The following is a 251295-nucleotide window of genomic DNA, read 5'->3' on the forward strand; positions in this document are numbered from 1 at the left end:
GTGCCTGCCTCGTTTCTGCGACGCGAATTCCGAGCACTAGCCACCAATACCACCCCAGCATCCCATGATCCAGGCACCGATCCCGCCCGTCTCCTTACCATCACCATCGAGGAGCGCTAGGAGGCCGCCCTGCGTGACCCAAACCCCAAGTCCAAGAATACCTGGCCCGCTTGGCCGACGGCATCGGACCCCTGCTCGAAAGGGGTCCTGCGGCCCCAGCTGTGGCTAAATAAAGTTGTTCTGTCTGTCTGTTTGTATTCTGTCCAACACAGTTTCTTTCGAAAGATACAGAAATAAACGCGAACCCACCCAGCGTCTGCGAAACCGAAATTGAAACTGCCAGTTTTGTGTGCAACACAAATATGCCTTGGTTTGGAGTTCTTAGCTTGTTATTTAGCACTCGTATCACGTACAAAACTGCATTACTGCCCAATGGTGTTTTGAACACTTTATTTACCAATTAAAATAATAGACCTCTCCCCAGGCATGCGCGTCATGGAGGAAAATGATGCGCGCAATGTTTTGAACGTGTTGCTTACGGTCTGGAGCCTTCGCGCGCGCGCGCCAAATTTAGAAGCGGGCGGCTTTGTTTACCCTCTGTAGCTTACCTTTTCTTTCTGGCAGCTACATTATAGGGAAGTTTAGAGTGCAAAGACACACAAAACGAAAAACGAATGTCCAGCAGCGCTTCGCATAGGCATCCCGTCAGAGCACTGATACTGCAAAGAAAGCTAGGGAAAAATAAGTCACACCAGCAAAATCAGATACGAGCCAGACCCAAGACGAAATGTGGGGGGATTTTAGCTCCCCTGATCATCTTATATAAGTGCTGCACTTGTTTAAAAATTTTGTTGATTTTCTCAGAACCTATTTCTTGGCAATTTCTTGAAACGCAAACATTCATTTTTTTTTTTCAATTTTTCAATTTTTTTTTACTGAAACTTGGCACAGTTCTCTTTCACAATATTGAGTGTGCAATGAATCCCAAAAGATAAAATAGTCCCACAAGTTTTGATATAGCCACCTTTTACACCAAGGCACACCCGATGAAAACCCACATATTTTGGGTTATTTCATCCCTATGCTTCGAGGATTCATCTAATTTCATTTATTTTGGTTTATTGCACAGGCCAAACTGTAAAGCCTCCTCTATATCACTGCCAAGCATTTTTTTTTGTCGAGGTAAATTAGAGTTATGAGTCTTGGCGCGAAACCCACATTTTAAAAGGCTCCCATGGACCTAAAAGTGTGCTTTATGACGAAGACCAAAAATCTGCACTGTTTATCTATTTTTAAGTTTTTCCCCCGGCGCTTGGCTTGATACCTTAATAATTTTATTAAAGGATAAATGACATATCCCCATAGAATTGCGAAAATTAGAGGGGGCGAAGTTTTTTATGACCAGATATTTTTAGAATGAAAGCTAGTTGTACAAACCAAGAGAACGGCTCGTTCCTCGTAGCGTCCATCTGATCTTCAAGCCCGGCCAAGGCCAAGCTAGCCCACAGGGCGGTTTCTTTTGCCAGTAATAAGGATGATGTGGGAGGGAGCGGGGGAACCTATAAAGACAGCATGGTTATTCCTACCATTATGCCAAGCTACGACGCAATGTCAGATGCACAGTTGGTAATAAATGAAATGCAATCAAAAGAACGCGACCCTGAAAGCCGCAATTTCAAACCTGTGCAATAGAAGCGAATAGCGCACCAGGGTTTAGAGGGCAAAAGAAAAAAGAACGTAGCTCACACTAATTCGAAAGAGTTGAAGGTACCGAAGCTGTACGCAACCTTCACGACCATCACGAAGGTTTAAGTCCACGACTGCAGCCGAATTGCTTTTTCTTTGCTGCCGCAATGACCTTCAACATTGTTGCTCTACAAGTGTGAGCTTCTGTCATTTTTTTTTTTTTTTTGAAGTGATAGTCATTGGGCGTACGCTACGACGTGTCTTTTTCGTTCCGCCGAAGCGCTGCCCCAATTACGGCGAACGCTGAAGTGTTTCTCGTTCCGAGCAAGTTTTTTTTTTTTTTTTTTTTTACCAGTCTTGGCCAATCTCATTAGGTGGGTATGCTTGGCTTCACAAACGTGCGCCGGAGACGCTGGGCGGTTGCCCCGAGGCCCGCACACACGAGCGCTCGGCATTTTCTTGGTTTTTCTAATTGCCCGGTAGTCGTCGCAATCTTGGCCAATCTTGCTAGGTTGATATGCTTGGTTTGACAAACGTGCACATGGGGACGCCGTCGCGAGGCACGCACACATGAGCGCTTGGCCTTTTCTTGGCTTTTATAACTGCCGGGCAGTCGCCACGAGGCCCGCGCTTACGCGCGAGCGCTCGGCAATTTCTTGGTATTTTTAACCATGGACACGAAAAATTACGATTTGCTACACAGCTTCGCATTTAAAATCAAGTTATCAGCCCTTTCCTGTCATGGAGTGCTGCCATTGCAGCCATGACAATGCTTTCTGTTTCTAAAAAAAACATTTGCCAGATTTGTGTTGCATTTCTTGTTCGTAATTCAATCTTCTTCTGGTGCGGAATACTGGCTCCAGAAATGATAACCTATCAAAAAACTTCTCGATGCAGAGCGCACAATTGGGCAGGTTAATGATCAATTGTGACAACCGCAACAAAAGTGGAAACACGCACAGAAAGAACAGTGCTCGTCATGTCCTGTGCACTTTCGCTTTCGTTTTGCTGGGCAGCAGCTTCAAGGCACTAAAGTCTATTTACGTGCTTTTAAGGGGGGACACTGATTTTGAGGACATTTTTGTTATTTTTTAACCTATGTGCTCGAGATTTACACATTGGGTGTATTCTAACATCCTTAGCACAACTATGCAGTCAGTTTTCATCTACGGGGTGTAAGTTTGGAGTTGCGCAAAACGCTATGCCACTCTGTTTCGGGCAATTGCTTCATTATCTACCTATGAAATACTCAAAACACATAGCTTTTACCCCTTTGTGCTTAGAAGGACCAGAGCATGCAACTATACCGCGGCAGTAATTTTAGCATTGTTTCTGCAAGCGATGTAAACTTCATTAATGTCAGGTCATCAATTACCAAGGTTTTTGTAAAACTAACTGCATAAAATCTTGTGCCAGCAAAAAGAAATTCTATACTTTTGTGGTTTTATGGCACTGTTCAGTTCATAAGCTTTTGAATTCAGCAAAAATGACACAAATCCAACCAGTACATCCCAAGATATTGTACCCGACAGCTGACCATGTGGGAAAAAAAATTGGTTCCGAGAAAACAGGGCACGGAGTTTGGAAACATAGGCAAAAACGGTCATTTAGGCGACTTCAAAGGGCGATAGCTTTGTGAATACTTATGATACCGCTATGATAGTTTGCAGGTACATTCTTTGTGACCTGTAGACTGCAAATAAAATTAATACAGAAAATTGATTTCTTGGCAAGATTTTCGGTCCTCAAGACGATGTTCCACCTTAAGGCGAAAGCATTGCGGCTTCTCCTTACGATACTTGCCAGACATCTTTACTGCTGCAGCACGTTTGTCTCTCTTTGGTGGCTTGCATTTCTTCATCTTCTTGGCAAGAATTACTTCATGAGGGTGAACGTCAACACTTCAACTCACAGCTCCACTTGCTCTGCTCACATGCCATCATGTTCACCTGTCATGCGATACGATGCCACCGAAGCATGTGCTAGGTTAACTTTGGTTCCTCAGCTAGCAATGTGACGAGATCAAGCCGTAGTAACACACGCGATTTGCATATCAACTCAAATGTGGTCTTTACAGAGGTGGCCATTATCCGCATCAGGCAACAATGCCAGTTTTTTGCATTATTGGGTACTTTAAAACAGTCATGCAGACAAAATACAAGTTTGTTTTATTCTAAAGATTTCGTTTTAAGTGCGAATGCACTTCTTAAGCGAGCCTGAATCGTCCGCCGCCGTTGTCCACATAGCAACAGCTGCGGGTGCGCGCGCTCCTCGTCTTCCCTAGCAACGGGGGGAGATGGGCACGCGCTACTCTCCTCCTCCTCTCTCCGCTCAGTGACTGCGGGTGTTGGGCGCCTCCTCTCCACTTCGGGCGGGAGAGCTCTCGCTCGCGTAGCGGGCGCTCCACATTCCGACGCGTGAGGGCGCTCGTGTAGCGGCCGCGTGGCGCGGGAGGGTATTAGTCGAGCGCGCGCCGTCGTCGCGAGCGGTCGCTGGTCCTGCATCTCGATAACGATGATGGCGGACCGGGCAACGGTACCAGCAATAACGAGTGAAATATCTTTCTTTGTAGTTGTGTGCGTGTGTGTAATCTCTCGACTACTCATTAAGATCACGATATCCACCGTAATCGCGCAATCAACAACCGTGCATTCGCACTTACACACTCTCCCCCTCGGGGAAGTGCGAGGGAATTTTTTTATAGTACCCCCGGCACTTGTCAGGCAGCAAATGATGCCGCATTCCCTGAGAAATTAATCGATTTAAGTTAAAATTTTGACTCTCCAGTTAAATCGTGTTTTCAGGACATCAGCAATGAAGTAATAAGTGTGCGTAGTCAAACAAACTTTCACTGTGTCATTCGGCTCTGCAGCTTTGCTTGCCGTCAGTCCTACCAGATGGCGCAACTAACTGAGCTGCGGACCGTTGTCCGCCGTTGCTCTGTTTTTGACTGTAGTATTTGCAGCTGACTTGTTTTTGTTACTATAGAAAGTAATCGTTTCATGAACACAATTCGTGAACACGAGATATCCTTGACAAACAGGGTCACCACGTAAGACAACGTCGCTTACGCCAATCGGCTAGTGTCGTGTAAGGAAACTCCAAAGCGGCGGACTGCTGTGCACCAAAAACAAGCATAGTGCACAAAGTAACAGCACTGCACATAGGTACTTCTACGCTTACGTGTATTTTCGTAACTTTCATTGTTTACTGCACCATTTTTACTGCTGTAAAATGAATATGCCTTACATTTAAGTGCAAATAGCTCATTCGGCAAGCTTATAAGCTCTGCCTAATTTGCGCTTGCTTTTACCAGCCTCAGCCAATCGCACAGCTGGGCACATATGACATCATAGGTTCTGTTGTGGGAAATGAGCTGATGGGTCGCCATTCCCTTTTTTTTTAATTATGTAGCTTATCTGAGCGAAGTGTGCGTTAAAAGTGGTGTCAGTATGATTCTAACGAGACAATCTTTTGAATGAACCAAACTTGTGTTTTGTCTGCATGGCCCCTTTAAGGCTTTCGCCTTTGTGTATTAGGCATAATCAATTAACCGTTTAATAAAAAGCAACGAGCTTCAAACACGGCTGGCGAAGCAAGCTTCAGTGATGCAGGAAAGCTGCAACAGATGCGTGAAGAACACAGTGCTTTGAGACAGACAATTTGTTTAGGAAAGAAAACGATTTTAATTTATTACGCGCGATAATTATGTACAACCACCATAACTGATGTCTCTGGTCAACAAGGTGCCCTCCTCAGACCCAAAGTTCTAGGCTTTTTTTTTTTTTTGATAATCACCAAGGAAGGAGGAAAAAAAAAAAAAAAAGACAAAGGGATCATGATTACCATGAATCTGCACGTCGACAAGCGCTGCGAGTGTGTGATCCTTCTTTCGCAACGTTTCCCCAACTCGCCACAGAAACTAGTACAGTTAAGGTCGGGGCTCTGCCAAAAATATACAAACTTTCCGAACGCAAGTTAGAGGATCGAAACAAAGCGTGACCTGACGAACGAAGCTGGTTAAGTTATGCAGCGGAACAAACAACGGCGGAGTACAAAAATGTCCTCCGCGCAACAACAACAGCGGCAGCAGCAGCAGCAACAGCTTTCGTATTCGCAGTCGTATTGCATCTGCACGTCGAAAGGCACCGCGCCTTCTTCCTTCTCTTCGCAGTGCAACAAAGTGCCGCTTCCGCGAAGACGCGCACGTGTCGAACCTAGCACGCGCACGCGGTCTGCGTACGATCGCGTCCGTCGTCGCGTTTCACAGTGGTGATAGTCGTGCAATCGCCGTTGCTCTTTGCCGAGCCCCCGTTTTTCTTTCGCTTTCTTCGGGCACGCTACAGCATTGAGCAAAGTTTGATCGGAGCCTATCTTCCTGTGTAGCGATCCCCAGAGGCACAGTGGTCGTCCTTACCGCCGACGTTTCTCCCGTCGACACATCATCCACTTGCTCCTGAAACTTGGCGCTTGTGCATCCAACTCTTGCATACGTAGTCGTTGAATTCGCGCAAGTGCAGAGGCGAGGCAGCTTGTGTGTCCTTAGAGTTATCAACGTGCGAGTCCGAAAGGGGGAAAGAAATTCTCCGATCGTGTCGTGGGGAACGAAAAGAGTGGGCGGCGGGTAAACGTGAATGTGGCGGCGGAAGAAGACTTGGATACATCTTCGGTCCGATAAGTAGCGGGCGTACCGAATCTTGATGGTGCCGCAACGTCGACGCGTCGCGAGAGTGGCGGAACTGGGGGGGGTGCGTCTCTAGGAGCCGCAGCCCTCCTCTGTCTCCCTCCTCTGGAGGCTTGTCTTCCCGGAACACCACAGCAAAGCTTGGCAGCCCCTTCAGTCGTCCCACTCGTCTTCCTCGGATTCCGAGTCGTCGCTTGAATCGCTGTCGTCGGCTGCACAGAGAGGCGAACAAGCGAATGTCAGTACCTCGAGCCGAAATTTACAGGACAACAACAAAGCCCTTCTCATGCGTTTTACACTTATTCAACTCTTCCGCAGTCGAATACAGGTTGAGAACAGCACTGTCGCGGAAATTTATTGATTGACTGATTTGATTTTGCAGGTTTAACGCGCCGGCGCAACGCAGGCGATTAGATGCGCCGTAGTGGAGGGCTTCGAATTAATTCTGACCACCTGGGGATCTTTAACGTGCGCCGAAATCTCATACACACAGGCGTTTTTGCTTTTCGCCTCCATCAGAAAAGCGGCTGCTGCGGCCGGGAATCGAACCCGTGTCCTCGTGTTCAGCAGCACGCCTTAGCCACTGAGCCACCGCGGCAGGTGCCGCTGAAATAACAATGACCACGCCAACCGATCACAGAAGACACAATCATTAAAGTAACAGGCACTATCACGGTGGCAAATGTGAGACATTCGCATCTATGACCTACAAATGTCCTCTGAACGCAACATAGAGCGCAGCATGTAAATTGTATCCACCTGTAATAAAATTACAGTGAAAGTAAATGAATCAAGTCAATGCATACAAAAAGTTGGAGATATGACTGCTGGCTCTTGTAAAAGCTGTTAGATTATAAAAATAAAATGTTTCACCGTTAGCAGCCCACTAGAGGAAAGGCGTTCAATAATGGAGAGTTCCCTCCAGTCGCTTCATTATACTGTAGTTTTTTCTAAAAAAAAAAATAAATCTACATAGTTCTGCTGTATGTGTAGCAAAAGGGACAGTTCAATTCCCATTTTTAAAGTCGTATGGCTGAGGTACTGAACACCAGGTTTGTTTCCAAAGAGCTTGCTTTGAAATTAAATCATTGAAGAGAGGTGTGACCGCATCGAAAAGAAACAGCAAGAACAGAGGGATATATATACATATATATATATATATAATATATATATATATATACAGAAAGATAGGTCAGCAGTCTACAACGCCAAAGGAGGCATAGGGGTGTGGTTAGGCTCTTTTCTTTTTCACTACGGTTAATGAAGTAAACATTTTTTTTAAATATACAGAAGAAAGAAAGAAAGAAAAACGCGCCCAGAGTGGGGACCGAACCCACGCCTTTCGATTACATGTCGAATGCCGAATTGGTAAGGCATTCGACATGTAATCGAAAGGCGTGGGTTCGGTCCCCACTCTGGGCGCGTGTTTTTCTTTCTTTCTTTCTTCTGTATATTTAAAAAAAATGTTTACTTCATTAACCGTAGTGAAAAAGAAAAGAGCCTAACCACACCCCTATGCCTCCTTTGGCGTTGTAGACTGCTGACCTATCTATCTGTATTTCCTCAACGAGCCCCTCATTTTCCTTACTATATATATATATATATATATATATATATATATATCAAGGTTGCAGTCGTCATTGCCAGTGCTATTCGGCTTTTTTTCGAAATATATAATAGGGGCGAATGACGTGTGCTTGTCACGTTTCTTTGATTCATTGATAAATAAGCGAAAATATAAGTCGAGAAAAAATCCGCCGTTTTCCGGGAGCGGGACTCGAACCCACATCTCCGCATAACCGGTGCGGTGCGTTAACCAATTACGCTATCCCCACAGCGGCTTCTCTCTCGACTTTAAAGCGGGGGTTTATATTTACAAGAGCTCTGAGGCCGGTCAACTAGCGCTGCCCCTCGACTACCGCGGGAGACGTAGAACGTCTTCTTTTCCCAGCGGCCGCCACGTAGAACGTGGTCGGAGGTCGGGGTTAGCAATTGGCATATCCGAACTGCTGGAGCCAGTGCCTCGTAATGCATGTAGCAGAACAGAGAGATACGGGACGAGGGACTCGGTAAAGATACATATCAAGGTTGCAGTCGTCATTGCCAGTGCTATACGGCGGATTTTTTCTCGACTTATATTTTCGCTTATTTATCAATGAATCAAAGAAACGTGACAAGCACACGTCATTCGCCCCTATTATATATTTCGAAAAAAAGCCGAATAGCACTGGCAATGACGACTGCAACCTTGATATGTATCTTTACCGAGTCCCTCGTCCCGTATCTCTCTGTTCTGCTACATGCATTACGAGGCACTGGCTCCAGCAGTTCGGATATGCCAATTGCTAACCCCGACCTCCGACCACGTTCTACGTGGCGGCCGCTGGGAAAGAAGACGTTCTACGTCTCCCGCGGTAGTCGAGGGGCAGCGCTAGTTGACCGGCCTCAGAGCTCTTGTAAATATAAACCCCCGCTTTAAAGTCGAGAGAGAAGCCGCTGTGGGGATAGCGTAATTGGTTAACGCACCGCACCGGTTATGCGGAGATGTGGGTTCGAGTCCCGCTCCCGGAAAACGGCGGATTTTTTCTCGACTTATATTTTCGCTTATTTATCAATGAATCAAAGAAACGTGACAAGCACACGTCATTCGCCCCTATTATATATTTCGAAAAAAAGCCGAATAGCACTGGCAATGACGACTGCAACCTTGATATGTATCTTTACCGAGTCCCTCGTCCCGTATCTATATATATATATATATATATATATATATATATATATATATATATAGAGAGAGAGAGAGAGAGAGAGAGAGAGAGAGAAAGAGAGATTGCTTACGCATGCAAGCCTTGGCTCGCTCCTGCAGTGCTCTGGCCAGGGCTCCAGCCAATCCTTCCAGCTTGTTTTCCGATGGCGAAATTCTCGCCGAATCCGGTACCTGTGCAAAAGGAAAGCCAAAGGCAAATGCACAATGATCCAAAATACCAAACTGGATAAAGATAAAAAATACTGGCAAACTTTCACGATTCCAGGGTTCGTACAGAATATTTGACTGAAAATTTAAGGTCTTTTCAAGGATTTCAAAGATGAAAATGAGCAAAATTCAAGGAGTGCTAGCAAAATTTTATTTGCTTACAAGACTGATGAAAGCAGCGCAGTTTTCGCATGGATTTCTTTTTGGGTGCAGACCATGGCGCAGACCATGGCACGCGACGTACCCGCATTTTTTTTCCGAACAAGTGAAGCTTCTCGGGATATCGCTATCCAGAAACATCTTTCGGAACAGTTCGGAAACTGATCCACAAGAGCTGTATGAGTAGTGCGAAGACACAACTTTCATCGTCCACAAAATTTCGGCTTCAATCACGGAATCATGCCTTCTGCAGTCTTCGTCAAGGGTCGCAGCTCGAGAGGATGTTTCCGTGTTTTCCCGCTGAGAAGTCGTTTCTGTGACGTTTGCCGCTTGCAAAAAACTCGTGACGGAAGAGCAGCCCTCACCTGCCGCAACTTTGGATCGGTGCTTGGCACTTTTCTGATGGCTCTTCAACGCCGACTCCCCCATTGTTGCAATGTCGACCGACCTCTGACATACTGCGCACTTCGCTCGATAAGGGTCGCTTGTCTCAGGCCTCACCCAGTGACGATATTCGGTGTTCTCCAGCCACGCAGACTGAAACTTGCACTTTCCACCTGGCATCTTGTCAAAGTAAAGTTGCAGGCATTGCACACAGCACTAACGCGAACTTTCGCTGAGAAATGACGCGCGAGACATATAACTTGCATTGGATTCGATTGGATTTCTGTCTCGCATTTGTTGCCAGACGACGCAGGCGCTGCCGGTTTCGAAACCGAAACTTGCTGCTATTGCTCTTCTGTCCAAGCTACTTGTTTTCGCGGTCATTCCTCAGTAAACGCGTTTTTGAAATCAGTGCGACTTATGGAAAATACGTCGTTCATTTGCTTTATAGAAACAAAGTCCACTAAATTTTCAAGGATTACAAGGAGCTCATTTATATTTAAGGAGTTTCAAGGGCCCTTGAATTAATGTTATCAAATTCAAGGATATTCAAGGATTTCAAGGGTCTGTGCGAACCCTGCGATTCATGTCAGCCCTGACATCACAGTGGAAATAACAGAAACACAGTCATCAGAGTGTTTGTTACCGTATTTACTCGCATAATCCTCGCACTTTTTTTTCCGGAAAAGTCAATGCAAAGTTAGGGGTGCGAGAATTATGCGGGGAAAAAAAAAAAAAAATCCAGTGCACAGTGTTGCCAATTTGCCTTCTGCCAACCCCGCTAAATGTAGCGGTCGTTTTTTGTACAGTCGAACCCCGCTACAACGAACGCCGCTTCAACGAAATTTTTCCAATTCCCCGTCAGCTAGCCATAGAAGTCAATGCAACAAAGTCCTCGCCACAACGAACCATTTGTGAGGCTTGCTTTCGTTTCAACGAAATTTTCGATGATTTGGGCTGGGTTTGAACAATTATTTTACAATAAAATAAGCATAGCGCCAGCTATCTGTAACTTTTTATACATTCAGGACGCTTAGTTTCACCGAAAATGCGCGTTGAGACCACACCGCCACCCAAAACAAAACAAAAAATAACTCATAGGCGCACGCCATTGCTTGATGGTGATAACGATGTGGCTGGCCGTCTTTACACGAGGCGCAGGCCCGCTTCGCCAAGGTGGAGCCCCAGAGCTACAGCCAATCCGTGTCCAGTTGAAATTGCATGAATGTGCTCCGCTGCTGGCGCGGTGCCGTCATGTATGCGTTGTGAGCAGCTGTCCTTGCCATTTTCCTTCTACCATTCTTCATAGCCAAGAGCGAAAATCATGTTTGCGCGTTTGGTCTTGAAGCCTAGTCATCCTATCTTAGTCGCGAGCGCGCGGTCATGTTAAATGCAAGCGCGTGCGTCTTGCCTGCCAAGGTCAGTAGCTGCCGTGCCCTGTCAGAGGATAAGATAACGGCACTGCTCCTGCCACAAGCGAGAGGGGGGCTTCCCACGGCCTAGCAGCTATATGCAAGTAATCAGCTCGGTGGACACGCCTTGTTGTACAGCGATACGTTTTAGCGCCTGCATATCTTCACCCCCCTCCGTAACGCGTTCTTTGGGTGGTGAAAAAACAGATAACCATTGGTATGTTTGTTATCCGAATAAACATGATTTATTGCGCGTCACTCCTTTTTCTAAACATTGTATTATGCTGCCAATGTTGCGGAAACGCACGGGGCTATTTTTCTGGCCTTTCCGTGGTGTGTTGGGGCAGATTTCGCCTGAACGAATTTTCGCTTCAACGAAATTTTTCGCACGTCCCGTCAATTTCGTTGTAGCGGGATTCGACTGTATATGCAAGCTCAGTGTTGCCAACAGCAGCTATTTCTTTTTATTTTATTATTTACAACGTAAACAGTCTTCCGTCGATCAGCGATCATGAAATTGCCGCCTTTGCTTTCTGGCGTGCACCCTATCTCGTCGTCGTCATGTGTGTGCCCTACTCCAGTAACGCACTTTGAAGTCGGTGACGCCGAAGTGCCTGCCTGCGGCACGGTTGCCGTGTTCGATCCCGTACTCTATCGCTTTCAATTTGAAAGCGGCAGTGTAGCTGGCGTTCTTCCCCATGGCGAAGCGGCACCAAGCACAAAACAAAGAGATCAAAAAGTTCTCAAAATGGCAGTGAGCTATCCACCGCTGACGCGAGTGAACTGACTGCTGCCGCTCAACGATGGGAACACGACGGCGACACGACGACACGACAGCGGGCTGCGCGAACACCGTCTAGTTGCGCGCACGCGAAACCGGCTCAAGGACAGTGTGAGTAGCGTGTTAGGGTGCCTGTTAGAGAGTAGCCATGCAGGTTGTTAGGGCGCCTGGATGGCCTAGGATACACAGCGCTCTCCGCCGAACGGAGGCGGCGGGGGAGGGCACGCGTTGGAGAGCGCGTGCACCACCGCTGCAAAGTTGGGGGTGCGAGGATTATGCGAGGAACCAAAAAATCCATGTTTTGGTGGCTCACATTAGGGGTGCCAGGATTACGTGAGTGCGAGGATTACGCGAGTAAATACGGTAACTCCCTGTTAAAATTCAAGCGGTGTGACCAAACAGAACAAGAGGCCCCACTGCACAATCGCCCGGTCCCGTGCCTCGACAGTGGCCTTGGTCAGCGACTGCCGATCACACAAACAAGTTCCCATGACATCATGAGGTCCTGCCAATGAAATGGCTGGCGAGCTGCCACTGCCACCTCTCTTTTTCCACATCTAGATCAATTGTTTGACATTTGCGTCAAAATTTACCTGTTTGTTATTGGGACGTAGTGACCTTTCCAATTAAACAAACTTGCACTTCGTCTGTATGATCACTTCAAATGACCCAGAAAAGCGTTTCTCTGGGCAGAGTACAATTTGGCACCTTTGCAACATTTTCGTCCCATTTCGTCCCAATAAAAGTAAAGGAAACCTGCATGGTGACAGGCTGTTGCTGGCCACGCCGACGCTGCCCTACCCATGACCAAGGTTCCAACCAAGTCACCTGCACGGCGACAAGGCTGTTGCTGGCCACGCCGACGCTGCACTACCCATGACCAAGGTTCCAACCAAGTCACAAGGCTCGCTTGGAAACCCGAATAGACATTAGTTAGAGATTCCCCCCTCTAGGTAACACTGAGAATGAGAAACCTTACACCTTCATGTGAGCATCCTGTTGCTCTGTTACAAAGAGGAGCAACAGGTTGCTCGGTAACAACTAGCCCAGTACCAAGTATCCTGGTAACAACTAGCTCGCCAACAACTAGCCCAGGATAACAAGGCCAGTGCAAACTGGCCCAGTAACAACTCGCCCAGCAACAAGTAGAGTCAAACCCTGCTGCAACGAAATATTTCTAATTCCCTGCCAGCTAGCCACAGAAGTGAATGCGACAAAGTCCTCACCACAACAAACCCTTTGTCTGGCTTGCTTTCGCTTCAACAAAACTGTTGCTCAGTGGGGCTGGGCTTGAACATTTATTTTATGTCAAAATAAGCGTAACACCAGCTACCTGTACTCTTTATACATACAGGGCGCTCAGTTTCACACTTTTTGCACACGCCTATTCAAATCAATAGTATACTATCGACGCTTTCAAGTTAAAGTTTTGACGTGTTCCCATTCGAATTTGGCGCTTTCGGAGTGGGCTCTAAGAGCTGGCGCCATCTACTAAGTAGTAGAGACACTTACATCCTCTCATTCTTTTTTAATTTTTTTGCACTCCCCGATTTTCTTAAGGCTCTGCCGGGGTTGTGTGACGGGCGCTCGAATAATATGGAGATAGTATTGACATCGCGTGTTACAGTGCCGCAGAAACGCTGCATTTTTAGCGATTTGGATAATTCTACACAGAACTGCTTGAATTACATTAGCAGCACTGACTCCAAGGACAACTTTTTCTCATTGGATTTTAGCATTGACAGTGACAGTTCCCCAAACTGGCCCAAAACCTGATACCCCTGTTCAACAAAAGCCCAAGAAAATGCAAAAGTATGGACACCGTAACCTGTGGAACGAACAAAAAAAAAAGTGGAGCAGAAAACGAGTGTTTTCTGCAATGGATGTGTCGCCAACCTATGTTTCGAGGAACTGCTTTGTACAGTGGCACAAAACCCAGTAGTGCTGACATTTTTGTGCAAGTCAAGAAATTTTACAGTTGGGCATTTGATATTTGCGGGAGTTTCGCACTGATAGTATATGTACAAATGTACATCTTAAATTTTGGGTTTTTTTTTGTGTGTGTGTGGAGCAACACCAATGTTTTGCTTATTCTTTTGTTTGTCCCAAAACTTTTCAGTAGAGCTTTATTTATTTCAAATGAAAATTTCTGTTGTCAAGCAATTTACTCTTCTACAATTCGATACCATACACTTAATGTATGAGTGGGAATATAGGTCGAGATATTTTACCCATAAATTTGCCGAAAAGTCACCCCTCGACCTATATACCGGCCACTGGCTTAATATTAGTTGTAGTCTGGCAACCAGGAAGCCCATCGGGCCCATCCAAACTGCAAAGGCACCATCGCCATCAGCATCAATCGGACGTGCCGCCATCTTTGTTTTGTTTCTTTTCTCCGGTCCTGTCGCTGTCAAGGAGCATGTGCTATGCTTGCGTGTGCTATTTTCTTCTTGCTCAAGAGAAGTTGAGGCACTTGGCGCCAGTTCACCACAGCATTTAAAAGAACCGTCACATAGTATGCTTGAGCCAACGGCAACGCGTCTGACCAGTGCCAGTTCAGTGTCATCGAAAAGAGTGCTTGCTACTGGCGTAAGCTGAAGGGCGTAAGCTACTGGTATAAGCATTTTCAGGTATTGATAAATTGATCGATTGATTGATTGGGCAGCTATCGGTATGCAACGCATAGAAAACGTTGTTCCGTGGGCGCCGAGCTGTGCACCTGGAACTAAAGGGCAAGGTGGCGAATTTTATTCGCAAGCATCGCGCGACATCTGTACGAATGGATGGCCGGCGACAACCCCAAGATGCCTGCTGGCCGCCTGCACAGACCGGCTCTCGTGACGATCCGATCGTGGTCGTTTTATGCTTGGAACGCGCTTCCTGATGACATGGTCTTGTGAGTGTTTAAAGATGGAAGCAGTCACCCTATGTGATTCCAGACAGCTCTAATGAGTAACCAGACATGAGAAAAAAGTGCTTATAGCCTCAATGAAACGATGCTGTGTATGTAATTTTTTTTTTCCCAATTTCTCGGCCGTGAGGTAACGGGGTCGATCAATATTCCAACTCGACCTATATTTTGACTATACGGTATATGTTGCACATTTCTTGTGACTGGAAAACAATTGTTTGCTAGACTACCTGAAATCACTGCTTTTCCCATGGGTAGGAAAGAGTTAAACGTGCGCCGTGCGCCCACGGCGCCACGTTTAAATAAAAACTACAATGAGCTATAACAAAAACAAACTCATGGATGCCATTGTTTTCTGGCGATAACGACATAGCTGGCTGTCTTTACACGAGGCGCAGGCCCGGTTAGCCAAGCCAAAGCTACAGCCGATCCGTACCCAGTTGAAATCACGCGAATGAGCACTGCTGGCGCTGCGCTGTGATGTATACGTTGTAAGCAGCTGTCATTGCAGTTTTTATTCTACTGTTCTTCAGAGTCAAAAGCAAGAATGTTTTTCTGTTTAGTCTTGAACCCGCATCATCCTATCTACAGGGGTGAGACAGCTGAATCATATTTGGCAGCAGTTTTTGGAACAGCGAAATCTCGATTTTGGAGCAGAAGAACCTTGATTTGGAGCAGAAGAATGACATTTAGTATGTCACCTTAGAGACTAAAAAAACAAATTTTTTGCAACTCGAGGGGGGGAAGGGGGAGGGGGGGGGGTCAGTGCACTGTTTAATCAGTTTTGAATGCACATAACACCGAAAAAAACCTTTAAATAAAGTTTTTCCTACCAGAAAATCACAAGGTATGAGCTACGCTGCCTTTTTACAAACCATTTTTAATTTCATGCATAGATAGCGTGGAGTGCAGCTGAAAATTTCGAATTGAAAAACTAAGATGCATTTTTATTATCATGTGCATGCCGAAATGATTATTTTTGTAATCCCACATTCGGCTTTACGCACAAGTGTAGAGCCACGGCAAAAGTTGCGCGCAGCGAGGTGACAACCATCGCACCCCACCTCCCATTTCAATGTCCAAGGTGCACGTTCACTACGATCGTAATTTGAGTCACGTTGGTACGTTTATCCACCTCCTTTTTGGCATTAAGTTTCATTTCAGGTAGATGAACCATTATTACTAGCGTGCAATAATAGCCCATCCCGCTATCGGACACTGCTTGAACATTTTGCGGCGATGTAGCCTGCACCGCCACTTGTGCAGTGTCAATCGTACCATTCCCGCCGCTCGCAAGCTCACTGTCAAAGGCAGCAATAACTCAGCGTTTTATAACATCGCAATGAGTCCGAATTTCACTTCACACTCAAGGTTGAAACACGGCCAATTCGCGAGCACTTCGTTTTTTTTTTATGAACTCCCGTCCTTCGAGTCGCGCAACTTCCCGCAACAGATCAAACGACTAAATATAAACACAGCCACCCCATAATCAAACCCACGGTAGAAATCAGCAAACAGCACTCTGCCTCAAACACGAGCAACTGCTTCACCCGGCGGCCATCTTTTCCACTCTTCACCAAACCAAGGTGGCAGATGTCGTTCCGGAGATACGGTGCTCCGAAAAGTGCCGTTTCTTGATCAACTTGCCCAAGTAGTTTGTCACCTCAGTACACATAAGTATTTTTTCCACAGGACCTCTCAATGGTTATAGATGGGGAAACTTCAAAAATGCACAGAATATTACATGTGCAACCCGACATTGTGACTTTCGAAAAAACTATCTTGGGGACAATTTTATGCTTTTTTTTTTTTTATGGAATGATCAATAAATTAGACCTTACAAACAGCATCACTTCGGGGTGCTGGTAAATTATGCCGGCAGTAAGCATTTTTCCCCACTGAAACTGGCGGGAGCGTTCAAATCCTTGGCTCTCAGACTCCTTTGGAGCAGTTTGGCGCAATTTCTGCAATTTTCAAGCTTTTGAAGCAGCCTGGCGCAGGAAAACAAATTTGTATCAAAAGTGCGCAATATGCGCAACTGTCTCACCCCTGTATCTATACCACAAATGCACGAGCTTGCCTTCCCAGGTCAGATGCCACTGTGCCCAACCAGAGGCTAAGCTAATGGCCGCCGCTCCTGCCACAAGCTAAAAAGGTGCTGCCGATGGCTTTGCAGCTACCTCCAAGTAATCAGCCCGGTAGATGTGCCACATTCCACAGCAGTACGTTTTGTAACCGCATTTCTTCCCCCCCTAGTAGGGTGCTCTTTACGTACAGGTAAGAAACAGCTTGACAGCTACTGGTACGTTCGTTATCCGAATAAACACGGTGTATATGTGCATCTCTCCACTGTGCGTCATTTGGCTCTGCAGCCTTGCTTACTGTCAGTTCCCCCAGGCGGCGCTACCATACTCAGCCGCGGACCGTTGTGTGCCATTCCTTTGTTTTTTACCGTATTTGCACCTGGCTTGTTTTTGTTGCGGTAGAAAGAAATTGTTTCGTGAAACATGGGGTATGCTCGACAAACATGGTCACATTAGACAACGTTGCTTACGCCAATTGGCCAGTGTCGTCTGAGAAAACCCCAAAGAGCTGCAGTGCTGGGCAGCTAGAAAAAAGTGTAGTGCGCCCAGTACCAGCAGCAGTGCTCATTGGTACTTCCATGGTTGCCGCGCATTTTTGTAACTTCATTGTTTGCCCCAGCATTCTTACCGCTGTAAAATGAATACAGTGTAGACCGCTTATAACGTATGTCGCGGGAGCCGCAAAAATCCGCACTATAAGCGGTACCGCACTATAACCAAAAAGTGCGCGAATTCAACCAAATCGCCACCTATCTCTCAAGTCATCCTAAATTTTTTATCACCCAAACGCACAGCACCTAAAAACGAAGGCAGGGTCTTTATTTCGTATTATTTTTAACATCAGCCGCTGCTGCAGGGTCTCACATTGCAAAAGCGCGGTCTTACAAACGGCGAGTGCGGCTTTAACTTCCGTTGTGTTTGTGTTTTGAAAGACCATGGCTGCGTTTTTTGCGTCTATGAAGATGCCGCAGGACATGATAAGAAAGGCCAGCGGGATTTTTTTTTCACCCCACCTTGTGTTCACGATGCCGAAGGCGGCTACTTATCAGCGCAACGTACTGGTGGTGGAAACCTTCGCGCGGCTGGCTTGTTCGGAAAGAGCGGTGGCTTATCTGTACAATGTTCTAAAGCGTGAACCGCATGGAGCGATTTCTCGCGAAAACGTGCAGCGCACGCCGCAGGCGCGGCGACGCCGGCGCGGGCGGCGCAGTAAGAGGCGGCAACATGGCGTCGGCACTGGCCGTGAAGCGGTGCAGGCAGCTCCAGCGACAACTTCTAACCGCTCGCTGAAATGCCGCACGAGGCGCAAGCGAAGATGCTCATGCAAGAAAAGAGCTGATAATGTGACCGCAAAGTGGAATATAAACTGCCATCCACGCTGCTTGTGAAAGCGCCCATCAAAAAATACCGCGGTCGTAAGCCTAAACTAAAGTCCCTTCATCTGATCGAGGGACTTTAGCCTAAACCAACTAAACGTTGGCCTAAACACCTCTGGCGCGGCTAGCCGACTCGGGGCGCTACGAATCTCCCGCCGTTAGGTGCGCGTCTTTCCATTGGTGCAAGTCACCACTGCCACGCGAAGAAGCCACCGCGAGCGCGGAATCGTAGACGCGAGCATGAAAAAAACGCACGCGCAACGCCGATGTGCACAATTCATGTGCGAAAACGGGCCATGCGGTACGATTAATAGAAACAACTTGCCACGCGCGGACGGGGAGTCGGTCGCTATCTTCCGAGGTGCATCAAGCAAGGACAGCTGTGGTTATCACGTACGCGCTAACTAAAGGGTGCCTATTTTTTTCTTCTGTGTCGAAGTTAGAGGAGAGCAAGGGGTGCGCGCTGCGTCAAATGGCCGATTTCATCATCTTTTTTTTCTTTTGCTACCTTAAAACGATGCCCCAGCTGCGCCGGTCGATCAGCAGACCCGCCGAAAAACTGCACTATAAACGGTATTGTGGTTCGGCCAACTGCATCTTAAGCGGTATGCTTATGCATTGAGTTCTATGGGAGGCAAACCGGTGGTCACAAAAACCCGCGTTATATCCGGTCCCGCACTATAAGCGGTTACGTTATAAATGGTCTACACTGTATTTGTCATTCTGATTGTAGACATAAAATTTGTTTTTGTGTAAAACGACTACATTAGAATTTATTCGGATTTTCATATTTGATTTTTTGACAGCCTTTGTAAGCAAACTGCCAAAGTGATGTAGCTGAACAAGGCACCAGTGAACTGTGCACAACTCAAGGAGTGCAGTAAGACTAACAGTATCACTCTGTTTGGCCTGTAGCAGAAGTTACAACCGTTTGAAGTTTGGGCTTTGAAGGTGGGAACCAGAAAAACCAGTTTTGCCTTCAAAGTCCGAACTTCAAACGGTTGTAACTTCTGCTACAGGCCAAACAGAGTGATGCTGTTAGTCTTACTGCACTCCTTGAGTTGTGCACAGTTCACTGGTGCCTTGTTCAGCTGCATCACTTCGGCAGTTTGTTTACAAAGGCTGTCAAAAAATCAAATATGAAAATCCGAATAAATTTGAGTGTAGTCGTTTTACACAAAAACAAATTTTATGTCTACAATCAGAATGAAAAACTACACATGTTCTACAGTTTTGATCACAGTAACTGCCAAAATAAACATTTTTGGTTTAAGACCAGTGTGCCCCCTAAAGGAGTACTGACACGAAATTTTTTGTGTTATGTTTTTGTCGCTGCTATGGGTGCCTCTTAGCCCACTTATCACAGAATGGCACATTAGACGGTCGATAGCAGCGTAAACAATCATTTATGGCGTCGTTTATTCGTGTCAGTTTCGGTTTTGACAAAATGAATGCCGAGCGTCCGCCATGACAGGAGGTAGCACCTGACGTCACCATTCCTGCTGCACTGCTCCCAGTCTGGATGCGCGCGCGAGTGAGCGCACGCGCTCGCCCAGACCGGCTGAGGTCTTCACCCTTCCCGCGCGCCCAAGCAGCATGACGTCATTCCCAAAACCATGACGTGTACACACAGTGTAGCAGCGCGCGCCAACCGCAGCCAGCGCGTCGGCTACGTCATGGGAGCCCCGACGTCGGCAGTTTGGGGCAAGTAGCAGATATGTCATGCTGACCCGCTCTGGGTTTTCTCGTGCGGGCAGAGATTAGAATGGATTTAAAATATGTCATAGGCACCGGACACTGCAGTTTGCGCGCGACTCCAGCGCCGCCTCTCGCCGCCGCTTAGCAACTCTGGGTCGGTGGATGTCGCGACCGGCCGTTCAGCGCACGTAAAAACACACGCGCTGTGTGCGGTTCGACGTTGTGTGGTGGAAGTTTTTAAGAAACATAGTTATAATTGCAAGTTGCAGGGTCCGAGAGGATCAAAAAGCTGCAGAAAAGGATTAGTGGCAGCACCGCTACTGCTGCGCGAAAGACAGCCACAATCACGAAAGGCAGCCTGCCATCGTTCCGTACAGGTTTCTCGCTCGGGCAGCCGTGGGAGAATAAGCGTCGCAAGAAATAATTTTAGCGGTAAGAAAAGTCAAGGAAGTAAGAAATTCATGACATTTTTTGTCAGTGAAAGGAGTAAATTATGAGTACGATTACCGTTTATGCGCAGCGAAGACACGAAGGGCCGCAAAACTAAAACGTTTGCTTTCAGTGTTCATACACATCACGCGCTGCGATGAATCGCATGCCGTCGTAGTAGTTGCATAACACAGGGTATTACCGCTTCTGCCAGTATTGTTTTATCAGCAGTAACCTTTTTTTAGCGACATTCACGGCACCGAATGCATACCAAAAGGCGGCACAAGAATATGCATTCACAGCACTTCGCGGGTGATTCCAAAAGCAATATAAAGACGGTCAATACGCATCCCGCCTACTGCTATACTTTGTTCCCCGAAGTGTACATAGTCCGGCCACACATTCCAAGCGAGAGCGTGGAAAGCTATCAAAGGCAAGGTTGCATTCACTCGCGCTGACTTCTTTAATGCGTTTTGCGTACTCTGAAAGTTGAGGTTATTATTGTTTAAGCAGAGGATGGGGAGGAGGAGGAAATACTTTTTTGGAGAATTCCGAACGGCCTGAACAAACTGTACAGCAATTAGCCACTAAGGCGACTCTAACATTACTCACAAGATAGAAGCCGAAACTAAACGGAATCTTCGTACAGACAACCGCCGCTCCGCAGCAGATTTCGAACTGTGTGGAACTGCGTTTACTTTGTCAACAGCTAATAACGTTTGGAATGCGTTGTTAATTAGTGACAACACCAACCGAGCCGAAGAAGGGCAACCGAAAAAGTAACTCTAGTGTGGTTGCGCGAACAGAGGAAACAATAACACAAACACGCTTCTGTCGTGGAGTGCCGTTGAATATGCTGGCTACTGACCTGAATTGGCGCTGTAAATAACCTTCCATTGCTGAGAATGGGACTTCGCAACGATGTATGTCGCGTAAATTTCTTTCACGGCGAACACGCGCGCGGGAACGTACAATCTCTAACTTCTCGCGCACGCGAGGCCGACAGTAGTAGTTCAGCCCCGTAATTGTCCGGAAATCGCACAGAAGCACTTGAGACACGGGGAAACTATTTGCCAGAACAGTTTTCAAGGTCGAGACACCTTTCAAAAACAATTGCAAAATCGCAAAAACAAACCGAGAGGTGCCGAATATCGCGTGGCCGCCATCTGCCTCTCACCGACCCAAAGTTAGCTCAAGCTTCTGCGGGGCGGCGCTGGGTGTACTTATTCGTCGCGCCCTCTGAGCAGTGACCGGTGCCTATACTGAACGATTACTGGTGAAACTTGCTGGGAGGAAGCGTTTTACATGGCTATCTCAGCTTTGAAATTTCGTGCCACTATTCCTTTAAGACACCTCTAAGTACTTAGAGCAACTACAGAGAACTGCGTGTCCCGCTACTCACCGACTTGAGCTGCACGCCGCCCCTGATCTGGTCCAGTAGGGCCTCCCGGCTGTCGGGGTTGCTATGTGTGCTGTGCGTGGACTCCGTCTCGGGATCAACATGCTGCGCAAAGAGGTCCAGAGCAGAAGCAACACAAACTCAGTTTAAACACCACAACTCACTGAAACCAATGGTCAACATTGTAAAGTAGCACTTTGGGAATGCGCACAAAATATTTGTGTGTGATAAAACCAGAATATTGGCTTCTGGCTTAAATGTTTGTTTTAATGTACAGCTGCTACATTTTTTAATTTTCCTGTACCTCTCAAAAAAGACCACAACTTTTGAATGCACAATTTGCAGCACACCCAACAGCAACAAAACCCACTAGGCATCAACAAACGATTGCTGTCAAGAGTAAACAAGCCCTCGTTGATTCGGAATTGTTAAGAGTCTCCGCCAGTATTAAAAGACAGTTATTCCTTTAAATTTTCAAGTGACAAACTGCAACACTGCGCTAGTAGTAAAAGGGAAGATATGTTCTCAACAGATTACTACTTACGGGAGCTAAAGCAAGAAGAAAAAACGGGGGTTTTGGTGCAGTTAATTTTGAAATGTGTAGCAACTCAGTAGAAGAAAAAAAATATTGAAAGAAAAAAAAAAAATCCCCACGTCACAGACACAAAGTTGCAGATGATGGCATACAAAATAGTGTAATAATAGATGATTACTGCAGCAAGCTGCCATTACTTTTCCACATGCTGTATTAGCCCAAAATAAATCGCTAATGCATCAAGTAGAATAGGGCTACCAAAATCGCTGCAAGCACTACACTTAATCGTAACAACTGTTGGGAAGGTTTCCTGAAAGTTGTGAAAGTTGCTTCATGGTTGAACCACATGACTACCTATGCCACTCATATCCACATTTTGTACTTGCAAGCACTTCATCTTTTCATTGCCCCTTACTTCAAAATCTGCGCTGTGTGGTAGATAGATAGAAAGATAGATGTGGTAGATAGATAGATTGATAGAAAATGGCTTTCTTTTCTCAAAAATTCCCAATTTTCTGATGCTATTTATTAACAGCATGGCTGTTTAGCAAGTCATAATTTTTCGAGTGAAGGCTGCGTACAGCTTTGCTGCCTTCAAGTCTTACACGTTAGTGTGAGCTTCCTTCATTTTTGAGTTGAGTTAAACCCCACAATAACGAAACCCCACGACTACGAAAATCCCGCGGCAACGAAATATTTTTGGATTCCCGGCAAATGTCCGCACAAGCACATGTATGTCATATCTCTTGGAAAAGAAATGTCTTTGGCAGTGACCCCGCAATTATGAAATTCGACACAAGTCCGGTCAGAATCTTATCTACCCATTCAAGGCTTTTGGTGTCAAAAAAGTGCTCAACTGCCTTTTTTGCAGACTCAAATTGCGTAAACTTCTGCCACAGCGCGCTTGCACAAGGCCGCCTTTTTTGAACAAGGCAAAAATATTTGCTTACGAAACAGACCATGCAGCAGGCGACCGTGGAGGCAGCCTCACAGCGACGCCACCGTGGGGCGACACAAGTTATCCTCTGCGCCTCTGAATTGCCGGTGATAGCTGGTCAGGGTGGTGACTCACAGCATGGCTTGAGCTGGCTACCGCTGAACTAGCCACCACAGCTGAACAGCATGCGTGCGTTCATTGTGCGAGTGGTGATTGGCCCGTTCACTCTCGACGAGATGTCTCCGCTAGCCCAAAAGCAGAAATTTTTATCGCTACAAGATGGGGCAGCCATCATTGCATGTGTCTGAGCGAAATTAGAATATGCTTCAGTGGTCTGGGGTCCTTTTACTAAAAAAGACATTTCTCAGTAAGAGAAACTGCCGAGAAAATCCGTCCGATTTATTTATGGGGAATACAGTAGGCATGACTCACCATCTCTTCTGATGAAAGAAAATAATATTCAAACGTTAGATGATCGCAGACGGGTCGGTCGGCTGATATTTCTGCGTGACTGCTTGCCAGGCAAAAGAAAAATAGCTCTCCCCGGCTACGTTAGTAACTATGGGTACCAGGCACACACACGAATTCTTATTGACACCTACCATATTTACACGATTGTAGGTCGACCCTTTTTTTTCAAATTTGACAATCCAATGTTGGGGGTCGACTTAGAATCGAAATCGAACCGTGCACCGCTAGTTACGGCAAGAGAAACGAGTTTTGCTATTGCAGGGTTCGACTCTACCAAGTACCGTTAAACCTTCCTGTTTTGTAGCAGTGCAATCGCTTCGATGCAGTGACCATTTCGTTTTCCCTGGGCAATAGATGTGCCATCCCCCCTTATTTTTTCAAACAGCACCGCAACTGGAGGCTTTGATCTGAATTCAAACACCTGGGCCCTTGAGGGGGGTGCGGTGATCGGGTCGCGAAAATTGCCGAGGAAAAAAAGAAAAAAGGAAACTGTCCGCTTTGGCTTCCAGAACTGTTATTCTATGCTGTATAAAAATATTGTGCTGAAAAACGGCCTCTAAAGGTGCTAAAAAAATTATTCTGTCAGCGGAGGCGCAAGCCAAACCGGTCGCGATGACCGAAAGAGACTCATTTTTGCGACGCCACATCACATCAAGGGGCAAAAGCCCAAGAGGTCGTTCTCTAGCAAGGACAGCAAGGACTATGCGGTCCGGTGCCTTTTGAGGGACATCCAAGTGCTCCGTAAACTTTGAGAGCTGTTTCCTCAAAAGTTCGTTTCAGGCATTCCCTGTTGCTCGTGGACAGGATACCACCGCAACCACTGGACAGATTTTGTTCCTGTTTATTGTTTTAGATGCAGAGCATCTCATGCTCGGGACTGTGTCCTTCCCTCCCTCGTTGTCGTTGTCCGCCGTCTACTGTGCATGCGCGTCTCTTCAGCCCCGCCAGCGTTTGGGCTGACGTCAGCGCAGTCCACTATAAAAAGTAGTAGTTAGGCGGCACCCGGTTTCAATCCCACGACTCTCTGGCCGCAACGGGAGGTACGTGGCGCTCTTCCCACTGCGCTACAAACCGAGACGGGAGCATCTGCTACGAAGGCGCCTTATGTCCTTCACTCATTCAAACTGTGTCAAGAAGCTACTGATACAACGAAGGCACGCGAAGCTGAACGCCAACGGAAACGACGAACTGAAAACTAATGGGAACTTCAGTCGACCCCATGGCTGCTTCGCATACTACTCAGGGTTCCCCTACGGGAAGATGGTGTAATTTTTTTTCTTTTGAATCCTTGAAGTGTTCTGCAGGGTACGACAATTCATGATTTTAAATTTAGGGCCTTGTTAATTTTTATGTAGTATTTACGCCAATGCTAGTTGTGTCCAAATGGTTACAGGTGAAAATAATGCTGTATATATAAAAAATACAAGGTTTAAAAAAATTAAGAATGCCATACCCTGTAGTGTTCTTTTGACTACAATGTAAAAGTTTTCAGAACTTCCTACCACGTTTCGTCACTTCACAGGCTTTCCATGAGCAGGAAACGTGTAAATCTCCATAACACAAAAACTATTGAAGGCACCATTACGAAACTTTCAATATCACCGTTTCGAGTGCTTTCCAAGGTGCGTAACAAACCTCGTTACACTACACTGAAAAATAAGTAAGTTTGCTCTAATCCCCACCTTGAGCACACACTCAAATCTCAAAAGTGACATCCCTGTTTAGGCAACTCTCGTATGAGTAAAACACCCCTCGCTTAAGTCTCTCTACAAGTTGCTAACTTTTACAGCGAGTGCAACATCAATCATTCCGTGATGCAGCGAGAAAAGAAACAATGAGCCTAGGGGTGCCGATCACATCGCAGACCCAAGACTGACACACTCTCAGTTGCATGGCTTCCAGAGGTCGGCGGACTCACTCATGAGTCCATTCACTCAGACTCATTTGGACTCAAACTCACACGTGAGTTTGAGTGAACGCGAGGCTAATGTGGCATGGTGAGTTTGAACTTGAGTGAGTTTGAGCCCGACTGAGTTTGAGCACGCCTGAGACCGAGTGAGTTCTGAGCCCATTTTGAGTTTTGAGTCCGAGTGAGTACTGAGTACATTTTGAGTTTTGAGTCCTAGTGAGTTCTGAGTTTTGCGCTCACTGTGAGTTTGAGTGAGCGCAGATGTGCTGCTCAGCAATGAGTCTGAGTTTGAGTGAGTGTTGATTTGAAAATAAATTTGTGAGCGAGTTTGAGTGAGCCGCGCCAACTTTGCCGAGGTATGATGGCTTCGCATAGCGCAGACGGCAGACCGCCAACGGGAGAGGGAGGTGAACAAGCACCAGGTGGCGTTGACACCCCTGAAGGGCGGACTCACGTTGAGCGGCTTGCCCTTGCGGATCTGCTCCAGCAGGGCCCCTCGGGCATCCTGGCCGCCTCCTCCGCCCAGCCCTGCGCCGATCCCGTTGGCCGCCGGCATCACGGGGGCAGCCGGGGGCGGCGGGGGCGGGGCTCCGCCCATTCCCAGTGGCGGGGGAGGCGGTGGAGGCGGGGGCGGGGCTGCCTGAGGGGAGGCCGCGGAGCGCGCCCGGCCGTTGCTCAAGGGAGTGGGCGGGGCCCGCGGTTGACCCGTCCGCACGGGCGGGGGAGGCGGCATCGCTCGTGGCACCGCCCCGTTGGGCGGGTGGGGGTGCGGGGGCGGCCGGGTGGGCGGACCTGTTGTGTGCTCTCGGGACGGCACCGCCGGGGGTGCTGGGGGTGCTGTGGAAGGGGAGAAAAGATGATTAGGGACAAACAATGAGCAAGTAACGTCACTATGTCACTCTATTAACGTGCCCGTGTGACCCCTGCGACAAGGCATAAAAGCTACCCACATGGATGCACTGAAAACTGATCAACGGCGGCCACAAAGCTTGCGAATCAAAGCTAACTGATGTACAGAGCAACGTACAGGGTGAACGGATCTATGCAAAGGAAACTACAGGAGCCAGCGAGTTTTCGACACAAATTGCCGAACTTGTGATACAAGTTCCATCGTTCAATAAGTAAACTTGCAAGCTTCTGCCCCCCTTTTCTTTTAAAATCGGTCAAGGCTGGAGGAAGTACCTTGGCAAGACCTTCACCTGTAGATTAGCTTGAAACAAAATGAAATTGCCATTCGCAGGCAGATAACTTTGTGACTGTGCCCAAACGCCTGTGCGGCTTATGATGTCCCTTTAAGTTCACTGGTTTCAATGCTGTGGTGACACTTGCACTGCTACGCGGCATTATGTGAACAGGGCTTGGGCTTTATTTAGGACGTTTAAAGATGCTTACACCCACCGTGAACGAACCCACAGTGAACGAATGCTTGTGCACTTAGCTTTCTTTGGAGGAAAGGCTGCCACAGCTGGCAATTAAAATGTCTAGCTGGGTAGTAGAAGTGAACACATTTTCCCACAAGCAAAGCCAGAACAAAAGGGTGGCTTACGTGCTAGGGACGATGCCTCTTTTTCTTTTTATGGCAATTATTTTTTTTACAATAACTAATGCGAGAGATGCAATCATAACTTAGGCAAGAAAACACAAAGACAAGACACAAAGACAAGAAGTGGTCCACAGCCAGTCGTGCTTCAACTAGGGCAACAAGGTGCACTCCAATTTTCGGGGCTCTCATCGAGTGCTCTCATAGAGTATTCAAACAGTTAATCATAAAAATACTACAGTTGTTGTTAGTTTCCTTTTTTTAGTATTGTTACAGTTCCATCATGTATATATGTATTTGCAAAGGTTGCTGCCATTTCGTTATCAGCCTGCCTCATGTGTATGCCTGTACCATCGACCATCACCCATCGTGGAATTTTGCACTTGCCCTCCCCTTATGTAATACTCCACTCTTTAAGGGTACAATAAATGATGATGATGATGGTGACAAAATACTAACGACCCAAAACAAGAGCCACAAAGTTTTGAGCATAACGTTGCTGAATTTGACAGCAAGCCAAGGCCCCCCCCCTTTTTTTTATTATAACGCCTTTAAAGGGCAGACTACTTTGCACAAGGCTTTTCCATGTTTGCCTACCTTACCTTAGGCTATAACCAACTGCATAGGATGATTATGCATAGGATGACAATGATTATGTCAAATTGTTCCCCGCAAGGTTTCAGCCTTTGTGCAGCCTCTTCAGCCTCTTCTTTGCAGTGCAGAAAAGCAGAGAAGTGCAGTTTCCCCCGCGGCCATCCTCACCTGCAGCGCCTGCCTTGCCTGAAGTGCCCTTAATCATGTCTGCACCGCCGTTCTTGGCGATGAAGTCGTAGATGAACTGGCGCGTTCCGGGCTCCTTGAGGTCGCTCTCGGTCACCATGGCCATCTCGAACAGTGTGCTCAGCTCCTTGCTGTCCACGTAGTTCTCCAACTGCAACCAGGAAAGGCAAACGCAACAACGGAAGGTCGCAAAGTTGATGTGCGGCGCACTTGCTAAAAAGAACGGTCCATGTGCGGTGAACCATGTTACCACCACTAAATAATGAATATTAATCAATGTTGGCTTGAAGAAAAGGAGAAGCACCATGTAAACCGGCATACAGGTCGAGTTTTTATCCAAAAGAAAAAAAAAAAAAGCCACCCCTCATCGTATAGTGGTCGTTAGAAGAATGTCAAGTGTTGTCTGGCAACAAAGTGCAAGTATTATTTAGGCAGCACCGTCCATCACCATCACCGTCTTTGTACCGAGTCCTCTCTCTCTATGAGCCCTTTTATATTTTGCTTTTTGCTTTCCTGAAGTTTTTGGTTTTTACTGTTGTCGCGTGGGTGTGTGTGTGTGTCTGTGTACGTGCCTGCTCCGAGATGAGTGGTGCAACTCGAAGCCAATTCACCGCTGCATTGAACTCTTACCTTGCGGCGCCACAGGCCATCGGACACAGAGTTCCAATCATTTAAAACGTTCTGCGAAAGCCAAAAACGGTGCTTTGCGGACAACTAATGCCATTTGGTGTATTTATTGACAACTTCTTTTTCAATTTTAGTATCTTTTTGACATTTCACGTGCAGAGATGGTGCCAAAAGTGAAATTTGAACCCGCAATAGTGGCGAATCGCGAAAATGGCATCCACTTCTTGGCGCGCTCCGCTGCTGAATTTTGTTACCCTAGCAGCAGTGATGACTCCAGCAACGATATGGATTCGTCTGATTTTAGTTCTGATGAAAACGCTCCCATTTAATGGCCTCAGACTTTGACAGGTGCTGACAGGTAAGGTTCATTTTTGACTTCGCGCTGTATTTATAAAAAAACGTGCTCCCTATCTGGCGACTGCAGTTTAACTTTCATGTGTAAGGCCTGAACAACGTGCAGCAAAGATATTTTGCCAAATGCACCGCGCCATGTCGCATTATCACCTTCAAGATAGCCTGGCGCTCGGGTCAGATTAGTGCTGCAGAGCAACGTGCACTGCTTCTCAAGAGCACTGGTTTTTTTTTCTTTTGTTTTTTTTACGATTGCAGTGATAAAGATTTTGCGTGGGAACACAAACAAGTATGCTTGGATGCATATTTTTGAGAGGCCGATTTACTCTCAAGTGGCTTCGCGGAGTGGCACGGATGTCAGGGCCACTAGGTTGACGGGCCCGCAAAAATCTAAAACCTGGTGTACGGCATTGATGTATATATTGAATCATAGCTTAGGAACGTAGCAATGACTTGTATATCTTGGAATTCCTCAAAAATTTTTAGGCTCAGTACAATTGCCGACATACATTGTGGGTATAGTTTTTTTGCACATTTTTTTCTGCTTATTTGACCAGCAAATAGTAAATCATTGTACCTTCCACAAAACAGGTGTTATGTGTTTGAAAGAGCAATCTATAAGCTACAAATTTCATGCACAGCAATGCTAAATATATCCAGTAGCTGAAGAGAAAAAAAAAGTTGTGGACGCATTCAAAATCGGCTGTTTTTCCACCGCAACGAAAGAGTTAAGGAGTACCGACGTGACGCTTCAGAGCCGAGATCCCTACATAAAAAGCTTCTTTTGTATATGGAGATATCTCCCAGGAAGTTTCAACAGTAACCATTCAATAAGGCATATTTTAAATCAATTTTAATCTTTGCATGCAAGAGAAAGCTCAGAACAGATACCCTTTCACCACTGGTATCACAATGACGCGTTGAGGGTTACTGGCTACTGGCTACTGTTGGCATGTGCTGGCTACTGTTGGCACGTGCTGCTCTGCCTTCTGTATCACTTCACAGTTTTGGGACTTACGCCATGCTGCAAGGATGCGTGCGGCCACGGCCTTCCTGGATACGCTCGCTCGCTCTAGCGGGCGCGCCCAGACCAGCCGTGAAGCGACGAGACCAGTGACGCCAAGAGTGCCATCCTGTCATGGCAGCTGCCCCGGTGTTCGTTTCGTCCAAATCGAAAACTGATAATTATTTACACTGCGGTCAACCATCTAATGTGCCATTCCAAGATTACTGGGCTGGTAGGCACACATAGTAGCGAAAAAAAAACAGAGCACGAAATTTTTTTGTGAATGTACTATTCAGTGAGAAATGAGCAGCCTGCTTACTAAACACACACGCTGTGAATCCTACAACTCGATATGTGCTAACACCAGTGGTTGATATGTGGCTTATACAGAACCTATGCGGAGTTTAGGAGAGAGACAGAAAGGGTGGAACTCACGTCAAATCCCTTGTCAGGGTCCCAGCCAACGTGTTGGATATGCCTGAAACATAAAGAAGGCAAAAGCCATAAGACAATAAAAAGTGCACACCCAAGCAGCAGACTTGGCCTGAATCCAAGCAATGCGAGCCTCCCAGCCCACAGACACTTTTTTTCCTCATTCAAATGAGCAAGAGTTGCAACATGGTCACACGTCGCGTGAACCCCCGCTACCGAAGAACGAGCAAGGCCAGGCGGGCAGGCGGACTAACTTGAAGTCCGTTGGGTTGCTGATGTCGGCCTTGGTGTATCTCCTCTCCTTCTCCTTCTTCCCGGGTTTCTTCTTGTCGGCTTTGGACTTCTTCTTGTGGTGCTGGCTTAGAATGCCATTTGTACCTTCGAGAGAGAGAGCGAAGTCCAAAGGAACCGTTCAAACCAAGTTTAAAATCTGTGTATTCACACCCCGAAGCTACACCCGGGATTTCAGGCACACTTTAGTAAGGAAGGACATGGACGAATATAGACCCCCAGGGTTTCTTTATCAGTCCCGAAAATTTTGTTTGCATAGCCATTCTTGTTTTCGCCTCCATCAAGAAAGAAGTCACAAGAAGCGGGAATCGAACCTTCATCATTTTGTCGCGAGACCCCCAGGGTTTCTTTATCAGCCACAAAAATTTTGTTCGCATAGCCATTCTTGTTTTCGCCTCCATCAAGAAAGCAGTCACAAGAAGCGGGAATCGAACCCTCACCATTTTGTTGAAAGGCCTTAGCCAGTGAGCTACTTTTGGTGCGATAGCTGTCAACCGACACATTTATTTATTTGCCTCTGGAAAAACTTATTTCACGTCATGAATTTTTTTTTTGAACCGGTTGACTAACCTGTACTTATTTATCCTCACTACGAAGGTGCAATAAATGAATAAAAACAGGAGGTCGTCTCAGGAGGTCGTGGCATAGGTCGTGGCATAGCCCGGAGGTCGTGGCATAGCCCGACGTTTGGTTTCAACCCTAAGCCAACTACTCCCAAAACACGAGAACATTCTAAGGTGTCCCTTCACTTCAGCAAACCCCGCTCAGGCTACAAGACCCAATGTGCTGGCGAGCTGCCAAGGACAACGCATGCACATGCACACACGCACAAAAAGCGAGTCAAGCAACGAAAAGACTGCGGCTCACTAGGACACGTAGGAATCTGGGGATCGTGTTTGGGGAACGCACGGTTGTTTCTGGCTGCCTCTTGTTGCCTGGTCCTCTCTTTCTCTGCAAGGGGAAAGAAAAAAAAAAAAAGTTGATGCCATTCCACTCAATGTGCAAGCTGTCGGAAGTGCAGAGCAGTAATTCGCCTTAATGGGATGTAGCGCCGTAATCCACTCACTGCTACCACCGAATGCAATTCAAATATACCGCCTCCCCTGTGCTTGCGCACCCCCAGCCTGAAACTGCGCTAGCGGAAGTTCTGTTCTTTTTGTGCTTGCTTTTCCTCCCGTACGTGCCGGCGTTGCACTGCCACCTTTTTTTTTTTTTTTTTCGCTTACTATCATGAAAACCAACCCAACGAGTGTTCCTAACTAAATGAACGCGGGCGCTGCCGGTTAATTATGTATGTTTTGGCTCAAATGTACCTACAGTTTCCTTTGTGCTAAACAACGGGGAGATGTATGACAATTGCCAGCGGTTCACGAGTTTCGAACCTCTGGGTTACGCCGCGACGACAGCCGCTACGATGGAACGCCTTCGGGCTCACTTGGGTCCAGCGAGCAAGCTACGACGACAAAGCGAGCCCCTAAAGTGCTCTGCACTTGCAATGGGCAACAGCAGGAAGACAAAAACATGAAGAAAAAGAATCTACTGAAACATGTGCCACAATATCCTCCTGCAGTGCACAGTAAAATGTGCTTCAAGAAGGAAATGTGCTTACATGTCTTCGGAAGCCACACTGCATACTTTTCTTTTTCATGGCGCGAAGACTGCCATTGATGATGCCATTTGAAAATTTTGAGCCTAACTTACATAGCCACATTAGCATGCCATGACATCAAGGCAGGGACCAGTTCTAGTGGTTTTATTCACATGCTTTGCCGTTAGATTGCAGAGATGCAAGTTGGAGGTGAAAAATGCCCTGGGTTAGAAAAAAGTAGCTAACATCACGCAACATTTGTGCTGCTACCTACGGTGGTGATAACCACAATGATAGAAATGATTACTGCAATACATAAACATGAAAATATATCTTAGTCCTTATTCTAGCATTACCAAAGCACCAGAACAGCGTTTGTAGTCATCAAGGGGGGGGGGGGGGGTACAATCGAAGGCAACAAATACAACCTCAGCGAAACCTGCCTCTGGAAGCACTGTTTCGAGTGGAACCTCGCTTAAGCCGCGATGAAAGGAGGAAGGAGGGAGGGGTGTATTGTCTTCTAAGCGCTCCAACAGATGTCAACACATTTTCCGCTCCCTGTCAAAGAAATTCCAATATGTCTAGGAGCCTCCTTTGTGACACACTGCTTGACACCGCCACGCGTTAAAATGTGCTCATTTCTTTGTCTGGCTCGCTGCCAAGTTCTGCAACTTTGACAGCCGTGTGCTTGTATCAAGGGTCGGAGCACCTTTTAGGACCATTCGCATGGTGAAACAAACAGTGCAAGCAAAACTAACAACACAGCTTAGAGGGATTGGATGTTGCGGTGGTCCATACAACTGAAAATTTGCTGGAAGACCTGTTGTCTGGCGTGTGAACGGCCATGACGTCAGTTACTGAGGTAGCTGACAACCCAAGTTAAACTTAAATTGCACAAAGTCTTGCATTAGCAATTTACGCAAAAACCGATGCAGAAACTGCAGCACTTAATCCTCAAAAGCAATCCTTCTCTATTTGTACGTCTAAAAGTAACTACTGAAAGCCCAACTCTAACTACTGCGGCTACTAAGGGTTACACATTCCAATTTTGTATTTTTAAATTCAGCCACTGCATTCAGGTCAGTCCAGTGGTTAATGATAAATGAATAGGATGTGGTGAAAATGCACTTGTTGCAATGTGATGCTTTGCACTAAGGCTCCTCTCCTACAGCAAATCAGTGCCACGCTCACCTTCAGCCAGCAAGCCTGGCTAAAAGAAGACTAGCTTAGCCTAACAAGGTGTACTGTCGAGTGAGTGGGTAAGTACATTTTAAAGTAGCTTCAGCGTGAAGGGAAACAAGGACACGTTTCTTTTCGCGCTCTGGCCATTTTAGCTTAGCCTGTTAGGAACCCAGGCATGAAAACCGCATTCAGTTGAACCACTCTAAAATTCATTGCAGCCCCATAATGCAAAATGCAAGCAAAAAACAAGGCTCTCCCTACCTTCACGTTTCTGCCGTCGATTCCGAAGTTTGTCTTCGACAGCGTTCCCGAAATTCGTCGCCTCGTCTTCGAACGCAAAGTTGAGACCTGCTTGGCAATCCTGCAAATGAGATTTACCAGGACGGAGTGAGAATTGACCCATTCGTCGTGCTAAAACGAAGGAAGGGGGCAAGGGGGCGGGGAGGGGGGGGGACATTTTACACGCTACAAGGCGTCGTTTACACAGCCACCGAATTATAAACACTTCCTGGCATTAACCTTTCCCGTCAACATTCTTTCAGTTATCCGTGCCCAAAATTCCACAACAGGTTCCTCTCATGTCAAAATATAGGAATGTCATGACACACAGCACTATTTTTTAACGATATCAGTTCGAGTGATGATGTTAATACACCTGCAGATGTCCTGTTTTTTGATTTCGGAAAACCTTTTGACAAAGTTCATAAGCAGCTATTCCAAAACTTTTGTGCCTAAACATTACCCCCTTGTTGTTAACTGCTTGAAAACCTTCTTAACTAACCACAATCAATTCATGCAGTTTAAACTAACAATTTTTCCTTGCCTACGTCCCCCATGGTTTCTGGAATGCCACAGGGCACTGTTGTTGGCACTCTTCTTTTTCTAATTGTGCGTTTTCATGGTCTGCAATGACATCACAGGAACCGACTGCTTTGCTATGGTCCCTAGAAAGATATTTCTAGGGACCATAGCTCTGCAGCCGATTGGGAGGCCTTGTTTGCTGTTAGTGAACCTAGATGGCGCCCCCATACCGTAGCAAGCCGTTATCTGCCTTTGGCACGGAGCAGGAATTTCTTCCTCCGTGGCCTTTGGTTTGTTTTTGACTGTATTTAAACCTGGCTTGTTTTTGTTCACGGAGAAAATAATCATTTCGTGAAACATAGTGCTCGCTTGACAAACATGGTCACGTAAGACACCGTTCCTCGCGTCAATCGGCAAGTGTAGACTGAGACAACCCCAAAGCCCCGCAGTCCCATGCAGCTAAAACAAGCATAGTGTGTGCAGTACCCACAGCAGTACGCATCGGCACTTTTGTTACGATTGCTTTTGCAACTTCCACTGTTTGTCCCACCATTCTTACGGCTTTGAAAAAAAAAAAAAAAAAAAAGTTCCCTAAATTTAAGCACAAATAGCTCATTCGGCAAGCTTATAAGCTCCGCCTAATTTGCGTTTGCTCTTGCCGCCCTCCGCCAATCCCAGAGCTGTCACATGTGACATCATAATTTCTGTTGTGGGAAATGAGCTCGTGGGTCGCAAGGCCATTCCCTTTTTTCCTAATTATGTAGCTTATTTGAACGAAGTTTATGTTAAAAGTGGTTTCAGTATGATTCTAACAAGGCAATCTTTTAAATGAACCAAATTTGTGTTTTCTCTTCATGGCTCCTTTAATGACCTGCCATCTAACATTCTCTCAAATGTAAGGCTTTTTACTGATGATTATGTTATTTATTGTTTTATCAAAAGTGAACATGATGTACATATTCTTCAATCAGATTTACCTCCCATTACAGAATGGTGCGAGAAATGGCTGATGATTATAAATGTTAACAAAACATTGCTCATCTCTTTCCATCGCCGCCAGACATACCCATTCCATAACTACTTCCTGAATGGGTCAGTTATATCATCTCTTTCTTCATATAAATACTTGGGCGTAACCTTTTCTCAAAACCTGTCGTGGTCTGTTCACATTACACATATAACAAACGAAGCTAACCAGGTCCTCAGCTACATACGACGTACCCTCAAACTCACCCTAGTCGCTGTTAAAATGCTAGCCTATACTACTCTTTTGCGACCCAAACTGGAGTACGCATGTGCAGTTTGGGACCTTCATCAATCTAACCTTTCACCATGCATTGAGAACCGGACCAAATCGTGCTGCCCGGTTAATTTTTAATGGCTGCTTATGCCACACCAGCGTGACCGACCTTAAATCTAAAGCTAACCTACCAAATCTTTCAACAAGACACAAAACTGCCCGCATATATTTGTACCATAAATTCTATCACTCATCTCTTGGTAACTCTGTCATTACGCATGCTCACTGCCACTCATGCTGTACCAATCACCCAAAAGCGGTTTACCCGCCGCATGTGCATACTTCTGTGCATCTTCATTCTTTCTTTATTCAAACAGCCATAGACTGGAACGACCTCCCCATTCAAGCCACGCACCACTTCGATGGCGCCAATTTCAAATCAGCCATCGAACGCATCATCCTTTTAGAAGATTGACGACCTCATGTAATACCCCTCCCTAGGGACATTTGAGGATGTAATAAATAAAAAAATAAATAAATAACAGTATATATTGGTAATGCAGGTCCCGCTTACTTGTCAAGGCACTCTGACCAATGCCCTTCAGCAGGGTGGCCAGATGTAGCCAAGCGAACGAGCAAATTATCACTCCAAAAGAAGCCCCCCCCCCCCCCGAGAAACACCACACAACTTTTCTGAGATCGCCCAAAGAAGCAGGAGTTCCCTAAATGCTCACACTCATGAAAGAAGTGTAATAATTATAATATTACAACCATATCACTCAAAAATGATTGTAAAGTAAATATTTACATTAAATCTTTTGTCTTGTGAAAATATCTAACTACGGACCTAGGCACTTTTGCAATAGTCTCCCAGGTGGTCTTCACACTGTTTAATGCACAATACGCAGCCACGTAACCACGCAAGCGCGTAATAACGCCTTACTTGCCGATTCCCCAAAGCATGTTTCGTTTCGTACTTCCACAAAACACAGACACTGTTGAATGTGTTCCAACTCATCTGGAAATCTCCAGTTACCACTTCAGCTGAACCATGTGCGTTTTAGGTGCGGACCACTTTAGGGACTCAGCTTGTTGTTGTAGCTCGTCCGCGGTCACGGCATCTATCCACCGCAGTCCCCCTGGCAAACCAAGGCTTCGAAAAGATACCCGCTCGTCCCTCATTTCAGCCTTTCGGCCAAGAATTAAAAGGATACTTAAACAAGAGGTTTATAGAAGCAGAACTGTTTGAAACTCCTGGAACCGCAGGCACTGGTCATGCATTTCCCCTTTATGTAGCAAACTGCAGGTACATTTGAGGCAAAATATATGTACAGAACCGGCAGTCCGTGTTCCCATTTAGTTAGGAATGCTCACCGGGTTGGTTTTTATGACAGTAAGCGAGAAAAAGTGGTGCGGAAGAAAAAAATCAACGGGTTCAAAACGGTGCAGAAACGTGAGAGATGAAAGCAGGCACAAAAAGAACAGAACTTCCGTTTGCGCTGTTCCACGCAGAACAAGAAACAAAAGATGAAGGAAAAGGATGCGAGTTGTCCCAGGAGAATGCGCGCGAGTGCAGCGAAGGTGGGAAAATTGAACTGCATTGAACAAAGCCACGTTCAATTCATCAAGACAGGAGTGAGACAGGTGGTAGCAAAAGCGGAGAACGACGCCACAGCCCCCCTGGCGAATCACTGCACCGCACTTGACAGCTTTCACGTTGAGTGGAACTGCTGTAACTTTTTTTTATTTGGAAACCTGTGTAACAGCACCCACAGCAGCAGCATCGTCACGGGTAGGGTGGTAAGGGGAGGGGAGTGCGAAGTTGGCTACCAGGCTCGAATGCCAGCATTCTGCCCGTGTCTCCTTTCTCCGTGGCCGTGCCATGCCGCATTTATGGGAACGGGCTGCCCGCCTCTTTACGCGACGGCCCTGCCTACAGCTGCATTATCTTTACAATCGGTGGAAAGACCTTTCAGCGGCACCTCGAAGATTGAGGCTATAGCAAGCACACGTCAGAGTCCTTTCACTTTGCGGAACACTTACTGAAAAACAAAATTTAATAAAAAGCAACTTGCTTTCAAAATTAGGAAACGCAACCTGGGTAATATTTGTATACATTTTTTTTAGTTTTTCTTTTTAAGACTTATGGCAGCAGCCACAAGGTCTTGAGGGCCATTTTGCCTTTCTGCCGACAGATGCTGTCAGGGCTAGTCAGCCTTCCCCGCGCTTCCTCCTTCCCCGTTTGCCCCAGCGCAGGGGAAGGGGGAAGGGGGGGGGGGGCAACTGCGGACCGGATTTTGATACATGGGGCCTACAGGGAGTGTCGCAACTGGTATATATTGAGCAACTCTGAGCGTACATGTATAGGTGCGCCTCAGCATAGGGTTCTTCCTTCTGTTTCGATACCGTGCGCTCGACATCGGCACCGCTGAAGGGCACCGCCAACAACAACAGAGCAAACTCTGCTACATTTCCTCGAGACCACTTTGACCCATTGCGCCCGTGAAATCAACCACGTCTACGTAGAATTTTTTCAGAGTATTTCACGGGGAACGTGCTAGTGAACGTCGCGAGCGCTACAACGATATTTTCACCAAAAATGCAACTAAGCCCCCCAAAAAGCGACGAGCGGCTGGAAAAATCTGCAAGCTACTCGGTGCAAAAAAAGAAGCCAGAATCTGGTTATGACAAGTGGAACTGGCAACTCTGTCTCTCAGTCAAAATGCCTCGCTTAGTCAATTAGACTTTGGCAACACACTCGTCACTAGAGGCCGGATTTTTAGGCACTGAAAAAGCACGTTCTAGGTGACAAAAGCAGGTAGGCAAAATAACGTTTTAGGCTTCCGACGTTGGAAATATAGGCACGATAAATTTTTACATTTAAACATTTTTACATTTAAACGAAGACATGTGCGACCTGCATCTACAATAAGAAAACCAAACTTGCTATTGTTCATGATGGCACGAAGGCGCCAACAGTTATGAACATAGCCATTCAACTGTCCCACAAAACTTCTAAAATAACGGCCATCCAATGGCTGAATTCAACAAGCGCAGTTCTTAAATTCGTGTTCAATGGCCACTGTCGCTTGCTCGAGCGTCGCATGTAGTAAAACAGGCGTGAAAAAGAAAACTTCAGAGCTGGGAACACTGATTCAAAAAAGCGCTATACTCGGATGCAAGTTAAAGGAGCACTGACGCCAATTTTCGGCGTTAATATTATTGCACAGTTCGCTTCCTTCACTCAACAGTATACCCTGGGTGAAATATGACCGGCCTGCGACGCGAAGAACATAGTTTAATTGGATCTCATTTATCGCGCCGATGGAGCAGCGCGCGGAGCGGCACTCAGCAAATGGACATCAGCGTGACAACATCCAGGGAGAGCCAAAAGAAGTGACGCGGCAGCGCTCGTCAAAAGCTCGTGACGTCACTTTGTGCGCGCGGCCCCACGAGCGGCGAGCGGGCGCAACACCCTCTCAAGCGGGTACCGGTGACGTCCGCACAAAACGGTGAGGTCAGGACGGGATTCTGTCATATGCGCCGTTCGGGATGAAAGCGCGGGAATTTGAAACAAACGATTTTCAGGCCGTTCAATGTAATTAACTATCCCGCGCTGAAGTATTTGAAGTGCTGTTTCAGGTTCGCCAGACCATTAAGCATGGATAAAAGCAATAAAAGTGTAACATAAAATTTTCCTGTCAGTGCTCCTTTAAGAACGGCAATAGCTGATGTATTGTATTCCTCCATTGAAGTAACGGCCCCAGATGTCAGCGTGGTCACGTGTTTAGAAAGGAGATTGCGCTTAATGCATGCCATCGCCTGCTTTTTCTCACGTAGTTGGTTGTCATTGCTGCAGTTTTCAAGCAGATTAAGTCTGAAAAATCACTGAAACGACTCGAGTCATGTTCAAAATACTCTCAGTAAGGCGTGCTTTGCGCCGCCACACAGAGAAATAGCCGCCTGCGGTGATGAGGCGCAGTGGGAACTTCCACTGTCGTTCTTAGTTTGTACCTGAGTATGGTTGATGTTTTCCTGACGCAATTTGATTACGACGCAACAGAAACAGACACAAATAATAAACGCAAGCGAGACTACGACTTATAAAGAAATCATTACGCTCTTACATGAAGACTGTTAGGTACAACTGTAGCAATTTTCCCATTTGCAATGATATACAAATTGAACGATCAACATGTCCCAACATTTCCAAATACACTTCCACGCACTTGAAGGGCATCTTTCAAAAGGTCTTTAGCCACCGAAAAGATTTTTTACGGAAAAGTGCATTTTAGAGCCAACCGGCAAGGGTAATGTTAAGGCGCAGTGATGTTTTGCCATTGGGTCTTCATTATAGAAATGATGCGCTAGTGAAGGCGTGTTCCATACTCAACCGTTGCATTGCAAATACAGTTGGATTTGAGCATGCGTGTAGAAATGAGGATGCGACTGTTCATGATTGAAGAAATCTGTTTTGAGAACACGTGGAACGTAGTCTCAGATCCACTGTGTGAATTGTGGAAACAGTAGCAAAATACCACCATCTCAAGATTTTTTAAAAATTAAAAATGGCACCTCTTGTCGCTGAGAATGAGCGTCCCATTGTAATCATGCCAGTGGTTGTTTTCTGGGAGTTGGCTGACCTAGAGTTCTGAACAGTCAACGCTGCCCGGTAACGTGAATATGGATCTCAAACTGGATCCAAAAGCGAAACTTGCGCTATATAGTGTTCATATAGGCACCAATATTAAAAAGCGCAGAGTAGTGATTCGCCAAAATAGGCTGTGGCGCCGTTATGCGCTCACTCGTACCACCCATCACGCTCTTTGTTGCCCTGTCTCATTCCTCTCCTGGTGAATTCAACGGAGGTTTGTCCAACACATTTCAAATTTCTCGCCTTCGCAGTGCTCGTGAGCCTCTTGCCTGAAACTGTACCAGTTGGAGTTCTGTTATTTTTGTGTTAGCTTTTTCTCCCGCACGTGCCAGCGTTGCACTGCCACTTTTTTTTTTTTTTTTGCTTACTATAGTAAAAACCAACCTAACAAGCGTTCCTAACTAAATGAACGTGGGCGCTGCTTGATAATTGCGTACATTTTGCCTCAAATGTACCCAGTTTTCTTTGCGCTAAACGATGGGGAGATGTATGACAAGCACCAGCGGTTCACGAGTTTTGAACGCTTACGACTACATAAACCGCTTGGCTTTCGAAGCGTCTGTGGTACGCCGGGACAACAGCCGCTACGACGGAATGCCGTGGGGCTCTACTTGGGTCCAGCGAGCGAGCTACTACGACAAGGCGAGCCCCTAAAGTGCTCTGCACTTAAAATAGGCATAGAAATTAGTTATTGATAGAAATTTTTATGCATATAGGCACAAAGTCAAAATAGGCATTTATAGGCACTATAAAAACACCATAAAAGCCCTTAACCTCAATTCATGCTCATATATCAACAAGGCACGATAGGAGCACAAGGAACAGAATAGGCATTTGCCTAAATTCCGGTCTCTACTCATAAGTATTTCAGTCATGAAAGACATTCTTTGTTAAATGAAATAACAACACAAGAAATGTTAAAAAGCTTTCATCTCTTGCAAACAAAGGGAACGATAAAAACATTGCCATCAATGTGTTAACTGCATGATAGCGTCCAAGTGACGTGATCAGTTGGATTTCGAGGTACCACTACAATCGTCCCAGTCACGTTTTTTGGTAGTGGCTTTCGTCGGTAACTGCCAACCGTACAAGACAAGCCCATGTGACATCGCCAAGATTGGATGAGAAAACGCCTGGTTAATCCCCACTGCTTTATTTGTTTTCCTGCATACGCAGATTAAATGGTTCTGCATTAAAAGCGGTATCGTTGCTATCGGGACCAAGCAGTTGTTTTTTAATGAACCAAGCTTAGTTTTTTTGTCGGCATTCTACCTCTAGCTACCAATTAATAAAAAAACATTTTGCCAGCTGTTATGGGGATCCTCCAGCCTAGGGGCCCCTCTTAAAATAGGTTCCAAGAATATAGACGAACTGCACACAGAAACACAAGCTACAAAAAAGATGAAGGAAGCTCACACTAATGCGCAAGACTTGAAGGTAGTGAAGCTGTACACAACCTTCACGACCATCACGACGGTTTTAAGTCCGCGATTGCAGCCAATTTCCTTCTTCGCTGCCGCAATGACCTTTACTCCATCACTGCTGCTATGAGTGTGAGCTGCCTTCACTTTTTTGGAAGTGATAATCATTGGACATCACCTTGGAAAGGCGTACGCTATGACGAGTCTCTCTCGTACCGAGCAAGTGTTGCCACGATTATGGCGAACGCTGGAGTTTTTGTTTCAGCCTGTCTAGGCCAATCTCCCTAAGAGGCTACCGTATAAACCGGAATATAGGTCGAGTTTTTTCCCAAAAAAATCCGCACAAAAGTCACCCCCCCCTCTTATATAGCGGTCATTGGCAGAATGTAAATCGTTGTCTGGCAACAACGTGCAAGCGTAGTCCGTCGCCAATTGCCATCGCCATTCGTGTCGGACTGCTCTCTCGCTCTATCAGGCCTTTATTTGATTTCGCTTTTCTCTAGTTTTTCGTCTTTTACTCGTCTATTACGCGTGCGTGCGTACATTTCTGTACGTCTCTGTTCCGAGATAAGTGGCGGCAGTCGACGCCAGTTTACCGCGGCGTTTAAGCTGGCGGCGATTGAGTCACCGAGCAGAATGGGAATATGGCGGTGTAACGCCAGTTTGGCGTTTCAGAGAAAAGTGTGCAGTACTCGGAGCCAGAAAGCTAAGCTGTGCGCGTGCAACCCCTGAAACCGATCGTTCTGTGGACGTCAAGCGGTGCACCCCGAGTTGGAGAACAAAGTGGCGGACTTCGTCCGGGAACTTTGTCCGGGAACTTCGTTCACGATCGCTCCGGAGGCCATGCGCGGACCGGCTCCGCGAACTGTACAATGAGTGGATAGCCGGCGACAACAAAAAGACCTATACGGGCCAGTTGCGACCGGGTCAAGCTGGGTGTCCTTCTCTGGGCAGTCGCTGCCCGACGACATGGTTACACGAGCGTTCAGGAAGTGCTCCATCAGCAACGCGCCTGATGGCATGGAAGATGACAGTGCGAAGCAGTCATCATCGGACGACTCTGAGAGCTCGGACGAGTGACTTCGGCAGGCATAGTGAGTGGCAGTGACGGACGGGCGTCAAAAATAAATATAGACATTGTGAGCGCGCTTCTGTGCCGAATTATTTTTTTTTGTCAACTTTTCCCACCTCAAGGTAGGGGGTCGACCTATATACCGGGTCGACCTATAATCCGGTTTATACGGTATGTTTGTTTAGACAAACGTGCGCCGGGGACACTGGATGGTCGCCGCGAGGCACGCACATACGAGCTCTTGGCCTTTTCTTTTGCTGTATTCGGGTGGTCGCTCTGATACTCCGACTCGGAGTACGCCGATGCAGACACTTCCACCAATCTGAGCATGAGTCACCGCTCCCAACCGAATGTGCACCCGATCTTGGAGCAGCAAGCGACCGTGGTGCGGCCAGCACGGCTACTGCAAACAGCCAGGCCCACCAAGGTGTTTCAACAAATGGCGGCCTTCAGAACGGACATGTCCTTTCCGACATAAAGCGTAGATGCCTTCAGTAATAGCACGAGAATCAAAAACGTCGAAACGCGACCACAACAAACCGCTGGCATGGGCTCAGCGAACGCTACTGACTAGGCAGGTGGGTATGGGTGAGTATCGGCGGCGGCCGGGATCACATGACGATCGCCTCCAGATTTCGGCGGTGCTCACATTTCGAAGCCAGAGTAGTCGGAGGCACTCGGAGTGGAGGACGACGCTCTGAGACGACCAACCGAACATTCATCAAGCGCTCGATTTCGACCACCCGAACACAGAGCAGCTTTCCGGAGTGTTTCGAAGCGCTCTAAAACGACCACCCGAATACAGCATTTGTTTTTTAACTGCCAGGCGGTCGCCGCTAGGCACGCACCAAGAGCCACACAGCCTAAGACGTCGGTGAAACTTTATAACTGCTTCATAATAAGTTTCAAAGTAAGGTGTTGCCCCCACTCACGTCTGCCTCGAATGTGTGGAAGTATGGGAGCTGGATCCTGTACTTGAACTCTATGAACAGCTCCTGTTCCCAGGCAAAGTCCATCCTCTGTAAGAGAAACGGGGCGATATATAAACAGGCAATTCGCACAATAATGAAATGCCGATTTAATGAGCTCACATAACACTGGTGGAGTTAAATGCAACGCATCAAAGAAAAAATAAAAGTAGCGATGTGGTGTTAACTACAAGACTTTCTGGCCTAAAGAAAAAAGAAAACTTGCTTGCAAGGGCGTCTAGAAAACAGAAACGTCTTTTTGCTACCCATGTTTTCTAAAAAAAAGGATATCAGCTAGTGGTGTACATCGACAATATGCATACATAGGAAATGGATGTACACCGCACCTGGTGACCACACTTCTCTGATAAATTAGAAAAAGGCAAGAAGACCTGTGTGACTGAAAGGGAACATTTTCTGCCCTACGCTGTCACGGCAGAGATTCTGAACAGATAAATTCCCCAGCTGCTAGTACGTCTCGCATGGTCCCAACGTCGCGATGCCTCACTCTCCGTTAAAAAAATGAATACGACGAAAACGACAGGAAAAGAAATTCTGACCTCCACATTCAATTTAACATCCTTAGTTCTGGCTAAAAAATCATGCACCCCTTCATCTAACGATGACGACAGTTTAACGGGGATCTTTCTTGCGAGCGGCTACTTGCTTGTCGTCTGAGTTTGGACTCTCACTCGCTGAGCTTTGACTCAGATCGCACGCAGTTTGGACTTTGGATCGCAGCAGCTTTGACAGTGACCCTGAGCCATTTGATTTCGCCCGAAGCAAGCTTTGCATTCAACCACTGTCGTCGTTGCGCGGAGGGGAGCATGATTTTTCTGTTTTTGCAAGTCCACGCATCTCTCTCTAAATCCAAACTGCTCCGACCGTATCGAAATGGCGCAATCGGACAGACGTCAGCTTCACAACATGAGGGACCCAAGTTCGATTCCGACCACAGGAAGCGTTTTTTCCCTTTTACTTCACCCACGATCACCATCATCGTCAGAGAAAGTTAAAAGTTGGCTTTCCTGGAGCGCGTTTTCGACACGCCATGAGCCTTGAGTGAGGCGTAGAAAGCTTCGCTTTAAAAAAATGAAAACCTGAGGTACCCATAGCGCCCCTTGCCCCCCGCACATTGGACCCACGCTCCAAAGCGAGGTGTGGTTGAGGACCAGTGGACTGCGCACTCACGTCGAAGTCGAACAGGCGGATGTAAAAGGCCCGGGCAATGTTGTCCTTGATGAAACAAGCAACACCGCAGCAGCGGCGCTGCCACCGGTCGTGCCTCGGGGGTGGTCCCGACTGGTAGACTTCCGCGACGCCCATCGCGAGCACCTGCCACAACCAAAACGCCAATTTTCAGCAAACGCGCGACTATACAACTCAGAAGAGGTCATCGACAAGTGTCACAACACAGTACACTGTGCGCCTCTCTAGGAAAAATCGCGCACACACTTCTAGCCGTTCTCGAACCGTCCGGGTCACCTCCCGGCCGATTGCACACAACCACTCGCTCAAGAAAACGGGACGTGGACGACAATTCACAGAAATGACTAAGCTTCAAACAAAAAAGGCTATCTGGAACACGACCGCGCAGAATAAGGAAGTAAACGAAAAGAAAAAAAGGGGAAGAGAAACACAGAAGCGCCGTATGCTCCCGTCGTATTCTCGTTTTATTTTTTTTTACCTCATGCTCTTATTCTGCGTCACGCTGAGGTTAGAAGCGTGCCATCTGTTCGTTCTCTACCTGCAGCTCCGTCACCGCTTTCCATTTTCCTTTTTTTTTTCATTTTACAGTTGAACCTCGTTATAACAAAGTAGTATCGGGACAGAAAATTAGTTCGTTATATCCAATATTCATTATAACAGTACAGTTAAAAACAGGCTGTAACAAATGGACAATCTGGCTTGTGCAAAAATACTTGATACAAAAATGCATTTTTTTAGGCTTCCAACCCCCTCTATAAACAAGGTAACCCTTACCTTTCTTCTTGCTGCATTTCAAGCTGAATGAGCCAGAAATTACAACAAAACAAGGTTCACTTTACAAAACAGGCCGGCGTCTTTATTTATTCGATGAAGGATGAAAACTCCATCCTGCTCCGAGCAGGATGGAGTTTTCCACAGTGTCCACGAACAAAAGGGGCTTTGTACGTCTGCAGTTTCGGACGCCACAGGGTTTTTCAAAGTAGCTTCTCAGCCTCCTGGTCAAATATTTCTTCGTTATATTCGATGTCACATGCGGCTCACCATTTCAGTTTCATTATAAAAGAATAAGCGCCACTAAAATGAAGCGTGACCAACCAAGGATCGTATTTAGTTTGCAATAGCCGACAATTCGCTATTATCAGTGTTGATTATAACGAGGTTCAACTGTACTACGCTCTGAAAAGAACAGGCAAGCAGTAGCACCTTTCCATAAACGGAGCGAAAGCTTTCGGCAGACTTTGTGCTCGTGGCTTGCATCTATGTATCTTCCAGCCTTGTTGGCATGAACACTGTCCACTCCAATCAGACTAGCCAGGATTTTGTTACGCAAGCTGACAATGAGCAATTTTTTATCATTTACCCCCCCCCCCCCCAAATTCCTGAAAAAAAAGATGACACCAACTGCAACTGTCACTCATGAGAGATAACAGAACTTTGTCCACGTTTGAAGCGCATCAAGCAACATCAAATGATGAATACAGTGAAAATATGATTAGCAAGGCATTTCACGAGGCTTTCAATCATGCCCCAGTTGATTTAGTGGCACGTGCTGCGCGGTCGAAGTAAATTTGTTCGAAGCGAAATTTCAACGCAGTTGGCTTTTAAGATTATTAACACAACTATTAAATTCAATGTGACGAAAAGCCAGCGAGCATACAACCATCAATGTAGATAATTTCTGGAGGCATGCGTAAATCCTTTGCAGCAAGAATGGCTTGTGGGCGAAATATCATGAAATGGTTTTATGTTAACTGGACGGCTTCGTAAAGGCGATTGTTTACTCAAGTGATATCACTGACAAAACGATCCTTTGCCGCTGGCAAAGTATCCTTTCGGCAATGGCCAAGATCAACCCCCCCTAAAATGCACAGGCGAGGTAAGCATGCGAAACTTCAGTTTTAAATTCCAAGTTCATTTAACCCCCATCTTTGAGTAAAGAAAGAATGGCGACAAAAACAGCACAAGAAGCCAAACACAAAGGCGGCATCGACCACAGACAGAGACAAATGTTTGTTTTCCCAGAACCGACATTGATAAATAGTGCTTATATAAATTTAGCAACTTCTGTGCACTTCTGTAATGTTTGTGTACCCAACATGTGTAAGACATTTTTCTTTTTTTTCCCAAGGATTTATTCAGTCTTTAGGAACATATCAGTTTCATTTCGTCTTGCCTTTCTTTTTTCGCCCTCCTCAAAAGGTCGCTTCACGGCTGCCAATAATAGTGACGGCAAGAAGTTGAGGTTTTAGAAATCGTTCAACCTCTAGGATGTATTTCAGTGGGTCTTACGAACATTTATCTGAAACGCGACCGACCTTTCTTGCTCGAAAGATGTAGCCTGAACGAGCTATTGTATTGCGACTCGCTTGGCAAATCTGCCGGAAAGGATAGACTCGACAAACGCCCGCTGCCAGCGCAGATACGACTCGCGCAGCAAAGCACTTTCAGGAGCTGGGGCGATATGAGAAGCACAGGGTCAAGGGTCGATGCTTGCGTATGTCCGCCCAATTCATTATCTTTGAACTGTCACCTGAGCTTGGAATCGGACGGCGTTCTGCACGTACACCCTTATCCCTTTGTGACTGATGGAGGAACTCCATCGCAACCGCACCCTTAAGGCCATTGTGACCTTCTGTGACTTCACGCAATGTGACTGTCTTGTAGGCGCTTACCTATACAAAGGGACCCATGCCAAATGATCTTGTGGAATGCATGGTTATGTAGAAATTGTAAACAACATGCATGCTTTTTACATATGTATGTATGTATGTTTTTAAACATGTATGTACGTATGCTTTTAAAAATGTATGTTTTTAAACATGTATGTACGTATGCTTTTAAAAATGTATGTTTTTAAACAGTTATGTAAAAAACATGCACAAAGGGTATATAATAAAGCTTCTTCTGATAAGCTACGCACAAACATTACTACAACCACGTTAAGCAGTGTTTCGAGGTGATAAATCCGCAAAGCAAGACACTTTTAAACCTCTGGTTTCTTGCTGCAGTCTAGCCCGCTTATAACGAACACAACGGGAAACCGAAATCACTTCGTTATATCCGCTTTTCGCTATATCGGGACAGAAAATCTATCTATACCAATGGTGACGGGAAACGAAGATTTGTTCGTTATAGCCGCTATTTCGTTAAAACCGGGTTCGTTATAAGTGGGCTACACTGTACATAGTACACAAACTACAGGCGACGCTGCCCACTGAAACTTTGTTTTTGAGGGCAAAGGAAACGTGTTAAGTGCACAACGAAAAATCACCAACGCACTAGAGAATGGTGTGAAGCCGCAAAGAAGAAAAATGGTCACAAACGACAACAGTTTGAACGCTGACAGTCACGGTTGCCGTAAAACGATCTACCGCGGGCGCCGGGGGAATGTACCGGGGAGCGACCTCATCGTTGACATGCCCAGCTGAAACTCCGGGGCATATTCTCTTCTCTTCGCGTTCGAAGTGACGCAGCTATCCGAACGTGCTTTCCGGTAGCGACGGCTGTTCCGCGTGATTCGCCACCCGTTTGCAAGCGAACATGTCTTCCCGAGGGCACGGCAAAAAAAAAAAAAAAAAAAAAAAAAAAGCCCCTGACGATAGCTCAACGTCGGTGCAATCGGGCAGCAGCAGCGCATTTAGATGCAAAGGTGGGCTAGGACGCAGAAAAGGGCTCATGAAAGTGTGATTGGCTTCGCGTCGGGGAACGGAACATTACAGACAGGATAGACGGCAGGGCCGCCGACGCGTTGCACCCGTTCTGGGTCCCGTTAAGATTGGAAGCGGGTGACTGTCGCTTCTTCCACTGTTTCAAGCGGAAAAGAGGCGACGGACGAAGTAGCTCGGAAGGGGGCGGCCAGTCAGTACAGCGGAACGGATATTCGCTTCGACGCGCCGCTGGCGCACGCCAAGGTACTCCACACCTCGTCACGGGGCCCCCGCGACAAAATCGCGCTGCGGCGACCTAGTTGACGGTTTTTTCGACGCCGCGTCGCGTTCTTTCGGGCCGTTCGTCGGCTTAATTGCCTCCGACTCTATCCGACGCCCCCTTTTTCCTTTCCCGTACCTTCGAAAACGGTCCGATTCGACATCGATTTCGAGTTTGACAGGGGGGGAAAACAACGCCGAGGCGCTATTTGGGGACGCGGCACCGACGAACGCCTGGGAGACCCAGCGCAGGGTCGCTAATGACGGCCGCGATAAACACTTGAGTCCCCGCTGCAACAGTCACCGCCCAACTCATCGACGGTAGCCGCTTATCGGCCAGCACCACCGAATGACGGCGGTGCTACCGGAACAGCCGTTCTCGAAGCCTGTTTCCCCCGGTCGCCACTATACCGAATGCGGTTCTGTGGTCACAGGAGGGATTAATGATGCTTCGCTTACTGGCTTCGTCGGCTAAACAACGCTGCTGTCATCGCTTCGCCTTCAACGAGGATGACTAAACAAACACACTCTCTCCTGTTTGACCGCCGATGACTATGTTCCCGGGACCTCTCGAAGCGAGCACACAGCTGCGGCAATGGACGCCGTAACGGCGCTCGGCCTTTGAACGAGCGTCTCTGAATCGCTCATTGGGCGACAAAAAGGCACTTGACGCGCACTGAGGCGACGGCGAGGCGGCGAGGCGAAGACCTTACCTGCCATCTGCGATCCCTGCAGGCGGAGACGAGCGTCTCGTTCTCTTCGGCGGTCAAGTGTACGGAGCCCCGCATCTCGGGGCCCTGGCGGTACGCGTTGCGTGGTTGTTGATGATGAGACATGTCGGCTCTCATCGGTTCACGGAGGTGGCGGCGAAGACGAAGGGACAGCGACCATCTTACGGCTGCGTTCGGGGAAGCGGCCGCAGCTTGACGGAAACGACGACACACATCGCACACAGCAACCAGCGCCCGATGGCTGCAAATAACTTTGCGCTGGCGGCTTGCGGGATCGGATTGACTTGGCCGGATTTTATTTTTCTGGCTTGTTTTTTTGAGGGAAATGATAGCATTCATTTTTGTAGGCCACTTATTACAGACCTTACGTTTTACATACAAGCATAAGTAAAATTGAGTTACAAAATAAACGCTGTAATAACCTGAGTTTTGAAACAATTTGCATTGAACTTCGGCAGCAAGTTGTCGCAATACGATAAACTTTGCAAACACACTAGCTGATTTAAATTACATTTTTAGTGTCTAATTCTTATTTTGTACAGATATTTGGCTCTAGAGGGAAGAAAAGTTTACCGTAGTAGCAGAGTAAAATATTTTACTTTGTTTAGTTCATCAACCATCCGCAAGGTAATGCGGCAGTTCCGCGCGTCTACAGCGGCGTCGCTCGTCGCCAGCGTGTGTCTCATTCATTGCAAGTTGTGGCTGTGATCGGCCCGCGTACTTAGTCCATCAAAGTGTTTTGTGTCTATCGTCGCCTGTGGCATGGTCAGCACGTACTGCTACAACGGACCGAAACCATTTCCCATCCGAGGTAAGCGATCCGCTCGCGCCTTTGCCGCCGCGACGCAGGCGTCCTGCGCTACGCAGCATTGCGATGAGACCTCTTCAGTACTCCGAGCCGGGTACGCTTAGGCCTCATATGCGATCGCGGAATTTGTGGTGTTTAATACGCGCTCTAATTATAACCTACGTCATAAATGATCGAGTTACTTAAATGTAAGATCACCTCCGACACGTAAATCTCTCTCCACTCCCGGCTGGAGATGGACGAACCGCCGGCGCGGACACCTCTAATGTGGTTTGTCTAGCGCGATGCCGGTGGAAGTTCCCCAGGATAGCGGATCGATTATGGCGAGCATGTTAAATCAGCTACTTGCGGGATCGCAGACGCAACGCTTATTAAAGTTTCCGGCGACTAACTCGTCGGGAGTGTTGAGCGCGCCAGATCTCGTCTGCCATAGTATTTCCTCGCGGAATTCGACTGGATATGCGTAGATTGTGCCTCTACTTCTAGTTTCGTTTGCTCTGTAGCGATCGTTAACCGACGGAATGCTTAAAAGTTTCTTATCCGCGCACCCTTGTATGCGTGCTCTAAACTTTAAAAACAAACAAACAGACATAGTGAATACTTTGTGGGTCATTTCGAGCTTTTCGAGGACTCGGTAATTGTGCGCAATTTCTTCGGTCAGCCGACAACCTGTGGCCGGTCGATTCGCGGCTACTCCGTTCCGGGCACCGGTCATAATTGCGGGCGAACGGCCTTCCTGCGGAAAACGTCGCAGTTGCACGTGATGTGCACGTGAAACCTCGAGGCGCCACGTGCATTGCGCACTTTAAAAACCTGTGCACGTCCTCGGCGGATTCCGACAGTCGCTGGTGCAAAATCTCGTTTTGGTACGTGAGGAGGGGACGATTCAAGTCGCGCGCTTAACGGTGGAAACGTCTTCAGTGTTCTGTTTGCGCAGAGATTCGATAAAGAGTTGAGTGTGAGTAGCAGTTTCAACACTACTTGAGCCTGGCGCTCTGCAGTCGCGCGAAGTTTTGTTGTTTTCTTGTCCGCTCAAATCTTTGGTTGAGTGCTGTTGCGCTGTTTTCCGCGAAATCTCGCCGGGAGCAACAACCCGGGAGCGCTGTCGCGGATGCGGCATGGAGGGGAGCTACTCTGACGTTACGTCACAGCCGCCTGCGGAACTGCGCTTTGGGAACGCCGTCACTGATGATGTGTACTATAGTTGCACCTAGTTTTCTTTTCCAGCTGGTGTCCAAACTTGTTGGTGTCGAAAACAGCGCCCGGTAGTCGGAAACAGTCGGCGAACCTGCGGGAATGCGTGCTTCAAAATGGAGAGAGATGGCTAAAATAACGAACGTATAAATTGTGTACCAGACAGGCACTTACGCATCCTCTGATTTCTGTCAGCTACTCGCGTGGCCACATGCGCTGAAAAAAACAAAAACAAAAAAAACGAGAACAGTCTTTTTTTTTTTTTGTACTGTGTGCTCTAAACTGTAGCAGGTATAGTAGATCTGTAAAAATATTCTGAGCTTTCAACTGCGGACCTTGGGCGGCGCCAACAGGAAATGAGCGAACCAAACCAGGAACTGCAGTTCTTTTTTCCTACCTGGATAGAGTTACAGCCTCATCATTCATCTTTCGAGATCATCATCATATTTATCAGCCTGTATTCACCACCGAACGCACTGTCAGCCGTTTCTATCCTGCGACGTCCGAATCCAATCTTAAACAACGCTAGGAAATCCTCTACGAATATACAACACGGCGGTCTTGTACGAGCAAGACTTGGGAGCGATAAAGGTACACTGTAGTTTCACTTTAGCAGCAACGCCTTCTTAAAGGGGCTGTTCTTCTCTGGCAGGGTTAGCTCACAAGGCAGACGAAACACTGACGCCTTTCTATCGCTGTGTACCAGCATGAGCTTGTTGTAAGGAATAAATACAACTCCATGGTTTGAAAGCCCTGGATCGTGAAAATAAATGTAATGGCGGGCATTCGTGGCTTGGATAATTAAGGTATGCTGCTTTCGAAAAAAAAAAAATCAGACAGCAAAACGGAAGACTGGTCGAGTCACAAGTATACCCCGCACCAGATCGTATGCGACCCCAGGGGGGAAAACGCGTCTCATCACTCGCGACAATAATAGTATCGCGATATTATCGCTACGTCGTAAGGATATTTCACTACCGAGACGCGAATGCATGTGGCAAATGTATTTAGAATCAGAATTGCTGGTACTGAAAGGCATAATCAGGTCTATCCCTGCGTGGTTGCTGCATTGTTTATGGCGTTTCCCTTGTTTCGGGATAATGTCGTGTGTCATCTTACCGAGGAAACCAATGTGTCCGTGTTGTACTGCTCTTTTAATTTCAGCGCCGCTTTTGGCGACAGTCTCCCCCTCCTTCACGAGCTCGGCTTTCCCTCATTACACGCGCAGCTGCAGTGAAGTATCCTTTACAGGCCCTGACCTTATTAATTTTCGGTACGCACGGCACAAAATCGGAGCAGTCTCCCACTGGCAGCAGGAACGGTGAAAATTATCTTCCGATACGCCCCTTAGCAGACCGTCCACTCTCACAGTAGTCTGAAAAACACGGCAAGACGACGCAGTCGCTTTGTGTTCGTCCACGCCAACGCCTGGGGAAAATTGAACGCGTTGCACCCCAAAAAGTAAACAAAGCCCGACTTCGTGGAATTAGAATAATTTCTATTTTATGCAGCTGCCAGCATAAATAGAACCTGTGCGGCCCGATTTTATTGTAGAATGACTTTCTTGAAAAGACACTTAGAGGTTGCTGGCTAGGCACATGGCGGAGAAGTCCCTTGAAAATCTGGGATCCGTGCTCCGTTTACTTTTTGGGGCACCTGTACAGGTGCCGTCATAGGTAATTAGAACATCAGAACATATATGTATTACTGACTTTATGAGAGCCATTACCAATTCACAGAAAGCGTTTTCTATTAGGAAGGACTCCTTTAAACGCATACCAATGAAGCGAGGTAGTTCACGGAAGAAGACATTTCTGTAAATATACGAGACCGTGTTCCAATTACTTTTGACGGCACCTGCACACATGTAAACCCGCCGTACACAGGAACCTCAGTCATCAAATCTTCTATTCAGGTCCCCATAATTTCCGTGCTGGCGTTTAATTTTGTCCCGGATTGTACCAGCGCGTAGTTGTCGTGAGTCGTCGTCTCGATAAAAATAAAAGGAACAATGAGAATATAGACAGTGAGCGCTACCACAAATACATATAGAGGGGGAGGGGGATCGCAGACGGGGTGGGCGCAGTGAACCGCGTTTTGAATCGAAATTGGATCTCAGAAGTGTTCTGAGACCGGCGAAGGGCAGTTTTGTTTCGCTGCCAAGGGCAGGACGTGGGGCTGGACACTAATTCCTGTTATAGTAATATCGTTGCCGCTTATGTACGCGCGCAGATTCAGCTCGCGAATGCATCTGAACGGGGGGAGTTCTCTTGGAAACCACGACGAGTTTAGAAAACAATTAAGCCACCAACGTTTTCGTTATCGGTTTGATCTGCCGACCTATCTGCTTCGCTCGTTTAAATTCTCATCGTTCCCGTCTTTCCAAGTGATTGTCCTGTGACCTTTACCCCTCACGGAAACCTCTTCGCGATTATTTTTTTCCTTTGCGTCTTGCTTTTGATTGATTGTACGGTTTAACGCGCCGACGCAGCGGAGGCGATGAGGCGCGCCGTAGTGGAGGGCTACGGATTAATTTTGACCACCTGGGGATCTTTAACGTGCGCCGAAATTTCGTACACACGGGCGTTTTCGCTTCTCGCCTCAACCAGAAAAGCGGCCGCCGCGGCCGGCGTCTTGCTTTTATTTTTATTTTCTTTGCAGCTAGGTTAAAGTGAATCCAGGCTTACGTATAACTGAACTGGTACCTTAACTGTTCGTGCACTAGCAAATCCTAACCGAATGCTGTCCTATGTTGGAGATGTAGAAAATTGAAGAGGCCTGCCATCACGAAGTCAAGGGCTTCATTTCCCGTCCTAGGAGCCTTAGTTGTCATTGAAAAGCCACACGGAAACTTCGTCTGCGCTAGATTTCTAGGCGGGGTAGAAGCGTTGAAATCTAATCGGAGAGCCTCTGCCGTGACACTAGGGTGCTTTCTAGATGTTTTCTTTTTAAATTGCAGTTGGGATTAGTGTGTTGCCGTAATGTCAATTTCACCCGGTTGTGTTATGAGCTAGGACGAACGGTGTATTTGACGGTATACTTTGGCCGTGTGCGCTTGCTAGCAACAAACGGCATTTGGCATTTCAGCAAAATTGGCTAGATCTAACCATCATTTGTATCCAATTTCGGTATTCAGACTTTTCTTCTCAAAGTAGTGGTTACTTAAATGATTGCCCTCTTTTTTATGTTAATCAACTGTTTGGTCGTTTCTCACTCTCTTTCATGTAATGTCCCCCCCATCGTTATGATCAGCACTCAAAAACGGCATTCGTGTTCTCCAAGCAGTTCACCTCAGAAGTATTTCCGTCCATTGAGAGAATTTGTAAATGCCATATTCGCAGAGCATTACTTGTAAAGTCTGGGCACGTGCTATGCTCGTGCAGTCATTATCGAAGCTTCTTTGTGAAATACGACTCCAAGAGTCCAAGTTGCGGCTTGTGGGTGCACTGAAATGGTTTACACCGTTCGGGGGAGTTTTTACTGTCATTAACACCCTTGCAAAAATACAAGACAAACACCCTATTAAAGGGGGTTATAAACGACGAAACGCCCTGTGAAAGGGTGTTTTATTGAGTTTGTTAGGGGGTGTTATAGACAGTGAAAACTCTCCTTAAGGGTTTCAATCATTTTACAGTAAGCAAATAAATACTTGTGCACGAACATTCGTCATTACAATGAATGACGTTGGGAGCATCTGTCCTGTTTGTTGTGACTATTAGGTTCGCCTCATTTTCTGGTGATCAACTTAACTGCTTGTCCTCGAATAAACTTAGCACTGTTCTCGTATGGTCTGAAAATTTATTCTAGAAACTTATTGATCGGACTGCAATTGTCTTGCAGGTTTTTGCCCTATACCGTCGCGCTGCTGTATACGCACTTACTGGCTTCTGCACGCACGTGGCACATTTGGAATGATAGGGCCAGAATAAGTAAACGTCATTTTAGATAAATCACCTTCCGTTCAGTTCTCGCTGCTTAGAAACGTGCGTTGATACGAAAGCTCCCTTGCGACAGCTAGCTTGTTGACCAACTCTACCAAGTCACATTATTTCCTTTCACGTCATATATATATATATATATATATATATCGAATCAGAAAATGGGAAATGAGGGGCTCCGTGAAATAAAACAGAAAATAAGGGTTGGCAGTCAAGAAAACCTCGGAAAGCAAAGGGGAGGTTGTGGTGGGTTATAAAAGAGATGAAGAATTTTTTGAGTCGAAAAGGAAGTGGTGGAAAAATGCCCGCCGGGTGGGATCCGAGCCCACGACCTCCAGAATACCGGTCTGGTGCGATAACCACTACGCTACCGGCGGGGCTGTTTCCCCAGCACTTTCTCGGGTATTTATGTTAAAGGAGTACTGACACGAAATTTCTCGCTTTCAGTTTTTATGCTGTAAAGAATACCTATTGGCCCAGTAATTACGAAAATCGAACCGAAAGCCGTCAGCCGCCAACACAGAATTAATTATAGCACGTTTATTGCAACCAATTTCAAATTTGGTCGCCGCGCGGGAAAATGGCCGTTCGAAGGCCAGCCTGCAAGCGGGCCAGTCTTACGTCACGGCCTCACCAGTGACGTCAAGGACGTTTTTCTTTCCTCCATGCGTTCGCCGCATCGTCTGCTACGATTGCACGTGGTCCGCACTCGCCCGCGCAGTCGACATGTCGTCTGAATCGTCAGATTCGGATCAGTCGCTGAGCTTGAAAGACAGAACAACTTTATTTGGCAAGGTGATTAGGCCGGCAATGTCTTCGCCGTCGTCCGTTTTTTAATATCACTGCGGCTCGAACCGGCGCAGACCGTGATAGCAACAGCTTGTCGCCACTCTTATAATCAATCTGATCGCGAAAAAGAAGTTCCACATACGAGAAAGTAGATGTTAGTGTGTTGAAAAATTGTGCTAGGGGTTGTTATCAGCGCTGAATTTAAAAGTGGCGTTCAGATATTTGCCGCGATGGTAAGCCTGCGCTGACCGGCAGCGGTGGTTCGGCGCTCCGACCCAGCACTGCCGGCACCGCGGTGCGGCGAGCGGGCGAAAGATGGCGCCACCTGCGCGCTAGAATCAAAACAGGCCGCGGCAGATGTCTTGGTCACCGATCGCTGAAACGGAAATTATTACCAAAATAAAGCTTCATATGCGAAAAAGGGGATGATAGTGTGGTGAAGAGTTGTGTAAGGGATGGTCATTCGCAGTTGTACAGATACCAGCGATCAAATAGTCGCCACGATACTAAGCCTAAAGTTCCCAACACCCAAGGTGACCCGTGCAACCCCGAGCCCGCTGGCTTGGGCGACAGTTTTTGCGGCCGCCGCCGCGCACGAACTCAGTCCACGCTTAGCGCTGCATGTCGTCGCGTGGAAAATAATGCATCTTGGCGTCGTCGTCGATTTGCTCGGACAGGCTTCCACGAGCAGTACTTGGCATACCGCGAGCTTGCCATAGCACAACTTGGGCGAGCTCGGCGACGCGCACCGCGCGGTGCCGGCACCGCGCAGTTATCGCCACTAGTGCAAGGGAACACCATGCGCCGGCCACGAACTGAAGAGCAAAGACGTCGAACACGCAACGTTTACAAGCATTGCTCACACAGCTACGCCCACGTCTCCTGCCCAAACGAATACTACCGACAACAGCAGCGCAGGATATCGTTTCCGGTTCCGAAAACGACTATATGACGTCACCCTGACCAGACACGCAGACCTGACCAGACATCGGCCAGACACGCAGGCCGATGTTTCGTCACGCCGAAAGCGATTTCGGTAGTGCTGCCGATTTGTGGAAGCTCGCGGCCTGGACAATCAAAATCGATTTTAGATGTCATTCCGGCCTCGGATCGCTGCAAAAATTTCTGTGAGGCATCTGTACAAACTACTGAAGCCAATTTTTAGGCGTAAAAATTGGTGTCAGTACTCCTTTAAGGTATTTTTGTTTCCTGCACTTGGGGGTGGTAGCCAGCGCCGCTCGGACTATATATATATATATATATATATATATATATATATATATATATATATATATATATATATATATATATATATATATATATATATATATATATATATATATATATATATATATATATATATATATATATATATATATATATATGTGTGTGTGTGTGTTAGAATCATGGCTAAGTGAGTGCGGCTAAATGGCGGCCTAGTTTGATTTCAGCTCAAGCTGCAGCTAGAGCAACTACATCAGGTTTCAAGCTGCAGCTTTCCGATTTAACACTGTTCTTTTAGGACCGTGTAGTAAGTTCTGTACTTCGCATGATATTGGGAAACTTCTGAGGGATTGCGATTAATGTAGCGGCTGTTGGCCGGTGTTCCTTCAGTTGCAGCAATGAACGCTTTTCGATAGCAACTAAAAAAAAACACAAAAACAAAGCATAAATGGACGGCGGATTTGGTGCGAAGAGTAAATCGCGCAGTGCCGCACTGTGTTCGGGATAACTTTAGCTTTCGCAGTGGTTCCAGACGCGAAGGAAAGAGTGAAAGCGCTTATCGAAAGCGTTGCAGGGTCCCTTTAATTCGCTGATAACTATGTTTTAGCGTTCCCTCTGTTGCGTCACTGCAGACGCCATCTATCCAGAAAATTTAAAAAAGAAATGTGTCTTGCGTTTTTTCGGTTAAAGAAAGTGGCTGGAATGGAGTTGAGTGATCTACAAACGGCAAATTCTTTCAAATTGAACAAAATTGTATTTTTTTTTGTCTTCATAACCCCTCTATAGCATTCGTGCCAGATATATTGTCAGAAAAAAAAAAGAAACACGAGTATTGCGTTTCTGAAATGGTTCTCCCGTAGCTTCCTGAACGGACACCCTTTTCCTCTAAGAGCCAAGTTGCTGCGTGCAGGGTGTCTTCGTGCGCGCGCGGCAAATTGTTTCTGATCACGCGGCCGCAGACGACAACAAAGGCCCGTGTAATTTTCCTCCTGAATGTCTCCTTCGTGCGTCCCCTCATCGCTATCTGCGCGCGGGCGTGTGTACACAGCTTGGAATTTATCTCGCCTTTTAAAAACGGAACGCCTGTTTGAAGCCGTAAAAGTTCCTGCGAAAGCACATCGGAGGCCAGCGGCGCAGACAAAACAGACGGGAGCGAAAAACAAGATGGCAGTTTATAGGCAGAAAGGCATCGCCGATTTGGGTTACCCAAGCTAAAAGCTTTGCGTTACGGTATGTCGATGTTTCCTTCAAGAAGCAAGATGTTGAGTTTGCTTGTTTGTGTGTGGGGGGGCTTGCGCGTGTCTACTAAGGAAACTTGTAGTTCGTCGGACAAAGCTTTAAGAGAACTGCTGGGCTGGAATTGGATTTATTTTATCGAGGAAATGAAATTTGCTGTTTTGCCAACTTGTGCAGTGTCGTGCCCTCGTCGACCTGCTCGAGCTTTTAGTCCCGTACTTATCCTTTCCGCAGGAAATGAAGTTCCTTGGTTGATTGATGGATTGATTGAAATTGGATTAAACGTGTTTTATTAATGGAACCTGGCTGAGTTCAGAAATTTCCTTATCCGCTAGTCGGCGCGTCACCTCCTGCCATGAAAACGGCTAACTCTTTAATGTTCTAAATACTTCGTTTATTTTTACTTTGCAGTCATGTACTCACGGCTTGTGGTGCGCAACGCGTTATCAAAAGGTGACGGACGATTTGTGCAGTTTGGTAATTTGACATACTCAAAGGGAGTCGAAATTTCTAGTAATAAAAGTGAGCAAATCATTTCTGACGGGTCTCGAGCGTATAAGATTAGTCCCGGAGGGCTCGGATTTCGAGGGTTTGTTTCGAAATATCGTGACCGGCCTGGGTGTGTTCCAGCACTGGCGCCTCTGTGCTCGTGCAATTTAATTAGTAGTTTCGCAGGCGATCGTTACTAGACTGCGTTCTGCTCTTTTTTTTTTCTTCTCATTTTCCAGGCGTTGCTTTTCAGTGCTTGCTTGTGTCGTTGCATTCGTCATGTAAGGCGTAGTTGGTATTCACAATGTGGTTGATATATGGCACTGTTGATGGTCGTGAAAAAAAAAAGCACGTACCCACAGCATTTCAGAGAGATTGGCCATGGCAGGGCTTCGATCAGTCAATCAATTACACCCGAGCAACAAAAAAGAGGAGTGGCCAAGGCTAGGTATAACAGCTAATCATGTGAACAATTTCACCAAGTAATCAATCAATCAATCAATCAATCAATCAATCAATCAATCAATCAATCAATCAATCAATCAATAAAGTAATCAATCAATCAATCAATCAATCAATCAATCAATCAATCAATCATCCAATAACTCTGATCTGTAGTAATATAGTACAGTAGTATCTAGGTGTAGTACCTGTAGTAATATAGTATAGTACAGCTGATGTTGACATTCGCAGCACCGCTGTCGGCTCTCCGCTCAATTCCTTTCTGAACACGTCTTTGAACGAGCTGTCGTACCTTTTTTTAGTTTCTGAATTTGAAATACGATCACCCTTGTTTCCTATCATCATTAAAGTAAAGTGAAGTCTTAATACTCCAAAAGTTAATTTTACAGGGGTTGACGTCAGCGCGTACGCATGCATGGACGCAGGAATGGGAAAACTGCGGTTAGGATGAGAAGCGCTCGAAATGGGGTTCCGAGTACGACCGACACTTATTCTATAGTCAACAATCGCTTCGAAAGCCTTTGTTGTAATGCGTGCGTGACCCTAACCAGTTGCCGTTGCACAACGACGCATTGCGGTGGCGCAAGGGGTCGCAAAACTTTTTTCTTTTGACGCCGCACGTCTCCCGCTGTTCGCGTCTTGCACAGGGGTCGTTTATTTCCAGTCGTTATCAATCCCCCGTTCGCATTGCTCGCGTTCCATGTGTTGGGACAACGCGCGCATTCTTCTTTTGTTTTTGTTATGCCTGGAGCAGCTCGAACCGACATCGTTAGTTTTTAGGTGCGGAGTACCTTAGGACCGCACAATGTCCGTCCGCGTCCGTGCGCATAGCATTTTACAATCGCAAAAAATCACACAGGCACCGGCAGGATTCGAGCCTGTGTCTGGTATACCAGACAGAGTTACTGGCAGTCGTCTTACCCATTGGGCTACGACCGTCAGTTAGTACCCGAGAGTCCAGCGGCTTACTCCTTCGCCTGTAACGGTGCGGAGTACCTTATAAGACCTCCAAATGTCCGTCCGCGTCCATCCGTGCGCACACCACCATCAAGCGAAAATGAAGCGAAATTCGATTTGAGCCCTGAGTTGCAGTTTCATTTAGGGAATAATCAAGGTGCAACTCATGGCTCAAATAGAATGATGGTAGGAGCGCAAATCGGATGTCATTCGGGGAGCAACTTGGATGTCATTTTGAGTCACCGTACTCCGCACCCTCGCCATCATCCACGGAGTGGAGATGCTGCCATTTTTGTGTTTGTTTTTGTCTCGCCTCGCTTCGACGCTGTATTTTTAAGCGTTTTCTCTTTCATTTGCTGCTGTAAAAAACAATCCAACGTCCATTCTCAAATTTCTCCGTCCGTACGTAGCGTTCGCGTCTTGCACAGGGGCGTCTATTTTCAGTTATCAACCAGCGTTCGCGCTCAGCTGTTCGCGCGCGCGCGTCCTTTTTTTCTTCAGTTTTTTCTTGCCCGCAGCAGCTCGAGCCGAAATCTTTTGTTTTTTTTTGTTTTTATCTGGCTTGCCTTCATCTGTTGGGGCAGTGCGGATTTTTCTTTTCCTTTGGTTTTATGTGCCTCGAGTAGCTGGAGCCAGCATCTTTTGTCTTTGTGTTTGCTTTTATCCCGCCTCTCTTCGACGCCGTTGTCGACCTTATTTTTTTATTTGCTGCTGTAAAAACCAATCCAGCATGTATGCCCCGGCCTCCGTGTGCTGACCGAGCGTCCGCGTCGTCTCCAGGGTTCGTTTATTTCCAGTCGTTATACGGGACTCGGAGAGGGAGAAAGCACGTCGCGCGATGCCTATCGAACTCGGTCGGTCGGCGTCGTCCTGTGTCGTGGCGCGGTGCCACGGGAGAAGAGGCACCGCGTGTCCCGGCGACGAAAACAAAAAGCTTTGTGTCTCTCTCGGCGTGTGTACGTGTGCCTGTAGGTGTTCGCCTCTTACGAAATGTGTGTCGTCATCCGTTCCCCACATCCAATCTGTGTAAACGCGGGTCGACGATCCTTCGATCGCTGTCGTTACTTCTTCTTTTTTTTTTTTTGACGAGGCTAGTGCCCCTGTCGACGATACAAGGCATAGTAATGAACTAGCTTCGATTAGGCGCGATTTTTTTACGTCCCGCGCTGTGAATATTCGCTCGAGGAAGCCGGAGTCGCACGCTTTCGGTTGGTCGCCCCCAGGGTGCAGAAGTTTTCCCGCTCCTTTTCAATGTCAGGGGGCGTGGTGAGCTCTGTAATTGCTGCAGGACGCAGCTACTAATGTGCGGTAGCTATTAAGATGTGTGCAGACTGGGGTAAATGTCTGTGACGGAAAGGAGGCCAAAAGTCGAAGCTGAATTGCACGCCAAATATCCGAACTCGGCCGGTGTGCAAGCAGGGCAAGAGTTAGACTTTGTAGCCCGATATGAAGTCTTGTGTTTTGGTATTTATCTCGATTACGTTGCAACTTTTTACTCCTCCTATATTTTCGCGCGCTTTTCGCGAGTTTGCTTTGTTTTTAAACTACACGCAGATACGCACACCGGACGCACCGAGACAGGCACACACACACTACACACAGAGTATACACAGAAAGGGCAATGAGAGATGGGCTGGTAGCTGCAAGCCTATGCTTATTGTATTTGTGGTTTTCTTCATTTCAAGCGCGTCGTCCTCTATTTTAACGTTGCAGCTTCTCCGTATTGCGGACTTCGCAGATATATTTGCTTCTGCAACTCCGCCTTTTGGCGTGTTTTGTTTTTGACTCCCACATTGGACCGCGGCCGTTTCCGCACCCGCAAGCGGCTGCGGCTACTACACTTTTTCGTGTGCCTGTGGCCATCGCCAGACGGCGGCCATCGCGGGCATAGCTGCCAAACCAAAACGGGTCGACTTTTCCCACTCTGTCTTCGCGCGCTGTTTCGTTCCTTCACTCCACTGCCTTCGTTCAAACCACATTACTTGAGGCTATAACTGGTACTTGTCGTTACCGTTGGCGTCAACTCGTCGTTATCAGGTAACCGACTTTTTAAAGCTAAACTTTCTATGCCTCAGCGATGGCGTCGTTCGTCCGAGCGAAGCGCACTGCTGGGAAGCCAACTTCACATAAGAAGTTTCCACAAAGGCACATCAAGCGCCTCGAGAAAGAAACCCTTCCCGTGTTCGGAATCGAGCCGGTGTCCCTCGCGTCACGAATTCGACGTCTGTACGACTGGTCCATTCCGACATGGTCGATGAGACTTAAAGGAGCCATGAAAACAAAATACAAGTTAGGTTTATTAAAAAGACTGCTTAGTCCCGATAACAATGATACCAATATCATCGCAGTCTTCGAACAAATAACGGAGATATTAAAGAAAACGTGCGAAGCAGTCACGACCCCCTAGACAATTTCCCGCAACTTTTCTATGACGTCAGGGAACCTTGTTTGTGCAATTGGCAGCCGCCTAACTGACCTGTCGCGACGACACATGACTGGACGTCTGTAATGCGGGGCCTCTAGTTCCATTTGACCGCATCACTTGAATGCTAACGTGCACTTAGTGCACTTAAAATTAAGTTTCATTGTTGGCCCGTATGACGTCATTCTTGCTCATAACGCGTCACTGTGGCGCAAAATTTGAAAGTTTTTAAATAATTCTTGCTTTTTTTTTTCGTTAAAAAACATCTATTGTGGCTGTAATGGAGCTGAGTGAGATACTGAATCCTAGTTCTTTCAAATTAAACGAAGTTGTATTTTCTCTTTAGGGCTCCTTTAAGTTGCAAGAGAGGAAGCTTTGTGCATGTTTTAACCATATTTCCCTTGAGAAAGGGGCTTCGAATTTTTTTTTTTTTTTGCGGAGGCAGAAAGAAAAGTGTGCCTCTGCGTATGAGATTAGACAGGTTGGCTAAATTTCTAAGTTAACCCGTAGCCCTCTGGGTAGCTTGGGCGCGTACAAGCAGGACTGGCGTAACCAGCACCATCGATCTCCGTTTTATAGGGGCGTGGTGCCCTTTAATTCGTGCCGTGACGTGTACGAGGTGCCTGCGTGACAGATAACGTTGTGTCAAGCGACTTTCATCGAGCATCTCTTCCAGGAATAGCCGCTCGTGTGATCAGACCGGATCCATAATTGTAAACATGGGAAGCGAACTCGGGTGGAAGACGTCCTAGCTCAAGTTACGAGAGGCAAACGTAGGGAAGGTGATTGAAAACATGTGGTCTATCCTGGTGAGAGGGTAGAAGATGGAAAAAGGAGATACTGTACGGCGATCCAGGGGAAAAGAATAAGTTTTGACAGCGCGGGGCTCGAGTGGTTGAGTTTAAGTGGAAGCCTTCGTGTCAACATTAAGCCGAAGCAAGGTCATTGACATTCGCGGCATGGCAAGGATTGCACTAACACGAACAAGAAACGGAGATTTGCGGATTTTGGACAGCTAAGATTGTGTAAGTCTTCGGCAGAGACCGGATGTATGCATTGAGAGACGACACTGTTACACCGTTACGAGTGACATGAAGCGAAAGTACAGGCGAGCCCGCTTATAACGAACACAACGGGAAACCGAAATCACTTCGTTATATCCCCTTTTCGCTTTATCTGGACAGAAAATTATATATACCAATGGTAACGGGAAACGAAGATTTGTTCGTTATAGCCGCTATATCGTTAAAACCGGGTTCGCTATAAGTGGGCTATACTGTACTATCGGGAAAGTTTTATCTCCCGCTATACTCAGGGCTTCAGTCAAAGCTGCGGACACGGCAGCCGGACGTCTCTATCTGGTTGAGCACTCGCGCGCTTAGCTTGGTTTACATTGCTTGGTTAGCTTGGTTTACATTGAAAGCATCATCCAGTTTATTTGGTGGGCTGATTTGATTGGTCATCGGGTGCAAAGGTGCCGGAGGGTCAACGCTGTCACGGCGTAGCTGCGGGCTGACCTCGGCGTTGTCAGATCGGATTGGCCTTAGTTAGACTGCAGGTATCTCACGTATTGATATTAATGTCTTTAATTAAAGCGCCTTCTCGCATACACGTTTGCTTTGTAGCCTGTCTGGCCAGTTGATCGCACGTCGGCGCGTTCTGCCGGAGGTTTCTTTTGTAACCAGCAGATGTGAACCAGGCGCTAGCTCGATTGCTTTCTTTCTTTCGGTCTTGTTGGCTTTCGTCAATGAATTTCACCAATTTATCTAATCATGAAGTAATAATTTATCAATCAATGGATTTTCGAATTTAATGCACCCACTGATGCTTTCTTCAAGAAAGGTTGGCTCGCCCCCTCCCCCCCTTTTTTTGTAAAGGAGCGTTGAGGGAAGGCTCAGTTAGGTCCAACGCCCCGACCCCGAGTGAGGAGTCATGAACTTGCCGTCGACAGCTTCTGTCTATTTAATTTTTAGCGCCCATTTGAGATAAAAGGACCCTAACCTTATTGGATTGCTGCGAGCATGCTTGGATGATTTCTGAAGCTACGCTCTTCGCACTTTTTTTTTTTCTGCGCGCGCATGAAACAGTCTGAAACGGCGACGTCTAAGTGGTTTTTATTGCAAAGGTGTATAGCTCCCTTACTTTTGTAGACTATCATTGTACGTTTCTGCAGTGGTGTCGTTCTTTTTCGAAGTGCGGTGGTCTATTTGTTTTATTTCCTTTTTCGTTAGGATTGTCACCACGTTTGTTGCTAAGTGAGCTGCTAAGAAACTAAGCTTCTTGTTGTGGAATCAGCTATGCGGAAATACTGGTTAGTGAAAACTGCCGATTAGTTTGTGTATGCCCTGGAAACGCTAAACCGGTGGCTCGGGAAGGCGTCCCTAGCCCACCAAATATACTGTATTAATGCCGGTGGGCCACAACCGGAATGGCGCGGCGTTTCCAATCCAAAAAGAAAGAGAGAAAGTTGATCGATCGGATTGAATCGTTGCAAGTGTACACCTTCTGCGCGCCATGTAGTCCGGGGGCTTTTAGGAAGCCCGCAAAAGCTTTCAAGCGCCGCACCGAGGCCAGTTCGCGACTGCATCCCTCTCAAAGTAACGTTGCTCCGTCTCTGCCTTCTTTGTCTGTGTACCCGCTGCGGTGGCTCAGTGGCTAAGCGTTGCGCTGCTGAGCACGAGGTCGCGGGTTCGATTCCCGGCCGCGGCGGCCGCTTTTCTGATGGAGGCGAAAAGCAAAAACGCCCGTGTGTACGAGCTTTCGGCGCACGTTAAAGGGAAGCTGAAGCACTTTCCAAAAAATTTGAGTTAGATTAACAGTTATATAGTTTCTTGCGCGTTGATTCCGAATATCACATTGAAATTTATCGTACATGAGTCCAAGTGGCATTTATCTTGCAATAAGCGCGGCCCCGTTTGAAAGACGCGCGCTTTTCGTCTTTTGACGCCCCTGATTGGTTGCGCCCGTCATGACGTCAAAGGAGGACACCGTTCGGCCGCGCGGGTTGTCGGAAGCATTGCGAACGATCGCACGGTTGCCTTTGGGGCAATTTAGCTTGCAGTTTAATTTTCGCACATGACTGGATGTTTGTTTTATAATTTCCCGTGCTTTTGGTTCAATTATCTTGGAGCTTAAATTTGCTTTACACGACAGAGAACCCCAAAGCAGTGACTGTGACGTCGACTAGTGGGTTCCATCAAAATATTTTTGAATTAGGCAACCAGCATAGGGGGATTTTATACCTTATGTTAATATTAGGTACTGCCTTAACTGTTTATTATTATACATAAAACCATTTATGCCAAAGATTAATGGGCGTTTTATAAACAATCTACCAGCGAAAGCACGTACGTGCACTGCGCGAAAAAATAGCGTTCATGCGCTGTAAACGTATATGCGAGACACATCTTGCCGGTACACGCATAAACCAACAAGCAGACTCTGCTTCCGCATTTCCTTTGTTCGTTGTCGACCACCCCAGCCCCGTTACTCATCCCCGTACACAGACCCACACGCGCGCGCCATTTCGGCAGCGGCGCTACGGCCTCCGCGATTGCTAGCTGCACTTCGATGAGTGCCGTCTTACTGCTTCGCATACATTTATTCTGAAAACACTGCAGCATACTAGTGCCTGCTCAGCATTATTGGGTGTAGTAGGGCTTGATTTTCGCTTGTGCGTTGCGCATTCTGCTACAATATTACGGCCACCTCGTTATAATTAACAGACCAGTCGGACAAGGCAGTTGCGTTGTAGTTACGTTACTTTAGGTAACAATCACCAAACGTTTGGGATAATGAATCGTTGGCCTGTTTCAGCATTTCTAGATTTAAGCATTTACCGCGCTACTCGGACAGAGGCCGTATATTTACTCTTTGCTCCTAATTTTTTTTAGTATCATTATATATATCACCGACTATCATTGGAGCACACTTGAGGTTCAGTGACAACAAGTGCTTGCCAGGTTATAATATGCAGCCACAAGGAATCTTGGGCAAAAAATTAGGCCCCCGCAGTCAACACAACTTATGGCACGGTGGTGGTTCGGAGTGGTGTTTTTTTTTTTTATTCCAGACAAACATCACCTTATCGTGACATGTATACTTGCAAAATAAGTAATCTGGTTGTCTTGGTTCTTTTACTTTGTAGGAATACTGTTTACCACTTAGCCGGGACAGAACTTCTATCAGGATTGGCCCCTTGTTTTAGTTTCGCCAAAAAAAATGTTTTTTTGAACACTGTCCTGAGCCCATAAGGAAAGAAAACCGACGCGTTTAACGAAACAAGTATTTCCTGAACAAATATGACTTGGTTTCTGGAATGGACCGAAACATCCCCGGCCAAAGTACAGCAGTATTCCCCATCCTTCCTAAATCTAGAATCTGATGTGAACATTCACGTCCGTCGCATCAAAAAAAAAAAAAAAAAAAACCGCATTGGAGCGGTTTACAAAGTATTTAACGTAGTGTAGTATATTCTCTGTCATCACCTCGGCTGTCGCTTCCGTATGTTATCAAGCATCTCGGCGTGGCATTATTCTGCTTAGGAATACGGCATGATAACGTATGCCTCGTTTGGCGTTCGTGCATACTTTTTGAACACGAAAATTGTACAAATGAGTGCTATCAACCACAACAACAACAACAAGTATCATTCACAAGGAAACACGGCGAAAAGAGCATAGCCGAGGCGGCAGAATCCGGCCGGAAGTCCAGGTATGACGTTTTTCAGCCGGTTTTCGCCCGCGCTCTTCGGTCTTCCGGCATCGCGCGGCGAGATGGGGGCGGGGCATCGGGCCACTTTTGTTTGCTCATTGCGCCGCTTCTATTGCATGTATTGCGAAAATATTTCGTACACATGAGCTATTCAATGTGTACTTGCTGCTAGTCAACTTTTCTTTTAATTCTAAAACCGCTTTACCTTCCCTTTAAAGATCCCCAGGTGGTCAAAATTAATCCGGAGCCCTCCACTACGGCGCGCCTCATCGCCTGCGTTGCGTCGGCGCGTTAAACCCTACAATCAATCAATCAAATCTTTGTCTGTGCGTGTGTGTGTGTTTGTGTGTTGGCGCGTTCCATTTCCTGTTGTGTTTTCGTCTCACAACGGCGGACAGTCTCATTATGACATTCCCCAGTCGTCTGAACGAGCAAGCCAAGGATTGTTTAGGGATTCTGTCTTCTGTCTCATAACGGAGTTATCTCTCTCTCTCTCCCTCTCTCTGCGCGCGGGCATCGAATTTGCGGGGAAGGGAATACCGCGCCTCACCGCCGTATAACCGTATAAACGCGCCAACCGCTCTAACTACGACGGCGGCGTCGGGCGGCGGTCTTACTACGAGGCTACGGGCCCGAGTAGGGCAGCCGTCCGTGGCCTGTCGGAGGAGAAGTGATGCCAAATATCCCGTCGCGTGCCCCGCCCGGCCGGCGCCGCATGGCGAGTGCATTTTAAATTTACGCCGGCGGCGCTCAGCGCGCCCTTGGCAATGACACCCGGCCCCATTCTCTCCGCTCGCATCAGTAGTGGAGGAGGATGCGGTGCATACGTCTTATAGTGGACCCCTTTTCTGCGGCGACGTCACAGTGATGGATACTGGCCGCTTGCGGCGCCGGTGATTGTGTCACGTGAGAAGAGGAAGCGGTGGTTAAAGAGGGGATGCTAGCTGATTTTATCATCGCCGCCTCGATTCAAAGCCAGCGTCTGCGCAGGGAACGGAGCACGCGCCGTAGCCTGTTCTGCGGTCGGATACTTGACTATTCACGAAATAAACCCCAAGAAGACATAAAATAAATAAAGCTTTCATTCATTCATTCATTCATTCATTCATTCCAGCGGCTGTTATACTTGCAAACTGCATCTTTCTTTCTTTCTTTCTTTCTTTCTTTCTTTCTTTCTTTCTTTCCGTGTTTTATCACTTCTTCTCTTGCTTTTCTCCCTTTTATTTCCTTCATTCGTTCTTCTTACCTGTTACTTTTCCGTCTTATTTGTTCGTTCCCTCGATTCTCCTTTTTACTTAATTCCTTCTTTCTGTCTTCTATCTTCCATTTCCTCTTTCTTTATTCCTTTCTTTGATTCATTCAAATTTCGGCACTCGTTAAAGATCTCCAGGTGGTCAGGATTAATCTGGAGCCCTCCACTACGGTGCGCCTCATTGCCCGTGTAGCGTCGGCGCGTTAAACCCTACAATCAATCAATCAATCAATCAATCAATCAATCAATCAATCAATCAATCAATCAATCAATCAATCAATCAATCAATCAATCAATCAATCAATCAATCAATCCAATGTCACATTATTTCTTTCGTTCTTTATTTCTTCCTTGAATGCGTCTGGTGTTTTCTGGAAGGATTACGTCTGCTGCGAAAATAAACAACCTGAAAAAAAAAAAGCGCAATGACTTCATGTCCATGTGAAAGGGGGGCCGTGGAGGGCCAAACTGTGGTATCTGGGGTGGATATAACATAAGGGCGGATCGGCATGCGTCGTTATTTTTACTTAGATATTGAAATAACTGCGTGCTTAGAATGTGTGCAAGTGGATGTTCACCAGAATGCCTGTATTCGCTGTTGTCCTTCGGCAATGTGTTGTGACTGACTCTGTGTTCACCTTGCTAACCTAACTCCCCGTGACGAGCGTGGCTCGTCGGAACGTGATTTCTTGCCTGCATGCGTGTTCTCCGAAAGATCCGGGTCTCTCTGCGCGCGGCCCGCATGTGATGCAAATGGGTGCCGCTTATCTGACGATTGAAACGTCATGTTTGATATCTTTAATAAAGGAACAGTTACCTCACTAACGAGAGGAAATTTCAGCATTGAAATTGTTCTTGAGCCAACAGCCCAGTACTTTCGATGTTAGTGTGAATGTTTCGCTAACCGACTGTGCGTGCCCGTGCGCTTGTCTCTCCCCATGCGCAGACTAACAGCGTGACTTTGTGCGAGTGACTGCATGCCATCCACCCCGCCGCCGCCACCCTGTTGAGACCGTCCCGCAGCGAGACACTGCCGCCCCTCGTCACCGCCACCTGCACCGTGTGCCTCTGCTCTCTGCCCTCCCGCCGCCATGCTCAAACCGAGGAACAACAGCATCTCGGCGGCACGCAAGTACAGCAACGGGACCAAGCCGTTCCCCATCAGAGGTAATCGCGGGCGCTGTTGTGACGCCCCATAGCCCACTGCGCAAGTTGCGTTCAGCACAGTGGATGCTACAGGGCTCTCAAAGTCCACCTAGCGTCACTAAATAAAGGCTTTTGGAGTATCGGCACCATGGAGGAAAGAAAAAATTGGCACTCTTTTCTCTCATTGTTATGTACCGCCAGGATTTGTCGGTCGGCACCACGTGATATTTGTTTACATATGGGCGCAGCCATTTTGTTTTTGGGCCCTCTCTCTCTCTCTCTCTCTCTCTCTCTCTCTCTCTCTCTCTCTCTCTCTCTCTCTCTCTCTCACTCACTAACTAACTAACTAACTAGAGCGGCCGGTCGCACTCCGCCCGTCACAACCGGCGGCGGTTTCCTTGGGAGAAATGGCAACACTGCAAGCCAGAAACAGAATGGCCCCCAGACGCTTCCGGGTGCACGAAGTGGCGGTACTCTTAAGCGTAGCTTATTTAGTGACGCTGAGTCCACCCAATGAGCGCGTCTAACTAATCGTGTCATTGTACGGTGACATTCTGCACCCGCGTACACCTTTTTGTACACTCCGAATACGCCTGTATACACCTTTTTCTACAGTACATTTCACTAGCTTCGCGCAACAGTTGATGCTGCAAGGCTCTCAACAGTCCGCCAGGAGGAAGGACCCAGCGCCCTTTGTCGTATCTCGTCAGCCGGGCGACGTAGAGTGTCACGGTGAGCTAGACGCACTGCGTGCGAATATTGTTGAGAATCGTGCAGCGTCCACCGCGCTGCTGCACGAAGCTTGTGAAATGAAGTATAGAACGAACGCCGTTTGAGCGGGCTATTCGTTAAAACGAACATTTACTGTACCGCACGTCTGTTGGTGGAGCTTTGAACCAGCGAACTTTTACCGCCAACCGAGTATTGTAAACTCCCTTCATTGCCAGCAAGGAGTCTCGGTAAGATAGAGATGAGGGGCCCTTGGGTTGTCTGACTCGTTCAGGCCCGCAGGTTCCGGCTCGGCATAGTGTCGGACTAGAGACTCGAGATGACTGCTTAGGAGGAAACTGTACAGTAGGTTTATTCTACATGGTGACAGTCGAGACAGGAGAGCCAGAATAACACAAATACAGTCGTTTATATGGAGTTTGTATTCCCCAGATCCCTGGCTAGGGAATTTAGCTTCACAAAAGTTGTCTAATAAAGTGGGCAGTGGACGACACTTGATGTACTGTCCACGGCATGGGGCGGGGCTGATGCACACGGGCCACTCGGTCGATGGAAAGGGTGAATGTCCACGTCACCGATCATGTCTTGTGCCGGAGTTGCACCACTTCGCGCAAGTCTTGATTTTGGAGGCCCCGTGGGAACGGAATTTCAACTCGTCTCCCAGCATGTGAAGACGAGTGACCTCTTGCTCTCGCCGACGGTTGGAAACCGAAGAGCTTGGGCACTTGAAACCGCAGCTTCCTTTCGGTGGACCCTTCTATCATACGCGTATGAAGGAAAGAAGTGGCCCGCAGCGTCCGGTGAACCGAGGGTAGAAGCTGCCACTTGAAACAGCCGCCATCGCCGTTGGCGCCAGCGGTTCTTGCCGCCTCGTGCCTCTGGGTGATTCATCCGCGTACACCTTGCTAGAGAGCTTGCGAGGAATTAGGCCCGTGTCGGCCGATCTTAACAGCCGGTAGCATCACTGCTCAAAGCTATCGCTATCAACTAGGGTTAGCCAAAGCTAAACCGCAGCGATTTTTTCCCTAGTTCATGCACATTAACCGTCGCTTGAGCTTGCTAGCGTACTGTATGCCGACAAACCATAGTTCGTGCGTTGTGTCCTTTCGTGTTAGCCTGACCACGTGCAGTGTTTTGTTGGCGGCCTGTAGACACGGTTATCCAGTGTGGCGATGCGACGGCCTGCTTGAATCGCCTAGTTGACTTGACGGCGTATGCGTCGCGGCCCTGACATTCAGGAAGCCGTCGCTTCATGGAGTAACACTCGACTCCTTTTCCGCGTGGCTTCTTTTGGCAATACTCTCTCACCCGTGCCTTCTTTAGTGTTGTTTAGGGGTTCTCGTGCTTCTTTATTCGTGCGGCGCTGCGTTGAATTTCCTGTTCGAACGCGTCGCTCCGCGGTGGTTTTGCGCAATCTAGGCACATCGTTCTTAATATACGAAGACCTCCTCCACTTTGCGAGCCGGATGTGTTTTTTTTTTGTTTGCTTATGGCGTCTATTGTGTCTTGGCTGAATGATTGCCGAGCGCGCGACTCTGAGACTTACGGAGTTGAGGCGACGTGGTTGACGAGGTGTTTTTTTAAGCTAGCATTCTATGACTAGTGCCCTCACGGCGTGGTTGTGTAACACCCTGAATTTCCACAAAAAATGCAGATTTGGCGGTGGTAGCAACTTTAGTCGTTATAATAGCGTAAATGGAGGTCATTGGTAGAACAGAATTTCGAAAAAATATTTTTTAAGAAAAATAGAAAAATAAAATTTTCAGTAAAATGATCTGACAAAAACAAAAATATGCATCTTATACATCTCCACAAAAACCGAAGAGTAAACAAAAAATGTTCGAAAAAAGAACGCTAGAACTACAAATAAAAAATAGTGTAAACGGAGCATCTCTGCATACGCCTTAGATCTTCAAAAAAAAACGTAACTAGCGAAGTAAAAGCACCCCATCGCTGTAATGCCATAAATTTACATCATTGGAGTAAACAAAAGGGAACTCAAAAAGAATTTAATAGTCGCACATCTGTCGCTACTCATAGCCATATTTGGTTGTAGAGAACTTGCACTCTTAAGGGCCATAAGGATGATAGGCATTAGTATACAATTTTTTTAATTTCTGCAGATTTTTTTTCCCGCTTTCACCTAACTTTCGGAAATTCTCAAGGAGCGATTACGATTGATCGAAACTATTGGTAATGCCCGATAACGGCTGCTGTGGTAGCCAAAAACGGTTTCCTAGCTGTCCTGTACGCGGGTCTATTTTCTGCTTTTTTTTTTAGAAAAAGGAAACCACACATAAGGATGACTTGATTGAAGCAAAACTATATAAAGTAATTTCGTGTTAGCGGTGGTTTAGTCTGTTTATTATAGTATAGTCATTGTGGTAAGCAACTCCGGAACTGCTGCGTTCGGAGTTTTGTGAGAGTGTTTTGTTTTGTCTTCGTTCCACATATATTTCTCCAATTCTACGGAACCGAAGAACCCGTGGCTGAATTCGTTTGCCCTCTACCGCCGTTGCTATAACCTGGCGTTTACGGTAATCCAGTGCGCACACAGTCGTCCTCCTCATCATCCATCCACTCATCGAATTACTCTGCACTTCCATAGCTTTGTCGGAGTGCCTTTGTTACTCGACGACGTAACGCGGCAAGACGGGGCCCCGTCCACATTATGCCATCGGAGTATCTCCTCGGGCGGAAAGGCCGCGTATCGTTTTCCGGCGTCGTCGTGGCTGGTATATGTGCGTCTAGATCGACCGACTGGGAATCTGTCGCCTGTATCCGGCTGTGCACGTGCACGTTAGCACACCTTATACTTTAGTGCCTAGAATATACTATATTCTAGGCACTAATATACTTATACATACGTCACAAGAGCTGGTTGCCAAAAAAAAAAAAAAAAGTGCACTTCCACTCCGTGAAGAAGGGTGGCCCAGAAGCTGGGCGCAGTCAAAGGACGTTGACGCCGCACCGCCTGCACTGCCGCCACCTCCCCTTCCCGCCGTTGTCGCTTGGGCTGTTGGCGTGTCCTGTCGTCGTCGCAATCGTCATCTCATGTAGTCACGGTACTTAAAGCACCGGGAAACTCGTTTACGCCTCGCGCTAGAACGTAACGTGTACGAAAAAAAAAAAAATACCGGGACACTCGTTTACGCCTCGCGCTGGAGCACTTCGTTACGCGTGCTAAAAATTTGCCTCGTATGTGCTCCTTTCGTTGCTAATGTCGACGGAAGACGATAGTCGACTGGCGCCTCTGTGCAAGTAAATGCCTCCCTTCTCTTTCCCGCTCATCTCACATGCTGTTCCTCTCCTGTCTCGTTTTTCCCAAGATAACACGCTTGAGGTTCGCTCAAGTCAATTTAAATTTACCGCGTTCCACTGCTCCAAGTCGGGTGCCTCGATGCCAGCGCTGCCGTACAGTAGAGACACGCGCAAATCGAAGCACCCTACTACACCGTTTACAGAATCACGTTGCCCTATACTCCACGAGCGTTCCAAGCGGAACGTGGAACCTATCTAGTGAAACCTTTCGTTGCTGTTGCCGTTTGATTTTTTTAAATGCCACCAGGTAGCGCGGGCAACAGCAGGCGACGGTTTTCTGCGGTTGATAAAGTATTTTATTTGCTATCGCAAAAACCAAGCGCCCATGAATTGTTTAATAAAGGAACACTGCAAATATCACCCCTGTATTGATTTACTGCCTTTGATTTGCGTAATGTCTTGTTCTTGTTCAACAATGTTGACAAGTATGAACATTAACACTACACTTAGACGTTTAGATTTGGCAGTGAGTACGTAAGACTATTGCGCAGTTGCTGTTTCACTTTGGCCGGGTGGCTGAATCGAGTCAGACAGACATACCGACAGACCACAATTTCTGCGTTCAAGTAGCGCAAGAAAGACTATCGTTAAAAAAAAAAAAACACTGGGACACTCGTTTACGCCTCGCGCTACGGAGCTGCGGGCTTTAAAGACAAGATACTTTTACAGCAAAGCTGTTGCCTCTACCCCCCCTCCCCCAACGGTTTCATCTCCGTTGGTGAAAACGCCAAGGCGCCAATAATACACTTACACACTGCATGCTTCGCCCTGCCCTGTGTTTACGTTAGTGTAGATGGCCCAGGATTTTGTTTTTCGCTGCCTCCGACGCGCCGTTACCACTTACCAATGTCGGCGAATGCTAGTGTGTAGCTACGTCCCCTACAAACCTAGCACTAGTGCTAGGTTGATAGCTTTATATAGAGCTCTATAGAGAGCTCTCTCCCCTTACTTTTTCGAACTCCTCTCGAACCTGGTTGTTTCGCGCATGCGCGTGGGGTTGCGCCAGATTTCGTGCGTACACGGGTCCGCCTTATTTTCGTTTCGCCGAGCCAGATAAAGCCTTGCTTTAAAAATAGGAAGAGATGGTTTTTTAGCGCATGCGCGTAGGGTTTCGCCGGATTTTGTGCGTACACGGGACCGCCGGATTGACGTTTCGACGAGCCGTATAAAACTTCGATATAAAAATAGGAAGAGATGGCGGAGAAGGCGTACTTTTAACCGTCGACGTTGCGCTAGGATGTCTCTTGAACAGCGCACACTGTAATAGCGGTTCTGGCAGCTTACGGCTGCCTAACGTTGTGCCCCCTTCAGAAATCCTTCATCTGCGGCACTCGGGAGCAGCGTTCGCAATCTGTGGCACAGGATCGTCTCCTTATCTCCACCCTTCTTTTTTGTTATGCAATGGCATATCTCGGGCGTGTGTAAGTATTGCGCCATTCACAATGGGCATTAAGAGCGCGATATATACGATGCCTTCATCGATCTTCCCTTCCCTGGTCCCACCGTCCCGTTTTTCTGGTTACAGGGACGCGATAGGGTGTCTTCATCGATCTTCCCTTGTCCAACCGTCGTCCCGTTTCCCCCTAGCAACACTGAAGTACCCTTGCCGGAAAATTGGTATACAGCTTTGGTATATTGTCGGTGTATTGTCTAAAAGTTGGTACACTGCCCAGGGCTGGAAGCCTTTTCTGTTTTGGCCAAGTAAAGCGTGTAAAACGGTCTTCCACGTGCAGTTAGCCAAGCTTAAGCTTCTTGTTTGCGAATCAGAAGGAACTGTATCACGCGGTACGGCTAAAAACAAATCAAAAACTTCAGTTTTGCGCTGCAGGGGCGCGCATTCACAATTATTTTACGGTACATCCTCCGCAGTTAAAAATACACACCGTTTGCATGGGACCCCAGTCGTAAAGCATTGGTAAATATCCATTGTAGTGTTCATAATCGAGTTGTCCGCTTTCATTTTGTGGAACTATCATCGCACCGCCAGTGCAATCAGCAAGCAATATCGAATTTGCATTTTTTTTCCAGTACACGGATACATCGCCGCAGGCGCCTTTTGTAGAACTTGTGGACTCTCCAGTGAATCACGCCAGCACCACCCAGCTCAAAGTTGATGCGCGCCCATACTAATTCTTGATTGATTGATTGATTGATTGATCGATTGATTGTAGGGTTTAAGGCGCCGACGCAACGCAGGCGATGAGGCGCGCCGCAGTGGAGGGCTCCGGATTAATTGTGACCACCTGGGGATCTTTAACGTGCGCCGAAATCTCGTACACACGGGCGTTTTTGCTTTTCGCCTCCATCAGAAAAGCGGCTGCCGCGGCCGGGAATCGAGCCCGCGACCTTTTGCTCAGCAGCGCAACGCCTTAGCCACTGAGCCACCACGGCGTGTCATACTAATTCTGTGTATGCGAACGTGTTTTGTTCGTCAAACCCGTAAAGTTGGCAATTTTCTGTCTGCAAAATTAATTAGAAGGTATCATTGCCCTGCTCCGTTTCGAAAATGAATAGGAAACACGTACTGCGCATATATAACTAAACTAATTTGTTTTGCAATGCAGCTTTTATTATTTCCTGTATTTACATTGTGTCCTCCCTGTTCTTATCGGGGCCGGAGTGAGTAAGCGAATACACAAACAAATGCTAGGAAGTCGCTTCCCGGTTCACGCTGCGAGTTCTTGCGGCAGTTGTACATTCCGACGGGGCGCGACGAACGCCGCCTCTGGACAACTGCTTTTTCATTACCGCTTTTTTTGACGCTTGGACGGTGCGTTTAGGTTCGACTGCTCCTAAAGAACTTCTTGTAGAACAGCGACACAGACAAGTTTTCGGTTTAAGATGCCGCCGTAAAACTGTTTTTTTTTTGTTTAAGTTCAGCGTCGTCATTGCCTCCTTCGTGAACATTACTTTGTTTCATTACGCATCTGCTTGCGGTGGAGCGCTCTTTACAGGGAGTTTTGCATTGGACGGCGGACGCCTGACACTTGCTATAGCCTTTCGTGCCCACCTGTTGCTTTAATCGTAATAAGAAAATGGGGGGGGGGGGGGGCTATTTATAATTCCTCTGCATTTGGAGGTCTGGTGTGAGAGAATTTGCCCAACTGGTTTTGTGAAAGTGGCAGTTCGCTCAACTACATTGCAATGTTGACGAAATATACACGAAAATAGCGTTTCGAACTTGAAACTGTGGTTCGCCAATCCTTTCTTTTTTGCGAGGGGGCACGTTTTCTGCGAATGTTTTGTCAATGTGTGTACCGCTCAAACAGCCGTATATTAGCACTCATCTGTCTAGTTTCGTTCTCTTTTCTTTCTTTTTTACTTTACTGCTTCTTCTTCAGTTTTCATTGTGAAGAGCTTTGCCAATCTCGTATACAGAGTTGCGGAGGCCCTCACGCCACTAAGATGCGAGTCAGACGAAATTCTCACTGAGACCTTTTCTGCCCTCAATCCTTCCGCGAATGACGATTAGGTTGACAGAGCAGAAACATATATAGGCTCCGCGCGAGTGGAAAGTGGCAATTTGGGCCTAGATCTGACTCCGCTTGGAGCTCGATAAGGCCAGCACGCAGTCAGCGAGCCGCGGGTTTATCTGAATGACCCAGGGGATCTATCTATATCCCCGCGGAGATAGCCGCTGTCCACGCTTGCGCGCTCTCTCGCGCGCGTGCGATTGCGTTCTGGTTTTCTCGTACGGATGACGCGCTGACCGCGCGTCATGGCCGCACGCCCGAAGCCTTGGCCGTCGCGATGCGTTCACGTGCGGGCCGCGGGAGATCGCGTAGCGCAAGCGGCAGCTCGAGTGAGAGAGAGAGATACAGATGTGGAGGGAGTGAGTTAAGGCAACGCATCATCGTGGTTTGGCACGATTTCTCCGGATAGCTATCTCTCTCCCCCGTAGCCTCTTCCCCCATGAGAGTTCGGAAACGCCGCCGCTGCTGCCGTTTCCCGATACAGTTCGACGTCGTCCCTTTGCCTTGCGGGTGCGGTTCTAGTCCGGTGCTGTTTCGACGGTGGAGCAGAGCCGCTTGTAGTGGTTTGTGAGCTCGGGTTGGTGTTTGTTGCGCGTCGTCGGCCGTTTCTGGAGTGCGTCTGCTACGTTCTGGTGAGGAAGTACGAGCAGACGACACAAAAAGGGCTATCGTCTGCTCACTCGTCGTCTGCACCGGTTTTGCCGCCGGCTGTCGTCTGCTGCGTTCACCCCGCTACGAGATGGGACGCACGTCACCTACGACTCCCCGGGTCGTCGTACGCGACATTCGGCGGAAGTTGAGCGACAGTCCGAAGCCATTTCCCATCCGAGGTACGTTGTGCATGACTGAGCTCCTCAATAATAAACGTAAGCTGCGAAAAAAAGAGAGAAAAAAAGAGGCGAAGACCACACAGAGGTACGCGACACAATGCTCATTGTATCGTGTGTATTCCTGCGTTCTTCGTCTTTTTTTTTTTTTTTTTTTTTTTTTTTTTTTTTTGCGCAGCGAACGGTCAGCAAGGATTACCAACTCGCCCAAACCTACGCCTTGTTAAGAGTCGCCCAAATGCTTGCCCGTTGGGCTCGCGGGGTATTTATTGTTATCATGGCGAAACATTTTTTGTTCTGTCTGTTAATGTACGTCGACAGCATGCCGGGTTTTTTTTTTTGGTAAGTTTGCATCATCTTTCGTTTGGTTCTGCGCTTATTGTTTCAATGGCATCGTTGATATTCTTATCCAGTACTTTTTTTACCATGGAAGTAATCGCAGTTTCTCGCTGTCTCATTCTCTTGACTCCATCGGTTAAAATTCGGATTAGATTGGACACATTTTCTTAGGTCAGGTTGACCTGCCTCTGCAAAATTTGTACCCGAAGCGCGTAAAAGAAAGTTTTTGTAGACGCGCAGCCACCGACCGTGTGAAGTAAATACGTGACTTCCGTTCTGTGCGGTACGGTTTTTGAGGAAAGTATTCCGTTCCTCCTCCTCCCCCTTCCTATAAACCCGCGCAGCGCTGACGTCACACTTTAAGGACGTTGCGTCATTGGTGATTTCACTTGTTTGTTGGCTCGCTACCCGCAAGCCCAGTCATCCGGCGCGCATCACAAATATTTTTGTATAGTCGCTCGAATATATAAATTACTCCGATAGTATAAATTACTCCGACGGATTTCTGGAACTCCTGCGAGAGAGAGAGAGAGAGAGAGAGAGAGAGAGAGAGAGAGAGAGAGAGAGAGAGAGAGAGAGAGAGAGAGAGAGAGAGAGAGAGAGAGAGAGAAAACGCCGCTGGAATTCGGCGACTCTAATTTCTGTCCGTTAACTCCTTTTTTATAGCGTTTATATTGACAGAAGGCACAGAAGGGGGGCATGAGTTGATGATTACGAAAGTTCAATAAATGAACCTGAAAATGTTCGCTTTTTGCCTGCTGCTTGGGGCCATTGTTGTGCTTGAGAAATGTTTTCCTGGGATTATTATGATGTTCGGTTGAACGTGCGGGCATGACAGCTATCTTCCATTCGTAAACTGATTGTTTTAAAGCGAAGCTGTTAGTGTCGCTGGAGTGGCTATTTGGGCGTGTCGGTTTAACACGATGAATAGAACAACAGCGTAGTAGTGGCAAGGACACAAAGGCAAGATTAAACATATAAAAAGCGCATCAGCGCTCGTGTGTTCCAGTCTTGACATTGTCCTCGTCTCTGCTGTGCTGTATTTGTATAAAACTCTTAGTGATGTGTTTTTTCGGAGTTTTTTTTGTCTTTGTTCGTGAGCATAATACGCTTTACGGCTAAGTCAACTTAATTCACAGAGAAAACCGTGCAACTCGCGTTGGAATGCGAATAGTTCATAAAAGAATAAACCGTGTTTGATCGCCGAAAGGACTGCATAGCTGTGCTGCTTATGGTGACCTAATTAGGGAGGCGTATCAAACGTTAGGGCATTCCTAGCGAGCGGCTTTAACCTGTGTTCTGCAATAGGCGTCGATCCTGAAACAAGTTATACGACGTTTTATTGCTAAAGCATCTCCATAGGCGTAGTACCATTCATAATTAACAGTGGAAATCTTAATACTAATGACATGGTACCGCCACTTCCAAAGTCAATGTCACCGTTACCACGTTCGGTAGAATATCTGCGACGGGTTGCAAAAACCGGTCCGCTAGGATAACACTAAATCGTGCCAAGTTTCGATAAGACCAATCGCTCACTCGGGAGCGTTGTAAATCTCGACTGAAGCTAATCTTAATGTAGTTTCCCGCGCTCCTCTGGTCACGAGGAGTTCCATTAAGCTAATTAATCACGAATAAACGACTGCGCGAGCACTATCTGTCAACCCAGAATCCTTCACTCTGGCATCCCACTGCGCCCCGCGTGGTTGTAGTCATGGGCAATTGAAATACGAACCGCGAACGCACGACTGTAGATACTGGTGCCGTCACCTAGCCGAGGCCGCGGAAGAGAAACGGACATGCGCAGTAGAGGTGTCTGGAGCGAGGGTGCGTGTCCCACTCCGATATGGTGCCCTCTCCTCGCTCCCATAGAGTTTCATACTAACATATACTAGAGGGAAAGCTGTCGCTGCAGTCGCGGGCTGCCGTGGGCGGCGCCAGTGCCGCTAGCGACGTTCCTCGCCTACTTTGCTTAGATAGCCATATGGCTTCTTTTTTGTCTCGAAGCCAAAATCAACAACAAAGGGTAACATATTTTTTCTTGTTCATCGCGCATGAAGCTTCTACATAGTCACTGTCAAATTAACCTTTCTGGACTTTTAATTTTATAATAACAAAGCAAATTTGATGAACCTTCTACAGGAATACTGTTGCTGTTTGCAGCCTGCAGAGCCAACTTTTCAGCCTCTTCATGAGCCATGCCAAGGACAAGTGGAACGTGCCTGTATGGTGCCTGCCCGGTACATGACGGGACGCTTGCCGATGCGGGGCTCCCGTAGACAGTGGCGCCAGATTTCCCTCTGGTGTATACTAGTATGAAACTCTATGCTCGCTCCCACGCTTGCGGCCAGCTTACACGAAAAGTCGAAAGGCGTTTTTGTATATGTGAATAGTGAGACTTGCAGCCGCCAACCGTCAGTGACGCTTCACAAAAGATAAGTTTATTTCATCGTAGGGCGTATGAACCCCGCGCAATCACCTGAAAATTTTGACATTGATTTCACTTCAACATGCGCGCGGGTTTTCTCTGCGTATCACGTTTTTACAATAAGCCTTCAGTTGTGAGCACCGAGCTACGTTTCTCTTTCTCTTGGTCTCGTCTGCGTTTTTGACCGCTGGTTTCTTCAAATATGAATGTGCGCCAACTGGCCCAACTTGCCATTTTATTTGGTTCCTTAGCATCCCCGCTTGGTTCATTCGATTGGTCAAACCGATATTAAAATATCAAAGGACAAACAGTGCTTGATATGAACTTTGCATAGGGAGAGATAAAATTTTACTTTGGCTGGGCTGATTGATCGGCCGTATGTAACTTCTCCTCCAAAGATGTTCCATACTGAGGGAAAAAATTCGCATTTCTAGTTTCTAAATTCCCTATTTCTAGAATTTCTTCTCGCAGGTTTCTCAAGAATTTCCCGCACAATTCCCTGCGTTCTCTTTCTGCAGCTGATACATCTTTACGTGGATTCCTGTTCGGATTCGGGCGTTAGCCAGCGCCTCCTATGTCTACTTTACGTAGCCTTCCGGATGCAGACGCCGTTCAGCGAATCACAGTTTCAGCGTGAACTAAATTCCACTACATCTGCTGCTCAGCAGCATTTGACTATGCATTTCACGTTTTGTACCAAACAGCATGCTTACATTCAATCCTAAAGCAGCACCTCCACTCGGTGGATGATGGCGAGGGTGCGGAGTATACGGGGACTCGAAATGACATCCAAGTTGCTCCCCGAGTGACATCCGATTTGCTCCCCGACCGTCATTCGATTTGAGCCGTCAGTTTCGCCTTGATTATTTCCTAAATGAAAGTGCAACTCACGGCTCAAATCGAATTTCGCTTGATTTTCGTTTGATGGTGGTGTGCGCACGGATGGACGCGGACGGACATAGGGAGGTCCTATAAGGTACTCCGCACCGTTACAGGCGATGGAGTAAGTCGTTTGACTCCCGGGTACTAACTCACGGTCATAGCCCAATGGGTAAGACGACTGACACTAACTCTGTTTGGTCTACCAGACACAGGCTCGATTCCTACCGGTGCCTGTGTGATTTTTGCGATTGCAAATGCTATGCGCACGGACGCGGACGGACATTGTGCGGTCCTGAGGTACTCCGCACCTAAAACTGCCCGTATGAAAAAGAAGAAGATATTGCATGGGTAATTGAGGTAATTTAGCTCAGCGCTGGGACTGCTGTCACAATCTCTGTTTGATAGTGCGCAGGCTAAGGCGCACCCTAAATACTTTTCTGTATATTGCGCAGGAATACGTTAGAACATGCTAGCTCTTAGAACGTATGCTCCCTCCTTTTTTATGAACTGAATTGGTAGCGGTTTTGGATGCTTGTGGCTTGCACGAACACGACTGCGGATATTTGAATATAAATCCGACGAAGTTTTAAGGTTACCTTTTAAAAGAAAACAGAGTAATAAAAGTTCCGGGTTACTGATATTTATTCTGTTTACTCAACGACTGCTAAAATTCCCCGCATCTATTAAAGATTCCTTTTTTCCCTGTCGGCCAAAATTACCGTCGAAAATTCCCCGAGACAGGGAAAATTCCCCGCACGGAACATCACGGTTCCTTTTCTCCTCGAATTAGATACCGAAGCGCCGTTCTATTAATAAACGGGCATTTATCATAATTTGGGGCCTACCGGCAGCCACCGTGACCGCGATCGGATGAAAGCCGCTAAGCTGCGCGAGTCCTTGAAGTGACGCGCCGCACCTGCATTGGTTTCGATTGCGGGCTCTGCATCTAATGGCGCGCGTTCGTCGAGGGGTTCGCGTTCGTCGCCGTGCGCGCCTGCGCGATGTTCTCGTTACTGTAGTAACCATTGTAGTAGCCATTGGCGGCCTCCGAAACACGCTCCAGCAAGCAGCCGATACTGTCAATGAGTATGCTAAAGAGTGCGGTCTGACATGTGCACCGCAAAAATCGGAACTTCTGGTCGTGGGCAGGCGAGGCCGAAAGAAAGACAAGGGCAATATACAAATCATGCTGGAAGGTCATCCCATCAGGCCTACAAGAACGATGCGAATTCTTGGATTAGACATTCAGGCGGACAAAGGAACACCGGCCTGATTAAAAAACTCAAGGCGATCAAGTCACTCAGATGCTACGCAGGGTGGCCAACAGACAGAGGGGAGCGAAAGAGCAGGACACCGCCAGATTGGTCCAGGCCTTCATACTCTCGCGCATTACTTACACTGCACCGTACGTAATTCTGACCAAGAGTGAAGAGGAACAAATCGACGTCACCATACGCAAAGCCTACAAAACAGGCACTAGGAATCCCCATCAGCGCTTCGACAGCTCTACCGCTAAAGTTAGGCCTCCACAACACCACAACCGAACTAATCGAAGGTCACCTCTCAAGCCACAAATTAAAACTTGAACTGACACCCGCTGGCAGAAAGCTCATGGGGAAACTTCAGTGGACCCCCCAGGGTAAGCTACAACCCAGAGCTCTTGTGTCAAATACAGTGCATACAAATCAGGCCAATCCCCCGGAACATGCATTCCACACATCACGAAGGAAGACGACAGGCCAGGGCCAAAGCCCTAGATAAGACTTATGGCAATGATGAGGGAACAGTGTATACAGACGCAGCAAGCTGCAAACAGAAGAGAGCAATGGTGGCGGTGGTGACGAGAAGAGACAAATGCCTCACCAGCGCAATCATTCCCAAAACATCGCTTCAAGAGGCGGAAGAAGTGGCCCTATCGCTGCCTATTACTCAAACCAAGGCAACTACAATCATCTCTCACTCACAGCAGACTTGCAGAAGATACACTGCGGGAATGGTGACCCCAACAGCACACCGCCTCCTGAGCGCAAACCCCCCAAACCGGAAGGTCGTGATAGTATGGGCCTCGGCCCAACCAGGCCATGGGAGGAGAGCCTGACCCCACCCCCGTTGTTTCCTACCGAGACATTACCCAGCACTACAGGCTCGAACGAAGGATTTATTCACCGCCACACCCCAGTTAAGTAAACACCAAGGATCCACGCTTCGACTGCTACAAACCAACACGTTCCCCCATCCGGTTCGACTTCATAAGCAATACCCTAACCAGCATTCACCGCATTGCAAGTTGACAAACAGGCTCCCTGTATCACATAATTTGGGAATGCAGTCAAAACCCAGACTTGCAACCCCCCTTTTCTAGCCCAAACCTCGAGCAGTGGGAGATTGCGCTGTCCAGCACACACCTCGCCGACCAGGTCATGCTGACGGAGAGGGCTGAACGTGCGAAGACAGCGTTTGGACTTGTGGACTGAGACGCCACTCCCACGCATAAATACGCTAAATAAAAGTTGCTCTCTCTCTCTCTCTCTCTCTCTCTCTCTCTCTCTCTCTCTCTCTCTCTCTCTCTCTCTCTCTCTCTCTCTCTCTCTCTCTCTCTCTCTCTCTCTCTCCGGCCCGAGCGAGTAAAGAGAAGTTCGCTCTGTATTTTGAGTCTAAAGATGTGGCATACATTAGAAGCGACAGTTTCGAAATATTCGCGGTGACTCAGCTTTGCTTGGGAAATTTGCTACTCGGAATCCGCAGCCGAGCATTTTGCGAACTTGCTCTTCGAGAATCGGTCGCAGTTTAGTTTGGCGCTTCCGTCAGCTGCGCCTTATAGTCACCACACGCGTGTAATATTTGTATAAGTCAAAATTCAAAATTTTGGGGGTTTAACGCTCCAAAGCTGCATTTGGGCCATGAGACGCGTCGTAGTGGAAGGCAAGGGCGCAGACGGGAGAGAGAGAGAGCGAGATCGAGAGAGAGAGAGAGAGAGAGAGAGAGAGAGAGAGAGAGGAGAGAGAGAGAGAGAGAGAGAGAGAGAGAGAGAGAGAGAGAGAGTCGTAGTCAGAATACCCCCCGAATTTTTCTTAGTGCATGCATCCCCCCTCTCAGCATTTTTTCGTCCATGCTATTTACACGCCGCATCGATAAATTAAAACGGAAAACTTTAGATAAGGACAGCGTCCATTTGCTTACAAAAAAAATTAAAGCCGTTCCACTCAATATGAAAGGTGTCGGAAGTGCAGAGAGTGATTCGCCATAATTGGCTGTATCAGCTCACTGCTGCCACCCAAGGCAATTCAAATTTACCGCTTTCGCAGTGCATCGCGCGCCCCCTGCTTGAAACTGCGCCAGCTGGAGCAATTTCCATGAAATTACTGTCCTGAAGTAATTTATTACATTTATAAATTACCAACACTCCAGAGTAATTCATCACATCACTCATCACAGCAAAAAAGTAATTTAGTTACTGCAATTTCATTACTGCAATGTTGCGGTTAGGTGTAAACAGCCCCTTTTAGAACGGTCGAGACCTTCCCTGCGCTATCGTAAGATCGCCTGTATACACACTGCTTCTGGGCGAGTCGTATCTACAATTGTTGAGGGTACCGAGAATCGCGCATAAATGCGCCCTCGTTGAGATAACCAGCCTTATTCTTGGAAGTCGCTCCGGCGGCAGACAAAAAAAAAAAGGACATGTCTGCGAGCATTCACCTTGGCGTGTTTTTTTTTTTTTTTGTACACACACGTATGCACTACAGGCCGCGATATCAACGCGCGCGGGCGTATGTAGATAGGCTTTATTGTATGGTGTTTCGTTTAACGCCGTAGCGTCCGGTATACGCGGTGTCGAAACGCGCACGTGATTCTCAGTCAAGCCGGTCATACCGCAGTTCGGCCTTTGCTGCCTTGAAGCTCGTGCTGGTGGCTTATCGATGATTATGTAATCCGAACGTGCGCGCGCTTGCCTAAGAGCGGAAACTTTCCCTTGGTCGCTGCTTGACAGCGAGGCAGGCGTGTGTGGTTTCTCGCTATCTGCGCGCTTGTCGTAAAAGCGTTGTCCGTCTGTCATCGGGAAGATTGGTTAGTGCACTTTCAAGCAACCTCTTTCGTTATTGCTTTGCGGCCAGCCTGTTGAGTGGACATGAACGGAATTTCGAGTGGAGGGAAACGGAAATGATGCTGATGAGGTGTGGTTTAATGGCGCAAGGGCTACCAGGCCAAAGATTGCCAAAAGGAGTGCTGGTGTTTCGGTTAGAGGTGCTTGGCTAAAATTGGTGTATAGGGGGAAACGGAAATTACACCCCTATACCTGCTATAATTGGACTCGGTGGAGGACCGGGGTAATTGGAGGTTAATAGGAGAGGCCTTTCCCCTGCAGTGGGCGGAGATAGGATGATGATGATGATGATGATGATGATGATGATGATGATGACTTGCTATAAGATAATAGGGCGAGAAGAAAACGGTCTGGTAAAGTGCTCCTTTCTGCGAACTCAAAAAAAAAAAAGGAAGTGATGAATGGACTTGTACATGGAATTTTCTGCGTGTATTAACATTCTGTACTGTATATTTCGACGGTACCGCTTTGCGCGTGCGCTCTCTTTATTTCCGTAACTTTTTTCATTGCTTTTCTACGTTCGTTTTGAAGAAGATGGTCGTTCTTGGGCTACTTAAACCCGAGAAGGTTGGTCTTGCTGTCCGTCCGTCCCCTCCGTCCGTCGATTCAGCCATCCGGCCAGAAGTTAAAAGGAGTTCTTGAACGAGGACTTTGCGTAGGCAAAACCTTTCTGAACCACGAAATCCGGAATAAACTTCTTACTTGTAGACATTGTTGAGCAATAAGAAAACATAAGACATATTTGACGCAATGAATCTACGCACAACTGGCACTCGCAATGTTTTTCGATTCCCGGCCACGGCGGCCGCTTTTCTGGTGGAGGCGCAAAGCGAAAACGTCCACTACGGCGCCCCTCATCGCCTGTAAATAAATAAATAAATAAATAAATAAATAAATAAATAAATAAATAAACAAATAAATAAATAAATAAATAAATAAACAAACAAACAAACAAACAAACAAACAAACAAACTCGTAGCGTTCTTTTAATGAAAAATAAATGTGTGCTTGATATTTGCGGTAGAATATTGAGAAATACGTCTTGAAAACATTATTTTGTCCCGAAAATACAAAAAAGAGCTCGCGTGAGCCTGGACCCCGAGGCGGTGCTGCAAGTGTTCCAAAATCAACAGTAACAACAGGTACCGGTAGATGGCGCGAACAATGACACGCGGGAAAATTGAATTGACTTTAGCGAACCTCCTCCGTGTTTATTGGGGGAGGAAGGAGACGGGAGGGGAAGAAAAGAGAGGGATTTGCGGGGCAGCGGCGGCAGAAGACTCTCGTCTTTTGATATTTTCGGCGAAGTACACAGATACGCGGCCAATGTCTTTTTTTTTTTCATGCGCTTAGTAAATCGTTTCCTTTTATTCGTGAACCGTATACAAAGCATTAACTCTGCCCATATACTCGTGGCACCAGCGAACGCAGTTTACAAGTACGCATGCGCAGCACTGCAACCCATTTTTTACATTTTTGTGAAAGTGTCATGGGTCATTTGCACACGGCACGCACTGTCACGGCCGCCTCGCAGAGTACGAGTGATCGATCTTGCTGAGCCCAAGGACGCGGGTTCAATCCCGGCCGCGGTGGCAGTTTGTTTGTCCGGTGGAGGCGAAGAACGAAAGCGCTAGTGTGTCGACATTTCGGCGCACGTTAGGGATCCCCCCGGTGGAGAAAATTAATCCAGAGCCCTCCACTGCGCCTCTCCCCGTAGCCCGGGTATAGATTCGTCGCGTTGCACTCCCAAATTTGAATGAAAAAAAAAATGCTTATCGGCCATGCGTGTGTGAATGCTCGGCCACGCGTCTATAAAGAAACGAAAAATCTCAAGGGCAAGTGGTCTGTGTAGTCCTGCGCATGCGTGCGTTTAACCCATGATTTAAAATTTCGGTCATTGCCGCGCTAAGCATTCGCAGAGTTTATTTTTTGTGCTGAATTTTCCTACGCGAGTGAGTTTTCAGTATAAGCGCTCGTCGTTTTCGATTCTGTTTGTGCGAGGTTCTTCACTCTGGCTGTTAGAGATAATAGAGAGTTTTGTCAGTCCGTCTGTTCCGTTGTTTACGTATAGTTACCGTGATTACCGGGACCCGACTGCGCCTGCGCGCGCGGAAGGGCGAGGAGGCGCAACCAAACGTGCCGGATGCACGAGCATGGCGGGGGCCTGCCCGCGGAACAAATCCCCCTATCACGTCGAATGCGCAAGTGCCCAGACGGGTCCCGGTCAACACGGTAACTACGTACACGACGGAACAGACTGACTGATAAAACTCTTTAATACCACCATACCGTCTAAGAGTCCACCTGTCAGTACCGCGGACACACCGGAGCTTGGCACAACTGAGCGCGAGACTAGTGCAAGAATAGCGGACTCGTTGTGGCGGAATGCGCTATCCATAGGCTGTGTTTACTTCCCCGCCCTTTTGTGCGAAATAAACGGTTGCAATTTTGCGCCTCGTCACGTCCACTGTTGATCCATTTGTCGTCGTACCACCCAGCGTAACGCAAGAAGATGCAGTACCAACTGGCCCCGTTCATCGTGCTTTTGATGATGATGATGAATGTGTTTTTATGGCGCAGCTCCGACTAAGGCAAAGAGCGTCAAAGAAAGTGCTTTCGAACTCCATTTGTAATCTTGTTTTAATCTTCAATTTCACCTGTAATCGGACATCCGTAATCATGTGCGGGCTTTATAAAGGGGTTCCGAGCCTTGGGGGGCCAAATCTTATCCATAGCTTGCGCTGGCGTCGCTGTAGCGGCCATTTTGGAGCGCTGCTTGCACGGTGGACGGCTGTAAAGTTGTCTGCCGCTGTTATCTCGAGAAGCGCTGTGAGAGCTGATAGCGGTACTCCAGAGAAAGGGCTGCGGTGACACACATGCAAGCTACACGTATGGTTTCAGAAATATTCGTGCGGTTGATTTCTCACGCGGTCTCACTTGATTGGCTATGCACGCCGTTATTGGCTATTCACGCTGCCAATTGGCTATGCACCGATTGGCTATGCACGCACGCGCAGCCAATCACGTGACGGCGCGAGACGTGAACCCCGCCGGAAGTTTTCCGGTACGTATGCGTAGCGCGCCGCTCGCTCGTGCATCCCGGCGCTGTGCGTTGTTGCTCGTGGCTGCAGGACCGTATCGTCGGACTTTGGCAAGCCCTACAGCCACTAAATAAGCTACGCTTAAACTTCATCTAGTGGCTCTAGCGAGCCCCGTAGATGTTCATACTAATATATACTAGAGGGAAATCTGGAGCTACTGTCTAGGGGAGCCGCGCTTCAGCGAGCGTTCCGTCATCTACCGGGCAGGCACATTCCACTTGTCCTTGGCATGGCTCGTGAACAGGCTGAAAAGTTGGCTCTGGCTGCAAAAAAGCAACAAATATCCTAGTGTAGCAGGTTCATCGAATTTGTTTTGTTATTTAAAATTGAGCTCCAAAAAGAGAATTTGTCAGTAATTATTTAGAAGCTTCATGTACGAGGAACAAGAACAAAATGTTACCCTTTTTAGTTGATCTTGGCTTCGAGACAAAAGAAAAGTCATATGCCTAGTTATAGGCCAACTAGGCGAGTAACGTCGCTAGCGGCAATGGCGCCGCCCACGGCGGCCCGCGACTGCAGCGACAGCTTTCCCTGCAGTGTATGTTAGTGTGAAACTTGATGGCAAGCCCCCCCGCCTGTTTTTATAACGGTGTCAGTGCCCCCGTGGCGAGAGCGGAAAGCATGAGCGGGCAAATGCCTCTGCAGCCCCGGCATGTCGCAACCTCTGCGAGTGACGCATGCGCAGAGCATCCGCGGCGGCTTCGCTCGATTTCGGTCTGCAAAGGCGTCTTTTATATGGCTCACTCGTCGAGCGTCCCTTTGGTATTAAACACCAAAAATTGTCGCTTGTCGCGCCAAGCCGCGCAGTGCAACTGCGCGAACAACGCGTTTAATTAAGTGACGCGATTGATTGATTGCAGGGTTTAACGCGCCGACGCAACACAGGCGATGAGGCGCGCCGTAGTGAAGAGCAGCGGATTAATTTTGATCACCTGGGGATCTTTAACAATCGCGGAAATCTCGTACACACGGGCGTTTTTGCTTTTCACCTCCGTCAGAAAAACGGCCGCCGCGGCCGCGAATCGAACCCGCGATCTCGTGCTCAGCAGCGCAAAGCCTTGGAGCCACCGCGGCGGGTAATTAAGTGATGGGCTGGTCGTTGGCGTAGGTGAAAAAAAAAAAAGTTCTCATTCAGTCGTTTATTTGTCAGCGAATGCAGAGTTTCTAATAACTGGTAGCGCTAGGGAAATTCCGGAGCGCATCGCCCAGCCGTCTTGTTTCTGAATTGATGGCTGTTCATTCGGAGGTGGTCACGAGACCCCGAACGGCATGGGAGAGAGTGGGGACTGGGAAGAGGTCATCGAAACACATTTGTACTACTTTTTTGTACTACTACTTGTACTACCACTTGACACAGAATCACTAACCCATTCAGCGTTCACTCAATCACGAATAAAACATTAAAGAAGGGAACAACGGCAACAACAACAAAAAAGAACCTCGTCCACAAGAAAGTGCCGTCGGCACTCGTCATAACGAAATCGCGTTAATCGAAACTTCGCATTACTCGGATAATTCGTTGACCCAGCTGGAGCGTACGAAGAGCATATTATTCCGCTCTTAAAGAAGTAGCGCTTGTAACGAAGTCCTTCTCTTGTTCTGTAAATAGTCTGCAACAGGGGGAGAGAGAGAGAGAGAGAGAGAGAGAGAGAGAGAGAGAGAGAGAGAGAGAGAGAGAGAGAGAGAGAGAGAGAGAGAGAGAGAATTTGCGGCTGAGGGTTAAGCGCGAAACACATACGTGACCTTGGATATGTACCTTGCTGCGCTTGCCTAATGAGCACCCCGCGCGACTTCGGCAACTTTTAAACGTGCCAAACTAAAAAAAAAAGTTCGAAATAGACCGCGCTTGCGCGCGAAGGGAACGTTCTGCCGTTAATGCGCTGGCCGCCGTCGAGATTTCGAAGATATCGATCAGAAGGCCCTGCTGACGGAAAATTCGCGTTATTGGAGCAATTTCGCGAGTGCCAATCGTTGAGCTTAATTGCATTCCAGCACTGGTCGCATATTGTCGTCGTGTATTGTGCGGCTGAAAAGGGGAAGGCGTCGACCCATTCTTCCACAGCGTAGGGGGGCGTATAATTTGTTTTGCAGACCTCCGCTGTTACGGTGGCTTCGTAGCCCGGCCTAAAAGAAAACAAAAGAGTCCACATCACTGTTGTTTTTTTTTGGTCATCACGTGCTTACACCGCCCCCTTCTTAATTCGTACTCAGGTCCACCTGATCGCGTTCCAAAATTTGTTAGTTGAAAATTTTCCCGGGGAAAATATTGGTGGATCTGGACATTAGAACAATCAGGGAACGGTATATATATATATATATAAAAAAACTTTGGTTGATTCCTCTGTCATAGAAATCGGTAAAACATGACAGTGAAGTGTGCAGCGGAATGTGCAGCTGAACATGATTTGCGGGTCGGTGGCTGTCTTGTGGGTGTGCTTGGCGAGCGACGTCCTGCTGGCGGGTCGCTTCGGCAAAGGTGTCCTGGCGTCATTTGCGTGACGGATATGACGTCAGTGAAATCTTCGTGTATTCCGACATAAAACACTTTCGTTTAAAAAAAAATAAAACCCGAAGACGAAGAACCCCAAGTATAACGTACTGATGATGATGATTGATGATTGCTGTTGGTTTCCACTTTGTAACGGGGGGATGACGCGTCATCTTACCAAAAAGGACTAATATACCTATGTTTTACACTCTTGGTTTAATACTAGCGCTGCTTAGGGCAGGCACAAAAAAACTTATTAGGCACAACATTTTTTTTTTCTGTTGCACGTGGTAGCTGTCCTAGGCGATATTCCCCTCTCGGCTTTACGTACACCAGCATTCTAATCTTCTTTTCATCGCCTCGACAGCCTTGAAGTTAACTCATTCACTGCTACCCTTTAATCTTATGGCTTCTGGAAGCCTAATATTTCCCTGATGTTGATTTGGATGGATACCCTCGCATTTTAACATTATGTGCCGCGTAGTTTCTGTTTCTTTTCCGTAGACCGTGCATACCCCACGCGTGCCCCCACGTATACTCTTTAGTACTAAAGGTTGCTTCCCCGCAAGAAGACCCTGTGTGCAGGGGTGCACCCTTTACAGGCCGCTTGCTTCATTGTACGAGCGACACCTCCCTGACGGACATGACGTCTGTAAATTCTTGGGGTCACCCGGAATAAAGCACTTTCGTGTTAAAATTTAGACAAATTGAGGGGGTCGACGAGCCACCCTTTGTTTGATCTGATCTGAAATCACCCAGTAGGAGCAGTCGTTGCGGTGTCAACAGGTTGGAAAGGGGGGGGGGGGGGTGGGGGGCGCCGAAGGGCGGAGGGGTTGTCCGCTCCCACCCTATAAGTGTGGAAGATGATTTCACTACGCGGTGTATACAGACGCATACATACGTAGGTACAGGGAACCCTCGACATAGCGAAGTCTTCGGTGCAGTAAGTGGAGTTTTTTTTTTGTTGTTATAAGCGACACTTCGATAAATTCGGGGACGGTTCGCGTTCTATGCTGCAGGGGGGCCAGACAATTTTTCGAACCGAGCGAGCTTCCTCACGAAGTGATTTCGTTATCTCGAGGTTGGCATTTACAAGGCTTGCTGGTCCCCGTTCTCCCGAAAAAGAGAACTAACTTTCAAGTTGCTTATCGCGCTCCAACCCGCAATCGCAGTGAAATGTGGGCAACAGCTTTACCCCTCCCCCAACCCTCCCCCCTTCACTAGCCGTTCTGTCGCGGTTACGCCCGTCTCCAAGGAGCAACATTCCTTTTTTTCTAAGTTGTCCCTCGGGGCCAATTGCTGGCTGGCGCAATTAACTGTCCCTCTCCTGCGAGACTCGATGTCACTGCTTGTTGTAGTGCGTTCCTTCCCTACCGTCATAATATCAGGCTGCTCTGTTGCTGCCTTCGCAGTGCCGCAGATCTCTCTTTCTCTCTCTCTCTCTGTGGCATGCCTGGCGGCGCGTACGTGTGCTACGCGCGCTACGCGCCGGGGGAGACCTTGGAAAGACGGCGGGTCACGCCACGGCGCCTATGTAGGAAACAAACGCCCTGGCTACCTGCTGCAGGCGTCGAGCGTGCAGTACTCCGTGCACTAGTCTTTGCCGTCACCCCCCCCTCCCCCCTCTTTTCCCCTCTCGCCCAGCGCTTTCGTCTGTCCGCCCGGGTTAACTCGAAACTTGCACGCGAAGAAGCCGCGCGCGGATTTAAAACGGGAACAAAACGCACGGCATGTTGACTTTCGGACGACAGCTGGGAGCGGCGGTGGTTTGAATTTTTTTGAAATTTTTCGCGGCTTCAGTAACGCCTAAGCTGCACCTTGGCTTTGAGGCGCGCCGATGTGTAGGGCTCCGGATTCATTCGGACCAGCCGGAGATTTTGAACGTGCGCCGAAATCTCGAACGCACGGGCGTTTTCGCTTTACGCCTTCACCAGAAAAGCACCCGCCGCGGCCGGGAATCGAAATTGGGGCACAACAGCACAACGCCTTAGCCTCTGAGCCACCGTGGTGTATTGATAAGACTTTGCGGTATATATCTGTACGAATGTACGAACAATAACTGTACGCACTACGCCGCTACGCAGTTGCCCGACAGTAACTAATTGACCCCTCCCCCCCCCCTTCTCAACCTTCCCGAGTCCGGATATTGCGCTTGTGGTAGGCACTTGCCACCGTACTGGCCGGTTTAAATGGTCGCTAAAAATACCCGCCAAGGCACGGAAAGATTACAGGTAGGCTTTGTTTCCACTTCTAGTGTAGTATATTCAATAGGCTCTGGAATTTCGTTATGACGAATTTTATGCTCAGGACTAACAACAATTTTGCTTTCCTGTGACATGCGCGCAGTGCAAAAAAAAAGGGGGGGGGGAAGAAAAGAAAAAAAAAGTAAGGTACGACGAACTTGTGGTAATAGGAACAAACTTTTACGGTTTCTTCGACTTCGCCTTAACGGCAGGGTTACCAACTCTTCAATGAAAGAAATCGGGACGGGGGGAAGGGGGGGGGGCAGCTAGCGTATACCTTAACATAGGGAGACAACAAAATCATGTTTTCTTTATTGAGGTATTTTCCCGACAAATTTATTGTTTCTTTATTGTTGCGGCCTCTTGAAGTGGTAGTTAATCTGGCTGCATGCTGCTCGCAACAATTGTTCTTGCTGAAGAATGTACCCGTAAAAGTTCTTGTACTTCACGCAGAAGTTCAGCTTTACTGGCAGCTCTGCCTGGGCAAGTTCGTGCTAACTTTGTGTTCCGTAGCGTGGCGCGCCTTGTTTAGCGTGCGTTGGACCGCATCAAAATGTCTAACTGGACGGTCCGAAACAAACCCCGGTCATATAGCTGTTCCGACAGGGACGGCGCGGGACTCGGGACGTTGTATGAAAAATCGGGACAGTCCCGCCACATCCGGGACGGTTAGTAATCCCACTTAACGGGAGTTAACTGCATGAAGGCTGTGCAAAAACATCCGACCTGCATGCCTTCATCGTGCGCCACGCTGCCTGTCTCCACATTCGAACGTCAAAAAAATTATCAGTGGCTTAGCTCGGCTATGCCAGGATATACGTAGCGTGAGCTAAGGTTCAGCAATCCAATCCAATCCAGTCCAGTCCAGTCACTGCTCCTCGCGCATGCGCAGCACGGCTCTCTAGGAGCCACGCGAAACGGCTATCAAGCGGCTCCGGCGCACCGTCAGACTTGGCTACTGCGCAACGGAGGCGCACAGCTGGGCACGCGCCGGCGCCAGTGCGTTTACCGCGGCTATGACGTCACTCCTCTGGAATGCGTGGACCGGCGAATGTGCAGACCCAATCATCTGCACACCCGTACTCCAATTGTATTGGATTTCCAATCTAATAGAACCCAATTTAATCCAATCCAATACAAACCAATCCAATGCTTCTCGCGCTTGCGCAGCACGGCCCTTCAAGGTCCACGCGAAACTGCTCAACCTCGGCCAGTGTATACCTTACGCTACAAAACACGCCGTCTCAGGTGCGCAGTTGTTCTCTCGTGGGACCGTGGGACAATCACGCCGTGTGAGAAAACGAAGGTGCTAAATACCCCCGCTTCCGTCAAGGGAGGCGGGCGTTAACTGATCGCGTTTTTCCTCATCGCCGAGCGATCCCGCTTTCCGGGTTGTGTGTGTGTGAGAGCTTGCGCCTGTGCGTCTTCCCGCCGGCACGAAGAGAGCGAACTGCAGTTGCCGTCGCGCGCGTCGACGTGTCTCTCCGTTATCCTTCACTGCCCAACGCCGCTTTGTTTGCCCTGTTCCCCGGCGCGTGAGGGTCGCGCGGCGCCTCTCTTATCTGCCGCCGTGTTGTTATCTGTGCGCGCTTCGCACCTAGCTACCGAAGCCAGACGACGCCTCGCGTGCTGCGAGTAATGTGCACAGGTTATCGTAGCCTTGTGGCTCCCGGGGCGCCCTCCGCACAAACAATCAGAGAAGTGAAACGAGCACAAAACAACCCGAAATGAAAATTCAGGACAAAAAATGTATTCTCGAACTGAAAAAAAAAAAAGCCGTGGTGATGCCGTGTTGTAAAAATTTGTGATGGCTTCCGGTGAAATTGCACAGTGGCTGATCGTCGTGGCTGATATATATATATATATATATATATATATATATATATATATATATATATATATTATGGCGTTATAGACTGCTCTATCTATTCCTCAACGAGCGCCTCACTTCCTAACTATATTATTCTGCAAAAGCTTAGCGAGGGCCTCGGTTCTGGCAGCCTTGATGCCAAGGTAGCATAAGAGGGTTTCCCGCCAGTTACTCGCTTATGACAGGCTGTAGACGTTCGCGTCATGCCCCGGGGGTTGAAAAGAAGGTCCTCTTCTCCCCGTGTAGTCAAAATGGCTCTGGCTACCACCCTCAAGCGTCAGATACAGTTCTGTAAATATAAATACCCCAGAAAGTGAAGGAGAACACAGTCGCCCAGATAGACGAATTGGTAAGGCATTCGAGATCAAATCGAAAGGCGTTGGTTCGGTCCCCACCCTGGGCGCGTGTTTTTCTTTCTTTGCTTCTTACGTATATTTTAAAAAATGTTAATTTCACTAACCGTAGCTAAAAAAGAGCCTGATGACACCCCTATGCCTCCTTTTGGCGTTGTACACTGCCGACCAATCTTTCTGTATTTCCTCAACGAGCCCCTCATTATATATATATATATATATATATATATATATATATATATATATATATATATATATATATATATATATATATATATATATATATATAGTACACACACACACACACACACACACACAGTGACGCTCAATGGTTGCTGCATAGCGTGCGACGCAAAAATAACCATGGGTGGTCACTATGTGATGGTGGAGGTCTTGTCTGTTCACCCCCCCCCCCCCCTCCCCCCTTCCCGCGTACTCCAGGGGCCGTGTGCGTTACGTTTCGTTACGACCACTGCAACCGCGGTCATTTAGTTAGCTTGTGCGCTTTTGTGGCGTGTGTGATAAGTAATAGTTTAAGGGGGCTAAACCAGACATACGAAAAATGGCCCATCCATTTTTTAGGTGTAGCCATGGCAACACGAGGGGCATCCCGAGTCTGGCTTGCCAGGAGGGCGCCACTAATTGCAAGGCGTCGAGAAATTATGTAATCAGCCAACTGCGACAGCGGGCGCAACCTGAGCGACGCGACTGTCAATTATTTGTAACGCTGCCGCATTTAGTCCCGGACGCCTTGCCGACACCGATTCGACAGGGCTCTGTTATATTCCGAAATTTTTTTTTAAAAATCGACTGTATAATTTTCCTAAAATTTGCCTACTGTATACTTTGGATGGTGATCCCGTTTCAGCCGAGCAACCCCAGTCGAGTGGGCGCGGCTGTCTTGGATTTACCACTCCGGTGTCGCGAAGCGGAGATGTCTTGATGTTTTCTGGTTGTTTTTTAAGTTCTGCCCACAGCCAGGGCTCTTCCTCCAAAATGTTGTGTGCGAAAGCGCTTCGGACGCGGCTGGGCGGTGGCCCCCTATTTTTCCTAAGAAACAGCTCCGGCGCGTGTGTCTGCCCGTCGGCCGACTCGGGAGACGCGGCTCTCGAGAGGGACCATCGGCGAATCTTGTGTTACACGCACGCACTGGCGTCTCCGACCCCCCGTTGCGCGCCTACGCGGGCCGCTGTGTACTTCCGACGACCTTCCCTTTTCCCCTGTTTACTTTAGTGCGTTTTGTCTAACTACTTGCTCTACGCCCGTAATTCTCCAAGCGCGCGTTTTCGAGTCGGAACCTTGTGTCTGTGTTTTTGGTCCTTTTCACTTTGGCGGGGACATGTCTGATTGGTGCTTAGAAGCGTCTTCCTGATTGGCTGCGGGTGTGCCTTAGCCTTTTCCCACCCGGTCCGCACACGCTAGGATGCGCTTTTTCCCCCAATGCGTCCCCCCAAAGCAAATATAACGCGGCCCCTCTGGAGAGGAGAGGGGGAGCAACACCCGGAGAGCCGCACTCGGCCGCTCGTCGTCGTGCCCTCCCGCCGGGAGCCATTCGCCCGCCAACTATGTCCCGCTAAGTACTCTGAATCTTTGACTGTCTTTCTAATCTATGTAACAAGTGTATTCATTCTAATTCATATGTGCTAAATGTCACCAATGTCATCTGTAAAGTAAACAAGTTATCCTTTAAAACCTCTTCGACGTCTCGACTTTTCCCTTCCGATCTTCATGCTACAGTAGCGGCAGTATCTAACCAGAATACTACGTTACAAAAGTGGTGATAGGTGCGGGGTACCGAAGACCCCCTCTACCATCATGGGATCCCCCCACTCATCGTTAATCTTCCTGCTACTCATCGTCAACCTCTCCATCCTGTCTACCGAGCAAGCTGCATCTGAGATCGCGTCATTCTTCCGGGCACCATGGGCGTTCAAGGCAAGCGACATGTGCGACAGCGCAAAAGACTGTCTAACTCCACGATCGTCACCGCGCTACCAGCCCGAGGCAAGCCGGGCCCGTCATGCTCGCCAGCGGCTCCCGCGAGGAAGAGCCCCCGGCCCCGACGCGGACCGGGCGCCGCCGCGACCGCCACCCTCCATCGGGGCGGCGAGCTTCCCGCCCACGCAGTAAGGTGAGAGATTTTTGCCTCTCGGCGCACCGCATTGCAGTAGGCCGGTAGGCTTTTCTTCTCCGCTAGTCCGGGGCGCCCGCTGACTGGTTGTCTTTGGTTCATTTTCTTTGCCAGCACCAGCCTGCTTATGTAACTAGCCGCTGTGGATGCTGAAGCAACAATTTATGAGCGTGCAGCAGTTCTTTCGTGGGGTATGTGGGCTCTTCGCGCGGGAGTTGGACAGCTTTGTAGTCAGAATCTTAACGGCACAGGCGTTCGGCTCTCCCGGCGAAGGAGCCCCGAAGAATAAGCCCCCACGCGCCTATGAATAGGCTGATTTTTGCGCAGATCTCGCTATATTAGAGACTGCTGATATCCGTTTCCTCGGCTCCTTTCCACCGGAGTTAGGTTATGTCTTGAAGCAAATACGGCAGCCACTTCGGGGTTTGGGGCCTGAGGGAAACGAGTTGAGAGATGTTTACGTTGCACGCCGCTGCTCGAAGTACAGTACAAAGACACCAGCAGGGGTGCCCGGGATGCCGCGGACGGGGAGAGCTAGCGGGCGCGCAGTTTTGCGAATGCGTCGGGTTGGCGGAAGTTTCTCACCGCTGCTGAGATGTGACAATCTTTTCTTCTTCCGTAAGCATGAACGGTAACTGTTATGTAGCTTTAACGTCTTTTTGCTGTTATTTTATCATGTCTTACCTTTATCATTTCTAACGCTCGCGCTCATGATAAGTATGTGTAGAGATTTGTTCGGTTTTATTGTTTATTTCTGAGTATTGACTGACGAAGAGCGTCTGAAATGTGCTTACAAGCCTCTCCAGGCGCCAACATTCTTGTATCATGTGTGCGACCGCCAAGTTATACATTTTGTAGCTTTTATGTTTCGATGTTTTGCAGTTTTTCAAGTAGCTCATTTTCTTAGCCGTTCCTTTGAGTTGTTTGCCGATGTTTTAAGAAGCGTTGCGGTCTACTTTGGGTATTCTTGTCATAATAGACGGGAAGGATGGCTTTAGAACAGGTAGGGGTGAGTGTAAAAATGTGCCGGGTTAAGTGACCAACAATTGCTAGTGCCCGTAGGTTTCCACTTGTTCGTGAGATATAACTCCAATAGAGTGAGCTCTTGTATATAATTTTATTTCTGTCTTGTAGAGCCTTCGTTTAAGCCGTTTGTGGTAATCTATGTGCAAGGGCCGTTGTTGCTCGAGCGGCGATTGCTCAGACTGCACTTGGGTTTTGATTTGCAGATTATTTTGAGTTGGCTAGGAGGTTACTTTATCTTGTGTTTTATGCGATCTGTTTCGAAGGGTAGGCTATTTTATTTCGCGTCGTACTGTTCAGAACTCGGCATATGGCCTGAATAGTGTAGCTGTCTTACGATTTCTAGAAGATGTAACCTTTACAGTGTGTATGATTTTCCTATGTTATTCATGGTGTCCGTGTTGTTATTTTCTTGTTGTTACGTGTAAGTGAAATGTTTTCGCGGGTGCTGGACAACACACTGTGCGCGCGTGAAGTGAAGAACGGAACTCCACCAAGTGACCGCGTGTGCATTGACTGATTCAGCGGAGATAGTTTGTCGACTCCTGTGTTTGAGTCTGTGTTTTGTCTTCTTGAGTCCGCATACCATGCCGTTTCGTTATCGCTGTCGGGTTGTGAAAATGTTTTCTTATGTTTTAAATTTTGTGCAAGAGTGAGGGCACTCTTTTTTCCGTCGGGGAAGGTGTCGCGAAGCGGAGATGTCTTGATGTTTTCTGGTTGTTTTTTAAGTTCTGCCCACAGCCAGGGCTCTTCCTCCAAAATGTTGTGTGCGAAAGCGCTTCGGACGCGGCTGGGCGGTGGCCCCCTATTTTTCCTAAGAAACAGCTCCGGCGCGTGTGTCTGCCCGTCGGCCGACTCGGGAGACGCGGCTCTCGAGAGGGACCATCGGCGAATCTTGTGTTACACGCACGCACTGGCGTCTCCGACCCCCCGTTGCGCGCCTACGCGGGCCGCTGTGTACTTCCGACGACCTTCCCTTTTCCCCTGTTTACTTTAGTGCGTTTTGTCTAACTACTTGCTCTACGCCCGTTGTTATGTTCGAGCACCCTTCTTAATTGGCAAAGATCGCCAGCTGCTCGTTTTACGGTCGTTCGTTTTTCTTTTCCCGCCTTTTTGGGACGAGGAGATGAATGGGCAGAGCGGAACGCGACGATGGGGAAGCGTTTTCTTCGTGTAGTCGGAGGGGGTGCATGAGGCAGGTTCCGAGAAGTGGCGCGCCTGGCGCTCCCGCTCATTGTTGTAAGGATGCCGGGGACGCTCGAAGTCGGCCCGGCGCCGTGACCGCAGCCTTGAATGGGTGCTGCGCCGTCTCGCAGAGCAGCGTTGCAGAGGGTGCAGCCGGAGCGCGCTAGCGACGAGGGTCCAACCGCATGGTGAAACGAAGTGTCAAAGTAATGGCCGGGAGCGAGGGGGTCAAGATTTATAAGTGTGTGTGTCGCTACTGTCTCCGGCGGACGGGCAACTCTGCTGCCTTTGGTTTCAGGAATCGTTAAGAGCCGAAAAGTCAGAATGCCAGACGCGCACTCTGTTCGGCACGTGGCGGCAGTAAATTACGGGTTCTTAAGACCCGGGGACAGCACTGCCGCCTTTGTCATTTGCTTCCCTGCTCCGGTACGCATTTCGTCAAACGTCCATGTCCAGCCACCCCATAGAGGGCTAGGCTGTAGAACACGGGTTCGCACTCATGGCGCAGCGGGGTTTCCGTGAACCGTCATCTTCGCGGAAGTTGAGTGTCAGACGCGGTAGATACCGTGCTCAGTCACAGAAAAGCGAAATTTATGACCTTAAAGGCTTCGGCGTGGTAAGAGACGCGCGTTCTTCGAAACGGTTTGTTTACCGCTCGACCGGGTTTGTGCCGTTCTATAGTGCTCCATTTTGGTTTGTTTGTTGCTTGAACCCGGGTGGAGAGAGAGCGTTGGGTCACGTGAGTGGGAATGAATGTATCCGTGATTGGGTGTAATTGTGGCCAATGAGTGCTGATTTTGAACCATTTTGGGAGGGATTTTCACTCTTTCTTAAACGCCCACTTTAGAGGCGGGGTTTTTGTGATCAAAAACCGAGTGTTGTGCATTGTTTAGGGTCGGTCAGAGATCAGGAGATCTGAGAGATCAGGTCGATCGAGAGGCGAGGCGAGTCTCGCATGTTGCGGGCTCGGCTCAATGTTGAGTGGCTAATACATGCCCTGTACATAGTTGTACTTGTAAATAAACTGTAAATATTCCTTGAAAAGTCAGTCGTCTGCTACGTGCCTTCGACCAACGAGCCATCTATCGTCGACTACGACATCATCGAAGAGCGATCGATCCACATCAACGTCCATCGTCACATCGTCGTCATTGTCAACTGGTGCCGTGACCAGGATCGGTCGAGATGGCTTTCGGCGGACGACGGGGCGGCTACTTCAAGGAGGGGGCGACATCCCAGTGAGAGGCCCCAGGGAGCGGAGTCTCCACGGCTGCGGCAGAACCCGGGGTTCAGCGAAGGAGAGTCCGAGAGTTCGAGCAGAGCTCGGGACGGGAGAGAGAGCTGCAACGGGAGCGGAGTCTCCACGGCTGCGGCAGCAACCGGCGTCATCGAACGAGGCGTTCGAGCATTCGAGCTGAGACTCAACGGAGCGACAGGTTGGTGCGAGGCTTCGAGAGCGACGCTACGACCGGCAGCGAGAGGCGAACGGCAGCAACCGGCGTCATCGAACGACACGTTCGAGCGTTCGAGCTGAGACTCAACGGAGCGACAGGTTGGTGCGAGGCTTCGGGGGCGACGCTACGACCGGCGGCGAGAAGCGAGCGGCAGCAACCGGCGTCATCGAACGACACGTTCGAGCGTTCGAGCTGAGACTCAACGGAGCGACAGATTGGTGCGAGGCTACTGGAGCGACGCTACGACCGGCCGTCGAGAGGCGAGCGGCAGCACCGGCAACGCCAGGAGGGACACGGAGGGAACACAGGTGGGCCCTGATTTGTTTCCTCCGGTTTCATGATGGCGCCCACCACACGATCCCAGGAGCAACAGGGGGAAGCCGTAGAGGTTGACGAATCAAATTCTTCTAATCGGACAGATTTGAGCGATCCGTCAATGGTGACAGGGCAACAGGCAGTAGCGAGCGGCGGTACCAGCGACGCCGACAAAATGATCGAGGCACTGAAGCTGCAGATTGAACTTGAAAGATTAAGGCAGCAGAACGGTAGCATGGACAGCGGCAATAGGCCAAATTTGAAGGGATGGGCAGATTCACTACGAGCAGTCCTTGCGCCGATGCCGGAATCCGATGAGCTCGTGCCCGCATGGTTCCGCAGCGCTGAGAACATGATCCGTACTTGGGATATTCCTAATGAGGCTGCAGGATCAATCATTGTCCCGTTCCTAAATGAAAGGAGCCGGGCGCTCATTGCAAACAAGTCGGATGGTCGAAGGCTTTTGTTTGAGGAAGTCCGCGATGTCATTTTAGAGGAACTAAAAATGACTCCCGAAGAATACAAACGCAGGCTCTACGGTTGCAAAAAGGGAAATGAGACGTGGGGCCAGTTTGTTACTAAGCTTGAAGGGCTGTTAGATTACTACTTGCGAAGCCGCAACGTGCGTTCTCTCGAAGAGCTGCGATCTCTGCTCGTAGCAGATCGGGTAAAACAGCTGATGAATGACGAACTACGTTCGTTCATTCTTCAGCATGAAACGAAGGATTGGTTGAAACCAAAGGAGGTTGCATCGCTTGCGGAGAAATTTGAAGACAGCAGGCCGAAGCATCGCGTGGTAAACCAGCGGAGCGGTGACTCGAACGGGGCACGCGAGGGAAGTCAGCGGGAGTTCGCAGACAAAAACAAGAGAGGCGAGTTGAGAAACCCTCCGAAGTGTTTCAGCTGCGGCCGAATTGGTCACATGCAGTGGAGCTGCCCGCAGGAGAGGAGAGGAGAACCGCCTCCGGAGCGACCGAATAAACCGCCTTCTTCGAAACTAACCGCGAGGGCACACTGTGACCCGGGGGGCGTGTTGGAGTGTGGAGTGAGCAAGGGGGTGCAGGTATCTAAGCTGACATGGATCGAGCTAACCTCTGGGAAGACCCCGTTTAGAGCCCTTTTGGACTCTGGGGCAGAGATAACAGTTGTGAGAAGGGACCTGATTCCAGACGCCGTAAGTGAGAAGGGGTCGGGGAAACTAACGATGCGTGGGGCATTTGGGCATGCGGTAGAGGCAGACCTCATGTACGTTCCTTTGAGCTTGAGTATCGGCGAGGGTAGCGTGAACCCGCAGTTGGTAACGCTTTGCGCGGTGACTAACGAGTTGGCGGAAGGGGTGGACGCGATCCTTACACCCGACCTTTACGATGAGCTCAGGCAGGCCAAGAAAGAAGCCGATGATCTAGCCGCTAGGATTGTACAGGCTGAGAAAGACATGGCACAGCGGGAAAGTGTGGGGCACGTGAAAATCGCCCTAGAGCCCGAGGAACGCGAGCGCAATGAAGAAAGCGGAGAAATAGCGCAGGTTGCCGCAGTCGACACACTGCCACAGGAGAATGAGTCTGAGGTGAGGAGAGCATTTGTGATAGAGCAAAGGGACGACAGTTCGCTGTCACAAACGTGGGGGCAGGCGCGAACGGGAACACATGGGATGGTGATAGAAGATGGCCTTCTCTTTCACCTGGAGGCGATCGATGGTAGACGGTGTAAGCAGCTTGTTCTGCCGGAGTCGCGCCGCAAGGAGGTACTTGTACTAGCGCATGACAGGCCATGTGGCGGGCATTTCTCGCAAAAGAAAACAAAACAGCGGATCCGGAGCGCGTTTTTCTGGCCGAATCTGGCGGGAGACGTTAAGAAATATTGTCAGTCTTGCCATTCATGCCAGATGTTCTCTAACCGGAGGATAACGGATCGAGTTCCGATAACCCCTTTGACAAGACCGCAAGAACCGTTCGAAGTGGTCTATCTGGACTGTATCGGTCCAATCGAACCGACTTCAGCGCGTGGGCACAGGTATGCCCTGTGCCTCATAGACCTGTGCACCAGGTGGCCCGAGGTTATTCCGCTCCGCTCTTTGACAGCCCAGGCGACGTGCCAGGCGCTCCTTGAAGTGTTTTCACGGTTTGGTACCCCACAGCTGATCTGCTGCGATCAAGGTACAAATTTCACCGCTACACTGACAAGGGAGCTCGCTGAACGTTTGGGAATCAGGATGCGATTTTCGACACCGGAACATCCACAAAGCAATGGCATAGTGGAAAGGTGGAACGGCACCTTTAAGACCATGCTAAGGCATGTAATGCTTGAAAGGGGGCGCGAATGGGATCGCCTAATTCCATGCATGCTGTGGGCGTATAGAGAGGTGCCACATGAGATCACCGGTACTTCGCCGTTTGAGATGATGTACGGCCGGGTGCCGCAAGGCCCCCTGAGTATATTACAACGAACATGGTCAGGGGAGTGGTCGCCGCCTGTCGGGCTCAACAAAGTAGCTACGGAGTATCTAGTGGGGCTCCGGCAGCAGATGTCGGAGGCGGCGCGAGCGGTGGACGAGCGAATAGAAGGGGTACAGCGGGCATACGCCGAGAAATATAACCTGAGGGCACGTTCAAAGGAGTTCAGCGAGGAGGAGCAGGTTTTGGTCCTAGATGCCAATCCGCAGAATAAGATGCACCCCAAATGGATCGGGCCGGTCAAAATTAAAGAACGTAAGCGCCCTGACAGCTACGTGGTGCAGTTTGAAGACGGAACGGAGCGCTGGGTGCACGCAAATCGTTTGCGAAAGTATTACGTCCGTACAAACAACGTAGGCGTAATATTCGAGGAAGACGCGGAATTTGGAGAGGTAGAAAGTACCCCGTGCTCTGGAAAAGGCACAAGTAAGATACTTGAGGTGTTGCGTGAGGCAAACCATTTGACGAGCGAGCAAGCCGAGGAGCTTGGCCGAGTCATCGTGCGATATGAAGAGGCGTTTTCCGAAAAACCAGGCAGGTGCGCGCTAGGTGAACATAAGATCAGAATAGTGCCCGGTGGAGTACCCGGAAAGGCGTACCCATATAGAGTCCCAGTGGCACTTCGACCTGAGGTCGACCGACAGATTGATGAGCTTAGGGAATGGGACCTGGTGTACCCCGTAGCTAGTAGCTGCGCGCACCCGATTGTGTGTGTAGCCAAGAAAGACGGCTCCGTCAGGCTATGCATTGATTATCGTCAGCTGAATGCTGTCTCGGAGGTTGACAACTTTCCGATGGGAAACGTCACGGAGTTGCTGTTCGAGGTAGCCAGGGCTCGGTACGTGACGATTTTGGATATGACACGGGGGTACTGGCAGATACCCGTAGAGGAGAGCTCCCAGAGATACACCGCTTTTGCAACGCCTAAGGGGTTGTTCGCTTGGAAGGTGATGCCATATGGGCTTCGCAATTCGGCCGCCACATTTCAGCGCGTCATGAATGAAACCCTGCAGGAGCATAGAGGGTATGCCTGTGCATACATTGACGATGTGGCAGTGTATTCCGAAACGTGGCAGGAGCACCTCGAGCACGTTGACGCGGTCCTAGCGACTATTGCTGGGGTGGGGTTCACAGTTAATCCTGCTAAATGCAAATTTGCAGAGTCAAAGGTCCGGTACCTCGGTCATGTGGTCGGATCGGGTATTCATTCCCCCGACCCGGAGAGGGTGGAGGCCATTTTGCAACTTAAGGCCCCGGTAACCAAAAAGGACCTGCGTAGTGCGTTAGGGTTATTTAACTATTACCGCGACTACATCCCCTCCTACTCGGAAATGGTGCTTCCATTGACCGATCTGACTAACCGCCGAGTCCCAAATGCGATTCCTTGGAACGAGGAGGCAGAGAGTGCATTCAACGCGGTCAAACATGCATTGAGCAGCTTGCCTACGCTAACTGTACCCGAGGTGGGTAAAGAGTTTATTTTAACAACTGATGCGTCTGAGATGGCGGTTGGAGCATGCCTAGCGCAGGAGACCGACGGGGAAGAAAGGCCCATTGCGTTTCTCAGTAAGAAGCTCACTCCCCAGCAGGCAAAGTGGTCAGCCATTGAGAGAGAGGCGTTTGCGGTCGTGTGGGCACTTGGTCGTTTGGATACATGGCTATTCGGCGCGAAGGTGAAAGTAGTGACTGATCATAATCCGTTGACGTACCTAACGCGCTCTACGTCGTCAAGCGCTCGCCTAACCCGCTGGAGTCTGGCCCTGCAGAAATATGATCTGCAGTTCTCTCACATCAAAGGGTCGTTAAACAAATGTGCTGATGCCCTGTCAAGGTTGGAGAGCTATAATTGAGAGCCGCGTGATGGCGAAGCTCAGGGGAGATCTGTCCGAATAAAGCGGGAAATCTTAAACCTAGGGTGGGGCCTTCAATGCCCGTTGGCAGTAAAAGTGTGGTGACCGCCTTCATGGAGCATGGAATGTACAAGTGGGGCCCACCTTGTGAATGTGTGGAGCTGTGGGCACTGGACCGTTTGAACGGTGTGTGTTGTGGTTTGTGAAAACATTCTTGTGCGCGTGCGCGAAGAGACGATGAGAACGTTATCCAGTGTTGTAGGAGCGCCTGTGTTATTGCGGGAGTATGTGCTGTGTGTTGTTGTTTACACCATCCGTAGTATTGGTTGCCTCTACTGTATCAAGGGAGCACGCCACGGTGGTAATGTAGCCTGCGTATTCAGTGGTGTTGTTGCCCTCATTGGGGGTTTATGTTGTAGCACGTGCTATGAGTGATGTTTTTTTTTCGTTCTTGTGAAATGGGGTTTCTTAAACCGCGGCAAGAGTTTATGTTGTCCGTACAGCAAGTGTACGGACAACATTCTTGGTGGGGAGGTGTTATGTTCGAGCACCCTTCTTAATTGGCAAAGATCGCCAGCTGCTCGTTTTACGGTCGTTCGTTTTTCTTTTCCCGCCTTTTTGGGACGAGGAGATGAATGGGCAGAGCGGAACGCGACGATGGGGAAGCGTTTTCTTCGTGTAGTCGGAGGGGGTGCATGAGGCAGGTTCCGAGAAGTGGCGCGCCTGGCGCTCCCGCTCATTGTTGTAAGGATGCCGGGGACGCTCGAAGTCGGCCCGGCGCCGTGACCGCAGCCTTGAATGGGTGCTGCGCCGTCTCGCAGAGCAGCGTTGCAGAGGGTGCAGCCGGAGCGCGCTAGCGACGAGGGTCCAACCGCATGGTGAAACGAAGTGTCAAAGTAATGGCCGGGAGCGAGGGGGTCAAGATTTATAAGTGTGTGTGTCGCTACTGTCTCCGGCGGACGGGCAACTCTGCTGCCTTTGGTTTCAGGAATCGTTAAGAGCCGAAAAGTCAGAATGCCAGACGCGCACTCTGTTCGGCACGTGGCGGCAGTAAATTACGGGTTCTTAAGACCCGGGGACAGCACTGCCGCCTTTGTCATTTGCTTCCCTGCTCCGGTACGCATTTCGTCAAACGTCCATGTCCAGCCACCCCATAGAGGGCTAGGCTGTAGAACACGGGTTCGCACTCATGGCGCAGCGGGGTTTCCGTGAACCGTCATCTTCGCGGAAGTTGAGTGTCAGACGCGGTAGATACCGTGCTCAGTCACAGAAAAGCGAAATTTATGACCTTAAAGGCTTCGGCGTGGTAAGAGACGCGCGTTCTTCGAAACGGTTTGTTTACCGCTCGACCGGGTTTGTGCCGTTCTATAGTGCTCCATTTTGGTTTGTTTGTTGCTTGAACCCGGGTGGAGAGAGAGCGTTGGGTCACGTGAGTGGGAATGAATGTATCCGTGATTGGGTGTAATTGTGGCCAATGAGTGCTGATTTTGAACCATTTTGGGAGGGATTTTCACTCTTTCTTAAACGCCCACTTTAGAGGCGGGGTTTTTGTGATCAAAAACCGAGTGTTGTGCATTGTTTAGGGTCGGTCAGAGATCAGGAGATCTGAGAGATCAGGTCGATCGAGAGGCGAGGCGAGTCTCGCATGTTGCGGGCTCGGCTCAATGTTGAGTGGCTAATACATGCCCTGTACATAGTTGTACTTGTAAATAAACTGTAAATATTCCTTGAAAAGTCAGTCGTCTGCTACGTGCCTTCGACCAACGAGCCATCTATCGTCGACTACGACATCATCGAAGAGCGATCGATCCACATCAACGTCCATCGTCACATCGTCGTCATTGTCAACTCCCGTAATTCTCCAAGCGCGCGTTTTCGAGTCGGAACCTTGTGTCTGTGTTTTTGGTCCTTTTCACTTTGGCGGGGACATGTCTGATTGGTGCTTAGAAGCGTCTTCCTGATTGGCTGCGGGTGTGCCTTAGCCTTTTCCCACCCGGTCCGCACACGCTAGGATGCGCTTTTTCCCCCAATGCGTCCCCCCAAAGCAAATATAACGCGGCCCCTCTGGAGAGGAGAGGGGGAGCAACACCCGGAGAGCCGCACTCGGCCGCTCGTCGTCGTGCCCTCCCGCCGGGAGCCATTCGCCCGCCAACTATGTCCCGCTAAGTACTCTGAATCTTTGACTGTCTTTCTAATCTATGTAACAAGTGTATTCATTCTAATTCATATGTGCTAAATGTCACCAATGTCATCTGTAAAGTAAACAAGTTATCCTTTAAAACCTCTTCGACGTCTCGACTTTTCCCTTCCGATCTTCATGCTACAGTAGCGGCAGTATCTAACCAGAATACTACGTTACACCGGGATAGCCCGCGGGCAGTCCTAGAACTGTCCGGGGAGGGCCGTTTGTGTATGCTGCGGGCAGTTTCGAACCCTTCGATCCAGCTGCGCCCTTGTGGTGCCGTCGTGACAGCGTCGTCGTGCGTGCTTGCGAGAGGGCATCCCGCCGTTGTCTTTGGGCACGGGCCAAGGCGACACGGTTCGCACGGTCATTGTTCTGACGTCTCCGAACGGTTCTGCGTCTATACGTGCGCACACATTAGATCGTAGAGAGCGAGATAGAGGCATGGGGGAGAGTAGGGGGTGGAGGGCGCAAAGCCGTTGCACCTGTGTTACGCGCGCTTGTCATTTCACTGGGTCAGCGCATTGAGTGAACTACCATCGTCCTTGATGTTTTGTTTCTATATTTTTTTTGCAAAACTCGATGCGTGATCGGAACGTTAGAGAGCATGAGCAGTGCAAAGTATTTTTTTTACAGCGAAGCTGTTAGCCTCTCGCTGGTTGGAAAATTTCGTGTAGTAAACAAAAAACCCAGGCAGGAGCCAGCAGTTCTCGCCTAAAACGCCGAGCGCACGTGTCAGGCTAATCATGCGTGCAGCATAAAGGTCAGCATTCGTTTAAAAAAAACACAAAACAATAATTGAAACCGCATTTATGGGTGATAAGGCGCCTGAGAACAATACGACATGTATTCCTAGTAACGATTATGTTTTCAGAGTAGGCAGGACTAGTCGCTAAACAGAGCACTTCTTGCCCAAGACACTGAGCGCATGCGTCAGGCTATAGGCGGGACCCGGCATTTGCCGCCAGAGACGCCGAGTGCTAGCGACAAGGCCGCTGAGACGACGAGAATAATTTCATACCCTCCCGCATCAGCATAATTCGTAGCGGTTGACAACAGCTTGGCTGGAGATCCACTTTTTCGCAGGGCTGAATGGCGACCTTTTAAATGCAGAGCATTTCAGTAACTCACGATGTCACCCGCGTTGACGTCCGTAGTCCGCACCGCACCCCTCCCTACTATATAAAAAAAATACTATCCGGCGCCCGGTTTCGATCCCTCGACCCTGCGGGCGGAACGCAATGTACATGGTGCTCTTGGTGCTCTACCCACTGCGCCACAAGGCCGACACAGAATGGGACGCTACTAACGCTCCTTATATCGTTGACTCATTCAAATTATTGCTGACGAGCGCTCTCTCGTCAGCAGTTGCCACAAGTGCAACAACATTAACGTAACGCGAACTACTTAACGTCGTGCGCCCCCGGAAATGCTCTGCATTTGATCGTGCCCCTCGCGAGGGGGATGTTTCAGTGCGTCTTCTCTCGGTCGCGGGACCCGTGGCGCCATCTGGCGGAGGCGCGGCACAACTCGTAGCACTTTGGAAAGATGCGGCGCCAGCCAGCTGTGTGTGTGCGTGCCGCACTTGTACAAATGGCGAGTGCATTGGCTGTCCACAGAGCAAAGCATTCGTGCAAGTAAGCCGTTGCAGTCAGTTAGTCAGTCAGTTAGTTAGTTAACAACTCCGCAAGCATTTGCGTTTCTTGCTTTGTAAACAAAGCGAAACACGCAAGAATGACGAAATTTTTGTTTTTACCGCTACTCAACCGCTCGAGCGTTCCCTCCTCTTTTCGGAATTCAAAATGCTTTCTTGTTCTGTCGCGTGTTTGAGATGACAGCCGCGTCTGGCGCTTCCGGCGACTGTGCCGCCGGCTATCGCTTGCCGCGAGACGCATTTGGAGCGCATGGCGAGAAATCGGAGCGCAGTTCACGTAGAGTGTACGGCGTGGCGGCGTGACCACGTCGAACCGTGAAATGCCGACGCACGCGTGTAGATTTCATTGAGCTCGATATCACGCCCACCTCCCGTCCTTCTCCCATGTGTCTCTCTTTTTATATTCTTCTCATTTGTATTCCCTTTTTACTTGTTCGTGCACACGGCACCGGGTCGAAAGACGAAGCGTCGGCGTAATACGAGGTCGGTCGGCCGTGTGCGTTCGCTGCGGGAGCGAAAAAAAAAAAGAAACGAATTTGGAGCACGGTGGGGCCGATGGAGAAATGTCGCTCGAAATGGGAGCTCTCCGCGTGTGTGAGCGTGCGGTGCGCGTCAGACAGCGACATTCGAGCCGCTCCTCGCGGTCTGCTGTTTGAGGCACCGCGATATACTTCGGCTTCATCATTGTGCGGGCACGTCTGGAGTGTAATGGTGAGACCTGAAGAGGCCAGGGGCGCTAATAGTGTCAACGGAGCGCCGGCAATGCTTGAGCTTTTTACTGAAATAAAATAGGCTACGAGCAGCTCAGAAGGGCATGAGTAAAACAAACGTGTGTGTGTACATGCATATGCACACACGCACACGCGCTCACATCTCATTTTAGGGGCGAATCACCTTAGGGGCTCGGGTTGTCGACGCCTCCTGTCGTCTCATGTAGTCACGGTACTAAAACACCGGCACACTCGCTTTCCAGCGCCTCGCGTTAAAACGATTCATATCCGTGAGCAAAAACGCGCACTAAACAGAAACCGGGCCATCTCCGCTAACGTGCAACCTGTGGAGGGGCGCAGCCTGCAGTGTATAAGTGTATTCTTGGCGCCTTGGCGTTTTTGCTCACGGAGATGAAACCGTTTGGGGGTAGCGGTATACAGCTTTGCTCTAAAAGTCTCGTGTCTTTGAAGCACGCGAAGCGTTCTAGCGCGAGGCGTTGAAAAACTAGTGTCCTGGCGTTTTATTACCGTGACTACATGAAACGACGACAGGAGACGCCGACAGCCCGAGGTCCTGAGGGGCTTCGCCCCCAAAAGAACACACCGCGGGACACTAGTTTTCCAACGCCTCGCGCTAGAACGTGTGCTGCGGCGTGTGGCACGAAGACAATTTACGGCCAGTCTGTCTCTCATTTCATTTCTTAAATCCGGTTCAACGCAACAGAGGGCGCCACGGCCTCAGCGAGCGCGCGATTGCTGCTCACCGACGGTTCTCCGGCGCCCAATGAGCGCGCGCTGTGTTGCACATTAGCGAAGATGGCCCGGAATTTTTTCCTGTATGTCGAGACGAACGGCAACTGTAGGCTGTAAAGATAATACACGCGTTGATGCCAGGCGTATGTTATCGTTTTGCACAGCAGTGACATTTCGCTAGTGGCTATCGTTATAGTAGCGACGTGCGAGGTCGCTTGAGCGACATCCGCCTTTGCTGTGGTCGTAGGAGAGATTCAGGCGGCATGAGCTATCACTTAACGACTCGAACTGTAACGCTGCTACTCCATTGCGTAAGTGTACCTAGTGAGCAGAAAGCAAGAATTAAAACACGGCATCTAACGGTTATCAAAGCTAAGGAGGGTGATGCGTGTTGACATGTACGTATACTTTACAGCGCGCGCGTCTCACATCTGTTGCCGTTCAACCGCCAGCCAGTTCCGGCTTGGGGTTCTTGTCCGTTGAACGTACTGCTCGGATTTATGTGGAGATGTCGACGCACACGCGACGCCGTCAAAAGTGGCGTGAAAGCCGGGAAAACGAATGTTTGTCGAGTGACCGCTGAAGACTCTTTGCAGCGTTTTATGTTGCTGCTCCTTGCGGGGTGCCGACTATGAGAGGATTACAAATGGAAGCATTTTGGGGAAGCGATTTTGTCAACGGTTATCCCGTTGACTACTATCTTCAGAATGCGTGTGTTTGGGCAAGATTGAGTGGGACTTGTATTATAAACAATTAAAGCTGCGCCGTTGAAAATTTCGCTCTGTGGGCGCTTGGCCTCGCTGTCGGGTGCCTGAACGGGTTTGAGTTGTGTGTGTTTTGGAATGGCTGTGTCAGCGCGGCAACCTCATATATTCAATGTTCATTGAGCGCGGCCTTTCTGCGTCCGATTGTAGTGAAGCGCCGCAGAAACATGATATTCTGGTGGGAAAACAGCTATCTGTATTCGTAATAAACAGAACTCTCACACTAGACAGTCCTGGTGCGGTCAGCGCCGGCACTAAGTCGACTGAAATGCAACTCCTTGTGCATGCCAAGAGCTTGTGGGTAACCCTCTTAATCTCCAGTTTTGTATTCTAGCGCTTAAAATTTCTGTTTGAGAGAGTGAAAGAGAGAAACCTTTATTAGTTTCAGTAGGTTTAGGAGGTCGGGGTGGCGCCTGGCGGCGACTAGCATAGCCGCGTCAGAAAAATGAGGTATGCGATCCGATATCAAAAGACACTTCGTTTTCCTAAAATGTCCGCTACGAAGAAATCCTAACTCGTTTCTCCACTGTTAATCACCTTCTTCGTATTAATGAAGTGTTTTCTCGGGGACGTATGGAGTTTGACATTTTTGGCTCCATGGGCGTACTCAATCTTGTGCGAATAACTTATTGGAAGCTTAACCCAGTGAGACGGCACTGCATATAACAACTCCCCGTAATGAAACCACGCTCTAATTGTAATCCGAATCAGTAAGGATAGAGCCCATAATTTTTTTCGCCATCTTAAACTGTAAACGAGGGCCTGTTCTGTATATTTGTTTGGCCCCCCTTTCGCGTCCTCTTATATTCTGTAGCGGGGTGTAGCCTCGTGAAACGATGTCGTGCACGGGCTGTCGTTATCGTCGCGGACTTGTGGTACCGCGCTTCTTATTTTAAGGCAATGACCGCGACGCAGTGCAAGCTCCCAGGTCAAAATATGTTTTTTTTTTCTAGCTGGATTATTGAACCAGAAATTTCTTCTAGCTAGAAATATTCCAGCAAGAAATAGCAGAATTTCTAGCTAGAAAGTCAGTTTCCAGTTTATTTCTAGCTGAATTAAGATTTACTTCCAGCTAGCATTTGTCAGTCCAGCTAGAAGGGGAAAAAAACCCGCAAGCTGGAAATAATCGTCTCTAGCTAGAATTTTGGTAGTTAGAAGCTGTCGATTCCAGCTGGAATAATCAAGACAGAAATGAGGCCAGAAATTATGATTTCTTGCTGGAAATGCTCTTTCCATTTTCACGGGGGTTCGAACTACCCTGGTTTAGTCTACAGTTGCAGGAAATACCAGCTGCGCTGCGGTGGCTCAGTTGCAAAGGCGTTGGGCTGCTGAGCACGATGACGCGGGTTCGATTCCCGGCCGCGGCGGCCGCTTTTCTGATGGAGGCGAAAAGCAAAAACGCCCGTGTGTACGAGATTTCGGCGCACGTTAAAGAACCCCAGGTCGTCTAAATTAATCCGGAGCCCTCCGCTACGGCGCTCCTTATCGCCTGCGTTGCATCGGCGCGTTAAACCCTGCAATCAATCAATCAGTTGCAGAAAATGATCTATTAGCGCAATCGTCGTTCATCCCGTCACAGCTTGGGCTCGTGTGATACGTGCCTAGTTCGAGCGAACCTGGAGCATCTGCTTTGGGCCTGTCCGCTATACTCGTCTAACGTTAACGATGTGTTCTCACTGCAGAAAATTATATCGAGGTTTTAAGTGCGAATGCACTTTATAAGCGACCCCAAACCATCCACCGCCGGCGGCGGCGGCGTCCGCAGTGCTCCTCTATATTTAAAAAAGAAACAGCATCCGGCGCCAGGTTTCGATCCGAGGACTTTGCGGCCGCAGCGCGACGCTCTACCGACCAAGCCACGGAGGCGACGCTGATATCAGCGTTAGTGACGCGCCTTATATCTTTAACGCATTCAAACTACGTCGTCAGCGGCGTGCGTTGGCGACTCAGCGGCGTTATAGCGGCTTGATAACTGCGTGGTGTACACGTGATACTACAAACCCGATGGAAGAGATGGAAGAGAAGGCGGCGAGGCGGTGGGCGGCGGGGGCCGAGCGCAAGCGCCGCAAGCGGGCCGACAACCGTGCATTCGCACTTTCACATTCTCCCCCTCGGGTAAATGCGGGGGAATTTTTTTAAGGGGGACCTCACCTGTCCACCTTAAAACCTTTACGACTTCATGACTCACGGGCTCAAAAACCATCGTGCAGTAATGCGAAAAGTTTTACAAATCCACGGAAGGGTTCCCAACGGCCTAGTTTGCTTATTTCAGAAATATGGTACTTCTGTACTGAAATAAAGAACTAAAACTCTCGCTTTCTAGAAAGCTAGCGCTATCTTGCCAAAACTGGATAAACCAAAAGAAGTGACAAATTTCTAGATGAAGCAAAATAGGCCTTCAGAAACATTTGTATGCATTTCTAAAACCTTCCGTTTAAGACCGTGGATCATGAATTAGCAAACCGCATGGCAAACCTTTAGGAACGTGATCAGGTTCATCGAGCTGGAAGGGGTGGCTCCACCTACGGGAGCACTCCGCAAACGACGCGGCGGTGCGGCCTCTTTTTTTTTTTGTTTTTCTTTTCCTCCGCCTTCCCTCCGTCTTCAGGTCCGTTGAAGGTCTCGCGCGATGGCTCCAGATGGTGCCACCGCCGCATGTCCCGCGTTTCCTGTCGTCTGCGAGCCCTTGGTTTTGCAGACCGGCGCGGTCGATCGGATAAGCCGCTTTGTGCGTACGCTGGAGAGGGACTCGGTGTATCATTTTCTACTGCGACAGGAACCCGGGAACGTCTTACCGAAAATTGTCGTCCGGGAAATAGTCGTCCGTTATTGGCTGGTGCCGAACAGCTCAGCCAATCACGAACGAATATTTGTGATAGTGTCAAAATTGCGAAGAGCCCCGGGACGCAAGTAGCACTTCTGCACGTAATCTGGTGCATATAACAACAACAACAAAAAAAGCGTCCTGTAAAAATTTCTGTAGTTGTGTGCGTATCCAATGGCCACGAGAACATTAGCTGGCATTAGAAAATATTTTTCTCGTGACTAATTCACCCCTCGAAGATAACAGATTACGTTTTGCTTTTAGGGCTGAATACGCAGCGCTTCGGAGACTCGCGTTTTATGATTAACTAAAGGTTAAAGCAATCGGTTGCTTTTTGTAACGTGTGCAGATCTCTGCGTCTGGAGTTCAAAATGATTCAGGTCGAGGTTGAGACAGTCATTTTCGGAGTGGTTGGTTTCCTTTATCGAGCGACCTTTAGGAATCGGTATGCTTCTGAGGCATCGTCATTAACCCGCATTCGGTTGCAGGCATGCATAATAAACGTAGTATTATATGTAATAAATCTTACATCAAATATTTATTTATTTATTTATTTATTTAAAAATACCTTACAGGCTCTATTACGGAGCATAGAGTAAGGGGGGGGGGGGGTACATAGGAAAGAATGGTAGTGGGTGACACTTCTGCCACAATACAAATCAATACATTGGAACTAATAGCAGTGGTTGCACAAAATGACAAGGAGGGGTTTCAAGCAACAACAAGAATTTCACAGTCGCAAAAAAAAGCACAAAGAACAAAAACAGAATTGAAGGAGATTATACAATGCTATTGAGATAGATGTACCATTAATTGCTCGCGGAAATTTTCGTGATTAGTTAAATTGGCAATGACGTCGGGTAGGTCATTCCAGAGTGCTATGGCACGAGGCAAAGCCGATGAACTGAATGAATTTGTTTCTCCAAAGATGCGTGTGATGATTCGCTGATTGTGTAGTCGTTTAGACATGCGCAATGGTGCCGTTATGTGGAAAAGGTGGTATAAGCGGTAACTGACGAACTTATAAACAAACGAATCATTGTGCACGATACATTTGACCGAACAGGGAAATAAATGGGTGAATTATATGACAAGTAATGCCTCCTTTCTGCTGTGATCGAATTTATCCTGGACGTCTGGGGCGTTCGGAAGTAACATCTATCCTCCCCACCACCCTCCAAATCTCCGTTTCAAAGTTCTTTTGCATGCAGATATATATCTCAAATGTTTAACTAAACCTAGCCATCCGCCAGGTCGGTAAACTTGACACCTCGCCCTTGTCTCCCTTTTCAAGCCTTTCTTTCCGTTGTGGTGCTCCGTTCATGGTGGTCATTGACGAATGTATTAACATCGCTTCCGCCTTCAATCCTCGTCCCCCCCCCCCCTTTCCCGTTTCCCCGTTCGGAGATGTTATATGGGTGATTCTGTAAAAACATATGATAAAAAAAAATTACGGAAGCGCCTATAGCTTTCTAAAAATGGGAAGGCGAAGGCCTTCCGTGTGTCATCCCCGTTTTTTTTTGTGCGATTGTGAGCACCTCGCGACGATTTTTCGTACCTCACAAAGCGTATGCCTTAAGAGTTGATATTCCTTCACGCCATGATTGATATCAGCTACAATTTTATGTAAAAGTTGCAATCAAAGCTCTGGAATGTTAATTCAGAGAAATGAAGCCCCTCCCAGCTCTTCTGCTGTGCGGCATTGTCACGGCTCCCTTAAAGGAGCCATGAAGACAAAACACAAGTTTGGTTAATTCGAAAGACTGTCTCGTTTGAATCATACGTAACACCACTTTTATCGTAAACTTCGCTCAAATAATCGGGGAAAAAAAGGGAATGGCCATGCGACCCACTCACTCATTTCCCGAAACAGAACCTGTGATGTCATACCAGCCACCTCTGCGATTGATGGAGACCGGCAAAAGCAAACGCAAATTAGGCAGAGCTTATAAGCTTGCCGAACGAGCTTTTTGCGCTTAAATTTAGGTCACATTCTTTTCATAACAGTAAGAATAGTCGGACCAACAGTGGACGTTACGAAAGCACACGTAAACGTAGAAGAACCGATGCGTATACTGCTGTTGGTACTGCCCGAACTATGCTTGGTTTAGCTGCACAGCACTGCGGCGCTTTGCGGTAGTCTCAGACGACACTGGCCGATTGACGCAAGCAACGGTGACTTACGTGACCCTATTTTTTGAGTGAGCACGATGTTTCACGGTACGATTATTTTATATTTGAACAAAAACGAGCCAGGTTCAAGTGCGGTGAAAAACAAAGCAGAAGCAGAAAACGGCTTGCCACGGTATGGTGGCGTCATCTAGGTTCACTAACCGTAAACAAGGCTTCCCAATCGGCTGCAGAGCGGTCGGTTCCTGTGATGCCATTGCAGACCTCGTCCGGATGGCTGAAGGCGCCGCCGGGGACCAAGGACTCCTGGCTGCCGCCTAAAAGGGTGAAGAGGACTGAGGAAGATCTCGAACCTCTTCCTTTTCCCATGACCTCATACCGGACGCACAACAAAGTTGCTCTCTCTCTCTCTCTCTCTCTCTCTCTCTCTCTCTCTCTCTCTCTCTCTCTCTCTCTTCGCTAAAACCTCCAGTTCGTTTCAGTTGCGCGGCTTGTACGTCCCTTGGTGTTATTTTGAGTCTTGAGAGCTAAATGGCGGGAAAGGATCCCTGCTTTGAACAACTCCTTTATTGCTTCATGGTGTTAGTGTATCTTTCTTCGCTTTGGAACGGGAATTGCTTCGACCGGCCTCGTTACTGCTACACCGCGTTTGCGTGTCTTTCTTCGCTTTCGTCTCTTCGACTTAAGGCGGTCAGCAAGCAGACTGACACACGTCACAGTTTCCCTGTGACCATAGTTCCGCGCGGCTGGTGTGCACCTGTTATACTCACGTACCGTCAAGTTCGGGTGTCACGTGGCAGGCACGATTCTACAACTTTCACGTTTTCAATTCGCAGTTTTGTGAATTTTGTGAAGCGGGCACATCACCCTTCAAGGCTCCCCCCCCCCCCCATTCCTGGACAATCCCCAAAGTGGGGTACGTGCCGCTAAGAAAAAAAAAAACACCAACAACGACGCCACCTTTGGCGCGACGGGCTGCTAATGTGGAGACCCGGGTTCAAATCCCGTTGGGTGACACGTGTTTTTATTTACACTGTACAGCTGCTGCCGCCTTGTGCAGACAATAACGACGACGGGTTTTCGCAAAATGCGGCACTTACGGCCTCGGCCCTAATAAAACACACAAAACACATAAAATACGCGAAACACCAATCATTCACGACCGAAACACCGCCTTGTAAGTCATAACGACCGGCACCCCGTTCGGCGGCGCATTTTAACGCGCCGCGGCTGTGTTCCGCCGGCCCTGGGCGCCAACCCGTGGCCTCAGCGGCGAAGACGAAGAGAAAGGAGACGAAATGACGCCCCCCCCCCCCTCCCCTCTCCCTCCTCCACTCGTGTCTTCGCCCGATTCCCCCACCTGCCGAAAGATGGCGCGGCGGTGCAACAAAGCGATGTTTTCGCTGGTTTTCGCCCTCCCGCGGCGTGTGTGCGTTGCGCGCGTGACCTTCACAAGATGGCGGCGTCCTGAGCGAGTGTGATCGTCTGCTGGGCGGTTGTTTACGCGCAGCCGAGCCCGCCGCCGGGCCGAACCGCGGCTCGACCGCCGAGTCGGCGCCGGCGGAGACGCCGCGGAACTTTTCCTTCTTTCGGATTCGGCTTGGGATCCAAAACGTCATGTCTTCGTCGAAAGGAGGGCCGCCGCACAAGCAGCAGAAGCAGCAGCATCAACAGCCCGAGTGTGCAGCTCGTTCTACGCTACCCTCGGTCGAAGATGTCGCGCGACCGTCGTCGTCAGCGACGTCGCAGGTTCGCCGCCGGAGCGAAATTTCGCTGGGCGGCAACGGCTTCGAGACGGTGTCGCCGAGCACGAGTCCCCGTGCCGCTCCAGAGCAGCTCGCATGCGTGAAAAGCGCTTCGAACTGGCCCGCCCCTACGCCGCAGCCGCACGGTAGCTACCGGCATCGTTGCCGCGTCGAGTGCCGCCACACCGGGCAGTACGGCGTAGTCTACTGCCGGCCCAAGAACTGGAAGCCAGGTACCTGTACTGTACGTAGAGTAGAGCGGAGGCACCGTGTAAAAATCGCGCTCCCCGCCGTCTAGCGACGACGATAGTTGAAAGCGAAGCTTTCTTCTGAGAGGTTGCTTGGTTGTCGTCCGAGTTTGGACTTTGACTCGGTGTGCTTTCACTTTGGCTCGCACGCAGTTTGGACATTTGATCGCAACGGCTTTGACTTTGACCTTTCGCCATTCGATTCCGCACGAAGTAAGCTTCGCGTCCCGCCATCGTCGTCGTTAGGCGGAGGGGTGCACGACTTTCCTGCCTTATTTTGTGTGTCCATGCACCCCTCTCAAAATCCAAACTGCTTCGTCCGTGTCCGAATGGCGCATTCGGGTAGACGTCGGCTTCGTAACGCCGAAGACCGAGGTTCGAATCCGAGCACAGGCAGCGTTTCTCTTTTTTTTTTAATTCGTCCACGATCACCATCATCGTCATAGTTTGTCGGCTTTCCCGCAGTGCGTTTTCGACGCTACATGCGCCACCACTAAGACATAGAAATCTTCGCTTTGATGCACGTGAGTTAAGAGTTGGTCGCCGAGGTATCGAAACTGGCGGCAGTACAAGCCGTTGAAATGGGGTGGCTGGAATGTGGTGCTTCGATCGCAAGAGGTCCCGCGTTTATTTGAAATGTGCTGTCGGCGGCCGTAATTGTAGTGCACGAGAAACACGGGAACGTCCTCGAAACACTGTTGCATTGGAAGGTATAGCTGCAGGGGTTATAACTATAGCTCTGGGGTTTCCGATTAATACGAAAGAACCCGAAAACTTGCGCCGGCGAAATTTCGAACATTTCGGATTTATGCGATAAACACCGATTTGAGAGAACAACGGCGGCAAAAACTGACGATCGATGTTCGGACTTCAGGGTATCCCGTACGCTATCGGCACTACTGGCCGTTCGCACTGTTCGGCGGTAACTACGAATGGACAAGGAGGCTCCTTTGTCCTCCTTAGTCCACTTGTCTAAACAAGGGTTACCTACACTTATATCAGGGTAGGTAACCGTTGTTACCGGTACTTATCCGTGCCGGTAATCTTACCGGTACTCACCTACGGGGCAGAAACTCTTCAACTTAAATTGAGGACGACTCAGCGGGCAATGGAACGGAAGATGATAGGTGTGACATTAAGGGACAAGAAGATAGCGGAGTGGGTCCGGGAACAAACGTGTGTTAAGGACATATTAGTAGAAATTAAGAAGAAAAAAATGGACGTGGGCAGGGCATGTAAAGCGAAGGCAAGATAACCGTTGGTCATTAAAGTGGGTCCCTAAGAAGGCAAGCGTTGCAGGGGGCGGCAGAAAGCTAGATGGGCGGATGAGATCAGGAAGTTTGCGGGGATAAATTGGTCGCAGTTAGCACAGGACCGGGGTAATTGCAGATTAATGGGAGAGGCCTTTGCCCTGCAGTGGGCGTAGATAGGCTGGTGATGATGATGATGCTGAAATACAGTGGGGCGGCAACACGCTGCCCTTTGCTAACTCGGCGTTGTTTCTGATCTTATTTTCACGCCTCGCTCCAGTCTCCCGCCTCTCTCCTCCGCCTGAACGGCTTATTTTTACGGGATTCTGTACGTCCGAATTGGCGTCGGGATTGGCAAGAATCGGTTTCGGCGCAGTGAATTTAGCGAAGTCAGGGACGTCACCTGCGGTATACGCGAGGCAGGTACCGTATTTTCGCGCGTATATGACCCGCCCCTGCATATAACCCGCACCCCCCCCTGTTTCAGCCCGCCGAAACAGAAAAAAATGTGGTTGATCCCTCTTTCATAAAAATTGGTATAACACGAAAGTGAAACGTGCCTTCGCAGGATCAGTTGAATGTTTATTCTGCATCGATATGAACTTGCACATCGCTATTTATATTTCGTCGGTGTTCCACCGTCAGATGCATCAACATTAGACACTGGATTACACGCGCCGGAGCACTGCGTATAAACCCGAATGAAACCACACGCGCTCGCAAACCATGCGAACGGGTTGCCAGCGAATCGTTTGATGAAGTCATGGTCCGCTGCAGCGAAAGAGCATGATTTGCGGGGCTGTCTTGTGGGTGTGCTTGGCGAGCGACGACCTGCTGGCGCGTCGCTTTGGCAATGTGCGACCACCGCGTTCCTGCTTCGTGGAGTGTAGGGCAGACGGTTGCGTTGCGAAGAGCTCAGGTGGGGCCACCTGTCAACGCTGATGAGTATTGTGATGCGCTATACTCGGGAACAAGTTAAGAACGGCACCAGCTCATGTACGGTATCACTCCGCCTAAGCGACGGACCCGGATGTCAACGGGCGCGCGCGTTTTGAAAGGAGACGGCCAATAATGCGTCATATCGTCTGCCTTTTCTCACGTAGTTTGTTTGCCGTCGCTGCAGTAGTTTATAAGCATATTAGGTCCAAAAAGATACAAAAACGGCTCGTGCCATGTTCAAAATATTCCTAGTAACGCGCTACTTGTGCTGCGTGGAGTGACATCCGGCTGCGGTGATAAGGCACAGCGGCAACTTCGGTGCCGTTCTTAAGTTGTAACCGAGTATAGTTCATTTAACCTCTCCTAGACGGCAGCACCATCTAAATGGAGAAGGTTATAGGAAGGATATATATGGCGCGTTCACACAGCTGCCTGCGCTTCAGCTCATAGCCCAATTTGTAAAGCGCCTGGCTTCTCCCGTTGCGGCGATGGAACTTTTTCTGGCGATGTCATTTCCGTGATATTACGTCTGTCAGATTCGGTAGATCCCGGCATAAAAAAAACTTCCGTGTTTAAAAAAAATCCTCGCGTATTGCCCGCACATTTCATACAGGAAAGGCTGCAGCAAAGCTACTGCTCGAGCAACACATCACATATTACGTAGACAGAAAAGGCGTATATTTAGCAAGTAGAATGCACTGACTCCAAGGCGAAAGTCACAATTCACTAATAAATTTCACTTGTTAGAGTGGGCTCGACCTTGTTTTTTATTCCCTGTCCTTGTATATTTTGCGCAATCGCTGCCACCGAAGGCTTAGTCAGTGTTACTGCGTAGGAGCTTCACGGCACAACGCGCATTGCCGTGAAGCTGCACTAAAGGAAAAAAAAACCCGCTTATTATCCGAACCTTTACTTTGCCACTGAAATTCTCCAATTTTTGGTGCTGCTTATACGCGCGAAAAGGCGATTCTCCAGAAGAGGGCCTGGTGGCCATCCTATTGACCCACAGTGCGGCAAATTCTCTTCTATGCGAGCGGCAAAACCTGCAGCTTCCGTTCAGGGGGCAGAACCCTCTCTTTTTTTTTTTTCTTTTCTTGCAGTGACCGAATGCCGGAAGGCGGGTGCGGCAAGCGCGTAGGGCGGAGCTTAGCATCATTGACCCAATCACGAGTGATTAGGAGCGGCCGCTTCCGTTTCGCGCTAGGGCCGCATTTGTTTAGTTGCCAAATTGCCGCTGTGCACGCGAGCGACGAGGAACCTTTCAAATAGTCGCTGGCTTCTTTTGCTCCCGGAAAACCCGTACACCGGAATGCTTCAAGCAAACTGATTTATTGATTGATTGATTTCCCAGCGGGGTGTGGCAACTTTAGTTGATTGCAGAATACTAAGCTTATTTTTACGGTCGTGGTAAACGATCCTACCGGTTCGTGATGGCTAAGGTCGTGAGACTATTAGCAACTTTTCGGGGTGTAACCTTCTAAACCCAGTATCGATTCCGACTTCAAATGGAGCCATTAAACAACATCAAATGTTTCAGCAATTTGACGCTTAGTGGCTAAAAAAGGGAAAAAGAGAATTAGAACAAAGAAAGAAAAAAAAATGGTTGATTCCTCTGTCACGGGAATCGGTAAAACACGAAACCGAAATGTGCAGTGAAATCTGAAGCTGAGCATGATTTGCGGGTCGGTGGGTGTACTTGGCGAGCGACGTCCTGCTGGCGAGTCACTTCGGCAAAGGTGTACTGGCATCATTTCCGTGACGGATATGACGCAAGTGAAAGCTTGGTGTAACCCGGCATAAAACACTTTCGTGTTAAAATATAAAACTCGAAAACGAACAACCCTAAGTATAACGTACTCTTTGGTTCTAAAGGTTGCTTCCCCGCAAGAAGACCCTGTGTGCAGGGGTGCACCCTTTACAGGCCGCTTGCTTCGTTGTACGGCGTCACTTCCATGACGGATATGACGTCACTCAAATATTTATGTATCCAGGAATAAAACACTTTCGTGTTACAAAAAGCTCTAGACCACATCGGCATTCCAGGTGCCTGATGTGTGATGTTTGTGTATGCTTGCATAACCGCAACTGCTTCCTTGCGTTTCACACAAATTGAGACCCTGAGTACCCAGATGGGTACCATGAAAATTTGACTGTTTTTTTGTAATTTTTCTGTGCTTGTTTCCATAGGCAAGACGCCAAATAAAACGTGTCTGAAAAAGTTTTTTCACTTTTGCGCGTTTTTAGGACGGAAGGAGGATATATATATATATATATAATATGGTTTGGAAATGAGGGGCTCGTTAGGAAATACAGAAAGAAATGCCGGCAGTCTACAACGCCAAAGAAGGCATAGGGAAACAGTTAGACGATTTATTACCGTTTATTTATTAAAGGCGTGGGTTCGGTCCCCACTCTGGGCGCGTGTTTTTCTTTCTTTCTTTCTCACGTAATTAATAATAAAATAAAAAATAACGTAACGTCACTAACGGTAATAAATCGTCTAACTGTTCCCCTATGCCTTCTTTGGCGTTGTAGACTGCCGGCATTTCTTTCTGTATATATATATATATATATATATATATATATATATATATATATATATATATATATATATATATATATATATATATATATATATATATATATATATATAAACATGTTTATGCTTGCTGTTCTACGTGTCTCGTGCAACCGCGCCGCATGCTTGCGGTGGCTTTTTCGTCTTTAACCCCGTCCCTACATCCAGCGTTACCTTCTTCTGCTCTGTAACTTATATATATAACCTCGTTTACATATGTGAACTCGGTCATGTAATGCGCCGCAAGTTACTAGCGTGATTCCGGCTAATACCCTCCGTTAATCCCCGTGAATACCCACTATTAATCCTCCCATAATCCCGGCGCTCGCGTATCGCGTTTGCAGCGATTCCCATGTGTCCCGCGTCTGTGTCGCATTGTCGGTTAGATAAACCTGCTTAACCTTACCTGACGCGGCGTCAAAGCCTGGGTATGAGGGAGTAAAATAAACAAACGTCGGGCACTGGTATTAATGAAAAAGAGTTGGTTAGGGTTTTTTTGCGCGCGCCGCGGTCCCTAGGGTTTACGCGGAAGGTTGGATGGAAATTACTTGGTGGAGCGCAACAGTAAGAGTAAGGAGAGAGAGAGAGAGAGAGAGAGAGAGAGAGAGAGAGAGAGAGAGAGAGAGAGAGAGAGAGAGAGAGAGAGAGAGAGAGAGAGGAGAGAGAGAGAGAGAGAGAGAGAGAGAGAGAGAGAGAGAGAGAGAGAGCTGCAGTCGACGTCCGTGGGGATTAGCCCAACCTTGTCGCCGACGGGGTCACCTTTTCGTCGTGCAGGTCTCAATTACGAAACCAATATGTGCCTCGGTGTCGGTGTGTATATAGACCTGGTATATACGTGAAATGCGGATCCACAATGCGTTTAAATCTGCGCCACACGCGGGGACTCTGGATGTTTCGTTCCTTTGTTAGTTTAGTAGTAAGCCCCGTTCTGTCTTCAAATTGCTTTGGGTCATGCTACATTTTTTTTTTTCATTACGGAGAACGTTGTTTCGATCGAAGGTGCGCTCCGATCTATTTTTCAGTCGTACCGTCGCTTGCCGTAGCCTTTTTTCATGCTGCGCCACAGGCAGGCGGGGAGGCATCACGTTAGATCTGCCAAGGGAAATAAAAAAATTACCTAACGCGGATTTTTTTTTCCATAGGCGGAACTTCTAAAGAACACAATTAAATTGCAGTACTAAAGCAAAAGAGTTAACCTCTTAAAGAGGTTAACAGGTAAATTGCATTATTGTATAAAGAGGCAGCGTAAATTGCATTATGTATACAACAATGCCTAGTTCAGTGATGTAATCAAGGAGCATTACGCGCAATGAGTGCGCTATATGTCGCTGCGCAGGAGCACTGCCGCTGCACGCTTCGTGGCTTTTACCATGCTACAGCTATCTGGTGAGATGGAGCGTAGATTTATGGTCCCTAAATAATATGTCTAGGGACCATGGTAGATTGGCACGGTGGCATTCCTCGAACACTAACGGCGAATAACCCGCAGCTGGCATGAGTACATCATGCGTAAAAACACGCGAAAAAATCCGTGAGCTGTTCCACGTTGTGAAGGTAGGGGATAAGCGAAGCTTGAGTTCGGACTACACGCGGCCTCCCCATTACGACTTCAGAAGAGGGAAATTCAGAACACAAGAATGTGCTCGGCGAAGTCGGCGCTGTAGGCACGATCGCGCAGTAACTCTTACCCCCTTGCCCCCTGTCGGCACCCTTTTTCCCTTGGAACGAACGAGCGGTTAGACGCTTTGGGTCCGGAACCGCACGAGGCGCTTGCTTGACCTTGGCTGAGCTTGAAGGTCAGATGGACGCTACGAGGCATTGACCTAACGAGGTGTTTTCTGGGTTTGTACCCGGATTAATATAGCTTTTGCTGTGAAAAGAAGCGACAGAGGGGACAGGTTTTTTTTTCGTTACCATATGGCTCACATAATGAGTTAACTGAAAGCTCTCCGACATTTGTTCGGGAATGGGCCAAGCAGTAATCGAAATTTCGGGTCGTTTCAAATGCGCACTGTTAGGTTCGTTCATCGAGTCGAATAGGAGGCTATTCCTTTTTGAATTTGAAGATTTCGAATATTCGCACATCCTTGTTTTACGTGTCACTTGCAGCGCATGCACTCGTTTCTCACCTTTCAGCCATCGTGCTCTATCTAGCGATTATCAGGCAGCATAGTGACTCCTCAGCTTCTTGAAACTAGCTGTTGGCGCGTAATTGCAGATGTCCCTGTATTTGGCATGCCGCAATGATTCTGACCATGCGTTGATTTTACATTCTTCCATCCGCTATCATGAAACTTAAGAAGAATGCAGACACTTCTTACACCTATAGGTGTGGCGTCCGTAACGTGATGCACTGGCTCTGTGTAGTATGTTGACACGCACGCGTGATTAAAGTGCACAGTAATTCCAGTAAGGCCTTTAGCGTTCCGCGCTTTCGGGTCTGTGTTGTTTTGCCGCGGTTCACCGTTCGAGAGAGAGAGAGAGAGAGAGAGAGAGAGAGAGAGAGAGAGAGAGAGAGAGAGAGAGAGAGAGAGAGAGAGAGAGAGAGAGAGAGAGAGAGAGAGAGAGAGAGATCTCCTTTTTTGGGCATTTCAACGATTTCGGCGTCCGTAAGTCCTCCTGTCACGCGCTCATCCTGCTGTACCTCTGCGCATGTGTATACCGTTGCATGACGTCCCATAGGGTTGTTGGACAAAGTTGATATGCCTCTAGGCTCAGATTTCACGTTCGGGAAAAGCATCGGCTTTGCGGTAGGCGCGGCTAAACGAGAAAAAAAATCGAGTGACGTAGGCGCGGCAGCATCGTGCGTGAATCTTGTGAAACTGTCCGCGGCGGTGAAATTTTCGTTGCGCTGTCAGTCAAGATTTCGAGATATCCGCAGCTTGGTCCGAAAAAATACCTCGAAATAAATGGCAACAAATACACTGGACGTATAGGAAGGAAATGGTTCGGTGCCGCGGAAAATTTCGACTTAGCCGATTTTTCGAGATACGTGAGTTAGAGAGTTAACGAGGTATTACTGTAGTTGCTATGAAACTCTGGGTGGTGCAGAAACTCGTTTTTCTACCAACGTTATTATAGTATTCGCGTTGCGTTCACGTGTTCACATGTTCAACATTATGCTTTTCACTTGTTCAACGTCACAGTGTTCACGTTGCCCTGTGGCCTCGGGAATTCTCACGTTGGGCGCCAAATGTGTGGGCTGCTGCAGACGAAACATGACGTTGTCACAGGCGGTGAGCCCGCAAAATGAAAACAAAACAAAACAAAACTCTTTCTGCTTGTCGTGCGGAACACAAACAATACCGCTTTACTTCTCACGCACCACTGCCCCCTCTACCGCAGCCCATGTTTGCTTCTTCCTGCGTGTTATTTGTTTACTTTTTGTACCGGTGTGTCGGCCTAGCCTGCAGGGAGCAACCAAACGGCGCCCGCAAAAGAGAGCGAGCGCAGTTAACAGTTAACGACCAAAGCAAGCTCACGTAGCCGCTCGAATAAACAAACGGCGCGCTGAGCTTCGCGGGGAGAGAGGCCTATTACGACCGCGGGTTGTGGTTGTCTCGAGGCCAGCCTCGCGGTCAATCTGATCGGTTAGCTCGCTAGGCTCCGCCGACACGCGCCTTCTTCCGAAAGGTCGCCGCTTAATTAGCTTGTACATACGGCGGAGTGGCCGTATATCTGCTTCGTGTCGCTGTATTGGTTCCGTATTCTCATTTGCGCTGATTCTCTCGTTCGTGCCGTTTGGCGACCTTTGCAGTCCCGGCGTTGCGTGTAGATGCTGGAAGCTCAAGCAGTGTTCCGGCGCCTTCTCTCGCGGTTCCCGGTTTTCAGATTTAATTACGTTGGGCGCCCGCGGTGCGAGTCTGGGGGGTGGAATGCAAGATTTCCTTTCACCCCTCCCCCCCCCCCCCCCCCGTCTTTCCACCAGAGTGGCAGTAATCGTGTTCTTTTTTTTACGACGACGAGCGCGCGTGACCCGCAAATTAAATCGAAATACAGCCGACTCGCGATAATTCAAACTCGAAGGAGGGACCCCAGGGTTTTGTTTGAATTATCAGAAGTTTGAATGATCAGTATAGTTCTCATATATAAGACTCTGGGCAAGGCGAGAGCACTCATTATGATTAGGCATTGATTGATTGATTGATTGATTGATTGATTGATTGATTGATTGATTGATTGATTGATTGATTGATTGCAGTGTTTAACGCGCCGACGCAACGCAGGCGGTGAGGCGCACCGTAGTGGAGGGCTCCGGATTAATTTTGACCACCTGGGGATCTTTAACGTGCGGCGAAATCTCGTACTCACAAGCGTTTTTGCTTTTCGCCTCCGTCAGAAAAGCGGCCGCCGCGGCCGGGAATCGAACCCGCGACCTCGTGTTCAGCAGCACAACGCCTTAGCCACTGAGCCACCGCGGCGGGTATACGATCATGCATTGATTTTAATCCCATTTTTTTTTAATTTCTAAGCGTTTTTAAACCCCGACTGCACAAAATAAACAGAAAGCAGATGCGTAAGGTCCACAAGCCGAATGCCGTGCGCGTCACTTTCGTAACCGCCGTGTCGTGATTTTTTTTTTTTTTTTGCTGACACTCGAATTAGGGATATGGCGTTTTTCTTTTTGTTTTTACGACAGTGGCCCGTGTGGTTTTGACCGCTTCGACGAGTGTGGACAGTCAATCATGTTTAGACGTTTTTGGAGGCCTGTTCGTTGTTTTGATTTCTAATTCGCATCGTGAAAACGGTAAATAAGGTTAGAAAGTTGAGAAACATCGCGGTCTACTTTACTTGTGCTTTGTTTCAAACGTTTGTTTATTAGCCACGCCCTTTTCCTTGAAGGCTTGATGCGCTTATTTCTCATTTTTCGACTGTTATGATTATACAGGCACGCAAATTTTCAAATAGTTACGGTAAAGCAGTAGACATTTTTCAATATGGACACGCAGAAAGTACGAATTAACCGAGTGACGGAGTTTGAATTAGGCGGCTTTTAAATAGGGTTGAAAGGAGAGCGGGCCAGCCAAAAATTTGAAATTTGTTTGAATTAATTGAAAGTGTGAATTATCAGTTTGAATTATCGCGAGACTACTGTAAGTGTCGTCGTGGCTTCCACGAGTGCCCTAGAAAACTCGCTTTGTTTTAGTGCGATTGGCCTGCTTAGCTAGGGAGCCTACATGCGCCGCGCCTAGCTCCCTAGGCGCGGCGCATGATAGCTTAGCGTACTTCACCTACTTTTCGGTATGTTCCCGTCTTACGTGCGTGTGCGAGGGGTGACGGGAAGAGGCGATGTCTGCGCCTCTAGCTTAAAGGGACCCTGCAACACTCTTTGTGCAGTGCAAGTAAACCTGCGCGGCGTTTAGATTACACTGCCAGGAATACCTGAGCCAAATACTATTGCACGTGCACGTGAAGCGGTTAGCGTGCAAATCGCTGTGAAAGACGCGGAAAAACCAACCGCGCTGTTTTCAATTTCCCTCAGTATGCGTCCCTAGCATGACCTAAACGACGTCATTGAGGCCATGGCTGTCCTGGCTGTCCTATTGGTTGTCGCTGGTCAACTTCGCGGCTCACTCCTCATTTCCTGTGACGATCCGCAGTCTTTGGCGCTGTGTACCAACCTCTTTTATGCCTGAACCTGTACGCATAGCATTGCTGTTTCTTTTGTGTTTTGAGTGCGCGCGGAGTTTGAGTGACGGACTCAGTACTCCCCTTTCAACGAGACCACTCGACAACAAATGTTTATTGCTTCGAAAGCGTCCTACCAGCCTGAGCGCGCGCTTGCGAGCAGGCAGCCGTGCCCGCTTTTTTGCGGCACCAGACCGGAAGTAGACCCCTCCACGTTGCGGAGAAAGGGAGAAAACTCCCTGGCCGCCGAAGAGAGCGTCGCTAACCGCCCCTCTCTCCGGGAGAGAGCACGCAGCTTTCGTCGCGTTGTCCGCGGTCGAGTTGAGAGGGAACAATTATGCACCATTTCTCATCGCGCGTAGTTTCGGTAACAGTGAACGGATTTTCATAATACTTGAAGGAAGAGATTGCTGGGATAATAGACTTTACCCCAAAATACATTCCGAGTACTCGATGGTAGTAAGTGTTGCAGGGTCCCTTTAAAATTCTGATTCACCTGCCAAATCGTGTGTTTTCGTGACGTCTAAGGACGCCTCCCAGCGGGCGGATGTCCTAACACCAGCACTTTTACTGAATGAAGGTCTACTCGTCAACGTGGTTTCTTCGCACTTGTGAGCTCTGAGGGCGGAATACTGCACACTGCAAATATTTTGCTCTACTAATCGAGCTCCCAATTGAATGCACTCAAGCACAACTAGATAATCATAGGGATAAGAATGGGGTGGAGTGCATTCGGCAGGCATTCTCAGATAATGAATGGCAGCCTACCATTGTCCCTGAAGAAGAAAGTGCACGACAGCTGCATCTTACCGGTACTCACCTACGGGGTAGAAACTTGGAGGCTCACTAAGAGGGTTCAAATTAAATTGAGGACCACTCAGCGAGCAATGGAACGGAAGATGATAGGTGTAATCTTGAGGGACAAGAAGAGAGCGGAGTGGGCCAGGGAACAAACGTGTGTTAAGGACACATTAGTAGACATTAAGAAGAAGAAATGAACGTGGGCAGGGCATGTAATGCGAAGGCAATTAAGGTAACCGTTGGTCATTAAGGGCAACAGAGTGGATCCCTAGAGAAGGCAAGCGTGGCAGGGGGCGGCAGAAAGTTAGATGGGCAGATGAGATCAAGAAGCTTGCGGGGATATATTGGTCGCAGTTAGCACAGGACCGGTGTAATTGGAAATTAATGGGAGAGACATTTGCCCTGCAGTGGTCGTAGATAGGCTGGTGATGATGATGATGATGATGATGAAGCACAACTCTCGTTTGCTGCCGGCTTCAGGTGTGCGAACGGCGTTACGTCTCCTCCAGCCTAGAGCGACTATCGCTGCCTACTCCGAGTATATAGGTGCACACTTCGGCGTGCAATTACTCCCGAGGTCGCCGTGGTGACGGCCCGGCCCGCTAATCAACCGGTCTTCCATCAGCGGTCATGGCTTGTCGCGTGCACTTTCGTCACGCGCTGTCGGGGGGTTCGCCTCGGATCCTGTCCCCTTATGTCTCACCTATTTTCTGTAATTCAGACCCCCGGTCGCCGACGGGGACGTGGATGTCGTGGTTTCTCTCGCTTCGACCAATCACTCTTGTGGGGCCACACTCCGAACCTTCGGGCTGTGGGTGGCCTATCTACCCATTGCGCACGCGTGCATGGCACGGAACCAACGTATCCGTCCCGATTGCGGAATCACGTGCTCTGGCAAAGTGGGATGCTGTGTGGCTACGCCGGTTATACGCGACAGTCGTTCATTCGTATACGTTTATGATCTCTTTGGTCGAGTGAAGGTGTGCCGTGGGGTGTGTCCTTTTTGTGTACGCAAAACGAAGCTCTTGTCGAAATACAGTAGCGCATAAATTGAACGAACCTCTGGCGAGACCCAAGAAGACGAGTTCTTCCAAGCGGAACTCCACTCTACAGTAAAACTTTGCTCAAGTTAAACTGCGCCCAAGTGAGACTTTCCTCAAGTGAAACTTCGCTCGCGCGAAGATGTTGTATACACGAGAACGGTATAGGTATACGCCATTTCACGAAAGCTAGTTTAACTGAATTTCCGCTCAAATTAAGCTTTTCGTTTTCAGGTTAAGCTTTACTGTATTGCGTCGGATATTTTATGGATACGTTCTTGGGATTAGTCTGATGAGAATGGCGGGAGTTCAGCTCCGGTAAGTGCGGAGATGAACAGCTACAATTTCACAATAATAATAAAAAAATTGTGTTTATCATAGGAACCGATAAAACACGAAAGTGAAATGTGTAGCGAAATCTGCAGCTGAGCATGATTTGCGGGTCGGCGGCTGTCTTGTGGGTGTGCTTGGCGAGTGACGTCCTGCTGACGGGTCGCTTCGGTAAAGGTGTACGGCGTCATTTCCGTGACGGACATGACGTCAGTGAAATCTTGGTGTATCCCAGCGTAGAACACTTTCTTGTTAAAATATAAAACCCGAAAACGAACAACCCAAGTTTAACGTGTTCTTTGGTTCTAAAGGTTGATTCTCCGCAAGAAGACCCTATGTGCAGGGGTCCACCCTTACAGGCCGCTTGCTCCGTTGTACTGGCGTCACTTCCGTGGTGGATATGACGTCACTCAAATGTTTGTGCACTCCGGAATTTCGTGTTAAAAAAACACCTATACTCGTTTGGCCATCCGCACATTAACCTAACTTCGTGAAACTATGGCGGTACGTTTTCTTTCTACAAAGGGGTGGTGATAACCGTGCATTTGCTACCGTAGTTTAATCGCACGTTGGAGAGAAACAGCCAAACTAGGAAACACTTATCGAAATTTCGTAAAAATCAGTAAGCACTGTGAATTATAATAGGCTCGCTATGCAGATTATGTACGGGCGATGCTTCGACGACATTCCGCGAGCAAGTCGTTGTTTTCAGCGGCACAGTCAGCTAGAATTCTTTGCTGAAGTGGGGTATCAGGCGTCGCATACAAATGCTGGGCGAATTTAACCGTTGGCAATTGGCTCTCGCATCGGAACGAACAGTTGCCCATACGGGGACATGAAGTAGAGGGTTTTAAATTGTCCCTAGCTGCGTATGCAGCTACTGCTATGTCGCGAGCGCCGTTTAGGTGCTGTTTTTCTTGGATGAAACCAGCGCGAACTTGAAGGAAGTTGAACACTAGACAGCCGCTGGTATAACAACTATGGTTTAATGTCAAGTTTAGTGTCAATCAACGTGACTTTTGTAAACGTGCTGCGCTCATGCGCGGTTTTTTAGTTTTTTTATTGTTTGTGTTGTGTTTATATTCACCCTTCTTGGTATGAAACTTTAGTTAGACCAGCGGCTGTCCTTGTGTTCCAGTTCCTTCCTCTTTGTTTTAGTTCGCGCTTGTTTCATCCAAGAATGTCTGTCCAAATAGCCCAGCTTGAAAACCTCCTGCATTTTGTTTTTAACTGCGTAAGTTTGGATGTATTGTGCGAGGCTTATGGGCTTATCGGAAAAAACTTTTTTTTTTCTCCCAACGTTCTGGGAAAGATTCTGCAACAGCCGGTGGACAGGCGCCTGTGTGGGTTGTACGCCTGTTTCACTTTCTTGGCGCTGGGTTGCACTTAGAACGTGCAACATTCGTTAAACCGCAGTGGTTGCAACTAACCCAAACGAGGGAGGTGCAGCCTTTTTCGTGCAGCGGCTGTCGCCAGCGCTTGTGTTTCACTACGGGGAAAATCGCAGTAGACGTACAGTGAGACGGAACCGGTAGCTGTTTTGTCTTCTTTGCTCCGGGCCCCGCCCACAGCTGTCCCGTCGCATGTTTTATATTCCTGGTCGTCGGTTTCCAAACCCCGGTTTCGCAAGTTGCACCGAGGTTGTCTTTCCGGCGTCGTACGTGTGTATGTTCGCAAGGCGGGAGGCTCATCAGCTCGGGCGTGATGGCGTCGTGTGTTCCTTCCTGTTCGTGTAGGCCTGTCGCAGGAAAAGTAAAGGGTCGAATATGTCCCCAGCCTACTTGCTATAAACTGTCAGAGGTATTCTCGCGGACTTCCGCGTGGCTTTCAAAATCACGCTTTCGAGAGTAAAGACTTGAAAGACACGAAAGTGTCGGATCGCGCGATTGCCAATCGACAGCAGACGTACAATCGTGGCCAAATAAAACGCAAACGCGAAAATATGAACCGGAACACACAAACAGCGCGATTTCTTTCCGTGCAAGTGAAAATGACGCGTGTGGCTTAGTTACAGAAACGAAGCCGGGAAATGTGGTTTTCCAAACATAACAGTGGACCGTTTTAGCATATCGTTAGCGTGTTTGCGGTACCGTTTATCGTGTTACCGGAAGCCGGTGTTTCCGTTTACCGCTGAAAACGGTAGGACACGTTTTAGCACACTGTTTGCGGTTTACGTATTCCGGCCGCCATTGCGAAAGTAGCGACATCTCATGAATTATTCGCAAAGCAAGTCACGCATAATTTTGTTGCTCATGTCTATTTGCTTTCGTTTAAAGTATCTTGAATATTTCACTTTTAGGGTGAAGCGTTCACAATAACTGTAGTTGTTTTGAGAATACTGTAGCTATCACCTGTAGAGCTTTAAAAAGGAAACGCGTCGGTGGCGCCATCTGCCGAGTAGAGTTAGAATCAAGGTAAAATAGAATTTGCCCACGCGCTAAATATTCAGGCAAGAAATGAGTAAGATGTGTTGTAGAAATACTCAGTCACCTACACTATTTCGCCCAGCACAATTTTGGAAGCCTAAAAGCACTTTGCGAGCTCAGAAACTTATCCGAACTGATTCGGGCGAAGCTTATAAGCTCGAGTAGGGGCGGCCAGTTTGCTCGCCCATCGGAGAAAAATGGTCGTTTGTCGTTCTCCTGGGTATATTTAACAAGAAAAAACGTTATAAACAGCATCAAGTAAGGTTACTTTTATCCGCTGTACCAAGCATAAAGCGCCGAGCGCACTGCATTTGCTGTAATCAAGACGCGAGGGTACACTTCGTCTGCTCAGGAAGCTCGCTGGCGACGGTAAAGCCTGTGCCGGTAAGTTACCGTTCGCGGTAACTCGCGCATGCGCTGTCGAATCACGCAAACACGGTAGACGGTAACTTAAACGTGTTGTGGTTCATATTTTCGTGTTCGCAATTCATTTGCAGATGACTGTACGTGTCGTCCGCACTGAATTTGCCACTCGTATCATCTTGCAAATGATTAGTAATAGGTTAAAAAACGCAAATATTGTCACGGATTTGCTTATTTAGGTATGCCACGTATATGTGATCCGCATATCTCGATTTGGTGGTTGTGAACAGGTACGATTATGTTCAGGAGCAGCCTATAGGGTACAGCAAAGGTAGCAGGCCTGTACGCAACTACAGACAAAAGTGTACGCAACTACCGACGCGTCTAAAGTGCAGCTTTTCATTCTCGGTAACGAGCTCCTTTAGCTCGCTTCGTCTCGCTTATTCTCGAGTGAAGCTCTGCTGCGTTCACATTCACCGCTTTACTTCGAAGCGCTCGATTTCCAAACGCATGCAGGAGAAAGTGGGAGCGTTTTTACCGTTTGCAAAGCACGTTTTCGAGGGAGGGTCCAGGCAGTTTCCTCCGGGCAACATCTTCGGAAGTACGTTCCCAGGCCATTAGCGCCATGGCCGAATCGTGTTCTATTTTCCGTAATGAAGTTCGCCACCGGGGAATGAGTTCTAAATGAGCGAATGAAGCAACGCTGAAAGTCTTGACAGTGCGGGTTGATTTCCGGGTTTTTGAGAGCGCCAACGGGGCCGTGCGAGCTGTACCGTTCGAGGGATACAAGGAAGAAAATTAAGGGTTGGTTCTTCTTTCGGAGGGCTCGTTAAAGGGGCGATGAAGACAAAAGACAACGTTGTTCAATTTGGAAGAACTAGCCAACAATTACTTCGCTTCGACGGGTTGTCAAGTATAAAACTAGCAACATTGTTTTTTTTTTGTTTGTTTCCGCATGACTCGAGACGAAGAAGTTTCAAGGTGTCACCTTAAAGATCGACCTCCCACCTCGGTGTTCCGCAGGGAAAACAATCCTCGTAGCCAAAGGAGCCGTATTGTAGAAAGGTGAAAGCTAAGGGGTATAGGGTTGAATGAAGTCCGCAAAATTGGAAAGCATGAACTGTATACGTCAGCGTTTAATTGGAATTTTTTTCGTAAAAGAATTAAGTGTAGCGGCATTTGCTGTTACAGTTACTGTGTAATAAAGTAACAGTGTTGCTGTTAACGCTGTATCGTTCACTGTCATTAACACTGTCTGTAACGCGAAAACGCCCCGCAGGAAAGCCAACTTCCTTTGTAGATGACAATGAGTGAGCGTGGGTGAAGTGAAAGAAAAAAACTACAAGTTACTTTAACCTAAAAGTAACTATAATTTGCGGCTACTAGTTACTGAAAAAGTAGCTAGTTACCGTTAACGCGTTACTAGTAACTAGTTACTGCCAAAGACTGGCGGGGGGGTGGGTAGTGCTGAAAAGCGGGTTTTGTCTTGCGCTATAGATCTCGGCGCGAGAACGGAGCTATCGCCCGTCAAATTTGGTTTACTCGCGTTCAGTTAGGCCTAAATTCTGTGTTACTTCAATGTCGTGTGCCAAAAAGCTCCGCTGGACGTCCGCCGGCCCAGAGTGGAATGGTTCATGTTTTTTTTTTCTTAGCTCAGTGACGTAATAGTGGTGTGGGAGAATGGGTGGAATCTGTCAACGCCTCCTTGAGCAGACGGCGTCAGGTGGCCGCTTCGCCGGCATCAGTGGCCAAGCTAGTTTTTTGTTCTTTTTAAGCACCACAAAAGATCACCGCGTGAAGGCCAAAAATAAGGCAGTCTTCACTGCGGCCTTTTTATCTAGGGGTTGTTTAACCGGGATTTTAGCGCAAGTAGGAAGTACTAAAACAGATGCTTGAGCGAGTTGTACATTATGCCAGAAGAAAAAAAAAATGCCAAAAAAGGAGCATAAAGATGCTGTGTCCGTACGCGCTCTTTTCTTCGTTTTCGGCTCTTCTTTTCTGTTTTATTTTTGAATATGATAGGCGATACCGTTGTTGAGTGGCTTATAAATGTCCAGATTCGGCGCAACGGAAAGCTCACTCACACATATTCGAGGCGAAACACAAGTACACAGCCGAGAGTTGCAGCGTGGCAAATGAAAAAGGACACAAAAACAATTTAAAAACCATGCACCCCTCCGTCTAACGACGACGATGGTTGAACGCGAAGCTTTCTCGCCGTGCTCGCGATGGATTCTTTGGTTGACCAATCCCACTGCTCAAAAATGCCACAGAGTTGCCGTTGTTGCAAACCTAGTCCCCTGAAAATTGGAAAGCGAGTGTCGAAGTCGGAGAGGACATGTAGCATGCGATTTCGTCTTGGGAGCCCGGAGAGAAACAGACATTTAGGCTGGGCGTTAGAAGCTTTTACATAGAATGCACTCAGTACATTCTGTCGCGTGTCACTGTGTTCCGTTTATTATGGTTTTACGAAACGTTCTGTAGCCTACCGATTGGAATGCTACACCGATAGTCAGTTTTAAAATACAACTTCAAGTTCTTTCATGATCTGTTGTTGGCTCATGCAGTGAATGCATGTACACACTCGCACAAACTCTTTCGGTGCTTGTCTTGAGGCATTTCATAGGCACTCCTAAAAGACATCTGTGCGGCAGAAACTCGTCTGCACCGAAGGCATTTTACTTGTTTAAACATTTATGTGTATCCAGGATGCTGCTCCTCTGGGTTGTTTTGCTCCCCTTCTAGCAATATTTCTCAAATCTTAATGCCCGTTCTGGCTGCTCCGAAATCCGATTTTGCTGCTCCAAAATCTACTTTTGGCTGCTCCAAAAGCGGCTCCAAAATGACTCGACCCAATCACATCACTAAGCACCCTGTGACAAAAAATTGGCCGCGTATCTGCTCCTTTCGTTGCAAATCTCGTCAAAAGACGATAGTCTTTGTAGACATTTGCCAAGGAAATGCCCCCCTTCGCTTTCCCGCTCACCTCTCATGCTGTTCCTGTTCCGTCGCGCTCATCCCAGGGTAAACACACTAAAGGTTTGCTCAAGGTGATTTGAATTTACCGCGTTCCACTGCTAGAGGCGGGGTTCCCAGCGCTGCAGTACGGTCTAGACGGGCGTGAATCGAGGCGGCCGACCTCAAGGGTTATAGAACCGCGTTTCCGTGCTCCACGTGCGTTCCCAGCAGAACGTGAAACCTAGCTAGTGGAACCTTTCTTTGCTGTTGCCGCGTGATTCCTCATATGCCGCCAGGAGGTGGCGCGGGCAACAGCAGGCGGTACTTGTTGTTCTGCAGTAGATGTAGAATACCATTTGCTATCGAAATACCAAGCATCCAGGAATTTTTTAATAAAGGAACACTGTAAATATCCCTTGTGTAATAATTTCCTGTCTTATATTTGCGTAATGTCTTGTTCTTGTTCAACAAAGTTGACAAGTATGAACATTTAAACCGGGCTTAGACGTTTACATTTGGCTGAGTATATAAGACTATTGCGCTGTAAGCATTTTACTTTGGCCGGGTGGCTGAATCGAGTTACAGACGGACAGACAGACAGACCAAAATTTCTGGGTTTAGTAGCTCAAGAAAGACTATTGTCTTTAATAAACAATACACACGCGCGCGTGAAAGCCGCCGGCGTACGGAAGGGCAGGAGAGCTCTCGAACCAGAAGTGGCGGGAGCAGACGACGTACCCGTGAGCCTTTTCCGGTAACGTACCTATGTATCTGAGTCAGCTACCAAGGACCATTTGTTTGAATTGAGGGATGAATTTTATCATCACCCCTTTTAGTGCAGTAGCATGGCCTAACTGCACTGGTGAACACACCGCGATTTTTATTTTTAACTGGGGGTGGGTGTAAGATACGTCGAGTCTTAGAAGCGTTGTATCCTTTGTTGTTTTTCTTGTGTTTGATCAGAACCAAAGTAGATGTTCGCACCCATAACTAACAACCGAGCGGATCATTCATAACGAAAAAAAAAAAAAGATCAGCGTCACACGAGTGTTTTTCAAACGAAAGAAACATGTTTTATAACCGCTAAGGGCATGTTTTTGTTCCACCAGTGCAGACTATTACTTGCTACTTCATGAGCAACGATTTCGAGGTCAGCAGCGCTTAGCTTCCTTATGCTGCGCGTCTTGTCTTGTGATCAGTTTTCTTTTGTACGGAATATTTTTTTTCCCTTCGGACCCGCGATCTCGTAGGAATGCTTCATTTCGCCGTAACTGTCTCCTCAAGCCGCTCACACTTTATCGCCTTGCTGTCTGTGAGCTGCTCTCTTTCATCGCGCAAAGAGCCCGACGAACTCCATTACTCGAAAGTCGGCTACGCTGCCTCGCTTCGGAGCTGAGCGGAAAAGCACGCTTTCCCGATGAAATTGTCGCGTGCTCGGAATTCTCTCCTGATTCGCCGAAATATTTCTCTCCCGTTTCCTCTCGCAATTTTTTGCCAAATTGTGGGGAAAAATTTACCCTTTCGTCCTGTTTATTCTCACCGCGCCCGCACGTGGAGTTGAACGACGACCTTTTCGCGTTGGGCGAACGACCGCGTCAAAGCTCCTTCGGGGCGGGTTGGCGTGTTTGTGCGTCATTGACGAAGAATTCATCAGCTGAAGACATCCCCTCGCCGGCTGCAGTTGTTATCTGCCCGCGTGATCGACGAGCCGTGAGTCTCCACAGCCGACAAAAAGCCGGGAAGATGCAGGCAGCTGCTGCGAACGGTTCTCTCTCTCTCTCTCTTTCCTCCCCGCATCCCATCGCGTTGCCAGCGCTGGCGGCGGCGGCTGCTGCCAAGGTGACATTGAGAACATCTGCGGGCGGGGCGCTGGCCGTGACGTAGGCGTGACGTCAGCTGCGAACTTTTTTCTCCCCGTCTTCCTCCTCTGGCGGTTCTCAATCCGGCTCGATGAACGCTCGGGTTGGGACCCCATGCTGGCACGGCCGCTTGTTTGCCGAGTTGGAGGAAGGGGGTGGAAAAGCGCGCGTTTTTTGCGGCGTGTTTCGCGCGCTTTCTGAGTCGCCGAGCTGTCTTCGCTGGCGCTACGCCATGACTGGCGTGTGTCAGCACGCTCGAAGAATCGCCCCTTGTTGCCATTCCCGAACTGTCGCGTTCCTGTTGCTGGGCTTTCCTTATGACTGTTTTTGTCACTTTGGACGGAATGTGCTTTTAACACGAAATATAAGAAGGTTGCGTCGGAGAGGACCCCGAACGTGTCCGTTCTTGGCTCTTCATGACGTCACTACTTTTTCATGAGTTTTGCGGCCTGCGTTGTCAGGACGTAGCGGAAAATTGTATGTCGCATAATCAGCGTGATAGTTTCCGAATTGAGCATTGCGAGCTCTACTCGCGTATATTTTCCCCTCCTCTTCACTTAGCTGTCAACTACAACAACAGAGTGACAGATCAGGCGCTACACAGCGTTGCCTCCCCCCCCCCCCCCAAAAAAAAAGAAGGGAACAAAAAACTAATCAATCGCCGTCATAAAGCTCACTGCATAAAGCTGTTTTGCCTGTAATTTGTGTGCCATTAGTGCAGGTTTTGGCACGCACATGTCGGCGCAACGCGTACATCTTCTTCCAGGGGCGGTATTCTCGTGTTTTGTCCGTTTTGCGCAAGCCCTGATTGACTAAAAGCGAACACCCGGATGTGACGACATGCAAGCGCGCGGAGCTGCGAGGCGCGGCTTCTCGGAGCAGACGATTTTTTGTCGCCTTGTTGTCGGTTCGCTGGCCGAACAATAACCTCATAAAAGACAGTTTAAAATACGTTTAGTCGTTTAAAATGTGGGTACAAAAACAACTGCGCAAAAGTCAGCCCAAAGCCCGCCTACAACGGAAGGTACGTCACAATAAAACGGACGCGAAACGGAGATTTCGTTCTATATTCAGGGCTCACGCTTTTCTTGGTCGCGTTCCCACCGCGACCGGCGTTGCACTGAGGCGCTGAGGCGCTCATTCGAGACGCTGCGTTTCTGCATTTTCATCATGTCCCTTCTTCAGGGCGGTTCGTGTCCAATTATGCGGCTTTCTTATCAGCCATGCCCGCAGCGTGGGGTCGCTCGGGGCCGTATTCTGCTGGTCATCCGACGCGCGCCGGAACGATTTCCGGCGCCCTTCCGACGCGGTTGTTTAGAGAGAGGAGAAAGTGGGCTCTCACGATTGGCTCGGAGCGGAAAACGTCAGCCGGCCTACGTCACGCGGCTATATTTTGGCTATTTTTTGGTGACGTCACGTAGCCAAAGGCTCCCGCTCGTTCTCCCGCGACCGGCGGGTGAAATCCGGCGCGGTTAAGAGCGCATCGGATTTTACGATGGCTGCGTATATGCCGCCTGTGTTCGCACTTTTGTTGGAGCTGCTGGAGGAGGATCCCGTGCCTGAGCGTCGACTGAGTGACGGCGACTTTCAGCGCCGTTTCCGTGTCAACAAGGGCCCGGCGCGGATGCTGTGCGACGCACTTAACGAGCACGTTAGGCCTCGAGGTGCGACGGGGCTATCTACGGAAGCGAACGTGATGTGCGCTCTGAGGCTCTTCGCTACCGGCAGCTTTCAACAGATTGTCGGTAGCGGTGATACTCTTGGCATGACGCAGCCGTCGGTCAGCCGCAGCATTCACGCCGTTGCCAAGGCGCTGAAATTGGAAGCCCTTATCGGCCATCGAGGTGCAGCGAAGTGTCAACAGATACGAAGGTGCTGTGCGTGCTGTGTCCCTCTTCGCAACTGACAGTTTGCAAAGCGTTTTCTGCCACCATGAAACACTGTCGCACCCCGACGCCAGTCGCAGCGTTCACACTGTGGTGTCGGCACTGACGGAGCTCCGACACACGAGGGTTTTGGATACCCCGGCGACGTAAGCACGGTGTAAGTACCAGTTGTTTCTGGCTACGTTTGTTACGGAAGCAAAAAATTGTTTTGCATCGAAGGGAAAAGGAGCGCGATGTCTGAAAAGCAGTCACTGAAATGCGTTTGTTTTGAGCGGTGTGGTGTGGTGGCAGTGATCTCCCATAAATATCGCAATTGTGCATGATCAAATAGTGTGTCAAAAAAAAAAAAACTTAGCAGATGCATGCATATGTAAATAATCTTTTAACTCTCCGGCCTATGTTCGCTTAAGTGAAATGATATCGAAAAGGTATGTCAATAAATGTAGCTAAAATGAACACGTTCAGAGGTATCGAATAGGGTGGCGTCTTGAAAGAAAAAAAGCTTATAAAGAAAGATAAACAGGTGTATTGTGTTGGTCGTCTAACTGACTTCATAAAGAACCGTGTAATATATGCGTAACGTATATCGCCCTCGCCCCGCCCCCATCGTGTGTCAACTGCTTCGGCGCCTTCACTTCGGCTGAGGTGTTTCCCCCTGCTTGACACATAGTGAATAGGTGACAAGTTCAGCTTGTCGGCTCGTTTTAAGGGTTTATCGATTTCGAAATGCGGGGTGGGGAGGGGAGGGGTTGTATTTCGCAGTTGTACCGCATAGATGGGTGGGAGGGCCCTTATCTATAGTTGTAAGTAACCAATTTTCCTCTCAGGTCGCCTGCATGCTCTAATTCCCCTGCTACGCGAAACAGCGACGATTAAAAAAAAGGCACATACAACACGGCGATGTCGTTTGTCGTTGCATGCAGTTGCGGAGTGAATCAGTTCCAAGTAACCCAATTCTTTATATTCTTGCTCTTGTTTATTACCTTTTCCTTTTTTCAAACTGTGTACTTGTTTAATGCTTTAGTACATATTTGTGTTATGTATTTCTTTCAGGTGTGCGACGCCAGTATGAAGGCCCTGACCGTGACTGCCGACTACAGTGCCTTTGTGTGACTGGCTGTTCACTTTTGCCCGTGACGTGTAAAGCCTGGCGAGTTCTGGGGTTGACGGTGGCCACCTGCTCGAGTCGTGGCTCATGACACCCCCTGCTCGTCGTCCAGGCCCAGACACCTGAAGAAAAGTACAATGCCGCACATGCTTCGATGTGCTCTGTCGTGAAGTGCAGCATTGCAGTTCTCAAGAGCTGTATTCCTTGCCTGCAGTAGCACCAGCTTTTCTTCATAGGCCTCTTCTGGCAGCCAACATTGTCAGTGTGTGTTGTGTGGCTGCCTGTTGGAACGACTGACGACAATAGCTGCAGCAGCACCAAGGGACGAGGGCAGTGATACAGACGATGCGGCTGATGAGGTGCCTGCCCCCGACAGGAGCAAGAAGCTCCTGAAGGACAGGGCAACCAACGCATCTTCAGACAGCTTTGTGGCACTAAACATGTCATTTTTAACTTTCGTTTCTAATTGTGTGTGGTGTGCGGTGTTTGTTTTGTCGGGAGAAAATTGTTTTGTTGTTGTTTCATGTAGCATATACTTTGCCCTGACGCGACATTGTTTCCTGTAGAGAAGCTTCTTGTCGTTTTGTGTTTGACATGGTTGTGTGAGGACAACAGAGAAAATTGCTTTGCTTTCGACCACTATATACTATGTCTTGACACGGTGTTGCTTGATCTGGGATAGGCCGTGACTACTGTTTTGATGGGTCGTGAGGCCTTGTTGTGGGTATAGAGACCGGTCAAGATTCTCTTGAGAAAATTCTGTTTATTACACTGTAACCGTCATTCTGCTGTGAAGCAAAGAATGATGATGCATGTACCACAAACAAAAAAAAATAATCAGTATACTGCGGAATCTTCTGGACACAATTAGTTCAATCCAGTCAAGAGTTATATTATGACATAGCACAACCATTGCACGGTGACTTTGTTTGGAAATCTCTGACAGATCATTTTACTTAAGAGAACACGATATGCCAGTATGCATCTCCACTGTTGATACAAAAAGTAAACATGCTTAAAATATTGGAGGCTGTCTCTTAACAAAGAGTTCACTGTCATGGTTTACTCTGAGATTCTCATGATAAGTGGAAAAATGGTCACAAAAGTTTCATTTACCCCACCATTGCATGTATTCTAGCACTCAGTGCTTTGATGACTGCTTGCTTAGATTTTTAAAGTGATATTGCGATTTTTTCTTTCATGAAGGACACCTGCTTGTAAAAAATAATTATGATAAGCCAACAGCAGCATCTACAAAGGCGTATTGAATTTTTCCTCAATAAATCAGGGTGTTACAAGTTATGTTGAACTGTTTCCTTTTCCCCTGCATGCAGCAGCACCGTCCAAGAGTAACCAACACTGGGAAAAAATAATCGTGACAAAATCAACTATAGCATTTCTGTAGTACACAGCCTTATTTAAAGTGCACAGAAACCAACGTAACTTCATTGCAAAAATAAAGAAGGGCACATTGATGTTTGTGATGCAATGCCAAAACTGCTTTCTCTACTCCAGCTTGTTAAAGTGCTCATAGTTGGCATCTATTCTTGTTGAGGCCCACAGTACTGGTTGTTTGTTCAGGGCCTTCCACAACCAGCAGCTCTCCAGCTCCAGTGTGCCTGAAAATGTGTTCATTATGAGCTTAACGGCCAAAAAACAATAAGGGGTTGAAAATTTGGTCTCTATCTTAGTTAACGAAGCGTATTGCGGTATACTTTACCTATTTAACCCTGAAGGGTAGAGGCATTAAATAGGAAAATGGAATTACAAAATATGCTAACGTAAGAATACATTGCAGGTGCTCAATTACAAAAATTGCACCTCATTGCACAGTCACTGAGTTGTACCTATGCTTGTAGCAACAAGTGATTATTGTGGATGGAAACAATACCTACGGGAAGGCGGTTTGATTCTCGGGATGTTTTAAGAAAAAAACTGAGCAAACTACTTCAAGTTGCATGCTTAAGCACCAAATTTGTGGGCGTGGTCGATTTGACGTGATACAGGCTTAGGCTGTTAGAGCAGTTCGTCACGCAGAATAGCATATTAATATAGCTCATGAAACAAAGCTAGGCAGGAAACGTATCCTCGGGTCGCTAAAGTCTGGAGGTCAGTACTCTTTCATTGACGTTGCACTTGCACCCCTGCTTTCATTAAAAAAAATTAAAACGAGCTTGCCGTGATATTACCGCGAACCATGTATGGGTTTGTTTATTTATTGTTTGTTTTTATCGCCCGGCCACGCCTGGCTCTGTTATCCGTGTCCGCGAAGCGCGTCTTCCATTCTTTATTTTTATGCCGCACGGGCTATCTCATTCAGATAAGCAGACTGTTTCGCCCTAACGGCACTAGCCCAGAATAATCTTCTCTGATCTACAATGTTCTGTATTTCAATGGACGGTTCGAGAAACATTTGCGCCGAAAGATAAAAGCGTGCAGAGCAGACGCCGCGGCATTCGATTCGACGACACTCGTCTGCACAAGTCACTCTGTTGACCGCTGCTTCGCCGCCTCTGTATTCTTTTGAGTTGTTAGGGGAGCACAAGTTCGCCATAATAAACTTGTTTTTCCTTCAAGACAACTGCGTCATCCTTGGCTTCGTGACAATATAAGTACGTAATCTGATCGTGCGCAAAACGCGCACACATGCGTTTTGAAAAACGGGTTTAATTCACTGCACAAGCGAGAGTGGCCGAACAATGACATGGCGTTACAAAATCGATCAAAATATCGCACTCACGTCACAGCCGTCTTATATATAACTGCCGGGCAACAGCGTACCATTTACGTCGCTTTTCGTCCCAAGAGAACGCCCTTGTGGGACGAAATTTTTGCGCAGCAACTGTACTGAGCGTTCAAATATGCCTCCTTTAAAAACAGCTGTGCCGCGCGCAGCGCTCCCTGGCGCCTCATAACGGAACTAAGTAAAAACATAAATGCGTGTAAACCTGTTAAACTAGCATTAGCAGCAACGGCAGCGCCCGTGAAAACACACAAACAGGAAACGCTTTGTTATATCTAAACATTTTTATTAATTTCGCTTTAGCAGCATTTGAAAGTTATGAGATTGTCCCCGAAGGCGATGACGTACTTCCCGCGATCTTCGAGGGCGGGGCGGTTGGCTATTTGCACGTCATTTTGACGTCACGAACTTCCGACGCGCGTCGGAAGGGCGTCGGATAGCAGAATACGGCCCCTGCTCGGTCTTTCCTTGACGAATGATGTGTCGTTTCAGGGCCTCGCGCTGGCGTCGTCTTGTCTCGTAGCTAATCAACACGGGATCGGGCGATTTGTCTCGCGATAATGACGCCGCCGCAGTGCATTTTCTTGTAAACTTGAGACGAATCGCGCTTTCTCAATGGGCCTCGCTTCGAAGTTTCACTCCTCGTTCCTACTTTGAACTCTGGGTCAACTTTCCGCCGGCCATCTCCATTTGGTCACCACCATCGACGCATGACGTCCGCGAAGCTAACAGAAAAAAAAAAAAAAAAAAAACGGAGTAAGGGGGGGAGGGGGCGCCAATACCAGCGAGGGTGTGTTGAAGGTCACGTGACCGCCGCGACGACCTTTTATTGGCTGGCGCGCGGGGTGTGTGCGTTGGGAGAAGGAAAGAGAGAGGGGAACGTACCTCTCGCCTTCCGCCCCGCTGCCGCCGCTGCGTCCGTTCGGTGTGCTCGCGCTGCAGCGCGAAGCGGTGTGGAGGCGTGTGTTTTGTATCAGTGCACCGCGCGCGCGTGTGGGATTCTTCGGTTCCGTTTCATCGTAACTTCGCCGCTGCCTTTGCACGTTCCTGATTGTTCTTAGTGGTGCACCAGTGACTCCCCCTGTTTTTTGCTTTTTCTTATCGTTACCGGCTCCAAAAACCGTTCGCGCGGATTTCGACGAGGTGGCGGTTGTGTCTGCTTCTTTTTCTATCGTGCGATGCGACGTCCACCGAGTGTGACAGTTCCGCCGGCAACTCTTCGTCGTTCGACGTCAGCTGCGGTTGCGGGCCTCGTCGAGCGAGCGTGACCCGAGTGAAAGCCGACGTGCTTGTTGCGGCCAACCTGACGGAAGCGTTCGCGCGTTGCGTCGCCTCGCGTGAAGCGTGTTTTGTTGGCGCGCTTGTGCTCGCCGTGGTAGGATTTCGAGTGTGGAAAGAAGACGTTTGTCGCCGAGTTGCCACTCACCGCAGTTAAGCCCTACTTGGTTGGAATTATACACCGGCAGTCATGTTGGTCGACTGGAGTATCGTGTCGTCGCACCCCGTCATGAAGGGAGAGCGCAACAGAGGTGAGCGGATTCTTCACTGAGCACCTGCGTTGGGGCCCTGCGCTTCCACCTGCCCAGCGAAGGGACGGAAGTGTCCTTCGTAGTTTCCACCCCCCTATTTCCGCTTTTCGTATAACGGTGAGCTAGACGTGCTCGCTGGGCGGGTGGTGGACGTAGCAAATGGGCTGCTCGCAGCCTGTGAGATGAACATACTGTGTTTTGTTGTGTCTCTGTTGTTTCTACAGTCTCCGACCCCGGCAATCAATTGTCACGCGCGCTTCACAACTCACGCGTGTCTTGGTTTTTTTTTTTACCCAACCGGCAAAACCGCTTCAGCTCACTGTTGACTGATTGGTATTAATGTCACTGTTACTATTTGTTGCTTCTGTTTGGAGTTTCGTCTAGACGTATTCCTTGCTTTGGCTGGGTTTTTCTCTACGCTTAGCTATCGCTTGTTGCGTGCGAACATCTGTAGTTATCTACGGTAATTAATAACTAACAGACTTCTTCTAGCGGTGTTATCCGTGTTGTCGGTGGTTTGAGCGCAATTCTCGGCAGTCCGTTTGAGCTGCCGGTGTAGTCGCAGGTATGGCTCGCTCCGGGGGCCATCGTGTCGTCGTTGGGTACGCTTTGCTGGGTACGCTTTGCGGCAGAGCCCAACTTTTTCGGGAATATTCCGTAGCTATGTCTAAATGTAGGCATCTTTGGGAAAAGAAAAAAAAACTGTGCACTTGGCCACTAAGACGACTACCAATACGCTCAGTTTCACTTACACGTCATGATTAAATCATTTGGGCTTTTCAAACAACTGCACAACTGTGGGAGAGCGAGAGAATCAACTTTTACTGAGCCCTTTGAAGGTGTGTGCGCGCAGGAACCAAATCGTGTGGTTCCCTTGTCAAGGGACCCATATGCGTCCAGCAGCCACCAGTCCGTGCTGAGCGGCGAGGTCGGGACTGGACAGCAGGGTCTCCCGTCGCTCGAGAGGATTGGGGATAGGGGTGGGGGTCTTGAGTTTTGTGCACTCCTCTATGATGTGCGCGAGAGTGCTTATCGTCTCCTTGCAGAACCGGCACGAGCTGTTATGCTCGGCCGGGTACATCCTGTTCAGGAACACGGGATGCGTTAGCGACCCCGCTTGCATGTGACGAGAGATCGTCTGCTGTCGTCTGTTCAGCTGCGGATGCGGTCTGGGAAGTTTACATCGCTCGTTTCGGTGCATTTGGACTATGTCTTTGTAGCTCGTGGCGGGGTGCGGTAGCTCGGCCCAGACTGACATTTCTCGGGCTTGGTGGTCGGCGAGGAGGTTGCTTTCCACCTTCAAGTGAGCAGTATGCACCCACACAAGCTTGATCACTTGTCCCGGTGGTCTTCGTGTGTTTAGAATGGCTAGTGCCGCGGGAGGCACTCTCCCCCTCCGGTAGCGCGCGTATGCCATCTTGGAGTCGGGTACCACGGTCTTCGCCCCAGGCGTAGCCAGGGCGAGGGCCACGGCCACCTCTTCTGCTTCAGCCGGGTGGTAGTGGCGACCGCCGTTGCCTTCGCGCCGTGTTTCGGGAGCGAAGCGTCCACGGAGTACCCAAGGGTCCTCTTCCAGCTGCCGGGCCAGAGCTTTGTCCCGTGCCGATCGCCTCTCGTCGTGCCTTCCCGCTTGCATGTTGCGGGGGAGGGGTTTGGTCTCGATTACTTCTTGCCACTCCGTGGGGAGCGCCGCCGTCTCTGGCTATGGTTCGATCTGCCATCCGATCGTTCTCAGGAAATGGATGACTGTCACAACTAACACGAAGCCGCATTTGGACGGACAGCTCAGTGCAGGTGTGCAGTCATTCAAGGTTTGGTTGAGCGGATTCAGAACAGTGCGAAATACTCGTTCATTTCACAAGTTGTGTGCAGCGCAGTCGACGCTTCACGCGTCTCCCATCAAAGCTGCACAACGAGCGCGTCTAACTCACCGTGGCATATTGTAAAATGGCCGGCTGAAGCGATTTAGGCGTTGGGGCCTTTCGGTCCCACCTGCCAAAGGGGGGCCAAAACGGTCCCAATGCCCATTGGCGTTTTTCCACAGTCGGGCGTAGGTTGTCACGGTGAGTTAGGCGCTCTCGTTTGGCCGGCTTAGATGGGAGCCGTGACGCGTCAACTGTGCTGTACAGTCGCGTGCGATTTGAAGGTAATCGCGCGAGCTTCGACCGATAAAGACGATAACGCCCCCGCGCGGCAATTTTCAGTGTGCCTGGGACGTAGTCTATGCAATCTCCTCTTCCTCGCTCGCTGTTCCTTCGAGCAGTCATCACTCCCGCTACTAGTAAACCACCCTTTCCGATTTGTGGCGATTGTCTGTTGTTGTAATCACTTGTGCGTTTTCTTCTTGGTTATCGTGAAGAGCGATAGCAGCCATTGTTATAAATACCCAGTATTTGCCCAAAATGTGTTTGTGCGCACCTTTTCGAGAACAGATGCAAGATACAAGTTGGACGTCGTCGCTGCGTGCGCGATAAAAAAAAGGAAGGGGTTAATGGTTTTGCCGCGGTAGTGATGGCAGCTTGATTAAACAGCGACCGAGGGAGACTATAGGAACCAGGCACACTAAAACAAGCCGCGTGGGGGCGGTATTGTAGTTGTTGGTCAATGCTCGCGCGATTACCTTCAAATCGCACGCGACTGTACGCAGCTTGTGAAGTGAACTGTGGACACAATAAAACCTACAGCGGAACACTTATTTTGCTCGTCCCGCCATGTTCAATTGATCGACGGTACAACGTACTCAGTGTGCACGCTCCATCTCGTCGTTCAAACTTGGCGGGCTTGTGGTGAAACCGCGCTTCAATAATGCAGACAAGGAAATGGTGGCCGTCCCGTACTGTGCCGCGCGTAAGGGTAGCGTGACGACTTGCATATAAGGGGCCTGCAAATGAGGTGACAGCAGCTGTCATTCGGGGCGCGGTTTGAAACATTACAATCCGACAAGTGACCTTTCGCTTGGACGTGCCTCTTGGTCGGCGCGTGGTCGGCCGCCAAAAAAGCACCCCTTTGTTCCGGTATCGATCAGTGCGTCTGTCCTGCCACGCCGCGGTTGGCGTGGTGGCGCTGTCGCAAGGTCGTGGTTTCCATTCCGTGCCTGGGTGCGTGCGTGGTCGAGCGATGAAACGTCATTCCGGAAGAAATTGACCACTTGCGTCGTTATTGGCGTTTTGGTCGCATTGTTGTAGCCCGTGTACGGCCTCTTCTACCTCTTTTGCCAAGTTTTTCTTTCTCTCTATTTTGACAAATTTTCTTGGGCGCCGGGGCTCCTGTTCAGTTATTTTCCATCGAAATGCCCGCGATAGTTTGTTGGTACTAGCTTCTCCTGAACTTTTTTTTCATTCATTTATAATGAAGCAGCAAAACGGATTGTCGAGCAACATTTCCGCTATGTGTTGTAGGGGTATATGTAACAATGATTGCTAACCTTTGGTATTATAAGCCGAATTCGAACCACCTCATTCTTCCCTTGTGAACTGAAGTTGGTCTTTTTTAAAGCGAAAGCTCTATTAGTACAGGTGAAAATTGCTAAAATGGCTCGTGGCGACAATCTGACCACCAGGCTCAGCCAAGGTCAAGCCAGCGCCTCGTGCGGTTGCGCATTGAAAGCGTCTAATCGCTCGTTCATTCCGAAAGACGGGTGTTGAGAGGGAATAGGGACAAGGTAAGGGCGTGCGTGATAACAGAAAACGAAGCAAGGCGGCCCTAGCTGCATTCAAGTCCACTGCGGGCATCAGCCTAGCAGCGTGTTTTTTAAAGGGAAACTGGCACGAAATTTTCGTGTTTCGTTTTTTTTTCCGCCGCTGTGCGTGCCTACCACCTCGCTAATCATAGAATGACACATTGGACGGTCGAGCGCAGCGTAAACATTCATTTAGGGCGTCGTTTATTCGTGTCAATTTCGGTTTCGACAAAACGAACGCCGAGCGGCCGCCATGACAGTGGGTATCACGTGACGTCACCATTCTTGCCGTACCTCTGCCGCTCTAAACGCGCGAGTGAGCGCACGCACGCGCGCGCCCAGACCGACCGAGGTGTTCACCGTCCCCACGCGCCCGGGCAGCATGACGTCAGTCCCAAAACCATGACGTGTACATACAGCCGCGTGCGATTTGAAGGTAATCGCGCGAGCGTCGACCGATCACGACGATAACGCCCCCGTGCGGGCGTTGTTTTACTGCGCCTGGTTCCTAGTTAATCATTCTTCTCTCCCTCGGTCGCTGTTCAATCAAGCAGCTACAACTCCCGCGGCAAAACAAGTCCCCCCTTCCTCCTTTTTATAGCGCACGCATCCACGACGTCCCAATTGTATCTTAGAACAGACAATCAGACTCGTGCACGCGTGTAGCCTACCGCACGAAGGGGAGATAAGAAGGCACAGCTGTTTACTCGTCATTCCATTTATTGCCGAGCATGTCCGGGAAATACAGCAAGCGGAAAAAGATGAACAAAACAAACACATTTGTATCTGCTGCATAATACTGACGCGGTAAGGAATTGGACTTGAATTAAGGGATAACAACATATAGAACATTACGGTGTCACTCTTAAAGCTTCGTCACCCATGTTTTGCTTCAGCTGCTCAACTCTGCGCGGCAGAGGAGCGTATAATGAAGGAAGGCACCAAGTCGGGGTCCTGTCGTAGCCGATTCCATTCTGCTTCCACTGCCGAAAGTGCGTCTGCATTAACGTTGTCAACGTGGCATTGGGCCAAATTTCCCTTCATTAATCCGCAAACATTCTCGAATATGTTCATTTCGGGGCTTTTGGGGGGCCACTTTAGCTGCGCAACACCACTGCTATTTAGGTTATGCTGCACTGACGATGATGTGTGGACAGGGCAACCGTCGTGTAGAAAATAAAAAACAGCCGTCTCGGAATGGGCCGTTTACAGCGAAAGGAAGCAATATGGTATTAATGATGTTGTAATCGTCCGCCGTTAGGCGTCCGGAAATCCGATGGAGGGCACCCAGACCATCGTAGGTTATGGCGCCCCCAGACGTTCACGGAGACTCGACCGCTTGCTGCTACGTTGCGAATGTTGCCCGCCTCGAAGCTGCAACAGAACCGACGAAACGCAGTTATTAGGTGAACAGGGGACTCTCGAAACACGAAGTCGCTGGTCCCAGCATGATGCGAACGTACATTCATTGCTGAGGATGACCTGTTGCCACTCATCCGTGGTCCAGTTTTTCGTGGTCGCTTGGAAACTCTAGCCGCTTCTGCCGATGCGTTGATGTCAATGACGGCTTTCTTACTGCCACATAGCTTTTTTTATCCCGGACGTGTTAAGACGGCGCCTGATGGCAGAAACGCTGATGCGCAGCCCGAACTCCTCCTCTTTGATTTTCGTCGCTGTTGGAAAAGGATCCTTGACGGCGGCAGCAATGATTAGGGCTACCTCTACTTGAGTTGTCTTCCTCGGTCTCCTTTGATACTGCGCATCCTCCAAACGATTGTCCCGGTAGAACGCCTGTAGGATTCGGTTAACTGTCTTTTGTGGGCGGTTAATCTTCCTGGCGATTTCTCGCTGAGACAAAGCTTGGCTAAGCGTAATTATTTCTCGTCGCTCTTCCAGGGATACTCGTCGTGGCATTTTTTTCAGCTTCAATAGATCTGGTATTAGCAGTGCAGTATTTATACCTTTACGCCTCAACAAGCCTAAAATTTTCATTGGTGAATAAATAAAACAAAAGAAGATGGTAATAAAATTTTATCTGATGCTGCGCAAGCTACCACAAAGGCGTTACAAGTGACAGCAGTTCACGGAAAGGTGCGCACCAACACATCCTCGGTAAATACTGGGCATTTATAACGATTGGGGGCTATCGCTGTTCACGATAACCAAGAAGAAAGCACAGACGTTATTAGAACCACAAAAACTCACGACCAAGCGGGAAAGGTGTTTTACTAGCCGAGGGAGTGATGGCTGCTTGAAGGAACAGCGACCGAGATAGAGGAGAATGCGTAATATAGGTCCCAGGCGCACCAAAAACGCCGCGCGGGGGCGTTATCGTCTTTATCCGTCGAAGCTCGCGCGATTACCTTCAAATCGCACGCGACTGTAGCAGAAGCAGCGCGCGCGAACCACAGCCAGCGCGCCGGCTTCGTCACGGGAGCCCCGACTTCGACAGTTTGGGGCAAGTATCAGATGATGTCATGTCGTCCCGCTCTGGGCTTTAACGTAATGGATTTAAAATATGTTACGCCGAACGGTAGCTGTTGAAACTTGCTGGGAGATATCTCCTGATAAAAAGGAAGCATTTTACATAGTTATCTCAGCTTTGAAGTTAAGGTGCGCGCACACTAGCGTCGGACTTGCCGTGCCGGCAGGGCGGCACGGCAAGTTTGACGCTAGTGTGCACGTAGCCGTACGGTGCAATCGTGTGCGCGTTCACTGCGCGCTCTGGGCGCCAAAACCGAGCTCGAAAAACTTGTTTTAGCCGCGTTCAACCGCTGCAGAGTTTCGTGCTCCACCACTTCGTGCCGCTCGTTTATACTTCGCCCTAGCGTCACTACATAAGCTGCGCTACTTCACCCGTTCCAAGTATAGTTCGATCCGTTGCGGCGATCGGCAGCTGCTGATGTGGTATCTGTTCATCATTCGCATCGTCGCCGCTAGCCGCCGCAATGGTGTTCGTGCGGTCATGGATCTGCCGTCAGTCGTGGAATCGTCGCAGGTGCTTCGGCGACACTGAAACTGAACTCGAGCGCACGTGTTTACTGCGGTGTCATTGCTGGTCAATAGCTTATAATAGCGTACAGAGATAAAAAATGCGCACGTGTATGTCGCTCCGGGTGTCACTGCTCTTGTGCAGGTATGGTGTTTGTTTGAATCGAGGTCAGCGCACTGATTTGGCTGCTGCGTGGCCGGTTCTAAGTGATAAAAAAGCTGAAATAGGTGAATAAAGCAGAATTTTCCATCACGTTCACCAAACGACACGAACGTTTGAACTTGAGCTCCGAAATAAACGTACAAGAAGCAAACATTTAATGAAATGGACACGCGCAGTTGATTGTGGGCGAATACAATGACGCGGCATTCAGGCGGCAGGTATATTTGTTTCAGCTCAGTCTTTGTAGACGTGCAGTAAGATCGGGCATGGAAATTTTGGAACGGTCACACTTGCGGAGCATACGAAAATGTCATTGATAAGGGCTGTAGGGTCTTCATGATTTCTTAAGATCTCTTATAGTGCCCCCGAAAAAAATATTTTCAGCAATGCATTTGTGCATGAGATTTAATACCCGTGCTACACGAGCGTTTCGAAGGCCTTCGAGTCTAATGTCGTTTGACTCAAATGACGCCTTTGTGCTGCTACACGACGTTTTTCAAAGGAATTTGGTTAAAATGGCATTTGAGTCAAAGGAGCACGACAACTGACCTTTGAGAGTCTCAAAGGCCTTTGAAACACGAACGGTCGTGCCCTTCGGCTCAGTTTATGCAAGCCGTAATAACAAAAACAATTATTTACGAGTAAAACTTTGTGTTTGAAGTGCAAGATCTTCAAATTTTTTACTTGTTCACTTGTTTTCGTTCTCTGTCACTCGCTCTACGATTACGAGGTAACTTGGTACTCTCAACACCGGCGGCCCGAAAAAAGACAAAAAGAAACTGGCTGCCTTGTGCGTGTTTTGTGCGCGCTTGTAGATAGTTATCAATTTGATCTCTAATAATTGCTTTTTTTCCCATTTTAACTCTAAAATCACATTTTCCCCAAGAATGAAACATGGCAGCAGTGGCGACACCAAAACATGGCGGGCGAACGCGGAAACTTTCAACTGCCTTTGAGAATGGTCGTGTAGATCGACAGAACTCCTTCCAGTTCGAATGACATTTGAAATTTCGAAGGTGATTCGACTGGAATGTACTTCCAAACGCTCGTGTAGCACAGGTATAAGATTCAAGCCGGCAAAAGGGGCTCGACTTAAAGGGACCCTGCAACATTTTTGAAATCTTAAATGCTGGCAGAACGTAGTCACCCAACACACCCAGTACTTAGATTAAAGGGTCACAAAGTACCTCAGTCAAAAATTACTGCTCTATATGCCCATCAGATAACTTGAAAACTCGCTCAAAAGATTTCTCTCCCTTTTCTGGTCTTGACGTTCTTCGACGGCTCGAATTACGTCACTAAGGCCATGTAGAGGCTGTTGGCCAGTTTTCCTTCAGTCGCAGCAATGAACGCTTGTCGGTAGCGACTTTAAAAAGAAAGCCACAAAAACAAAGCAGAAACGGTAGGCGTATCTGGTGCGACGAGCAAATCACGCAGTGCCGCTCCGTGCTGGCGATAACTATCGATTTCGCAGGGCTTAATTCCAGGCGCGAAGGAATGAGTGAAAGCATTTATCGAAAGTGTTGCAGGGTCCCTTTAAAGCAGTGTGGTATACAAGAGTACGCTTTATCCGAGAAGTTGTATTGGGGAGTTTGAGAAATTTTGGTCGCTGTGCAGATCCTTTGTTTCCGTCTATGTAGGGTGCAGCTGGCGTGAATTCTTGCGCAATTTGTTTTAAGAAACCCCGGGCAATTTAAGGGGACAGACAACACATGTTTGTGGAGTGTTGGGTTCGAAAAGACCCGCAACCACTTGAAGGACGCGCAGTCTCATCATTCCCTCATCATTGCCTCTGCATTGCACCCTGTTCGACCAAGCAGCGGCGACAACCCAGAAGGCGGAGAGGCCACTCACCGCCGAACCACGCTGACTCTGGCATCACATGAAGTGCATCCGCTCTGCGAGGGACTCGTGCGAGCGGCCGTGGACATGCGATATCCCAAGGGATCGCGCAGCGCTGCGAAACCGACAATGCCAGTGCACGGGCGTGTGTGTTACGACGCATTCGCGGGTGGCGCGATGATTGCACCACAGTTGCAAAGCGCTATCACATTGCGGACGATCCGTTCAAATCGAGGCGACCCTCTGAGTTACGAAGAATGAGTCAAGCAGCGTGCAAAACCGCGAGCAACGAATGATCGTTTGCATCGGATAATTGGCCGGAAGGAACACGGGCTGGGCATTTCATCTGCAGCCAATGGGAAGTTCGCGAAAGGAAAAGTGCTGTTCTTTGATTGGGCTGCAGGGAATCCTTCGTGTTTAATACTGTTAATAGAGCAGGAGACGCATTAAACACTCTTCTCTCAGATGTCGTAGTCGTCTCATCCTCAAGGTGCCAGCAGATAACGAGTTTGTTTTCATTCCCCAATCTGGGAGGCTGCCCTGCACAGCTGCTTAACCCTAGAGATCCAACCTGCTCTCGTGGCTAGGGCCCGTGCCGCCGCGGAAGCCACAGGGGTCCCGGACTAGGGACTCCGCCCAGACATTGTAAAGCGTCGGTCCTTCAGGCCGTCCCCATCTCTCTTTTGTAAATAGATAAATAAATGTTTTTCCCCACCAACACCATTCCCCAGTCAGAAGGACCCATTTGCCCCTCAACCAGCAAGGCGAACGAGAAAGAAGAGAACGTAACGTAGTGTCATGTTTAGACACTACGTGTCGCCACCTCTGTCTTCAGAAATTTTAGTGCAACATTAAAATTATTTCCGCCTGTTCATTTAGAAAATTCCTGTGGTTACCCCATTATATAAAAACGCTGTCTTTCATATTCAGCTAAAAGACATGCACTCCACAAAAAAAAAAGAAAAAAAAACACGGTTGTCTGTCCCTCCTCTAGAGCGTGCCTCACAGCCCACGTGTAGCCTTAGTGCATAAGAGAGCCGAACATGAATTTCCAGTGCTGTTTTTCTCCGTGTCCCGCGTCTGTGTGCGCTGTACCATAGCATGATGAATGTCTTACTGTTATGTAAATTGTTGTGATGGGAGTGTTCGTTGGGCTCCGCTGACCTCCTCCTATCGATCGCCCCCCAAGCGAGCATTATGAAAGCTCTCGCCTAGTACATTTGGGTCAGCATCGCAGCTCATTTCGGCCGCCGTACAACACGCCGCATGCGTGCAACGCTGATTTGCGCGGGTCCTGGTTTTATCCAGTGCGCTGCGTATATCCGATTGCTAGGCGTAGACATTTTAAAGCAGTCGGGAGTTTTCCGAGAACCAGGTGTCGAATTCCGTCTCCACGTGGATGTGGCTTCCTTTTTTGTTGTGGTTTTCGTCAGGTTCTGCAACGCTATAATGTATTTTTTGTATGTAATTATAGGTTAAACATCACCTCACATTTTCAACCAGCTTCGCCTTATTCGTTATTTTATTATCGCTGCTTTCTCCGGGGTTGCAAGGCCGCCTCTTCGAAGCCATTACACGTGAGCTAATGGAAGGGACCCATGTTGGCCACTTTTGTTTTTCACGGGGCGTAGAAGCAGCGGAAAAGGGGAAGGGCGGGGGTGCAAGGTATTATTGCTCCCCACCCCTTAGGTTTTTTTTTTATTTATTTATTATTATTATTTTTTTACTTTTGGCTTCCTTCTAAATTTCACCCTGCCATCCTCCCCCGAATACTTGAGATGCCCCCCCTGTGGTGTTTGCGCTCTCCTTAGTCCTTTTGGCGACAACACAAGGCTATTTGAACTCGCTTACAAAAACTCCGCCCTCCGGTCGTGTTGCCAACGGTTGCGAAAAGCCGAGAGGACCCTCTGACGCGGGGCACCTTAATTATAGCCGCGCTCGTAACGTTCCACGTGGAGCTCTAAATATTGAGACCATTAATGCGGCCGAGAGCGGACTTCGCAGACGAACGGTCTCCCCCGGCTCTCTTCATTTCTGTTTGTATTGCGCGGAGTTTTTGCTCCGCTGTGTTTTGCGAACGGGCTTGTTGAGCCAGGCGACCGTTTGTGCGATGTACACTGTACAGCCCATTCGTCGGCCGTTTGGTCCTCGGCTATGTTATTATCCGTGGGCGTCCTTAGCTTGCTGATTTAATACGAGTGTTGTTGACTATCTTGCAGGTGCGGCGATGACGCGGGTAACTTTAATGAACGGGATATGTCCACGCCCGGCTGTCGCTTTTTTCGGTGGGGGGATGTTTGGAGCATAGGCCAGCAGGACTAGTTCGCGCTAAGATAAAACTAAAATTAATATCCCGTAAGAATAACAACTAAAATTAATATCCCGTAAGAATAGCAACTAAAAACTAAAATTAATATCCCGTAAGAATAGCAACTAAAAACTAAAATTAATGTCCCGTAAGAATAACAACTAAAATTAATATCCCGTAAGAATAACAACTAAAAACTAAAATTAATATCCCGTAAGAATAACAACTAAAAACTAAAATTAATATCCCGTAAGAATAGCAACTAGCCACCAACACAACTTGGGCGTGCCAGTTGTGCATACGAGCCGTGTTTTGGCCGCATCGGTGCTGGTATTTATGGATTGTTTATTTTTCAGCGAAGCCGTATGTAGCTACTCTCAGGTAGTGGCCGATGCCCGTCCGTCTGCGCGTGGCGTCAACCCACACAAAAAAATGTAGGCAGCTCACACTAACGCGTAAGACTTGAAGGTAGCGAAGCTGTACGCAACTTTCACGACCTTCATAAGTCCACGATTGCTGCCGATTTGCTGCTGCTTCGCTGCCGCAACGATCCTTACTGCATCATTGTTACTGTAAGTGTGAGCTTCCTTCCTTCCTTTTCTTCTTTTTTTTTGAAGTGGTAATCATTGGACATCACCTTAGGTACTCTATGACGTATTTCTCGTACCGCGCAAGTGTGGCCACGATTACGGCGAACGCTGGAGTTTTTCCCGTTCCGAGAAAGTGGTGCCACAATTACGGCGAACGGTCGAGTTTCCTTTTCCTCTTTTTTTTTTTTGCCAATCTTGGCCAATTTCCCTAAGTGGGTATGCTTGGCTTGACAAACGTGCGCAGGGGACGCTGGGCGGTCGGCACGATGCACGCACACACGAGCACTCGGCATTTCTCTTGGTTTTGTTAACTGCCGGGCGGTCGCCGCGAGGCACGCGCTCACGTGCGCGCGCTGGGCAATTTCTTGGTATATTTAGCTGCGGACACGAAAAATTACGATTTGCTAAACATTTTCCCTGTTAAAAAATTTTCGTATCCAGTTTCTCGCGACTGCTGTGTAGCTCTCAAACTAATATAGGTATATCTTGGAAGCAGTCATACTGTAATCGGCCGCTAAAATGACTCTCACTGCGCAGTGTTTCATTTACTTGACGTAATTAGTTCACAGCGGGGTTGGAAAAGTTGCAGAATTCCCTTCTGGGATCAATACATATTGTCTGTGGAGGGAGTATGGGTCACATGCTTTTTATCGCAACCACGACAGGCTTTATAAATAAAGCCGGTAAAAAGCTTACAAAGCCGGTCGTGATCGCAACTCTCGAAACCAATTGTATGCCCATTAGCCACTAATACGACTGTGTTATTGCGCCGAGTTTCTTTTACATTTCAAATTTATTAGTTCACAGTGAAGCTGTAATTATATATATATATATATATATATATATATATATATATATATATATATATATATATATATATATATATATATACTCCCATCTGCTGCCTATCCGTGGGCTTGTACGGGAGGGAAACGGACAGGTCCATGTTTGTCCGCAAGACTAGAACACTGTCCTTCCATGTTCATTGATTTAGGAAGTATGCTGTGCAGACGCAAATTACGAACGTGTTCTGTTGGGCATAGGTGTGCTGATTGAGGTAAAGCACACCAAAGCTTTGCTGCTCGACCTTCAGTGAGTTGAAAGAGCTGTTTATTTTCTCTTTTGTGTGGAAGGGAGGGGGATGACAGTCAGTGGTTGTGCGTTTCATCAAAGTGGCGTAGTCCGGGACGGAGTCTCTAAATACAGGTCTAGTCCCGGGGTACGCTAGTGAAAAAAAAAAAAAAAAAAAGCACTTGAAGGTACCCATAAATTATCGCCCGCGGGGACTAGCGCTAAACTAATGGCTTGGAGCCCCGTTCTCACCTTGGCTACTTCCCTCGCAGCCTTGGCTCCGCCGCGTTTTTACTTCGCGTTGTTTTGAAACCTCCGTGGACCTTGTTTTGCATCCGGCTACTACTACTCGGTGGGTTAACAGCCAAGGCTGGGCGTGCTAGCTACTTGTCCGGTTATTTTTGTCTTCGCCTTTTGCGTTTCTTTCGCCACGGAAGCGCTCGAAAAACGGGGTTCGCGTTCAACTTGTTTATCTTTTCACGGTGGAGGCCTTCGTCGTTTTAGCACTTGACGGATGCAGGAAAGCGAGGTGTGGTGGCCACGGCCGATGGAAACCGACAAGGTGCGGCCTGTCGCGTTGCGTGCAGATAGCTTTAGCCTCATCGCCCATGCTGGGGACAACAGTTTCTTGCGCGCTAACTAGCGTACCAAAGGCCGCGATTGCGCCGTATGGCCAGCAGCGTTCGTCGCCGATTGTGGCGGCTATTTCAACTCCCGCCTTATCGCTGCCGCTCGTGCGAAGCTCCGCACGCAGCGACTTTTCCTCGGCACGGTCTATGTTAAGCCTTTCAAATTTTGAGCACCACGGACATCTTTCCTGCGTTTATTTCTAAATTCTCCTACAGCTGGATATACAACACTGAATATTGATCACCCTCATACAGATGTTGTGCATACCCTGGTTTCTTATCTGCCTGCCAAGGTGGAAAGCCGATAAGGAACTTGCTTGAGGTGATATCGCCGATATCGCCACCTTGCGTCAGCTGTCTACCCGGTTGCAAGTTGATCCTGGTAGAAGCGCAACTTTTCTCGACTCGAATGATTCATGCTGTTGGGTGAGCGAATTTGTGATGGTTAAGCTGCTTCTCACAATAAAGATCAACATCTACTTCCTCGTTAGCTATTGTGTATTGCCATGAAAATCTTCTGTTACTGTGCAATGCCTCTATTGGCTAGTTGTATATTTTGATATGTCATCAGGAATTATAAAAACACATCCAAGCATATCTTTATTTCGTGTTATCACGTTGTGAAGAAAAGCACTGATCGAAATTTGTGGATCTCCCACTTGTGGATGCATTGTGTAATTTGGCAGTTTTGAAATGAGTCCGCACGCCAAGGGTTTTGTGAAGGCACTTAAGGGAGTCCGCAAGTTCCTCCGTGATCCATCCCCTTTTTTTTTATTTGTGACAATATTTGCCGTTAACGCGAAGATCGCCTTGCCACATGGCACGCCCATTCGACTTTGCGTAATTTGTGTATTGAGGTCTGTAATTACGCTGGAAAACCGGACACAGAAGGCGGGCCTACAAAAAGCTCATGACGATTTCAATTGCAACACTAATTACGTAAGAATGCGAGTTATCGACATACTCCGTCGAGTGGTCTCAATTGCTAGCCCGGTCCCAGTATGCTCACGGGTAGGAACCACTGGTGTAGTCGAATTCACTACAGAGCGGCAGTCTAGAGCCTTCGTTTATTTGTAACACTTCCAAGGGAAAATGCTAGGCACTATTGAGGCTGCCACACGAACTGCTGTCGTGATGTCACACTGCTTTTTGATGTAGTTCAATGGTCGTCTCGTTTTTTTTTTTTTTTGTTTCTTAGCAACAGCAGATTAGCAGGTTAAATCCGGTTGCCAGTCGTTAAATGTGTATTTGGCTATGGTTGCAGCTGGAGTCACGGTACCGTGAGGGGATGGTGTGAGGGAAACCTTAAAGCCTTTTCTTCTAAAAAGGGTTATAATCATCGTGAAGAACTCTGAACATGGTCTAAGTTTCAGACATTAACCTATTTAAAGGGGCCATGAAGACAAAATATAACTTTGTTCAGTTTGAAAGAACTGGCCTTTGGTATGACTTTTTTAAATTACAAAAATGGGACACAAAAAAAAATTATAGCCGTTCCACTCAATGTGAAAGCTGTCGGAAGTGCAGAGCAGTGATTCGCCATAATGGGCTGCAGCGCCGTTATTCTCTCACTGCTGCCACTCCATGCATTTCAAATTTACCACCTTCGCAGTGCTCGCGCGCCCCCTGCCTGAAACTGCGCCAGCGGTAGTTCTGTGCTTTTTGCTCTTGCTAATTTCGTATGTTGGAGCTGTTTTGCGTCCTTTCGAACGCGTAATTTTTTTTCTTGCGCGGCTGGAGCCTTTCTGCGTCATTTCGAACGCGACATTTCTTTCTTGCGCGGCCACTTTTTTCGCTTACTCTCGTAAAAACCAACCCAATGAGCGTTCCTAACTAAATGAACGCGGGGGCTGCCGGTTATACACACAGATTTTGCGTGAAATGTGTCTACAGTTTCCTTCGCGCTAAATAATGGGGAGATGTATGACAAGCGCCAGCGGTTCACGAGGTTTGAACGGTTATGACTAAACCACGTCGTTTTCTAAGCCTCAGCGTGACTCCCTGACGCCGGTACAGAAGGCTCTACTTGGGTCCGTTATCTCGCTGCGCCACCTGATTCCGGCAGTCGCATGGCTAAGACGAGAGCCCTAAAGTGCTCTGCACTTAAAGGGACAGACAACCGATTTTTGTCGACTATATATTCTCTATCCCAAATGAAAGGGCATCACTTAAAGCACCTTGACGAGAAACGGTTTTGCTGATAACGCGGTAGAACTTTTTAAATCGATTTTTTTGATCTACAAGCCGTATGTGTCCCTCCCAAAACTAATGCTGGCAACCATGACATACAGTAGCTCGGCAACATACTTTTGTCTGTATGCGAAATAAAAAACAATATTTAAAAACTTGTTCCCAGCTAAAAAAGTTTGAATCGCAGGCTTTCCTGTTCCTTTGTGTGTTTTTTTTAATGCAACAGTCTATTTTGCACGCATGCGCCATCTGTTGGGATAGACGATAGGTAGAATCTGGCTTCACGTTGTGGAGGCGGGAAGTTCGATTCTCCCCGGGCGCGACGTTTTTCTTTTTTTTTTAAGCTGCCGTTGGCGTATTTGGAAACTGAAATCAAATATTTTGGCAGAACAAACGCCTCTGCCTCAGGCAGAATCGTCAAAGTTCTTTCAATGGGTCTGTTTACTGAACGCTGCCGTTGATTCTGGGCATGGAGGCTCAGTTAGCCACACTGAGAGCAACCCAGCGGCGGCGGGCGGCGTGTCTAAAAAAATTCAAAATAATGCTAAAAAACTCATATACAATTTAAGTTTGTACAAATACTTGTGTTAAAAGGTTTCCAATACGTAAATAAACATTAAGGCAGTTACAGTAGCTGTTAGGTTTGCAGGTCACGTGACAGGGACACATTGTAGTGCCAAGTTTCGACACTACGAACCGCCACCCTTCCGTTTTCAGGAAGTTTGCTGCCAAATTAAAATTACTTCCGCCAGTTTGTTTAGAAATTGCATGTGGTTACCGGGCTATATAAAACGCTGGCTTTCATATGAGCTAGAGAACATATACGCGACAAAAATCGGTTGTCTGTCCCTTTAATAGAAAAAATCCTGGGTCATCTCCACTGACGTGAAACCTGGGGAGGAGCGAAACAGGCAGTGCATAAGTGTGTTCTTGGCGCCGTGGCGTTTTTGCTCACGGAGATGAAACCGTTGGGGGTACAGGTAGTGTCACTAAATACACTAGGTACAGGTATACAGCTTTGCTGTAAAAGTCCGTCTTTAAAGCTTGAAACGTTCTAGCACGAGGCGCTGGAAAACGGCTGTCCAGGTGTTTTCGGACCTGGACAGCCCAAGACCCTATAGGACTCCGCCCCTAAAACTTTCCAATTTTGTGCTACAATGACATAATCTAGCTGGCCGTGGTGACGGGGTGTGGGCCAATACCAGAAACGTATTTTATCATTGTGTTAGCTGCACATTCACATTGAAGTGATAGGATCAAACGAAACTGGACGCCCCACGGCAATCGCCCACTCATGTTCCTCGGTGGTGGATGTGTCTGTGGCCGACAATCACACAAATGGGATTCTGTGGCGTCGCAAAGATGTCGCCACAAAGTAACTGGGCCGTCACAGCTGCTTCCGTGGAGTTTGCGATAGAATGGGTACCGTTGTTATCAGGACACTTTTAATGACCGAAATTTGTATTTTTTCTTCATGGCCCATTTAAGGGGGGACACGGCTCTTAAAACAATTTCTTTTACACTTTAAGTGAACTCTTAAACTTGTCAGTCTTGCAGCTTTTTTCCACCGATTTCGAATATGGCAATATTTTTTGACTAAGTCAATTAGTTACCAATATAATTGGAGATAATGAGCCATTTCTGGAGGAACAGCAGACAAAATAGTGCTTGTCGTAAAACTGTAATTTTAATATTTTCCAGTGCTATGAACCCTGGTACGTGCAATGATCGAATCAGTTTTTTGATGCATTGCTTGTAACTAATTTTACAGCTCATTAAACTTTCGTGTTTGAAATGGGCATTCAAAATGGTTCCTTGCCACTGGTGCCACAAAAGTTTAATGAGCTGTAAAATTAGTTCCGAGCGGTGCACCAAAAAACCGATTCTCTTATTGCATTCACCAGGGTTCATTGTATTGGAAAATGTGCACATTGTTTTGTCTATTGTTCCTCCAAAAATGACTAATTACCTCTTAATTACCTTGGCAACTAGTTGACCGACTCAAAAAGTACTGGCATATTTGAAATAACTGGCAAGAAAGCAGCAAGACTGAAAAGTTTCAGAGTTCCTTTTTAGGCTCCAGCGTTTTCTTTATAACTCAAAAAATAAATATACCACTTGAAACCTAATTACATATTTGAAATGAGGAAGTGAAAACACACATGCACAGTGATTTTCATTATCACAGACCAATTAATAAAAAAGTTCATTTCAAGACCCACGTCTCCCCTTAAAGAAATTGTTTAAAGAGCCATGTCCCTCCTTAGAGAATTTCTCCTCTGGCATTATTTGGCTTATTCAGTGTGCTTAGGTTTAAGGGAGAGTTTGTCTAGTTCTTCTCGTCGAGATTGAGGAGTTTGTCTAGTTCTCCTGGTCAAGACTGAGGTTCTCAAGGAGCTCTTGTCGTTTCCTTTAATGTGTGCAGGGGACCGGACCAACTATGTCAACCTGCCACATGTCATCGCCATGGTTGGCCTGCCGGCCAGGGGCAAGACCTACATTGCCAAGAAGCTGACCCGTTACCTCAACTGGATTGGTATTCAGACAAGGGGTATGGCCGCACACGTTTCGAAGTCCGATTTCTTGGCAGAAAAAAAGTGTGTGTTGTCTATTCTCTCCTCGTGTACGCGTCTTTAAGGCTGGGTTTCACCGTTCAAAGTATGTACCAACAGGCCCAACACCACTCTTCTAAGAAAAAAAGAGGCGGAAATTGTTGTAAGGAGCGTGCAGAAAAAATGAACACTGGAATTGTAAGTAATGCTTACTGTGCCTCTTGCCTCAGTTGTAGAAGTAGTTTGTGTAAATTAAAATTAAATGAAATGATTTTAAATTTAAGAGCAGTTTCTTATTCCTATGACTAGACCTAATTACTTAACCAAATATACGGGGTGTTACTACGATAATTGGGTGTCTATAAATTTTTTCTGAGCAAACCGCGACAGCATTTGCACTCAACTTTACACAGAGAGCCGCATTTTGTGGTCTATTTTGTTTAACACCAGGAATGAATACACTGCTCACCGACTTATTAAAAAAAAAAAAAAAAGATGATTTTTGCCGATGGGAAAGTCGGCAGCCATCTTGACACCGGGTGATCGCCTTTGTACTGTGGCGCCACCTAGAGTATCCAGCACGGAACAAGCAGTGCCCTGTGAATCATCATTGTGTGTTTGTGCTGTATACTTTAAGTGGCACCACAGTACAAAGGCAGTCACCTTGTCCCAAGATGGCCGCCAATGTTTTTTACGTAACGTTTACACCCGAACGATGAAGTGGTTTGCATGGAAATTTTTTTAAGGTGCTCTTTATCATGATAAGACCCTATGCTTGCCTCTGTCTGTCTGTCTGTCTGTCTGTCTGTCTGTCTGTCTGTCTGTGTGTGTGTGTGTGTGTGTGTGTGTGTGTGTGTGTGTGTGTGTGTGTGCGCGCACGTGCGCGTGCGCGCGTGTGTGTGTGCGTGTGCATGTGTGTGTGTGTGCGTGCGTGTGTGTGTGTGTGTGTGTGTGTGTGTGTGTGTGCGTGCGTGCGCGTGTGCACATGTGCGTCTCTGTGTTCCACGCATTACACTTTTATGAACTAGCGCAGCGGTATGAACGCTGTTTGCCAGCCTTTTATACTGCAAGCAGGGCATTATGTGCAGGAGCACATGTAACTGCTTCAACACAAGAAAACCCGCTTACTTTTAATTCGGTTTCTTGGAGGGAACATGTTTATGGGAGGAAATTGAAAGCATATAATGAACAAGCTTTATAAAAATTCTGAAAGCCGCATATTGTCATTGATCTGTTTGTTTGTTTGTTTGTTTTTAATCCACTAGTCTATTTTGCGCGACGGCGCCATCAGTTGGAATTGAGGATAGGTAGAATCTGGCTTCACGTTGTGGACGTCGGCAGTTCGATTCTCCCCTGGTGCATACTTTTTTGTTTGTTTGTTAAACTGTTGTTGGTGCATTTGGAAACTGAAATCGAATATTTCGGCAGAAGAAACTCCCCTTGTGTTTTGTGCTTGTGTTTTCGGTCATAACGTCACTTCCCTGTTTGTTTCAGTCTTCAATGTTGGCGAATACCGGCGCCAGGCCACCGAGGCCTACAAGAGCCACGACTTCTTCAGGGCTGACAATGCCGAAGCCATGGCTATTCGCAGGTACGGCCAAGTCCGCACGTCACTGTGGCTTCATTTTTCTGTGGGGTAGACACACTCGCTGTTCAGCTGCTTCAGAACTAACAGAGTGCATGTATCTCCACATCTGTTCTCCCAAAAATTGTTGGGAAAACTTGAATGGCATGGTTGTTACATGTTGCGTGCCCTTACTGTTCGAGGTATTCGCATGTTCGTTGTTTCTATGAATTATGAATCTTTCACGTTTCGCGACTGCACCATAGCTGATGCTTGCACCGCTCAAAAAAAGAACCGCTTGAAAAAATGTAACCCCATTTGTGTAGTACTCGTATTGATGCCTTTCACTGTGCTTTGTACTTCCTGTCTTAGTCTTTCCTGCTTTATGGTGCTTTGTCACATCTTTTCATAATTTTCTTGTTTTTATCGCCTGTTTTGCCTCCTTTCATTCCTTCAGTTTTCTACTTATATGCCTTCACTCACTTGCCCTAAGAAGCTTCGCCATATTTGGTGCTCCGTGAAGGGGGAAAAAAAATAACGAGCTGGAAGCTCGAATTCCTAGGAGCTTCTACCAGTTGCGCTGGCATCTTGTTCCCATAAATTTATGTAATACATAAAGAACACTGAAGCAGCCGTGTAACAATGGTGAATGCGAAGTTATAGAAATGCAGTAATCCCTCGCTAACTCAAACTGGCATATTTTGAAATATTGGTTAGGTCAACTTTTTATCGCCATGCATTTAGCTCTCATTGGCGCTATGTGTTTGCTCCTCTTTATATTGAAGCGTTTTTCCGGGGGGTTACGGATATGTCGAGATGTTGACAGAGAGGACACAAGGCGAAGTCCACTGCAGGCAGCTGATAAGGTCCCTGTTCGAACGCTTAGCTCCAACTACGCGCCGAACGCGGTCTTGAATCGCAAATTTGTGCGGAGTATGCGCTGTACGAGTATGCGCTGTTGTACGCGCTGTGTGCGCTACACGGCATCCCCATTACCGGAATGGCGTCCGACGCCTACATCGTTGAGAATGGCGCACCTGATCATGCAGACGACTAGGCGCCTCGAGAAGTGCCTACAATGGCAGAAACAAGAAACATGCTGCACCTGCTTCGCAACAAGTTAGAATGTAGCAGTGACGACAAACAATTGATGCGATGCTTTGAGCAGATCACGAACGCTTTTCCGGTACCAGATGCGAAAGCGAAACCGGCGTACATCACGCAGTTCTCTCTTCCGCAATAACAAAAACTTGTTTTTCCGCCGAATTATTTTTCCTTTGTCAGGAAATCTCCCCTGTGCAGTGGAGCTTTTGTTACCAGCTCTATTTCAGTGACCTGGCCACAAATTTTCGGCATATCGCTTAACTCGGAACTCCGGTTATCTCGAAATTTTTAGGGGATTTTACGACTTTGAGTTAACGGTGTATTACTGTCGTTATGCTGTTCGGAACTTGCCCTCGAGAGTATTGAACTGTGGCTGTTCAAAACTGGGCAGAGGGAACCAAACCTTCGTGTATTTTACAGATGTATAACATTTCAGTTGAGTAGTTTTGGAGATTTGGCTAAAGCCTGATTGAAGAACAAAGTATGAATTTTGTCACGCTGTTAATGTTCTGCGCTTTCTCTCTCGACCTGCAGCAAGTGTGCCCTGGACGCCCTGGAGGACATGTGCAAGTGGCTGGAGGCCGAGGGTGAGGTGGCGGTGTACGACGCCACCAACACCACCTTCGAGCGGCGCAAGCTCATCTACAACGTGGTGTGCGAGCGGTTCGGCTTCAAGCTCTTCTTTGTCGAGTCCTACTGCGACGACCCCCAGATCATTGAGGCCAACATAAGGGTCAGTGCATTGCTAGGAGCTGATCGAGCCTCGAGGTCTTGAGATGAAAGAAGAACAAGATAACGACTCCTGTAAGCCGAGTGACACGTGTGTCCATTCGTCTCTGCAGGAGGTGAAGGTGAACAGCCCGGACTACCGAGACATGAACAAGGACGATGCGCTGCTGGACTTTGTGCACCGCATCGAGCACTACAAGGCCTGCTACCAGACGCTGGATGAGGTGCAGGAGAAGCACTACTCCTTCATGAAGATCTTCAACACGGGCCAGAAGGTGGTTGTGCACAGGCACGAGGGTAAGCGAGAGGCTCAGGGAAGGGCAGTTCTTTCTGGTCTCAGCAGCTGTATTTTTTTTTTATGGGAGGGGAATGCAAAAAATTAAAGCCGTTCCACTCAAAGTGAAAGCTGTCAGAAGTGCAGGGCGGTGATTCGCCATAATGGGCTGTAGCGCCGTCATCTGCTCACTGCTATCACTCAACACGTTTCAAATTTCCCGCTGTTGCAGTGATCGCATGCCCCCTGCCTGAAGCTGTGCCAGTGGGACTTCTGTTCTTTTTGTGCTTGCTTTTCCTCCCGCACGTGCCGGCATTGCACTACCACTTTTTTCGCTTACTATCGTAAAAACCAACCCAATGGGTGTTCCGAATTAAATGTATGTGGGCGCTGGCGGTTAATTACATATATTTTGCCTCAAATCTACCCACAGCTTTCTTAGCACTCAACAACGGGGAGATGTAAGACAGCGGTTCACGAGTTTCGAATGCTTATGACTATATAAACCGCTTGGCTTTCGAAGCCTCTGGGCTACGCCGCGATGACAGAATGCTGTGTGGCTCTACTTGGGTCCAGCGAGCGAGCTACAACGACAAGGCGGGCCTTTAAGTGCTCTGCACTTAAAAGAATGCTGATGAGTTACAGAGGGATGTGGTGTCGACTCATGGGATAAGTGCCAGCACCCACCGGAGTAACTAAGGCGTTGTTCTGCTGAGCCCAAGGACGCAGGTATGATCTTAGCCACGGTGGCTGCTTTTCAGATGAAGGCAAAAAGCGAAAGCGCCCGCGTGTTTGAGATTCGGCACAGTTTTGGCACATGTTTGGCGCGGGTGTCAGAATTAATCTGGAGCCCCCCACTACGTCGTGCCTCATAGCCCAGGTGCAGTTTCGGTGTGTTAATGGGAAGTACACAGCATTTTCTCACAAGAAAATATTGCGTACTCCCGATTGTAACCCTGTACAATCCTCCTTACGTAATGCCCACACAGGCCTTGGGTGACATTGAAATAAAATCTATAAAGAATAAATCAAATTTGAGATGTTTGATACTTGAACGCAGCACCGGAGGTTGTTAGGAAGGTTAATAGTGCACTGCAGCTTCGTCCGATAGTTTAGCAGATTCTGTTGGACACGTTAGAGACAAAATGGTAAGAGGCTGGTGTCTTTTAACTGACGTGTAGTTTCATTATTCACGCTGTATACATGACCCCTCGTTGAGAACATATTCGGAATTGAAATGACAGAAATGTGTGGGGTGGCATGCTCCAGAAGACGAAAAGCTGTGCTTGGCAATGTTTGTGTGTTGTGTGCGCCTGTGGATTTGCATGAGCGTGGGAATGGTTGGTACGGTTGCTGAGGGCAGGTCCACTGCACATCAGTAAATGAGCACGTAATTAGTTTGGACAGTCTTGGAGCAAAAACGCCCGTGTGTTCGAGATTTTGATGAACGTTAAAGATCCCCAGGTGGTCAAAATTAATCTGGAGCCCTCCACTACGGCGCGCTTCATCGCCTGCGTAGTGTCAGTCAAACCCCATAATCAATCATCCTTGCTGCCTATGTTCAAATCAAATCAATACATGTTTATTGGCCGTCACGCACAATAGAAGAGAGGGCAGTGGGAAAAATGCTGCTCGCTGGCAGCTTCATGTTATGAAATATCCTGCACAGTGTGAAAATTTAACTATAATTTAACATTATTGGACTGAGTGGTAAGTGTTTTTGTATCATTAAAACTCATTTGGAACATACTTTTCAACATGATTATTGATACAGTTAAACCTGGATGCAACGAACCTCTATGTAACGAAAACCTAAATTTAACGAAGTTTTTCAGTTCCCCATTGCCAGCCCCATTGAAACCCGCGTGTTTGCGACCACTACGTAACGAAGGCGTTGCAACGGTCAACCTTGATGTAACAAATTTGCTATGCTGATGAGTCATTGTTTCGCGCACTTTTTCTGAAAATTGGCTTGAGAAATGGACTAACTTAGCGAATTTCGCCTGCGCCGAAAACCGTCCATTTCCACGTGTAAGTGTGGAAAAGCGTTTGTGTGAGCGCTTTGCCATGTGTGACCGTTTCCATGTGTGAGCCCATAGGTGCGCGTTTCCCCTGCTACCTATGGTGTCGATTCGCTGGTGATGAGTTCTTCTGCCAGAACACAAAGTTGTCTTTTCGAAGCAGTCTCGCAATTTTAAATGCAGTCTCCGCTGGGGAGAAAGAACATCGCCGCCTGCTACGATAAAAAGATTTGAGTACGGAAAATAGCACAAAGTTAGCGAAAAGGCGCCCTTTCAGTATGAGTTCGTTTCTTGAAACGGGTTAAGGTACTGAAAAAAGCCAAAAGGTAACAGTGACAGCTAAGGTACGTTTGTGAACATGGGGGTACGTGACCTTGCTTCTTTGAAGCGCACCGTGTGGTGCATAAGCCCATGCGAAAGCATCAGGCGCAGTTCACATAGTTTTTCTCCGTGAAATAAATCCTTGAAAGGCGAGTTCACTGTCACCGATGTTTAGCATTTTGTCTTCCTGCTTCATTCACGCGAAGCTTAACTTGAAACCTGCATGTAACGAAAAGTTGCAACTTTTTTGTGGACTTCATTATACCCAGGTTTAACTACAGAGCACTTTCTCGCCATTGCGGTATCAATAACTTGTGCCTTTTAACATTTGCGTTGTTTTCTCGCAGGGCACATCCAGAGCAGGGTAGTGTACTACCTCATGAACATCCACATCATGCCACGATCCATCTACTTAACGAGGGTAAGCGGAATATACCATATTTTGGCGCGTATAACCCGCCCCTGCATATAATCCACACCCCCACTTTCAGCCCGCCGAACGAAAACAAAATATCCCCGCGTATTGCCTGCACATTTGATACAGGAAAGGCTGCACGAAAGCTACTGCTCAAGCAACACATCGCATACTATGCAGACAGAAAAAACGTATGTTTAGCAAGTAAAATACACTGACTGCAAGGCAAAAGTCACAATTCACTAATAAAATTCAGTTAGAGTGCGCTTGTCCTTGTTTTTTGTTCCTTGTCCTTGTATGTTTGGCACAGTCACTGCCATAGAAGGCTTAGTCAGCGTTACTGCGCAGGAGCTTCACAGCACAATGCGCATTGCTGTGAAGCTGCACTAAAGGAAAAGCCCCGCGTATTATCTGCACCCCTATTTGTCCACTGAAATTTTCGCGTTTATGGTGTGGGTTATACGCGCGAAAATACGGTACGCCTTTCTTTACACTTAATTCCCACTAAGTTCGGTGGGGCAAAACATTGCTGTTCCTTTTTTTTCTTCCCCGCAGCACGGCGAAAGTGTTCTGAACCTTCAAGGAAGGATTGGTGGCGATGCTGACCTTTCAGACAGGGGAAAAGAGGTACGAGCTTTGTACTTTTGGTGCTTTCTGCGATGCCCTGTGAAGCACTTCACTGCGATTTCTGATAGTCCTTTCTTGTTTTTGAAATCGTGCCTGTTGCCTAACAGACATGTGCCTTGGCTGACTCGCAACTTAGCTTCTTCGATGTAAAGTTTTGTTGCATGACTAACCCGCGCAGTTAACCTTTTGTTGAAGGTCCTCGATAGTACAGAACAGGATGTACAATGAAAGGTTTTGCAATTCCAACTTTTGTTGATGGGACTGTGCATTGGTACAAGCTGAGATCTGCAACAGCTTATGTAGTGCATCACTCCGCCAAAAGGATGGACCCAGATGTCACCGTGTGCGCGTTTCGAAATGAGATTACACTTATTGTTCTCACGCAGTTTTTTTTTTTTGTTGTTGTCACTGTAGTAATTTATAAGCAGGTTAAGTCCAAAAAATCACAGAAACAGCTTGTGTCACATCCGGAATGCTTTCTGTGATGCACCCTGTGTTGCGCAGAGGAACAGCTGGCTGGGGTGATGAGGGAGGGGTAGGTGTAACTTCTGTTGTCATTCCTGAAGGGGCCATGCAGATAACACACACGTTCGGTTCAATCGAAAGATTGCCTCATTAGAATCCTAGTACAGACACCACCCTTAACGCACACTTCACTCAAATAAGCTATATTATTTGGAAAAAAGGGAATTGCCATGCGACCCACTAGCTCATTTCTTGATCTGAACCTATGATGTCAATGCCCAGCTGTGCGATTGGCTGAAGCCGGCAAAAGCAAACTCAAACTAGGCAGAGATTATAAGCTTGCCGAACAAGCTATTCGTGCCTAAATGTATTGCATATTCCTTTCACAGCATTAAGAATGTGGTGTAAACAATGAAAGTTACAAAAATACACGTAAGAGTAGAAGTACTGATGTGCACTGCTGTTGGTACTGGGCACACTATGCTGATTTTAGCTGCGCAGCAGTCCACCACTTTGGAGCTTTCCTACACGACACTGGCCGATTGTTGTAAGCAACATTGTCTTACGTGACTCTGTTTGTTGAGGATACTTGATGTTTCACAAAACGATTACTTTCTACCGTAACAAAAACAAGCCAGGTGCAAACAAGGTCAAAAACAAAGCTACGGCAGACAATTGTTTGCGGCTGAGTATGGTAGCGCCATCTGGTAGGACTGACAGTAAGCAAGGCTGCAGAGTCTAATGGCACACTGGAAGTTTGTTTGAATACCTGCTCCTGTGACTTCATGGCAGACGTCACGAAAACACGACATTTGGCAGGAGAATCAAAATTTTAACTAAACGGATTAATTTCTCAGTGAATACGGCATCGTTTGCTACCGGGCAAGCGCTGGGGGTACTATAAAACACAAAATCCTTCGAATGAAAAAAACTTGTATTTTGTCTGCATGGCCCCTTTAAGTTGTAACCCAGTGCAGATTCTGTGGCATACTGCACGCAAACTATGTTTTGTGCTTCTTTTTCAAAAACGTTCTGAGGCAATGTCTGCTCGTCGTCTGATATTCTTTGCTTTCCCAACTCCGGCAGTATGCGCTGGCCCTGGCCAAGTTCATCAAGAAACAGTCCATCCCCCGCCTGCGCGTGTGGACCAGCCAGCTGAAGCGCACCATCCAGACCGCCTCCGGCATCGATGCCCCCCAGGAACGCTGGAAGGCGCTCAACGAAATCGACGCCGTGAGTCCTGCTGGGAGCTGCATGTTTCTCCGCTTGTTGTTCGCTCATACCAGCTCCTGGGGTGGACTTGCTTCTTTACAGGAGCCATGAAGAGAAAATACAACTTCGTGTAATTTGAAAGAACTCGGATTCAGCATCTCACTCAGCTCCATTACAGCCACAAAAGATGTTTTTTTTTAACGAAAAAAAAGCAAGAAGTATTTAAAAACATTCAAATTTTGCACCACAGTGGCGTGTTATGAGCAAGAATGGCGTCTTACGGGCCAACAATGAAACATAATTTTTAGTGTGTTAACTGCACGTTAGCATACAAGTGATGTCATCAAATGGAACTAGAGGCCCCATTACAGATGTCCAGTCATGTGTTGTCGCGACAGGTCAATTAGGCGGCCGCCAATCGCACAAACAAGCTTCTGTGACATCATAGAAAAGTTGCGGGAAATCGGCTAGGGGGTCGCGACTGCTTCGCACGTTTTCTTTAATATCTCCGTTATTTGTTCGAATATTGCGATGATATTGGTATCATTGTTATCGGGACTGAGCAGTCTTTCTAATAAACCCAACTTGTATTTTCTCTTCAGGGCTCCTTTACATGTAAAGCTTTCTTAGTGGGACCAGTGATGACCTGTCAAAAACCTAATGCATTTCCCCATAGACTGGTTGGTCAGTCGAAAGGCTCTGATAAGATTCTTGGGCACACGGCGTGTACGTGACACAATATCGCCGAAACTACGTGCGATAAGGCGCGCATAATCTTTCCCTCTTAACTTGACCACAGACAACGTGACGAAAGCTGCGCACTCTCTCCCTTAGAAGGGGGGTGCAGCTCAGGGGATTCTCTTCGGTGGCCTTCGATATATTGCAGGACGGGGAGGTTTCTCCTTTTCTCCGCAACGTGGAGATGCCTATTTCCGGACTGGTGCCACAAAAAAGCAGGCATGGCTGCCTGCTCGCAAGCGCGCGTTCAGGCTGGTAGGACGTTTTTGAAGCAGTAAACATTTGTTGTCGAGTGGTCTGGTTGAAAGGGAAGTATTGCGTTCACCACTCAAACTCCATGCTCACTCAAAACACAAAAGAAACGCCTAAACTGTTTGTACAGATTCAGACATAGAAGTTGGTGCACAGTGCGGACGATGGCAGATTGTCACAGGAAATGCGAGAAATAAGCTGTGAAGTTGACCAGCGACAGCCAATAGGACAGCCATGGCCGCAATAACGTCGTTTAGGCCATGCCAAGGGTTGCACAATGAGGAAAATTGAAGAGAGTGCGGTTGGTTTTTCCCCGTCTTTCACAGCGATTTGTGCGGTCACCACTTCACGTGCACGCGTAATATTTGACTCGGGTATTCCTGGCAGTGTAATCTAAACGTCACGGAGGTTTTCTGCACTGCTGAAATAGTGTTGCAGGGTCCCTTTAAGTGACAACCCAGGTATTGTGCAGGACATAGATTGCTAAGTAAGGTTCATAGCAGCGATCATAGGATCGTTAGATTCAAGGTAAGGCCGAATCTCAAAAAAGAAAGATGGAAACTCGTGAAAAGTAAGAAACTCGGCATGGAGTCGGTCAGAGCCAGGACAGAGAAGTTTAAAATGAATCTTCAAAACAAATTTGCGCTCGTAGACAAGGAATGAGGATAGCGTAGATCAGCTAAATGACAACCTAACAGCAATCACAGAATCTACAGCAGCTGGAGAAGCAGCATTTAGGAAACAAACAGTAAAACTAAGAAAATGAAAAAATAATTACGAAACATAAGAGCATCAGTGTCAAGTAGGGTGGGTCCAGTTGAGTTAGAACTGTCTAAATTGATTAGGAGAAGTAAAAGAAACGACATTCGTGCATATAACATGGCAATGATCGTGTAAACGCTGCAAATAGGAAGTTTGAAAGCAACTAAAATGGAAGCTAGCCGTCGGCAAAGACAGAATGTACGCCCTCAGACGAGCAGGGTAACATTTCGTGCAACGTGGATGAGATAATAAAGGTAGCAGAACGATTCTACACCAGACTGTATCACAGTGATGTTAGATCAGGAGAAACTGCTGAGAGTACAAGCTTAACCTGCGATGTCCCACTAGTTACTTAAAAGGAAGTAGGGAGGGCTCTCAAGGGCATGAAAAAAAAAAAAAATTGCAGGTTACGAGAGTATAACCGTGGATCTTTTGAAGGCACTATTTTCTGTTTGCTTAAGGACTCCAAAAGTGCCCGTAGCCTGGAAAGATGCCAACATTATTCTTATTCATAAAGGACCTTAATTTATAAACTGTATACCAAAGTTATTGTTAGCAGCATAAGCAACAGCCTGGATTCCCAACAACCCAGATTAGGAAATGGGTTTAGGAAATGGTACTCAACTATGGATCACATCCATGTTGTCAGTCAAGTTAAAGGCAAATCCACAGACTACACTAAACCCCTTTACGTAGCATTTATGGATTATGATGAAGCGTTTGATTCTGTACTGACTATAGCCGTGCTAGGATCGCTAAAAGACCAGGGAATAGAGGATACCGGCATAAGACATGTTCTAGAATACATATTCTAGAAGACTTCTAGACTTCTAGAAGACACAAGGGTTCTAGAAAAACCCTCGCACACCGTGATGAATTCCCGATCCAAAAGGGGTAACGACAGGGAGATACCATCTCGTCAAAACTGTTCACTGCATGTCTGGATGTAGTATTTAGAAAGCTTGACTGGGAAAACACAGGATTGAGGATAAACAGAGAATACTTGAGTCATCTGAGGTTTGCAGATGACATAGTCTTGCTGAGTGAGACTGCAGAACACCTGCAAAATATACTTGAGCTACATCCAAAAAGCATGGTAGTAAGGCTGCTATGAGGAACTAGCATGCCGAAAGCGCCCTCTTTAGCTTAGTAGAGCAAGAGCTAGAAGTGGTACAATATAACTACTTTGGACAGATGGTTAGTGCTGACCCCAACCACAGGAGGGAAATCCGGCGTCGAATAGGTACGGTCTGGGGAGCACTCGGCAAGCACTCTCAAATAGGAAAAAGTAAGCTACATCTTTCTCTCAAAAGAGAAATCTACCACCAGTGCGCACTGCCCATGATGACATGCATAGCTGAAACTCGGTGCTTTGCTAAACAACTGGAAAACAAACCTAGGTCTGCTCAACGGGCCATGGCACGAGTAATGTTAGGAGTAACACTTCGGCACAGGAAACGAGCTTCCTGCATCGGGGAACAAACTCCAGTAGACGATATCATAGTTGGAATAAAGAAAAAGAAATGGACATGGGCTGGCCATGTAGCGAGACGAACAGACAACCGGTGGACAATTAGGGTAACCGAGTGGATACCAAGACATGGGTGTAAAAGAAGGGGAAGGCCAATAACACGATGGAGTGATGAAATAGGTGAATTCGGTGGCCAACAGTGGACTCGAGCGGCACAGGACAAGAGGGATCAGAAGTCATTGGGAGAAGTATTTGCCCTGCAGTGGACCTAAGTAGGCAGTTGATGATGGTGATAAGATGCTTTTACTTAGTGCGCGAAAAGTTATCACATTGGTTCATTCACTAGCGATTTGGGGCTTCAAAGGTTTGACGATCAATCGGAAGCAATTTCAGCCATGGTTGGACGCACTTTTAGCTTTCGCGCTTTTCCCATTTTTCTTTAGGAAGGAGTAGTAAATTTTTTTATAGCCGGTTGCAATGTGGGGTGGGTTACGATCAGTCAGGTTTTTCTTGCTGATTAAATTTTTGAGCAAGGCCTAGGAATTCGTTTCGGTGAAACAGCTGCAGTTTTGGATGCTTGAAATTTCTGCAGCATTAGGTTTGGGAAGGGCAAACAGAACTCGCCAGATTGCCAATTCGCTTGTAGTACAGTCTATGCCAGTTAGAAGTTCCTGAGTTTTCCTTGCGTTTCTTGTGTTTCTGTTGTCGCCTCATTTATAATAGACCGATTGTCAGTCTTTGCAACTAGTCTGTGTTGCCTTCTTTGAGGTATCGTTATTGTGTTAACCCCCAAGCGGAGTTCTTCAAACGATGCACCACCAACTAGCCTGACCTGAAGTTCATCTTAATTTTTTTGTCTTTCAGCTGGACTGGGTTTCCTTGGGCAGTTCTGTTAGACCCGGTACTGTAATTTTTATGTACGAGCAATATAACTTGCAGACCTGGGTGTGGCATTAATTTCCTTTCATTCCATAGCTGCATGGTGGTTTCACTTTATCTTAGCTGTGTCAAGAGTACAAGACCGCTCCCTACAGGGGGCTTTTATTTTTTGTGTGTGGGGATGTTTTTATTTGTGGGTGCTCCAGTTGTGTCCACCCAGCATTAACACTACAGATCGGTTCATGAAGTAAATGAGTCATAAGCAGTTTATTTATATTTTTCAGAGCACTTCTTAATATCTTGTTGTTTAAACAGTTCAAAGGACACTTGCCTGATAGGCAAGTGATAGGCAAGTGTCCTTTGCAATGTCTTTTTCAATGTCCTTAACTGCAGGACACTCTTAACTCTGTGCTCAGTGGTTTTCGGCCGCTTGATTTGAGCACCCCCTGAAATTCATGTGTTCCTTGCTCTTGTTTCCCAGGGCATCTGTGAAGAGATGACCTACGAAGAGATCCAGGAGAAGTTCCCCGAGGAATTCGCTGCCAGGGACCAGGACAAGTTCCACTACCGGTACCCACGCGGCGAGGTGAGTATTTCACTTTTGTCCAGGCTCCTAGACGCGTTGCAATGTCTCTGATGTTTGGAATTACTTGGTTAATGAAATCTTGTAATGATGCTGCCTTTTTTTTGCAACTCTTGACAAGATTTCAATGTCAGGAGAGAAAAAAAATTAGTCGTTCCACTCAGTCTGGAAGCTGTTAGAAATGCAGAGCAGTGACTCACCATAATGGGCTGTAGCGCCGTTCTCCGCTCACTGCTACCACCCAATGCACCTTTGCCTGAAACTGTGCCAGCGGGAGTTCCTTTTGTGCTTGCTTTTCCGCCTGCACGTGCCGGCGTTGCATTGCCACTTTTTCCGCTTACTATTTTGCTTACCCATTGAGTGCTCCGAACTAAATGTACGCGGGCGCTGGCGGTTAATTACGTATATTTTGCCTCAAATCACCTACAGTTTCTTTTGTGCTAAACTGCGGGGAGATGTATGACAAGTGCCAGCGGTTCACGAGTTTCCAACACTTATGACTATTTAAACCCCTTGGCTTTCGAAGCCTCTGGGCTATGCCGCGACGACAGAACGCCGTGTGGCTCTGCTTGGGTCCAGTGAGCGGGCTACAACAACAAGGAGAGCCCCTAAAGTGCTCTGCACTTTAAAAAATTGAACACCACTCTGGTGTCATGTTATGCCTGGGGCGAGGGGGTTGGACCAGGGGTTAGGTATTGTCAGGATGGAGGGAGGTAGCGGTTTCATGGTTCCACCGTTGAGAGGTTATGGTAATGGTAAGAGGTTATGGTAATTCAGACTGCTGCTGCTGCTGCTTGTTTTGGTTGCCATTAATTCAGTACTGGAATACTGGGTTGGTCCACACCAAATTAAGCCGTAGTTTTTTTGCGGTAATAATACGTGGGAGCATTCTTAGGCTAATATTTGTATTTGTACCGTCATCTGGGCACTTCATCATTCTACATAACAGATTGTTACTAGAATGAATTTTCATTGGTGATTCTTCGAAGTTGTCATCTTTGATGATTGATGTTAACCTCACAAAGCCCGAACATATTTCCAGGCAAAGAAAATTTCCAGACACGTGTGTACCTTTATGTGGGGCTAATATGACCTCATTCATACAAAAAGAAAAATAAAATTTCAAATCAGTTAACATTTAATGAATGGATCATATATGATACAGCGGGCTTTTCTGCTACCTCCTTGCCAGCTACGGGGTCATGGCTTGTGGTATTCGAAGAAGCAGTTGCGTTGCTTTTTGTGGCAGAGAGGTACATAGCATTTCACGAGTACAACTGTGCTAAACGTGCCAACGCTTGGCACCCAGCTCCTGCGTTTGAAGTCGCTTGCTCTTCACAAGTGGAAGATGGCCGGCTATGTCTCTTCGAACGTCATCTTGTGGCTGATTCGGAGTGACCTTCGTCTCCTTTGCAGAAGACGAAGGGAAACTGGTCAGCAACCATCTTGGCGCTGTTCCTGTGGGGATCGGACTTTCTGATAGGTCGGCAATGTCATCAGCTTGAGTGGCCACTCCTTGAACTGATAGCGCTGGTGCCTGTAGACATTCCACTTACTCATGATGCAGATGAACATAGCATGGTATATGAGATACATGTGCGAGCACCAGGAGCAGTTGAGAGCTGTGTTTTAGAAAGAGCCTCAAAAGCGATTCGAAAATTGAGCCATCAATGAAGGCCCACTGTATCAAACATAATACACGGAAATTTGAAGCAACTTCAAAGAGCCGGCGGGCTTCAAAAAATGACAACAAAGCGATCATTTTGGTAGTGCAACGCTTTTTGAAGAAGAAAATGGGCAAAATGTAGGACGAAAGAATGAAATACTCACTGTTTGTCAGCTAAGATGATGCCGTTTTCATGCCACCGCGTGAGTTCCCGCTGGTGGCCATATTTCTCGAGCTACCAGTAAGCGTCTGGCGGCGCCTTTATGAACTACTCACCTGAGAAAACTTCGTCAGTGTATCAGAAACGATGCCTTGGGCTTTGGTCAGCGTTATGTGACTTATCGTCCCCTTCTGGCTTCTCGAACATCGCGTGCCAAATTTGATATGCTGGGCATTGCGGGGTTAAATCGATGTGTCTGCCTTGGTGCCCCCTAACTGCAGCATTTTAAAGCATCTAGTTGTTTTTCCAGTCCTAGACATTTGTTGCAGCTTCGCATAATGTCTTGCCCAAACTTCAGATTACCTTATTCCAGCTGCACACTATTCATAGTTGTAAGTCACATTAAGGGAACTATTGACTATCTGCTTATTGCAGGTTGTATAGGGGGAAAAAAAGAAAAACGGGCTGCTTTAGTGAATTTTTGTGAACATCTTTTTTTTTCTTCTTCACAGTCCTACGAAGATCTGGTGGCTAGGTTGGAGCCGGTCATCATGGTTAGTTGTTTTACGCCTTTTTTTGCATGCTGCAGTTGCATCCTCTTGTACCCTTTTGATGATGGTCTAGTTTCTTCTTTTTTTAAACTAATCAATAGCTCTGAAGTACAGTAAAACCTCGTTACAAGAGACACTCAAGGGAGGCAAAAAATGTCTCTTGTAACCAAGGTCTCTTGTATGCTATGTTGCTAATATGGCGAACATAGGAAAACAAACCAAATCGCTTTCATTCAAATGTCTCTTATAACCAAGTGTCTCTTGTAACAGTGTCTGTTGTAACGAGGTTTTACTGTATATTAAATAGCAACTCAAAAGAAGATTGACATTTTATGTCCTCGCAATCAGGGTCGCCATCCCAACTGGGACCGACGGCAGTTTGCGATGTAGCAAAGCTCAAAGTTCTCTTTGAAAGGCAGACGTTCATTCTGGTTTCTTGGCGTCGGTTTAATCACTCTATTGATACAGTTAAACCTCATTAAACCAAATTTGAAGGAGCGCCGCAATTTGCCCATTATAACCAGTATTTTTAGTATTTCATTATGGCCGTAACTGGCATTTACTGCAAATATCATGCACTTGTACTTACCCAAAACAAATAGCGGGCGAAATTGCATCTCACCGCATGGCGGTACACAACAAAATAACTGCATCCAGGAGATCGCGAATGTATGTTATTGCAGTTTTAAATACATACTCGCATTTCAAACATACTTCGCTGCAAAGAAGTCCGTAATTGGACATTGATGCACCTTCCTGATGCAAACGATGGCTCGCTCAGCTTCATGCCCGATCTGACAGCTTTTATCATAGCTGCCATATTTTACCATAGGTCTAGGTTATAGTCTCTCTCTTTTCTTCCTGTCTGGTGCGTTCATGTTGCTTAGGTCACGCGTGCAGCACAATAAAAAAATAAGACTGAAGCGCTTCAAAAAAACAGTGGCCTAACTTGAACGACTCGTTTCCTGCGACACCTGTCAGCAAGTTACAACAGCAAAAGAACAGTTGATTACAACAGTCAGCGAGTTACAACAGTCGAGGCGCGCTGCAGCCAGTGGCCGTGTGTACTGCGTGCATTGGCTGCGTGCCGTGTGCAGCGAGAAGAATGTGGGAACAGCTTCGCAGGTGCAGTGTGCCCACAGCGCACCGTCCAGCTTTGTGCACGTTTCTGGGGAGTGCATGTTGGGAGTTTTGAATTGCTAAGTACAGTTGTCACGTTGCGTACCGTGTCAAATCTACGTTGGCACTGTCATAAAATTGGATAAAAATTTTACTTCCTAACGAAATTTGTTCATTATATCCGGTAACAAGCGAATTTTACCTCAATAAAATGAGGTTTGAAAAACGTTGGTTTCTATGGGAACTTCCGAGGGCAATTACAATTTGCTTGTTATATCCATTATATCGTTATGGCTCATCTTGTTATAACCAGGTTTAACTGTAACTTGCTTTATAGTAAGCGTGTCTCAGACACTCTGTGTGTAACAGTTACAGTTATGCTTCAGATTACTTAAACACTTGCAAATAAGGATCTCCACAAATCTTCCTCCCCCCCATCCTTTTAACTCAGGAACTCGAGCGACAGGAGAACGTCCTCGTGGTGGCCCATCAGGCAGTGCTGCGCTGCCTTCTTGCCTACTTCCTTGACAAGAACTCCGGTGGGTGCACTTTTCTTCTTTTCTTTTATACTGCTTCGCTTCATGGTGGTTAGGGGAGGCTGTGCAAGTCACCTTCTCGAGTGTGGCCGAGGTACTGAGGTTTGTGTTACAGGCCAAAGTAAAAATCCGAATTGTGGGTCATCAGAAAGACAAAAAAGAAAAGCTGATAGTGTGGCAGTGTTCTTCCGAGCGAGCGAGAACGAATGTTGCAGGGAAAGGCGTGGTACGCAACTGTTTGTAAGAGAATGGGCAGAGGGTAGGCCTTTTTCTCTCTCTCTCTAGCTCCAGTGAGTGACCTTTCCTTGTGATGGACAGACAAGGTTCATGCAGCGAGTGTTGGATGTTTCATGCAGGTGCCACTATTGCAAGCCTTAGTGGACATTTCAGCGCTGGTGAAAATTTTTAATTCCCAACTTCTTTTTTCCTCCTTGTTTCGTGGTTGACGAATGCTTATCCACATCAGACAGCTTTGCAGTTGTTTCAACCAAAATTTTGGGGGTTCACACACTTGCAGGATGTTTTCCCCGTTCTGCTTTTTGTGTGCGTTTTGACATTACAAATGTTTTTTTGTAGAGCATTGAATGGGTGCTAAAATTTTTGCGATATGGTAAAAAGTTTGCGGAGAGAAATTGTTCCGTTGGAATGCATTTTTGGAAAGTTGTTAGTTCTCCACGTGCAAAAAAAATGCTTGGTTATGGTTGTGGTCAGGCCCAAGATCTCAATTGCAAGGGTTTTTTGCTGGGCTTCCTGGGCTTGGAAGGTAATTCTAAAAGTTTTTTTGCTTGTCATCTGCAACAAGTCCTAGGGCATATCTTCTTGTGTCCTATGGCTTATGACCTATGGCATATGTTCATTCAGATGCCCCACCACATTCGAATACTGGTATTCTGGAGATAAATGCATCCACTATCCATTTTTTTGAACACATAGCGCTGTTTGGAGGGCTCTGACACCTGGCTAAGTGCAGTTGTGGTTGTCTGGCTTTGTCCATGCGGTAATGTTGTCAGCATACAATAGGAAACGGAATCGACTCCCCCTCTGTTAATTGTAAGAGCAAGTTTCGGGGCCAGGGCCAAGTTGTTGTAATGGAAGCCTTATATCATCGGGGGAGGTTTGAAGCTTAGGCTGAGTTGTGAGAAAAAGCTCCCCATTGTATTCAGCAAGGCTTAGGAATGTAGCTAAGTTTCGTAGGAAACCTCATATTATTCCCGGCTAGGTTTGGTGTCAGAGTTAAGCCTTGAAAGTAGCTTCCTAGTATGCGCAGTAAGGTTCAGCATGGGGACAAAGTTATGACAGAAGGTTTGAATTTCTTTCACTGTTGTTATAGAAGTGTAAGTCAGAGCTTGGTTGGGAAAGAAACCCACCGTTTTTTAAGGCAACGTTTGGCATCCTTATGTTATATAAAGCAGAGGGTTTGTGCGTCAAGTTTGTAGAGTTGCGAAAAGCCAATACTATCATACGCATGGTGGTATTCATTAGAGCTGCTTCAAGAAAAGCCTCGTATCATATCAAGGAAGGTTTGGGTCTGTGTAATTTTGGAGCAAGGTTCCCAGCGGAATTGAAGTCCTCAGACGAGTCCCCTTGTAATGCAGTGCAAAGTTCTGGGTTTGCAGTGTGATGGGGAAAAGATTCGGGGTGCACATGAAGTTATGAGCTGTGTGTGCTGTTGGAGCCGGGTTGTGAAGCGATGTGTTGAAACATGTATTTGAGTTTGGATTCGAGCGTAATTTGTGCAAAAGAAAAGTGATGCAAGGTGAAGCTTTGGCACCGGGTGAAGGCCGAGAGGGCACGGACCGTGACGCCCTGTTCGCTTTCTCCCCCTCCCCCGACTCTCTTTCCTTCTTTCCTATCCCCCTTCTGGATGTTTTTTTTTCTTCTTCTTCTTCCTGGGCCTCTCTCTGGCTCCGCTCGTGGCGGCATTGATGCAGAGGAGATGACGGAATTGCACGTTCCGCTGCACACCATGCTGCACTTGGTTCTCTCTGCGCACGGCTGCCAGATGACTGAGCTGAAGACAAACGTGGGCGCAGTGGATGACCACGAGCTGCTCTGAGGAAAGACGCTGTTCTCGCGGTCTTTCCCCCCCACCCCCCCTCCTAGGAGAGCGAGTTGTGTTTACCAGTGCTTCCAGTCATGTGTTCACCAGGGCTGTTCACGTCTTTACTGGGTTGTGTGGAGAGGATGCCCCGAAAAAGTGATTTTTGCTTTCGTCATAAGGAGGAAAAAAGGGTGAAGTTGCCTTACATTGAGTTCTCTGCTGGCTCCTCTTTCTAGACGAGCTTTGAGTCGGGGAAAAGAGCTGCGGTTGTCTAAACCTGCAAGTTTCAGTGCGGGCGTGGCTTTCGCGAGGTAGCAATGCCCCAGCTCCCTTGCAGCTATCCTGACCGTGGTTGTATCTCCAGTTCCGTGGCAGCTACAGTAACCATGGCGTGGCAGGTGAAACCACAAACATGTTAATGACTCGGGACACGTGGAAACCACATTCAAATGGGCGTTATCCACAGGTTGTCATGCACAATAGTGTCAGGCAATAACTGGCTGAAGCAGAAGGGGAACTGTCCATCGAGTTTTCTGATGTTTTGGTGCAGTATGCATTCAGGGCGTCGTGCAAAAGCATCTAAATGTTTGAAAAATTACTGGGGTATCTGAGACAGTGATCTGCATGCTAGTGACAAGCTGGATGAGAACTGCCCCTAACTGCACACGGAACAGTTAGTTGATGGCATTCCAAAATCCATTGCATATGCCACATTGCTCAAGAAGTGGCAGACTGCATGGGAATCCCAGTTTTTTGGCGTCAAATAAAATAGCCACTTTCATGTTTAAACTGGAAGCAGTCAGTGTTGTGAGCCGACCAAGATTCGAAGTGCGTGGTCGTTGCGCACCCTCTAGGGCACAGATGTTAATTGTACTCGGTGAATGTAACTCATCTAAAATATGCAGCCGATGGCCTACATCTCTGCACTGATCAGACTAGTCATGATTCACATGTTCGTGAACTGGGAAGGAAGTAGTATAGAACTGAAAAAAAGAACTCATGTAGATTATAAGGAGGTAACTCTTGTAGAACTCTTTTAAACCGAAGGAAGTCAAGTACAATGGAAGGAGCTCTTATAGAACAGAAGGAACTCGTATGAAGTCGAAAGAGTTTGCTTGGAACCAAGAGAGCTCACATGGAACCAGAGGAGCTTGTATCAAACCAAAGGAGTTCAAGGAAACTTTTGGTGATGGCCTTGATGTTTTACCCACTTTCAACCTTTGTTGGAGTTGGCATCAAGTTTTGTAGTTGCAGGAAAGTCTTTAGAAATAATGGTAAGAACTGTTATATAATCCTTGGACTCGATGTAAGGCAACTCTGCTCTTCAGCGAGTATGTACAGCGACTGCAAGCTGGGTTCCAAAAATTCCCAGAGGTGTGAATCTTAGAGTAAGTGTTAGAGTGAGATTTCAAGTAGTTTGGTCTTAAAGGGGCTGTGCGGACAAAATGCTAGTTTGTTTCATTCGAAATATTTGGTGTTTCATTGTGCCCCCAAGCGCTTGTCCGCGAGCAAATGATGCTTTATTCACTGAGCAATTAATTTAGCTTAAAATTTCGATTCTCCTGCCAAATTGTGTGTATTGTGACGCCATCTGCAACGACATCACAAGAGCAGGTCTTCAAGTGAACATTAGTGTGCTGTTAGGCTCTCTGCCGCGTACTGTGGCGTGGCGAGGCTAGAGCTGCGGCGTGCGCGCATTTACTGCTGAGCTTAGTTTACCATCACGGTCAGCCCTCCTAGATGACGCCACCATTTCGCTCCGCACCGCTGTTAGCCTTTGCTTTGTTTTTGACCACTTTTCCACCTGGCTTGTTTTTGTTACAGTAGGTAGTAATCATTTCGTGAATGTCAGACAACCCGAAAGTGCCATACTGCTGTGCAGCTATGACAAGCATTGTGCATTTACATGTACTTTCGTAACTTCCATGTTTACTCCACCATTCTTACTGCTATAAAATGAATAAAAGCTTGTAAGCCCTGCCTAACTTGAGCTTCCTTTTGCCGGCCTCAGTCAGTCGCACAGCTGGCCATATGGCGTCAGGTTCTGTTGCGGGAAATGAGCTAGTGAGTGGCATGGGCAATTCCGTTCCTTCCAAATTATATAGCTTATTTGAGCGAAGTTTGCATTGAAAGTGGTGTCAGCATGATTCTAAAGTGACAATCTTTCGAAGGAACAAAACTTGCGTTTTGTCTGCATGGCCCATTTAACAGCTTCCTTCTTTCCCCATGCATTGTTGATGAAACTCTATGGAAAGGCACTCAGTGAATCCCCTCTTGCTGAAAAAGGTGGAGCTTTGGAAGTTACATCGCAGGCAGAAACTGATTTGTGTCAAGTTGAAGGATTCATGTATGACTACTAATGCTCTCAAATGCTCTTGTCCTTGGGTAGTGTAGATTGTTACAAGTTGTTGTAGGGTTTATTTTTATGAAGAGATATTTTTGAACATGGGACTCGTTGAAAATTGCGAGAACCAACATCTAGCATGTCCGCACATGGGAGGCACTTGTTGGTGGCATGAATTACACAATGCTCATCCTAATTGGAATCGCGGATATGCACGGAACTTGCTTAAAGTGTAGCGGCTATGTAGTACAAAGCAGGCGGTCACTGGGTTTGCCTTCCTTGTATGCAAATAGTAAAACTCGTGCATTGTTGAAATGCTTTTTCGAACGTCCAAAGGTCATTCGACTTCCAGTGTGGCAGCAGCTCTCACTCATGTTACAGTGAGGGTTGTGCAGTGCAGTGTTACGTAATAGGGAAGTAGCAACGCCCATTCCATGCGTAGGTTTGTAAATGTGCTCAGGTTTACCTTATTCCCTCTGGTCATATTATTGGTGTTTTTGCTTCCCGTTGGAGTGTTTGCTGCAGAAGTGGTCTTGTATGTGGTGAATCGCATTGTGTATCGGTTTTCCTCGACGAAAATTCATAATAAATTTAGGCTTATCTAGGCCTAAAGCTAAGCCTATAGTTTAGGTTTATTAAACGGTGGCAGCATGATGTATTCGCTTATGCAGTGCAGCTAATTGCTTCACAGTAAACTTTACGTTCAGAGATTCGTATCATGCTCTAGAGAGGCTAGGCTGAATTGAAAAAATGAGTTTATTTAGCTACCTGCATCCCACAGATTCTTCAGTGGGTGAAAACCAAAGCTTGATTGCTTCATCTTTATATTTTTCGTGCGATAAAACCATATCTTTCCCCTCTGGAAAGCTTTGATTATTGGCTCATGGTTTGTCTGTTGTGAATGTGTGTCTGTTAGTGTAATGCCGTCAGAGTTTAGGTGTTTAATTGTGCGGTGTTTTTGGTGCCCATGGTGTGTGAATGAATCGTATGAAGTTGAGACCATTGTTTTGATAGCTGCCTTATGAGATATTGCTTTAGTATACAGTTAAAACCCGATCTAACGAAGTCCTCGGGGAAACTAGGAATCATTTCGTTAAACTGAGAACTTTGCAAAATTGGGGCTCTCATTTTACTAGCAGTTGATTTCATAAATTCGACGGGTCATGGAGGAGCATCCCAGCGCTGCAATGATACTGTTATTGTGGCGGCCGCTGCGCTCGCCTGGCGATAATTTGGCGATGTGGTAAAAGTTTGTGGTGAAAATAATAACAATAAAGTGCGAGGGGTTCTGGGGGAAATGAATATATTTCCTGGCAAAAAGGCCTGTGATTTCTGCCCGCGCGCGCTTTGTTAGCGTTGGGTAGCCAGACTTTTCGTAGCACGCGAGCGAAGCACGTTCAACGCACTGTCGGTTCCTTCATGAGCCCTAGCAAAGCGCCTGGGCAAGTCAGCAGCGTTTGTTACCTGGCCTGGAGTGGGCGTGGAAGCTTCAGCGGTTTCTGGGTCGTCAGCACCCTCGGACACCAGTTGTGCACTAGAAACTAATTGTACAACCTCATCATTCAAAACCTCCGTCAAAGCGGATTCTGCAACCGCGTCGCCACGCAAATAATCGTGGGAGCTCAGATATGCTGCCACCTCATTAAGCCAATGAAGCTGTTTCTACGAACTGGGCGGGATTTCTTCTTGCTCATTTTGAGCGCTTGCGGAACTCAATACAGCCTCGGAAGGGTGCGCTATGAAGCCGATGTGCTTCAAGCAGTTTACGATGATGTGGCGCGGTAATCGTCATGGCGTACTGACAAAACACATCTGAAATTGCTCCTTTTTAATGTTGTGTTACTCGAAATAATTCGTTAAATCAGGAATGGCGCTGAATTTATTTCATTACTTGGAGTTCATGAAAGCATTGAGCCATATAGGCATCTGCAGGGGAATCCGAATTTGTTCTTTAGATCGGGAAATTCGTAAGATAGGGTTTCGTTAGATCGAGTTTTGACTGTATTGATTTACACTAGCACAAGTTTTCTCGGTGAGGAACAGCATGTTGCGATTTAAGTCTGTAACACTTTTGTAGCACAATACTTTTGGTGACGACCATGATACAAAAGACAGGCGTAAATTGCTACAGATATTTATTGTTTAGTGTATGCTTGAAAGCACTGTATCAATAGCATTAATCTAAACGATTTGCCTATGTGACTTGTTCTAGCGGGTAACCTCACAGTTATTGTTAAAACGGATGTTGTTGAAGCGTTTCTGTAAGGAATACTGCAAGAGTACATGGGAAAGCATATAGTTGAATGCAGCTTAAACGTGCCGTGCAGACAAAATACAAGTTTGTTTTATTCGAAAGATTTCATATTTTGTGGTGCCCCCAGTGCTTGTCCAAACAATGCTTTATTTACTCTTAAATTAATCAATTTAAGTTAAAATTTTCAGTGACGTCTGCAATGATGTCATATGTGGTGGGGAGCCTTGTTTACCATTCGTCAACCTAGATGGCACCACCATGTTGAGGCTGGCCGTTTTCTGCCTTTGTTTTTTACCGTATTTGTACCTGGCTTGCTTTTGTTAAGGTAGAAAATAATCGTTTATTGAAACATGGCGCTCACTCGACAAATATGATCACGTTAGAGGCAACCCCAAAGCACCGCTGTGCTGTGCAGCTAAAACAGCATAGTGCGCGCAGTACCAACAGCAGTACGCATCGGTACTTCTATGTTTACGCGCGCTTCCGTAACTTCCACTGTTTACCCCACCGTTCTTACTGCTATAAGAAGACTGTGCCCTAAATGTAAGCGCAAATAGCTCGTTCGGCAAGCTGATAAATGGTGATAATTTGCGTTTCCTGTTGCTGGCCCCAGCCAATCGCAGATCTGTCACATATGACATCATAGGTCCAGTTGCGAGAAATGAGCTAGTTGGTCGCATGGTAATTCCCTTTTTGCCTAATTATGTAGCTTATTTGAGCAAAGTGTGCCTTAAAAGTGGGGTCAGTATGATTCTAACGAGGCAATCTTTCGAATGAACCAAACTTGTGTTTTGTCTGCATGGCCACTTTAAGGAGGCACCAAACGCTCTGGTCATAGCACATAACCTACACTCATCCTTATTTTCCACTGCCGCATATGCTATTGTCACTACTTTGAATCACCAGTGTTTGAATCAAACTCGCTCGTAAATTCACAATCTAGCTGCCCTCACGTAACGTCCAGCCCATCGCCACTCCAAGGCTGTACTCGTTGAGTTCAAGCAGACCGTAGTAGTACATGAAATTACTAAGAAATAATACTAAGCAGTACAATATTGTTGGTTTAAAATGTTATAGGAATAAGAGTAATTTAATTCAAGCAATAGGATTTTTATTATGTGCACACATGCACATGCACGCAAACGCACGTGCACACGCACACACACTCGTATTGGGAATCCACATGGGCGAGGGTACTCAAAATGAAGCTGTTATCCCCTATTAATGGTAGGTAGAATGCAGATTCGTTGCGGTTCCTTGCCCAACTTGCACCAGGGCTTTCGAAACTGCCTGGTTGGGGCTTCTAAACCTTGAGATTAACTAAAAACTTATTTTTAACTTTAGTGTCTAGTCTTTTATTTCACTCAATTTTTGCAAGTCTCCGAAGTTGCTCAGTGTCTTGGAAATTGCTCAGGTTCTTGTCCTACTTAAACCTTGACCTGTAGACCTCGATGTTAAAAGTGCAATATACTTCATAACATCTATTTGAACTCATAGCCATAACTTACCGGGCACGCCTTTAACGTGTCTGGCTCAATTACAATTTCTTCTTTTTACGTGTAGTTAAGTACCATTTGTATTCTTATGGCTTAGCCCTCTTGCTAGTCGTTCCATGTGCAATACTTTTCTTTGACCTGAATGACCTGTTGCATCTGATACTGCGGTCATTGGTGCAACTTACAATACTGCACAGAACTCTTGTTAAAAAAAAAGGTCATAGCTAGTTACAATATGTAACCACCAAATTCAGCTTATTGCCTGCGTTGGTTGTGATGCTTGGTGTGACAGTTTGCGAGAAATGATAGGAACTGTTTTGATGCCAGCTTTGCTTGTATTTGTTTCTTTAAATACTGATAGGCATTACAGGTGTACTTGTACGAATGAATGTTGTGCAAGAATCCTCAATAAAATTTTCCACGGCATTGTGTGCTTTCAAAGCAATTCATTCGTCGTATGTCATATAGTACGTTGGCTGTTCCTGTGGCGTATGCCTTACATGGGTATACAGTCTACGCCCGTTACAGCGGACCCTCTGAATCCGGAAAAAAATGTCCGCTGTAGCCGAAGTATGCAGTATCCGACAGGGGGGGGGGGGTGAGTACGAGTTCTAGAGTGGGTATTGCATATGAATAGTACAACTTTGTTCTTTCTACACGCCTGCGCACCTCTGCACAGTGTTCGCGCGACGGCAAAGAATCGCGTAAACACAGTTTCCAAAGCTTAGAACCGGCACTTGGAAAAGGCCTAGCGCTTGCGGTCAAGCGTGTAAAGACGCATGATGAGGTGAGCAAATAAAGCAAGAATATAACTAGGCGCACTTATTAACCAGCTATAAAACATCAGTCGTGGTCATCAGCATTAGCTAGGCTCTTTTAAATCCCCTCACGACGAGGCAGGTTTTCCCGAAACCATTCGGCAAACAAATCGAATCGCTGCCTGACGTTCCCTCAAGGCAGCTTCCAGATTTTTAGAGATTTTAGTCTGGTCATTGAAACAGCTGTAACGAAATAATCTGATGACAGACAGCTGTAAAATCGAAAGTTAGACCAGTTGGACTGTGCACGGTTACCGGCAGATTGCACACAATGGATGGGGAACAACCCCCCTACTTGAAGCATTTCTTACCTTTTTCACCGAACGGAACGGGAACGATGCATGGGTGGGAATAATAAAAGCCGAACTTCACTTAACCCTAGTTTTTTATTATATAAAAAAACTGACGAGGGCAGACTCGCCTCCGAGTGCACCACTTTTTTCAATCACCGGAGTCGTGTTTGGCAACGGTCTAATTAGTGTCGTGGCACCGGACTTGTTCTTGACGGTAGAGCGGACCGTCTGCTTAGACAGGCCTGTACTTTTGGCGATGTCGGCCTGTTTTTTCCCATGTTCGACAGCGTTAATTACGCTTAATTTATCGGACAGTGAAATCAGCTACCCTGCCGCTCATGCCGCTGGTCGCACACACAAATAAAAGCCACTGGCACTGGCTTGGCTTGGCTGCACCAATGACCCGGCTGCCAGCAATGTTGCCAGACATACCAGTTTTCTTGCCAAAATAAACAAAGAAAAAGCACATCGGATGCCGGCCTCGCGGAAGTCCGCTATAAACATTCAGTCGAAACAATTTTCGCCCAAAATTTAGTCTGTTGTAGCCGATAGTCTGCTCTAGCCGGGTCCGTTATGAGCGGAGTGGACTCCATTTAAAATGCATCGTGACCAGACAAACCAACAGAAATGGTCTGTTGTAACCGAAAGTCCGTTGTTGCCGGATCTGCTGTAACGAGCGTAGACTGTAGTTGGTAGCTTTTGCTGAACTAGCTCAACGTATCTACATTAAAGCAACAACATTCGGTGCAGCACAATGCGAACCAGTTTTGTAATTCATAAAACCTTAAATGGTACAGGTATGGAAGGGGCAGTTGTTCAGTTCAGAGATGCAGGAATTAGTGTCTGTTCAACAAACTTCATGTGTTGGCATAAGTGTGTGTACTTTATTCATTGTGCTGGCTACTTGGATTGAGAAGTTTATTGTGGACGTAAGTATAGACAGGCAATGTGAAAAAGCTGTGCAAGCATTTGTTCATTGATTGACTCTATTTTGCACTGAGTGCTTATTTTTATGCAACTATTATCCATCACAGATCATGTCAGCATTCCAGAAAAACTTGGTATTTTCCGGTGTCTTCAAAGTATTTAAGCAGATACAAGATTTTACCTTAACACTGTATTGTCTACTCGGGCTCTGATTTCAGTTTTGGAAAATGGGCACGTTTGTGTCTTTTGGAGCTGTTAAGCTGCTCTTTGCTGGCATTTTGCACCTTTCTCGCATAGTGCTATGCGGGCGGAAATCTGAGGGAAATCTGAATTTGAACCGACCTTTGGTTACTTACTATCTAGAACTGTTAGATGACCAGTTTCAGGGAGCCCCCAAAGATAGAATGAGTTTGTGCAAATGGAAAATTTGAATTTGAGAAGTGCGTGTACATATACACGGGTGGCAGCAGTGGCTGTAGCGTACAAATCCCCAAGAATCTTTGTGACAGCTTTGGTGCTGCACATGTTTTGTCACAGGTTTTCAAGACACTAATATTCCTAAGCCTCTGCATAAAGTTGCATTCCATTTTGCCGGTCTCATATCCTGCAAAGCCGGACACAAGTTACATGCAGGGCTCGAGTGGACAGCTTTGTGATGGGCTGTACTTAAATAACAACTGCTGAAGTATCGTAACACTTTCGAGCAAAATTGTGGCTCAGCAGGCGGATGGAGTCTCATAATACCTCCACTCCACACTGTTGGCACTGTCGGGGTCTGCTAGGCCTAATGTCAGCTAGGCCTTTTACAATAGCTGGGCCCAGTGCAACAGCAGGGGAAATGGAGCCTCGCAACTCTGCCACTCACATGGTGCTGGCACGCAGTGTGTCAACTAGGCCTAACGCCACGGCTAGGCCTAACGCCATGGCTAGGGCTAACATTAGCTAGGCCTAATGTGGTAGTTAGGCCTAGCACAATAACTAGGCCTAGTGAGTTTTAGCCCCTCCACTTGCCTACCACCGCTTCCCTGAGCTCGACACCTGTGCGTTTCCTTCTCTCTTCATCCCCCTTCCCCTTCTCCTTTCCCCGCTGCTGCTGCCACGGCCTGACCCCAACAGAGGAACTCCCGTACCTGCGCGTGCCCCTGCACAGCATTGTCAAGCTGACCCCCGTGGCGTACGGCTGCGAGATGAAGAAGTACAGCGTGCCCATAGCCGCTGTGGACACCCACCGGTCCAAGCCCAGCGTAAGTACCGCCGACGGCGAGGCCAAGACTGATGCCACGGCTGACAGCCTGGCTCTGCTGGAAGCAGCGCAGATCACCGAAGAGTTCCTGTCCACTGAGGACGCGTTTATACGGGGCTAGGCAAACTCCGCCCGCCGCCCACTCTTCCAGAAAGCTAGCAGCGTGGACAGTTTGGATGTCCGCACTGATTGAACCAATCTAGAGAGTGGAGCGTCCTGGTCTGGTCGTTTGCTACCGCACCCCTTTAGTGGACAGCGGTAGAAGCTTGGTGCAGCGGGATGTGATGTCGGCAGCATCGATGCCATGTTGAATGGCTGCTGTAAGTTAGGAGGACTGTCCTAATAGTTGTTAGCTGTACGCAGTTTGAATACGTCTTCAGTTCACGAACCACGAATGATGCGCAGCAGTGGAATTTGCAAATACAGTGGATTGCTGCTTTGCCTCTGGTAAAGGGTTCAGGTTTGGCAAGGCAGTGCATTTGGCTTGGCCGTGCACTGAACAGTGCAATTTCTGGTTCACTGTAAAGGGCAGTTTGGAAGAGCTACATTCGAGAGAAGCCAGTCGTGGGCCATGCGAGTAGCTAGAAACTTGTGAACCCCAGTGCCACCTGTTGGCTGGAAGATAAGCCTAGAGAGCTCTGTAAATTCCTCTGATAATTCAATCCACCTTGTGATTTTGGTCGATGGTGCAGGCAGATTCTGCGCGTTATATCTAAAGACCTCAAGCTGATGTCCCTTCGGTGTGCGCTGCTTCCTGAGCTGTTCCGTCGATGTAGTAAGATGAAATTATGTATGTTCCGTGCATCGCGGGCCATTCGTACTTCAGCCTAAGTATTCTGGGGAAAATGACTGAAGCAAACTGTATAACATTAACCCCCAAATTTTGATTAAGTACCCCTTAAACATTGTGGACATTGACCATGCCGGAAAATTTTCTCGCGAGCGGTTAATTTTGTGTACCAACGTGTATGTAGTTGGTGCACCGTTACCATTGTTGTTAGACAAGGGGTGTGGGGGTTTGTTAAGCAGTGATGGAGACAGGTTGTTTCGCAAAGATCAACGGATGAAGGCCCAGAAGCAATGGCCAAGCTTGCCCACTAACGCGCTCTCAACTTTTCACCAAGTGTGAAAAGTTGAGAGTGCTTTTTTCACAAAGTGTGACACTTGGTGAAAAGTTGAGAGCACGTTAGTGCGCAAGCTTGGCCATTGCTTCTGGGCCTTCATCCGTTGATAGGTGTGCGTGCAAGCCGGGCAGTTTAGCTGTATCTGCCCACAATGCATTTTCGCCATAGGAATAAGATAAGACATTCACCCCTTCCTTTTCTATTTCTGTACATCTGTTGAATAGGCATGTGACTTTCTGGGTCCATCCTGGACTTTAGTTCGATCAGAACATTAAGGCAGGTATGTTTGAACAGCAAATAAAAGTAGTAATATTACTGGCCATCACCGATGTCTATGAGGCAGCAGACAGTCCACTTGGTTGTTTTTATCAGTTTATTATTAGCAACGGAAAATTTCACCTGTAATTGCTCTGCCAACAAATGCCCAAAAGCACTTATAACATTGCTGCTCTTAGCAGTGCCTGTTGGGAAATTCTACTGGCAAAACCTTGGTTAATTTTAAGTTGTGTAAATTGGAATTGCCCTTGTAAGCTTGGTGGGTTCTTATGCCGCACCACGGTAGCATTCTTTTCTGTTGTACAACTTTGCAATACTCATTTCGGAGAGCCTGGTCTGACGTACGTTCTTTTTCTGTATGTCGCAAGTTCGTAAGCTGACGTTGCATGCTCTCTTTAGGGTTAACGGCACCCTTTCCATACCTTCCTTTTTCTGTTCATGCTGTGGAGTGCTGCTCTTCTTCTGACGTTTTGAACGCTCGAGTCATTGTAGTTGCCCTGTTTTAGTACTCTTGTATCTTGTAGCTGCAGCAAATAGCCACACATGTAGTCAGTTTTATTGCTCAAATTCTTCACCAGTACTGCCTCGTACCTGACTAAAAAAACAGCATAACTGACATCCGAGCCCATTGAGTACTTAGCGGATTACTTAGGCTTATCAACGGAAGGGAACAGTATAGTCTTACAGTCGCCTGCAGGTTTTTCAGACTTTTGGTATTGAAGTCTAGTAAAACCGTTTGTTCTTTAGCTGTGATTTTACCATAGGACCGTTTACAGGTCCCTGTGAACTCTGAAAAACCAATCGCTGACATATTTCTGGCGGTTGTTGCTTACTGGCGTGTGATCAGCTGCTTACTTATTGAACGATGGAACAGCCAGGGTTTGTGGTACAGTCTTAAGCCTAAGTGTTACGTTAGTTATCCACAAATAGTGTCATAAGGGCATTTGTTCACATGCGAGCCATCTTAGTGCAGGTTTTGTAAATAGCGTAGTAGTGCTTGTGAATTTACTTGCACTGCCTGTAAATGTACCCGCAACAATGTTTGCATTGCCGTATTTTTCGGTAGATAAGCCGTGCCGCTCGCTAACTATGGTATTTCAAGAACGTGTTTCCACCACTGGTAATTTTTTACATGTGTGCGTTGTTGGAACGATAAAGTTACTAATTTGAAGTTAGGTTTGTTGGTGCATTGACAAAAAATAATGCTGGAAAACAAAACTCTTCAGGATTGTTTAGGGGCAAAAAAGTGCTTCACCCGTCGCCTTGATTCTGATTGGTTTTTCGAAACCTTTGAAGAGGGCTGGCTACGTTACATTGACTTTGGCTGCTCACCCAGCATATTAGCTGGCGCTAACGAACTAGTCTGGACTTTTGCGAAGTCGCGGCAATAATTAGGCTCCAGCCCAGCGTCAACTCGGACGGCTTATTTACAGGAAAATACGGTAAGTATTACGTTCTAGCGCTTTTTTGCGGGCATGTTTTTTTTTTCGAAACGTTTTGTGTACAGCCGAGTAGCAATATTTTACATTTAGATATTTTGTTTTTGTTTCTGTGCAATGCCAAGTCATGTTAAGCACGTTGGGTAGTTGGTTTTACTCTTTTTATTGGGAGTTGTTTTTTGTACTTATGCCACGCCCAAGTTGTTTTCTGCCATATTTTCAGTTGAAGTATGTTTGTTTTCTGGCGTGTTCTGTACTGTTTTTTAAGTGCTTCCCTTCGAGCTAACATGTTAAAAGCCGCCAGCTTTTGCTGCCCAATAATATTTCCTTGCAATATAGTAACAGCATGCATGTTTTTACCATAGCTGTGCTGCTGTCTTGTGGGTACGTATTTTGCCATGGTCATTTGATCCTTTTCTGCTTACGTATAGTTGTTTTGTCAAAATATTTAACATTGTTTGCCTTACATACTTCAGCAGAATTTTGATGACTGCTTTGCCTTCTAACTATAGTGAGCTGTGTATGCTGGCATAACACTACACCAAATGAGATACTTTCAATCACAGGTTATTTTTAGACGTTATGAATGAAATGCCTTTGAGTGTGTGCTGATGACTTGTCATTCTGTAGTGTCGACTTCAGCAAACCTGGTGATTGGCTTCAGCAACAATAAATTCCGTACGTTATATGGTGAAAAGCTTCCCACAACCTGTTTGAGCTTGTGAATTATTTGGGACCATGCACAAACATCTTGCATGAAAAAAAGCTTATTTCAGGATTTTCGATCCTGTTACATTTTTTGGGCAATACAGCATGTTTTTGATTCAGAGCTTTGCATGATTGAAGCCTCCACCTATAGCTTTGCATGACTACCAACTAGCTGCTCTTCAACAGCTTTCGATCTTTCACTTTTCTGGCCCATTGAAAAAAAGTGCTCAACATGTCTTTTCGGGCCTGATTTACGGTGCATTTAGTAGCTCAACTGATTTTACATTACCATTGACTGCAATCATGTATTACTTTGAAGGGCTCGCAAAAGTTTATTTGGAAAGTTTATTTGAAAAGTTTGTTCATAGCCATACATTGGTCTTAAAGGAATGATGAAAGCAAACCAGAAGCTTTCAGGATTGATAGCTGGCCATGTGAGGTAACCAACATGTCACCTTTAATGTAAACTGCCTCTAATTAAATCTTTTAACTGAGAAAAAGCCCAGTACTGGATGAAACTTTCTTAAAGTTGCCATAGTAATGTCACTGATCCACCTGCACTGATTGCCAGACACTGATAAAAGCACCTTCGAGTAAAAAGATATTGGGGTCTTCCCAAACAGACTAGCCGTGGTTAGCATTTAAAACAGCATTTCTTTCTAGCAAGAAGCCATGAACGAAGAGCATTAGTAGAAGGACCTTCCCTCTAGTAATGATTCTGACGATGCAAGCAGGAGGTGAACATGGCATTTCACTCTTGTAAATTTCCATAACTCAACTCCCAAGAGGGCACCAGCTTTGCTTGTCTGGGCTTGTCACCGTCAAGACTTCCTTGTAAGAGCTCAGGTCATTCATTCTCTCAAGCACTGACTGTTGACTTCAGCTAAGATTGTATTTCAGCTAAAAAAAACCTCTAGTTTCATCGCTTGAAAGCAAGGATTGTGCCATCACTCAGGCCAGGCACTCTGCAAACCTGCACTAGATTTAACTGGGGTTATCTGTCCTCCTACCACACCACTTATTGTCTGCACATGGAGGCTTCACCGTTACATTGTTACTCTGGCTGCTTTCTCAGCTTCATAAACGAAGGGTGTATTTCTAAATCCGCGCCTTCATTGCCAGATAGCTTGGCAATATGAGTACTGTTTCTTAAGGGGGCGGATGGGTCTTTGGGGCTGAAAACTGTCAAAAAATCGTTTTCTGAATAATGGCATTTTCGGCATCTGTGGCCATTTTCCTATCAGCCTGCAAAAATCATCAAAAGGCACCGTATTTTATTTTAAATAGAATTTTGAAGTGCACTCTACTGCTTGCTTTGCGCAGAATTTGATGGGAAGGTGGTACTTGGCTTAAAATGCGAAGCAAGCATCTTGCAGACAGGGCAGGTACAACCGTAATTTTTTTTCACTTCTGATACCTCAATGTGTGGAGAATACAATGTTGGAACCAAATTTTGAAGTGGAGGCTTTGGAAAATTATTATTGCCTTCAATTGACCCCACCTGTGAGCCATTTCCGGCAGTGTGTGAGAAGTGTGAAGTTCAGAGTGTTGTAAAATGACCAAAAATAATAGCTAATCAGAAAAGTTCTTCCAACGTTGTATCCTTTAGTCATTTGTCTGCCTAGCCACTCGTTAATCACCATTTTGTATGGAGTGGTTATTTTCTAATTGTGACCCAAAGTAATGGCAATGAATCGCTAATCTCAAAAATAATAAACTTGCAAAAAATCTAATTGCAGATTTGAAATGAGCACAAAAAGAACTCCGTAATGCTGTGCAGTTTCATTAAAATTAGTCAGCAAATTAAAAAGATAGCTCTAAGACGAGTCTGCCCCGAACGAACAATTCGTGGTGTACCAGAGTCGTAATCTTGTGAATGCAGCATAACTGCATGCTGTCTTGTGCATGATCTCATCAGGGAAGCTCAGCCTAGCTAGGCTTGGCTTGGCTACGAAGCTCTTGCTGTACCATACTCTCTGCTTGGCTGTGCTTGCATGTGAGGCAAAAGACAAGGGCACTGAAAACGCAGCTGGGTGATATTATTGCCACCAGGAAGGATGATCAGGTGGCAGTGGTGATATTCACTAATATTAGATGAGTTACCCCACCTTATCCGTGTGATTGCCTTGGGTGCTGAAGCTGTGGTCGGCGTGATGGCAACCATGCCTGCGACCTCCTGCGTGTCTCAAATATCTTCCAGTGTTTTAGATGCATTAGTGGTGTAGACATTCCCAAGAGCTAGTCCCATGCTGTGTAGTTAAGTGGTGTTCGTGCTGTGTTGTGATGAAAAAGCATGATGCAAGTTGCAGTGGCGTACCTCAGTGTTTTTTTTCTTTTGTGTACCCGCTTGTTTGGTGTGGCATGACATAGTGTAGCTGGAGTAGCTGGTGCTCAAAACGTCCACTGTTGCCTTCGTGGTGGTTGGTCTCATGCCTGTGATCTGATGAAAGAAAGTAATAAAAGAGCAGGTTGTGTTCCCTGCACATTGTATATCGTCGCACCTTTATCTCTCAACAGCCCAAGCTGGCACTGCCTTCGATACCGGTGGAAATATTTGTCACTGGTGTTGATGTAGCGAAACAAAATCAATGCTAGCTTGGTTGGTGCTAAGCTGTGTGCATATTTCTGGGGATCATTTCAGAAATTCTGGGAAAACCAAGGATGCACTGCTTATGTGGGTGTCAGTGGGAAGCCATGCATACGGGGAGTTATTTTCTTAGCAGGTCGTGAAAGTGCCTGAGTCAGTTTTCATGGTGCACTTACGAGGCCCTGTGGACATTATTACCTGAGTAAGCGTCACTGTTGCTTGACTGAGCTTCATTAATTGTGGTTTCTCATTGAGACGGAATAGGCAAAGTCCATTCTAAATTTCAGCTTGGTTGCTCTGAAGTCTAGCATACCTTGTACTCTGAGAGGATGGCAACTACTTGGCATCCATTATCGGGGAACTCCGATTGCTTGATATTGCTCTAATAGACACTTCGTTCAATTCGGTGCTTTTCTCTCTCAATATTTGTAAGTGTTGGATTCAATGCTTGCACAAGGCCATGACCAAAAAGTGATCTGGACGTGCCATTTAATTTAGCTTCGAGTTAACTTTAGTATCATGGGCATGTTCATTTTGTCTTGGTTCCTTTCTAATGTAGTAACGGAAGCTAAATATTATTCTATACAAATTTTAAGTTGCAGTACAGAATTTGTGTAATCCAAAATTTAAACTTTTGAATAAATTTTCACTAAACTTTTGAAGATGTGCGCTTGCATTGAAACAGAGAACTCTGAAATATGAACATTCTCTGAGTGTTCTGTAGCAAAAGGTACAGCTAAAATGAGCCATAGCTTGAAACTTTTTTTCACCCGCGAAAAGGTCTACTGATATTCCATAAGCACTATATGCCACATTCTCTTCTAATGCACTTCGAACTCTTCGTTGTAAAAAAAGGCAGCTATCTGAACTATATATAGCAACCTTATACCAACCAAATATACCAGTCATTATATGGTACCATCGGTCTGTATATAGGCACCTTATATCAATGAAACTTCTAATCATCAGTATGATGCGACATCATCAAAGTCATTGTCTCAAAAATCTACTGTGAATGGAAGCAAATCACCAGAGTGACAGCATTTGGGAACATGCAGAGATAGCTGGTTGCCCCCATTGCATTTCATTGTTTTCACAATGGGTTTTCATATTGCCTTTTGTGAAAATGACAAAGCTGTCTATCATACAGCTGTAAGGAATTTCTTACAGGACATTTCTTAGAGTGCCGTGAGATAGTTGCAGTAGAACTCTGAATTTATCAATGTACATGGTACGGTGGAGCACCTTGTTATCAACACAACCATAAGTTAATTACTAAAAATGTTTTTTGTCCCGCAGTGTAGCTATGTTCCACTTTGGAGTCACTCCCAGTACTCCTTCTCACTTGAAACACTTCTTGAGCAACCACCAGAATGTGTAGTGATGCTACATAATTTACAAAATGATTACTCTGTCATCTACAGTAATTAGTTTTCAAAACCTTCTTCAGCTAAAATGAAGCACCCTGTATGCACTGTACTTGCTTGGGTAGAATTACTCAAAACAAAAATAAACCAAACATAAAAAGAAAATGTGGGTGATATGAAGTGTTTTTTTTTTCGTTGTTCTCAAGTTTAGGCCTAGCTGATTTCCACGAGAAACCCGATGCAATTGCATTGTTTTTATTACGTGGCAATTTAAAGATGATGTGTACACAGCAGAGGACACGACCAGTATGTACTCAAATCTTGTGTCAAATACAACTTGCCAAGAGCAGCACATTGCTTGCATTAGAAACAAAATCGGTACATCTGCAGCCTTAATTGTGTGCTTCATAGGTTTTGAATTTCTCACACTCGACCCAGTCTTTTGCTTTTGAAATCGCCCATCACTTCAAGTTGCCAAGCGCACACAACACATTTCTTTAGCGTTATCTCTAGAGTTGAATCTTCAGAAGCCAAAATCATAAGGCAAGCAATTCACAGGGCACACAGTGGGGCGCAAACATCACGAGTATCAGCAGCTTCAAGACGTGTGCCATAAGACCGAACCACCTGGACGTATGCACACCACATAACCTTGCACTATGCTGGAGAGTGCAAGTGAATGCACGAACCCGCCGCGGTGGCTCAGTGGCTAAGGCGTTGCGCTGCTGAGCACGAGGTCACGGGTTTGATTCCCGGCTGCGGCGGCCGCTTTTCTGATGGAGGCGAAAAGCAAAAACGCCCGTGTGTTCGAGATTTCGGCACATGTTAAAGATACCCAGGCGGTCAAAATTAATCCGGGACCCTCCACTACGGCGCGCCTCATCGTGTGCGTTGCGTCGGCACGTTAAACCCTACAATCAATCAATCAAGTGAACGCACGAAGTGGCTCTAATCTTGGCAGTACCATTGTGGCCAGAGAAGCCTTTCACCCAGTTCTAAACAAGCAACACTGCCTCTTCAGGGGCCCCAAAGCCATCTAGAACAAGAGCTTCCATTCACTTCTAGGGTGACTAGTACAGAATTTCTCAGTTAACCTGAGTGGAAGAAGCACAGGATGCACAGACCGAGAATCAGTGCTTGCATACGTTTGCACTTCAACTTTGGTTTATGCATGAATGGAGCACACCTTTGCACACCAGTACACATCGATTTAAGGTGGGACGTGGCTCTTAAAGCAGCTCCTTCTAATTGTTAAATAAACTCTGTGAAACTTGCCAGTCTTGCGGCTTTTTTTCCCCGCTGATTTCAAATATGCCATTATTTTTTGGGTCAGTCAATTAGTTCCCGAGATAATTAGAGACAATTAGTCATTTTTGGAGGAACAACAGACAAGACAGTGCTAGTCACAGAACTGTAATCTTGATATGTTGTAATGCTATGGATCTTGGTGAATGCAATAAAAGAGTCTGTTTTTGATGCACCGCTTGGAACTAATTTTATAGCTCATTAAACTTTGGTGTTTGAAATGGGCATTAAAATAGTTCCTTGCCACTGGTGCCACAAAAGTTTAATGAGCTGTAAAATTAGTTCCAAGCAGTGCAAAAAAAACGACTCTTACTGCATCCACCAGGGTTCATACTATTGAAAAATATAAAGATGACACTTTTATGATCAACGCTGTCTTGTCTGTTGTTCCTCCAAAACTGGCTAATTGTCTCCAATTTTCTTAGGAACTAATTGGGTGACTAAAAAAATAATTGTATATTTGAAATCAGTGGGAAAAAAAGCAGCAAGACTGGCAAATTTCACCGAGTTTACTTAAAAATTAAAAGGAGCTGTGTGAATGGCAGTGTCCCCCTTAAATGATGCTGCCAAGAAGTGTAAAAGCGTATTAAGTACATGCAACAAATTACTGAGCGCGGTTGGGACCTAAAGCTAACTTTCTCGCTCTAGAACTGTTTCGACCTACCTAAAAGTGCATTGACTTCAGTCCATGGCCTGCACGAGCACATGAACAATTTGCTTTTCGGACTGTCATTCCAGTGCTCTTTCGAGTTCCTTTGACTGCATGCTTGTTGTAACGCATTAGCACCACACCAAGTTGCCGTGATGCCTGGTTACGATGGCAAAGCGTGTTATTTGAAACAAGAATAGAACTGACGTCTATGGTACCAATTATGTGCAAAACCAGGCTGTACTAGCAGCTTGCCAGGTTAATTAAGACCAGCCGCACCTGAAAGCTCAAAGATTTTTTAAGGTGAGGTTAAAACTGCATTACTAGTGAAATATGTGAGTACTGAGAAATGAAAGAAGTGCCTACCCATTTTTAGCCAAGTGCTCCGTCAACATCCTTGGTCTCGCTAACAATTCCAGTACAAAAATGGCAAGACAGTACATTTTAATTGTGGTGGAGAATCTATGACTGAACTACTGCATTGAACTACTTAACTATAACTTAACTACTATACTAGCAATTAATACAACCATGGAGTGTCAATTTCTGGTAGTTTCGTCACTATTGTAGCAACAAATACCCACACTTGATGCTAACATCACCATTGCATAGGATGCAGCAGTAATGTGTAAATTGGAACTACAGAGAATACAGAACATTTGGTTAGGATTTGTTCAGCTTTACCTATGCATGTATACATTGTTTGAGTGTTGCATGACTTGTTTGCTTCCTTTGTGAAAACAACTGGCTACCATCCTGATATATCTTTAAGATACCTTTGAAATCATGCCAACCACATCATGCTTATAACTCCATGCCTGCTATGCTTTTTTTAAAGTGATTTTCTTTTCTGTGTGGTCTGAAGGCACAAAGGGGCATGCTTGGACTCTCACAGCCTGATGTTGAATTGGTGGTGGGTAAGCACATTATGAATAAACCATGTGGAAAGTGCTGCTCACAATATGGAAACCCAAAAAGCTGAAGGTGCTTGCATTTCATCTCTGATAACTGGACTGCAAAGTCATTGTGCACTGCAGTCACTCTGATCTGTTCTCCAGCTCTCAGATCTTCAGGTCATCAATTCCAGACTTCTCCTTTGAGCGAAATCGATCCCACGTTTGCTGAAGTCACACTCTTAAACATCCTCGACCATCTGAATGTGCGCCACACATTGTCGGAAGCACTTGCCAATAGTCTCAAAAGTGTTCAGCCCTAAACACTTTCTTCCAGATTCCAGGAACATTGGAGGACAAGTTCAAGTCGAAGGACGAGTGACCCCTTCCTTCATCCCTAGGTCTCTGCCCTGTCCTCTTCCTTCGTGGCCTTTCCCCACGCCTCGTGACGGACATGAATCCGGATTATTAGCTGACAGTGGCCAGACCACGCAGCCCGCCAACTGCATTATGTATCCGCACTTCAGTGAATGCTGTGCCTGGTCCGTAAGCCCTCCCGTCGGCAACACACCCAAATATAGCACTTTTGTCCAAAGATCAGTGACTGCAATCATTGTGGTGACCACTTCACGTTGTGGCTTGGCTTGACTTGTGTTGTGACCCTGAAATGTGATAAAGCGCCTTGTGTTCCTGTGTGTGCGCGACCCACTGTGCAATGCCGCCTCTCAAGTGCAATGTCTTGATTGGCTGAAGTTGTGATAAGGTGTTGAAATCCCGTCCGGAGTAATATATTCCTTCGGTTGTCGTGTGACCTGCGTATTGCTTTTGTAGGGGCAGCATAGCCTGGTCCTGTTGTCAACGTTTTGTGTGCCTAGCCTCGAACGAACGTGCCAGAGGAGTTTTTTAGCAGAGATCGATACATTGTATGCGTTGAATTTTGTACCGATTGCTTCTCGTGCGCCTTTCGGGTATGGCCGACCGATATACCGGTGACACCATCACGGTCCTTTTGATAAGCTGAAAAAAGGGGCAGAGTTCAGATCATGTGTCCTGTATCAAGTTGTACAGGAGGAGAAGACGCCTCTGGTGAAAGATTTTGAAAAGACTTTGTAAGACTAGTTATTATAGCTTGCAAGCGAAGTTTAAGATGGGGTGCTTGTAATGAGCGCATTGTGCTGAAGTCAGCCTATTGCTTTATGAGATAGCTGCACTGCCCATTGTATCAGTGCAATCTGTCTTTATCGGAGAAGTCAGTTTATTTGAACAGGCAGCTGATAACAAGAGATGTACTGGTGATGTGATGGAATGGCACCCCTTCCCACCACTCTGGTCGCTCACTCTTGTGAGATGAAGCAGAACTGAAATGCGTTTTGTGTTGCACACCTACTGACTTTTCGCCGCTGTCGCAGCATTGCACCTCGGCCGCCAATTCCTTTGTTACCTTCGTTATCACTAGTATGAAGAGGCCTTCTAGTGATTAACAACACGCTTCAGTGCAGCAGAAATGAAAGTTCTGAATGTGCGCACCGGATTTGAAGTGGTACTAACTTGAAATTCCAAAGCTGACACGACTATGTACAAAGCTTTTTTTGTATATGGAGATATCTCCCAGGAAGTTTCAACAGTAACCATTCAATAGGAGATATTTTAAGTCAATTTTAATCTTCACATGCACGAGAAAGCTCAGCAGATACCCTTTCACCATTGGTATCACAATGACGTGTTGAGTACCTCGCCCCAAACTGCCGACGATAGCGCTCCCGTGACGTAGCCAAGGCACTGGCTACTGTTGGCACGTGCTGCTCTGCCTTCTGTATCACTTCACAGTTTTGGGACTTACGTCATGCTGCAAGGGTGCGTGCAGCCACGGCCTGCCTGGACACGCTCGCTCGCTCTAGCGGGCGCGCCCAGACCGGCCGTGACGCGAAGAGACCAGTGACGTCAAGAGCGCCACCCTGTCATGGCAACCGTCCCGGTGCTTGTTTCGTCGAAACCGAAACTGACACGAATAAACAAGCTTGCTGTAAGCAATTATTTACGTTGCGAGCGACCTTCTAATGTGCCATTCTATGATCATTGGGCTGGGCACCCAGAGCAGTGAAAAAAAGTACTCCTTTGAGAACGATGACCAATTGATGGAATCTTCATTTCTGCTGCTGCTTGTTTGTTGGTGGCAGGCCTAAACAGCTTTCAACGGTGCTTTAGAGCATAGCAGATATTATTTGCTTGGACATTGCCAGCTTTGCGTCATTAAAGAGTTTTTATCCCTGAAGAGAGTGTTGTGCTCTTAGAACTGAATAGTGAACTGTAGTGTGTAATACTGGCTTGGTTATGCTAGCTGCCACACTTGACAGCGCAAAGAAATGTTCGTTTGGCGTGACACAAGATACTTTATGCCATTGGAAGCACTTTGATGCGCAATGTGCAGCCTCCATTTTGTGTTGTGTATAGCCTCTTTAAGTACAGCTCATCTCCTTGTACATGTATACGGAAGAAGCCAAATTGAGCATTCGTGCTTTAATTACTCTTTCCCCTGTATTCCTCGACAAAATAAAAGTTTATGCGATGTGCACCTCGCTCAGTTGTTACTTTCTTGGGTATTCACACTTTGCTCATTATTTTCCCAGTCATTTACTTTTTTTTTGCAGCAATATTGTTTTTTTTTCTCAATTACAGGAGCCCTTTTCAAATGGAAAAAACGGGGTCATTTTAAAGTGTCCGTGCTGCGAATATAAGCACCTACACATAAGTTCCAAGGGTTCAAAACAAAAGTGGATGGTATAGAATAGAAACAGTGCGGTAGTTTCAATTCAGTTGCATTCGTTCAAGAGCTAGAATAGCAAGTTAAAACTTTAATCGAATTGGTTTGCAACAGCCCAGTCAATGTTAGTGCTATATAGTCTACCTGTTGTGTAGCTGACTTTGGGCACCCCTGAGCATCGCACAGCTTTTGCTTGAAAAAAAGGATTTGACCCGCTGCAGTGTGGCTCAGTGGCTAAGGCATTGCGCTGCTGAGCACGAGGTAGCGGGTTCGATTCCCGGCCGCGGCGGCTGCTTTTCTGATGGAGGCGAAAAGCAAAAACGCCCGTGTGTAAGATTTCGGCGCACGTTAAAGATCCCCAGGTGCTTAAAATTAGTCCAGAGCCCTCCACTACGGCACACCTCATCGCCTGCATTGCGTCGGCGCGTTAAACCCTACAATCAATCAATCAATCAGAAAAAAGGACTTTTACCACTTGCTTCAGGGTGCAATTTGAGTGACGATCAAAGCAAGAGGTAATGCGAGCAGGTGTGTAGTCGGAGGGGGGGGGGGGGGTGTTTGGGTGTCAGAACACCCCCCCCCCCCCAAATTTCCTGAGCGCTGCATCCCCCCTCTTCCCTGAGAGTGGCATCTCCTCATTTCAGAAGGCTCTTTTTTCGGCAGCTTAACCCCCCCCCCCCGAAAAAATATTTCTGGCTACACCACTAGATGCGAGTATAAGACGTGCTAAAAATACTGCTAAGATTATGCTTTCCGGTAGATAAGGCTCGTTTTTAGAGAGCATTTTTGGCTCGCATCTCTAGATAAGCACGACTTGATTCCTTTGTTGGGTGTGGTATAGCTGTCCCACGTGGCGTATCTGGTGCTCACTTCTCGAGATGTGGTCAATGCATATCTCGGCTGCATTGGGCTAATCATTGCCTTTCCATTGCCTTTCCAATGCACTGAAGTTATGGGTGATGTCATTAAGTTTAGATGTAACATCCCAAGTGGAAGAGGCATCTGGTTTTCAGCGATATTTATGAGAAGATATGGCCTTGCAACGACCTTGGGGTGGCCTCTTCATCTATATACATGACGACTTGTTTTTGGCGCAAATCTGCTTTGCTGTAAAATGGCTATTATTAAGGGGGTCCTAATGACATTTTTAACGTAGCAAAAAAAAAGAGCAAATCATTAAGTAATGCGATCAACGGCATCCCTGCCAACTGCCAAGTATACTTTTTTTCCAGAGTGAAAGGCCCACAGCTGCACAGCACAGTGTATAATTTTCTTGGTTTTGAATCGATCCCATCATTCTGCGCATTTAGAAGTCGCAGAATAGAGGTACTATCTGCTATTGCATTGCTTTCTCATGCACTTCCGTTGTTGGGAAGTGTCTGCTCACAGCCGACAAGCTTCGTCAGCTGTAGCACTTGTAGTTCAATAAGCATTGCGTGCAGCCCAATGAGGCTTCTCTCTGATTGATTTGATTGATTGATTGATTGTGGGGTTTAACGCGCCGACGCAACGCAGGCGATGAGGCGCGCCGTAGTGGAGGGCTCCGGATTAATTTTGACCACCTGGGGATCTTTATGGTGCGCCGAAATCTCGTACCCACGGGCGTTTTTGCTTTTCGCCTCCATCAGAAAAGCGGCCGCCGCGGCCGGGAATCGAACCCGCGAACTCGTGCTCAGCAGCGCAACGCCTTAGCCACTGAGCCACCGCGGCGGGTGAGGCTTCTCTCTGCACCTACACTGATTTAAAAGGTATTAAATGACCCTCATTTATGAAAATGATGCACAGAACTGATCTGCGTGAGCATTTTTCCTACACAAAATCCCGGAAAAAGATGGAATCGCTGCGGCTTGAACCCAGGATGTAAACATCTGAAGCTGCAACGCTACCGGTGCGGTCAGTGAGGTCGAACAGCCAGCTCGTTGTAGCAGCTCATCAAGAAGATTGCGGGAGTGTCCCAAGCCAACCATTCGACGGCGCTAGGTGTAACAGGAAGTGCCCCCGGCCTGCACTGACTTGGAAACGGAATGTCTCTTTTAACGCAATGGAGTGTGCGCGCTACTAAATGACTGGACATGAGCATTGGTTACGACATGTTCCATGTCGTGTGCATTAATAAAACACAAGAGGGGTGCGCACCACCTGCTAAGAAACACCAGGGCATGCACAGAGCCGTGTGCAAAGCTGAGAGCAGCGGAAGCCGCAACCGCTGTCTGGTAGCAACACATCGACAAGCACATCACTGCACCGCTCTCAACCAGCAGTGCACCAGTCGCCAGCAAGCCAGGCTGCTCTGTCCGATAGTTGGTACCTTACCACTAGAGAGTCTGAAGAGTCTACATCATCGGCAGGCGTAACCTTAGCAGTAGCAAAAGGCCAAAATTTCAGCGTTTACTCGGCCCGAGAAATGCTGCTGTTCTCAAAACGTCTCTGCATGGTCACTGACTGTAAAGCCAGTGAAGAGAATACGAAAGTGTACCTTCACGTGCCACTAAACAATAAGCTGCAGCTTATCGTATTGTATTGTTCTGTATCCTGCAGCCCGGATACAGAACGTCAGGATCTGTGCCAGACATGTAAAAATGCGCATACCTTCGATCGTAGACATCACTTTGCTACAAACCGTGAGAAACCGGAGGAGGTGCAGACGTTCTTGCAGCCAAGTGTGTGTGAGGCCGATGTACTGGCACTGCTTGCCGACGCTCCACAGAAAAGGGAGCTTTTGTTTTGGCTTTAGCTGCGAGGCATACCGTAAAGTTCCCGAGCGAACGCCCACCGCCGAAACATCCCCCCCCCCCCCCTAAAATCGATGGGTTTAGCGCCGATGACTGAACAAAACAAACGCGAATCATCTATTCATGTGTTGATGCGGTGACTTGTTTGTCCTTACATCACTTGAGCCGAAAGTTCGCCAATCTGGTATTTTTTCTTGATATTTACGCAGTTTTCGCTGGCGCCGTCCAGCCACTTTTAGATGCGGAGCATCTCATGCTTGGGGCTGTGTCCCTCCCTCCCTTGTCGTCGTCCACTGTCCGCACACCCACTGCGTGTGCCTGGCCAGGCACCGCTGATGATGATTGTGGCAGGATGCCCCTAGGGATTGGCCAACGAAAGAGTCCATCACGAGATAGCTTCGCGTTCAACCACCGTCGTCATCTTCCCATAGGGAAGCCCTGAGTACCTCACCCCCACTGTGCATGCCTGGCCAGGCACCGCTGATGATGATTGTGGCAGGATGCCCCTAGGTATTGGATTAGATGCGAAGCATCTCATGCTCGGGGCTGTGTTTCTCCCTCTCTTGTCGTCCGCCGTCCGCACACCCACTGTGCCTGCCTGGCTAGGCACCGCTGATGATGATTGTGGCAGGATGCCCCTATGGATTGGCCAACCAAAGAATCCATCACGAGATAGCTTCGTGTTCAACCAGCGTCGTCATCTTCCCGTAGGTGAACCCTGAGTACCACACCCCCACTGCGCATGCCTGGCCAGGCACCGCTGATGATGACTGTGGCAGGATGCCCCTAGGGATTGGCCAACCAAACAATCCATCACGACATAGCTTCGCGTTCAACCAGCGCCGTCATCTTCCCGTAGGGGAACCTATGAGTACCACACACCCACTACGCATGCCTAGCCAGGCACCGGTGATGATGATTGTGGCAGGATGCCCCTAGGGATTGGCCAACCAAACAATCCATCACGAGATAGCTTCGCGTTCAACCACCGTCGTCATCTTCCCGTAGGGGAACACCGAGTAGTATGCGAGGCATTCCTCCTCTCCTCTCCGACGCTCCTCTATTCTCCGGCATTCCTCCTCTCCTCTCCGAAGCTCCTATCCTCTCCGGGATTGCGCAACGAATGGCAACACCTGCGGCTCCGTGCGCGAGAATGCGAAGCAGCTTAGGGTTAGAGACGTGACGGTAGCCGCCGCATACTCCGCTGGGGGCGCACTGTAGCTCCGCGGTATAAATGACGCGCGCGCGCGCTCCGCTCCCCTCATTGTCCTCCCGCAACGCCGCGATCGAACTGAAAACTAATAGGAACTTGAGTCGAGCCCAAGGCTGCTTCGCATACTACTCTGGGTTCCCCTACGGGAAGATTGTTTTTCGCACTTGACCCGAAAGATCGCCCATCCCATATTTTTCACTTGCTGTCTCCAAAATTTGGGCGGGCGTTCTTCGGAACTTTACGGTAGTTGTAAGAGGACAACGCATTACATACCCGGATTTCGCTGCCATTTTGTCCCTCATGAAGTGTAGTTCTTGGAATTGGAGTTAATTGGTGGGACGCACAGACTGAGGCACCCAGTCGATCAACTCTCAAACCAGAGGTTTCGCACTGACATAGGTACAAATGCTTCTCATGGTCTTGTGCCAGCACTGCCCTATCTTGCACAAAGCTACCAACGGCTTCGGAAAGAAAAATAAGAGTGTGCATTATTCTGATTGAATTTATTAAATTCGTGTAGGAGTAGGCACGTTAATTATGTTGTAACGGACTCCGTAGCGGAGGATGATTCACAAAACAGTTCAGTGGTGCATTGACCGGTTAAGGGGCAAAATTGAATGCGTCGCACTTGGAATTTTCGGAGAACTTTGAACCAAAACGAGACATTGTACTACATTAAAAGTGAGTGAACAGCAAAGCTTTTTTTGAGTAAAAACAGTTCGCTGCCTCTTGCGACAGAATCCACCAATTTGGCATAGACTGGCCGCTTCACTGCACAGCACTGGCGTTACCAGAACGGGATGCGCGGCATAACCATAAATGGCATCACTTCCGGTCATAGTAATATCACCTAATATAGTGTATGTGGTGTCAGTTCTGGTTGCGATGTCACCTGTGCTTTTTGTGAGCTCGCACTTTACATTTGGCAACAGTTACGATAAACGCTCCCACCCTTTCCTTCATTCTGGGAGCATTGTGAGAGCTGCAGTTATCGTCAGCACGGAGCGGCACTGTGTGATTCGCTCGTCGCAGCAGATACGCCTTCTGTTTCTGCTTTGGTTTTGTGGAGATTTTTTTTTATGCGGCCACCGAGTGCGTTCATTGCTGCAACTGAGTGGAAACCAGCCAATGATCGCTGCATAGCTCTAATGACGTAATATAAGCGCTCGGAGAACGCCACTATCGGGAAAGAAAGAAAAATCATTTGGACCAGCTTCCAAGTCATCTGATGGGCTTATATATCGAGAAGTAATTTTGGGATGAGGTATTTTGTGACCCCCTATTCTAAGTACTGGATGTGTTTATTGACTTCGTTCTAAAGCCATTTAAGTTGAAAAGTGTTGCAGAGTCCCTTTACAAGCGCCACCCGCAGCTTTCAGACGATGCTCGTGTGCACTAATTGGCATGTGATTGAAGTCGGCTGTTAGCGAGCGATGGCCCGCATTATGTCATTACAGAAAAAAAAATTAATTGGCTGTGGATCTGCTGCTTTGTTGCAAACGAAGTCGAAAAATGACAGTGTTTCCGCCATACCGCCACGCTCGCCTCCCTCTCAGTGACGCCGGAACTATATTTTCAGTGGGGGGGGGGGGGGGGGGGGGCTTGAGCGATTTTTTATTTTTTTATGTACATCAAATTTTTTACGCGATTTAAACCAGAGTTTCGCTCCAAGTAAAAAAAAACATGTGAAAAAGTGTTTTTCTTACCCACTGCTTATCCTTATCTTTAAATGGCGTATACTATACAATCATTGAATAAAAAATAAACGGGGAAAGCAAAGAATGAGTTGTGAGTGGCCATCTTAGTCAAGGTAGGCCGCGTACTATTAAGCAGAAAATAGAGTGAATTGTCAGTGACCACGTGTTTATTCAATTTTGACATATCTAAGCAACACAATTAATGTTTGGTACGTTTATACCTTGGCGCAGAAAAGAAGCGTACTACAACGATAACAATTGCAATACCACAGTGTACGCTATAATACATACAGTGGAACCCCGATAATACGACTTTCAAGGGACCGCGAGAAAGCGTCGTATGACCGGGGTGTCATACGACCGGGGTGCGGGTAAATGCCGGCCTAGTAAACGGCCTCACATGACAGGGGGGCTAAGAACTTATTTAAACTACTTATTTAACGTTGTCGCGTTATTTGTGAACCTTTAACTGAAATTTCAGGTTTGGAAAAAAGCAGCGCCTTTGTTGTGCCCCCTTCCCCTTTATGGCGTCCAGCTAGCCCGCCAATCTAGCGCGACGCGCTACGCGATAGAAGGCCGACGTGGTGGAGCAAACTGAGACAGGCACGTCGATTGAGACAGCGCTCGATTGAGACAGGCCCAGCAACGCGAAATAGATCAGATTATTCAACCTTAGCGAGTAAACCGTGTTGCGGCGAAAATTGTAGCGCGGTCTCTTGCTGCGGCGGCCGGCGAGGGACCCAAAATGGCGATACTAACGGGTACGTGTCTCCCCCACGCCTCCTGTATTTTGCTCTACCCTTGCAGCGGACGCGCGTGAATTGCGGCGCTCTATCAAAGAAAAGAGCGGAGTGACAACGCGTATTTTGATAAGCAGAGAGCAAAAATATAGGCAGAAAGAGCGTCGTGAAAGAAACTTGGATCGAACGGGCGAGGAAAGCGGCTCTCTGGTCATAGCCGTGGGGCTGCGTCGTACGTTTCCGCGTTCGTCGGAGGCTCAACGGGAACTTCGACTTCTCGCAGTTGGCGTACTGCTGCTGCGTGGGGTCGACGCAGGCTAACTCCCACTCACGAGTACCCGCCTACTTGCTTCCGCCTGCGGAACTTTGCACATCAAGCAGCGTCAAATGGGGTTAAGAATTAAGAAGGTCAATACGAGGTGGCGAGGCGCTGTGAAATATGGGAAACGCGCCAGTTGATCCGCTCTAGGCTCCGACGTCGTATGAAGCGGACCGTGTGCACCCGAGCGTCATATCATCGGGGTTTTTAGTGCATTGTTTCTATGTGGAGTTTGCCAGGGCCGCGGTGATCCGTCGTAAGAAGCGGGTCGTTGTAAGCACGGGGGGCGTATCAGCGAGGTTCCACTGTACATGCAATTTCCAATATTGCACACAAGCAGCAGACGTATTATTCAGTGGTGTTGTTGCTATAGGGGCTTAAGTGGAACCAAAGGTTTCCGCTATCCCCAAAGTTCTTTGATGCCGTCCTCTAAAGTTAGGTCTGTTTCTGTTTGTATAATGATGCCTATGAAAACATGACATAAAAATAATGGAAATACAACAATACGAACAAGCACGCTATAATATATGTAGTCACGGACAAATGAAACGCGATCATGATAATATGAACCAGAACACACAAATAGCGCGATTTCTATCCATGCAAATCACATTGATGTGTGGCCTGATGACAAAGTTGGAAAATGTGGCTTTCCAAATATACCAACAGAGTGCCATTTTTTGGACCTCCACGAACGGAATTTTTCAATTTTGCGTGTTCATAGTTTTGTATTTCCACTTCATGTGACCTAGAATTTACATGATTGTCAAAAATGCACACAAGCAGAAGACATTTCGAACAGCTATAGACATGACCAGTGGTTGCTCCTCCCTCCGCTGTTCTGCTCACAAATTCTTTGATGTGCTCTAACCTGAGGGCCGCCGTTCTTTCCTTATGCATGTGCAAAATCAGAAGATGCGCGAAAATCTCTTCGGGGTCATTTGGTTGCGCAAATATTTTTTTACTCGGCGCAGAGCACTAAAAGAGCGCTCCCCAAAAGCGGTGGACGCAGGTATGGACAACAAAAGCTGAACATTATCACGTCCATCAAGGTATTAGCGTGGGTGCATCTTGCTTCTAAAATCCTACAGTATCTCACCGATCTTTATGTAGTAAACGCGGTCTAAAAGCCGTTACATGCCAAAGCCGTTACATGCCAAGTCTGAGACTGCAGGCCTAGGGAGACGAGAAAACAGCTCCCGCAAGTTGCCGCCACGCAGACCAGCGTCAGCGTGTTTTTTCGGTAATAGGTGACTGTTGTCATGTTTTGTGAGTGTTACAAACGCGAAATTGCTTACTCTCACGTCAGCGATGAAGCCAAATTTACATAAACTTGGAGACCGTAAGTTGCGCAACAAAATGTCAATGAGGCAGGAAGTAGGGGGGCTGAGCCCGGACATAATACTTTGGGGGCTCTGCCCCCTCCCCCCCCCCCCCCCCCCCACGGTTCCGGCGTCCCTGCTCCCTGCCATTCAGTCCCACTATCTCATACCAGATTCTCCCCCTTTCCATATCCACACAAAATAGCCTTTTCCCCTTTGAGCTCTTCCTCTCCTTTCTCTAGCTCTCTCAGTCATACATTCCTCCCTCCTCGTCTTGCCTCCCCCCCCCCTCCTTCAAAAACTCGCCCTCCTCCAAAAACAAATAGAGCACGTCATTGGCTGCGAACGCGGGTATGCGCTAGCCTGGTGTCCCCATAGGGTGTGAAACATCATGTGGCTGCGAACACAACACAAAGAAAAGGATCGTGGCGTTGAACTGCATGCTCAGCTGTGGGGGCATTCAATGGCCTGATGTTAGGCTTACCGTGAGGCCTACTGTCATCGAAGAATACCCCGTTGCATAATGCTATAAAATGCAGCACCATCAAACAGTACATTCAGTACAGCGTTTATCTTGTTAGGCTGATCATTACGGCTACCAAACGAACTGTAAATACAAGCCTGACCAGCGTGATTGTCCCAGACTCTTGTGGCCGTATTCTGAGTCTGCCCTCAACTACATCTGTTTCCACGACTCGGCTGAATGGAGGACACCGCAATGCTTTTTACATGCGAAAATCGCTTTCAAGGATCTCCTCAAATTGAGGATGGAGTGGAGGAGGGTTTCAGAATACCAGGGTTAGTCTTGAAACCAAAGAGAAAGGAAAATGTGCAAATTCAAGTGAATAACCAAAATGAGAGGACTTGTGATTTCAGCAAATGCCGCTTAGATGTCAATTGGTGCTACCGCGTCTGCCTCACCCAGCGGCAATGAAGTCCTGAGTGAGCTTGTTATGTGCCTGAGCAACCTTCAGTCGTGGCTGGCTGTAGATGATTATTCAGGCCCATGACAGCGCCTAAGTTGCCGCATTCTTTTTAGTCTCGCCTAGAGTTCGTCGGTGTCACTTCTAGCGCAATCTTATCGGACACATCTTTTTAAAGCTCTTATAACTGCCTATAAGTCAAAGCTAAAAATACTTGTTTGCTGGATCCCTGGACACAGTGGTATTCTGGGCAATGAAATTGCTGACCAGAACGCCACTTTGGCGGCCCTACGTAGTGGTGTTGATGTAGCGCAGGTCCCTCACCTCGATCTGAAACCAGTAATCCGGAGGGGAATCCGTAAATGCTGGCAGCACATGTGGGACACACACACACACAGACAACAAGCTCCACTCAGTAAAACCAAACCTAGGAAGATACACAACAGAAAAACAAAACCGATTCATTGAAGTATCCATTTGCAGACTGCGAATAGGCCACACTTACGCTACACACGCATATCTTTTGAATGGAACACTCCCACCTGTTTGTAACAAGTGTGGGGAACGGCTCACCGTCCTCCATGTGTTAATTGAGTGCACATTCTGCAATGAAGCCAGAAAACGGCATTTCCCTAAAATATATACCTACAACATTCCACTACATCCTTCACTGTTTTTAGGAGATGAACCTATGTTTACAAACAAAAGTCTTTTAAGTTATCTTGTAGACATCAAGTTTTTAAAACTCATCTCGTACAGTGCGTGAAATCAGAGCCTACGAGCAGTGAGTGAGGCCCTCATGCTCCCTTTGCCCGCACGGGAGGCCCACTCTCGTCGCATGCTCTTTGGCTCGAGGTGCATCTCGTTGCAACCATGATCCATTTCAGCCACCATTATGAACATCTTCATGCTTCAGTGGACGGGCCCTCTACACCCATATATACAGTATTTTAAGATATATCATACTCATTTCATACATATTTTAAGCGCAAACATGACTATTGAAAGACCACATAACATAGTTCTGGCGCTCCTTGGTCTTAGAAACCCTTGCGCCAATAAACCACAAAATAGATACATACTTATCGGACACATCAAGTGCTTGCACCAACAGGGTTTTTAAACTGGCTAGGACGCAATAATCACTGACGTCAGCGCGACTCCAGTGGCGGCCACTTCAAAATTGCGTATACCATGGGTGCGAATGTGAACCAGTGCTTTTTGCACTCCTTTTATTATGTGGTCGTGCAGCAACAGAGGTAGCTAAAGAAGGCTTCGCATTAAAAAACACAGGAAAAGGTACACGTAAGCGCGAACGTCCCGGTGTGTAGAAGGTATGCCTCTACATTTTTCTTTCCATTGGTAAAGTGAATAAATTTGCCAAATCCAACAAATAATCCAGACCAAAATCCAGGCCTCGGGTTTGAGTCTACGACCCAAATTCACCCAAAGCGAGAGTGGGAGGGCGGCACGTGCTGCTATCTTGTCATCAGAGACCGGATTTTAGGCAAATGCCTATTCTGTTCCTTGTACGCCTATGGCGCCATTTTGATATATGAGCATGAATTGGAGGTTAAGAAGGGGCTTTTATGGTGTTTCTATAGGCGGCATTCGTTGAAAATTTTATCGGTCGATTTCTTCGCTTGGCAACACTGGAAACGGCCACAGACATTGCCGATGTGCCACGGACACGGTGCGGCATGGGCCACTGCGCCCGCACGTCGCAGAAAACACCGGCATGCGTCATCTGCTGCGTTCCAATCCGATTTTAAACGGTGGCGTCAACAGAGATGTTATTAACTCGAGGCATTATTAACTCGAGGCAGTACTTTGTGTTCGGTGAGGTAGCGTTAGTAACGTGAAACACAGTCATGTGTTTCACAGTCGTGCTTAGCATGGACAAGTACCGGCATCCCGCGGATCCCGACGTAACGAGTGACGGCGCACTCACACGGTTGCATGGAGGAGAAAAGGGGTGCCTGATCTGCGGGCCGTGCACACAACGTCGCCTAGCAACAGACGCTTGGCCACAGATATGGCGGCGCGCACTGGGTTGCCTGCATGCATTCCACGCCATTGAATACCGGCTATAGTGCCTATAAATGCCTATTTTGGCGTTTGTGCCTAAAGCCTACAAATGCCGATAAATGCCTGTTTTCAGTGTCTATTTTCAATATCGGCACCTATGTGAACACTATGTTTGGCCTCAAGTTTCGCTTTCGGGTAGTTTAAGATCGTTATCCACGTTATTGGCAGCAATGATTGTTCGGGACGATATGGGGTTCAAGCTAGTCCTCTGGTTCAACCGACTCCCGGAAAACAACCGCTGGCACAAATACAGTGGTACGCTCATTCTCGGTGACCAGAGGCACAGTTTTGAGCAAAAATCCTGGAGATGGTGTAGTTTGCTCTTGCTTCCACAATTCTCTCAGTAATACCCCTGCTACACTAGCGTACGAATGTCATTTGGCTCAAACGCCAAGTTGTGCTGCTACACTAGGTTTTGAAATGCCATTCCGCTCATAAGACATTCAAGCCAAATGAGCACCGATAGAGGCATTTGGGATTTCAAATGTCATTTCTAGCACTCTAGCATGCAGCGTCTTCGATCAGCAATAAAAAATATAATACTTCCGTACGTAAAACAAACAAAATATGCTTGTTTGTGGAACTTGTTCAGTATTCATTTACTTAAAAAATGAAATCAACATATTTAATTTTCATACCCCCGAAACTAGTGGGTCAGTTGAAAAAAAAAACTACGCAAATAGCCGCCACATTAGAGTCAAAACTGGTGTCTCTTCTAATTTGATATCCTTTTACTGCCTTAGACTCCTCCTAAATTTGGTTGTTGTATTATTGTACGAAAACGGAACGGGTAGAGTCACACGGGTAGCATCAACGGGTAGCATCAAGTCACGGGTAGCAACGGGTAGCATCAAGGTACCCTAGGAACGGGGCGACAACAGCGCCACTACAGCACGGCGAGCAATTCGCCTCTTTCACAACCCCACTGCGCATGCGCAATCCCCTAGCGGCCAAGTCCCTAAGCAGTCCGGCAGGGGCAGCAGACGACATTCCCCACAGCTCCCGCATAAGCGGGAAGGGGTCGTGGTTGTATTTACGTCGTTTGATTTTTTGTGTGTGCTCGTTGTGCGCGGAACAATGCCCAAAACTTGTGCTGCGTTCCGCTGTAACTCGGAGTGCCGAAAACGGAACCGGTGTCGGCTTCTATCGCTTCCCGTCGGCCGCACGCGATCGGCTACGGCGGCTTGCGTTGCTCGGGTCGGCTGGGCTGATGGGAACTTCAGGCTTAGCATCCTGGCGGATATTTGATCGCCGCTATCTGTGCAACTGCGAATGACAATCCGTAACACAACTTTTCACCACACTATCATCTCCTTTCTCGCATGTGGAACTTTAGTTAAGCTATAACTGCCGTTTGAGCGATCGGTGACCAAGACATCTGCGTAGCCTGATTCGATGCTTCCGCGCAGGTATCGACATCTCTCGGCCGCTCGGCGCACCGCGCACCGCGCGCCGCGGCGACCGATCGGCGTAGGCTTGCATCGCGGCAGATATCTGATCGCCACTTTTAAAATAAGCCCTGACAACAATCCCTAGCACAATTTTTCACCACACGAACACCTACTTTCTCGCATGTGGAACTTCTTTTTAGCGATCAGATTGATACAGAAGAGCAGCGACAAGCGCGGTTGCTACCGTGGTCTGCGCCGGTTCGAGCCGCTGAGTGTGCCGAGCTGGCAGACGCGGCCGGCGTGTGCGCGGACTGTTTCCGAAGGCAGAAAACGCTTCACGATTGCTTGCTTTATCCATTTCTTGCGAACAAACGCGCAGAATCTACACATTCAGCTCAGCGATCGTCGTAGTTGACCATGGAGCAAAAACAGTGGGCGGAGCGACGCCGACGACGCATCTCATGCGCGCATCGGGCCAAGTGCCATCGAAATAGTAGTGTAGCACGGCGGATTCTGAATGACATTCGAAGCACCCCATTTGAGTCAAATGACATTTGGTTCAAATGACATTCGGACCCTAGTGTAGCCGGGGCATCTTTACACTCCGCCTGCTCCCGAAACAGATTTCTTTAGCATGTGCAGCCGCATCGACGTTTCTAGAACCATACTCCAATCCAACTCAATTTTCAACGCCACGGTTCTGCATTGAACACGCCTTTGTTAGTAGAATTGAAGAGCCACCGGCGAAACATCGCTACGCAGCTGCATTTCTTTACCCCCTAAAATTCACACCGCCGACGGGCTCTAAAATATGCTTTTCCATCAAAAACTTGTTCGGCTGCTAAACACCTTTTGAAAAATGATCACGAAATGTGTGGAAATGTGCTTTGCAGTGTTGGGATGCCTTGCTTGTACAATTCAGATAATATCAATGAGAAAATTGCCAGAGTTGTCCCTAACAGTCTTCGTGTTAGGTCTTCATGTTAAATTCTAATAAATCGTCGTCTCCTTTGTGTTTAACATTTGTGTCTGTTTTTGTCGTGTCTTAATTTATTCGAGTCAGGCAGGCACAAAGTAGCACTTTATTATTCGATATCACTAGCCTTCAAGTATTCTTTTTCAGACCTGTTTCGTTATGCGACGCTAGAGCAAGCGCCCATGTCCAAAATGTGAGCAGTGTACTTGATGATATTAAGACAATTTATCTTGATTCGTTTAGCAGCTTTATGGGACATTTGAACGAACATGTTCAACCGCTGACGCGTTCGCGCCATCATGATAACATTTTTTTGGTTTTCCGTAAATAGATACAAGCCACGCACGTCTCCTTTGACATTATTTTCACTCATGGAAAAGTGTATACGCCTCGAGCGCGGCCTGTAGGGGCGCCACTGAAATCCCCCTAGCGGCCCGCTTCGAAAGCAGGCGCGGGAGTCCCCGGCCCGTTCCTCACTGTCGCCGTAGCTTTTGGGGCTCGTTCAAGACAGCGATTTACCGTTTGTCCGCGTTCGAAATACCGAATAACGTGGAGCAGGCACTCTGTTTGGAAGCGTGGTATGTTCACGAGAGTATAAACGTTTATGAGGCGATCTTAGTGAGATCTATATGAGCGCCGGGCGTGTGTCACAGGCCGGCGTCCCGAAGCCAGAATTTGCATGCAGCTGATTGCAATTCCGCTGCCTTGAAATTTCGTGACTGTGTCTTCGTAAGCAGTGTTTCCTCCGATGGTCATGTAGCGGCCATACACACTATGATGTGAATCGACTTTGTGCACTTAGAAAATCTAGCGGAGCACTCATACCTGACAGCACGCAAGTTACGCCTGCCAATATCACATATCAGATATTGATCAGTACCATCAACAAGCCAATGCGGCATAAATTTCACAAACGTTGTACCAAAGAAGTACGATGGATAATGCAAAATTACACTCCGGAGTCAGCACACGACGACAAATTTAATGCTGGGTCGTCTTGTCCCGAGGTGAGCGCTCGCAAAGATTCATCTGTTACATTTATCCTCCACGAGAAGCGCGAAGATGGGCTTATAGAGTAATCCGCGTCCGTGACCAAACTCTTCTTCGAAACACCGTCATATGAGTCATGACACAGGGAGACTAAAGAATCTAGCATAAACCGAAATCAGAGACCCTTATCAGATACGACACTCTTCCAACGAGCCCGTGTGTACGAGATTTCGGCGCGCGTTAAGGCTCTAGGTGGTCAAAATTAATCCGGAGCCTCCACTACGGCGTGCCTTATCGTCTCCGTTGCGTCGGCGCGTTAAACCCTGCAATCAATCAACCAACTCTTCCAACGACACCTCGTATCGCTTGTGAACTGCCTACCCTGTATTTTTCAAAAAATGAGTCCGCCGAGTGATCAGCCGTTTTTCAAGGCGAAAAACAAACGAAAAGGAAACACGCAGCTTGTGTGTGTGATTACTAAAACGTTCATTCGTTGATTTCGCTCCGCATTTGTAAACAACGATAGTTGAGCGTCCTCCTCCTAATCCCCCCCCCCCCCCCCATGTCTAGCGAAATATCAGTGCATTTCGCATCTAGTTGGTCTGGTGAATACTACCTTGCTCAAACAAACGTCTTTAGCATTTCAGAAGCTGCACTAGTTTTTTTTTTAATTCCCGTACGACTATTCTATTTATTCCTTTCTGCAGACCATTCATTTTCCCGTGGTTTCATTAACATATACCTTGGCTCTTACTATAAGGCATGAGTGGGCACATATCTAACTTAAGATTTTATTTTCTGTACTTAACATTTTCGCGTGGCTTATATTCCCATAAAAGGCAGACGTTTTTGTCAGCTATTGGGTTATCACGTCCCCGAAACATATTTTTCAACGACGTACATATTCGAAGCAAAGCCGCATTTGTTGTCTGCGCTGCAAAACGAACCAACCTCTTACAGTGCCAGTATCAGGTCTAAACGAGGCGACAATAAATAGAATTCACTTGTGCTGACGTGTTCGAAGGTGACAGCGGTGATATGCTGCTGCCATCGCCGACGCCCGCAAGAGCGGCCAAGAAGCGCGCAGAACCGCCTCCCCGGGTAGCTCTTGTTGGCGTTAGAGCGCTCTACCAAGACGCAGCTGTTTTTTTAAGTGCCCTAAACGTGCAGTTAGCTTACAGACGTCACCATAACAAGTTGTTTAGAGCGCGGAAAGGCAAAGAGAAGCGAAAGAAAACCAAAACACTGCATGACCACATATCAGCCACGCAGCGCTAATCCCGCAAACGCCGCGGAGAAGCGGCGGCAGGCGGCGCAGCGATCGCGAATCTCGAGGTGTATACCGAGCCCATATTTGCGATGTTGAGGTCCTAAAACGTTGTTTTGTCTGCCTATTTTAGGCTCCTGAAATCCACACTCTTGTTGCCTAAAAATTCGACCTCTAGTCATCTCTCACTGCCTCCCCCTCACACTTTCGCGCGTGCTCCTCCGCTGTTCGCGGCTCATCCGAACCACGTGACATTTGCGCGGGACGTTCAAACACGATTTGCAACAACATGCTCGGCCGCGGCGATGCGCGGCCAGATAACGGCAGTGTAGCGCTGCCCACCGTGCGTTCGCTGATCACGTGATCACTTCCTGAGACGCCTCAGATATGCGCCGTGATCGAGAAGACTGCAGTTCGCGCAGCGCACAAGTTTAGCATTAGGCAGTGTAGCAAATTTAGCATTAGGAAGTACAGTAATCGTCAGTGATTTTTTTCTTTACTTTTGTTCTCTTTGCACCGTCAACCATCTCGGTCGGTCACGCCAGTTCTGGACGCGAGATTTTCCAGTAAAAGGGAATTTGCGTTTTCGCATTAAAAATATCTGAGGACACCTAGGTATTCCTTATGAATTGTCACTGTAGAAGCATGAATGTCCAATTGAAAGCTAATGAGTGTCCAATTGAACGCCGCAGCGCACTGTGGCCCGCACGAAGCTCTGCTTGCCGCGTGCCGGAACCAAACCGGTGTAACCACCTTTGGCGGTTTAACCGTGGTTTAGGCACTTTCCTGCGAGGCTTTGTGCGTGCCCGCGCAGTGATTTTAACTCGGAGCTGTTCAAGCCTGAGTTCCGTCCGTGCCTGGCGTCGCTCAAAAAACTCATCGCAGAAGAGTGAAGAGAAGGGAAATGCCAGGTCAAGAGGGGTGAGGAAAAGTGGCGAGGAGGCAAGAAGCCGACGAGCAAGTGTGGGGAGTGCGCGTCGTGGCGCAGATGTTCGGGCGGAGAGGCGCGCGTCGGGGATTGGCTGCGCCCAGTGATGACCTAAGCTGTGACGTGCAGGTGTTCTTCTATACTCTGTTACAACTTAAGAACGGCACCAAATCATGTAGTGTATCACTCCGCCAAAGCGCCGGACCCGTGACGTCAGTGCGCGCGCGTTTTGAAAGGGGTTTGCTATGAATGCGTGATATCGTCTGCCTTGCCTCACGCAGTTTGTTTGTCGTCACTGGAGCCGTTTATAAGCATATTAAGTCACAAAAATCACGGGAACGGCTCACGCCATGTTCAAAATATCCCCAGTAACGCCCTACTTGCGCCGCGCGGAGAAACATCCGGCTACGGTGATAAGGCACAGCGGCAACTTCCGGTGCCGCTCTTAAGTTGTCACCGAGTATAGCTCCGCTGTTTTCTCAGTTTTCGCATGTCATTTGTGAAGGTTGCCGAATTTCTTTGAGTTGTATTTTATAGCACGTGCTATAAGTGCGCTACAGCTTTGTGTCTCTTTCTGACGCAATGAAACACGTCCTGTCGCCATGGTTGTTTAGGAGTCCATATCCCATACCCACGTTCTCACTTAATGTGCCAATTAAAGCTCTCACATTTAAGAAAAATGCGGATGCATGCAAGGACTTTGTTTCATTTTTGTTCAGGGTCATTTAAAAATGGCTGATTGTTGTGGTAAGAGCAGAACATCCAGGCCACGTAACGTTGGTGCGTAGGGTGCGACAGAAAAATTATCTGTAGTCATTTGATGGTATAGCTAAGGAGTTAGTGGCCTCGACTATAACTCCCTTTTAGCTCAAATGTTTACAGGACCGTTCAGCGACCCCTCAATTATACCAAAAGTGTAACGTAAAGTCGTGGACAAATGGAGCACGGACACGAAAATATGAACCAGAGCACGCAAAATAGAAGAATTCGGTTTGTAGAGGTTTCATAATAACGCGGTTGTGGTGTATTTGGTTAGTCACATTTGCAAACTTAGCATGCTGTTATGGAGTGATACGAAAATTTGACTTGCATAGAAAGAAATTGCGCTATTGCGTGTTCTCGTTCAAATTTGCGCCTTTACATTTCATTTGTCTATGACTGTACCTGACTCAAATGTCCGTATTGTTCCCCTAAGATAATCTGCGGGCGAATACAATCAGAAAGTTAGCAATTACAATATTCTGAACTATTATGAAAGTTGAAAACCTAAAAAAAACGTTTTACAACCACCATACACTTGATAGAGATGAACCTTATTTTAAATGCAAACCCATTCCAAGCGTTGTGGTTTAATTAAACGTTATTTTGAATGCAAACCCATTTCAACCGAGTTTAGCAGAATTTTACTTGAATTGAAACCCATTTCAGTCTAGTTTAGTGGAACTTTATTTTCAACGCAAAAGCATTTCAAGAGATTTTAGTGTCCGCTGAACTCTCTTATTTCATACTTTCTGCAGCACGCTTGGGTATGTAGTCATGGATAGCCTGAGATGAAACAAAATAATTGCAGACGACATATATTTGGGGCGCGACTCTGCCGCGAGAATAGCTGAGACGAGATAAAACGTGTTCGAGAGTGCCCTTCGCTGCTGCCAAGCGAGTCGGCCTCTTTCGTCTGCTAGGCTACTTAGCAACTTTCACGATGCGTTTACTGCGGTCTACCTTATCTGGAAATTAACCTTTTGTCGCGTCAAGCCTATCCTTTTATGTGACGTAATCTGCAAGAGTGAACGTAAATTGGACATCATCGGCATAAATTGGGGCATAAATGGGCAGCAGACGACACGGGCCGACTTGCACGGCAGCAGCGAAGGACATTCTCGAACACGTTTTGTATCGTCGCAGATTTCTGTTCTCGCGACAGGGCCTCGCCACAAATGTCTGTCGTCTGCTGTTATTTTGTTCTAGCTTAGACTGTCCATGACAGTACAAGCTAAAGCTTCCTTTGTTGTGCAAGTGTCTGTGCTTTTGTGTCAATGTGAACATGTGTGTGGTGTGTGTGCGTTGCCCCTGATGGCGAAGCTTGTGGTTTTATCTTCCTTTCTGCCTTTTCCCCTCTCGCCCTCCCCCAGAACACCGATCCGATGCGAAGTAGAGACGACGCTCTCGAAACGGTTCCTCCGCATCTGTGAGCGGAGCACGTCCCGGCAGCAGCTTCCACATGAAAACCAGCAAGAAAAAAAAGCAAGCCTTCTACACGACACCCCATCACTACTCACCACCGATTGCGGCCGGAATCTGTCCCTTACTTCCTTTACTCCTCGTCGAATACCCGTGACGATGACGAACGAAACTGTCTACAGACGCGACGAAAAGTTACCTCGTTTTACGGCAGACCGCAAAACGGAAAGTCATTCCTGTCGATGTGTGTCAACCGAACGACCATGTTGAGTGATATGTCTCGACGTTGAGTTTAGCGACGCATTGTTAAGATCGCCTGTTTATGTTTTCTGGGCTCACACGGCCTCAGACGGATTGTTAACGTCGCGCGGTTGGCATCTGGTTGTTGAGATGCGTAGGTAAAATTGTATATTCTGCATAAGTGCAGCTATTTTCTTCACTGCAGAAATAGAGAATGATACGTAAATAATGAATTGATCGTAATGAATTAAAGGAGTGCTGAGACGAAATGTCAAAGCTCAGATAACTATGTAAAAATCTTCCATTGCATATAAAGATTCCCCCTCGGAAGTTTAAATTGAAACCATTCTGTGGAACATATTTTAAATCAATTTTAATCCTTGCGCGCTCGAGAAAGCTCATCCGCGCCATCGAGCGAGCTCATGGCACGGCCGCTGGATGAGAGCGCACCTTTCATCCAGCGGCCGTGCTCATGACATCATGTGCGCTTCGACCCAAACGGCCGACGTCAAGGCTCCCGTGACGTATCGAGGCGGCTGCGGTGCTGTTGGCGCGCGCTCTTCCGCGTTGTGCCCACGTCACAGCTTTCGTGGCTTACGTCACGACTACTTGCGGTAGGGCCAGTATATTCTGCGCCGAGACCGGAGACCGAAACCGAAACTGACCAGAATAAACGGAGGTGTAAGTAACTATTTATGTTGCGTTCGACAGTCTAATGTGCCATTCTATGATTAGTGGGCTCGTGAGAAAAAAACGTAACACAACAATTTCGTGTCAGTACTCCTTTAAGATCAATACGCGGTGTGTGTGTTCATGGTACTTGTGAAATCAGCGGAGTACGTTTGGTTGACATTCTACTTGCAGATGATTTTACGTGATGTTCAGTACGTGGGATCCAAATCGATCTCGTAAATCCTAAGTGGTAATTGCCGCAGGCGGTTCTCATATTTGTGTTTTTGTATGTCCCGGTTAGTTAGTAGTGTAGTGCCACAGGTATTTAACTAGAATTGTGCTAGTTTTTTCACTCGCGGAAGCTGCGTGGAAAGCTGGTGAAAATTGAGCACACACAAATTAAATGAGATTCGAGATATTTCTAGATTCATAACTACGTTTCGTTAATTACAATATCTCAATTTTTCAAAAGTAATGCAATAGGCCTGCTCAAACTATCATTTGGGGATAAATTTTATCATTTTAGGAGCCTTCTCAGTCATCGTTTTCGCTGAGAATGTTTCAGTGCTCAAGCTTGATCTCATGTTCGTACTGTTTTCGCAGAAGCCCGTAGATATGTTTGCGGTAATTTAAACTGTATTTCCTCTGGGTAAACTATGGGGTAAGAGTGCGCTTCAGCTGTGTTGTTAATAAGCCGATAACGTGTACGTTTGGCTAAATTAACCCAAGAGAAACGGAAGCAGCGTAAAAAGCTGGTGAAAATTGGGGGCACACAAATTGAATAAGATTCGATATTCGTAAATTCATGGATACGTTTCGTTAATTGCAATATCAATTTTTGACAATTAATGCAATATGCCTGCTCAACCCCTAATTTGGGGATACATTTTATCACTTTAGGAGCCTTCTCAGTCATCGTTTTCGGTGAAAAGGTTTCAGTGCTGAGCTTGATCTCATGTTCGTACTGTTTTCGCAGAAGCCCGTAGATATGTTTGCAGTAACTTCCTCTAAGTAAACTATGGGGTAACAGTGCGCTTCAGCTGTGTTGTTATTAAGCAAGCCGATAACGTTTGGCAAAATTAACACAGAAGAAAGTTGAGGTAGCGTGATGGTTTAAGTACATAATCAGAAAGAGCAAGTCCCCAGCTTGTACTTGCGGAGATGCCTTAGGGGTATTTTTTAGGTGATAAGCTCTTTTTTTGTGGCGCTTTCTGGTGCTCTACACAGTCTGTTGCACAGCTTTGTAACAAACTGCTCTAAACGGCGTCTGTCGCTCTGGCAACACGCGCCGTGATGTTATGCACCACGTGACAACCAGCTGCTTCATCTGGGCTTTAAAAGAACAAAGACAAAACAAAGACAAAATACAAGTTCGGTTATTATGCAAACTGTTTTGCCCCATGACGATTGATTCCAATTTTATTGAAAAGTTAAGACAAATGGTGTAGATGCTAAAAAGCAGTGGTGCCCACCAGCTATTTTCCGGTGACGCCGGTGTGATGTCACAGAATCTTATTTGTACAACTGGCGGTTGCCAACTAAAGCTCCCACCAAGAAACAAGACTGAGCAATGGGCCTTTTTCTAGTAACGCTCTGCGCATGCGCAACTCTCGCTCCCAGCGACCGATCCGCCATTCTTGGGGGGCTAAATGTAGACAAAACGACGCCATATTGGATTACCCAGTTGTGAACGCCGAACCAGCTAAGTGCTGCTCCGTTTTCTCAGTCCTGAAAGCGGCCCACAGATATGCGCTACGGCTCCCATCGAAAAATTGCTCTGCCACCAAAACCATGCGTAGCGCCTGGGACGGCTTCCTCAACTGTGCAGGGTAGGCGGAAAAATGGGGGCGGGTTCTTCCGTAATCCCCCAAATGTGGTTCGGGCGGCCGCCGCAAGAGGGCTACGCTACTGGAAAAAGGTCCATTGTACTGGGGCCTCTACCCTCCATTTGATCATATCACGTGCCATGTCAATGTGCTGTTAACACACTGATAACTGTTTTAGTGCTGGCCTGTACTGCGTTACTCCTGCCCATAATAAGTCACTGTAGCGCGAAATTTGTGTGTTTAAATGCATCTTTCATTTTTTGGCTAAAAACGTGCTCCGTGGCTGGTATAGCTGGTATGCGGGGAATTCCCCGTCATTCACAGAGAATACACGGGCTCCCAACGCAGTGCATCAGAATCCGAAGTGAAGGTTGAAGCCTACAAATGAAGTTTGAAGCCTACATAAAGGGCAAATACTGCTGCGATATGTGTGACATAGTGAATACCTCGGTGTTGGCCTTCTAAACGTTCTACTGGCGTTGCAACGTTAAGCTACAGCTCAAAGTTGCAGCAAACCACGGTAGCAGAATCACCCTGTTAATTCATTTTTTTTTTCCTGCTTCATGTCCAAAATGTTACATGCGTTACACTCTTCTCGAAAATAAACAGTTGTACTCTGAAATACTGGAGCAGTGTTCATTGCGCGATTCATTTAAAAGTGCATAATTTAAGGGCGTTTACTTGGACGCAAATCCGTAGCTATCGTTTGTGCACACGAAGAATTGCAGTGAAATATTCATTGATGGTGCATGGCGCTGGAACTGATGCACTACGTCTCTCAGCATGCGGTTACTAATTAAAGCGGGTCTACTCGCAAAGAGGCTTGAATTCCCGTCTAGGAGTAGTCCTTGCTCGATGTCTTTTTGCAATTAATTCCCTCATTTTTGAGCCTCCGAAGTATCGGGCCGTAGATTTTTTGAGAAAATGGCAGTTCCACTCCCTTGGCCTGAATCTCACCTGCGAAAGAAGTAAGACAGTCACTTGCAGTGAGAATGACTGTGGGAGATTGGTGACCTTTTTCACTTAATTTGGGAACATTTGAAGCATTTATGTTAGTAATGCACATGTTTGTCCAGTATGAGTGTAGAAAGGGAAATATTCTATTCTGTAGCAGCGTCCGAAAGGCTAGGTGTGAAAAGGAGCATCGGAAGTTGCTTGTGGTTGTACATTTAGGCCGCTTAGATTGAAGTCAACAGAAAGCAATTTATACAGTCAGGAACCGAACTTGGAACTCTTTGGACCAAGAAAAAACTAATTTATCCAGGTTTTTGCATTTGTTAGCATCTCCGTTCGCGAGAATTGTTTGCTCAAATTAGGCCAGTTTGGGTTTTAACAGGACAAAGATACATATAGTAGGGACAACTGTTATGAGGCGCAGTGAGTGAAATAAACGTTGCTCACCCTGCAAGATCATCTTTGCGGCAATGGGAGCAGTGTATCCAACAGTTTTAGCCATAGCCGAGTAACCATTGGGGTCACCGTAGGCAACCATGTCAATGTTCCTCATTTCCTGCAGAAGATCGTTTGCAACAAATATCTGTTGCACAGCACATCGTTACAGCATACTATGCTTACTAGAAATTAGAAATTGATCCCTGGAAAAGCCAAAGGATAGATGACAGTGATCTAAAAGCAAATGTGAACAATTGCATGAGGTAGGCCGCCCGTGTTAGTTTCTTCTATCTTTCTTCGCGCCATAGAATCACAATAAGAATGTGTATTTGTAAGCGCACACAACATTTTATTTATATAAAACGATTTCATGTGCATAAAACTTTTGGTACCACGTATCACCACTACCGAAAACCCCTGCTTCAGCCACTCTGTTTGAATGTCGGCGTTGTACGAAGAATTTTGTCACCCTATAGAGTTAACTGGCACTCTGGTATTAGATTTCATAGAAGAGTCAGTCTACACACCTAAGGCCACAGATCTAGCCATAGTGAGTTGACACGATTCGTCATATTTTCTGTTGAAGGTTGTGCAAACATACTGCATAATATGTGCTTACTCACCTTCTTCCCATTGGGCCACTCAATGCCAACGTCGTGTCTCATAATGTCTAGATCCCCCTCGCCAGGCTGGTGCCGCACCAGTTTTGACTGAAGTATTCAGAGGCAGAAGTCTTAATACTGGAAGCTGTCTACCTCATACAAGGAAAAGGAACGATAACAGCTTGTCTTGTTAAAGCATGGTCGCACTAGCTCTACGCTTTACAGTCGGCTGTACGCACTCGGAAAACCTTTGAATGAGACGGATAAGTGCACAGTTGTATATAGTTGCTTTAATTTGCGTGGGCCAGATTTAGGAGGGAAAGAGATTGATGATTAGTTTGATGATTGATGGCCAAACGTGTAGCGCCTCATTTATTTGCATTTCAAGATGCGGAATGCATTTATGAATTCGCCATTCAAGAAAATTGGCACCTCCTTTGTGCGCTTCTATAGCACGCAGGTTTAGTTGGGGAAAGAATGGCCAATTTCTTCTGATGTATCCAGAATGATTGGCACCTGTAAAGGGACCTGGATCTTTTATCCTGTGATAATCCCGCTACCCATTTTTTCGCGGAAAATTCCGCAACGACAGGTAGACAGCAGGGTGATGAAAAAGGGCACGTACTCTTCATTGGCTTTTGTCCTGCATGAACTCGCACTCGTCGACCCTTTCGTAGATGAGATTATTGACATAGGTTGCCCCGTTGACCTAGCAGCCTTGTCATAAACTGGCGCTGCGCAAGTTTCACAACACGAGGGACGTCAGGAAGCAGTTTGTGAAATTTGTTGCAAAAATGTTGATTACAGGCACACTGCGCCGAAGGCAACGGGCTAGCACTCATGGTTGCGTACACCTCTTGGCATAGCGAGCGTTACGTCGCCCGATTCAGGGGTGCCTACAATAGCGCCCGAATGTTCGGAATGTGATACTTTTAAAGCGCTTTCTTAGTGGGGCGTCCTGTCAAAAAATTAATGCATTTCCTCATAGACTGATTGGTCGACCATATAGCTTTGATTGGTCGACCATATAGCTCTGGACAGATGGAGCGTGCGTGAAACCGGACTTCCATTGTGTAAATGGTTACTCTAAAATCTCGAAAACGGAACGCCTCTAGATGAGCCAACACACACATGAATCATGAAGAAGGAGAGAGAGAGAGAATAGTCTTTAATGATACTGGTGAGGTTAGCCTGCAATAGTATACATTTATCTGATAATCTACGTATCGGTATGCAGTTAAAGCGTTCGTAGACGCGTTCACTTAGTGCGCAAAAGATCGTCGCATGAGTTCGTTCTTAGTTTGCGTGTGGTGCTTTGAAGGTTTGACGATCGACTGGTCGCACTTTCAGCGGATGTTTTGACGCATTTTTGACGCATGCATATGCAGTTTTGATGTCAGAAAGCTTTCGAGCTTCTCTCAACTTTCTTTAGAAAGGGAGGGTAAAGTTTTTACCCTTTTCTTCATACACAGGCAAAGGAGTTGGCAGTTTGTAGTCGAACCGTAGCATCGTATTGCTTCACGTTTCTTTTAGCGACATTGGGTTGCCTAGTGTCACTTTGAGGGTATGTCTCGCACAGGGTAAGGTTTCCTATTGTCCGGAGTAGTTGCCGCATAAATTTGCCGTCTTCGGCGGGCGAAGGCATTGTTATGTACCCGCAGACTGAAGCCCCGAACCTGCATACTGCCACTCCGTTTGCGTGAACTCCACGGGCGCATCGACGGCACGTCTCGTGTTACAGCCTGCCGCTGGCACGCTCGGGTCTTTGCCCTCTTTATGTTCTCGCTTCTCTCTCTTCTCTCGAGACCCCGACTCACGAACACCTCACTGGCGACGAGGATGGGATCGCCGCGGTCCTAAGCACGCAGCTTCAGCCCGCTCTGACTGCGTTAGCAAAACTCCCTGGATCCGCTCCAGCGCCCAAGAGCCCCGCTCTTCAAGCACCAGCCGTCGACAATGGCAACCATGCTGCCTCCAGCTACCATCGGCGAATTCTCTCCGGCCGAGCCTTTTTCCTGGCCTGTCTACCTGGAACGCCTGGAATTCTTCCAAGCGCACGACATTACGTCGGACGACAAGAAGCGCACTTTACTGTGCAGTGTATGCGGTGTCGACGCGTATGCTCTGCTGCGCTCGCTTTGCGCACCTAAGGCACCGTCAGAAACGCCGTTCAAGGACATCATCGCGAAGCTAAACGGACATTTCATCGTAAAGCCGAATGTCACGATGGAACGCTACAGGTTCAACAAGCGCGACCAGCTCCCTGGTGAATCCGTCCAAGATTTCCTTGCAGCGCTTCGACAGTTGGCTCGCTACTGTGACTTTGAGGACTGGTTGGATCGTCTTCTGTGTGATCGCCTGGTTCGTGGCCTTAGCGACGAGACAATTCAGAGGCGTCTCCTCGCCGAACCAGACCTTAAGCTGACCAAGGCCATCCTCCTGGCTCGTGCAGCGGAGGAAGCAGCCGCCAAGACTGAAGAACTGCGACGCTCAAAGGCTAACTCTGTGGTTGACGCCAACCAACTACAAAACAGCGGTAAGCGCAACGGTGCAAAAGGACCCGCTTCTCCTAAGCAACCGTGTTGGCGTTGTACTGGTGAGCAAGACGCACAAACTCGTACCGTTCAGCTTTCTGCCACTTCTGCGGCAACGAGGGGCATCTCGAGAAAGCGTGTCGAAAAAAAAAACCCGCCCGCATCTTCCCACGGGGGGAACTCGAGTAAATGCGTCGCAGAGTGATGGGGGTATCGCGTGAATGTTGCGTAATTGGGTATGGTTTGGGAATGCTTAATTGTTATTTCGTCTTTATTATTCTTATTTATTGAATGAAGGAGAAGCGCAGGCAAGGAGTGTAAAGTTAGTCTGTCTTTATTGCTTGGTGCCGTCAAGCAAAGCGTCAAGTCAAGCGAAAGCCAAGCAAAGACGCCCTTGACTGAATTCCGAACGCGCGCTCCGCCGCTTATATACACACCACCCGCATTCGAGGGAGAGGAGTACGGGGGAGAGACGCGCATGCGCACACTTCCGTACACAAGCGCGCGAACTTTCCACGCACCCACCACGCCGTTATCACGTGTACACGCCCTGCCGCCGTTACTGTTGAGCGCGATGCAGCGCACGGGTAGCTACGACGCATGCGCGCACAGACGTGCTCCCCCCGCACCGCCGCAGCTGTTGTTGAGAGCGACGGAGCGCACGGGGTACACGCGCTCTTTCCGCACCGCCGCACCTGTTGTTGAGAGCGAGGAGGGTACGGGGGAGAGACGCGCACCTGCGCCTCGACGCGACGCGCATGCGCAGTGAGCGTGTGGACGGCGCCGACAACATCGACGAGTGACATCGCGAGCCTAAGAAATACTCCGCATTTAAAAAGCAGCAAAAGAAAATCAAGCTTCAAAATCCGGTCATCGCAATGGACACAAGAAAAAATCGGAACATCGTGGACTCAACCACCACGTTTCGGAGTCCCGTGACCCAGTTGAGGACGTCAACCCTGTCACTGCTGCTGATTCGTACTCCGACGAGCTTACGCATGGAACGCCCAAGTCCGCCATGGTGATCCGAACTTCGCCTGCCTTCTGTGTGGATGTGCGCATCAACAATATGCCACTGTCCATGGAAGTCGATTCCGGAGCTGCCTGCAGCATCATCAGTGAGAGAACCATGGATAAGCTTGGTCTACCAAGGCAGGATATTCAGCCCAGGTCTCTGCAACTTCGTTCTTACACCAAAGAGCACCTAGAGATTCTGGGATTCCTGAAAGTGACAGTCTCGCACAAAGCAAAGTGCGCCCTCCTTCGACTCTTTGTTGTGCGTGGATCTGGCACTAGTCTGCTGGGAAGAGACTGGTTTCCTGCTTTGGGGATCTCACTCTGCGGAATAAACTACGTTCCCGGAAGCGAAGCTCCACTCACCAGGTCAACAGCAATCTCTGAATTCCCCGAGGTTTTCGCTGAAGGACTGGGAAAGAGCAAGGGGCCTCCTGTGCGCATAGAGGTCAAAGCGGGAGCTACTCCAGTGTTCCGAAAAGCTCGACAAATCCCCGTGGCTCTCCAATCGCGAGCAGACGATGCCATTGACGCCCTTGTTCAGGAAGGTACGTGTCTACCAGGCGGTGCGTTCATCACGCTGGGCTACTCCCGTGCTCGGAGTCGTCAAGAAGAATGGCAAGATCAGAATGTGTGGAGACTACAAGAGCACTGTGAATCAAGCGATCAAGTCTGAGACTTATCCGCTGCCAACAGCAGACCATCTTTTCTCAAACCTCGCTGGCAGCACAGTCTTTTCACAGCTTGACCTAAACCAAGCATACCAGCAGCTCGCTGTAGACGGCGAAACAGCTGACGTTCACACAGTGAACACTCACCGAGGACTGTTCGGAGTCACTCGCCTACCGTTCGGAGTGTCAACTGCCGTAGCCATATTCCAGCGCTACATAGAAGAACTCCTTGTTGGGCTTCCAGGAGTTCACGTCTACCTCGACGATATCATTGTTGGAGGCCGAGATGCTAAAGAGCACAACGAACGTCTGCGATCCGTGCTGAAACGCATCAAGGATGACAACATACGTCTCAACCAAGAGAAATGCACTTTTTGGGAATTCGGAAGTGACCTTCCTTGGATATCGCATAGACGCAACTGGTATTCACCCAACGGAAGAGAAGGTTGAGGCTATCAAGAATGCACCGCAGCCTGAGAACAAACAGCAACTACAGTCTTTCCTCGGACTGTTGAATTTTTACAACAGGTTCCTGCGTGGTGGTGCGCATATTCTTGAACCACTTCATCGTCTCCTCGAAAAGAATCAACCCTGGAGATGGCGCCGAAAAGAAACCAACGCTTTTAAGCGCACCAAAGAGCTCGTACAAGCATCGAATGTTCTGGTACACTACGACTTGCACAAGCCGCTCACGCTTGCCTGCGATGCATTTCCCTATGGAATAGGATTTGTCCTTAGCCATGAAGACTCATCTGGACAAGAAGCACCTATTGAATTTGGTTCTCGTACTCTGACTACGCCGGAACGGAACTACTCCCAAACGGATCGAAAGGCTTTGGCCGTCATTTCTGGGATCAAGAAGTTCCACCATTTTCTGTATGGGAGACATTTCAAGGTGTACACAGATCACAAGCCGCTCCTAGGTCTTCTGCACCACAGCCGCCCAATGCCTGACGTGCTTTTACCGCGAATGCTTCGTTGGAACTTTCTGCTTGCTCAGTACGACTATGAGCTCACTTACAGACCAGGACGACAAATGGGCAATGTGGATTTGTTCAGCCGCCTGCCGCTTCCGTCAACGGATGCTGAGAGTCCGGTTATGGGAGACGTCCTGCTGTTCGAAAACCCACCAGAGGCTTTCGCAGACGCTGCGAAGATCGCTCAGTTGACGAAGAAAAATCCTGTGCTCTCTCGATCGACTGCTCAAGTGGATCCGCACTGGGTGGCCAGAGAAAGTCGACGACCAGTTTCGACCCTACTTCGTGCGCCGCGACGAATTGTCCAGCTACCGCGATTGCATATTGTGGGGCTGTCGTGTGGTGATTCCACCTGCACTTCACTCCGAAGTACTCCAGCTGCTGCATTCATCGCACCCAGGAATTGTACGCATGAAAGGACTGGCACGAGGCTACGTTTGGTGGCCTAGCTTGACAGCGCCATTGAGTGCCTTGTTCGCTCCTGTCAAGTATGCCAAGAGTCGATAAATGCTCCGCCCCGCGCTGCAATCCACCCTTGGGAACAAGCTACGAGGCCATGGTCCAGGCTTCATGTCGATTTCGCCGGACCGTTTCAAGGCAAACTATTCCTCATAGTCGTCGACTCGTACTCGAAATGGCTAGAAGTCATCATTGTATCGAATACTTCAGCAGCCAATGTAATCCGTCAGCTAAGGAAGCTGTTCGCTACGCATGGACTTCCAGACGTTGTCGTCTCTGACAATGGTTCTGTACTTACATCTACCGAATTTCGACAGTTCCTAGCAAGAAACAGGATACGCCAAGCTTTGGTAGCCCCGTACCACCCTTCTTCAAAGGGACAAGCGGAAAGTTTTGTTCAAGAGACAAAGAAATCTCTGAAGAACTTGAAGGGAAAGGACGTTGAACTTTCTCTCACTCGCTTCCTGTTTCAACAACACATGCTACCATGCACAGCTACAGGAAAGAGCCCAGCCGAGTTACTTTTCTGTCGCCAGCTCAAGTCCGCTCTCGACTGCTTGCACCCTGATTCCCAGGAAGGCATCAATACCGATCTAGATCAATCCAGACAGAAGAACTCCGTCCGAACAACTAGCACTTTTTCACCGAGTTATTCTGTGTTCGCCAGAAACTTCCTCCGGACCACGGTGGCTTCCCACTATCGTTTGTTCAAGAAAAGGACTTCTTTCCTATGAAGTCCGCCTTTCAGATGGTGTGCTTTGGCGAAGACATGTGTACCACATTCGAAAGCGAAACCACAATCTACCCGAACTCCAAGGCCACAGGTCTGATCCTGCTGCACATCTCCCCGATTTCTTCAGTGAATCAGACACAACAGCCAACGCAGACCTAACTGGCGATGCACCTGCAAGCGCACACGGCCGCTCCGAAACGGATAACACCAACGGATCTCCAGACACTTCGGGACGCATCGGTCCCCGCCAAGTCCCCGCTCTGTGCAGGACGTTCCCCGCCGCTCCGCTCGCGAGCGTAGGTTCCCCTCGCATCTTCAGGACTACGTGTAGTGTGTCTATCTAGCAATGAGGGAGGGATGTTATGTACCCGCAGACTGCAGCCCCGAACACGCCAGGCATGCAGTGTGGAGCCATGTTTAAGAGTACCGGGGATCATGCGTTTCGCCCGCACAGAATATGAAGGTTCGTGATCAGCATGCAGGCAACAGTTTGTCGCGTTCAGCCGCACCGCGCCAGTCCCAGTTCCATCTGACGAATCAAACTGGCTACACTTCGGTTTCAGCTTGCAAGCCCCCGTCTCAGGAGCATATGTGTATAATGGTACGCTTAGCGTGTTGACCCGGTTGCACAACACCTTCAGGTTTTCACGGCGAATCCCTAAACCGAAGTCTCGCCATTATGGCAACTGTACGACCAGAGCTTGAATTAGTTCCATCGGCAGCACGCAGCGAAATAATAGCATCTCTGCATGTATGTATGGCTGCGGGAATCACCTAACTCTTCCTTGCTGGTTAAGCTTATTGTTTAAGCTATACTGTTTAAGCTTATTTCGTACACACGCCGGTACACGACGTCACTGCCACCATAGATGCCGCCAAACATCGTCAATAAAAACATGCCTCATCAAATGTGCCGCCTATTACTCCCAATGAGTAAACAGCACCACATTCCTATGTAAGCTATTCTTGCCTGTTTTTACCCGTCGTTTTCTTCTGTGTCCTGTGTTTACCGCTGGTTTTTATTCCATTCAAACGTGTACCAACTAGCCCAGTCCAACGCCTTGGTAGGTAAGCTCACGCGCTTAGTTGTGAGGCGTATTATGAGGATGATAGAAACGTTTCTTCGGTATAGGCAAAGCACACGTTTTCCGAGACTCCGCAAGCTATATTTAATGTGGAATTTTATAGAGGTTTGTTGTTTATACATCTTATCGTGTTTAAACATTGATAAGATTGAGATATGTCCTGGAATATGCTGCCTCACACAGATCATCCAGTTGAATGTGCCAGTTAATGTGTCACAAGAACAGACTGGTGATATAACAATTGCTGCTTCTATAGACAGGTTCAAAAGGTTTGTCAAGCTCTGCAGGAATGATGTGACGGCGCTGTATTACAAGCTGTGTCGTGAATCAAATTACGAAATTATAAAAAAATATACTGATGTGCTGTGTTCTACAATGTCATGATAAATGTGTTTTGGTTTCTCTTGACTAATTAATCGAATTGTCAAACCATGGCAGAAATGAATCCCTAAGTGTTACATTTCGGCCGAGATGGACCAGGTAATGACATTGGAATTGCTATCAGGCCTCCATCCCTGCCTGGGGAAGGTTTGGCTGTACTTGGAGGTATTCTAGTGCCTCCAGAGTAAATTTTCTCTCTATGCGATGTTTGCCTATAGTATGCTTGGAGCATGGGTGTTTTAGCAATTCGTATGTTTGCAACAGCTAATCAGTGCTTACTTTGTCGTTTTCAAGATACCGAGCCGGATCCATGCAGTTGACGAAGGCTGTCAGTGGGTTCCAGCTGCACGATTTTGGAAGGTATACCGTGGTCAGGCCCCTCAACTGACAAAGCAACTGTCAATGCAATGATGACAGATAGACTTCAATCGGGCCTAATGCAAGGCTGACGAAGAGCCTTGAATTTTTTGTCTTTTACATCTACTTTTTGCCAGCTAGTTTCACGGCTTGTTCCTTTGTCTACCAGAGCTGCCACATTGCGGCTACACCCCAAGAGAATGGCGCGAGCGTGGCCGTTGCTGAAAGATTGGAATAATGTGGCGTGTAGCTTGGAGCTACGAGGAAGGCAACGTAAATATGAGGAAACTCTGAGCCTAAACAGTTCTGGTGTTAGGAAAGCCGGAAGGCAGACGGCAATCTATCCTCCCGGCAGCCGGTATGGTAGTAAATGAGAAAGCACATGTTCTGCTGTAAATACCAGTTTAAAAAATGCTTCGCTTGGCAACCAAATGTTTTGCACCAACACACACATTGCTTGCGAGTTGCAACTTGCTCGCAAGTCACTGTCAGATTTTAAGGTTGCCCACAATAGTTGCCCACAACTCTCTGTGTCACAAACTTTGAGTAGCGCTACTGAACATGTTCTATCAGGCTACACTGGCGGCAGCGTAGCCGGAAACAGCAACTATGGGTCTGGGGTGGGGGGGGGGGGGTGTATTTAAACCGTCGAAACAATAAAGCTTCCTCTTTGCTGCTCAACCACTTGGGTGTGCGTGTCGTCTCTCATCGGCTGATACATGGCGCAGCCGACAGCCGAATTATCGCCGTAATGTTGTAACCCCGCTTCGGACACCTTTGCAAAAATGGATGCACTACGTCAGCCGCCACCGCTCGTGTGCTCGGGCAACCTCGAGGTAAACTGGACGCGATACCGGCAGCGCCTCGACATCTTCATGTTAGCGACTGGATTCTCCACAAAGAAGCCCGCCGAGAAAGTCGCGCTGCTCCTGCACGTTGCCGGCGAAGAGGCGCTTGAGGTGTACAACACCTTCAAGTTTTCCGACGGAGAGTCCCGTGACGACTACGTTGTGGTAGTGAAAAAGTTCGAGGAGTACTGTGCCCCAAAGAAAAATGAGATCTACGAGCGCTAGTGTTCCGAACAAGGCAGCAAGCGGAAGGTGAGCCCTTTGAGCAATTTCTTCGTGACCTGAAAATCAAGGTTCAGTCTTGCTGTTTTTCAAATATGGCCGAGTCTATACTGAGGGACCAGGTCGTCTACAGAATCCGTGACAAAAAGCTGCGAACAAAGCTGCTCAAGGAAACGGATCTGACGCTGGAAACAGCCGTTCGCCTTTGTCAAGCAACGGAAGCTGCAGATAGGCAAAACATGGTATGGAATGATCAAGAGAAGTGCGTAGACGTCGTGCGGCCGGAGAAGTGTGTCGATGCCGTGCGGCCGGAAAAGCACAGGGTCCGGCGCTCAAGATGCACAAGGTGTAACACACTGCACGATGACCGAGCCTGCCCAGCCTTCGGGAAAACGTGCTTTCGGTGCGGTAAGTCGCCCGCTGCCCTGCAAAGCCCAAGAGCCGGCAGAGCTGCTGCATAACTGCAACGGACCAAGCGCGTGGGAAAACAGCTAGCTCGTGCCAAGAGAACACTGCCAGCGACGAGTCGTCAGGGGAGTTTGACATCCTGGATGTTGGAGTGTGTACGATTGCGTCGCGTCCAGAGTGGCTTGTTACGGTTGGTGTGGGTGCAACAGGCAAACTCTCCTTGGAAGTCGACACCGGGTCGCAGGCCAACCTGTTGCCCTATTCGCTGTAAAGGAAGCTCAGCAAGAATGCTTCTGTCCGGCCCAGCCCAGCAACACTTCGAAGCTACACGGGAGGCATAATCAAGCACATAGGCCTGGTTACTCTCCAGCTGAAGATGAACGGCACCACAGCGCCAGTAGACTTCTTCGTGGTCAAGAATTAAGCCCTACTTGGCCTGGAAACTAGCGAAAAACTCGGCTTAGTATCGAGAGTCGACTCTGTCAAGAAGGAAGACATTGTTAGTCAGTTTCCGGATGTGTTCTCAGGAACTGGTTGTTTGGGCCGCCCCTACCATCTGACTCTGCGCGAGGGAGCCCAGCCAATAGTCCAGCTAGCACGGCGTGTGCCCCAAGCCCTGAGGACGCCACTGAAATCGGAGCTGGATCGCATGGAAAAGGAGGGCATCATACGCAAAGTTCCCGGCCCCAGCGAATGGGTAAGCCCACTCGTGTTGATAAGGAAAAAGGATGGCTCGCTCAGAGTGTGCATGGATCCGCGGGAGCTAAACCAGAACCTAAAGCGAGAGCGCTATCAGTTGCCTAGGCGCGAAGACATCGAATCTGACCTGGCCGGAGCCACTGTTTTCACTACTCTTGATGCTAAAGCTGAATTTCACCAAGTGCCGCTCGATCCCAGTTCGTCTGAGATCTGTACCTTCGGAACACCGTTTGGCCGGTACTGTTTTCTATGGCTACCATTTGGCATAGCCTCAGCGCCAGAGGTGTTTCAGAGAGTGTTGTCCGAGATTTTTGAGGGCATAGAGGGTGTTCGCGTCTACATAGACGATATCCTCATCTGGGGTCGAGACCAAGCAGAACATGATGAAAGGTTGCTACGTGTGCTCGAAGCGGCACGCAAAGCAGGGTTAACCTTTAATCGGAACAAGTGTAAATTCGCTCAAAGCTCGGTCTGTTTCCTGGGAGATGTCATCAGTGCTGAAGGCATCACACCCAACCCAAGTTTGGTCTGTGGTCTGACCCACATGCCCACTCCGGGAGATAAGCAGGCCCTGCGTCGCTTATTGGGTGTGATCAACTACTTTCGGAAGTACGTTCCAAACTTAGCACAGAAAACGAAGAACCTTCGTAGCCTGACTCGCGAGGACTCGGAATTTGAGTGGCTTCCCCCTCACGAAGAGGAACTTGCCGAGTTGAAGGACATACTCTCGCAGCCACCAGTGTTGGCAGTGTTCGATCCTTTGGAAGCCACAAAGATATCCACTGATGCCTCACCCACAGGCCTCGGAGCAGTGCTCTCACAGTTGCATGGAGAAATCTGGCGGCCAGTGGCCTATGCATCGAGGGCACTCTCGGACCCTGAGGCACGTTATGCGCAAATTGAAAAGGAGGCTTTGGGCTTGGTGTTCGGCTGTGAAAGATTTCATCATTTTGTGTATGCTGCTGACTTCACCCTTGAAACAGACCACCAGCCATTAATCGCAAATTTCAAAAAAGGGTTTGAATGACATGCCTCCCAGGCTGCAGAGATTCTTCGTACGGTTGTTTAAGTATACTTTCACCTTGCAGTATGTTCCTGGCTCGCAGCTCGTCCTGGCTGATACGCTGTCCCGGCCGAAAACTCACATCCCCAGAGAGCCGAACGACCTCGCAGTGGACATCGAGGTGCATGCCACCCATGTCCTCTTCGACCTGGTAGCGCCAACGACCCTCGACAAACTCGTCACAGAGACCCAACATGACCCCATTCTCCAACAGGTGATATCGGCGTTGTCAAACAATAGCCCAGTCGACGGCTTGTACAGACCATTCTATGCCGAATTGACCGTTGTCAATGGAGTATTGTTCAAAGGCAGCCGTGTTGTGCCTTCATCAATGCGAGCCGACATGCTAAAACGGTTGCACGAAGGTCACCTGGGCATCTCCAAGTGTAAAGCTAGAGCAAGGCAACTCATGTCTTGGCCGGGGATGAATGCAGACATTGTGGCCTTTGCCAACAGATGCTCAGCGTGCAAGGCACTTGCTTATAAACTGCCACAGGAGCCACTCCGGATTCGTGAGGTATCCAAACACCCATGGAGCAGGGTAGGTGTTGACCTACTTGAGTATGCCCATGAGACCTATCTTGTGGTATACGACGCACAGTCAAACTTTTTGGAGCTAGAAAAGTTGCAGAACGCAACTGCGGCAGAAGTCGTAGATAAGCTGAAGGCAATCTTTTCCCGTCATGGCATTCCAGTGGAGGTGAATTCGGACAATGGCCCTCAATTCACCTCGCGCGAGTCAGTCAGTTTGTGGCCAAATATGAGTTCCGTGATGTTACGTCAAGTCCTCGTTATCCCCAGTCTAATGGCCTCGCAGAAAAGGGCGTGCAAGTGGCAAAACGTATCTTGCGTAAATGTGCTCTGACTGGCGATGATCACTGGCTGGGTCTGCTGAACTATAGAACAATGCCCTTGGAGGACGGACGGTCACCCAGCGAACTACTCATGGGCAGGAGGCTTAGGACTGGGCTTCCCGACTTTGGAAAGGCAAGGGGGACTCAAGTGAAAAAGCACAAGCAGATAATGCAGGGCTGTCGCCTCTCGCAACTGCAACCTGGTGACGTAGTTCGTTTACACAGCGATGTGGGATGGAACCCCAAAGCCCGGGTGTTGGAGGAATGCTCACCCCGCTCGTACCGCCTGGTAACTGATACTGGCCGTTGCTTTCGCAGGAACAGGAAACACCTGCTTCCTAGACGACACCTTGAGCGACACCGACTCCAGCATTCCGCCACAGCAGGAAATCATCAAGCTGCTTGAACCCAGCCAGCCAGTACAGAACCCAGAAGATGTAGACCATCTTGCCCAATCCTTGCTAGGGGTCACCACTCCTACACAGCAGTCACAGCCTGTACCAAGGAGATCGACCAGACCTCGAAAGCCCCGCGTCACGCTTGACTATGATGAACGATTCAACCAAATTCCGTAATTCTTAAAAGGAAGGACGATGTATACAGGCTACACTGGCGGCAGCGTAGCCGGAAACAGCAACTATGGGTCGGGGGGGGGGGTATATAAACCGTCGAAACAATAAAGCTTCCTCTTTGCTGCTCAACCACTTGGGTGTGCGTGTCGTCTCTCATCGGCTGATACACATGCGAGGCATGCAGAGGGTTTGTCAAAATTGCGCAGAATGAAATATTCCCAGGCGCGTCTTCTGCTTCAATCTTGTGTGAACAGATGCTGAGGGCATAACTGACTGCGTAGAAACATTATCGATGTATCAGCGGGTCTCACCAATGAGTGCTACCATGTCTGCTTCCACAAAAATTCCAGCTTGACTTTAGCCAACACTCCAAGAAGTTCTTGTGCAGAGAGTCATATTTATTTGTGCGAACTGAGATTACTTCAGTCAGTGAATTGACAAAAGGCTAAACGTTTTCTTCTAGGTGAAGTGTTGTCTTTCGTTTTCTCTGGCATATTTGTCAAACAATTTTACACTGCAGCAATGTTTTAACGCAGATGCATACAATACAAATTACCCCTCAGCTATACTTACCTGACCTTGTAGCGAATCGGGTTGTTAGCGTGTGCGGGCGCTGGTAGCCCGCCGTAGTAGGACACGAACAAAAGGACCTATAGTAAAAAGAAGGACGGCCACCTACAATACTGTATAGGTAATATTTGGGAAGCTTGGAAGTGTTTAAATGGACCACGAAGACAAAATACCAGTTGGATTCCCTCACAATACCGCTTTGTCCCAGTTACAATGAAGAAAAGTTTATCGCAAACTTGGAAGAATAAGATAAGGAAGACAGATGCAGTAGTGGCGATTCACCAGCCTAGTTTCACCCAGCCCTGTCACAGGGAGTTTTGTGTGCGATTGAAGGCCACTGACCAAAGCCACTGCCAAGAAATTTGACTGCGATTTTAGTGCTGGCTCCAGTTCCGTTTTATTATACGACTGAAAAGTTAACATGTAATTCACTCACTTAGAACTTTTTTTCGGTCGTGATGTTGGGCAACACGAATTTTGGAAATATATATCAATATTTTTATCTTTATTTTTCTGAAAATGTTTTTCGTACTTGCAATGGAGCTTTATTTTGTTTTCAGTGTTCCCATCAAGTGCTGCGAGGGGGCTGGGCATATATTACTCGCCTTTCCATCCTTCTGACGCACTTCGTCGAAGCATTCCATTGCAAGAAGGCGGGCGATGCCAGGATCAAGCCCGACTTCGTTCATCACTGTCATGTTTGCGTCGACAGCCCTGTATACGTTATTGGGAAATACCACATGCGTCAGATTACAGAAGCATCATTTCGTTCCACCTAGTCAGAAAATGCTTATAGTTTTTGGCCGTAGCTGTGGCAGCGTCCATCTTCGCCAAGTGTGCATTTATAGCTTTTGTTGGTGAACGCTTGATATATGCGTGCTTCCAGATTCACATAATTGCTATATTGCGCACATATTTCTGGTGGTGTTGGGTCTCGCATCTGCTGTAGACCAGTAACGGCGAAGAGGCGGCACGTCGCATTGACCGTTCTTATTTGAAAAATTGATGGTGTAAAACCGTAACGTCTGGAAGCCTCAAACATCAGTCCACTGTTACATGGCAGAACGAAACCCGCGATTGGTTTGCGGAATGGCGGACTATTTTAATACAGTCTGTACCAACTCGACAGTAAATTTGTGTGATCACCCCAAACGCGTGAAGAAAAGAGATGTTTGATCTGCAACCAGGTCGGACTGCGCGTGCCTGCCAAAAACTGGCATCGCGCGTTTCGTCCAGACACAGTGGTGGCGCCGACGTTTTAAGGTGGTTAGAGTTCCTCTATATAGCCCTGCGAACTCTAAAGGTGGTCATTTTGCTAAGATGTTTTTCATTCTAACTCTAAATCGTCAGGTCAGGTAAGTGTCATCACAGTTCTTGGTGTTGAACGAAATAGACCACAAAATGCGAGTGCGAACCAAAGTGAGGTTTGTTCAGGAAAAATGTTTAGAAACACTAATTTATCGTCCCAACACCTTGTATAAAAAAATTTCCCCGCATTTCCCCGAGGGGAAGAATGTGAAAGTGCGAATGCAGGTGTGGAATTTGCGCGGTTCGGTAATGTTCGCGAAAGAGAGATCACATACACACACACAACTACAAAGAAAGAAAGATGCATTTATTCACAGACACCTATTTGTGTTGTCGTTGTACTTGATTGCTAGAGCGGATCTCAGCTTTGAAATTTCGTGTCAGTACTCCTTTAAGCGGGTGCATTAGCCCTTCTCACGCCCGATTCCTGGCCAATCCCCCACGTGGGTATGTGCCATGCACAGACACCTATTTGTGTTGTCGTTGTACTTGATTGCTAGAGCGGATCTCAGCTTTGAAATTTCGTGTCAGTACTCCTTTAAGCGGGTGCATTAGCCCTTCTCACGCCCGATTCCTGGCCAATCCCCCACGTGGGTATGTGCCATGTCAGCGGCCAGGCAGCGCGCGCCCATCTCCCCCGTTGCCAAGGAAGACGAGGAGATTCCTGGCCAATCCCCCACGTGGGTATGTGCCATCTCCCCCCGTTGCCAAGGAAGACGAGGAGAGCGCGCACCCGCAGCTGTTGCTATGTGGACGGACGGCGGTCAACGGAATTCAGGGTCGCTTATAAAGTGCATTCGCACTTAATATCTGAGAAATGATGTAGTGATGTCTACGCCCAAAAGACAGTGCTGGGATAAGATGATTGTGGTTAATTTCCCCACACCCGCCGTGGCGGCTCAGTGGCTAATTAGGCGTTGTGCTGCTAAGCACGAGGTCGCGGGTTCGATTCCCGGCCGCGGCGGCCGCTTTTCTGATGAAGGCGAAAAGCAAAAAGCCCGTGTGTACGAGATTTCGGCGCACGCTAGAGATCCCCAGGTGGTCAAAATTCGGAGCCCTCCACTACGGCGCGCCTCATTGCCTGCGTTGCATAGGCGCATTAAACCCCCACAATCAATCAATTTCACCGCTAGGAATTTGACCATAAACCAGCTGGCCCCTACCATTTTCTCGTGGGAAGAGTGTATGAATGAAACAATCTAGACAAAATAACATGACCTGACGTTGATTTGCTACATTATTAACAGTGCCCGAAATTTCGCGTTTCTGTTTCTCAAGAGAGCGTAGAGCTAAGACAAGCGCAAATTTTACTAATGATTTAGTGAATTTCCTCCATTTAACGCTTTGCAAAAGTGCCTACTAGCCCTGAGTTTATTCAGGTATACTTGGAACCATTTATCGTAGGAGTAAAGACTGTGCGATACTTACGCGCCGTGCAGTTGTTTCATTTCAGGTGCGAGGAAGCTGGCGGTCGCGGTCACCATGTTCGTCGCATGCTTGATGCAGTGGCGGGCGATCGTCGGATGTAGTGGTTTTGGAAGCATGCTGTGGAGAAAATGTCCAGCTTGACGTCAGTGTTCCCCATATTCTTGCAGCGCCCTCAAATGTGGAAGTCTACAAAGGTTCGAACTTCGCGTTTTTATCTTTAAGGAATTAGATGACCTTGGACACTTCAACACGCACTGAAACTTCCTAGACATTGCAGTTTCTTCTTTTGGGCAAAACCAAGCATGTGGGTAGCCCTTATTGTTCCAAGCGCAGCTTTCGTATTTCATTTCCGATGTGGGCCCTCTCTAGCGCTTCTTCAAAAGATTTTTGTTTTTGCACAAATTCTGTTCCGGAATTAGAAGTGAATTTGCCTGTTCAAACACCACGATTTGCCATTATTCTAGCACAGCTTGTCCGTGCACGTGATCACTTTTGGACGTCCCAGCGGGCGCGTTATGACTACAAGGCAGCCCAGAAACGAGAAACCCACGCGGGTAAGAGCAGCCTAGAAGCGCGTAGAACCGCATCTCCGGATTGCTCGTCAGCGTACGCGCTATACCAAGGCGCAGCTGTTTTTTTGAAGTGCCCTAAATGTACTATTTGCTCACAGACGTCACCATAACAAGTTGTGGCGGGTGCGGAAAGGCAAAAAAACTCCCCTCCCCTCGCGGGAACCCCTGTGTAGATGCGACGCATAGGGGGTTCACGTTGCAGCGTTGGACAGCGGAAGAATGCCGCTGGAACGATGGAGCGGAGCGGCGCAGGCACCGCGTTTTATAGCGCGCATGACGGTGAGGGGACGCGCCGGCGCCAGTGCGTCTGCCACGGCTATGACGCAACACAATCCACTTTATTCCAATCCAATGCCCCTCGCGAGAGAGTTCGCTATCGGAGAAGAAAGGGGCTGAGCGGCGGAGAGCGCAGCTAGCGCGGCGAGGAGATTGGGGTAGGGGCGGACGCCGACGACGCCGGATGCAGGGACAAGGCGAGTGAATGAGATGCAGTCGCATCTAAAAGAATTCCAAAACACTGCATTAGCCCCCTATCAGCCACGCAGCGCTGCTCCCAAAAGCGCCGCCGAGAAGCGGCGGCAGGAGGCGCAGCGATCGCGAAGCTCGAGGCGTATAAGGTTTTAAGGTTTTACGCGCCGACGCAACACAGGCGATGAGGCGCGCCGTAGTGGAGGGCTCCGGATTAATTTTGACCACCTGGGGATCTTGAACGTGCGCCGAAATCTCTTACACAAGGGCGTTTTTTGTGTTTCGCCTCCATCAGAAAAGCGGCCGACGCGGCCGGTAATCGAACCCTCGACCTCGTTCTCAGCAGCGCAACGCCTTAGCCACTGAGCCACCGCAGCGGGTACGAGTTCATTGCAAACCTACGACATCATCCAATGGGTGTTAATTCGATCGCCGCATTGATAACAACTAGCTCGCACATTGTAATGTTTTCTGGTTCAATAGGTCAGAATTTGAAGAGCGAACAGGCCAGGAATATAAAAATTACACATAAAACTATCGATTCCTATTCCAATTTCTATTTTTTCCAGTATTACTGTTTTTTAAATAAATTTACCTTTATGATAATTACTGACAATAGTGAAAAGCTTTGTTTTTCTTGTATAATCAAGGTAATCTTCATTTGACTTGCAAATTCAGTTCTTTCCCGGCCACAAGTGTTTCTTGATGAAACAAAGCACCTTAAATTCTGCCTTCTGCTGTGGGTTGTCGCTCTTTTTTGCGCTCGGTGCAGATGCAAGGAAAGAAAAATTACAGGCAGCCTCACACCGGAATATGCTTTCAACGCACTTCTCCTGCGGGTCGTGAGAGGGAAAGCAAGACTACCCACCCCCCAACCACCGTGCACCAGCATGCAACATTGTGTGCACCGCTGTTTTGCAAGTTGCAAAACGAGGGGAGCGGCAGTGGGCAACAGTAGTAGTAGTAGTAGTAGTAGTAGTAGTAGTAGTAGAAAACTTTATTATAAAGTCAGGTTATTATTTAGCTCTCAGAGGGTGGTGCCCTTAGTCCAGGGCCTCATTTGCTGCTGCGATCCGTCTTGCCACGTCGATGAGTCTGCGCTGGTCGTCCAAGGCTGAGCTGGAAAGAGTGGCTTCCCATCCGGAGAGGGAGGACTGGTTATGAAGGGGACCGGTCGTTGAAGGAGTTATTTTAACAACGGGAACTGAGGGGAAAGTCACCTTTGGGTCTGAGAAATGTTTCGCGCGGACTCTCAGCGGCCAAAACCACAACCGATGACCCGAATGGCGCTGTCATTTATCATCCTCAACACGTTGGCCTGCCCATGTCCGCTTTACAGTACATGGGCTGGACTCATAGCACAAAATAAACAAACACACGCAAACACACTTACAACCACTGTGTCAGCACATCTCCAGCGTCAAAATTCAGTAAAGCCCTACAATAATGTCGCAGCAATTTTTAAAACCAGTGGCGCAGCCCGGATTTTATATTGGCGGAGGGGGGGGGGGGGGAAATGGGTTCGTTAGCCTTTCTCCCCGTCCCCACCCTTAAAGCGGGATTCACACGACGGAGAAACCCTCTCACGGAGGCGGACGGATATGTGACGTCAACAGCACGTGACCGGATTATCCGGCCTGGCGGCGCATCCACACGTGCGGAGCTGCGCGGAGTGACTAGCAGACGACAGCGCCGAGGAACAGGTTCCATTCCCCGCCGAGGGCCACCGCCGTCGAGCGAAAACATGCGGAGGCATTTTCTTTCGCGGAGCCACCGCGGGCTATCCCCACCGAGGGGCGGAGCCTAAAACTGGTCACGTGAGCGGGTCCCGCGGGCCAAAACGAGAGGGTTTCTCCGTCGTGTGAATCCCGCTTAAAGGGACACTGAAGTGAATTTGTCAAGCTCCCGTTTGACAAATCGGTAATTATTTTACAAAGCGCGAAAGAAGAAAAACTACCATGCGCGGTTTGCGGCGGCCGCACAAACTAAGCTGTGACGTTGGGAGGAGGGGGCGCCGTGATTGGACGATGCCCAAGGTTAGCAATCAAATAAGTTTCGGTTTCGGTCTGTAAATTCAACATGTTTGACATTCGATGGCGTCGTTGGATGGGCATTCTCAATATCCGTTATCGTAGTACCTAGTACCGCGCTTCTGCCATTTTGTCGGCTGTAAAATGCATAAGATAAGCCTCCTAGGACGGCTTGGAATCGTAGCATTCACTATCTGAGGCCTACGCAGTGCATGAACGCCCTCCGCGTCCCCGCAGACGCTCAAATGCATGCGCTTTTCCCCCATATTTGGAGCTTGCCTCGCTCATGCCTGTATCGTAAAAAGCGTGTTCGCACCAGGCTAAGGGTCTGTTGATTCTGGCCTGTGCCCACTGCCCGCAAGCAGTCGGTGCTTATGGCAACAGCACGCCAACGAGAACTCGCTAGCGCGGCAGTGCCAGCCTGCGCGAGTTCTGTGGACTAGTTCGTGGAGCAATGAACGTTGCGACCCAAAAAAAGGTGAACTCAGTATAGAAAAATTGCCCCCACCTCCCCGAAGGGAATCGTGAGGAAGTGCGAATGCATTTCTTGCGCCGAGAGTACACGGCGTAGTAATTCTGACATCGCCTTGAGAGGCGCCCAGCCAGCGAACGGTCTAAACTGGAGCAGAGCGAGCAGGAGACTGTAGCGAGAGAGCGCGCGCGAGCCGACCCACGGAGGTCTGGCGGTTTATCGCTGCATATATAGGGGGGTACGCCGCGCCGAGCCAGGTGGCTGAGAGAGGAGGCGAGCGCAAGGGGAGAGGGACAGCGGCGCACGGCAGTTGCAGCCGAGCGAGGGGAGAGGAGGTGCGGGTGCGTGACGTCACGGCGCGGGGAGGGAGAGTGACACACAGCGGCGCACGGCAGCTGCCGGGGAGAGGAGGTGGAGTATGTGACGTCACGGCGCGGGGAAGGGAGAGGGAGGCGCGCAGCGCACGCCGTCGCGCCGCGAGGAGCGGTGAGGGGCGTGTCGTCACGTGGTGAGTGACGTCACTGCGCCGTTGCTACCGACGCTCCTCTCCGCTCCACGCCGTTGCTAGGGGATAGGAGGACTGCGGACGGACGGCGCCGCCGGCGGTGGAAGGTTTGGTGTCGCTTATAAAGTGCATTGCACTTAAAACATCGGCGAAAAACAAAAAAGTCAACTCGTAAAAAAAAAAAGCATGTACCCGCGGCGATTCGAACTTGTGACTGGCAAAACACTCGCGATGACATACCTAGCACCCCAGACGACTAGGCCACAGGGGACCACTGG

At 47.8% G+C, this 251295-nt stretch overlaps 2 protein-coding genes and 1 long non-coding RNA gene across 9 annotated transcripts; 2 read left to right on the forward strand and 1 right to left on the reverse strand.

Annotated features, from left to right (window-relative positions):
* Nucleotides 1-5348: 5348 nt before the first annotated feature.
* On the reverse strand, nucleotides 5349-49926 carry LOC144159079 (uncharacterized). 2 transcript variants are annotated; one of them, XM_077690344.1, is made up of 12 exons: nucleotides 49634-49926; nucleotides 44977-45120; nucleotides 43750-43836; nucleotides 33891-33990; nucleotides 31769-31810; nucleotides 30823-30946; nucleotides 30572-30614; nucleotides 28135-28303; nucleotides 26287-26669; nucleotides 21984-22085; nucleotides 9209-9308; nucleotides 5349-6582 (listed from the first exon to the last, which is right to left on the reverse strand). In XM_077690344.1, the coding sequence occupies exons 1-12, from the start codon at nucleotides 49766-49768 to the stop codon at nucleotides 6524-6526; spliced, it is 1488 nt and encodes a 495-aa protein (XP_077546470.1). In that variant the 5' UTR covers nucleotides 49769-49926; the 3' UTR covers nucleotides 5349-6523. The 2 variants fall into 2 exon arrangements, with proteins under 2 accessions (XP_077546470.1, XP_077546468.1); XM_077690342.1 differs by having other exon boundaries at nucleotides 31727-31810; nucleotides 49634-49924.
* A 361-nt stretch (nucleotides 49927-50287) lies between these two features.
* Nucleotides 50288-229415, forward strand: Pfrx (6-phosphofructo-2-kinase/fructose-2,6-biphosphatase). Of its 6 annotated transcripts, none has more exons than XM_077690350.1 (13): nucleotides 50288-50462; nucleotides 70082-70302; nucleotides 165188-165313; nucleotides 166809-166905; nucleotides 168517-168715; nucleotides 168825-169008; nucleotides 171675-171748; nucleotides 172298-172369; nucleotides 173921-174067; nucleotides 178630-178734; nucleotides 181070-181111; nucleotides 182679-182766; nucleotides 194053-198604. In XM_077690350.1, exons 2-13 carry the CDS (start codon nucleotides 70227-70229, stop codon nucleotides 194298-194300), a joined length of 1458 nt encoding a protein of 485 aa, XP_077546476.1. In that variant the 5' UTR covers nucleotides 50288-50462; nucleotides 70082-70226; the 3' UTR covers nucleotides 194301-198604. The 6 variants fall into 6 exon arrangements, with proteins under 6 accessions (XP_077546476.1, XP_077546475.1, XP_077546474.1 ...); XM_077690346.1 differs by lacking the exons at nucleotides 50288-50462; nucleotides 70082-70302 and adding exons at nucleotides 119315-119846; nucleotides 226007-229415 and having other exon boundaries at nucleotides 194053-194180; XM_077690347.1 differs by lacking the exons at nucleotides 50288-50462; nucleotides 70082-70302 and adding exons at nucleotides 119316-119846; nucleotides 204865-207103 and having other exon boundaries at nucleotides 194053-194180.
* Nucleotides 229416-240216: 10801 nt separating this feature from the next.
* Nucleotides 240217-243697, forward strand: LOC144157897 (uncharacterized). The gene is made up of 3 exons (XR_013319901.1): nucleotides 240217-241173; nucleotides 242264-242452; nucleotides 243411-243697. It is a non-coding gene; the product is annotated as an uncharacterized LOC144157897 (long non-coding RNA).
* Nucleotides 243698-251295: the final 7598 nt, after the last annotated feature.

Source organism: Haemaphysalis longicornis, unplaced genomic scaffold (assembly GCF_048455015.1).
Source record: "Haemaphysalis longicornis isolate Haplotype H1 unplaced genomic scaffold, Haemaphysalis longicornis Haplotype H1 scaffold_10, whole genome shotgun sequence".
Lineage (NCBI taxonomy): Eukaryota > Metazoa > Arthropoda > Arachnida > Ixodida > Ixodidae > Haemaphysalis > Haemaphysalis longicornis.

Bases quoted from the DNA above. Each gene is read 5' to 3' on its own strand.
- LOC144159079 (XM_077690342.1), bottom strand. From the start codon at position 49,768: ATGAGAGCCGACATGTCTCATCATCAACAACCACGCAACGCGTACCGC. The intron at 26,670-28,134 runs GTGAGGATGGCC...CCCCTTCCACAG, and splicing joins AGGCAAGGCAGGCGCTGCAG to CACCCCCAGCACCCCCGGCG. The intron at 6,583-9,208 runs GTAAGCAATCTC...CTCTCTGTGCAG, and splicing joins GCGAGCCAAGGCTTGCATGC to CCGACGACAGCGATTCAAGC.
- Pfrx (XM_077690345.1), top strand. From the start codon at position 119,486: ATGTCTTCGTCGAAAGGAGGGCCGCCGCACAAGCAGCAGAAGCAGCAG. The intron at 169,009-171,674 runs GTAAGCGAGAGG...GTTTTCTCGCAG, and splicing joins GGTTGTGCACAGGCACGAGG to GGCACATCCAGAGCAGGGTA. The intron at 171,749-172,297 runs GTAAGCGGAATA...TCTTCCCCGCAG, and splicing joins GATCCATCTACTTAACGAGG to CACGGCGAAAGTGTTCTGAA.